Source organism: Ursus arctos, chromosome X, assembly GCF_023065955.2.
Source record: "Ursus arctos isolate Adak ecotype North America chromosome X, UrsArc2.0, whole genome shotgun sequence".
Lineage (NCBI taxonomy): Eukaryota > Metazoa > Chordata > Mammalia > Carnivora > Ursidae > Ursus > Ursus arctos.
In genome coordinates this window covers 61,719,944-61,982,174 of record NC_079873.1, presented here as the reverse complement: position 1 = coordinate 61,982,174, position 262,231 = coordinate 61,719,944, and the positions used below count along the sequence as shown (strand labels likewise).

General features: G+C 38.7%; 4 protein-coding genes and 3 pseudogenes across 6 annotated transcripts; 2 read left to right on the top strand and 5 right to left on the bottom strand.

The window, feature by feature from the left end:
- Nucleotides 1-3,545: 3,545 nt before the first annotated feature.
- Nucleotides 3,546-13,058, top strand: TAF9B (TATA-box binding protein associated factor 9b). The gene is made up of 7 exons (XM_026480126.4): nucleotides 3,546-5,364; nucleotides 6,002-6,083; nucleotides 6,395-6,531; nucleotides 6,608-6,742; nucleotides 7,545-7,620; nucleotides 10,055-10,165; nucleotides 11,038-13,058. Exons 1-7 carry the CDS (start codon nucleotides 5,314-5,316, stop codon nucleotides 11,202-11,204), a joined length of 759 nt encoding a protein of 252 aa, XP_026335911.1. The 5' UTR covers nucleotides 3,546-5,313; the 3' UTR covers nucleotides 11,205-13,058.
- A 3,044-nt stretch (nucleotides 13,059-16,102) lies between these two features.
- PGK1 (phosphoglycerate kinase 1) lies at nucleotides 16,103-36,483 on the bottom strand. Of its 2 annotated transcripts, XM_026480125.4 has the most exons (11): nucleotides 36,206-36,483; nucleotides 30,612-30,662; nucleotides 27,797-27,952; nucleotides 27,541-27,685; nucleotides 24,225-24,328; nucleotides 23,461-23,580; nucleotides 19,155-19,269; nucleotides 18,725-18,904; nucleotides 17,333-17,510; nucleotides 16,960-17,058; nucleotides 16,103-16,585 (listed from the first exon to the last, which is right to left on the bottom strand). In XM_026480125.4, the coding sequence occupies exons 1-11, from the start codon at nucleotides 36,268-36,270 to the stop codon at nucleotides 16,545-16,547; spliced, it is 1,254 nt and encodes a 417-aa protein (XP_026335910.1). In that variant the 5' UTR covers nucleotides 36,271-36,483; the 3' UTR covers nucleotides 16,103-16,544. The 2 variants fall into 2 exon arrangements, with proteins under 2 accessions (XP_026335910.1, XP_057168674.1); XM_057312691.1 differs by having other exon boundaries at nucleotides 16,103-17,058; nucleotides 36,206-36,389.
- A 14,648-nt stretch (nucleotides 36,484-51,131) lies between these two features.
- On the bottom strand, nucleotides 51,132-53,305 carry LOC113242102 (tigger transposable element-derived protein 1-like; annotated as a pseudogene).
- Nucleotides 53,306-74,696: 21,391 nt separating this feature from the next.
- On the top strand, nucleotides 74,697-99,772 carry LOC113242126 (toll-like receptor 13; annotated as a pseudogene).
- A 3,594-nt stretch (nucleotides 99,773-103,366) lies between these two features.
- ATP7A (ATPase copper transporting alpha) lies at nucleotides 103,367-249,305 on the bottom strand. 2 transcript variants are annotated; one of them, XM_026480122.4, is made up of 23 exons: nucleotides 249,017-249,292; nucleotides 193,411-193,551; nucleotides 161,420-161,909; nucleotides 160,165-160,890; nucleotides 149,939-150,142; nucleotides 146,774-146,937; nucleotides 142,829-142,990; nucleotides 140,706-140,782; nucleotides 140,098-140,323; nucleotides 138,779-139,012; nucleotides 137,568-137,659; nucleotides 135,989-136,116; nucleotides 134,832-134,986; nucleotides 134,453-134,587; nucleotides 126,458-126,652; nucleotides 124,729-124,911; nucleotides 122,439-122,655; nucleotides 117,596-117,742; nucleotides 116,039-116,181; nucleotides 110,244-110,447; nucleotides 109,604-109,721; nucleotides 107,542-107,644; nucleotides 103,367-107,172 (listed from the first exon to the last, which is right to left on the bottom strand). In XM_026480122.4, exons 2-23 carry the CDS (start codon nucleotides 193,528-193,530, stop codon nucleotides 106,896-106,898), a joined length of 4,500 nt encoding a protein of 1,499 aa, XP_026335907.2. In that variant the 5' UTR covers nucleotides 193,531-193,551; nucleotides 249,017-249,292; the 3' UTR covers nucleotides 103,367-106,895. The 2 variants fall into 2 exon arrangements, with proteins under 2 accessions (XP_026335907.2, XP_057168664.1); XM_057312681.1 differs by lacking the exon at nucleotides 193,411-193,551 and having other exon boundaries at nucleotides 249,017-249,305.
- On the bottom strand, nucleotides 128,532-134,443 carry LOC113242146 (solute carrier family 2, facilitated glucose transporter member 3-like; annotated as a pseudogene).
- Nucleotides 249,306-255,370: 6,065 nt separating the features above from the next.
- LOC113242144 (cytochrome c oxidase subunit 7B, mitochondrial) lies at nucleotides 255,371-259,862 on the bottom strand. The gene is made up of 3 exons (XM_026480121.4): nucleotides 259,715-259,862; nucleotides 256,830-256,954; nucleotides 255,371-255,570 (listed from the first exon to the last, which is right to left on the bottom strand). Exons 1-3 carry the CDS (start codon nucleotides 259,752-259,754, stop codon nucleotides 255,493-255,495), a joined length of 243 nt encoding a protein of 80 aa, XP_026335906.1. The 5' UTR covers nucleotides 259,755-259,862; the 3' UTR covers nucleotides 255,371-255,492.
- Between the last annotated feature and the right edge of the window lie 2,369 nt (nucleotides 259,863-262,231).

Here is a 262,231-nt window from a genome sequence, read left to right as displayed (position 1 = left end):
ACATGGATCAATGAACTAGAATAGGGAACCCAGAAATAAACCCACTTATACGGTCAACATTCAATGACAAAGGAGGCAAGAATGTACAATGGGGAAAAGACCACCTCTTTTCAATCAACGGTGTTGAGAAAACCAGGCAACAACATGCAAAAGAATGAAAGTAGACCACTTTTTACACCATATACAAATATAAACCAAATAGATTAAAGACCTAAAACCATAAAACTCCTAAATTCAAGTAAATTCAAGTAGATAAATTCAAGTAAATTCAAGACAACAGTCTTGGCAATATTTTTCTGGATCTGTCTCCTCAGGCAAAGTAAACAAGCAAAAATAAACCATTGGTACCAGATCAAACTATAAAGTTTTGTCACGGCAAAAGAAGCCATCAACAAAACAAAGGCAATCTGCTAAATGGGAAAAGAGATTTGCCAACAAGATATTTGATAATGGGTTGATACACAAAATATATTAAGAATTCATATAACCCAAGGCACCTGGGTGGTGCAGTTGGTTAAGCATCCAACTCTTGGTTTCAGCTCAGCTTGTGATCTCAGGGTCCTAAGATTAAGCCCCGCATCAGACTCTGCACTCAGTAGGGAGTCTTCTTGAGATATTCTCTCTCTCTCTCTCAATAAAATAAATAAATCTTTAAAAGGTAAGGATTCATACAACTCAGTGTCAAAAAAACAATCATGGGGAAAACAGTTTCCTCAAAAAATTAAAGATAGAAATATCATATGAGCCAACAATTCCACTTCTGGGTATTTATCCAAAGAAAACAAAAACACTAATTCAAAAAGATATATGTGTCCTTATGTTTACTGCACCATTATTTATGGTAGCCATGATATGGAAGCAATCTAATGTTCATCAATAGAAAATTGGATAAAGATGTAGTATATATATACAATAGACTATTATTCAGCCATAAACAAGAGTGAAGTCTTGCCATTTGTGACAACATGGATGGACCTAGAGAGTATAATGCTAAGTAAAATAAGACAGAGAAAGACAATTACTATATAATTTCACGTACATGTGGAATACTATACAAAAATAAACAAAACAGAAACAGACTCATAAATACAGAGAACAAACTGGTGCTTGCCAGAGGGGAGGGTTGGGGAGGATGAGCAAAATAGGTGAACAGACTTCCAGCACAAAATAGATAAGTAACTGGGATGTAAAGTACAGCATAGGGAATATAGCCAATAATATTGTAATAACTATGTATGATAACAGATGGTAACTAGATTGTCATGTTGATCCTTTCATACTGTATATAAATATCTAATCACTACATTGTATACCTGAAACTAATATAATACTGTATGTCAGCTATACCTTAATTTTAAAAATACTATAAAAAACATAAAAGAATATTTTTAGCGGGGAGGGGCAGAGGGAGAGGGAGAAAGAGAACCTTAAGCAGGCTCCACACCCAGTGCATAGCCCAATGTGGGGCTTGATCTCACAACCCTGAGATCAGGGCCGAAGCCGAAATCAAAAGTCAGATGCTCAACTGACTGAGCCACCCAGGTGCCCCAAAACAAAAGAATATTGGTATCTTGTCCAAATACAAACTATATTTTGCTCATCTATGTTCACATTCAAGCATAGATGTAAATATTGAGTTTGACATATTCCATTCAGTCTATAAACTTTGTACCAAAGAAAATGAAAAGATCTTATCTGCTAAGTGTACATACATCTTGTACACAATAGTGCTAAAAAAAAAGGAATGTGATTTCTTAACTGGGCTATTGAAGCTTTCATAATGAAGTTTTGTTCACTTTTAAGTTTACTCAAAATGTGTAAAAGCACCTAAAGATACTTTTTACTGTACTGAAATGGAAGGAATAATCTCCATAAAACATGTGCCTTACATGATGGCTGTTATCGTTACTGGCCATAGAAAAGGTGTTAAAACGTTGGCCTGCTGTAAACTTTTTTTCAAAATGCGGAACAAGGAAAATGTCCTTTAATCTGTAAACACATTGAGGATGAGAATGGTGAAAGGATTGCAGTAAAACAGATATATATATATATATATAGATAGATAGATAGATAGATAGATATAGATATATAGATATATATATAGATATATATGCTGTCTCTCTAAAACTGTTTGATGATCTTTGAAGAGGTTATATGGAGACTAGAAAAGAATTAACTAACTGTGTCCAAGTTGCCTGATGTTATGTGTAGGCTATAACAATAACTCATACAGAAAAAAAAAAGACTCAGTTTTTGGAAATAAGACTACTTCAGAACAACAACAAAGACTCACCAGAAAGGCACCCAAGTTAAACAGGACTCTCATTTCTTTACTAAAATTTTAATTTATTTGGAATCCAACTTCAATTTCACAAGTTGAAATTACCTCTGCGCTTTAAAATCTTTTTCCCTGAGGGGGAAAAAAAGATTTGGTTTATGATGACATCTAACGTGCTTTGGAATGTTAAAAATTGATGAACATTTTAGTCACGGACAGCCTATAGGATGAACGCATAGATGCAAAGGGCCTAACTGCCTGACAAATAGCTGGTCTACCAAGACAAGCCTCTAGTACTAAATGAATAGACATTTCTGGAGAACTGAGAACTAACTCCCACAAATCTAAAAACCTGCTATTCCTAGTAAGTATTACTTAGGAGTATTATATCCTCAAACACTTTTTTTTTGAAAGGACATTTAGCTTGATGTCACCACACTAGACTAACACCAAGAATCAGTCTAATGTGGGCTTGATAAGACCAGAGATGCATATCAAAGTGAACAGTATGTTAGACTATATTCAGTTTTACCACTACATAAAAGAAAACGAGGATGTCCTAATGGCTGCAGGCAGTTCAGAGAAATATTATTAGAAAATAAACAGAAAGAGTAAAAATATCCTACTGTACCATAGGGCCAAAAGAAACATTTCATTGTTATTTTTTACTAAATATGGGCAACAGATGATATGTCTAACTTGTCATATTGTATTTACATTCTCCTTTTTAAAAGTCTTACATTTATGTATATTAACAATATACACTACAACCTATAAAATTTAAATATTCAAGAATTAAAATAAATTGCTGTAACAGGACAGAAATATGAAAACACTGTCATATTTTCTCACACCAAGTATTTACTTAGTCCTACTATTAATACTAATTGTTTAACTGTTAACTAGTCCAATTGTTTTATTTAAATAATAGTATGTCACAGAACAGTACAGAAAAACATATTCTTAAATAAACATCTATTTTCATATTTTTATATTAAAATAATAACACTTTTGCACAATTATTTATTATATATTATAGGTCTTTTCATCTAATACAGCTGTGTCCTGTGTTCACGCTCTAAAGGTTGGTCACCCCAATGGTATAGTACCATTTGGATGGGGGAACAAAATATTAAAAAGGTAGCATTTGTAAATTACATTGACAAGAAACTGGTAAACCGTGGTGCCTTCTGTGAAAGATAAATTAGTGGGTGGAACAAGCCAGAAAGGGTTTCTTTTTTTTTTTTTTTTTTTTTAAGATTTTATTTATTTATTTGACAGAGATAGAGACATCCAGCGAGAGAGGGAACACAAGCAGGGGGAGTGGGAGAGGAAGAAGCAGGCTCATAGCAGAGGAGCCTGATGTGGGACTCGATCCCGGAACGCCGGGATCACGCCCTGAGCCGAAGGCAGGCGCTTAACCGCTGTGCCACCCAGGCGCCCCAAGTTTCTTTTTATTTTTAAAATGTATTTTTAGAACTTTGTACCTTGTACATGTACTACCTAGTCCAAAGGGAGAAAATCACTATTAGTTTTACACAGTGATTGCTCAGAGTAAGCTGAGAAAGGTGCTTGCAGGAGCATACAGTTCAGGGTTCCCAATGGAAATAATGTTCTAAGAACACGTGGTTCTTGGGGCACCTGCGCAAAATTCAAGATGGCTGCCTGGTGGATGACTGATTCAGATGAGCCTGATGAGGTAAGCTGGTGCCCAAAACTGAAGGGTCTGCTAACCCCCAGAAATCGGTATGAATTTGTTTTGTGAAGGAAGCCATCAGAGGGTTTTAAAGAAAGGAATATAATTATGTGATTTATGACTAAGAGATCCCTTTGGTTGTGTGAAGAATGTGGGGTAGCCCTATTTCGAGGACCTACTTCCGTAGTCTTGATGAGTATGGGTGTTGGTTTGGACTGTTCGTGTGGTAGCACTGAATGAGGATGTGGAGGCACAGATAGACGTGGTGCGACTTTGGGAGGTGGCCCTAATAAGACCTGCTATAGACTGAGTGTGGATTGTGGGGAGGGGGTGCATAACATGGATAACTGCTATTTCTGGCCTGGGAAGCTCAGAGTGCCTCTTCCTGGGATGGAGAACACTAGGGCATTGGTTTATTGTGGAGGAATAAGAAAGAGTTCTCTTTGGGACACTTTAAGCCAGGAGATGGTTAACTGATGCATGTTTTTTGAAAGTCGCTCAGGTTATTGTGTGGAGACTAGGGAAGGGTGGGCATCTGTGAGGCAAAGTAACAGCCCTGGGTGGGCCTCAGCAGGGACAGAGAAGAAACTACTCAGGGCCAGGGACAAGGCTGGAGGGGCTTCAGCAGAGAACCTGCAGGCCCACAAAGGCTTTAAGCTTTTCATCAGTATGAAATGGGCGACAATGGTAGGGCTTTGAGCATGATGAGAGTTGACCAAAGGCCTGCTGTTGTGGAGAGCAGGCTATAGGGTAGAGTTGCCAGATTTAGCAAACAAAAATACAGAATGCCAAGTTAAATTTAAATGTGAGATCAACGCAAATAATTTTGTAGGTAAGTACAGCCGTGTAGTATCTGGGATATACTTTAGCTAAAAATGTATTCGTTGTTGATCTGACAAATTTAACTGGGTGTTAATTTACCCAGGCAACCCTATCACAGGGACAGGTGGACGGAGCCCCTGCAGGCATTGCAGGGAAATGGAAGGGGCCAGAGTAGCAGCAGGGAAGGTGTGAGGAGGGGGTCCCAGAAAAGACAAGGGTGACCCATTTGGTACATTTTACCGGAGAACAGCTCCCGGAAGACGAGCTTCTTGGCTCTTCCAGGTGTTGGCCGAGGGTTCCTCAGGGAAGACTTACCCGTCTCTTCCGCACCTCCCGAGCCCACGGCTCCAGTGCTAGTTCTGCTGCCCTCAGACTCCACGGGGTTGAGCCACAGCTGAGAAGCAGCAGCCAGCCAGGCTGGCGCTGTAACCCCGCCTTCCGCACCCCGCAGGGGTGGAGCCTGAGCGAGGAGCTTGCGAGCAGCCCTCTCTCCCCGGATGACGAGTGGCAGGATAACATGGAGTCGGGCAAGATGGCGCCTCCCAAGAACGCTCCGAGAGATGCCTTGGTAAGTGCGAAGGATGAGAGGCGGGGCATGAAGCTCGGCGCGGCTAGCGTCTTGGGAGGCAGGTCCTGGCGGAGGGCCTCAGGACGGGCTCGCGTGCCCGCTTCAGCGCAGCCCGGGCGGCCCGGAGGAGTGGGATACGTGGGTGCCCTGGACCCCGGGGCGCGTCTCCCGCAACCCCCGCAGCCCCGCTAGGGGGAGGCTTGCGGCCCGCCGGAGTGCGCAGTTCAGCCACCCGGCTTTGTCTCCTGGGCCTTGGGGCCCAAACGCTTTGTCGTCTTAGCAGGTCTGTGAGCGCTGACTCTCACGTCCAGTGTTGATGCTAGCTTCCCCCATTGCCACATCCGAAAATGACAACCAGCTGTAGCCTCCCCTATCTTTCCCGACGGGAAAGCCAACCCGGGCCCTTTTCTTCTCTTTGCCCCCGCCCCCACCCCCGCCAAAAAATAAAAAGTTTTCAGCAGAGATTACGACAGCTTTTGGTGTGATCCTGACACTCACTCCTGAGGAAAAGTGTATGAGTACAGTCTGGAGCCCAGAGAAGGGGGAACTTGTATCATAAATATAAATACTACCTTCGGTCCAGTCTTGATTTCCAGTACCTAGATTATGCATCTGGCGTTTTTATTCGAATCCACAGGTGATGGCACAAATCCTGAAGGATATGGGAATTACGGAGTATGAACCAAGGGTTATAAATCAAATGTTGGAATTTGCTTTCCGTAAGTTAACCCCAAAATTAGCCTAACTCGTGAATTGGAAAACATTGTTTTATTATTTTAAGAACATTTTCAACTGAATTGCTTGAACAGTTAATATCATAGAATTCAGCCTAAAGCAGTAAAAAGGAGCTCAAGCTAAGGGGACAGTGTTTATACTGTAGTATCTATTTGCAATTGGCCATGTAGATAGGACAATGAGATATTAGAACCAAAATTCATCAACTTTCTAGAAGTTAGTAGAACCTCCCATTAAGAAAAGTGACCATAAATATTAAGCTGTTTTCATGTTTAATAATGTTTTGTTCTTAAAGGATATGTGACTACAATCCTGGATGACGCAAAAATTTATTCAAGCCATGCTAAGAAACCTAATGTTGATGCAGATGATGTAAGACTGGCAATCCAGTGTCGCGCTGATCAATCTTTTACTTCTCCTCCTCCAAGAGATGTGAGCAAACTTATTTTAAGTTCATTTTACATAAAATTTCTTAAATTGTAGTTCTAATAAGGATTTTTTTTTTTAGTTTTTACTGGATATTGCAAGGCAGAAAAATCAAACCCCTTTACCACTGATTAAGCCATATGCAGGACCCAGACTGCCACCGGACAGATATTGCTTAACAGCTCCAAACTATAGGCTGAAGTCCTTAATTAAAAAGGTAAGAATTTTTGGTCAGCTTTGTTTTTTAAAAAGGTGAGATGTGTTAGGGGAATTTGTAAAAAGCAGATTCCTGTAGATAGATTAGGTTAAACACTATTAAATTTATAGCCTTGAAAATATCATGTCTGCAGTTAGCTACTATATTGAAATACAAGATCCAAGATTTTTAGAGCTAAAAGGATCTTTAGTGTTCATCCAACTCAACAGTTAATTTTCGCATCAGGGATCTGTTCCTTAATTCATCTATGGAATTAGTAGCAAAGCTGGGACGGATTCCCAGGTCTCATAACTCCTAGTATTTACATTTTATCAGGTTTTTTTTGTGGCACCTGTTAGAGTAAATGGTACACCATCGGGAATTGGGAGTCACTTTCTGAAATATGACCTAAGGCTCTCCCACCACTGAAAAAGTTCTCCCCATATTCAGCTAGCTGCCTTTGTCTGGAATTCTGCTATAAAAGAGTATCTTTCTTTTTAGGTTAAGATATTGACTAGTTAAAATTAAAAATCATAAGGATGTTAGTTGTTATCCCCAAATAAGACTCTATCCTAAACTTAAATACTGTATAGAATTTTATGTATGTGTGCTCATATCCATGTTTATATAGATCGATATGTTTATATTATACATGTTTGTGAAAACCCTTGTTTAAATGTTGGATTTAGAATCTAACAAAAACAGGACATTCTTGCCATGAGTTATCCATTAAAAATTCACATCAACAATCTTAACTTCATTCGTGGTAAGTTTAGGGGTCAGATCTGAAAATTAAAACTAATTAGTTTTCTAAATCCCCTAGGGACCTAACCAAGGCAGACTAGTACCACGGTTAAGTGTTGGTGCTGTTAGTAGCAGACCTTCCACTCCTACTGTAGGTAAGTGAGAGAATGAATGACTTTTCTGCCTGGTAAAGAAGTGTCTCAGCACTTGATTTTGAACTATAATCCAAGTCAAAGCTGAGTCAGAAATTCCCAAATGTGTGTCGCCATTGATACATTTACTTGAATGTAACCAAAAGAAAGAAGTTTAAAATGTACAAAAAGCTTAAGTATATCAAAGAAAAAAATCATTGTTTTTAATACTCATCTTTTCAAAAATAGATTGTCAACTATGTTGCCCCTTCAAGCTGTCTCCTGTGCCCTTTGTGAGAGGTCTCCATCATTCTTTGAGGATTTCTTGCTTACTTGCACAAGATGTTCTGAGGTCACCTTAATTTTCCTTACTCCAGTCCTACCACCAGCCACTTCAAAGAGCCCTGGTTCCTTTTAGTGGAGAAATAATGGTCTTTAGAAACCATTTTTTAAATGTTATTGTTTTGGTAATAAAGAAAACAAATGGATTTAGATTTCCTGATTTTTTGGTCCTACATTCCTGCTGGATTTCTTTCACAAAGTATTTTCAGAAATAATCCTTGTCTTTGACCAGTATTGGGTTTTGTGGGGGGGTTTTTTGGCTCTTACGGCTTCTAACTTGAGTCCTATAGATGTCACATAGCTCTAATATAAGCAGCATTTGGTTTTTGCAGTGTGTAGACAATCTCTTCATATTCTCATTTCAACATTTTAAAACCAACCTGGTATAATATTAGTTGTACACTTCTAATTTACCTGCACGTGACCTTTGTGAACAGAAATTTGCATATATAATTCGTTTAACTTTTTGTTCATATACTGTTTACCTGTGGATTCATATTACTTCAGGGAATACCAGTTTTTAAAAACAAACTCTAGGTGTGGTAATCTGTTACATATGTTGGCAAGTGAACCAATTTTAGTTATCAGTTGTGATTTTTATCCCAGTTAGACACTTAGTATACATGTTTTAGAGATTTTTAAATCTGGAATGAGGGAACTGCTAAAATCCGGTATTAAAGATACAAGTTCTAAACTCTAAAAAAATGAATTTAATAACACTTTCAAGAGCTAAGCATCTACTGTGTTCTGTTTTAAAGGCGAAACTCCATACTTACTTAAATGTTAACAAATCCTTATGGTAATGGCCAAGAAAACATCTACCTGTTGTGAACTTCCTTGACAAAATAAAATACATATTGTTTCATTAAGCTTCACCAAATTCTTTGAACCGTCCCTGTATTCATCAGAAACCTTGCCTAGGAATGAAGATATGTTAGTAAGGTCTCACCTCCTGAGTTGGGGAAAGCACTAAAGCCAGATTCCTGGGTACCTCTGAGCTTGACTCCCCCATTTAGGCTTTCTTCCTCTTTGTCCCTAGGGAGAATAGTTGTTTTTTTCAGCAACTCTTCCCTGGGCAGACTGCTGGTTCCAGGGAAAGGGACGTATGGAAAGCCTGCATCCCCAAAGGAAAAACTAGGAACAGACGTGTTTCCATAAATGTATTTTTTAAGAGAACTATAGTGTCAGTATATGTCTTTGAGTCTTGCAAAACTCATTAAGCAAAAATTTGTTGAGTGCCTATTAGGAGTAAGGCACAAAAACCATATGCTCATAAGGGTAAAAAAAGTGTCAGCCAATGCTTGTAATTTACTGAACAAGGTAAGATACTAATAAAGGCTCCTATGACAAGGGAATTTCAGAGGCAGGCAATGACTTCTGAGCCAATCAAGGCAATTTTATGAAATAGGGTGGTATTTGAATTGTACCTGGAATAATGGGTAGAATTAAGATTGGGGGGGTTGGACTAAATTTTCTCCAACATCCCTTTCTGCTTAAAAAAGTACCTGGGTACAGAATAGCAGTATGGCTTTCGTACCCACCTGGGCACCCTAGAAAGGTGTATTTGATATGCTTTTGTTAGATGCATGTTGATTTAGCTTCACGAGCCTATTAGACATTACCTAATTCTCAGTAAGTGACGGAGATTAAAAGTGCCACGTAACGTAATGAATAGCAAACTTGGGTCTTTATTCTGCCAGCTTATTTACACACACAACTTCATGTAGCTAAAATTCAATGTCAGATACTATCTGAGGAGCTTTACAGAGATTATTTTAAGTTTCACAAGAATCCTATGTACTAGGTACTGTTATCCCATTTGACAGATGAGAAAACTGAATAAAAGATAAGTTGCCCAGGGACATTCAGCTAGTAGGTGATAATGCCCGGATTCAAACTCAAGTAGGTAGGCCCCGGAGCCTACATTCTTTACCACAATACTATCCTGAATTTTTAGCATCTGAACTATGGAGCTTGTACTTTCTGATGTTTTTTTCCTCACCTTTCATTAGTTCCTTGTGCTTTGAAGGTAGTTTCTGGTAAGCTAAGGAGTGCAGAATATGAATCCATATAATGAAGTCCTGTAACTAACATGGTCTGTTAATTACAACTACAGCAACCCCACAGACAGTGTCTGCCCCAAGTAAAGTTGCACCTCCAGTGTCAGTGACAAGCCAAAGATTTACGGTGCAGATTCCACCTTCTCAATCCACACCTGTCAAATCAGGTAACATGATGGGTGGGGGGTGGGGACGTTTGAAAGTGGTGCTTTTTAGAAGTGTTTTTGAATTTTAAAATTTGTGAATAATTTGTGATTATAGAACAGTTTGTATTCCTATAGCAAGAGTTGTTTTAATATCATACCAGGAAGGTTGCAGTTAACGCTGCAAATCTGGGTTCTTCAGAAGGGCCTATGAGCCCACTAAAATTGTAAATGTAAATTTTACAAATATGTAATGTTTTGGGAGGGCAGAGTAATCAGTATGACCATCAGATTCTCAAAGAACACTGAATTAAAATAAGCTGGGGTCCACAAATCTAAGGCCTCTTCAGGGAAAAGCACTTAGGGTTAAAGCTCAAGAAAATGATGTAACTTAGCGTACATCAAATAAAAATTACACCTTTACTACTTCATGAAGGGTACATATAAAGTTGGACTAATACATAAGTAGAATTCTGTTATAGCATAGTTTATCACGGCATATATTTCAATTTTACATCTTCTGACACCTAACTGTACATAGTAAACTACTTATATAAAATATTGGCATATAAGGGAATTTGATTTTTGACCCTCATCATGTCCCATGATGAGTCCAGTGCACTGCTTCCCATGGCTAAGTACTAGCTAAAATTTTAGGTAATTAAGTCAAACAAAAAAACAACTTTAATGTTGTACTAGATATTAAAGTACTTTAAAGTACTAAAAAAATGTTATTCAACTCTTAATGCAGCATAAATAACCAAGTTTCTTCTATGATATAGTTGCAAACTCATGCTATTAAAGTTATTAGAATTGTATTTAGCCTTGTTGAATACTATTTACCATGTTTTCGATTTGGGGTAATTCAGTTTGAGGGTGTTTTCTCCTGTTTACAGTTCCTGCAACAACTGCAGTTCAAAATGTTCTGATTAATCCTTCAATAATTGGGCCCAAAAATATTCTTATTACCACCAACATGGTTTCATCACAGAACATGGCCAATGAATCAAACCCATTGAAGAGAAAACACGAAGATGATGATGATGATGATGATACTATGTAAAGAACACAATCAAGATGTATTTCAAACATGTAGTTGGTTTGGAGCCCATTATACTGAACTAGAATATTCTCCATCTTCTCAAGTTTTACCTTAGAAAACTGAAATGTAGCTGAAGTATTTTTCACATTAGGTTAAGCTGTTAATTTCTTTTTAACTGTTAGGTACCTTAGGTAAGCATACCAATGTTTTTTTCATTAGGCTTCAAGTAAAAAGTGTTTGTTTCTTAATATTTTGACTAATGTTGAATTCTACCATGCCAATTCATATTTGGAAGTTTTCTGCCACGTATCACTGACAGCAGCACTTAAGTTTTCAGTTTCTACAGCCTGATAAGTGGACTAATCTTTAATAGCTAATTTCTAATCTACATTTAAATACTACTTTTATAAGGTAAAATAGGCACAATTTTTGTTTTCACCAACTCTTTTGACCAAATCTTTAAATTTAGGAAATTTCTTTGGAAAGGATGATTTAAAGGGATTCTAAATTCATTTTGAGTGTATGTTTCTCAGTTCCCTAACCTCCCACGTCCTCAACCCCATTTCTAGATCCCATTCATTTTCTGTACCACCTCTTCCCCACAGGCTGAAGTTTTTCCCAATGCTCTTAGAAGGCAAAACTCAAGTTTAAGAAGTGTAATTCCTTATAATACAGTTCAGTGTCATTTTCCTATTTTTAAAACCTGCTTTACATGCCTGAAGGTTTGCTTTGCTGTTTTTCTCTCCATACCAGAGCAGTTGAGTTCTATCCATTGCCTTTATGTTCATTGAGCTTTACTCTGCTTTTAACAGGTAGTTTTGGGTCAGTTACAGTTTATATCTCAAGTCAGTAACTCCACCACATTTCACATTTCGCATTTTAACAAAGATGATGCTATAGCTTAAAATCTGCCTTGGTAAGTATATTTACACTGGACCTAGGCAAAAACCACTGAAGAGCAAGTGTTTTTTTCTATCACATATATGCTACAATCACTACTGCTTGAACCCTTCTGTTGGTAGAATTCATTTTTCTAGCTTGTTGCTGAGGATACCATATATGAGATAGGATCAGACCTGAAAATTCTCTTAATGGTTTTCCTTTCTCTAGAAGGTCAACAACAAAAACAAGTCAGTAAAATGTGACCTGCACTTAGGTTACTATGCATAGGTTTCCCAGTAATGTTGCTTAACGCCTTTCCCTATTTTCCATTTATACGCATTTAAACATCTTAGTGAAAGATGTTTCCTCTCTAGGGAAAGATTGCAAAGCTTTCAAACATATAAATAGGCTTGTTGTTTTTAAGTAAGTTTGACATAGTCAATATAGGAATACTTTTGTAGAGTTTTCTAAAATAAAATTTCATATCATATCATAATTTAGAACTTCTAGCCAAGGATCCTCAAAACCTAAAACACAAGAAAGTTCCATGTTATGATGGTGCTTGATACACTGAAGAGAAAAAAAGAGAGTCCAGTGACAGAGAAGACATGTCTCATCACAGACTGGGTGTTTTTTGCATAGTAGGAAAAAGGTAGTATCAAACTTGTAAAAACAGGTCTGATCATCATACGAGAAAAATGTTCATTATATAGCATAGGATATGATTACTTGAATGTTCTCAGGGAAGCAGCATGTCAAAAAGCCTAGGTTCTAGTCCTGGCTGCATCACTTACCAACTATGTGACCTTACTTCACCTCTGAGCCTAGTTCTCGGTAATAGGAAAATAACACCGACCCTGCCTACCTCACAGGGATGTTGTGAGGGTTTAATTGGTATATGTGAAAATTCCTTCAAAATTGTAAAATGGTTTGTAACTCTAAGAGATTGTTAATGTATTTGTTCCAAGATTATTAATAAAAAATTGAACTTACCATTTATCTTTCATTTTTGATTTAAGGGATTCAAGGAAGATGAACAAGACCCAGTAAATCTGAGGTCCAAAAAGCAATTAAGATTTAATGGGTGACTTAATCATAATCAGTAAATCGCTTGCTTTTATTTGGAATCAGCATGTGACTCATTGCAAAGCAAAAATAAAAAAATGAATATGGGTTTAAGTCTGTTAAAAACATAACATGCTGTCTTTGGCAGAAATTTGTACATATAATTGAGGCACTTGCTAGGTCAGCCAGTCTTCAAATGAAGACTGCTTTATCTTGCAGAACTCTCTTCCTCAATTATGTCTACCTAATATAGCTTCTAGAATGACTTAAGGCAGCTCTTGTCCTCCAGCTTCCAGGCGCATTTTTTTTAGAAGAGGTACTGATGGTAAATGTGGTGAGGACATTGTGGTCCCAAGTTCTTCCTTTTACAAGCAGAAACAAGTGTTTTTGATCTGAGTATGAATATAGGAATACAGCCAGTATGTGCGGGAAAGAGAAAACATAATGCACACTGATCCTAAGGAGTCCAGAGTGAAGGTAAGTACTCAAGTTAGGAAAGACAACACTAATCAGAATAGCAGGTACAAAGCACTTGTATACACTACCATATATATTTTTTAATTCATATATATACACATACATGGAAATATGCTTTTTATATGTAGATCTAGACCGAAGGAAACCTGTCTTACAGTGGCTGTTTCTAAAGAGGGAAACTGGTAGCTAGGGGACTGAGGTAGGAAGGTGTCTCCTCATTTTATACCCCTTTTTGACATTTTTATCATGTGCTAGCGGGAAGTTTTGGACATAGAAAGGAAAACAAGGGAAGCAGGAAACACTGAGCTTAAGAGACTGAATTAGTTTATGACACGAAGATTGTAATTTCTGTGTACAGGCATACACATATCTGGAGGTTAAAATTGAATTTGCCACACTTAGCCTAAATCTTCGCAATATTTTATCAGTAATTCATAGTTCTGTATTAAATCAGGAAGTACACCCTTGTACTATTCTAGTTTATGTGCTCACAAGTTGTTATAGGTTATCTTCCTCAACTAGGAAGATAAATTCCTTCAAGACATGCTATCTTAGATTTCCTCCATTATGTCCTAAGTATATCACAGGTACTCAAATATTTGCTTATTCGTGTTTCCACATTCATTTTCTGGATTAATGACACAAATAAATGGGGAATTATCCTAGAAACAGTCTAGTAGAAAGTACTTAAAAGGTACAATCAGAGATTGATGGATGGATGAATTGGCAGTTGTAGTCTAAGTGCTAGGTTTATGGGTGTTTATACAACTCTTTTACTCCCTCTGTACGTATGAAATAATAAAATACTGGGGGAAAGTAATCAGTAGGGGAAAAAGGTCATCAGTATGCTAGCGCTCGAGCCAGGCTGTGACATTAACATGCTGGATCTGTGGGTAACACCTCTGGGCCCCCTATACAAAAACAGACTAGAATTCCTGCTTCTCATACCAGGGTACAGTGTACCATTAGCAGTATGCAGAAACACGGTACATTTTAAAATTAACTACAACTATGAGGACAGTATTAATCAAAATGCAAATGAATTTTAAAAAAATTCAAGCCCTCAAAATGGTTTTGTTTAAAACAACCACCAAAATTTTCTTCTGCTGTTCTTTCCAGAGTTCATCAAATAATCCTAGGCTAGAGGCATCATTTGTGGGAGTGAGGCACAATGAAAAAGCAGCCTTTAGAATCAGACAAACCCTGGACTTGAATCCCTGCTCTGGCCTAGTATCTCTGTGATCCCCCAAGAGTTTATTTCTCTTCATAAAGGTGAAATACTCATCTAGTATGTAAAATGCCCAGCAGAGAAATTCTGATTAAACATGGCCTTTTGAAAGCACATGTTGGGGCGCCTGGGTGGCACAGTTGTTAAGTGTCTGCCTTCGGCTCAGGGCGTGATCCCAGCGTTCTGGGATCAGGCCCCACATCAGGCTCCTCCGCTAGGAGCCTGCTTCTTTCTCTCCCACTCCCCCTGCTTGTGTTCCCGCTCTCGCTGGCTGTCTCTGTCAAATAAATAAAATAAAATCTTTAAAAAAAAATGAAAGCACATGTTTACCTTTTGCTCACTCCCAAAACTCCATTAAAATGGCAGGAAAGAGAAAAGGGAAAGTTACAAGGAAAATAAATGAATCAATGACATTAGAATCCCTTCACAGGAGGTAAAAGGAATCCCCAACAGGGTTACCCCAAAGGGATTTCTTCGGAAAGAGGAAATCCCAGAGCAACAGCTGTACAGCAAACCTAGAAGGCAGCCAGGGCAAACCAGAGTGGAAGCACAGGGGACTCCAGGAGAGATTATCTCTAATAAAAATGAACAGAGTTATAAGTTTGAACACACTGGAAACTAATCAGTGAGAAGTACATAGAAAAAAAAGAAAACTTTCAAAACTTACTAACTCCAAAAAAACCCAAAAAGGTCCATAATAGAATCATAGCATACAACATAGCTCAGCTGTGAACAGTATTTATAATCACAATGTAGACTACCAATCTAATCTGTAACAAAACTATACTGGGCGAATGAAGAAGGGAAGTAGTATGAGGAACAGAGGCTGTAAGAGAGCTCAATCTTCCCATGTATGAAACTAATATACAGCTTTTATTATAAAAATCAAGAAATTAAAAGTGTAAGTCTGTTACTTAGAAATATGGAGGTAAATACCCAAAAAAGCTAAGAGGTAAAAAGCAGTCATCTCTGCGGAATGGGAATCACAAATGGGAGGAATAGGCTGAATCCTATATTTTGTTGTCATAAGCCTTCATTTTTTAAAACTATGGTCATGTGTAAAAGATAAAGATAAAACTTAAAATACAGCATCTATCACATTATCCACCATAAAGTGTGACTTCAATAAAAGAGTAGGCATTTATCTGATCTCCCCTACCTCCCCGACCAACGCTGTCCCATTTCTTGCATTCAGAATGTAGCTGGTTTGATCCCTTCCTCTAGAGTCTGTTCTCACCCTAACAAAGTATGACAGGAGAAAAAAAAATCCCAGTTTCAGTGGATACTTTTATTTATTGAATAGATCACCACCTTGCCTCCCTACCTACCTATAATTGGAATTTCATCTTATTTCCATGCTGAGTAGTAAAACAATGACAAAGCTAATCAGAATAAGCTACTTCAAAAAGAGAAGCTAACACAGCTCATTTTCTTTTAACAGGCAAAATATAAATATATGCACTCTAGAATGCACAATGGTTTAGTCACTAAGAAATTCAAATGGGATCCTGAAGAATGTAGGCAAATCCAGGGTGCAGTAAAGAGGAGCTGAGATGCTGTGCAACTGTTTAAGGGTTCCTGGTGCTGCATCTCTTGGCCACTAGCTCAATCTTGACATGGGGGAAGATTTTAGCTAATGCCAAGTAGAGATGCGGCAAGTGCTAAGTTGACTTAGGGGCTGTGCACAGGAACCAAAAGGCAGGAAAGTACTAAACACTGCTGAGAGCATCCACCCCGGGAAGGACTTTACCTGTTTTTGAGAGAGCACACATACACAGAGAGCATTACTATAAGACCCACTAAGCCAGATATGCCTCCTACCTTCCCAATAACATGTCTGCTCTTCCTTAGGACATATGACCAAGAGCTGGCTAACTTTTACATTTTGGGTCCCAGGTCTACTAGAGGATAACCTCTCTGGAATAAGTCTTCCTCTCTGCCCCTCCCCACCCAAAATGGATGCCAGGAGCGTTATCTGAAGTTCCTCCATTTGTACTGCCCAGATAATAATGAACACTAATGACAACACCACATACTATCTCCACTCCATTCTACCCACCTGTCACTGCATAACCCCCAACCTTCCTTCCCCCCAACAAGTCGAGTAACAGGGAAGAATCTCACCTTCCAGGAGCTCTAAACTGGCACCACCCCCAGTGCTCACATGGCTGACTTTATCCTCTGTGTTCCATTTGGCACAGCAAGTGGCAGTGTCTCCACCACCTGTTGAATAAAAGCCAAGTTAAAAGGAGAGAAAAGAAAAACCAAAGACTGGCACCAAACTCTAAGGCAGTATGCTCTTAAGCCCAAAAGGTAGATGATGAACTCCCAACTCCATCTCATTAAGAGGGTCCTCTGTGAACTGTACACCCGTTCAGCTCTCAAGAGTCAGCCGGCACCAAGAAACCTAGTAAAAGTTAATCATTTCCCTTCAACTTTCCTCTGATCAGAATTCTGCCAGACTACACTAGCATTAACTTTGTAAAGGACCCTTTACCTATGATGGTGATGCAGCCCCTGGCAGTGGCTTTCACCACCTCATCCATGAGGGCTTTGGTTCCTTGGGCAAAAGCTTCCCACTCAAACACGCCCACAGGTCCATTCCACACGATCTGCTTAGCCCGAGCAACTGCCTCAGCGTACTTCTTGCTGCTCTCAGGACCACAGTCCAAGCCCTAAGGGGCAGAGTGAAAAAAGATGAGCTACCAAGAAAAGCTACTTAGAAAGAAGCAAACACCACCTCCACCAAGACCTGAACTCAAGAAGAATGAATACCAGAGTTTCTTGTAGAACCCAAAGACACCCTTCAGTCTTGAAAATTGTAAACCTGCTTGTGCCCTTTATGGAAGATCGAATGGAAGGCAAAACTTCAGGTTATTTGATAAAAACATTCTTAAGCACACTCTTTATGACTGTGAAGGACTAAATCAGTAGTTTTCAACTAGGGCCAATTCTGTCCCTCCCCAGGGGTCCTGGAGCAATGTCTGGGGATATTTTGGTTGTCACAACTTGGTGGGGGGGAGGGTTTCTCCTGACATCTACCAGAAGTCGGGATGCCGCTCAACGTCCTGCGATGTGCAGGCCACCTCCCACAGCAAAAACTACCTGACATGTCACCAGTGCCAAGGTTGAGAAACAATTATCTAGATTCAGTGGTTCTCAAACTTTGTCATGCATCACAATCAGCAGGAGGACTCGTTCTAGCAAGAAAAAGTTGCTGGGTGCAAGCCCCAGAGTTTCTGATTCAGTAACTCTGGGATAGAGCCCAGAAACTTGCATTTTTTAATAAGTTCCAAAATATTGCTGATGCTGTTTTCTTGAAACCACACTTTGAGAAACATGAACTAAATAATGCCCACACGCTTAACAAGAGGAAAATAACTAAGCAAATTCATATGTCAACATGATACAGTTTTATACAGCTATTAAAATGATAGTATATGGAGAACACTAACAACCAAATATTTAGTCTTTAATATACACATACATTTTTCCCTGTTTATAATCAGTACACTTCTACTATCTTAATGTTTTCATCTAAGAGTTCTTTTACAGGTTTCTAGGTAACAACAAAATCCAGAACAGCCCAAGTCATGAAAGTACCTAGCACCAACCCCAGCACATAGTTAAGTACTCAACAACAAACATTAAATAAATGAAGAAACAAAAAATGGTTTTGCCCCCATTACTGATGAAGACAGCAGCAATCATGTTTCTCCCCGCTCCCCCCCCAGATTCTCTTGAAGAGGGTCTCACTGCTACATTCGGAGCCCTCTCTGACAGAGATCCCTGTAAGGATTCTTTTAGAATGCCTGCTGGTTGGTTGAATGAAGGAATGGAATCAAAATGTTTTTGTTCACTCATTCTATTACCCACCCAAGTGACTCACCATCCAGCCAGCAGGTATGCCAGAGGCCACAGTGGCTTGGCCAGTCTTGGCATTCTCATCAAACTTTTCAGCAGTGACAAAGTCAACAGGCAAAGTAATTTTCACACCATTCTTCTCAGCTTTGGACATCAGGTCTTTGACGATCTTGGCTCCCTCTTCATCAAATAGAGAAGTGCCAATCTATACACAGGAGGCAAGATAAAGATCAGCCTCTATACTAAGAACACGATTACCTGATGAAGCAGACAGGAATAATATATGATACAGTATAAAGGATCAATTCCAAGACAAAAGAAAACCAACTTTACAAAATAAATAAAAATGGGAGTTTTGCAGGCTCATGTCAGAAACTGGTTTTCTTTTTAAATTTATATAACCTGCTATTTCTCATGGAGAGCCATTTCACATCCACTTAGCATTGGTTTCCTACCTCCATGTTGTTGAGCACCTTCAGGAAGGTAAAAGCCATTCCTCCACCAATAATCATCTCATTGACTTTGTCCAGCATATTATTAATCAGCTGGATCTTGTCTGCAACTTTAGCTCTAGAAGGGAAAGCAAGAATCATCAACAAAAGAACAAGTGGTGGACTATGGAAGTGATACTGCATAGTGCCTGCGTTTTTCTATCAAGGCAAAGGAATAGAGGAACGTCCCATAAGTGACAAAAGTATTGGCTAACTACTCTGGAAATCAGTACGGAAGTTCCTCAAAAGGTTAAGAACATTAACTACCCTAGGGATCCAGCAATTGTACTCGCTAGGTATTTACCCAAAATACACAAAAAAACTAATTCAAAGGGATATATGCACCTCTATGGTCATAGCAGCATTACTTACAACAGCCAAGATATGGAAGCAGCCCACATGTCCATAGACTGATAAATAAAGAAGTTGTGGTACGTGTGTACACACACACACACACTGGAATATTATTCAGCCATAAACAAAGACAAATCTTGCCATTTGCAACATGGATGGAGCTACAAAGTATCTGCTAAGTGAGGTTAGTCAGAGAAAGACAAAGCCTGTATGATTTCACTCATATGTGGAATTCAAGAACAGAACAGATGAACATAGGGGAAAAAAGAGAGGCAAACCATAAAACAGACTCTTAACTATTGAGAACAAACAGGGCTGCTGGAGGGGAGGTGGGTAAGGGGATGGGTTAAATGGGTGATGGGTATGAAGGAGGGCACTTGTTATGATGAGAACTGGGTGTTGCATGTAAGTACTAAATCACTAAATCCTACACCTGAAACTAATATTACACTGCATGTTAACTGGAATTTAAATAAAAACTTGGAAGGAAAAGAAAGTACTGGCTAACTTTGCCCTATGTTTCTTCAACCCAAAAGGCCAATCCGTTTCTAAGAAAACCTCTTATATTTGCAAATGACACTACAGATAAAAGACTGGTATCCAGGGACGCCTGGGTGGCACAGCGGTTAAGCGTCTGCCTTCGGCTCAGGGCGTGATCCCGGCGTTATGGGATCGAGCCCCACATCAGGCTCTTCCGCTATGAGCCTGCTTCTTCCTCTCCCACTCCCCCTGCTTGTGTTCCCTCTCTCGCTGGCTGTCTCTATCTCTGTCAAATAAATAAATAAAATCTTTAAAAAAAAAAAAAAAAAAAAAAAAAGACTGGTATCCAAGATCTATAAGGAACTTCTCAAACTCAATATGCGAGAAACAAACAAATCAAAAAATGGGCAGAAGATATGAACAGACACTTTTCCAATGAAGACATACAAATGGCTAACAGACACATGAAAAAATGTTCAAAATCATTAGCCATCAGGGAAATTCAAATCAAAACCACACTGAGATACCACCTTACGCCAGTTAGAATGGCAAAAATAGACAAGGCAGGAAACAACAAATGTTGGAGACGATGTGGAGAAAGGAAAACCCTCCTACACTGTTGGTGGGAATGCAAGTTGGTACAGCCACTTCGGAAAACAGTGTGGAGGTCCCTTAAAAAGGTAAAAATAGAGCTACCCTATGACCCAGCCATTGCACTACTGCGTATTTACCCCAAAGGTACAGACGTAGTGAAGAGAAGGGCCATATGCACCCCAAAGTTCATAGCAGCATTGTCCACAATAGCTAAATCGTGGAAGGAGCCGAGATGCCCTTCAACAGATGACTGGATTAAGAAGTTGTGGTCCATATATACAATGGAATAGTACTCAGCTATCAGAAAGAACGAGTTCTCAACATTTGCTGCAACATGGACGGCACTGGAGGAGATAATGCTAAGTGAAATAAGTCAAGCAGAGAAAGACAATTATCATATGTTTTCTCTCACCTATGGAACATAAGAACTAGGAAGATTGGTAGGGGAAGAAAGGGATAAAGAAGGGGGTGTAATCAGAAGGGGGGATGAAGCATGAGAGACTATGGACTCTGAGAAACAAACTGAGGGCTTCAGAGGGGAGGGGGGTGGGGGAATGGGATAGGCTGGTGATGGGTAGTAAGGAGGGCACGTATTGCATGGTGCTCTGGGTGTTATACGCAAGTAATGAATCATGGAACTTTACATCAAAAACTAGGGATGTACTGTATGGTGACTAACATAATAAAAAATTATTATAAAAAAAAAGAAAATCTCTTAAAGGTGTGATTCTAGACCAAGAAGGACTTAGAAGACCTACTACTGTCTAAAGAAACCATGAGACCCAAATACGTCTATTTTGCCCCTTCTCCCCACAAAAACCAGAGGCAAGACAGCTAATTACACCTGAGCAAGACTGCTAATTATGGGATCCCTGAACCCACTCAAAAGTGTCCCAAGCCAGAGCGCCTGGGTGGCACAGTCAGTTAAGCATCCAACTCTTGGTTTCGGCTCCAGCCATTATCTCAGGATCATGAGATAGAGCCCAATGTCAGGCTCTGCGCTCAGTGCAGTCTGCTTCACATTCTCTCTCCCTCTCTCCCTGCCCCTCCTGCTTCTGCATGCACTTGCACACTCTCTAATAAATAAATCTTTTAAAAAATGTGGGATGGATACACCAGATCAATGGAACGAAAATAGTAAGAGAAAGGGGACTATTACAGAATAGAAAATGCCTAACCACCAAATACAACGCAGGAACTTAATTTGGATCCTTTCTCGACAAAGCCAATTGTAAAAAGACATTTCTGAGATGATGAAGAACTTCTGAACATAGACTAGATAGTAGAGGACAGGAACGAAGTTGTTAAATTGTGTTAGGTGTAACACGGTGGTTATTTTAAAAATCTTTCTCAGTTATGAGATACATACAGAACTACTAAGTGAAATTATATGTCTACGACTTGCTTAAAAGTACCCTATCCTGACAGAAATATAACTGTTGAAGCAGAGTATTAGGTACTGGGGGCTTATTCATGCTTCAGTGTTTCCACAATAATGTTTTAATACAATGTAAAATTTCCCCCGAAACTGATAGTGGTCTGAGAAGACTACCTGGGAAGAAAGGTTGCAAAAAAACCAACCAACCAACCAAACAACCTCCACATCAACTTCCCCCAAACAGCTATTTCAGGCTGAGCCTAAAACCTAATCATAACCACTAGGTGGTACTTACTCCCATATTCCAGATCCACAGAAGGACGGAAAACAAAAGCAGCTCAAATCCTAATCTCCAGAGAAGAAAGATGAGCGTCTGACCTTTATAACACAGTGCACAAGAGGGGCGATGCTTCTAGAATGCAGATACAACCTGTACCCACCTGTATTATTTTTAGGACCCTGAAACTGGGCTCATGAAGCCTGAAGAACAACTATGCTACCTGAAACTGACACCCAACTCCAGAGTCAGCTTTCATAGGAAACTGCTGAGTGTGTTCATGCTTATAGAAGGGTCAGGGACATTCAGCCATGAAGAGGGTGCTACCTAGAAAGCCATGCCGAGTGACAGAAGTTCTCTTATCCAAGCAGTACTAGGTCCCTGTCCCCACTCTAAAATTTATCTTCCTAGCCTCTTAACCTGCAATTCTCAAATTTCTAACTCTAAGCCATTAGAATATCATCATCCACATGCTACCTTTCCCCACAGGAAAAACTATAAAAAGGTATATGACCTGGAGAAATGAGTTCTAAATGATAAATTCAATACATATGAGGAGATGTTCACAGTTATTCTTGCCAGACCATATGTATGTAAAAGGCTCAAGGGCTTCAAAAATTGTTAGATGAGCACCTACGGTAAGTCTTTCCCACTCTTCCCTCCAAAACCCCTTGCTAGCCCTTCTTGGCCATGTTTTGTCCCAGGAAGCTGACCTGCATGAAGCGCATTAAGGGACTCCCTTGCCCTCTGGCTTCCAGTTGGGTTGCAGGCAATTGGGAGGGGGTGGGGTAGGGGGAACATCAGTAGAAGATTGAAGGGAGATCAGAGTATGTTTCTTTCCCTGGCTCCCTCCCTGCCAGACGCCTATCCCTATGTTCCTTGAGCAAGGCTACAGTTTCTATCAGAGGGCCCTCGCCATGCAACTACCCTCTCTGGATTCTGGTAACCATTCCTTCCCTTTGTCCCTTCAGGCCTAGGGAAGATGATGCTTGTTGCAAGCCCCAGATTACTATGCTGTACTTTTTGGGTGTCCCTGAATCCTAACCACACATTGGTAGATAGTCCCTTATTTAAACTCTCCTCATTTACCCAGTTTGATTATGCTTTCGACGGAATAAACCACCCAAGTCACGACCTACTACCAGGCAAACACTGTTTAAAGCATGATCTTGAAGAGTTCTTCATACCCGCCCAGAATGGCCAGGAAGGGTCGCTCTGGGCATTCCAAGGCCTTGGCAAAGTAGTTCAGCTCCTTCTTCATCAAGAAACCTCCAGCCTTCTGGGGCAGACTGACTCCCACCATGGAGCTAGAAAAGACCAGAGACATTTCAGTTTTGGTCAATGTTTACCAATTCTCCCAGTTCTAGAGGCCATCTCCTTATCACTGAAATACTTTCACTTCTGAGATCCAGAAGACCATAGTTTTCATCCCTGAACTGCACCACCACCACTTAGGTACAAGAAGAGGTTTCTGACTAATAGGGCAGGGCCAAGAGGAACAAGTAAAAAGCAACAACCTTAAGTAGGATTTAAGATACCCAACTGACAGTCTTCAAGTCAAGGATTTAACCGTAATAAACAATCAGCCAGCTAGCTGATGACAAAAGGAGAAGATTCCTCAATTTGCTTCCTAATGACAGCGTAAGGCTCTGACCCTACAATGTTAACAAAGGGAGGGCTCTACAAATACCTGAAGAGCAACCTCTTCCTGAAGCTCAACAAAAAGCTCCACAATTCTCAACATGTTTTCACTTTTACTTCCTCAAAAATGTGAGGACCAAGGATATTCAACAATAACCACATTTTAACTGGCAGCTCCAATTAGAGAAAGAAGCTGTAAGGATGATGTTCTGTATAATGCAGAAATTTCCAAAAACAACCCAGAACTTGGCTGCTTGAGTCAACAGAGGAATACTGCTCCTAGCTCAATGTCAAAAAAGACTGTTAGTACCTGTGGGCTCGGTGAGCAGTGCCAAAAGCATCATTGACATACACATCTCCTAGCTTGGAAAGTGAAGCTCGGAAGGCTTCTATTTTGGCTGGCTCAGCTTTAACCTGCAGGGGGAAAAAAAAAGGAAAACCAACACAGAAAATGTTGATGGCTCCAAAGACAACTGTAAAAGCATTTCATACCCAGGAGTCCCCTTGAATATCTCAAAAGACCCAGAGTTGCTGGGACAGCAATTTTCACAACTAGCAACAAGATCTACTTCTTCCTCCAAATATTCCAGGTCTTCTGGTCACTTCTGCATTCTGCTCTCCTTCATTTTGCCTCAAATTGCAAACTTAAGATTCCTGAACCATGGCTTAACCTCTAATCACATGAAGCTAATCACATCCCACTGACCTCTCCCCAACTCCTAAGATAAGATTATCTTTTCCTTTCCTTAGCTTGAGTTATATTCTCATTTTAACATATTCTCCTTGCAGAAGTTAGGATTATACTTGACTCAAGCTTCTAGCTACCAAGGCCTTTCTGAAAACTGGAAGAGGCCCTCACATTCTTCATGACGCTCGAACAGAGAAGGCAGGTGGAAACATGACAACAGAAAAGGACCTCAGAAACATTTTATATATATTAAAAGAAAGTATTCTATATAACCTTCCCTAGAAGTTAGGCCTCTAAGAAAACAAGAAATACACTTCTACAAAAAAGAGAAACAAAAATTAGAAGTAAAACACTATGGCCTTAAAATGTCAGCTCACTATCCAGGATCCCCCACCCACCCACCCAAAACGGGACATAAAGCAGGATGGCAGGATGAACAAAATCTCCAGAAAGAAACCAAAGATGCACAGGGGGACACAGCACAAAACAATATACAGAACAGATACTCATTTCAGTCACTGCCGCCTCCCATCCTCCTGTGTTTCAAGGGGAAGGAGGCTGCCACAAAGAACAGGGCTTTCCTCTAATGACCCAGAGATGCAGGGGAACTACTGCTAAAACTAAAGACTGTAGAACCCACATAATCTTTCTAGAATGGAATATCATCTGCCACGGGTGACTGGAAGATAATTTGTGTAGTGATGAAAATACTGCCCAAATGGCAGGACACCTGGGTTCTAGGCCCAACTCCAACACTAATTCACTGTGTATGTAAGCTTTGGTAAGTTGATCTCTGTCCTGAAATCTTCCTATCTATTAAAAAGGTATGATAACCCCTCCAAGAATTGTCTAAGGAAAAATGTGCAAATTGAAGCTCTTCTTGGAAAAGGTACTATAGAAATTAATAACCAGAACCCATTTCTCATTTTTGATCTGCCAATAACTAGATGAAAGAAAATGTTCCTAAAAGACCAATGTGGCACACTGGGAAAAGGAAAAATTTTATGTCCTTGCTTTGTTTTGTTTTGTTTTTAAATCTATTTTGAACTTATTACTGGCTCTTGAAATTTCAAGCATTGAAAGCCTGGACACTAAATGTAAAGTTAATTAGCTAAAAAGTCATAGACTAAAACTGTTAGTTCATCACTTTCTGAATAAAAGGTTTTGCCTCAATTTGCTACCATTTCTAAGTCCTAGAGTCCATGCAAGTGAGTTTCACTCTAAAAGGGCACCGAATTTGAGATCAGCACTTGACTCCTACTATGGTTACCAAGACTACGCCAAAGGCAGGATAAGGCAAGACCAGGGCCTAAGGTGCTAAGAAAAGAAACTGCTTGAAAGCAGGTACTCCGATGACCTTAAGAAACACCAGAAGCACAACAGGAGATTAAGATACTAGCCTCAGAGAATCTTGTTCCCCAAGACACTGAACACCTACGGGTAGAAAGTTCTAACGCATGACTTCAGCTTCTCTTCTACCAATAGGCAAATTCTGTATCATCCTCAGGGAGCCAGCTTTATCATTTAATATTTAAATTCTCCTTGTGTCAGGTCATAGTAATCTATTTTGTGGATTATCTATCGTTGCTCTTATTTTTGTTTTGGGTAGTTTTTCTATGGTCGCTTTTGCATGCCGACAGCAGAACTGAGTAGTTCCAACAGAGACCATATACAGAGGTGTGACTGTATGGCCTACAAAGCCTAAAATAGTTATTGTCTGACCCTTTATAGAAAAAGTTTGCTGATCTAATGGACTGAGCTATATATAAAGCCCAGCAACAGCACTACTACCTCTTTAACTTCAGTAAAATGACTGCCTTTCAGAGACTCAAATTTCTTTATAAAATGATGATAACACCTGCACTTCCTTATCTTAAAGAGAATTCAAAAAAAATGCTTTACACTTCCAAAGTGTAAAAGGCAATATCATCATGATGATCATTTACCCAAATACAATCAATTTTCCCAAATAGTCCCTTTCCACTTGACTTAGGAAAGTACTTTCTCTGCTCACATATTCTTTAGTAAGAAATTCCCAATTATATCACACTTAAACTTATGGTTTTAAGAGTACCAAGCTCAACCATTAAGTTAATTCCCCTTCTAAATAAGAATATTACTGTCCTTCCATAACACGCCAGGATCTATTGCTTAGAAAAACTGTTCCAGCCTTGTCAAAAAAAATCTAAAACGGGCTCTGTTGGAGGAACACCTGGTATAGCAGGGACACCCACCCCACAACTGCCTGTGAATGTCCACTCTCAGCACTTGGGAATCACAGGACACCCCTCACTAGGATTATCACACACACTGTCAGAAAAAAAAATCCTCATGTGTCATAGGCCAAGTAGGTAACAAAGGAACAATTGCAAAAGTCCACTGAAAACTCTTACACCCAAATGGCACTCACTTATTTTTCAGAGGTATTACAAACACTTGAGCATGAGAAGGCCTCAGGGATGCTAGCCAATATTCTATTCCTTGATCTAGGTGGTGGTGACACAGGTGTGTGTGTACTCTGTGGTAATTTATCAAGCCATGCATCTATATATCTGTATCTATATCTATCTATACCTATATCCATATATTTATATAAATGCATAGCTTTTATATAAATGCATAGCTTGAATATAAATTCATATATATTCAAGGTTATCATATGTGTATTAAAACAACCTTATATATATGAATAAAAGGTTATTTCATTTTTATTTATGTATATATATGAATATTCATGTATATGAATAACCTTTAAATATATATGAATAAATTTTAATGTATAATAAATACATGTATGTGAATATATATATATATATTTATGCTCTTCTGCAATAAAAAGGTGTCTAAGGAAAAAATAAACATGAACTACTTCTATTCTTCCGTCTCTTATAGACTCAGTCCTCCTCACCCCAAATAATGTCAAAGTCACAGGTCCTACCTTATTCCCAGAAGCATCTTTTCCCTTCCCTTCTTCCTCCACATGAAAGCGAAGGTTCTCCAGCAGGATGACAGACCCAGCAACTGGGTTAGCACAAGCTTTTTCCACTTCTTGGCCCACACAGTCCTTTAAGAACAAAACATCCCTGGGGAGAGCAGGAGATGGACATATTTGACAAGGCTGAAAGAACCAGTAACAACATGCTTCACAACACCTCCTGTCACAGAGTCCACCAGCTCCCGAGTCTGGCACTTACTTGCCCAGCAGAGATTTAAGTTCTACAGCAACTGGCTCCAAAGAGTACTTGTCAGGCATGGGGACACCATCAGGCCGGCCCAGGTGGCTCATAAGAACAACTGACTTAGCTCCATTGTCCAAGCAGAATTTGATGCTTGGGATGGCAGCCTTGATTCTGCAACCAAAAAGAGACAGCAGGTAGATCAAGGTTACTCCTGGGAATTAGTGGGAAAGATTTTATTTATGGCCTCGTGAAATAGAAAGCCCCTTTTCTTCTCTAAATTCCTTCAAATTTAACTGTTGGCAACTCAGTGATGCTTCTCAGGTTCATGTTCAAGGGAAGAAGTCAATTATGATGCCAACCCCCCACCCAGGATTATTAAGTATGATCATGTTTTGCCCCTTATGCAGAAAAGAGCTAGCACAGCAGGCCTGAAGCTGCTATCTTTAGGAGGACTTGCTTGCAAGGTTGGCCCTTGGCCAAGGTCTGGAAAGCTGGCTTCCAAAGTGGTCCCTCAATTTTCTAACTGACACCACTCCTAGACTGTACAAACTAAGTGATTTATGCTGAACACCTGTTTTCCTCTAATAGTCTGGAATTTTGCTGGTTGCTAGGCAGAGGGTACCCATATGACCAGCTCCTAGTAAAAATCTTGGGAGCCAAATGCAAAAGCAATGCACAGTACTGCTGCAGTTTCCACTGCTGGAGGGAGAGCACTGGAAGCCCATGCATGGATTTCTCCAGACTTTGTGTGTCTTTTCACCTGCGGATCTTGTCATGCATCCTTTCACTGTAATAATGAACTTTAGCAGTGCGAACTATATGCTACGTCCTGTCCTGAGTCCTTCTAGTAAATCACTAAGTATGTAGGTATCTTGGCGACCCCTGAAACATCCCTCTTATGTGACTGAGGAAGATATCTAAAATTCCCAAATCTTGACACTATTAAAGGAAATTTAGGAAAAACTTAAAAATACGTAACTTTTTTGCACCCATCATATATCCTAAGGAACATTTTTTGGTAGGAAGAAATACATTATATAGAGCATAGTTTAAATGATGTCATATTATCTACATTATATTTTAACAAAAAATTATTAAACTTCCTTCAAACATGTCAAATTTTTGTTATAAACTGGACACTAACTTTCCATTTTTGCCAGTCTTTAAGAAATTAAAATTGATAATAAAGAAAATCATTAATGTACTCAACAAATATTTATCAAGTGCTTCTTAAGCCAGGTACCTTTCCAGATTCTGAGAATACAACCGTAAATGAAACAGTCTCTGCTCTCATGGAAGTGAAATTCTAATGGAGGGAGAGACAATAAACATATATATGTGTGTATACATATAAATATGGGTGGGTGTCTGTATCAGGTGGTAATAAGAGCTATGGAAAAAATAGACAGAGAGACAAGAATGACTGAGTAATAGTGGTGAAGGGGATTTTAGATAGGGTGGCCAGGGAAAGTCTCTGGTAAGGTGACATTTCAGCAGACAACGGAATACTAAAAAATCAAGTTATGTTTCTAAAATACCTTATGCTATTTGACATATATAAAAACTGACACCAAATAAAGAAGAAACTTTCATTAGGTACAACGTTTGCCCAAAGAAACCAAATTATTCTTCAGGGCTATCCCTTATCGGCAAGTTCTATTATTTCTAATGCTTCCTTTTGTTAACTCCATGGATTTCTGAAAGTGAAAAAACGTACTCAGACCTGCTTCTCTGCTTTTAATTCATAAAATACCTTGATAGGCATAGTTCCAATTTTTCCTGTGTGCTGCAGAAAGTAATGAAAATCAAGAAGGGTCAGAGCTGCCTTACACGAAACACAGACCTTCCACTATGGTGTAGCAGGGATGTACATGGTAAAATGCCAGACTCCACCCCGGGGCCAGTATCTGAAAATGTTCTGACTCTAGACCTGCACCATCCAATAAGGCAGCCATTAGCTACATGTGCCTCTTAAATACTAGAAATGTGACTAGCCCAGATCACGATATGCTGTGTTAAAATACATGCTGGATCTTGAAGACTTAATACCAAAAAAGTTAAATGTCCCTTTCATTTTTTATCGACTACATACTGAAATGATTATTTTGGACTTACTGGATTAAATAAAATATGTTACTTAAAATTAAGTTCACCCAGTTCATTTTACCTTTTTAATGTGGCAACTAGAAAATTTTAACTTATATGTGGCTCATACTATATTTCTATTAAACACTGCTCTAGATCATTGGAAAGCACACCTTTCCAGCTCAAACCCCTCATCTGAAATTTAAAATTAAACCTTCTTTACAATCAAGTCAAAAGCAAGAGTATACTCTCACTTAAAATTTCTGCTTCTGATTTTGGAGACGAGATATTTAGAACAGCCTTAACTGACCGAAAATATTACTTCTGAAATCTCTTCCATCAAAATTCTCAAAAACTGCTTTTATCTGGGCCATACTGAATAGGGGCTTGTAAAAATATATGTAAGCTTAAAATTATTAGTATTAAAAAATCCTCTTGCACAGTTCTTTATTTTGCAAGGGACACCAAGTAACCTTCAGCTTCGATATTCTTTAAAAATGCATAACCCCAAATTCTTCAAATTTTCAAAAAATGGGGAGAGAACAAAAATCACTTGTCTTAAGATGACTTTTTTCGATTTCTGCATTCTCGTAAAAAAGCAGACCAGATAGTGGGTTTGTGGAAAGCCAAAACTATATGGCTTAAGTTACCACACAGTTCTACACTAAGAAAGGAAAAGCATTTCATCCTATATACCCAGATACACACACCTTAAACCAAACTCAAGGTTTAGCACAGACCTTACCTCTGGTTGTTTGTTATCTGGTTGTTCTTCATAGGAACATTGAAGTCCACTCTAAAAAAGAAACAAGGTTTCAGATTCCCTCAAAGATTAGGAGAAGCACTTTTAGTGAACCAGTTAAATAAGGTGGGAGTTCAAATCCACCTTAAAAATAATCAGTGTTATTAGAAGTCAAGATAGTGGTTAGCCATGGGAGGAGGGGAGTAGGGACTGGAATAGGACACCAGAGGGTGCTTCTGGGCTTGTCGTATATTTCCCAACCTAGGTGATTACACAAATGTGTTCGTTTTGTGATAATTCTTTGAGCTTATGATCTGTGTCCTTTAGGTATGTATCCCACCCTTTAAAAGAGAACAATCTTTAAAAATGAAAAAACAAACCTAACTGACATCACAGGAACTAGCCCTGAAGAGCTGGGAAACTAAAACCAGTTCCACCTAAAAAGATTTTTCTGTGGGCCTAGCATGATAGTATCTAATAATAATGGCAGCTAGATGGATATGGGGTTAAGGAACACATCCGGATTCTGATTCCTTTGATATTATTTCTGGGTCCTAGTGAAGCTAACACCACTCAAAAGAAAAAAAATGACTGGAAAGTAAAACACATCAACAGATTATCATTTTTTCCGGAGAAAGCCTGGGGCCTCGTAACCAGAAAAAACCCAGTGTCCAAAACCCAAATTCACACAGTACTCTTCAAGCAAAAGACAGTAAAAGTAAGATAGCTTCTTTCATAAAACCTGAGAGGCGAGGGCGGAACATATGATCCTGCCTACCTGACAAACAGGCAAATAGGAGAGAAGTGATCGGGACGGCACAAGCAAATAATTTACTGCAGTATCTCCTTTCTCACCCAACAGATTACTGCTTTACCATTTTTTAAGAACCAGTAATTCCTTCCCCCTTCTGAACTCCTTGGAACCTCAGCTTACTTCAACCTGACTGAAAACAACGTGTGATAGCTAGTTGTTAGGGCTAAGTGTTGCCTGCCAAGATCCTGTTTAAACGCTTTCTTTCTCATGTGCAGAATGGGGATGATAGTATCTACCTTCCAGTTATTGTGAGAATTAAGTGAGTTAGTGTGATTTGTAAAGGGCTTAGAAGAGTACCCAGTACACAGTAAGTACCACACAAATGGCAGCTATTATTATATATGTTAATACTTCTCCAAAACGTAATCGACCATTACAAAACAGCTGACACAGTCACATGCTAAGGGACTAAGGGAAGATACGGCCTACTCAAGAAGACTGCTGCCATGCTCGAGGCCTAGTAGATAATTACAGAATCCTCAGCCCTATTAAGAAGACCACCAATTTCCTATATCCCCTAGGACTATACTCCAATCTACCTCATTGAAGAGTAGCCTTTCCAAAGGTGGGCTGAGGGAATAATTCTATATTCAAACATTTTAATCGAGTCTTCAGAAAGAAAGCAGTATGCCTCTGAAGAAATATACTCTACTCAGTTTCAGGCTACTTGATTCTGATTCTAAGCATCTTCTCTAAATATCCTGAACAAGGCTCCTGCCAGCCTCCAAGTACATTCTGAAGAGGAGAGAGTATCCCATTACCTGTGTCATTTTCCCTCTTGCAGCCTCCCAGAAAGGCCCATGGTCAAAAGGGCTAAAGCCAACAGGCTGAGCACAAGCCACCCTTTTTCAGTGCTCCCTACTCCCAAGCCCTTAGAGGGAGGAAATTCTTTGGGCAGAGAAACTCAAGAATCTGTGTCATCTAGCCCAGCTGCCATGACACAGCTTACTGATGAGAATTAGACTCTTCTCTTTGCCTATGCTTTACCTCCTTTCATCACCTAGATTCTCCAGAACAGCTCTGCTTTTAGCTTCTCCTGAGGACTCTGCTGCAGAAACTGTTCTTGCCTACATAGTCCACTTCTTTGAACAGTCCACTTCTTCCATTCTATGTAAAATCTGCACCCTTTCCTTTTCCACTTCCCTGAAACACTGGTGAGCTTACTAGCTTCAGGCATGAACTCAGATTTCACTGCACAGCTATTAGAAGGGCTGAAATAAAAAAAATAATGACACCACCAAAGCTGGGAAGATGCAGAAAAACTGACCACTCATATGCTGATAGGAATGTAAAACAGTGTGCCTGCTGTGGAAACCAGTCTGGCAGTTCAGCATTTGGTGGTCCAGTGATTTCACTCCTAGGTGTTAATCCAAGAGAAATGACAGCATATGTCCAGATCAAGACTCATGCATGAATATCCAATGTACACAGCAGCTTTACTTGTAATAGTCCCAAACTGGAAACAAACCAGATGTCCATCAATGGGTGAATGGCTAAACACACTGTGCAACACCCATACCATAAAGTACTGCTCAGCAGTATTAAGAATGGACTACTGATACATGCAACAACTTGGATAAATCTCAGGGGCATTAAGCCGAGTAGGGGGAAAAAAAAAGCAGCCAATTCCAAAAGGTTATATACTGTGATTCCACTTATGTAACATTTTTGAAATGACAAAATGTTAGGGGCAGGAAGCAGATCAGTAGTTACCAGCAGTTGGAATGACTCTGCAGAGGTAGAATGAGGAAGGCCTTGGTGGTCATCAGTTTTGTAACTTGTGGTGGGAGTTACACAGATCTATACATGTTGGTAAAATAGCACAGACCTATACACTTTATCCCAATGTCAACTTCCTACTTTTGATATTGTACTCTTAATTTTTTAAGATGTATCCTTTGGGCAAAACTGGATGAACAAACTTCTCTGTACTAACTTTGCAACCTCCTGTGAATCTGTAATTATTTCAAAATAAAGTGTTAAAAATACTGATTTAGTTAGAATAAGACTATCAAGTCTCTGTCACCTGAAATCTCAGGGGTCCAGGCCCAGGCCCAGGCCCATTAAAAGCTCTCAAGAGTACTATGCCCACCCTTGCATCACTGCCCCTGGCCGGAAGATTTGGGTATTATGGATGTCTTAAAGACTTTTTCTCTGCTCAGTTTTTCCTCCCCATTTCTTTTTCCACTACATCAGAGCTGTTGCTTAACAAGTTAGAACAGGTTAGAGAAAAGCGATGAGGTTTAAAACAAAAAAGGTGTGGAGGGAGCAAGCAAAAAGGGAAGTGCTTCGCAAGTCACCAAAGGATTAAGACTGGCAATCCGTGCGGGGAAGAAAGGAAATGACATTGCAAAAATAAGCCGGAAGTTACTCAAAAGGCGGTAAAGTCAACTGGAATGGGCGGGGGGGGGGGGGGGGGACGGAGGTGGAACTGTGGAACTTGATAATCATCCAGTCAGAGGTTTCTGGCTATCTGAAGTTCCCTCAACAAATCAGTGTTTTTCCCTTGGCAATTCAAAGCAGGAGCCAGAATACTCGACCAACATCAGTTATCTTTTGCAGAACAAAGAGAGGAGGCAAGTGAAGCAGCCACTACTCAGAAGGCCCTGTTTCTGAAACACTGCCAGCAAACACCACGTAAGGGTGTTGAAACAAAAAGCAGTTTGAGCTGGTAAGGCATAGCTGCCCAGGCTCTTCCAAAAGTCCTATAAAATGTGACTCTGTTCAAAAGAGATACTTTAATAATCAGGGAACAAAGTAACCCCCTGTCCCCAGGCGAAGCAAGCAGAATTCACCCAGATTACAGGGGAGAAAATATTGATTGCAACCTTCAGCAGACAAAAAGCCTTTTTTTAGCCTGTCCTTATTTACAATGTTGAGTATTTAGAGGACCTGGTTGGCAGCCAAAGAGATCCAAATTCTAGTTCTAGCTCTGCCACCAATTTGCTAGTTCAGTGACCTGGACAGGTAACTTTACAACAGCAAATCATTTCAAGGCTCAGGGTTAATCTGTGTTAAATGAAACTTTGAGCCCTTGGACACCAAGTTATTTCATGTTAAGTCCAGAGGGAGAAAAGATAAGCACCTCAAGTCCCACTCCCAGCTAGCCCAGTTAATTCCTCAAACCAGTTTCCATGAGGAGAAGATACAGCCGAAGACTGCAATTGCAGGAAGGTGACCAGTGTGACGCCTCACCCCGGGTCTTTCCGCCGGTGTATGTTATCTGGAAAGGTCAGCCTTGAACCCAGTGAAGATGGGAGTCAATAATTAAAACCTAAAATCTGGTTGCATGCCAATGTCCATCCGACCTGTTTTCCATAGAATCTGTCCCCTCTTAAGATCACCTGATGGGTAGAAAGTACTTTCTAATACTAGGATGACTTTGATTCCTACTTTGTCCAGACTGCAAATGCCTAGGTCATTTGGGAAAATGTGGACACCATGTGTTTCTCATGGCCATAAGCTACTGAGTTCTATTTACACAAGGCAGAGGCGGCCACGTGCGAATAGTGGCCATGATGAAATTAGAGAAAAGGATAGAGTTGCATTAACTCTTACGGTGTCGAGAGTTCTGATATTCGGAGTGCCCTCCTACATTTAAGCCTAGGGTGAAAGAGATTCCCTACGGCCTTATGTGTCTGTTAATATCCAAGAGATGCCCTCACTTGAACCAATCCAAAATGGGAAAGGGGCTGGATCACACCATTCACATGCCTGCCCATCAATCAACCACTTCCCAAAAAGGACAGGACTGGACAAGGCTATCAGTGCAAGCCCTGTGATCCGGACAACGCACCGCCCTCGGATCCTATCAAGGTATATTAACAGTCAATCCATCAGTCACATACGTAACTGTCCCGCACTTTGCTCCTGGCTTGCAAATATACCACACGCTACCCAAAGAATAAATGTAAAAGCTCCATACACCATACTACTCATTTCGGCATATAAAGGAGAAGCCACGTGGTAAGTGACCAGGGATGCACATGTGCAGAGTAAAAGACCCCAAAGTGCATAGGTAGCCATTCTCACGTCTAATATCCTACTTCTCTTGCCATCTGTGAAGTGAGGTTGGAGAACAGCAAGGATGAGCACCCACACCCTGCTCTACCATTACCCAGCGTGTCACAATTCTGATGTAAACCCCATGGCCTGTAGTCCAATGGCGTGGTGCAGGGGCCTGTTACATAAACTCTGCAGAGCCTCCTTCAATGTGCCCCACCCCTCCCCGCCCTCCCATCCCCAATGTTTTAGGGGGTTCTACTCCTGAACATCTAAATTAACATCTTCTGGGCAAATTTTCCTTTCGCGCAGGGACCTTTGAAATCTGTGCCTTCTCTCATTTGTCTGGGATGATCTAGGGCGGTGGGGGAAGGGAAACTAACCAAATGACCTTTCAAGGTCCCTTCTTTGGGGCCTAGGGATGTGCAGGCTAAGCATTAGGTCCCACCTCGCCTGTTGGGAGCTGGAGGCGACGGAACTACATTTCAGGAATAGGAAAGAGGGCAAAATAGGTCCCGGAATTGAGCCCTTCCTCAGTGGAGCCACCTCCAAAGGGCAAAAACGGCTCGCTTTCCGGGCTGAGGCCAATGAGGTCAGGAACCTTAAAACTGGGGCAAAGCCTCGACCACAACGGTGAGAAGCCTCACTCTGCAGGCCTAGAAACCACGGGGCCGAGCCGACGACTAAGAGCAACTTTGGGCACGGGAGGAAGCAAGCTGGCTCTGGTCGAAGAGACTGCGGCCAACCCCTTGAGGGAGCACGAGCATATGCGCAGAATTACCTCATGACGACCCGCTTCCCCTTCACGTCCAGCTTGTCCAGGGTCAGTTTGTTAGAAAGCGACATCTTGGCAATACACGGGCCGCGAGGCGGAGAGCTTACACAGAGGAGAAGAACGCAGCCGACGTGCGCCCCAGCCGCAAACGGAATGCCGAGAGCCGCCCGCCCCGCCCCGCCCACCAGTTCTCCCCTTCCCCCACGCGCAGCGCCCGGCAGCCGCTATTGGACGCGGCCGGAAGGCGCCCGCACTCTGCCATTGCTCCGAGGCGCTGTCTGTCTGCGAGGACACTGGTGGGACGTGCTGTTTTCATTTGTCACGTCCTGCACGCAGCGAGCCGCCGGAGACCTTTGCGACTTGAGGGTGGGAGCACGGGGCGGGGCCACGGAGTTGGCAGGGGGGAGGGGAAGGGAACTGGGTGGTGCTCTCGGGGCGGAGGAGGGGAGAGTGAGAGGCCCAAGGCCTCCGCCCTGGTCCCTGCGGCCGTAGCGCCGCGTCCGGAGCCTCCCAGTGCGGTGCGGAGCAGACCCGCTACGGATGGAGGAAAAGCGCCGCCCCCACCCGGGGGGATTCTTGGCAGCCCTACCAGGATGGATGCAAATGGCACTTACCTTTGCAAAACTAATCGGGTTTCCTAGCTCCCCAAAATGTAATCCTAAGTAAGGCTGCTAATTGGCCTCGATAACTGAGACCTCTCAGAATTCGGGGAAGGCCCAGGTCCCCCCCAGCTCCCCCGCCTTTTATAATAAAAAGTGCTATGTAATTTTTCTGGTTTTGACACAATTAATGCTAATGGCAAACAAATAGCATTTTCCATATATTAACTAATCGTGGTCACAAAACTCGGAAGTAGGTATTGCCTTCCTCATTTTACAGATGAAATAAATGATGCAGAAGGAGGTTTAGTGACTTGCTTAGGGTTTCACATCTTTTAAGTGGTGGATTCAAACCTAGGCAGTCCAGATGTAGAGTCCATACATAATAACTATTCTGTAATACAGACACCATTGCCCGGAAATAGGTACTCCATGCCCCACATGTTTGCAGAGTTGGCTGGAATTGTAAGCAGAGTTAGGGGTCCCCGGGAAAAGAAAGACCAGATATAGGGACGCCTACAGACCAGTCTCGAGGACCCAAAGGGAGTCCACAGGACCAACCAAGAGGGTCCTTGTCTTTGCTCAGTATAGAAATCAAACGCGAGGCAGCAGGAAATGAAAGCAGAGTTCATCGAAGATAGAGAGCAGATACAGACGTCCGGAAGATTGAAAAGGAAAGAAGCATGTCTTGTCTTTGGGGCCCCGGGGGGGGGGGGGGTATTGAGGGTGACTGCCTGATGTACGTGTCCTCTCAGGCATCCAGGAACGGGTTCGAACAAAGACCAGGTATTATTCCTCAGAGCCAGGGGGCCTTAGCATCAAGATTCTAGCACCAGTAGTCTGTAATATGCATATGATAGCTTCTTCCTTCCACTCTCACCTGGTCCTTCCTCAGTTGTTATCTATTCTAGACAAATCATTAACTCCTTGTCTCTTAAATGGAGGACATACTCCATTTGCATTGCAAGGCATGTGTAAAGTGGGGTGGGGGTGCAGGGCCTAGCAAGAAGAGAAGCAGGAAAAGGAGCAAAAGCAGATTTTTATGGAATCCTTCAGTTTCCCCGTCTCAGTAGCTTTCTTGTCTTTTTAGGCCCCTGGCCATCTTGTGAAAGAACATAAGAATAAACAGCCACTATCAGACCAAGAGATAACCTAATCATATCCAGAACAGTAGTAAATCAACGGTAAAACTCCCAGTGCTGATTCAAAAGTAAAGATTGACCTTGACATACATTTTTAAATTATCTTTGCAGGATCTAAATCCTTTTGAACACTCAGATACTGACCAAGAAAAGCCAGAGAATTGATGATACTGACCCTTGCTGGCCCTCATAACTTTGACCTGGACTCTGTCACCTTGAGATGAATTTTGCCCGCAATTCCATGCTGAATTCCCCGTTGCACAAGCGCCTTCATGAATTTATGTGAACCCTTAGCTTAAAACTTCCCCAGTTTTGCTGTTTGAGGAGACACTGCTTTGGGAAATATCCATGGTGTTCTCCTTTACTTGTGGCAAGTAAAACTCTTGTTTTAACTAGTCTTTGGCTTGGTTGTGTTTTTTGGCTCCACACCCACTAAGAGGCAAACCCAGTTTCAGGTAACAGAATGAAGTAATTTGAGTCAGAAATATAAACGTTTTCCACACATGGCACTTAAGGTCCAGATAAAATGAAGTGTCACCAGCTAGACCCCAAGACCTATACTACCCAAAGCGATCTACGCATTTAATGCAACCCCTATCAAAATACCACCAGCACTTTTCACAGAGCTAGAACAAACAGTACTAACATTTGTATGGATCCACAAAACACCCCGAAGAGCCAAAGCAATCTTGAAAAAGCAAAGCAAAGCTGGAGACATTACAATTTCAGACTTCAAGCAATATAACAAAGCTGTAGTGATCAAGACAGTATGGTACTGGCACAAAAACAGACACATGGATGAAATGGAACAGAATAGAAAACCCAGAAATGGACCCACAAATATATGGTCAACTAATCTTCAATAAAGCAGGAAAGATGATCCTATGGAAAAAAGACAGTCTCTTCAACAAATGGTGTTGGGAAAACTGGACAGCCACATGCCAAAGAATGAAACTGGACCTCTCTCTTACAACATACACAGAAAAAAAATTCAAAATGGGTGAAAGACCTAAATGTGAGACAGGAAACCTAGAAGAGAACAAAATCCTAGAAGAGAACACAGGCAGTAACCTCTTGGACAGCAGCCTTAGCAACTTCTTAGTAGACACCTGGATGCAGCTAGAGTGTATTATGCTAAGTGAAATAAGTTAGAGAAAGACAAATACCATAGGATTTCACTCATATGTGGAATTTAAGAAACAGAACAGATGAACATAGGGGAAGGGGAAAAAAGAGAGGGAAGTACACCATAAGAGACTCTTAACTATAGAGATCAAACTCAGGGCTGATGGAGGGAAGGTGGGCAGGGGATGGGCTAAATGGGTGGTGAATATTAAGGAGGACACTTGTGATGAGCGCTGGGTATCATAGGTAGGTGATGAATCACTGAATTCTACTCCTGAATCCAGTATTACACTATATGTTAACAAACTAGAATTCAAGTAAAAATTTGAAAAAAAAAATCACATTATACTGATGAGGCAAGGTAAGCAGGGACCAGATCCTTCGGGCCTTATATGTCATCACACACTGAAATGAAGTTCTCAGAGGCCAATCTGAGCGGCTGTGCAGGGCTGCCTCTGCAAGGGAAAGCAGCAGCAGCTGAACCCTGCACATAGCTTTTGTTTTTGTTTTTTATCAGAAAAGCAAGGACAGATGCCTCCAAGTGTGGGAAAGGAGTATAAAGGGATGGCAAATATCTTGACACAGCTTGCATTTTCCCCTCCACGTAGGCATGCAGGGAGTCAGTCATGGGATGAGGGAGGAGCGGGATGTTTGGGCTGGCAATCGCCAGGTAAAGAGAGGGGAGACTGAGGGTTACATTCTTTCATAGCTCCTAACTGATGCCCTGCCCTTGGGGATCCTGGGATCCTGCTCCTAACGGGCCGCTGAGTTCAACAGCCCGGGAACAGGAACGATGCTGACGTTTCGGCTGCATCCACACTCACTCCTTGGGGCTTATAATATATTTTCTAAGACTAACTCCACACTTACAAGCATAATAAAGATGCAACTTTCATCTTAATAGCAATGAGAATCCATTTTTTGAAGTCACTGTTGCCCATCCAACAGCCATTCCCGAGCCACCATCTTCCTTCCTAACGGATTTGATTATTGGGCCCAAGACAAGTACCCAGGGAAGGTAAGCTTATCTCACAGCCTCAAGGGATGAATCCCAATTGACCTAAACTAAGCATGGTAATCCCATTCCCCTTTGTCATGAATTAATTGGTCTGGGAATGGGCATTTACTGAATTTAGGTAAATGATCCATAAGAAGTCAAGAGTATTTGGTTCGCTCAGTGGCTAGTGCACATGACTCTTGATCACAGGGTTGTGAGTTCAAGCCCCATTTTGAGCATGGAGCCTGTTTAAAAGAATTTTTAAAAGTCAGCTAGCACTGTCTGGGAAGGAGTTTACTCTCTGATAAAAGAGGAGCTATAGGAGCAAGGTCTCGTTGCCCCTACTCCCAACTTCTTGCTTGGGATGCTACCCTGTGAGAACGTTATGTTTGCAATTCATGGTAGTTTTAAAATATGTCCACAAATTATCTGATACTCATCCTTTCAAAAGGCAGAGTCCAATTCCCTGTCCTTGACTGTGGTCTATACTTACTAACTTACTGCTGATGAACATGAAAGAGGACTTAAAACTACCTCCCTTTTTTTTTAAAGATTTTTTTATTTTATTTATTTGACAGAGAGAGACAACTAGTGAGAGAGGGAACACAAGCAGGGGGAGTGGGAGAGGAAGAAGCAGGCTCCCAGCGGGGTGGGGAATCCAATGTGGGGCTCCATCCCAGGACCCCGGGATCATGACCTGAGTCGAAGGCAGACACTTAACGACTGAGCCACCCAGGCGCCCCAAAACTACCTCCCTTTGGACCTCACTCTATGCTTTCTAATTCGTTGAGTTCTTTCCAGCTTATCTCTTTTTTTTAATGTAATGTTCACTGATTCATTAGTTGTGTATACCAACCAGTGCTCATCACACCATGTGCCCTCCTTAATGCCCATCACCTAGTTACCCCATCCCCCCACCCCCCACCCTTCCCGCAACCTTCAGTTTGTTTCCCCAGAGTCAGGAGTCTCTCATGGTTTGTCTCCTTCTCTGATTTCCTCCCATTCAGTTTTTCCTTCCCTGTCCCTATGATCCCCTGCGCTATTCCTTATATTCCACATGAGTGAAACCATATAATTGTCTTTCTTGATTGACTTATTTCACTTACCATAATACTCTCTAGTTCCATCCATGTCGATGCAAATGGTAAGTATTCATCCTTTCCGATGGCTGAGTAATATTCCATTGTAGATATGAACCACATCTTCTTTATCCATTCATCTGTTGAAGGATATCTAGGCTCCTTCCACAGTTTGGCTATTGTGGACAATGCTGCTATGAACATTGGCGTGCAGGTACCCCTTCTTTTCACTATGTCTGTAGCTTTGGGGTAAATACCCAGTAGTGCAATTGCTCGGTCATAGGGTAGCTCTATTTTTAACGTCTTGAGGAACCTCCATACTGTTTTCCAGAGTGGCTGTACCAGCTTGCATTCCCACCAACAATGTAAGAAGGCTCCCCTTTCTCCACATCCTCACCAACGTTTGTTGTTCTCTGTCTTGTTAATTTTAGCCATTCTAACTGGTGTAAGGTGGTAGCTCATTCTGGCTTTGATTTGTATTTCTCTGATGGCAAGTGATGTGGAGCATTTTTTAATGTGTCTGTTAGCCATTTGTATGTCTTCTTTGGAGGAGTGTCCATTCATTTTCTGCCCATTTACTGATTGGATTATATGTTTTTTGGATGTTGAGTCTGAGAAGTTCTTTATAGAACTTGGATACCAGCCCTTTTTTCATAATGTCATTTGCAAATATCTTCTCCCATTCCTACAGGTTGCCTTTTAGTTTTGTTGACTGTATCCTTTGCTGTACAGAAGCTTTTTATCTTGATGAGGTCCCAATAATTCATTTTTGCCTTTGGTTCCCTTACCTTTGGAGATGTGTCTAGCAAGAAGTTGATGCGGCCAAGGTCGGAGAGGTTACTGCCTATGTTCTCCTCTGGGATTTTGATGGATTCCTATCTCATATTTAGGGCTTTCATCCATTTTGAGTTTATCTCTTTGTATGGTATAAGAGAATGGTCCAGTTTCATTCTTTTGCATTTTCCCAGTGCCATTTATTGAAGAGACCGTCTTTTTCCGTTGGATATTCTTTCCTGCTTTGTTGAAGATTAGTTGACCATAGAGTTGAGGGTCCATTTCTGGGAACTCTATTCTGCTCCATTGATCTATGTGTCTGTTTTTGTGCCAGTACCATGCTGTCTTGATGATTATAGTTTTCTAATATAGCTTGAGAAGAAGCCAAACTCTCTGTCTTTGCAGATGACATGATATTTTATGTGGAAAACCCAAAAGACTCCACCCCCAAAATTGCTAGAACTCATACAGCAATTCATCAACAAGGCAAGATACAAAATCAATGCACAAAAATCAGTTACATTTCTATACACTAACAATGTGCCTGAAGAAAGAGAAATTAAGGAATCGATTCCATTGACAATAGCACCAAAAACAATGAGGTACATAGGAATAAACCTAAACAAAGTGGTAAAGGATTTATACTCTAGAAACTACAGAAAACTTATGAAAGAAATTGAGGGCTGGAACAGAAGAACAGGCCTAACCCACGCACAAGAAGGCAGGTGATCAAGATTAGAGCAGAGATCAATGAATTAGAAACCAGGAGCACAGTAGAGCAGATCAACAGAACTACAAGCTGGTTCTTTGAAAGAATAAATATGATCGATAAGCCACTGGCCAGACTTATTCAAAAGAATAGAGAAAGGACTCAAATTAATAAAATTATGAATTTAAAGGGGAGAGATCACAACCAACACCAATGAAATAAGAAGAATCATTAGAAACTTTTATCAACAGCTTTATGCCAATCAATTAAACAACCTGGAAGACATGGATGCCTTCCTGGAAACCTATAAACTACCAAATCTGAAACAGGAAGAAATTGATTATTTAAACACACTGATTAATTATGAAGAGTTTGAAGCAGTGATCAAAAACCTCCCGAAAAACAAGAGTTCAGGGCCTGACAGATTCCCTGGGGAATTCTACCAAACATTCAAAGAAGAAATAATACCTATTCTCCTGAAGTTGTTTCAAAAAATAGAAACAGAAGGAAAGCTACCAAACTCATTCTATGAGGCCAGTATTACCTGGATCTCCAAACCAGGCAAAGACCCCATCAAAAAGGAGAATTACAGACCGATTTCCCTGATGAATATGGACGCCAAAATTCTCAACAAGATCCTAGCTAATAGGATCCAACAGTACATTAAAAGGATTATCCATCATGACCAAATGGGATTCATCCCTGGGATGCAAGGGTGGTTCGACATTCGCAAATCAATCAGTGTGATAGATCATATCAACAAGAAAAGAGTCAAGAACCATATGATCCTCTCAATTGATGCAGAAAAAGCATTTGACAAAATACAGCATCGTTTCCTGATTAAAACCCTTCAGAGTGTAGAGATAGAGGGTACATTCCTCAATTTCATAAAAACCATCTATGAAAAGCCTACAGCAAATATCATTCTCAATGGGGAAAAGCTGGAAGCCTTTCCCTTAAGATCAGGAACACGACAAGGATGCCCACTCTCGCCATTATTATTCAACATAGTACTAGAAGTCCTTGCAACAGCAATCAGACAACAAAAAGGGATAAAAGGTATCCAAATTGGCAAAGAAGAAGTCAAACTGTCTCTCTTCCCAGATGACATGATACTCTATATCGAAAACCCAAAGGACTCCATCCCCAAACTACTAGAACTTATAGAGCAATTCAGTAATGTGGTGGGATACAAAATCAATGCTCAGAAATCAGTTGCATTTCTACACATGAACAATGAGACTGAAGAAAGAGAAATTAGGGAATCCATTCCATTTACAATAGCACCAAAAATCACACGTTATCTCGGAATTAACTTAACCAGAGACGTAAAGGATCTATATTCTAGAAACTACAAATCACTCTTGAAAGACATTGAAGAAGACACAAAAAGATGGAAAAATATCCATGCTCATGGATCGGAAGAATTAACATAGTTAAAATGTCTATGCTACCCAGAGCAATCTACACTTTCTATGCCATCCCGATCAAAATACCAATGACATATTTCAAAGAACTGGAACAAACAGCCCTTAAATTTGTGTGGAACCAGAAAAGGCCCCGAATCGCCAAGGAATTGTTGAAAAGGGAAAACAAAGCTGGGGGCATCACAATGCCGGATTTCGAGCTGTACTACAAAGCTGTGATCACAAAGACAGCATGGTACTGACACAAAAACAGACACATAGACCAATGGAACAGAATAGAGAACCCAGAAATGGACCCTCGGCTCTTTGGGCAACTAATCTTTGACAAAGCAGGAAAAAGCATCCAGTGGAAAAAAGACAGTCTCTTCAACAAATGGTGCTGGGAAAATTGGACAGCTATATGCACAAGAATGAAAGTTGACCACTCTCACACCATACACAAAGATAAACTCCAAATGGATGAAAAAGCTCAATGTGAGACAGGAATCCATCAAGATCATAGAGGAGAACATAGGTTGCAACCTCTTTGACATCGGCCACAGCAACTTTTTTCATGACACATCTCCAAAGGCAAGAGAAAAGAAAAAATGAACTTATGGGACTTCATCAAGATAAAAAGCTTCTGCACAGCCAAGGGAACAGTCAAAAAAACTCAGAGGCAGCCCACGGAATGGGAGAAGATATTTGCAAATGACACTACAGATAAAAGACTGGTATCCAAGATCTACAAAGAACTTCTCAAACTCAATACAAGTGAAACAAATAATCAAATAATAAAATGGGCAGAAGATATGAACAGACACTTTTCCAAAGAAGACATACAAATGGCTAACAGACACATGAAAAAATGTTCAAAATCATTAGCCATCAGGGAAATTCAAATCAAAACCACCTTGAGATACCACCTTACACCAGTTAGAATGGCTAAAATTGACAAGGCAGGAAGCAACAAATGTTGGAGACGATGTGGAGAAAGGGGATCCCTCTTCCACCGTTGGTGGGAATGCAAGTTGGTACAGCAAGTTGGTCTGGAACTAGAAAAGACCCTGAATACCCAGGTGAATGTTGAAAAAGACAACCAAAGATGGGGGGGCATCACAATTCAGCTTATCTCTTAACTCAGGCAAAAGACCCTGTGGGCAAAGCATCCCCTGATGGGAACTGAAACTACCCCCTCAAGCAATAAGGACTGCCCCGAGCCAGCATATACCCCCCCTCCGCCCCCATGATTGACCCCAAGGAGTGATTGACCTGACCTTTATGGCCACCTGCATGCACCCACTGACCTTGTCCCACATTTCCTTATATAAACCCAGAAGTACTTTCAGCACTTGGGAGACAGTCTTTGAGATGTTAGTCCACTGTCTTTCCAGTGTTGGCCTCACTGAAATAAATTCCTTTCTTGTTTTACCATCACTCAACTCTCTGCCTTTGCATTTTGCCAGTGGTGAGTGGCTGAACCTGGTGTATTTGGGACCCCAGAGCCAGGTGCTCTTGTACCCCTGCACCCCAGTTACAAACAGAATGTGATAGAAATGACCACGTGTGACTTCCAAAATTAGGTCTCAAAGGACATTGTGGATTTTTCCTACTCTTTCTTAGGTCGTTCACTCTGGGGAAACCAGCTGCCATGTCATGAGGACATTCAAACAGCCTGATGGGGAGGCCCATGTGGTTACAAACTGAGGCCTCTTATCAACAGCCAGCAAAGAGCTAAGGCTTCCTTCCAGTAGCCATGTGAATGTGCCATCTTGGAAATGGATTCTGTAGGCCCACTCAAGCCTTCAGATGCCTTAAGTTCTGGCCAACAACCTTACTACAATCTCATAAGAGACCTTGAACCAGAACAAGGTTAGCTGTTTCCAAATTCATGGCACACCAAAACTGTGAAATAATAAATATTTGGTTTTTTTTTTAATTCAATTAACTATTTGTCGTTTTAAGGTACTAAATTTTGAGGTATTTTGTTACTCAGCCTGGGTCCTTGATAACATCAATGACTTACTGAATTAACCAACCATGGCTCTGCCCTAATGAGACAGGGAAACTGAAAGGATCCCATAAAAAAATTTTTTAAAAAGCTGTTTCTTTTCTTTGCTCCTTTTCCTGCTTTTATTCTTGTTGGAACCTGCACCCCTGGCTTCCACATGCCTTGTTGTATGGCCTCCTTGTAAAGGTGAAGGAGTTAACGATTTCTTTGGAGTCTTTCAGCACAAGAGATAACACCTAAGGAGTGGCCAAGCAAGCTCTTCATGAACGTTCTCCAAGACCACTGACTCCAAACACCTTGACACCAGGACCCCTTGCTCCAGGGCATAAGTGACTTATGGAGGACACCTGAGAATTGATCCTCATTCAACCAGTTCCTGGATGCCTGAAAGGACATGTACACAAGACCATCGTTCCCAGTAAAAACCCCCAGACCCCAAAGAAAGAGAACCATGCTCCTTCCTTTCCAAGTCTCCCAAATACTTCGTCTGTATCCGCTCTTTTTCTATCTTCAAGGCAGTGGCCACGTTTCCTGCTGCTCGCATTTGATTTCTATCCTGAGCAAAGCTGAGGACCCTCTTGGCCGGTCCTGTGGTACCTGCTCTGCATCCTCAGACCCAGCCTGCCTGCGTTACTATTACCCAATTTCTTATCATTGAGATTAACAAACCTTATAATTTAAGCCTCATTTCACTGAGTATACTGTTGCTTGCCGCTGAATATATCTTTCTACACTATTGAAGGGATTTAAGCAAGAGTGGTATGATTAAGTTTACATTTTTGAAAGTTCATTTTTGGGAGGGTTTCACCTCTGCTACTGGGGTAATCTTGGACTCGGTGATTGGAATTAACCCACCCATTGAGAAATAGAAAATCTGGACAAATTTTAAAAGCATCCATTCCAGGTATTAGAGAACTACCGAGGTCAGTGAAGCGTAATGAAGAATTAGGAAGGCGAGATTCAAGAGGAAAATGAAACACAGAGAAGTTCAGTCTATCTGGGGCTATTTTTCCCATAAGGATGTCTGCCAATTCCAGAAGAGGCAGAGGAGAGACCTAGCATAATTTTGGTTAGATTCAGGGGACTAAAGAGGAAAAATTAGACTTCGGGGCCTACCAAGGAAAGGGGGCTTTTTTAAACCATCAGGCTTTGGGTTGACCTTGAAGGGCAACACCTTAGGAATCACAGTGAAAAGGAAATAGATCAGCTCTCACATGAAGCCCAGTTCTTCTTATCTCAATCCATGATTGAATAATGTGACCTAGAATTTCTAATACCTCTAGCTTAGTAGACCACCAGGAAGAAACAAATATAAACCCTTTCTGGAGGAAGACAACATTATCAAAAGCCTCAAATTATTACTACATCTTTCATACACAAGTAAAAGTTAGAAAGTATAGGGGTGCCTGTGTGGCTTAGTTGCTTAAGCAGCCAACTCTTGATCTCAGCTCAGGTCTCAATTTCAGGGTCGTGAGTTCAAGCCCCATGTTGGCCTCCACACTGGGCATGAAGCCTACTTAAAAAAACAAAACACAGGGGCACTTGGGTGGCTCAGTCAGTTAAGCATCCAACTCTTGATTTCGGCTCAGGTCATGATCTCATGGATCATAAGATTGAGCCCTGCATCAAGCTCCACGCTTATGAGGGAGTCAGCTTGAATTCTCTCCCTCTGCCCCTCCCCTTGCTCTCTCTGTCTGTCTGTCTGTCTGTCTCTCTCTCTCTCTCTCTAAAATAAATAAATAAATCTTTTTTTAAAGATTTTATTTATTTATTTGACAGAGAGAGACAGCCAGCGAGAAAGAGAACACAAGCAGGGGGAGTGGGAGAGGAAGAAGCAGGCTCCTAGCAGAGGAGCCTGATGTGGGGCTCGATCCCAGAACCCAGGATCACGCCCTGAGCCAAAGGCAAATGCTTAACGACTGCACCACCCAGGCGCCCCAATAAATAAATCTTTTTAAAAAATTACAAGTATATTCTTATCTGTTGCTATTTGTCTCAAAACTCAGCACCTTAAAACAACAACAACAAATATCTGTTTCTGTGGGTCATGAATTCAAGAACAACTTAGCTGGGTGGTTCTTACTCTGGGTCACTCATGACATTCCAGTTACGTGAAAGCTTGTCTGGGACTGGAGGATCTGCTTCCAAGATGGTGCACTCACATGGTTGTTGTCAGGAAACCTCAGTTTCTCACCACATGGGTCTCTCCATAGTGCTGTTTGAGTATCCTTATGATGAGGCAACTATCTTCCCCCAGAATGAATGATTAAAGAGAGGATGAGGAAGAAGCCATCATGTCTTTTATGACCTAGTCTCAGAAGTCACATACCATCATTTCAGCCATATTCTACTCATTAGAAGTAACCACTAAGTCCAGCCCACATTTGGGGATAGAAGAATTGGGTTTCACCTCTTGAAGGGAGAAATATAGAGAAATTTGTGGACATATATTGAAACAACCACGCATACCTGCCTGGGTCCTAATTTTGCTGAGGCCTAGACCTGATGATATCCTACAGTGCAGTCTTCTGCCCATGAAGAGATAAACATAATAATTCTGAGGAATATTAAAGACAGATTTCAGCCACTGTGGCCACTGCTTAGACTTCTACCCATGTCTTTTTTTTTTTATAATACTTTTTTATTATGCTATGTTAGTCACCATGCAGTACATCTTTAGTTTTTGATGTAAAGTTCCATGAGTCATTGTTTGCTTATAACACCCAGTGCTCCGTGCAATATGTGCCCTCCTTGATACCCATCAACGGCCTATCCCAATCCCCCACCCTCCTCCCCTCTGAAGCCCTCAGTTTGTTTCCCAGAGTCCATAGTCTCCCTTGGTTCATTCCCCCTTCTGTTCACCCACCTATTCATTCTTCCCTTCCTTCTCCTACCGATCTTCCTGCTATTTCTTATGTGCCATAAATGAGTGAAACCATATAATTGTCTTTCTCTGCTTGACTTATTTCACTTAGCATAATCCCCTCCAGTTCTGTCCATGTTGATGCAAATGGTGGGTATTCATCCTTTCTGATGGCTGAGTAATATTCCATTTCTATCCATGTCTTGCTTATGCTTATATTTTCATGTGATTATAAGAATTTCACAGTTGGTAGCAATTTTAAGGTCCCACAGGTCCAAATTCCTACCTCCTATACTATAAAAATGCCTTTTAAACATCCAGCTTCTATTTGGATATTCAGTAATGGATATTACATTAAAGGGCATTTAGTTACATTATTGGGTAGATACCATTATTAGGATATCTATGTATTGTTTTTTTATTTTTTTATTTATTTGTCAGAGAGAGAGCACAAGCCAGGAGGAGAGGCAAGGGAGAAGTAGGCTCCCCGAGATCATGACCTGAGTTGAAGGCAGACACTTAACCTACTGAGCCACCCAGACATCCCAGGATATCTATGTATTGAATTATGATCTGGGATACAATCAGCAAAATAATTTGAAGAAAGTGAAGAGGGTGAAATAATACATAGATTAACAGAAACAAGAGATATATCAAACAAGTGTGGTTCCTATTAGAATTATAGTTCAAACAAACCAACTGTACACACACACACACACACACACACATACACACATTTATGGGGCAACCTAGCAAATTTGAACACTGACTGGATATTTGATGGCCTCAAAGTATTTGGTAAAAAAAAAAAAACAACTTTAGGTATGATAATGGTATCATAGTTATTTTTTTGAAGAGAATTAATCATACATACTGAAATGTTTTAAACTGTCTTCTGAAAATACTTTCAAATTTAGAGAAAAGTTGCATAAATAATACAAAGAATTCTCATATACCATTTGTCCATATATATATGGACACAAAGATGCAGTCTTCAGGGAAACAAAGTCTGCTAACACTCTGAGAAAAGCGAATCTTTCCATAGTTGAAACTCTGATGAGACAGTCACCCTGGCTGACACCCGGATTATAGTATAGTGAGACTGTGAGCAGATTACCCAGCCAAGATGTGCTCAGACTCTTGACTTACAGAAACTGTGAGATAATAAATGTGTATTGCTTGAAGCTGTTAAATTTGCTACACAGCAATAAAAAACTGATATACCAACCTATGACACCAAGAGGTAACACATACACTTGTAAAAAACAGTCAGGAAAGATTGGAGACTGAGAAAACCTTCATGGTGTACATTTGCTTTTGAAATCACATAATTGCACTTAGAGATATCTCAACTCGGGGGCAAAATCTTTTGATGGGGATTTAAATTTTAATTTGGTACATTGATATTGTGCTTCAGAATGGAATGAAATTGAGACTTCCAAAGATTTCGCAGTAACTTTGTCAGAATAGTGAAAAGAATTAAAAATAGAGATAACTTATTGGACAAATTGTATCTTAAGCATTAGTCAAGGAAGGGTACTCTGAATGGAGGCATAAAGACAGAACCTGTGAATATACTTGATCTGAAATATATATAGATTTCTAATAAAAAAAAAGATTAGTATTGAGAATACCTTCCATTTAGTAGAATTTTTTTCTTCTCCTATGGAGTATTTCTTCAATTAGAAATATTATTTTTAATGAATGGTGTTGAGACACCTGGGTAGCTATATTAACAAAAGATAAAGTTCAATCTCTTCCATACACCATATGATAGGTTAAAGTCTAAGTGGAACAAAAGACAAGAAAAAATTCCGAGAGTCTGTCAATAGGGGACTAGATAAACCATGATACATTGATATAACTGAATACTGTACTACGTAAGTTGTAAGAAAGAATGAGGGAGTTCTGTAAGCACTGATATATCTTCCAGGATGTACTTAGGTTAAGAAAGCAAGATGCAGAATTGCTGATAGTAATTTTGTGTAAGAAAGGGAGGAAATGAGAACATATACAAGCATACCTTGGAGAGATTACAGGTTCAGTTTCAGAACACTGCAATAAAGCAAATATTGTAATAAAGTGAGCCAGATGATTTTTTCATTTTCCCAGTGCATATAAAAATTATGTTTACACTATACTGTAGTCTAGTAAGTGTGCACTAACATTATGCCTTAAAAAGCAATGTACACACCTTAATTTAAAAATGCTTTAGTGCTAAAAAATGTTAACCATCATCTGAGCTTTCGGCAAGTTGTATTCTTTTGGCTGGTGGGGGGTCTTGCCTCAATGTTAATAGCGGCTGACTGATCAGGGCGGTAGTTGCTGACGGTTTTGGTAGCTGTGGCAATTTCTTCAAATGAGATAGCAATGAAGTTTTCCACACCAACTGACTCTTCCTTTCACGAATAATTGCTCTGTAGAAGGCAAGGCTGATTGATAGCATTTTACCCACAGTAGTACTTCCTTCAATCCTCTCACATACTGTCAATACTTTATCAAAGAAGTTTATATAATATTCTAAATCCTTTGTTGTCATTTCAACAACCTTCACAGCATCTCCACCAGGAGTAGATTTTATCTTAAGAAACCACTTTCTTTGCCCATCCATAAGAAGAAACTCCTCACCCATTCAAGTTTTTTGTTTAAGATTTTTTTTTTTTTTTAGAGAGAGGAGCAGGAGGGAGGGGGGAACAGAAGGAGAGGGAGAGAGAAACTTAAGCAGACTCTGTGCTGAGTGCAGAGCCCTACGCGGTGCTCGATCTCACAACCCTGAGATCATGACCTGAGCTGAAACCAAGAGTGGGACGCTTAACTTCTTAACTTACTGTGACACCCAGGTGCCCCCCATTCAAGTTGTATCATGACATTGCAGCAATTCAGTCCTATCTTTAGGATCCACTTCTAATTATAGTCCTCTTGCTATTTTAACCACATCCAGTTACTTCTACTGAAGTCTTGAATCCCTCTAGGTAATCCATGAGAGTTGAAATCAACTTCTTCCAAACTCATGTTAATGTTGATGTTTTGACCTCTTCCCATGAATCATGATTGTTCTTAATGGCATCTAGAATGGTGAATCCTTTCCAGAGTTTTTTAGTTTACTTTGCCCAGATTAATCAGAGGAATCACTATGTATAGCAGCTATAGCCTTATCAAATGTATTTCTTAAATAGGAAGACTTAAAAGTCAGGGTGCCTGGGTGGCTCTGTCGGTTAAGCATCTGTCTTCTGCTCAGATCATGATCCCAGGGTCCTGGGACCCAACCCAGTGTTGGGCTCCCTACTCAGCGGGGAGCCTGCTTCTCCCTCTTCTCCCTCTGCCCTTTCTCCCACCCCCACTCAAGCTTTTTCTCTCTCTCAAATAAATAAAATCTTTTTTTAAAGAAAGAAGACTTAGAAGTCAAAATTACTCTTTGATTCATGGGCTGCAGGATGGATGATGTATTAACGGACATGAAAACAACATTAATCTTGTGTTAATCAGAGTTCTTGGGTGCACTGTCAATTAGCAGTCATATTCTGAAAGGAATCTTTAATTTCAGAGCAGTAGGTTTCAACACTGGGCTTAAAATATTTAGGAAACCGTGTTGTAGACAGATGTGCTGTCACCCAGCTTTTGTTGTTCCCTTTATAGAGATCACAGACCACCAGCAGAGTATGTTTAGCATAATCCTTATGGGTCCTAGAATTTTTGGAATGGTAAATGAGCATTGGCTTCACCTTAAAGTACTCAGCTGCATTAGCCCCTAACAAGAGAGTCAGCCTGTCCTCTGAAGTTTTGAAACCAAGCATTGACTTCTCTCTAGCTATGAGAGTTCTAGATGGCATCTTCTTCTAATAGAAGGCTGCTTTGTCTACGTCGAAAATGCGTTATTTAGTGTAGCTATCTTCGTTAATTATCTTAGCTCGATCTGGATAACTTGCTGCCGCTTCTGCATCAGCACTTGCTCCTTCACCTTGCGATTTTACTTTATGGAGATGGCTTTTTTGCTTAAACTTTATGAACCGGTGTCTGCTAGCGTTAAATTTTCTTCTGCAAATTCCTCACCTCGCTCAGTCTTCATAGAATTAAAGAGAGTCTGGGCCCTGCTCTGGATTAAACTTTGGTTTAAGGGAGTGCTGTGGCTGGTTTCGTCTTCTATTCGGACCTCTACAACTTTCTCCATATCAACAATCTTGCTGTTTTGCTTTTTTATCATCCGTGTGTTCACTGGAGTAGCACTTTTAATTTCCTTCATAAACTTTTCCTTTGCATTCACAACTTTGCTAACTGTTGGCCTAGCTTTTGACCCACCACATCTGTTAACGCGCCTTCCTCACTAAGCTTAATCATTTCTAGCCTTTGATTTAAAGAGAGAAATGTGTGACTACTACTTTCACTTGAGCACTTGGAGGCCATTATTGTACAGTTATTAATTGGCCCATTTTCAGTATTGTTATGTCTCATGGAATAAGGGGGCCCGAGGAGAAAGACAGAAATGGAGGAACAGCCAGTAGGCAGAGCAGTCAAAACACACACACTGATTAAGTTTGCTATCTTGTATGGGTGTGATCCATGGTGCCCCAAAACAATTACAATAGTAACATCAAATTTCACTAGTCACAGATCACCATAACAAATACATTAATAAGAAAGTTTGAAATATTACAAGAATTACCAAAATATGACCTAGAGACATAAAGTGAGCAAATACTGTTGGGAAAATGGTACCAATAGACTTCCTTGACACAGGGTTGCCACACACCTTCAATTAAAAAAAATGAAATATTTGCAAAGTGCAATAAAGTGAAGCACAACAAAATGAGGAATCTCTGTATTTATTTTTACTTGTATCTGCATAAAGAAACACGGAAAGGATACATAAGAAACTAGTAAACTGTTTATGAAGATGGAAAGGATAGGGTAGATGGGGACAGGAGTGGGTATGGCAGTTCTAAATGTAAACCTTGTTATTTTCTTTTTATTTTTGAACCGTGTTAATGCATAAGCTAGTCTAAATAAATAAATGCAACTTTAAAAGAAAAAATGGGGTTGGGGGAAGCAAGATCATCCATAAACTCTTATCAGGAAAGCCCAAGATTTTTATTGACTCAAAGGCCAAAGTCATCACTAAATTCTATCACCTACGCACTCCCTGAACACCAGCATGCCACCAATGAACACATGGAGAAGGAAATCAAGAAAACTGGCATGATTGGGAGCTGTAAAATGGCTGGAGAATCCAGATACCATGCAACCACAGTACAAATCACAGAGAAGGTAATGCATTCAGCCTTCTCTACGGCAGTGAGACCTCTTCCTGGTTTTCTTCTGGTCATCACATATAGTTTCATGAGCAGTCACTTTAGGCCACATGGGAAAATGGCAGAGACGATCATCGACAGTGAGATCACAGCACACAAGGAATTTTTATGGCATCATTTAGCCACTGGGTCATATATAAAAACAGCTATATAGAGAGAATTTCAAATGGCTTCAGGGTGGGCTAAGTGGCGCCCTTGCTCTGATTTCCCACATGCGTTGAACCTACAATTACATAAACACTACCATTTAAGGCAATGCTTGGGTAAAAGTATGGAAATCTTTGGCTAAATGGGGAGTTGGAGAGTTATCATATTAGTTGATTGCCACCCAGTAACGTCTTTTTTTTTTAAGCAAAGCAAGTTTTATTGAGTGATAGCAAAGTGATACTACAAAGCTCCTGAGGAAGGAGGGGACCCGAGAGGCTTGCCCGCCACCCAGTAACGTCTTATTATGAATTAGCCAGTCATCTAGGGTCCTGAAAAATGGAAACAAGAAATTATTAGATTTTCATTCTGAAAAGAAAGCTCAAAGGAATAGTACGATGAACACCATCGGAAGAGGGCAGGGTTGGATGAGCCACAGTAACAGGGGTTGGGGGAGGGGATGAAACTAAGAGTCTAGGAAATGTCAGGGTAGGCAGAGAAATGGTGGGGCCATGATAAAACCCAGTCTAGTTCCATGTGGCTTGCCACACAGATGTCTGAGCTCCAAAGAGAGTTACTAAATCATATGGTAGATGGAATTCCTTATGATGCAAAAACACAATGCAAATGAAAGGGGGACTATAAAATTTTATTAAGCACCCCAGGTGAATCTAATGCACAAAAGATCTTGAGAACTGCAGGTTTCTGGTACGTACTCACCATGGCAGTTGCATTTCTCACTGCAAATAATTAATGTTTTTTGGCAATTGCACAAGAGGTCAACTCTAGGACATGCCTAATGGCCAATGACAGTAGGCTACCCAAATAGCTCATGATCAAAGACTGGAATTAAGGCAAGTGAGAGAAGAGAGGGCAAGAGACACATTTTAAGAAAAGCTTGAAGCAGGGCAAATTTGAGCAAAAACATTTGCCTAGTCATAGGTAAAGAGACAAACCCACAAATTCCAGCAGATTCTACTATTATAGTTACAAACTAAGGATAATGTTCACATATACATAGTACTAAAATAATGGTTGGTCATACAGTGAATTCAACCACATTGCTGTCACTATTAGCCATGTATCATTAAACATAAAGGACAATACATTGTATATACACAGATAATTTACTTTCACCAATGATGGTGAAGTGTCACAGATCATTTAAGCTAACAAATAATTCAAAAGTAATACCAGTTTGTCTGTGGAATACATTTTAAAATGTGCTCTGCTTTAACAAAACCAAATATATATCAAAGTTCAGAAGATAACAAATAACAAATGATTACTTGCATTACAAAAGATTATTTGCTTTATAGCAGGTATGGTTACAGTATGATTCTGTTTACATTAATTCAACTTACAGGTAGCACTTTGTTTATTTAAATCTAATTAGCCAACATATAGTACATCAGTTTTTGCTGTAGTGTTCAATGATTCATTAGTTGCATATAGCACCCAGCGTTCATCACATCACGTGCGCTCCTTAATACCCAGCACCCAGTTACCCATCCCCCCACCCATCACCCTTTCCGCAGCCCTCAGTTTGTTCCCAGAGTCAAGTGTCTCTCATGGTTTGTCTCCTTCTCTGATTTCCTCCCAGTTTTCCCTCCCTGTCCCTATGGTCCTCTGCATTATTCCTTATATTCCACATATGAGTGAAACCATATGATAGTTGTCTTTGATTGACTTTTTTCACTTAGCATAATAATAGGTAGCACTTTAAATTTGTTGTTAAATTTGTTTTAATTATCTGGGGGCAGGGGTAAGGAGTGACTGAAAAGGACACAGGGGAGCTTTGGGGTGCTAACAATCGATACTCTGTTAGCTGATTGGCTGCTCATTACCTGAGTGTATTCAGTTCATGAATTTTCATAAGACTTATGATACGTGCACTTTTCTGTATATATACTTCAATTGAAAGTTTCAAAAGTAAAAGGAAGGGGAAGTATGCCAGGAAAAAAAACAAAATTCACGAGAAATAAACAATGCTAGTGCATTGTACCTAAACATAACAGATGCGGTCTCATTCTCTGCATTTGATCAGAACCACACAACTCTGACCGTTCACCAGTCTATGAATAACTGGAAACTACACATGGAAGAAGATATGGACGTGGATATAGATGATTGAACAGATGTGAATTACATTTTTGTGATTACTTTAAAAAACGGTAATGAGACTAAACTTTTTGGCTATCTATATTCTCACATTTTCTAGAAGAAAATTATATTATCTGCCAACAATGACAGTTTTGTCTCTTCCTTTACAATATTTATACATTTTTCTTTCTTTGTCTCACTGACGGGGACCTTCAGAAAAATGTCGACAGGAAGCGATGCTATTGAACATCTGCCTTTGTTTCTGACTTTATTGAAGCTTTTGCCTTTGACATCAAAGCTTTTCAACTTTTGCACCACATCCCACAGTAAAAAAAAAAAAACTTATTTCACAATCTACACACACACACACACACACACAAATATTCAAGAAACAATACTTACCCTTTCCTCATGCAGACTGCAACATTTTTTATCCTAGCTCATGTTTTCATGCTGAGTGCCTTAAAGACATTTAATGACAATTGGGGAAATTTGAATATGATTCGTTTTAGATGATATTAAGGAATTTTTGTTAATTCTTTGTTAGGTGTAATAATGATATTGTGACTATGTAAGGAAATATTCTTATATTTTAGAAATCCATAGTAAAATTTTTAAGGGTGGGATGACATGATAATTTAAATTACTTCAAATGGATGATTGACATGACAAAACGTTAACCATTGTTAAATCTAGGTGATGAACACACCTATTACATGGGTTTTTCAAAAACTGGCAATACCAAGAGCTGGTGAGGATAGAGTAATTGAAACTCTCATATATTGCTGATAAGAATACCAAATGGTAAAACCGCTCTGGAAAACACTTCAGCCATTTCTCATAAAGTTAAAGCATACCCTTATCATGACCCAATACTCCCACTCCTAGGAGTATACTCAGGATAAATGAGAACATACATCCACTTTCACATGAATGTTCTAGGAGTTTTACTCATAAGAGCCAAAAAGTGGAAATAACCTAAATGTCTGTCAATTGACAACTGCATTTTTAAAAATGGGGTACATTGACAAAGATACAGACCTAGTGAAGAGAAGAGCCATATGCTCCCCAATGTTCATAGCAGCATTGTCCACAATAGCTAAATTGTGGAAGGGGCCGAGATGCCCTTCAACAGATGAATGGATTAAGAAGATGTGGTCCATATATACAATGGAATAGTACTCAGCCATCAGAAAGAACGATTACCCAACATTTGCTGTAACATGGATGGGACTGGAGGATATAATGCTAAGTGAAATAAGTCAAGCAGGGAAAGACAATTATCATATGGTTTCACTCATTTATGGAACATAAGAAGTAGGAAGATCAGTAGGAGAAGAAAGGGAAGAAAGGGGGTAAGCAGAAGGGGGAATGAACCATGAGAGACTATGGACTCTGGGAAACAAACTGAGGGCTTCAGAGGGGAGGGGGGTGGGGGAATGGGATAGGCTGGTGATGGGTAGTAAGGAGGGCACGTATTGCATGGAGCACTGGGTGTTATACGCAAATAATGAATCATGGAACACTACATCAAAAACTAATGATGTACTGTATGGTGACTAACATAACATAATAAAAAATTATTATTAAAAAAGACTACTGGCAAAAATACAAAATAAAAAAACAAAAAAATAAAAATGGGGTATGTTGGAAAAATACACAACAATAAAAGGGGATAAATAACCATTATTAAATGCAACATCATGATGACTCTCTAATACATTATGTTAAGTTAAAGAAGCCACATGGTATCTGATTCCTAGGGTTAGGAGTAGGATAAGGCAAGGTTGGTACTCAGGGTTGTCCAAGTGCAGGGTCAGAAACAGAGTGGGTGCCTCTTTACATTTGGCACGACAGACACATCACTTGCCTCATCTTAGTCCTGGTCCTCGCGCCTGAAGTTTCTTTTATATCACATTCTGGAAAAGGTGAAAGAAAGAAAGAAAGAAAGAAAGAAAGAAAGAAAGAAAGAAAGAAAGAAAAGAAAAGAAAGAGAAAGAAAGAAAGAAAGAAAGAAAGAAAAAGGGAGAGAGAAAGGAAAGTAAAGAAAAGGAAAGGGAAGGGAAGGAAAGAAAGGAGAGGAGAGGAGAGGAGAGGAGAGGAGAGGAGAGGAAAGAAGGAAGAAAGACAGTCAAAGCAGATAAGTGCTTGCCAGGTGTTGGGATGGGTTGACTACAAAGGAGCAAAATAATGGAATTTTGGGGGAAGTGATAGAATGTCACTTGATTGTGGTGGTGGTTACATGACTGTATGCATTTGTCCAAACTCATGGAACAATACACCAAAAAGAGTGAATTTTAGTGCACATGATTTATAAAAAGTGAAAAAAATTTTTTTAAAAATCCAGGTGACATATATATGTTAATTCATGTGCTAAATTATACATTTTTGTAATGGTTGAATACTTTATAATAGGCATATATTACTTTGTAATCAGAAAAAATGAGAAAAAGACAAAGGTTTTTTCACAAAGATGTTCATTGTAGCCCTATTTTTTTTCTTTTTCAAAAATTTTATTTAAATTCAAGTTAGTTCACATATAGTGTAGTATTAGTTTCAGGGGTAGAATTTAGTAATTCTACGGTTGCATATAATACCTAGTGCTCATTACATCACACGCCCTCCTTAATGCCCTTAACCCAATGACCCCATCCCCCCACTCACCTCCCCTCCAGCAACCCCCAGTTCGTTCCCTATTGCTAAGTCTCTTATGGTTTGTCTCCCTCTCTGATTTCATCTTAGTTTATTTTTCCTTCCCTTCCCCTATGTCCATCTGTTTTGTTTCTTAAATTCCACATATGAGTGAAATCATGTGGTATTTGTCTTTCTCTGACTGACTTATTTCACTTAGCATTATATACTCTAGTTCCATCCACATCATTGCAAATGACAGCTCTTATTATAATAGAGAAATAAACTAAATGCTCAAGATCAGAGAGGTTGAATAAATTATGATACTGCCATATAATAGACTCTTACACTGATAAAAATTATTTTTATGTTGCATTTGTATAACAGGGAAATGTTTATGGTACAAAATTAAACATAAAAAGAAACATACGTGATCGTATTTACAGTATTTTAACTGGTAAAACTTTTGCACAGAAGAAGAATGGAAGGATGTAAGTCAAAATATGTCTGCATACTTCCATTATCAATTAATATTTATTTTTTAATTTTTTTGTTTCTAAATTTTCTACAATGAGCAAAAATTTTTAATAGTCCTAGGCAATTCATAAGGCAAAATAGTATTATTGGAAAAGACCAAACTGTAGCTAATATTTGCAAGTGAAGGGAAAAGAGAATTAGTTTCATGAAGTATGTTTCTGCTAGTCCACTATGCCAGGTCAATTCTCTCTAGATTAGAGTTTAAAATCATGCTTTCTGCTCAGTAAGTGAAAGCATGCTTGGATTTCAAAAACCTTTTACATTTTTTTAAAGATCTTATTTATTTGATAGAGAGAGAGAGAGAGACAATGAGAGAGGGAACACAAGCGGGGGGAGTGGGAGAGGAAGAAGCAGGCTTCCCGCCGAGCAGGGAGCCGGACGCGGGGCTCAATCCCAGGACCCTGGGATCATGACCTGAGCCGAAGGCAGATGCTTAACGACTGAGCCACCCAGGCGCCCCAAAAATCTTTTACATTTTGACAAGACTCGTATTTGACATTAGTGAGCCAGGCTGGCAAAGATAGTTTTCTAGGTCAAAAGCTCTAATTGAATTGGAGACGATTACTGAGTACTTCTTATGGAACAGGCATCAAGTTTTACACGTTGTATTAGTTTTCTCGGGCTGCCATAACAAAATATCACAGTCTGGGTGGCTTAAACAACAGAACTTTTTTGTCTCACAGCTCTGGAGGCTAGAAGTTTGAGATCAAGGTTTCTCCTGAAGCCTCTCTCCTTGGCTTGTAGACCACCATCTTTTCACTGTGTCCCCACGTGGCCTTTTCTCTACACGTTTGCATCCCTGGTGTTTCTCTGTGTGCACACATTCCCTCTTCTTCTAAGGACACCAGTCAGGTTGAATTAGGGCCTACTCTACCAGCTTTATTTTATTTCTTTATTTTTTAATTAAGTTCTCTATTTTAATTCCGGTATAGTCAACATACAAATACAGTGATTCAACAGCTCCACGCACCACTCAGTGCTCATCATGAGCGGCCTCTTTAACCCCCATGACCTTTTTCACCCATTTCGCCACCCACCTCCCCTCTGGCAACCAACAGTTTGCTCTCCATAGTTACGAGTCTATTTCTTGGTTTGTCTCTTCTCTCCCTCTTTTTTATTTGTTTGCCTCATTTCTTAAATTCCACATATGAGTGAAATCATATGGTATTTGTCTTTCTCTGACTTATTTTGGCCAGCATTGCACTCTCTAGCTCCATCCATGCTGCTGCAAATGGCAAGATTTCATTCCCTTTCATTCTTGTACAGTATTCCATTGTATACACACACCACATCTTCGTCATCCATTCAACCGTAAATGAACACCTGGGCCACTTCCACAATTTGGTCACTGTAAACAGTACTGAAACAAACATAGGGGCTCATGTAGCCCCCTGAACAAGCATTTTTGTATTTTTTGGACAAGCACCCAGCAATGTGACTGCTGGATCATAGGGCAGTTCTATTTCCAACTCTCCAAGGAACCTCCATATTGTACTCCATGTTGGCTGCACCGGGTTGCATTCCCACCAATAGTGCAAGAGGCTTCCCTGCCCTCCACATCCTCACCAACACCTATTGCCCTCTGTTTTCTTCATTTTAGCCATTCTGACTTGTGTGAGATGATATCTCATTGAAGTTTTGATTTGCATTTCCCTGATAATAAGTGATGTTGAACATCTTTTCCCAGGTCTCTTCGTCATCTAGATATCTTCTTCGGAGAAATATTTGTTCATGCCTTCTACTCATTTTTAAATTGGATTATTTGTTTTTTGAGTGTTAAGTTGTAAAAGCTCTTCATTTATTTTAGATACTAACCCTTTATCAGATGTAATTTGCAGATTTCTTCTCCCATCCAGCAGGTTGTCTTTCAGTTTTGTTGATTGTTTCCTTTGCTGTGCAAAAGTTTTCTATTTTGATGTCCCAGTTGTTTATTTTTGCTTTTATTTCCCTTGCCTCAGGAGACGTTTCTAGAAAAATGTTGCTACGGCCTAAGTCAGAGAAATTACTGCCTGTGCTCTCTTCTAGGGTTTTTACGCTTCAGGTCTCACATTTAGGTCTTTAATCCATTTTGAGTTTATTTTTATGAATGGTGTAAGAAAATGGTCCAGTTTCATTCTTTTGCATGTAGATGAAGAGTTTTCCCAACACCACTTGTTGAAAAGATTGTCTTTTTCCCAATGCATATTCTTTCCTCCTTTATCAAAGATTAATCAACTGTACAATTGTGGGCCCACCTCTGGGTTTTCCACTTTGTTCTAACGATCTATGCATCCACTCCCACGGCCGCACCATACTGTTCTTTTTTTTTTTTTTTTTTAGATTTTTTATTTATTTATGTGACAGAGAGACAGCCAGCGAGAGAGGGAACACAAGCAGAGGGAGTGGGAGAGAAAGAAGCAGGCTCCCAGTGGAGGAGCCTGATGTGGGGCTCGATCCCGGAACGCCGGGATCACGCCCTGAGCCGAAGGCAGACGCTTTAACGACTGCGCTACCCAGGCGCCCCCGCACCATACTGTTCTGACCACCACAGCCCTGCAATACAATCTGAAGTCTGGAACCACGAACCCTTTGTCAACATTGCTTTGGCTACCTGGGGTCCCCCATGGTTCCACACAAATTTTAGGATTGTCCACTCTGGTACTTTCACAAATGCTGTTGGTATTTTGATAAGGATTGCATTAAATGTGTAGATTGCCTTGGGTAGTGTAGACATTCTAACAACACTTGTTCCTTCGATCCATGCGCATGGAATGTCCCTTCATTTCCTTGCATCATCTTGAATTTCTTTCATCAATATGCTACGGTTTTCAGAGCACAGGTCTCTCACCTCTTGGGTTAAGTTTACTTCCAGATATTTTATTGTTTTTGGTGCGATTGTGAATGGTATTGCTTTCTCAATTTCATCTTCTCCCACCTCTCATTAGTGTATAGGAATGCAACACATTTCTGGGGGCGCCTGGGTAGCGCAGTCGTTAAAGCGTCTGCCTTCGGCTCAGGGCGTGATCCCGGTGTACCGGGATCGAGTCCCACATCGGGCTCCTCTGCTATGAGCCTGCTTCTTCCTCTCCCACTCCCCCTGCTGTGTTCCCTCTCTCGCTGGCTGTCTCTCTGTCACATAAATAAATAAAATCTTAAAAAAAAAAAAAAGGAATGCAACACATTTCTGTACATTGACTTTGTATCCTGCAACTCCACTGGATCCATTTATCAGTTGCAGTAGCTTTCCGGCGGAGTCCTTAGGGTTTTCTATGTATAGTAACATGTCCTCTGCAAATAGTGAAAGTTCCAGCCCTTCCTTACTAATTTGGTTGCCCTCCATTCCTTCTTGTTGTCTAATTGCTGTGACCAGGGTTTCTAGTAGTACCATGTTGAACAAAGGTGGTGAGAGTGGACATGCCTGCCTTGTTCCTTACCCTAGGGGAAAAGCCCTCAGGTTTTCACCCTTGACTATGGTGCTAGCTGTGAGTTCTTAATACAAGGCCTCCATTACGTTGAGGTATGTTCCCTCTAGACCTACTTTGCTGAAGGTTTTCGCTATGAATCGATCTTCTACTTCATCAAATGCTTTTTCTGCATCTATTGAAATGATAATATGATTTTTATCCTTTCCCTTATTGATGTGATGTATCATATTGGATGATTTGAGAATATTGAATCACACTTGCATCACAGGAATAAATCCCATCCAATCATTGTAAATATTTTTTTCAATGTATTGTCAGTTTCAGCTTGCTAGCATCCTGCTGAGGACACCCGCATCCAGGCTTACCAGAGATACCAGCCTACAGTTTGCCCTTTACATGACGTCTCCATCTGGTTTTGATATCAGGGTGATACCAGCCCCACAGAATGAAACTGGAAGTCCTCCTTCCTCCTCTACCCTCTGGAATACTTTAAGAACAGGCATCAACTCCTCTCTAAACGTTTGGTAGAGGGGCACCTGGGCGGCTCAGTTGGTTAAGCGTCTGCCTTCAGCTCAGGTCGTGATCCCAGGGTCCTAGGATTGAGTCCCATGTCGGGCTCCCTGCTCAGTGGGGAGCCTGCTTCTCCCTCTCTCTCTGCCTGCTTCTCCCTTGCTTGTGCTCTTTCTCTGTCAAATAAATGAATAAAATCTTTGAAAAAAAATAAAAACAAATAAACTTTTGGTTGAACTCACCTGCGAAGCTGCTGGTCCTGGACTTTTGTTTGTTGGGAGTTCCTTGACTACTGATTCAATTTCACCACTGGCAATTGGTCTGCTCAACCCCTTCACCTCTTCCTGCTTTAGCCCTGGCAGGTTATATGCTTCTAGGAATTCATCCACTTCTTCCAGGTGGCCCAATTTGTTGCCATATAATTTTTCGTAATATTCTCTTGTAATTAATTGTTTGTATCTCTACGGTGCTGGTTGTCATTTCTCCTCTTCCATTTGTGATTTCATTTGCTTGAGTCCTCTCTCTTTTTCTTCTGATGAGTCTGGCCAGAGGCTTATTAATTTCGTTGATCCTATCAAAGAACCAGCTCCTGGTTTCATTGATCTGTTCTATTGTGGGGTTTTTTTTCAGTCTCTATATCATCTATTTCTGTTCTAATCTTTATTGTTTCCTTCCTTCTGCTGGTTGTGAGTTTTGTTTATTCTTCTTTCTCTAGCTCCTTTATGTAAAAGGTTAAGTTGTTTATTTGAGATTTTTCTTGCTTCTTGAGGCAAGCCCATATTACTATAAACTTCCCTCCTGGAACTATCACCAAATACATTCACATTCTGAGGTAGTGGTGGCTAGGGCTTCAAGTATGAAGTCTGGAGGGACACATTTCAGCCTATAACATATATTATCTAATTTATCCAATAATATTATGTGGTAAATTCATTCTGCATTTTGCAAATGCAGAAGTGCTTGGGAAGAAGTCTAAATAAAAACCCAACTCACTAATTTGAAAGAAAAATCAAACCAAATTATTAACAAAAAGACATTTTAAAAGATTCACTTTTAATTAAAATATAAATAGCTGGAAACAACTAAAACAGTATGGATTTTTACTTGAGAAGAGGGTGATTCGGCTTTTTCAATTTGTCAACCAATGGTTCGGGATCAATCGTTTTGTAATTTATATGCATTTATTTACTTTCAAATTAGTTAGCAATCAGATTTGTAGAATACATTTGGGGAAAATGAACTTCTGGGGAAGATGACAAAGTAGGAGGATCCTAGGCTCACCTTCTCTCATGGATATAGCTAGATAACACCCACATCAGACCACATGCGGTCTGACTCAACTCAAGCCCAAGGTGGCCCCGGACTAGCCCACTATCAACACAGGGAGCAGATACTGCTTGTAATAGGCAAAGAGAGCCACTGCAGATGGCCCAACTGAAGGCAAACGTGGTTCAGTCATAACAGTAGGGCACATTCACATACCCATGTAGTGTCAAGTTCTGGTGACCAGGATATAGCACTGCAGAGCACTACGGGATCTCTTCTTCACAAGGCCACTACTTTCAAAAGCAGGAGATATAACTGACTTTCCTAACATATAGAAACAGACACAGAGAGTTAGACAAAACAAGGAGACAGAGGAATATCTCCTAAATGAAAGAACAGGACAAAAGTCACAACAAGACAGCTAAATGAAATGGAGATAAGTAATACCCCTGATAGAGAATTTAAAGGAATGTTCATAAAGACACTCACTGGACTTGAGAAAAGAGTGGAGGACCTGAGTGAGTCCCTCAACAAGGAAAGAAGTAGAAAATATTAAATTGAACCAGTCAGAGATGAAGAACCCAATAACTGAAATTAAAAATACACCAAAGAAAATAAATAGTGGACTAGAGGAAGCAGAAGAATGGATCAGTGACCTGGAAGACAAAGTAATGGAGAGTGATCAAGTTGAACAGGAAAAAGAAAAAAGAATAATAAAAAAATGAGAATTAACTAAGGGACTCTGTGATACCATCAAACATAATAACATTCACATTATAGGGATCCCAGAAGAAGAGAAGAGAGAAAATGGGGCAGAACATTTATTTGAAGAAATAATAGTCAAAAATTTCCCCAATCTGGGGAAGGAAATGGAAATCCAGATTAAGGATGCACACAGAGCCCCCAATAAAATTGACCCAGGGAGGTCCACACCAAGACACATTAAAATGTAAAAAGTGATACAGAGGACATTTAAAAAGCAGCAAGAGAAAAGAAAACAGTTACATGCAAAGGAAACCCCATTAGGCTCTCAGTGAGTTTTTTAGCAGAAACTATGCATGCCAGAAAGACGTGGCAAGATATTAAGGGGGACTATAAGTGGATAGGAAAGACCGTATAGGAGTAAGAAAAGTAGGAAGCACAAAAGCAGTAAAATTACATATATTTATAAAAATCAGTCAAAGGAGTCACAAAATAAAAAGATGTAAAGTATGGCACCATATAGCTAGAGCGGGTTCAAATTTAAACAATCATCAACTTAATATAGATGGCTACATGCATCAGATGTTACATAGAAACCTAATGGTAACCACGAATCAAAAGCTGGCAATAGATATTCAAAAAATAAAGAGAAAGAATCCACATATATCACTAAAGAAAACCAGCAAACCACGAGAGAAGAGAGCAAAAGAAGAAAAGAAATGAGAACTACAAAAACAACCATAAAACAAGTAACAAAATGGCAATACATTCATACCTATAAATAATTATGTTGCATGTAAATGGACTCAAAGCTCCAATCGAAAGACATAGCGTGACAGAAGGGATAAAAGGTAAGATCCATGTATATGCTGCCTACAAGAGACTCATTGCAGATCTAAAGACACAGGCAGATTGAAAGTGAAGGGCTAGAATGGAACATTACATCAAAAACTAAGGATATACTGTATGGTGACTAACATAATAAAAAATTATTATAAAAAAAAGAAAGTGAAGGGCTAGAAAGTGAAAGGTTGGAAAGACACAAGCATATAGAAGTGAAAAGAAAGCTAGGGGAACAATGCTCATATGAAACAAAATAGACTTTAAAACATAGACTACAACAAGAGACAAAGAAGGGCGCTATATAAGCATAAAGGGAACAATTCAACAAGAACATATAACAACCGTAAATATTTATGCACACAACATGGGAGCACCAAAACAAAAAAAGCAGCTAATAACAAACATGAAGAAATTAATCAGTAGTATATACCTTAATAAGAGGGGGCTTTAACACCGCACTTGCATCAATGGATAGACCATCCAAATGGAAAATCAACAAGGAACAGCAGCTTTGAAGAACACGGTGGACCAGATGGATCTAACAGAACATTTCATCCTATACAGAGCATTTCATCTTCAAACAGCAGAATACCTATTCTTTTCAAGTGCACATAGGACATTCTCCAAAAGAGATCACATGGGTCACAAAATGAGTCTCAACAAATTCAGAAAGGTTGAAATCATTATTATGCATCTTTTCCAACCATGACAGCATGAAACTAGAAATCAACCACACAAAAAAATCTGGAAAGAACACAAATACATGGAGATTAAATAACATGCTACTAAACAATGAGTGCATCAACCAAGAAATGATAGAGGAAATTAAAAAATAAGTGGAAACAAATGAAAATGAAAACATGATGGTACAAAATATTTGGGGTGCAGCAGCATCAGTTCAAGTGGGAGGTTTATAGCAATACAGGCCTACCCGAAGAAGCAAGAAAAATCTCAAATAAACAACCTAACTTTACAGTTAAAGGAGCCAGGAAAAGAAGAACAAACAGAACTCAAAGCCAGTAGAAGGAAGGAAATAATAATGTTAGAGGAAAAATAAACGAAATAGAAACCTAAAAAAACCAGAAAACAACAGAACAGGTCAATGCAACCAGGAGCTGCGTCCTTGAAAAGATCAAAAATATTGATAAACCTGTAGCCAGACTCATCAAAGAGAGAGAGAGAGAGACAAAATCAGAAATGAAAGAGGAGAATTAATAACCGAGAGCACAAAAATAACAAAGGATTACAAGAGAATATTGTGAAAAATTATATCCTAACAAATTGGACATCGTAAAAGAAAGGGATAAATTCCTAGAAACATATAACCTCCCAAAATTGAATCAGGAAGAAATAGAAAATTAGAACAGACTCATTACCAGCAATGAAATTGAACCAGTACTCAAAGAACTCCCAACAAACAAAAGTCCAGGACGAGACGGCCTCACAGGTAAATTATATCAAACATTTGAAGAAGCATTAATACTTATTCTTCTCAAACTATTCCAAAAAATAGAAAGGGAAGAAAAGCTTCCAAACTTATTACATGAGGTCAGCATTTACCCGATGCCAAAACCACTATAAGACACTTTAAAAAAAAGTTTTACTGGCCTATATTTTTGATGAACATAGATGCAAAAATCTTCAATGAAGTATTAGCAAGCCAAATCCAAAAATACATTTAAAAAATCATTCATGGGACACCTGGGTGGCTCATTGAGTTAAGCATCTGCCTTCAGCTCAGGTCATGATGCCGGGGTTCTGGGATCGAGCCCTGCATCGGGCTCCTTGCTCAGCAGGGATTCTGCTTCTCCCTTTGCCTGTCTCTCCCCCTGCTTGTGCTCTCTCTGTCAAGTAAGTGAATAAAATCTTAAAACAAAAATAAAATAAAAATAAAAAATCATTCACCACAACCAAGGGTGCTAGAGTGGTTCAATATTTGCAAATCAAATGTGATATAGCACATCAAAAAGAGAAAGGATAAAAACCATATGATCACTTCAATAGATGCAGAAAAAACATTTAACAAAGTACAAGATCTGTTCACAAAAAAAAAAACTCAACAAAGTAGGTTTAGAGGGACCATACCACAATATAATCAAGGCGATATATGAAAAATCCAACAGCTAATAATATCCTTAATGGGGAAAAACTGAGAGCTTTTCCTCAATGGTCAGGAACAACACAAGGATATCCACTCTCCGCACCTCTATTCAACATGGTACTGGAAGGCCTAGCCGCCACAATCAGAGAATAAAAAGGAAAAAAAGGTATCCAAATTGGTAAGGAAGAGGTAAAACTTTGACTATTTGCAGATGACCTACTATATACAGAAAACCCTACAGCCTCCACCAAAAAAACTACTGGAACTTATACAGAGATCCTGTAAGATCACAGAATACAAAATCAACATACAGAAGTCTGTTGCATTTTTATACACTAATAATGAAGTTGCAGAAAGAAAAATTTAAAAAAAATTCCATTTACAATGGCACTAAAAAGAGTTAAATACCTAAGAATACCTAAGGGGGTGAAAGACCTGTACTCTGAAAACTATAAAATCATAAAACATGGATGAAAGAAATTGAAGATGACATAATCAAATGGAAAGATATTCTATGCTCATGGTTTGGGAGAAAAAAACATTGTTAAAATGTCTATACTATCCCAAATAATCTGCAGGTTTAATGCAATTTCTATCAAAACACCAACAGCATTTTTCATAGAATCAAAAAAAATAGTTCTAAAATTTTTATGAAATCACAAACCACTCCAAAGAGCCAAAGTAATCTTGAAAAAGAAGAACAAAAGTAGAGGTATCACAATCCCAGATTTCAGGATACATGACAAAGCTATAGTAATCAATGCAGATGGTAGTGGCACAAAAATAGGCACATAGATCAATGGAATGGAATAGAATAGAAAGTCCAAAATAAATCCACAATTATATGGTGAATTAATCTTCCACAAAGAATGCAACAATATATAATGGGAAAAATTCTCCTCATCAAATGGTGTTGGGACAATTTGACAGTTACATGCAAAAGAATGACACTGGACCACTTTCTTACATCATACAGAAAAATATATCCAAAATGGATTAAAGACCTAAATGTGCAACATAAAACCGTAACAATTCTAGAAGAGAGTAATTTTCTAACATCTGCTGTAGCAACATTTTTCTAGATATGTCTCCTGAGGCAAGGGAAGTAAAAGCAAAAATAAATGATTGGGACTACATTAAAATAAAAAAAACTTCTGCACAGCAAAGGAAACAATCGACAAAACTAAAAGACGATCTACTGAATAGGAGATATTTGTAAGTGATATATCAGATAAGGGGTTAGTGTCCAAAATATATAAAGGACTTATACAACTCAACAACAACAAAAAACATAATCCAATCAAAAAAATGAACAGAGGACACGAACGGACATTTCTCCAAAAAAGACATATAGGTGGCCAAGAGACACATTTAGAGATGCTCAACATTATCAATTATCAGGGTAAGAGAAATCAAAACTACAGTGAGATATCACCTCATACCTGTCAGAATGGTTAAATTCAAAAACACAAGAAACAATAAGTATTGGCGAGGATATGGAGAAAAAGGACCCTTCATGCACTGTTGGTGGAAGGCAAGCCACTGTGGAAAAGATTATGGCGATTCCTCAAAAAATTAAAATTAAAACTACCTTGTGATCCAGTAAATACACTACTAGGTATTTACCCAAAGAATATGGAAAACACTAATTCAAAAAGATATATGCACCCCTGTGTTTACTGAAGCATGATTTACAACAGCCAAAACACGGAAGCAGCCCAAGTGTCCCCTGAAAGATGAATGGATGGTGAAGAGGTGGTACATATATAATCAATGGAATATTACTCAGCCATAAAAATGAATGAAATCCCATTTACAGTAACATGGATGCATTAACAAGAGAGCACGATGCTAACTGAAATAAGCCAGTCAGAGAAGACAAATGCCATACTATTTCATTCCTATCTGGAAATTGAGAATGGAGGATCTAAGACAGCGGAGTAGTAGGAACACAACCCTAGGCTTGTGTTGTCCCTCAAACACAGACAGCTAAATATCAAATCATTCTGAATACCCAAGAAATCAATCTACTGTCAAAGGACTGACAGAAAAAAGCTGCACAACTAGAGGGACAGAAGAGGCCATATCATGGAAGGTAGGAGGTGTGATGTGGTGTGGGGGAGAAATGGATCCCAGGTTCTCCAGATGCGAGGGAGCCCCGGTCATGGAGAGAGGCGGGAGAGCACACAGGGAATTGCACAAGGAAAGCATTTCCCCAAAGCCATTGAATGGGAAAATGAGAGGGGCTGATTTTCATGAGTTTTTACAACCAGCTGGTCTCAAATGATGGAGCTGTAGAGGTCCCCAGCGTGGCTGGTGTGGAGCCCTGAGGGTGCTGCAGTACTCCTGTGGATGACCCTGCAGCTGGCAGACAGCCCAATCTGAGGATTTCCTGGAACGCACTGGGAAAGACAGTTTCTCCTTCTTGGAACACATCTTGGAGAGGTGGCATTGCCTCTCCTGGGACAAAAGAGACTGGGGGCACCATTATCCTCCCCTGCCCCACAGCACAGACACAGAGATTCCTGCTGAGGGCAACTAATCTGGACACTGGCTCTTTGCTGTGCTTTACTCTAAACTCCACACGTCTGTGCTTTGGTGCAACTGTCCTTCTGAGACAAACCTGCATCAGTCCCAGCACAGAGAGACCCTGCCCCAGAGGACCAGCTCAGGTCCCCACCACACCAAGTCCCTAAAGTCTGGAGTTTAAAAACTCAGCCAGCCTGCCTGGGATAGACCCCAAGGTGCACTGCGCTGTCCAGTGGGCAGGCAGCCTGGATGCAGACAGGGTGGAGGCAGCGATCTGAGGACACCTGGGACACACGAAGATTGTTCACTCTTCCGAGAGGGCTTCCGGACAGCAGCAGGCAAGAACTCCTCTCTCTGGGGACTAGGGAGCTGGCTGGCCCCATTTCCTTCCCCCACCCCTCAGCATAAACTGATGTCAGTAAGCAGCACTGCACCAATACAGGCGGACAGAACCACTCACACCAAGCCCTACCCCACTGCACTCTGCTGGTACTGCTGGTCCCACAAGTGGGACTTAACCCTGGCTTTCAAGGCTGGTCAATATTTGCAAATCATTCAATGTGATACATCACATCAATAAGAGAAAGAATAAGGATCATATGATCATTTCAATACATGCAGAAACGACATTTGACAAAGACAATATCCATTCATGATAAAAACCCTCAACAAAGTAGGTTTAGACGGAACATACCTCAACAACATAAAGACCAAATATAAAAACTCCACAGCTAACAACATCCCTAATGGGGAAATACTGAAAGCTTTTCCCCTACGGTCAAGAAGAAGACAGGGATGTCCATTTTCACCACTGTTATTTAACATAGTATTGGAAGTCCTCGCCTCGGCAGTCAGATGACAAAGAAATAAAAGGTATCCACGTCGGCAAGGAAGAAGTTAAACTTTCACTATTTGCAGAGGACATGATACTCTATGTAGAAAACCTGAAAGACTCCACCAAAAAATTGCTGAAACTGATACATGAATTCAGCAAACTCGCAGGATACCAAATCAATGTACAGACATCTGGTGCTTTTCTATACACCAATAATGAAGCAGCAGGAAAAAAAATGAAGGATTTGATCCCATTTACAATTGCACCAAAAACTATAAGATACCTAGGTATACATCTAACCAAAGAGGTAAAAGATCTGTACTCGAAAACTATAGAGCACTTCAAAGAAATTGAAGATAACAGAAAGAAATGGCAAAGCATTCCATGCTCATGGTTTGGAAGAACAAATATTGAGAAAACGTCTATATTACCCAAAGCAACCTACACATTTAATGCAATCCCTATCAAAATACCACCAGCATTCAGGGCACCTGGGTGGTTCGATCACTTAAGCATAGGACTCTTGATTTTGGCTCAGGTCATGATATCAGGGTCGTGATGGAGCCCCATGTCACTCTCCACACTCAGTGCAGAGTCTGCTTGGGATTCTCTCTCCCCCTCTCTCCTTCTGCCCCTCTCCCCACCTGCTCTCTCTCTCTCGCTTTCTCTCTCTCAAATAAATAACTAAAATCTTTTTTAAAATACCACCAGCATTTTTCACAGAGATAGAACAATCCTAAAATTTGTATGGAACCAGAAAAGGCCCCGAAGAGCCAAAGCAATCTTGAAAAAGAAAAGCAAAGCTGGAGACATCACAATTCCAGACTTCAAACTATATTTCAAAATTGTAGCCATCAAGGCAATGTGGTACTGGCACAAAAACAGACAGAAAGATCAACAGAGTAGAAAAGCAGGAAATGGACCCACAACTACATGGTTAACTAATCTTCAACAAAGCAGGAAACAAAATCCAACGGAAAAAAAGGCAGTCTCTTCAACAAATGGTGTTGGGAGAACTGGACAGCAAAATGTAGGAGAATGAAACTGACCACTTTCTTACACCAAACACAAAAATAAATTCAAAATGAATGAAAGACCTAAATGTGAGATAGGAAACCATCAACATCCTAGTGGAGAACACAGACAGCATCTCTTTCACCTTGGCCATAGCAACTTCTCACCAGGCACATCTCTGGACCCAAGAGAAGCAAAAGCAAAAATGAACTATCGGGACTTCATCGAGATAAAACCTTCTGCACAGTGAAGGAAACAATCAAAATCAACAAAACTAAAGGCAACCTTTGGAATGGGAGAAGATTATTTCCAAATGACATATCTGATAAAGGGTTTGTATCCAAAATCTGTAAAGAATCTGTCAAACTCAATGCCCAAAAAACAAGTAATTCAGTCAGGAAATGGGCAGAAGGCATGAAGAGATATTTTCCCAAAGGAGACATACAGACGGCCAACACACACATGAAAAGTTGCTCCACATCACTCATCATCAGGGAAATACAAACCAAAACTACAAAGAGATACCACCTCGTATCTGTCAGAATGGCTAAAATTAACAACTCAGGAACCAACAGAAGTTGGCAAGGATGCAGAGAAAGGGGAATCCTCTTGCACTGTTGGTGGGAATGCAAACTGGTGCAGCCACTTCAGAAAGCAGTATGAAGGGTCCTCAAAAAGTTAAAAATAGAGCTACTCTATGACCCAGCAATTGTACTACTAGGCATTTACCCAAAGGATAAAAAAATACTGATTCAAAGGGATATGTGCTCCCTGATGTTTATAACAGCGTTATCAGCAATAGCCAAATTATGGAAACAGCCCTAATGTCCCTTGACTTATAAGTGTAGAAAGAAGTTGTATATGTAAGTGACAATTTGCTAAATTCTACTCCTGAAATTAATATTATACTATATTTTAACTAACTAGAATTTAAATAAAAACTTGAAGAAAACAAAGTTGTAGATATATTACTTTAAAAAAATTTTTTAAATTAAAAAATAAAGTTGTAGCTATAGTACCTAAAAAAATAAAGAAAATCAAAAAAAGAAAAATTGAGATAGGAGTCACTGAAAGAAAAGCTCAAATGGCTACCAAATATATGAAAAGTTTCTCAACATCACAAATATTCAGAAATATGTCAATAAAAAGCAATGAAAGATCACTTTAATACCACTAGAATTGCAAAAATTACAAAAGTGGATAATAGCAAGGGTTACTAATGTTGTAAGCAGATGGGTCCTCCTGTGTGTTATTCTTGAGAGTCTTAATATTACAGGCTTCCGTAAGTGTCTTACTTATAAAAGGTTTTCAAAGTCATATTTTGTGATTCTATTCATTTTAATACTGTTGTGATTGTAGAAGTACCAACTTAAGAAATTCCCATTCTATTATATATATATTCTATTCTATTCATTCTAATATATATATATATATATATATATGTATAAAACCAGTTTTTATAATGGATGCTTGTTTTGTCATTCTTAGAATTACAAAGAGTGCTAAAAATATATCTTTGTGTGCATAAGCCATTAACTCAACTCTACTGTTTCTCTCCTTCTGTGGCTACCAGCGCTCTTGAGACAAAAACTAGAAAACTCATACAAAGATGGTATGCTAATGTTGGCCTAGTGTTAAGGCAAAAGAAAAGTGGTGAGGAATAAAATTTATTGAGCTCCACAGTATTCTAGCCACCAAGCGGGGCACTTCAAGGTGTCTTATTGAATGTATACAGTGTTACAAGGAAGTAGGTATTATTATCCTACTGTATGGATAGAAACAGGTTCAGAAAGGTTAAGTAATTTGTCAAAGGACACAGGATGGAAGCCCAGGTCTGTCTGGGCTGATGCTTTTTCACTATGTTACCATGAGCGACAGTGGGAACAGGTTGAAACTGGGAAGCAAAGCTGGAGAAACTTCGGGCAGCACACATCAGAAAGTAGATTGGCAGATCTGAGTGTTTTGTAGTTCTATTTTTTTTCTCTGTACCAGAAATGCCACACACTGATAATGGGTTTAATTGCCTGACGGATGTAAATGCAAATCACGGTAAAATGGGTGGCTTTAAAGGACTCTATTCATTTATGTTAAGGTAGAGATGACCTGTAAACCTTGTTTTTTGCCCCTACCATGTATCTTTTAACTGGACTAAGATCCATAGACCCCCTCCAAATGCATTTCCAGTGGTGGAATTTCAGGTATCATCCCAAACAGTGAGGGAAGTGTTTTATTGAGCAAGGGTGAGAAGAGGGTTGGGGAGCCTGTTAATTCTTTAAATTAGATCAAATACGCATTCGCTGCCCCTGCCTCCATGTGCTAACTTTGATTATAGGAGAAACAACACTGGTGTTTGCTGACACACGTAGAGATTGCTTTGGAAATGGATTTGGTTTAGAAGTTAACTTTGGGGGGGGGGGGCGCCTGTGTAGCTCAGTTGGTTAAGCAACTGCCTTCAGGTCAGGTCATGATCCCAGTGTCCTGGGATCAAGTCCCGCATCGGGCGCCGGGCTCAGAGGGGAGCCTGCTTCTCCCTCTGCCTGATGTTCCCCCTGCTTGCGCTCTCTCTCTCTCTGACAAATAAATAAAATCTTAAAAAAAAAAAAAAAAAGAAGTTAACTTTGGGACACATTTTCTTTTTTTAGCTTTCTCGAGGCAGCTGTGAAGTATTTGTTAAGAGAGAGAAATTTGAACTAAACACCTTTCTTTTTTCTCTTTGCAGCAAAGTCAAAATGGAAGGGCCATGCGTTCAAAAACAAGCATCACACACGTAAAGGAACTTCTGTTTCTAACAGTAGCTCTGAGGCCTGGGGCCAGCAAGATGGGCTCAGAGAACCTCCTGCCTTCCCAGCAGCTCTGGTTCGTTCTAATCGGGTGTTCCCTACGGTCTTTGGCAGAGACATGCGTGCTCAGTAGATGCACACAGGACGAGTCGGACCTTCCCCATGACGTCTGCATTTGGAAGGAGATCACCACCCGGACAGATGCCGTTTGTGATATCCCTGGACACGCTGCTCAGCTCGGCCTGACAGAACCAAATTCAGGTTCTTCCTCCTTATTCTGTCACTAACATGTCTGCTCTGGTGGACTTGCAACTGGAATGGCATTCCATTTAGAGGATTGATGAGAGGGCCTTTCGGGGACTGGAAAACCTGACCCTTTTGAGTTTAGAAGAAAATAAGATTCAAAGTTCGAACAGCTCCTTTGAGGGCCTGTCCAACTAGTAGACTTTGCTCCTGAGCCACCATCAGATTGCCCGTATTCACAAAAATGCCTTTGTCCCTCTTGCCAAACTAAAAGATTTAAGCTTATCTCAAAACTTTATTACCGATTTTTTCCCGATATTCTTAAAGCAGTCCAGCATCTTCTTCCACACCTGGAATACTTTGATCTTACCAACAACAGCATCATCTCCTTGGACCACAGGCCTAGGTCACTGGTCCTCCTGACCCAGCTAAGCCTGCAGGGGAGCAAGCTAAGGGAATTAAATTTGACTAACCTGACCACTCTGGATGTCTCTCTGAATAGCCCTCATGTCATCCCGAATGGAGATCTGGAAACTAACCCAACTGAGGAGCTTGAATCTGAGTGAAGTGTTGGTGACACTGGAGATGCTTCTAGCTGAATACCTACAGAATCTAAGGCAAAGAAACCTGAATAACCAGGAGTTTAGGGGTGGTCACTAGAACTTAAACACAGTTGTGTCCCCTCCTCAGAATCGTACCCATATTAGAGAATTTGGTTTTTCAGGAAAATGCCGCTGATGCAGGGGGCATAAAGTGCCTTGCCAACTAGACCAGGCTTTTGTCCCTTGACCTAAGCCAAAGAAATGATCTGGTTTACCTCAATGACAGTGAGTATGGTGCTGCCCAGCCTTGGGCATAGCCTTGTATAGCCTGGATCTAAACTAGTGCCAACTTCCCTTTGTCCGCAGCAGGACCTAGAGTACCCTCCAGAACTTGAAATCCTTAGACTTGAGCCAAAACAGGCTTACCAGATTTTCCAGACTTTGCATTTTCACCCTTGAGGTACCTACCTACAATCTCTCTTTTTCTCTAGAAATCCCATCCATAAGGTGGCCTTCTATGGGCAATATTCACTGAAGGAACTCAAGTTGGCTGAGTGCTGAATAGTGAAAACGGACAGATACTCCCTTGCTCAGTTTCCAAATTTAGAGAGTATAGATCTTGGAGGCAACAATATTCGTACTCTGGAGCATGGAACCTCTCAGTTTCTGAAGAAACTCCGTTTTGATTCTCTCCCCAAACTGCCTGAAAGCTGTAGAGAAGAATGCATTTCCTGACCTCACTTACCTCTACGAACTTGGTCTGGCGTACAATTCTCGTCAAGTTTTTAGGCAGGCTTTTTCTTGAGCCTTGAAAATCTAGAAGTTTTGAGTCTAAGCTTTAATAAACTTAAATTAAGCTTTTTGAAACCACTAGGTATCGTCGGGTTCAGAGAGCAAGCCACGAGACGGGGAATGAAGAGATGACTCCAGACACCTTAGTAGGAGAAAGGAGAGGCCTGGGGACCAGACGCTCTAGCGGCGAAAGGCCCTGAGCCAGGCTTTGTCTCCGCCTTTATTAGAGTCTTAGCAACATATCAGGTGCAAGCGCTAAGCAAGGAGGAAGGTGTAACCTTAATGGTCAGGATAATATATGGGGCAGCGTGTGATAAGGACGAGGAGGCAAGGAGCCCGTGAAGTACGTGACCACCACAGGTGCCTGTTTTTCTTCAGAATTTAAACATGTACTCCCTAGATGAGAGCCTTGAGCCGCAGTAGGAATCTGGCCGTTTTCAGCCAAGAAACTTCAAAGGAGGCCCAGTGTTCTAGGCACTCCTCTTTGCTTTTCAATTAGTCTCATCCAGGGAGGCACATACGAATCTGATTTTGTCTATCCAGGCACTGTGAATTCCCACACTATACCATTTGGCCAGGTGCCAGGCTTGAAACACGTAGAGCCCATACCATAGAGATGAAGTTCTGTTGGCACCAAACCAAGAGAAGACCATGGTTATGAGGACTGGACTGAAGGAACAGAAGAAGTCAACACTTGCCAGGTCAAAATTAGACAGCATTTTCAAAATATATCAACAAACTCTGGGTATTTGGCTGCTGACAGAGGTAGCTTCAAAGGTAGGGAATATGGGCATTTGCTGTCTTCACTGACTAGTTCTTGAGCCACACATTGTTACAGTCGCACTGAAGTTTGTTCTCATAGAGATCAAAGTACATCTGAAACTTCAGATTCTCCAGATGACATTGATTATGACGTTGAGGTTGTTAAATCTTAAAGAGAAGACCTGAAAGCTTTCCAAGCCAGAGAGCATGCCAGGAATCAATGACTCTAAGTTGTTTTCCAGGCACAGCATTTATAGTCTTTTCAGTTTTAGGAATAAAAAATTATTAAACAGAGATTTTGGTCTTCAGCTTTTGTTCCTGAGATAGCCAACTTTGTGAGATTCATCAGGGAATCAAATTGGAGGTGGTCCAGAAATACCACAGAATTTTTTCCTAGGAGTAGCTCCTGCAAGCCATTCAGTCTTTGAAAAAAGTTGGTTGGAACAACCAAATCCCATGTACTTGTCCTTCTCAGTTGAGTTGTTTCAAAGACCAAAAGTTCATAAATGGAGGAAATGGCAAAGTCCTAGTGGTTTCACGCCTGTGGGAATTCACAGTGCCTGGATAGACAAAATCGGATTCGTATGTGCCTCCCTGGATGAGACTAATTGAAAAGCAAAGAGGAGTGCCTAGAACACTGGGCCTCCTTTGAAGTTTCTTGGCTGAAAACGGCCAGATTCCTACTGCGGCTCAAGGCTCTCATCTAGGGAGTACATGTTTAAATTCTGAAGAAAAACAGGCACCTGTGGTGGTCACGTACTTCACGGGCTCCTTGCCTCCTCGTCCTTATCACACGCTGCCCCATATATTATCCTGACCATTAAGGTTACACCTTCCTCCTTGCTTAGCGCTTGCACCTGATATGTTGCTAAGACCCTAATAAAAGCGGAGACAAAGCCTGGCTCAGGGCCTTTCGCCGCTAGAGCGTCTGTTCCCCAGGCCTCTCCTTTCTCCTACTAAGGTGTCTGGAGTCATCTCTTCATTCCCCGTCTCGGGGTTTGCTCTCCGAACCCGACAGTATAGGACAAAGGAGTTCATCTATCATGGCTTTATCTCTTTCACTGCTACTGCTGGGCAGTGGGTATACGAAGAAGAACTTGTTCCAGCCCTAGAAGAAGGTGGCCAGCCCACCTTTAAGCTCTGTCTTCATCACTGGGACTTTGTACCAGGTAAAGACATCTTTGAGAACATCCAGAATGCCATCAACACCAGTTGGAAAACCTTGTGTGTGGTCAATAACCACTATCTGCACAGCGCATGTGCCAAAGGGAAAGAGAGCTGGCCAGCATCAAGATGTTTTACGAGCGTGAGGATGTTACTAGCCTGATATTCCTGGAAGAGATCCCAAACTATAAGTTACCCAGCTACCACTGACTCAGGAAACTTGCGAAGAAGCAGACATTTATTACCTGGCCAAACAGTGTTGATGAGAGGCTACTCTTCGGAGCTCATAATAGGAATGCAATGGGCAGGGGCGCCTGGGTGGCTCAGTCAGTTGAGCGTCTGCCTTCAGCTCAGGTCATGATCCTGGAGTCGCAGGATCGAACCCTGCGTTGGGCTCCCTGCTCAGCGGGGAGTCTGCTCCTCCCTCAACTCATGCTTTTTCCCCACTCACTCTCCCTCTCAAATAAATAAATAAAATCTTTTAAAAAAAGTAATGCAATGGGCAACAAATCTGTGGAGATATACAATGTAGGGTTAATTGTGGCCAAGTGACTAGAAGTCTTTGCGACCACAAATCCAATGTCGCCCAAGGCGTGGTCTAGGCTAAGAGAGTGGCTGAAGGGAAAAGGGCACGGGGTGCTCATGACCCTGAGCCTCAGATCATTTGGTTAATGTCCATCAGGCAACTGGAAGAGTGAATGGGGCTGCTTGAGGAAGCTTCAGGACCAGTGTTCCCACTATTAGGGGATTAGATATTTAAAAAGTGTATCTGTTTTATTAAGAGGAAGGTTGGGAGACAAGTCGCCTGCAAGTCTAGGGACCAGGAAGCCCTCACATGTGCCTGAGAACATTGCTCAGCTAGTTTATCCAAATCAGTTCCTGTCAAGATAGATTGACCTGTACTTCTAAACACCTGTAACAACAGAAAAAAACATATACATGGCTCAAGTAAAGCAAAAGAAAAATGTTGAAAATCGTGTATTCCTCTTCAGGGCTTAAGGTTCAAAAGGTCAACTTTTTCCTCTAAGTCTGAGCCCAAGAGTTGGAAGAGTCCAGTGTGGATGCATCCATTTATTTAATGGGAAGCAGCCTTTATGAACTAGCAACACAATGATGGCTGCAGAAGCTATCGTCTAGCTGTGGTAAAACAGACTTCATAGAGCAGTTTCTGTCAGTCACCTTAAATGGAGGTGTAGAGCTCCAGTGGTTTCACACGTCAGGCACCAGACACAGCAGTGTCCTATAGCCAGCAATGCCTCTCGGAAGCAATACCCACCTGGGAGCCATGGCTCTGGTACTAGGGAAAAGTGCTACCAAGTCCTTGAGCAAGAGGAACCATGGTGACCTAGTGGAGATCAGCTTATAATGGGAGTAGTAGGGAACCAACATTGTCCTCTTCTGATTGCCTCTCCATCAGGGCTTGGTCCTTTGCTACTGGCTTTCTTCTCCAGTCTTCCCCTTATCCCTAAAACTCTGGGAAGAGTTTGCTGAGGAAAAGGCCTTGAAAGGAAGAGTTGTTAGCAGCTGGGGTAATCAAGAGTTTAATTCAGTGGGCCTTAGCCAGGCCTCGCTGCACCATAAACGGCCCCCTGTGTGAAGAGAGGTTGGAACGTTTTGGACAGGACTTCTGTTAAACCGTGATCAAAAAATCCAAGGGCATTTGTGCTGGAAATTGTGAGTCAGCCTTCTGGGTGTGGGGCCCTGAGTGACTGTACTGGTCACAAAGCAATGAAGCTGGCCCTGTTTGTGATTACCAGTCAATGAATAGGCTTTGCTCCTCACAACTTAAATCTCCAAGTGGGAAAACGGTGGGTATTTCCCCACAGAACATATTAATTCGGTAAGGGGATGGATGATTAGTTCTTTAAACAAAACTCTCTCTGCAGCTTCTGAGGTCATCTAAGAAAAGAAATGGCACTGTCCTTCATAGTAAAACAAATACCACCACCATCACAGATAAAATAGGTCTTCTGTCATTCTTGTTGTTTTAGTCTTTGAAGGGATCAGTGAAGTAATTCAAAGCATACTAATTATATAATGGTTTGCATTATGTCTTTACAATGTATCAAATACTTACTTAGCTGGCATATATGGAAATTCATTTCCTAGACCAAGTTACTAGAACTACAGGTATTTTTAAATGAAGCCACTGGGTCTGTAATTTACTTCAAAAGATTTTTGGAAATAATTATGTAGTTAATTTCTCTGTCAACAAATCTGAAGTAGTAAGCGGTTTAAATTGGAACAGAAAAAAATTTAGGGGGCGCCTGGGTGGCACAGCGGTTGAGCGTCTGCCTTCGGCTCAGGGCGTGATCCCGGCGTTCTGGGATCGAGCCCCACATCAGGCTCTTCCACTATGAGCCTGCTTCTTCCTCTCCCACTCCCCCTGATTGTGTTCCCTCTCTCGCTGGCTGTCTCTGTCTCTGTCGAATAAATAAATAAAATCTTTAAAAAAAAAAAAAAAAGAAAAAAATTTAGATGAGGAAAAGAGAAATTTTCCTTTGCCAGTAAAGGTAGAAATAGATTAAGCTTAATTTATTAAAAAGATCTGAAATTTTATTTCTTACAGATACTGAAAAAAAGGGACAGAAATCTCTGTTTAGAATTATTTAGATGGGCCCACCTGGATGATTTTCTTTTTTTTAAAGATTTTATTTATTTATTTGACAGAGAGAGAGACAGCCAGCGAGAGAGGGAACACAAGCAGGGGGAGTGGGAGAGGAAGAAGCAGGCTCCCAGTGGAGGAGCCCGATGCGGGGCTCAATCCCAGGAGTCCGGGATCACGCCCTGAGCCAAAGGCAGACGTTTAACGACTGAGCCACCCAGGCGCCTCCAGAATTTGCATCCTAACAAGATCCCCAGGAGATTATTACGGACATTAAAATTTTGAGAAGCACTGGGTTAAGCAATTATCTACATTAAGGAAGCTCTGGGAAGGTTCTCCTATCTTCAAATATTAACTCCTCTTTGGTAACAGATGCATTGATCAAAATTTAATCATTAAACATTCTTTGGATTTCTCTTCTTGTGATATTTATTACAAGAGTAACAGCAGTAATATTATAACGTAACGTGTGTAGTTGATTACTGTTTCCAAAGATTTTCATACCTATGATCTCACTTGATATCTTTATGATGGGTAACCCATTAAACCAATGCACCCTAATCATTCTACTAATAAATATGAAGTTAGGTCAATGCTTTATTGATTTTGCCTAAAGGCCGTTGAAATCTTCCAGAATACTAGGGTGGTAATCATTTTGCAATATATAAATGTATCAGATCAATACATTGTATACCTTAAACTTTTACGATGTTATATTTCAGTTATATCTCAAGAAAGCTGGGGAAAAGAACTCTGAGAATAATCTATGGGTATAGTGAAACTCAAATAAATTATGAATTCAAAGTAGACATAAGATATAAGGGATATGAGGGGCGCCTGGGTGGCACAGCGGTTAAGCGTCTGCCTTCGGCTCAGGGCGTGAGCCCGGCGTTCTGGGATCGAGCCCCACATCAGGCTCCTCCGCTGGGAGCCTGCTTCTTCCTCTCCCACTCCCCCTGCTTGTGTTCCCTCTCTCGCTGGCTGTCTCTATCTCTGTCGAATAAATAAATAAAATCTTAAAAAAAAAGATATAAGGGATATGAGATGAAAGGTAATATAGTGAGGATAAATTTCTAAGCATGAAACTATAGAATTGTTCATAGAATCCCAGAAGGGATCTTTATGATTGGGTAGATTGAATTATTATGATGAGGGAGCAGAAGGCTCGCTGAAGACAAAGCATAAGCTGACACCTTGCAACCTCCCTCCACGCCCCCCCCCCACTCCTGGGTGGGACAGCTGTGACATTCTTCGGGGAAGTTCCCAACTATTTTAATGCTAATGCCTCGCTAGCTGGAATAACAACCTTAACTTGACAAAGGCAAGGCCTCCGGTATCCTGTGAGTCTTCTTTAACATATGAAAGTACTTTCTCAACTTCCCTTTTTCCTCACCTCCCCCAACCCCATATATATAATCAGCCACCCCTCACAACCCCGGGGCAGCAGCTCTTTCTGCCCCATGCTTTAATAAACCACCGTTTTGCACCAAAGATGTCTCAAGAATTCTTTCTTGGTCATCAGCTGCGGACACCACCCCACTGAACCTCACCTATATTCCAAAACCCCCATCAATTATGTCTAAAATAACATTCATTCTAGGGAGCACCTGGGTGGCTCAGTCCGTTGAGTGTCTGCTTTTGGCTCAGGTCATGATCTCAGGGTCCTGGGATCGAGCCCCGCATCAGGCTGCCTGCTCATCGGGAGCCTGCTTCTCCCTCTGCCTGTGCCCCTCCCTGCTTGTGCTCCCTCTGTCTCTCAAATAAGTAAATATTTTTTAAAAAGAACATTCATTCTAATTGTTAAGGTAAAATAAAAATAAAGGAGGCCTTGGAAGCTACTTATGTGTTCATTTGAAGCAGTAGGAACTTGAGTGAGTTAGAATTAGCCTAAGGTAATGGAGATACACAATGCAGGAGTGAGAACAGTGTGGAGGATCGACTCCCTCTGGAGCTGTAGAAACAGGTGCACAGATGTGTCTGGACGCCAACAGCTGTAAAGGTTTGTTTGCAGATGAAAAAGCTTACACGGACCCAATAATGTCACTTGTTCCAATTATCTTTGATTTTACTGTACTGTACCTCCAGGAGGAAATGAAAGAAGCCTTCGATAGGTGGCCCATTGCATCCTAAAGCATTTAGGAAGAATGGGGATAAAGCTATTACGGATTATGGCAGTTCTAAATCCAGTCCTAACAATTTTGTAGCTTTCAAATAAAGTTCTCAATAGAATCTTTCTAAATTGAAAATTATTAAATAAAGTGACATGGACAGGATTCTAACTGGGGGAAATGGTTTCCCAAGGTAAAAGATGTTAACAAGCATTTAGTGAAAAGCCACAGCTTTTAGGCTCAATGCCACAGGTGCTGTGTGGGCTACAAACATAGCTAAGGTATGGCCCCTAGCTTGATGGAGTTTGCTTTCTAATTAGGAGAAGATAACATATTTATGTAAAAAGATAATTCAAATGTTAGGCACTGGGGTGGTTAAAATGTCAAGTGAATATACAGACAGAAAATGCTATATTATCTAGAGCAGGGAAAGATGGCCAGAAGCCAAGTAGCAGTAAGATATGGCAATTAATACGAGATGACCAAGGTTTGAGGCTTGACTCGACCTCTTAGGAACTGCAGCCCTGTTACTCAACCACTCAAAACCTCAGTTTTTCATTCTGTAAAATCAGGAAAATTGTAATAGCTTGTTTCTAGGCTTCTTTAAGGATTAAATTTAAGGATGTATAGAAGGCCCTAGCAGGATGCCTGGCCCATAAATGTTAGCTAAGAAACGCACCTTCCTTAGATTGACCTGGGGCAGAAAGAGCAATGGGTGTCTGAGAATGGGCTTTTACTGAAGAGAAGCAGCTAGAAATATAGAGGCCACCAGCTTTGCCCACTTCACTATTTGACAAAAGACATCCCTAAGGGGAGACTTGGGTTGTTTCTCCTGAAGATGGCAGCTTTGTTGACACTTCAAGCTTTGTAGAGTACTGAGGGACAGATTTTCATTTCATTACTTACCACCACTTGATATGCCCAACCTAATTTCTATAATCTAAACTACCTGAGGATGTCCAAGGCCCAAGCCTGCAGCTTTTTAGGTCCAGAAAGAAGATTCCAGGTTACTGGGATGGAGTCATGAAAGGTAAGTCGATATCCAAGGAGAGAAAGAGGAAGTGAAGCCCCGGAGTTTCCTTGCTCTCTCCTGCATAGCACTGCCACCTGGTGGTCATTTACTGAATTATACCCTCTCCCCACCCCCTCCCCCCCAATCAAGGGTCTTGTCTTAATGTGCAGCCTAGTGCTGAGAGAACAGACTGACACATTGTATTCCTTTCCTGTGACTGTTGTAACAAATCACTACAAAACTAGTGGCTCAAAGCAACAGAAATCTATTCTCCCACAGTTCTGGAGGCCAGAAGTCCAAAATCAAGGTGTAGGCAGGCCCTGATCCCAAAAGAAACTGTGGGGGAGAATCTGTTCCTTACCTTCTCCAGATTCTGGGGGCTGATGGCCACCATCCCTGAGCTTGTGGCCACATTACCCCCGTCTATGCCTCCGTCTTTACACGGCCTTCTCCTCTTCTGTGTGTCTGACCTTCTTCTCCCTCTGTCTTATAGGGACACTTGTAATGGCATTTAGGGCCCACTGGGGAAAAAATCTAAGATTTTCTCTTCATTTTAAGATGCTTAATTCAATTGGCATCTGCAAAGACTCTTTTCCAAGTAGGGTTACATTCATTGATTCCAGGGATTTGATATGGGTATCTTTTGAGGACCATTTTTTGGCCTAACATTCACACCTCTCTTTATTATCTTTTGATTCATCGTTGGTAATTAATATGTAAGATCTATTTGCTGGCCAGTGGTCAGGTTATCACAGAGGACTCTGGGCACATGGGTATAGAAGATAGTTCTCATCCTTCAAATCTTCTATATAAATAAGGAAATGGGTACTCTTAAACATTGCTGGTGAGACTGGTAGAGTTGGTAAAATCTTTTTGGAGAACAAATATATACATATACATATATATATATATATATATATATATATACTTCTATCCAATAATTTTACTTCTAGGAATCTATTTTAAGGAAATAATCAGAATACAGGAAGTTTCATACACAAAAATATTCCTTATATCCTTTTTTACGGTACTCTTGAGTGTTGAAAACAACTCAAATATTTACCTTTAGTTGAATGAATTATGGTTCATCTATGATGGAATATTTTATAGTCCTGAAAAAGTGTGTTTACGAAGAATAGGAATACTTTATATATATGCACATTGTACAAATACTAATTCTAGGCTGAATCAAGATTTCAAAAAATATATATAACCTCTTTATGCCCATTTATACATACCAAACTCTCAGAAATTGTGCATAAATATTTAGATGGCATAACAACTTTATTAAAAAGCATAAGCATCATTTCTTTTATTTTTGTATTTACCTAGCTCAGTAAAACCTTGCCACTTGAAGCTAAATATTTTCCCTCTATGTTTAGCTCAACTTTTGTTCCCAAGAAGTTATGCTTAAAGATTTGTAGCTATACGAGTCTGCGATACATGCTGAATTACTACTGGAGCTGCAGCTGTAAACTGAGTGACTGTGGGTGATGCCCTTGTCCCTAAAGGCTATAAGGGACTTTGACAGAACCCAATAGAGTGGCAGCACTGCCACTGGTCCTGGAACTTATGGTACTTGGATTTTAGTCCTGATACAGATGAGACTTCTTTTTTTTTTAATTTATTTATATATTTTTAAATTTTACTTATTTTTTTTAAGTAATCTCTGGGTGCCTGGGTGGCTCAGTTGGTTAAGCAACTGCCTTCGGCTCAGGTCATGATCCCGAGGTCCTCGGATCGAGCCCCGTGTCAGGCTCCCTGCTCGGCGGGGAGCCAGCTTCTCCCTCTGCTTGCCGCTCCCCCTGCTTGTGAGCGTGCTCTCTCTCTCTCTCCCCCCATCAAATAAATAAATAAAAATCTTTTTTTAAAAAAAGTGATCTCTATGCCCAACGTGGGGCTCAGACTCACGACCCTGAGATCAAGAGTCGCATGCTCTACCGACTGAGCCAGCCAGGCGCCCCCAGATGAGACTTCTTAACATTACATTTTGTTCATTCATCTAAAGTGCTTAAAGTGAATTCATGGCAGAAACCTCAATAAAGGCCAATGTAGAAAGATGTTCTTATGTCGGTGTTTTAAAATATATGTGGGAGATATACTGAAGATGGTGGAGGAGTAGGGGACCCTAAGTTTCCCTTGTCCCTTGAATACAGCTAGATGGTCATCAAATCATTCTGAGCACCTGTGAAATCAATTGGATATCCGAGAAAAGAAATGTTGCAATTCTACACTTAGAAAAGTGACCACTTTTTGGAAGGTAGGAGGTGCAGAGAATTGACTGTGGGGTGATATATTGGAGGATATGGTGGAGGGGAGGCTACTGCAAAGGATTATAAGCAGCGGAGTGCAAAATCGGAACTTTTAGAAGTCGGCTACAGTGGGGTAAGCCCCGGCTTAAAGGTGCTCGGGTGGCGAAGTGGGGTGAAATCCCAGGTGGGACTGTGTTGTCTCAGGATCCCCGGGGTCACAAGAATAACAGGGTGCCTGAGGGCCACAGAGCTCGCAGGCATAGGAGCTGGGAAGCCGGCTGAAACAGAGGGCCTAGGTGCCGGCATTCTGCTGTGTGTTGCCATAAACTGTGTACTCCTGCACGGTTGTGGGACCACTTTACCAGCAGGGGTCCAGCAAAAGATAGAAGCGTGGTGAGATCCTCCTCCCTTGCTCGGGAGGAACTGGGTGGGTTCACACCACAGGAGTCTGTAAAATTCAGAGATTTGAAACTTAGTTGCATGCCGAAGATAAAAAAGCGCTGTCAAAGGCGGGGTGAACACAGAGCTCAGATGGAAACTGGGGAGGCAAGAGTGATTGACTGCTTTTCTGTGAGAGATCACTAAAGAGTGGGGGGCACAAACTTTCAGCTTTGGGGCTAGAGGGCGGGACGCTGCCGTTTTTCATCCTGCCCATCGGTGCTGAAAGCCTTCAGGGAGCAAAACAGCACCACCTAGTAGAATCTGGAGGCGCTTACACTGACCCTGGCCCCCTGGCAAGAGAGGCGCATTTCGCATTTCCGCCTGGGCAAGGGCACAGGAGACTCAGCGCAACAGGCCCCTCGCCCAGAAGACCAGCAGGAACGACTGGTCCACACCAAGTTTCCTGATCATAGAGAGCTGCAAAGCTTCAGCTCTTGGGGAAAACAGTATACAGCATCCAAGGTTGTTTTTTTTTTCATTCTTAAGTTTTTCAGTATTATTTGTTCAATCATTTTATTTTTTCAGTTCTTTTTTACCCTTTTTTAAATTTTTATTTATATATATATATATGTTATATATATTATTTTTTGTTTCCTTTCATTGTATTTTATTTTATTTTATTTCTGTGTGTGTGTATGTATGTGTGTGTGTGTGTGTGTGTGTGTGTATATATATATATATATAGAACATATATGTTTTTCTTTCATTTTTATTTTGGATCTAATTTCTTTTAACAAGCAGACCAAAACACAGCCAGGATCTAGTATTTTTTTTCTTCTGTTTTGTTCCTGGTTTTATTTTTTTCTTGTTTTTTTTTTTTCTGGTTTGTTTTGTGTTTTTTTCTGTTGTCATTGTTGTTAGTCGTTTTCTTTCTTCTGTTCTTTTCTGAACAAAATCATGAAATGGAAAAGTTCACCCCAAAAGAAAGACAGGAGGTAGTACTCACTGCCAGGGATTTAATCAATACAGATATAAGTAAGATGTATGAACTAGAATTTAAAACAACAATTATAAAGATACTAGTTAAGCTTTAAAAAGGCATAGAAGACACTAGAGACTCCCTTACTGTGGAAATAAAAGCACTAAAATCTAGCCAGGCCTAAATTAAAAAGGCTATTACTGAGATGTAGTCCCAAATGGAGACTCTAAAAAGGAGGATAAATGAGGCAGAAGAGAGAGTAGGTGATATAGAAGATAAAATGATGGAAAATAAGGAAGCTGAAAAGAAGAGAGAATGAAAATTACTGGATCATGAAGGGAGACTTAGAGAACTCAGTGATTCCATAAAGCGAAATAATATCTGGATAAGAGGGGTCCCAGAAGATAAAGAGAGGGAGAGAGGAACAGAAGGTTTATTTGAACAAATTACAGCTGAGAACCTCCATAATCTGGGGAAGGAAACAGGCATTCAAGTCCAGGAGGCACAGAGAACGTTCCTCCAAATCAATAAAATTAGATCAGCATGTCAACATATAATAACGAAGCTTGCAAATTTCAGACATAAAGAGAAAATCTTGAAAGTAGCTTGGGACAAGAGGTCTTTAACCTACAAGGGTAGACACATAAGGGGCAGCAGACCTGTGCATGGAGACCTGGCAGGCCAGAAAGGACTGCCAGGGTACATTCAGCATGCTAAATGGGAAAAATCTGCAGCCAGGAATACTTTATCCAGCAAGGCTGTCATTCAGAATAGAAGGAGAGATAAAGAGTTTCCAGGACAAAGAAAAACTAAAGGAATCTGTGAACAGTACATCAGCCCTGCAAAAAATATTAAAGGGGATCCTTTGAGCAAAGAGAGCCCCAAAGCAATAAAGACCAGAAAGGATCAGAGACAATGTAGAGGAACAGAGACTTTACAGGTAATACAATGGCACTAAATTCATATTTTTCAATAATTACTCTGAATGTAAGTGGACTGAATGCTCCATCCGATCAAAAGACATAGGGTATCAGAATGGATAAATAAACAAGACCCATCGATATTCTGTTTACAAGAGATTCATTTTAGACCCAAAGACACCTCCAGATTGAAAGTGAGGGAGTGGAGAACCATTTATCATGCCAATGGACGTCAAAAGAAAGCTGCGGTAGCCATCCTTATATCCCACAAACTGGATTTCAAACCAAAGACTGTAGTAAGACATGTAGGGGGGCACTATATCATACTTAAAGGGTCTATTCAACAAGAAAATCCAACAACTGTAAATATTTATGCCCCTAACTTGGAAGCACCCAAATATTAACCAACTTATAACAAACTTAAAGAAACTCGTTGATAATAATGTGATACTTAACACCCCACTCACTGCAATCAACAGATCATCTAAGCAGAAGATGAACAAGGAAACAAGGGCTCTGAATGACACACTGGACCAGATGGACTTCACAGATACATTCAGAGCATTTCATCCTAAAACAGCAGAATACACATTCTTTTCGAGTGCACATGGGACATTCTCCAGAATAGATCACATACTGGGTCACAAATCAGGCCTCAACCAGAACAAAAAGATTGAGATGATACCATGCGTATTTTTAGACCACAATGTTATGAAACTTGAAGTCAACCACAAGAAAAAATTTGGAAGGGCCACAAATATATAGAGGTTAAAGGGCATCCTACTAAAGAATGAATGGGTCAACCAGGAAGTTAAAGAAGAATTTAAAAAATACATGGAAGCAAATGAAAATGAAAACGCGACCATTTAGAACCTTTGCGATGCAGCAAAGCTGGTCCTAAGAGGGAAGTATATTGCAATACAGTCCTTTCTCAAGAAACAAGAAAAGTCTCAAATACACAACCTAACGTTATGCCTCAAGGAGCTGGAAAAAGAACAGCGAAGAAAGCCTAAATCCAGCAGGAGAAGAGAACTAATAAAGATTAGAGCAGAAATCAATGATATAGAAACCAAAGAAACAGTAGAACAGATCAACAAAACTGGAGTTGGTTCTTTGAAAGAATTAATAAGATCAATAACCCCCTAGCCAGACTTATCAAAAAGAAAGGAGAAAGGACCCAAATAAATAAAATCATGAATGAAAGAGGAGAGATCACAACCAAAACCGAAGAAATACGATTATAAGAGATGGACATTTACGATGTTTCCATGTCTTAGCTATTGTACATAATTCTGAAATGAATGTAAGGATATGTAATATTTCTTTGGATCCCAAATTCTTAACAGCTACTTAAGTCATTGGATATATAGGTGGAAGGGTGTAAGCAGTAGGGAACAAGGCTTGTTGGACGATACGAAGAGAAATGCTTTGTTTCTTCTATGTAATACCACTATCTACGGTGGAATTTCTGCATGAGTTACTTTGAAGAAAAAATTATTTTCTTAATCCCTCAGTCTCTAGTAAAGCCACCTATGTCTTGGCATTATTCTGGGAAATTATTTCTTTCCAAAATTCCTTGTCTACTGCTGGGATGCAATCAAGGGTCAAAGAAAACGACATAACTGTGAGAAGCTCTTGGTACATGTTCCCGTTGCTCGCCTTTCTGCATTCAGATTTTCTTTAAAATAATAAACTTCTCTTTCAGGAAGCTTCAAAATCTCAAGATGATTGCTCTGAGCTCCTAGGACATGTGCCCAAAAGCAAAAGGCATCTTCTTCCTCCTCAGACCTCATCCTTTTGTATGTTTGTATGGGAACTGATCGAGTTTCCTCAGAAGTGCCAAAGTCCTGCCTGGCGTGTTTTGTGAAACAAGCAGGTTGTTAGTGAGATTTCACCTTCTGTCCATCACAAGTTCCTCCAGATTTCTTGCTCCCTGGGAGCTCCTGGGATCGTTCAGCTGGTTCAAGCCCTGTGTTGGGAGCAATTCCAGCCAACGTGCCTGGAATGGCACATGCTGCTTGGTCAGGTGAAGCCTCTCTTCTCTTTCTTTCCTGGAACTGACATGATTCATCCTCATCTCGGTCCCAGGTGTGTTTGAGCCTTGTGGGCAGCCTGTCTGACCTGCTTCCTTTCCCTCTGACTCCTTTCTACCACAAACGTGGTTGCCCACTTGAAGGGATTTCCATGTTGCCCTGCATTTTCTTTGGTTTGGGGTGCAGAATTTGTTTCTTTCCCCTGATGATGGCCAAGAGAAGCTTGTGAACAGGTTGAATCCTGACGCTGCCACAGCATCAAGACTGATTCAAAATGATTACAAGAGGGTGGGAAGAAGAAACCCCACAAAAACCCTTGGCAAAACTGAAGGATTTCTAGCTGGGTCTTGGTAGTTGAAACTTAGTACTCTCTCCTTCACACATCTCTAGAGTATCAGGGGCCCAGATTGCCTTCTACAATATGTGTCACACTCCAGAAACTTGCGGGTCCCCCCTCCTTTGATAGTCCAGTGTTCTTCTAAGTACTAAAGGTTTCAGTAGAGCTGTGGCTCAGAAAAAGAGATAAAAGCAGAATAACATATTTTGCAAAAACATCATAATGGGGAGGGGTTGGGATACCCCTGGACGAAGTCTTTCTGTGTATGTGTGTATGAGAAGACACCCCCTAGCATGCTTCCTGAGGTTTGTGGCAATGCCTTCTCGGCAGGAGGTGTGGAGGGTAAGGACTCTCTTTTGACTTTTTCAATACTCTCATTCATACCATGTACCCTCGCTTGTTTTATGATAATAACAATAGCCAATAGCAAAACTTCGAGAGCATTTATGTGCCAGGCATTGTAATAAGTACTTCAAAGGTATTTATGCAGCTAACAAATAACTCTATGAAGGAAATACTATTATTGCCCCAGTTTTTAGATGAGGTTATCGAGACACCGAATAATTAAATAAGTAGCCCAAGGTGACCCATCCAGTAAGGAATGGATCTGTGATGGTATCTCTGTTCACCCAGGCATCTGTGTGGCTTCTCTTGATCGAAAGTACTTTCTGCTGGTGGGTTTGGGCTAGTGTCTCCTCCTCCTTGGGATTCTGGATCTTTCTTACTCAAGCCACTGCCAGCTCTTCTGAACACCGCATATGTTCTGAGCCTATACCTTCGTGGAAAATTATTTATTTGGACTGAAACAATTTAGAAAACAACAAAAAATTTTAAATGAAGTCACACTAAGTGACACCGCTCCTAAAACAGCAAGACATCCTCCCCTTCCTTGCCACTCAGAGATGGCTTCTTTACATATTTCCTTCCAGAAACCATTTGCGATTAGCTCTCCCAACTGAGCAGCAAGAACAAAGTCAAAGCCATACTCTGGATCATCATATAAGCCATTTATAGGAGAAATTCATGATGCTAGTGTTATTTTTGTGGACAAATATACTGATCTGGAAACTTTGATTTACACAAGCTCCTCCAACCAAACACAGCCCATAAGCCAATGAAGTGTGATTCTACAAGGAAGGAACATTTATTTTTATGTACTTTATTATCTCCCTAAAAGTAAAAAAAGAATTATATTTTTGTCAGATGCTTTTCCTAAATCTCCGAAATCAGTTCACAACTCTCTCCCACTTCTCTTGGGTCTGACATGAGGCCACCCAATTTCCCAGTCAGTGCTACCGGAGAAACACCTGGGGGGAGGTGGAAGGGAGGAAGGAGAAGCAGATTTAGGAGTGATTTGCTTATGATACTGTGATAACTCCCCCTAGGAGCAGGGATGGGCACGGGAGATGGCCAAGTCTTGACTTCTGTCTCGCAAAATTCACAGACAGTAAAGGTGTTCTTTCAATAAAAGGGTCAAAGTATTGGGTTTTTTTTTATTTTTTTGAGAATGATTTCTTGTTATGATGAACCAGATATATGTAAGTCCACTGTAAAACTGGAACAGTGGACAGAATATGGTTGAACTTATTTCCCTCAAGGGAAATAGAGAGAGGGTCAAACAAAGCCAATGAATGGAGAAGCCCAAGATCGGTTTGGTATAAACATAAGGATAATAGCATTTCGGCATGGATAGCTTCTGACCCCTCCCAGCAGGTATCCGCCATCATTCTATCCCTTTCTCTTCTGAAGCGTCTGCAACCGAACGGCTATTTCCTCTCTATTGCGGGTATAAGCCAACCCAACAGTATCTCTGTGGACGCGATACAAAGCCAAGAGGGAGAGGGAGAGGAAGAGAATCCCAAGCAGGCTCCATGCCCAGTGTGGACAGGCTGTGGAGCTCCACCTCACAACCCCGAGTTCATGACCTGAGCCAAAACCAAGAGTCGGAGGCTCAACCAACTGAGCCACCCAGGCACCCTAAAGGCATCTTGGTGGTGCTTTTTTAAGCACAACTTTCACTGCTGACTATGCAGCCATCTTCAAATCTTGAGAATCAAAGGAAATGGATGCCAGTGCGCCTCCCAGGGCTGCCACCATGGCTGCAGCACATAGGCCAGACCCAGCCGAACCCGAGTTGACTTGGTGGGTGGTTGGTTAGAGGTATAAGCAATAGGTTGCTAGGTTAGCTCCTTGTTGCTGGAAGGCTATCTGGCCGGCCAATCCACCCGCTCACTTGGTCTGCCCTTTCTGTGCCATCACGGCCACCACCACCAGGGACTCCTGCTCAGTGTCCAAAACAAAATGGCTGCCACATGAGATTTCTTATCGGTAGTAATTGTTTGTTGTTTTATGTCATGAGAAAATATGGGTAAGACATAAAGAAATTACAGAACTTATGTATTTTGAAGTCTTAGCAGGCACTCTTGATGACGAATGATAATTCCATCCCCCTTGCTTGTGACTAATTTAGGAAAAGGCATGTGATGCAATTTTAATCAATGAGACATGAAGTGGTTTCTGCTTGGAGCTTCTAGAAATGTTTCCTCACTCTTAAAAAGTGGCACAAGTGAAATATCACTACCTATCTTTTCGAACCATCCCAATCCACTGGCAAAGCTGTGGAGCAACTGGAATTCTACTATATTGCTGGTAGGAAAGTAAACTGGCACAACCACTCTGGAGAAGAGTTTGGCCATTTCTTATAAACATACACTTACTGTCTGACTCAGAAATCATACTCTTGGGCATTTACCCTAGACCAGGTTTTCTCAACCTCGGCACTGTTGACATCTCAGGCCCACTAACTCTTGGTTGTGGGGAGCTATTCTATCCGCTGTAGGGTATTTAGCAGCATCCCTGATAGAGGCATCCCAGTAGATGCCAGTAGCACTCCCCTGCCCCCCAAGTTGAGACAACCAAAATTTCCTAGACATCGCCAAGTATCCCTTGGGGGGCAAAATAGCCCCTGGTTGAGAACCAAATCCCTGGAGAAATGAAACATGTTTGTCTAAAAACCTGTACCCAAATGTTTATGGAGGGTTTATTCATAACTGCCAAAAACTAGAAACGACTCAAATGTCTTTCAATGGGTAAATGAACAAGCGAACGTCGCTAAAGCCATGCAGTGGAATACTAGTCTGCAATGAAAAGGAAAGAGCCATTAATACACCCAATAAATTCAAGGGACCCCCAAAGGTATTATGCTGAGTGAAAGAAGTCAGTCTCACAACATTACACTCTGTATGATTCTATTTATACGGCATTCTGGAAAAGACAAAATTATAAGTACAGAAAACAGATCCGTGATTACCAGAAGTTAGGAATGAAGGGAAGGTGTGACAAAGGGATAACATGAGGGAAGTTGGGGGCCTGGTGGCAGAACTCTTCTATATACAGATTATGCTGGTTTTCACACGTATTAAAGCTTATAAAACTGTATATCAAAAGAATCAATGTTATTGTATGTTCATTTAAAAAGTAAAAATTTTTAAAATAAAAAGGTTAAGAAAAACCATGGCACAAAGGTTTTGGATGTTATTAAATGAGGATGTGATTCCAGGAGCTTCTATAGCCATCCTGGCCTTGACAATGTCAGTGACAGTCAACATTGGAACCGCCCCTCTCAGGACTTCTTGTGGTGTGAGATAATACATTTCCCTGATCCTGAAGGCCACTTCCAGTTTCATTTTCTATTACTTGTAGCTAAAAGCGTTTCCTCAAAAATAGATGTTAGATGTTATTATTCATCAACCTGTTAACATTTCATTTGGTTTTAAAAAGTAAACATTGAACCTCTAATAAATTATATTGAAATAATTAAATGCAATATTAATGGAGAACAAAGTAGAAGTTTTTCTTTTAATAAAAAAGATCATGAATGATAGAACCTTAATAACTCCTCACATCAATACAGCTTTTTACATCTCAAAAGCATCTTTACATCCACCATTTCACTTGCTCCTACAGATACCATATGAGTGAGGCAGGCATCATTTATCCCATTTTAGTGGTGAACACATACTCTGTAAATAATAGGTAACATGTTTATGGTCAATACCTTAATACAAAACAGTAATCAACGGTGCAGCTTTATTGTAGGAGTGTGTTGGAGGAAGTATTTTTGGATACAGGAGGCCACTGTGAGTAGTTTTTATGTTCTGAGTGAGACAGGAAACCATTAGAGGCTACAAGCAGGAGAATGATTCCAAGGATCACTCTGGCTGTTGGATTGTGAATAGACTACAAGGGACAAGCATGGAAGCAGCAGTGAATACAGACCTGAAGGAAGTATCTCCTTATGGGAGGGTAAGATGAAACAGTTTAAGGAAAGGGAGAGGGTGAAAAAAGTTTCTTGAGAATTCTAGGCAGAAGGAGCTGCAAGTGCAAGGACCGTAAGGCAGCAGTGTGCTTGGTGTACTCAAAAAACCGCAAGGAAGGGGTCCCTAGGTGGCTCAGTCGGTTAAGCGTCTGCCTTCGGCTCAGGTCATGTTCTTGGGGTCCTGGGATTGAGCCCCGCATCGGGCTCCCTGCTCAGTGGGGAGCCTGCCTCTCCCTCTGCTTGCTGCTCCGCCTGCTTGTGCTCCCTCTCCCCCTCAAATAAATAAATAAATTTTCGAAGAATAAAAGTGAAAAATAAATGTCAAAGGAGGAAGCAAGCCAAGCGTCCACTGAAGGGTGAATGGATACACAAAATGTGGTATATGCATACAATGGAGTATTATTTGGCCTTAAAAAGGAAGGAAATTCTGAGACACACTATGACATGGCTGAGCCTTGAGGACGTTACGAAATAAACCCATCACAGAAAGACAAATACTATATGATTCCACTTACATCAGGTAGTTAGTGCAGTCAAATTCATAGAGACAGAAAGTAGAATGGTGGTTTCTAGGGGCTAGGGGAGGGAAGGAATGGGGAGTTATTGTTTAATGAGTACACAGTTTCAGTTTTGCAAATAAGTTCTGGAGACGGTAGGTGGTAATGGTTGCACAATATGAATGTACTTAATGCCATTGAATCATACACTTAAAAACAGTTAACATAGCAAATTTTATGTTATTTATACTTTACCACAAGTTTTTTAAAAAGTTTTTTAAAAAGAAAAAAACACAGGATTTGGTTTTCTGGATTATGACTAATAACTCAAGAAGGATAAGCCCTAGGAATCTCACAGAGAACATCTTTGAGAATAAATGTTTGTCTCACTTTATTTTCTTTGAATAGATTTCTAAAAATGGAATCCCTGAATCTAAGTGTTTGAATATTGGTAAACTCTCCTTTTGAGGTATATTGCCAAATTGTACTGTGGTAAACGTGCAACAACTTAAGCTATACCAGGAAACAGAAAACCAGAGAAAATATTTGTAACGAACATAACAAAAGGTTAATGGTCTTAATAGGAAAATACAAATGGATAAGCAAAATACACTAAGATCAGAATAGGTAAATTGGTAATAAAAATGAACAGACATCCTATATAAAGACACACACACACACACATACACAAATGGCTTTTAAAATTATGAAGTGGTCCTACCTCACTGGCATCAAAGAAATAAAAATTAAGGGGCACCTGGCTGGCTCAGTTGTTAAGCGTCTGCCTTCGGCTCAGGTCATGATCGCAAGGTCCTGGAATTGAGACCCACATTGGGCTTCCTTCTCAGTGGGGAGTCTGTTCCTCTCTCTCTCTCTCCCTCCTTCATTGAGGGTTTTTATCAAGAATGGATGCTGTATTTTGTCACATCCTTTTTTTTGCATCTATGAGAGGATCCTTAACCTTTTATTAATGTGGCGTATCACACTGATTGATTTGCAGATATTGAACGACCCCTGCAGCCCATGAACAGAGCCCATTTGGATGCGGCGAATGATTCTTTTAAGGTACTGTGGATTTGATTTGCCGGTATCTTGTTGAGAATTTTTGCATCCATATTCATCAGGGATATAGGTCATCTCTAATTCTCCTTTGTAGTGGGGTCTTTGTCTGTTTTTGGACTCAAGGTAATGCTGGCCTCATAGAAGGAGTTTGGAAGTTTTCCTTCCATTTCTATTTTTCGAACAGTTTGAGAAGAATCAGTATTAACTCTTCTGTAAATGTCTGGTAGAATTCCCCTGGGAGGCCATCTGGCCCTGGGCTTCTGGGAGATTTTTGATGACTCATTCCATTTCTTTGCTGGTTATGGGTCTGTTCAAATTTTCTATTTTTTTCCTGTTCCAGTTTTGGTAGTTTGCATGTTTCTAGGAATTTATCCATTTCTTCCAGATTGTTCAGTTTGTTGGCATATAATTTTTCATAATATTCTCTTATAATTGCATTTCATTGGTGTTGGTTGTGATCTCTCCTCTTTCATTCATGATTTTATTTATTTGGTTCCTTTCTCTTTTGTTTTTCATAAGTCTGTGTAGGGGTTTTTCAGTTTTAATAAGTGTTTCAAAGAATCAGCTCTTAGTTTCATTGATCTGTTCTACTGGTTTTTGTGTGTGTTTCTATATCATTTATTTCTCCTGCTGGCTTTAGGTTTTATTTGCTCTTCCATTTCTAGTTCCTTTAGGCGTAAGGTTAATTTGTGCATTTAAGACTTTTCTTGTTTCTTGGTACTTTCCTGTTGCAGTATACTTCCCTCCTAGGATCATCTCAAAGGTTTTGGATGTTGCATTTTCATTATCATTTGCTTTCATGTATTTTTAATTTCTTCTTTAATTTCCTGGTTAACCATTCATTCGTCATTAGGATGTTCTTTAGTTTCCATGTATTTGTGGTCTTTCCTAATTTTTTCTTGTGGTTGACTTCAAGTTTCATACCATTATGGTCTGAATAGATGCATAGTATGATCTCAATCTTTTTGTACTTGAGGGCTGATTTGTGACCCAGTATGTAATCTGTTCTGAAGACTATATCATGTGAACTCGAAAAGAATGTGTATTCTGTTGCTTTAGGATGAAATGTTCTGAATACATCTGTTAAGCCCATCTGGTCCATGGCGGCCTGAGTGACTCGGTTGGTTTAGCTCAGTCATGATCTCAGGATTGTGGGACCGAGGCCCTCCTAGGGCTCCACTCTGGGCATGGAACCTGCTTAAGACTCTCTCTTTCCCTCTCCCTCTGCCCCTCTCAGCACCCCCCCCCCCCCCGGAAACAAAACAAAACAAAACAAAACAAAAGGAAACTGGATCCTATTTCCCCTAGAGCTGAAGCTTTGCAGCACTCTATGATCAGCAGACTTGGTGTGTGGGAGGGGTTCATACTGGTCGTCTGGGGAGTGGGACTTGGGGCGCGCTGATTCTCGGGCTGACTTGCCCTCTCGGAAATGCACTGGCAGGGCACAGGGGGGTCGGGGTTTGGTGTAAGCAGCTCTGGTCTCCACTTGGTGGTGCTGTTTTGCTCACTTAAGTTGGTCAGTGCCGATGGGCGGCAGGGGGCAGCAGGGGGCGGCGGGAATGGTGTTACTCTGCGGTCTTGTTCTCGGAGCGCCCACCAGTCTTCCGGAAGCCCTCACAGAAGAGTAATCACCCGTGTTGTGTCCCCGGCTTCCACCAGATCCCTACCTGCGTCTGAGCTGTCCGTCTGCCAGGCGGCACAGTACTCCTGTGTTTTAGCTCAGGCATGTGGCTGGGTTTCAAAACCCCAAATTTCGGAGATCGGCTTGGCACAGACCTGTGCTGATCCTCTGGGGGAGAGTCTCGCTTCGCTGTTTGCCAGGTGCCAGCACGTCCCAGAGGCTGGCCGAGGCGGCACAGCGGCTCGGGGTTTATGGTAAAGCACAGCAAAAAGCCAGCACCAAGGTTCGCCGGTCAGCCGGCATCCCTGTTCCTGTTAGTGATCAGAGCAGCTCAATGGAGCCTGCCGGGTCTTTTGTCCCCAGCAAGGCCAAGCCATCTCTCCCAAATGCACCCCAAACAGGGCAACAGTTTCTTCCCCTGCGACGCAGGGGATCCTCAGACAAGGGTGCCCACTCCCCGGGGGCCGCCCTCCTTCCCCACCAGAGATCCCCTAAGCCGGCCAGTCGAGGCCCTGACGATGGCGCGGACCTCTAAAACTTCAGACTTTCACTTCATTGCTTTTAATGCAGTATTCAGCCCCCTTTTCCTTTTCCTAGTCAGTGGTTTTGGGGAAGAGTTTTTTCTCGGGCAATCCCCTTTGCATATTTTCACTCTCTCTGTCTCTTGCTCCTCTCTCTGTGACGGGGGCTCCCTCCCCTCTGCTTTCTCCCCCAAATTAACTCTCTGCAGCTCCCACCTTCCACGATGTGGCCAGGTTTGTTTGTTTTTTAATCTCTCGTTGTGCAGTTTGTTCTCTCAGACCTTGAATGGATTTCTCGGGTGTTCAGAAAGATTTGATATTTATCTAGCTGTGTTCAAGGGACGAGGCAAGCTTAGGGTCCCCCTACTCCTCAGCCGTCTTAGCCGCCTCCTAATTTTAATTTTTCCAGTAAACACATTCTTTAATAGCAAAACTAAAAGTGACGAAGTTTGTCCTCAAATGATTACAGTCTGGAAGACTCCGGTGTGGGTCTTTGACAGATTTGCAGGCATTTCCAGCTTATTCCAAAGCAGTTCGCTTCCAAGGCAGTGCTCTTTATATTTTAATGCACATACAAACAGGGATCCTGTCAACATGTGGGTTCTGGTTCATCTGGTCTGGGGTGGGGAAGCTGATAGTTTGCATTTCTTACAAGCTGAACCAGTGTTTCAACCTAAGAAGGAACAGTAATTTTTTAAATTTAAATTCAATTAATTAACATATAATGCATTATTTGTTTCAGGGGTACAGGTCTGTGATTCATCAGCCTTATATAACACCTGGTGCTCATTACAACACATACAGAGTAATTTATTTTGAACAGAGGCAGCTGGTTCTTTGTGACTATGTGAAAGGACTTTGTCCGACAGCTGTGGTCCTAAATTTATGAATGCACTTAGCTATTCCTCAGTGTGGGAGTGTTATTTTAGTGGAACTGGCACAAAAGTGAAGAGTAACAATTAAGGAAGAAAAGGAAAGGCGAACATTGCTAAGTTTAAGGACTCAGAAGAATGTGATCGGTACAGGCAGTATTTGGGTCAAGCTGGCTGCTATTTTGATGCTCCTCAAATCACATCATATGAGGCCTTCCTACAGGCAAAAGAAGCTCTCTTCGAAATAGGACATGAGCATCTCAGACAGCTCCAGACCAACACCTGATCTACAAACCCAAGTGGCTGTGGCAAGTTTGTCTTTCTAGCCCTATGCTCAGGCCAAGGAAACGGCAGCACTTCCCACTGTGGTTCTGGTGTTTCGGAAATATTATCTCCGTCACTAGCAAGTCTCACAATTCTGCAAGGTAGGTATTCTTGTCCTCATTTTGCACTTGTAGAAACTGAGATTCAGTTAGATTAAGCAACTTGTCCATGGTCACTGTGGTGGGCAGAATAATGTTACTTTCCATGGCAAGAAGAGACTCGGCAGATACAGTTAAGGGTGTTGTGAGGAAGAAATTATTCTGGATCATCGGAGCGGACCCAATGCAACGACACAGGTGTTTATAAGAGGGAGGCAGAAGGGTCAGAGGGAATAGTCGAAAATGGGATGATGGAAGCAAGAGGTTGGAGTGATAGGAGGAAGGGGTCCTGAGCCAACAACTGTAGGCAGCCCCTAGGAGCTGAAAAAGGCAAGGAAGTGGATTCCTCCTAGAGCCTATAGAAGTAATACAGACTTGCTGACACTTGGATTTTAGCTTGAGACCAATTTCAGACTCTGACCTCCAGAACTCCAGATAAGACACCAAGTTTGCCGCAATTTTTTTACAGCATCAAGAAGAAACTAATAGTCACCCAGGTAGTAAGTGGCAGAACTGGGAGTTTGCAAATAGGTCCTGGGGGCTCCAAAATCACTGCTCTTCCCATCACTATGGGGGATGTGATGATTTTTAAGAAAGGAAGGATAGAAAAGTGGGGTCCTGGGGTCCTGGGATCGAGCCCCACGCTGGGAATCCCTGCTCAGCAGGAAGTCTGCCTCTCCCCCTACGCGCCCCCCCACCCCGTCACGCTCACTCTCTCAAATAAATAAAATCTTTAAAAAAGAAAAGAAAAGTGGAAAGTAAAAAGCTGCGAGAGGGGCGCCTGGGTGGCACAGCGGTTAAGCGTCTGCCTTCGGCTCAGGGCGTGATCCCAGCGTTATGGGATCGAGCCCCACATCGGGCTTCTCCGCTGGGAGCCTGCTTCTTCCTCTCCCACTCCCCCTGCTTGTGTTCCCTCTCTCACTGGCTGTCTCTCTCTGTCAAAAAAATAAATAAAATCTTTAAAAAAAAAAAAGCTGCAAGAATCAAGAAGAGCTGAGCAGAGTTGATCCTGGGGTTTACTTTCCCCAAAATCTCTTCCACAGGGCCAGATGTTTTTCATTTCAATAACGTTATTTGGATTGAAAACAATCTTTCCAAATAATTGCAAATACTTCTGGCCAGATTTAAAGGGCACTGGCATTTTAGGATGGGTGAAATTAATCTCTGTTTTTGTCCTATTACTTGGTGATAAAACTGCACTGAGGAAATCGAAGTTTTGATTGGGTGAGGCAAAGCAAGTAATGTTAAAGTAATGGCAACACTTCCGCTTATCAACAGGCCTGGGGGCATGGATCTGGACACTGACAATGAAAAGCTGGGGGCCACTCCAGGGCCATAGGTACATTATGCGAAAGACTACACAGCCTATTTCAAACTTTTCCAGAGAGAAGACTGTATGGAAGTTCTCCGATTTCTTAAGTTGCATGAGATCCTATTTATAATAGCATCTTCACTTGAACCTTGTCCTGGAGTCTTGCCTTTCATCCCTCACTTCTAATTCATCTCCACAACCAGTGGTCACATCCACGAAGAGGAAGCTATTAAGCAAGTAGGGTTGGTTGGCTCCAGTCACATTTGTGAAAAATACAGCTCTACCTCTCCTGTCTTGGTTTGAATTTTAGCAGGGACTTCGACGCCTTAACATAGCAAGCATTCCCAAATAGGAAGGTTTTCTGGTTTTTGGTTTTGTTTTTTGTCTGGAAGGTTTTGAAACCACACCTGGGATGTTGCCATCCTGAACATCCTTCCGGGTTAGTCAAGACACCGACAGAAGACGGAGGCTGAGCAGCTAAGTGGATGGTTCAGGGATTTTACTCTTATGTTTCCAGTTCCAATCCTATCTCATCAACCTGAATAGTCTCAAGATTGGGGGAGAGAAGTGAAAATGAGGTTTTCCTTTACAGTAAGTTTAAAACCCTTTCCTTAACCCACAAAAGTGCTTGGTAAGGGACTATATTTTGTGTGTGATCCTCAAACACTGTAGAGGGAGCCCCAAATGCAAGAAAACCTCTTGTCTCCGTTAAGCTCATTTGGGGTAGACAGTATCAAGAATGTATTAGAGACTACAAAATTCCTTCTGAGGACAACTATATTCCTTTCTTTGTTTCTCAGCCTCACTAAATGATACGGCAGTGGGGTGGAACTGAAGGAAACCAGAGTTCTCTTCCCTCCCACTCGCAGTGAATGTGTAGTGCTGCCTCCAGTCCTGCCCCATCATCGATGAACAGTCAAAAAAAGAACTAAACCAGGGTAGTGTGGAACTGCTGGAAGAGGAGTTGGATGGTTTAACAAAAGAGACACTGACAAAAAACCATTTCTCTACAATACTATAATTATAAATTTGAAGGCACATCCGTGGCAGAAATATGATCAATTACATGCTTATGGAAAAACAAACTACTGAATATCTTAACTGTAGTAGATGATTATTGCACAACATTGTCCACTGCTGTCTTGGGCACCAATCAATGTTTAACAATGTTTAGTTAAACATTTAACTCAAAACATAAGGTTGAGACGCCTGGTTTTGGCTACACAAGGTATCTATTATCAATGCCATGATAGAAGCTCTTTTAATTGAAGAACAAGATTTCAGGTTTTTGGGCGTTCCCTGGTTATTCACACCGGATAAACTTTCAGAGGGACTACAGAAACTTAGGGTAAAAATAGCTAATAATTCGGCATGAATCCATATTTTTTATATTTGGAAAAATAATATTTTTAGATAGAGAAAAGTAAGAAATAAACAAGCAAAAAATCCAAAGGGAGTGATTCCAGGAATGTTTTTATTCTTATTAAAATAACCAATAACCAGATGCCTCACCCAAAGAAAATAACAAAATAGAGTAAAATAAATATTAAGAAAAATAAATTTAAAGCAAGACTCACAAGAAATGGGAAAAAATTCTCAAAGAACATACATTCTTGATTTTAAGCTGTGTACATAAAAGACATGCACACTTAAATTTTTGGAAACATCTTGTCTACAGTGCTATTTTAAGCATTCTGAAGAAAGAAGACATCTGAAAAAAGAAAAAAAACTTTTAAAAAGTTAAAGCACAATATAAAACTTTTTGTTCACAAGGCATCAAGTTTAACACTCCAAAATGCTGATACTAAACTAGGAGAAAGAACATCTCTGTTTTCACAACTGACTGCCATACTTCTTTAGACTATAACACTAAATATTCTAGTTGTGTTTTTAACCTTTGAAATTCAAAAGGCATCTTTGGATATTCAAGATAAAAGGTGCCCCATAGTTGAGTCAGAACCAGCACTGAATATCAAAACATCCTTGTTATCTTCAGACTGAGGGCATGGTTACCGAGTGAATACAGAAGAGTGATAAAGGAACAACAAATAAAGAACTTCAGATATTCAAATATCAAATTCAAATATAAATCCATTTTCCTTCAATACGGTAAATATGTGTGTGTACATACGTATGTGTGTACATATGTATGAACAGACATACACATACACATTTATAACATTTGTTCTCACTAGTCACTACTTACTTAAAGCTAGTTACTAACTGAAAGCAATGTTTTTGATCCTGATATCATCTCTCTCTCTCTCTCTCTCTCTCTCTCATGTGAATACAGCTGCTCTATGAAGCTAATGCGAGTTCAGGATTACAAGAGACTTGCGGTAGAGAATTCAAAGATGGTTACAGATATTTAAAATCGGATTCTTTCTAAACATGTTTTCTGTTCTGATAGTAAGGGTTGAAATTAAATCCTTGATTTTTCCCAGACTATAGGCTGCTCTTCTCACTGTCCCGGGTCCCTTGGCAAGTGGAGCCCAAAAGGACAACTCTACACATAGAAATAAAAGTAGTAACTGGCTGTGTTCAAGTGTTTCAAAGACAGAGAAAGAGTAAGTAAGGGAGAAAGAGAGAGACGTGCTTCTTTTTCTCAAAAGTCTATTATACATTTGTCCTATTAGCTGTTTCTTCTGGAAGAAACAAGTTGTGGCAGGATGAGTCACTTGAATTAAAACAAAAAACAAATATTAAAATTCAAAGTGGAAGCATGGAAGACGGCACAGGCATTTAAAGAGCCTAGACATACAAACACATTCATATTTCATTAAGATGGGTTTGCCTTTCTAGATTAATAGCACCTTCATCAATAGTTTCAATTCTCTCTTTAAGATAGTTGAGATAAAAATGAGATTTTTTTCCAAATCTGAAAAGACAACATGGAATAATGTGGTAAACTTTTATGTGTGTGTATGAAAGGATAAGAGAGAAAGGAAGTAGGAGAGGAAGAAACCCATCCCCCACTCCCATCCGATTATAGATTCTGCCCTAAAAAAACTGATTATTAATATTCATTACAGACCTCAAGGGGAGAAAAGAACAACATTTACTGAGTGCAAATCCTATGTGCTAGGCATTGTGCTAACAGCTTTACATATGGCGATGGGAACAAAATATGAAGAATTTATTTATTTTCACTTCCGTATTCCGCACATGAAATCCATCTTGCAATTAATGAGGAATTTAAACAGTGATAAAAGTACCAGATCTCTGACCAGTGTATTAACTCCTAGGCACTCAGAGGGCGATTTCTAAATGAATATGGCACTGAGAACAGCCCCTGAATTTGAGAACCATGCTAACTAGCAAGGGCAAATGTTTTACACTAGAGAAAAAGTATAGATTTAGCTAAAAAGTATCACAAACTAGGGAAATTCTCATTTCTGTATTATAATTTATTATAGTTTTTGGTAAATGCAGCTTTGTGTAATAGCATTATTTTAAAGTCATTTTGAGAAGTCATCTAAAATACTAAAATATAATTAAAATCTACTAAATTATATATACCAGCTAAAGTCTTGTATTCTCTCCATAAAAGGACAAATTTAGTGAATCCAGGTAATTTCTTATGACCCGTATATGTTAAAGGTGGTAGTGTTAATCTCTGAAAAAGTCAACTGTGGAAGAGGCTCAAAATCTTAAGTTTCTGGACTGAGGCTGCTAGAGTAAGAACAATTGATAGTGAAACTCAGCAGGAGTGAAGTGAAAGTTTGTACAGAGCTAGGGAGTCAATGAAAGAAGAATCTGATTTTTTTTTTTTTTTTACAACAGCGGGAAGATAAGAAACGAGGAACCCTATGGACCCTTAGGGTCTTTTGGGCTACAAAATAAAGAAAGGAAGAAGATGTTGGAAAAGTTGTCAGTTATCTTTATCAATCAAAAATCACCTACACTTAGCTCACTCGAAAGAACAACAACAACAACAACAACAAAACGTACTAGGGCATCTAAGAAGGCAACGGCAAAGACAAAGATGCAGGGAGAATAAGGGGGGAAGAAAGCCTGTAATAAATAAGGCACGTCTATTTTTAAACAGTTTCTACTGTTTTCCTTCTAAAACCAGATGCTTGATACAGTGTTTTAAAAGCCCTTGCTCCCCAAGCTGGCAGGGATGAGAGCTCAAGAATGTCCTCAAGATCATGGTCTCAGATCTTCAAACTTTTAAGTATCCTTTTTCTTGAGCCTTTTCTTTTTGGTCAAATAAAAAAGTATCCATCACTTTAGCAGCAATTCAGCAATCTTCAATTGTAGGGCTTGTTGTAAACCTCACTGGCCTACCTTATCTGTTATTAGTGAAAACAAAGAGTATTGGAAATTCATTTTAAATAAAGCTAGGTTGAGAGCTAATGCTCTGAAAAAAGATATTTTTGCCATTAGACAAATGCAATTCAAAGAGATTCCCTAACGTAAGGGCACGAGACCGATATAAAAGCCTTCCACACATTTTGAAGTTAAGGAGACATCATTCATGCTGTATCAGTGCATAACCACATCAGCTAGTAGCATCCTGTGTGGCCTGTTACAATGTGGTGTCATCATCTTCCCTGCAGTCTCCCACCAGAAGTGAATGCTTGTCAGGTTCACCAGTACCAATGCTGTTTAGGGACCGTTTATCAGACAGTAGTGAATTTATGGAGGCTCTGCTGTAATTAACAAACCGGTCCAGCAAACCCAGTTTAGGAGAATTTCTCGAGGTGTCATCTATTCCAACATGAACGCTGATCTCTGAAGGCCTTTTCTGTCCCATCTGGCTTCGGGCATGCAGTTCGTAATTCTCGTAAGTTGGTTTTCTATAACTGAACACATGCAAAAATACACTAGTTTGAAACAACCAAATAGGAACTAGACACCTGTTATGGTCAAAACTGGAAATACATTTGCCAGGTATGAAAGCTACAAAGGTGGCTCCCGCTAGGAAAGTAACTCAAAAAAACTGTATGAAGTCACATGGTCAGAAATACTACTTCTCAGAGCTCCGGTACTACATTTTACCCCACTCAGTGCTGTGGTTGCTAGGCAGAGACTACAGAAGATGACAATGACATAGTTAACATTTATTATTAAGAACAGTTGGGGCCCATCAGACAAGAATAAGACCTACCAAGACTGACTGTGGATGATAAAAGGAATATAAAATACAAACGTGAGCAAGCCATCATACTTACAGCTTAAGGAAGAGAGAAGAAAGTACTACTGAAACAGATGAGGCAGCCATTGCCGCAGATCCCATCCAGGGCTGCAAAACCAAACCGATAGGCATAAAAACTCCTAGGAAACAAGTTTGGATTAGTTAGAGCAGGCAGTATTAAACAGATTATTAATGTGTTTCTAATAGATACATACAAATCAGTTCCCTGTTTGATATTTATTCAGCACTTTATATGTGAAAAATTGGCAGTGACGTAAATCGCCACCAACAGGAAGATAGAGTGTTGCTGTGAACATTCTTGTACATGTCTCCTTGTGCACACGGTGGAGACTTTCTCTAGGGTATACCTAGAGGTGAAACTGGATTATAGCATGGGCACATCTTCAACTTTAGGTGGATATTCCTCAGTTGTTCTCCAAAGTGCCTCGGACCAGATCATAATCCCAGCAATAGTGTGTGAATAGTGTATGAATTTGACAGACATTTGAACATTTGGCTTATATGATAGGGATAAGATACACTTACTGTACTTCTAACTTTTTCTGTGCTTATCTGTATTTTTCTTTTTTCTACAGTGATCATACATTACTTGCATAATTTTTTCCACTCTGCCCCTACTTTTATAATTTTAAAAAAATCATTTGCTCTATGAATTAATCTTTCTGGATTTTGATTGTCCTTTTATTTTTTTGTTCCCTCAGCATTTTGTGTCCTTGTTTATAAACAGGTTTGTAATTGTTCTTACATCATTTTGTGTCCTTCTTTGGCTCTCAAACCAGAAACAACAAGAAGAAAGTGATAACTATTTCTCTTCTGTTATTACCAACTCCTGGGGCGCCCAGGTAGCTCAGCTGGTTAAGCATCCAACTCTTGGTTTTGGCTCAGGTCATGATCTCAGGGTCGTGAGATCAAGTCCCACATTGGGCTCTGTGCAAGGCGTGGAGCCTGCTTAAGATTCTCTCTCTCCCTCTCCCTCTGCCCCTCTCCCTACACTCTCTTTCTCTCTCTAAAAAAAAATACAATTTATTACTAACTCCTACCAAGTCCCTAAGTACAGGACATTAACAAACGTTTATTTAAAAATTCTAAATTGCTTTTTCTTGGTCATATTCCTTTATTCAATCTCCCTCCCTCTCCCACTTCCCCACTTTTTCTCCTCCCCCTCTCTCCCTTCTCCCACCCCGTCTGTCTCTGTCTCTCTCTTTTTCTCTCATGGTACCCAAACTTAAAAAAAACCAACCCTGTTGGCTATCAGAATGTTAAGAGCAAAAAAATTCTCAGTATGCTATAATTATAACTATGTAACAAGACAAAAACAAAAACACTAATGCAAAGTAAAAAAAGACTAGAAGTAAATACACTAAAATGCTAACAGTACTTGTATTTGGGTATTGAGATTAAAAGTAAATTTGTTCTTGGGGCACCCAGGAGGCTCGGTCTGCTTAAGCGTCTGACTCTTGATTCTGGCTCAGGTCATAATCTCACTGAGACTGAGCCCTGTATCGGGCTCCATGCTCACAGGCAAGTCAGCTGTAGATTCTCTCTCCCTCTCTGCTCGTGCTCTCTCTCTTTCTCTCTAAAATAAATACATAAATCGTTATCTGTTCTCTTCAGTAAAAGATAAATAAATAAGTAAATAAATATAAACATAAATATAAATGTGAGAGCACATGCAGAAAGAGATGAAACATTGTGGCAGAGTATTATTAATTTGTAAATTTAAATGAAGACTATAAGGTTTTCATTATATCTTTCTTCCTGGTTATACATAGCTTTGAAATTTTTCAAAATAGAAAGTAATAAATTAATATAAATATTAATATAAATTAATAAAATATAAAGTAATAAATCAATATAAATATAAATATAAAATAAACCTATCAGAATGTTTATATATTTTATGCCATAATGAACATTGCTCAAAATTACAATTATTGATTTTAATATTACCTTTCACCACACCAGCAGGCTACATATAAAAACTGAACTCAAAGCTAGTAGTAAGATAAAAAACTTCCAATATGATAGGTCTCTAATGACTTCAGAGGAAAAAGTAATACTAGCTAACAGTCACATACCAGCAGCTATGGGAATTCCAACTAGATTATAAATTAGCGCAAAAACAAAATTTATCCGAATCCTCTTGACAGTCTTCCTTGATAAGTCAATACTTGCCACTACATCCAGAAGATCATTCTGAGAACAGAAATATTTGTGATATTAGTGAGAGACTCTAACTTAACGAGTACTTTTGTATTTGATACTGTGATTCTAAAGACGATGTGTACCTTACGGTGGGTAATGAATTAACTATAAATTTCAAATACTGCTGAAAATTTCAGTCAGCCTTAGAAGATGTTTTTCAGGAATTTTTCTCAGGGGTCTAGAAAACACTTTTTGGGTTATATGCTGCTACACAGATTACCTCCCTTAAAATAATTTCAGCAAGTGTTTTTTGAAGATAATTTTATTATAAGTATATTCCCCAATCTTATTCTTTAACTTTAGAAGCTTGTCATTCTCATTTGCTTTGTTTGAGAAAGTCTGGAACTAATTAGTATGACTTCTCATACTCCCATCTTGAATTCTCCTAGTCTCAAAGACTAGGAGCACGGGAGTTAGAAGGAAAGAATTGTTCTACTCGACATACTTTACAACATTATCCCTGACCATGCGGAGCAATATCACAGACCTCAAAGTTCAGGCCACAGCACTTACCCTTATCAAAACCACATCAGCTGCTTCAATGGCTACATCTGTACCCGTGCCAATGGCAATTCCTACATTAGCCATCGCCAGGGCTGGAGAGTCATTGATCCCATCTCCTACCATTGCAACCCGTTTCCCCTCCTCCTGAAGTTGCTTCACCTTAGCAACCTTATGAGAAGGGAGAACTTCAGCAAACACCTTTGTAATGCCAACCTACATGAGGAAAAATAAACTCAATTCATTGCAAGAAATATTACCAGTACCTTAAATATAACACAGCAATAATGAGCATCGTTTTCTACCCACCAGAGAGCTAAAATTTCAAAAACTGATAATATCCAGTGATAGTAAGGATATGGAGAAATGAGCTCTCATATATATTCTCGGTGGGTGTGTAAACTTTTGTCGTCTTTTTGGAGGACATTTGACAGGATCTATCAAAATGCACACATCATTTGCGCAATTCCACTTCTAGCCATATTCTGGACATATTTATACAAGTATGAAAAGATATATGTTTGACTTCCAGGGAAGATGGCAAAGTGGGGGATGCTGGGCTCACCTCATCCCATAGATGCAACTGGATACACCCACATCAGTATGAATGGCCCAGAGAACGGACTAAGGACTGGCGGAACAGACTCTCCACAGTTAGGTACAGAGAAGAGGCCATGTTGAGGAAGGTGTGGAGGGGGACATACGGTCTGGAGCCAGGTGGACTCATGGGACAGTCTGTGGGAGGGAAGAGTGTGGTGGATCTGGAGAGGGGAGAGGAACAGACCCCTACACTGGGTGCCCCAGGCACAGGGGCCTGCATAGGGAAGGCAAGTCCCCACAGAGTCTGGCTTTGAGAACCAGAGGGGCCTGGCTTTGCAAGTTCTTACAATCAGTGGGGCTTAACACCTGGAACTTCAAAAATCAGCTGCTTCAGCTCTGGGAGAACCAGAGGGCAATAAGAAACTGAGTCCCCCCCACCATGTAGACAGCACAACAAACAGCTTCTAGAGCACAGAAGCAGCAGTTTGAAAAATGCCTGGAGTACACAGGAGGGAGATTCGTTTACTAATGTCAGAGTGTGTGCAGCAGAGGCAGGGATCTTTGGGAGACTTCTCCAAGAACAAAAGAACTGGCAGGCAGCATTTCCCTCCCCTGCCCCCAGCCTAGATACACCAACACCTGTGGTAAGTAGCACAGTGCCAGCTCTCTCCACGTAGATTACTAACAGTGTGCCTGGCTGCCACACAATTCTGCAGATCCACCCCCTCCAACCCGGCCAGACTCAGCAGTTTTCCCTGGTGACTACAGGTCCCCTCCCACTGCAGGCCAGCGCAGACCTTGCTGGAACCCCACGCCCTGCCTACGCTCTCTCCCATAGACGTGCCCCCTCCCGTATGCCGTATGCCCTCAGCCAGGGCCCATCCGAAGTGGTGCCACAAGCCTGGCAGGGCAGGGGTCCAAACCACTCCAAAGTGGCTCCGGCCCCAAGCAGAGAGGAAGATAATCACACACACAAGTCCAACTGGGGCCCTAGCAGTGTGTGGGAGGTAGATATCGGGTCTGATGGCAGGCTCTACCCACCTAAGAAAGCTTCTCAGGGGACAACACGGGGAGAGCACCCTATAGTTTGGTGCTACTGCATCTCTGGCAAACACCTGCTCGGACTCAGCTCATGCTCAAAGCAGCCCCAGACCGGCTCACTGACGCCACAGGGACCAAATCTTGCCACCACCAGGCAAAGAGAGACACTGTCGACAACTGGACGGAAGGCAAACGTGGCTCAGCCAAAATAGTCCAGTGCATGCAGCACACATAGAAGACACCAGCAGAGTGTCAGATCTAGTGAGCAGGGGACACTGTACTACGGGGGTACTGAAGGACCTCTTCTTCATAAGGACACCAGTTTCAAGAGCAGGAGATATAGCTGACTTTTCTAACACATAGAAACAGACACAGAAAGTTCAACAGAATGAGGAGACAGAGGACTACGTCCCAAACGAAAGAACAGGACACTATCACAGCAAGAGAGCTAAATGAAATGAAAATAAGTAATATGCCTGATAGATAACTTAAAGTAAGGGTCATAAGGATACTCACTGGACTTAAGAAAACAGTGGAGACTTCAGTGTGACCATCAACAAAGAGATAGGAAACATAAAAAAGAAGCAAATGGAGATGAAGAACTCAATAGCTAAAATTAAAAAATATACTACAGAGAATAAACAGGAGACTAGAGGGCCCACAGCAAACATCATCCTTAATGGTGAAAAACTGAGAGCTTTTCCCCTAAGGTCAGGAAGAGAACAAGGATGTCCACTTTTATTCAATATAGTATCAGATGTCCTTGCCACAGCAATCAGACAACAAAAAGAAATAAAAGGCATCTGGGGCACCTGGGTGGCTCAGTCAGTTAAGCGTCTGCCTTCGGCTCAGGTCATGATCTCAGGGTCCTGGGATTGAGCCCTACATCAGGCTCCCTGCTCAGCAGGGAGTCTACTTCTCCCTCTCCCTCTGCCTCTGCCCCTGACTCATGCTCTCTCTCTCTAATAAATAAAAAATATTTTTAAAAAAGAAATAAAAGGCATCCAAATTGGTGAGGAAGAAGTAAAACTTTCACTATTTGCAGATAACATCATACTATATATAGAAAGGCCTAAGGACTTCACCAAAAAACTACTAGAACTGATGAGAGAATTCAGTAAGGTCGCAGGATACAAAATCAATATACAGAAATCCATTGCATTTCTAAACACTAATTACACAGTAGCAGAAAGAGAAATTAAGAAAACAATAGCATCTACAATTACACCAAAAATAATGGAATATGTAGGAATAAGCTTAATCACAGAGGTGAAAGTCCGGTACTCTGAAAACTATAAAACACTGATGAAAGCCATCGAAGATGACACAGGCAAATGGGAAGATACTCATAGATTGGAAGAACAAATGTTAAAATGTCCATACAACCCAAAGCAATATACAGAGGTAATGCAATCCCTATCAACATACCAACAGCATTTTTCACAGAACTGGAACAAATAATCTTAACATTTGTATGGAACCACAAAACACTCTGAATAGCCAAAGTAATGTTGAAAAAGAACAAAAGTGGAGGTATCACAATCCAATATTTCAAGATATACTACAAAGTTGTGGTAATCAAAACAGTATGGTACTGCCACAAAAACAGACACATAGATCAGTGGAACAGAACAGAGAGTCCAGAAAAAAAAACCAGGATTATATGGTCAATTAACCTTTGAAAAAAAGAGGTGAGAATATGCCATAGGAAAAAACAAATCTTTAACAAATGGGGTCAGAAAAACTGAACAGTTATGTACAAAAGAATGAAACTGGACCACTTTCTTACACCATAGTAAAATAAATTCAAAATGGATTAAAGAACTAAATGCGAGACAGGAAATCATAAAACTCCTAGCAGAGAACACAGGCAGTAATTTTTCCAACTTTGGCCAGAGCAACATCTCTCTAGATAGGTCCACTGAGGCAAGGGAAACAAAAGCAAAAATTAACTACTGGAATAACATCAAAATAAAAAGCTTCTACACAGTGAAGGAAACAATCAACAAAACTAAAAAGCAACCTACAGAATGGGAGAAGATATTTGTATATGACCTATCTGATAAAGGGTTGATATCCAAAATATATAAAGAACTTATCAAATTCAACACCCAAAAAACAAATAATCCAATTTAAAAATGGGCCGAAGACATGAACAGACATTTCTCCAAAGCAGACATACAGACTGGCCAACAGACACGTGAAAAGATTCTCAACATTAGTCATCATGAGGGAAATGCAAATCAAAATCATAATGAGATATCACCTCATACCTGTCAGAATGGCTCAAATCAAAAACTCAAGAAACAGGTGCTAGCAAGGATGTGGAAAAAAGGGAACCCTTGGTCACTGTTGCTGGGAATGCAAACTGGTGCAGCCACTGTGGAAAACAGTGTGGAGGTTCCTCAAATAATTAAAAGTAGAACTACCATATGATCCAGTAATTCCACTACTGGGTATTTACACAAAGAATATGAAAACACTAATTCGAAAAGGTATATGCACTGCTATGATTATTGTAGCATTATTTACAATAGCCAAGATATGGAAGCAGTCCAAGTGTCCATCGATAGATGAATGGATAAAGAATATGTAGTAGGTATATACCATGGAATATTACTCAACCATAAAAAAGAATGAAATCCTGCCATTTGCAACAACATGGACGGATCTAGAGGGTATAATGCTAAGTGAAATAAGTCAGTCAGAGAAAGACAAATAGCATATGATTTCACTCATATGTGGAATTAAAAAAAACAAAACAAACGAACACGGGAAGACAGAGAGACAAGCCAAAAACCAGACTCCTTAACTACAGAGAACAAACTGATGGTCACTAGCGGGGGGTTAAGTGGGAGGATGGATAAAATAGGTGAAGGGGATTAAGAGCACGCTTACCATGATGAGCGCTAATGTATAGAACTGTTGAATTACTATGCTGTACACCTGCGTCTAATATAACACTGTATGTTAACTATACTGGAACTAAAATATAATTTTAAAAAATAAATAAAAAATAAAAAATGAAAGCTCTGTGAAACCCCTCCCAAAAAAAGATGTATGTCCAAAGATTTACATCACTGTCTGTTTGTAACAAAATCTTCAAAACCACCTAAATATCCATCATTAGAGGAATGTTTAAGTAAATTATGATACATCCATACCACAGAATTCCATGTAGTAATGTTGAAAGGCTAAAATAACTTTGTATGTTTAGATATGGACAAAGCTCCAAGGCATATATGTTGTTATGTATAAAAAGCGAACTGCTGGGGCGCCTGGGTGGCTCAGTCGATTTGAGCATCTGCCTTCGGCTCAGGCCATGATCCCAGGGTCCTGGGATTGAGTCCTGCATCGGGCTCCCTGCTTAGTGGGGAGTCTGCTTCTCCCTCTGCCTCTGCCCTCCCCCCTGCTCGTGCTCTCTCCCTCATGCTCTTTCTCAAATAAATAAAATCTTTTAAAAAAATAAAAATAAAAAATAAAAAGCAAACTGCTGAATGAACAATCTTTGGAAAAATGATGTAATTTATGTTGAAAAAACCATAACTATACATTTGTATATGAACACATATGCCTATGAAAAATTGGGGATAGGACTGGACAGAGAGCTTGGGAAAAGGGTGACTTAAACTTTTTACTTTATATCCTTCCACGTTCTTTATATAAGAATGTACTCATCTATTACTTGTGCTATTTAATAGAAGAGGGAGGAGGCATTCTGAAGTAAAAAAGACTAATATGAGAAAAGTTTTGTAGATAAGGCAAATGTGGGGGTCAGGAGCAGAAAATTATGTCAAAGTGGTGCATTAGGCGATGGTTCCACCAGTGATGTTCAGGATGGACTAGAGAGGGAAGTGCCTGGAGCTTTCAGCTGTAATTTAGGCATGAGAGATTGGGCACCTGAGAGTGTGGCTTACGCTGGCAGCACCGGTAAAGAATATGAGCAGCATTTCAAAGGAAGTATCAACAGAAACTGGTGTATGGTGTTGCTGAAGCAACTCATGGATTAAGTAAATGGTTTTTTAGTTATAACAATAACACAAAGTCCAAACTCCTTCCAACACAGCATGCCAACTGTTCTTTAAAGAACCAGATATTGATACTCAGTGATAAGAAAAATAATAGGTAGTATGAATCTTTAGCACTTGGAAGCAAGAAACAAAATGTATATGAAGAACTAGAAGTTACCACACACCCCCACCCCAACAACTAAGTAAACCAATTACCTGAGAAGCAATAGATCTAGCCGTTTTACTGTTGTCTCCAGTCATCAGAACTACTTCTAAGCCCATAGATTTCAAAATATGGACAGCCAATTCTGCTTCAGGCTTCACTGTATCAGCAATAGCTATCAAGCCACACAGCTCATCTAATATGGGAGCACCAGAAAATAAGAGAGTTTGGGAATATGGCGAAGGCAGGAATAATACTCTAACTTAAATTTTGAGAAAGAAATTAATTTTGTTAAGCAAAGTTGTTCAGGGCTTAGCTTAACTCAGAATGTCTCCAAGCCCACACAGGCTGTATTCCACACAGTCTGCAACAAACCTCCATATTTAGTTATGAAAATTTCAGAGTGAGGTAGGGGTTACTAATGAAAGTAGTAATTGGAAAATGAAAAGAGAGATCTTATTGGACACTAAAAGACTCTTTTTTTTCCCCTTCGCGAAGTATTGATCAATAGTCCCAAACAGTTTAGTTCATTTAAAGGTAAATGAAACTGAAAACTAATGCTTTTTTTTTCTTTTTAAGGTGAAGGGGGTGGATTGAGACAAAATTGGCACTTTACACTGGGGAAAGAAATCACTGCAAGTAGTTATTTTATTTTAAAAACAAAAGTAAATGGTATTTTTTGCTCCTTCTGGGCCTAAAAATGTCATAGTTAAGATACTGCCTTCATGCTTAGCAAGGATTATAAATGTTGACTAATTAATCTCACAGCTAGAAATTTACCCAAGAAATAATTTAACAAAAGAAAGCACCTAAAACCTCATATATGTTTATCATAGTGTTATTTATAATAATGAAATATTAGGAATAACTTAAATTTCCAACAAGGGAATTATGAAGTTAGTTATAGTAATATAATAAATTACTGTGTGTGTATATATATATAAATAAATTACTGTATATATATATATGTAATAAAAATAAATAAATTAAGCAGAATTAAAATAAAATTAGAAAATATTTATGAATATAGCAAGTAAATGAATAAAGCAAAATATAATAGTACTTGTACAAGGGATTTTAAATTTTTTTTAATGATTTTTTATTATATTATGTTAGTCACCATACAGGGATTTTAAATTTTTATTCAACTTTATTAAGGTAAACTGTATATGCAAAATACGCCCACTTAAAAACAGCATATATACTAATATTATAATTCTGTACATATATTATATTGTATATAAAATATACACACACATACACACACAACCAGAAATGGAATACACGCAATTAAAACTGACACTGAGTTAGGATGATGAGATTATAGATATTATTTGCTATTACTTTAATGTTATTCTATTTTTAAGTTTAAAAAAAAATCCTTGATTAGCTTTTTTTTAAAAAAACATAGGCCAGGGAGAAAAAACAAAGCCAGGCAAATGCAAAAGAATTCTAAGTTAATCAGTAACAATTATGTATTGCTAACATTTTCACTTTGCATTCAGGCTGCTTTTCAAAAGACCTCAAGTTCAGAAGTCTCTCAAAAATATACATAGAATCATAACTGAGATCATAACATTGAGTCATAGCGTACTCATGGAAAACCTTACCATCAACTGCCACCAATACAGCAGTCCGACCTTTTCTTTCATGTTCGGTCATGGAATCATCTACATCGTTATTAACAACAAGACCGTTTCTAATCATCCACTCCCGGTTACCAATGAGGACTTTGTACTGCTGAGCATTAAGAGCATCTGAAATAAAGTACAGGAAGAACATTTAGTGAGACTGTTTAATATTTGTAACAACACTGTGAGGCACGTTCTTCCTGTCTAACCTTACACAGTCACTATGTTGTATGTTTGGTAGACCGCAGCCTACAACAGTGATTTCCAAATTTTCAAGGAACATACTCTGCTCTTCTATGCCTTTGGGCCTTTGCCCATGTTGCTGTCTCCACCTGGAATGTCCTCACGTCTCCTCTCCAATTATCAAACTCTATCCTATTCTTCAAGAGCCAGTTCAAATGTTACTTTCTTGGTGAAGCTTTCCCTTTGATCTTTCACACAACTGAATTAAATTCAAAATATTTATTGTGCATCAGTAGCTGAATATGGTTGGATGAAAACATATAACCATACTGACATCTCATTTTAAACATGTGACCACTAACTTAACTCAAGTCCTCAGAGTTGTCCGGCAATTCTATACTTCCCTAGTCCATTCATTTTCTGTTCCTTCTAGAGAGCTAGTTTACACCTTCTCTTCTCCCACCCTTATCTATGGCCAGATGATGAATCTGCTTCCTACTTCAGAAAGAAAAGCAATCAGAAGAGAACTTCTGCAAGCTCTCACCGACACATCTAACCAACTACCTGTGCCTATGTCTACACCAATCTAGCTACTCTTCTATTATAAACTGCCCCTGCTCCTGTTTGAGGCCAGCCTCTCCACTTATGCACTAGACTCCCTTCCTTTGCTTTTCTAGAACATTTCTCCTACAATTCTCTCCTCTTTCTCCCGCATAATCCCATTTTCTCTGTCGCACATAGTCCTATCTTTAAAAACAAAACAAAACAAAACAACCTCTCTTGATCTCACTTACCTCTTTACTACTGCCCCATATTTCTGCTTCTGTACACAGCAAAACTTCTTGGAAGTGTTGTCTCTATTGACTATCTCTAATTCATATCTTCCCATTCGCTTGTGAACCCACTCCAATAAAGCTTTCATCTCTACTACTCCAAAGACTTGTTCACACAGTATGCCAGTGATCTTTATTTTCATAAACCTAATGGCTAATTCTTGTTCCTCATCTTACTTGCCCTATTAGAAGCATTTAACACAGCTGATCACTCCCTTCTTCCTCGGCTTCTAGGACACCAAATTCTTATGAGTTACCTCTTCACTCACCACTTCTTCTCAGTCTTCTTTGCTGATCTCCTTGATCTCTTAACCTATTGTACTGTAGGGCTCAATCCTTAAACCATCCCCCCTTCTACCGACTCTCACTCTTTGGTGATCTTATCCATTCTCATAGCTTTAAATACAGTCTACACCAGCTTTGTCCAACAGAATTTGGAAATATTCTATATCTGCTATTTAATACAGTAGCCGCTAACAACATGCGACTGTTGAGCAGTGAAATGTGGCTAGTATGGCTGAAGGGCTGAATTTTAAATTAAATTTATTTTTTAAAGTTTATTTATGTATTTATTTTAAGTAATCTGTACACCCAACATGGGGCTCAAACTCATGACCCCAAGATCAAGAGTCACATGCTCTTCTGACTGAGCCAGCCAGGCAGCCCTGAATTTTAAATTAAATTTAAATAATTTAAGTTTCAGTAGTCACATGTAATGAATGGCTATCATATTGGAAGGCACAGAACTGTAAGTGGATGACTCCCGAATCTACATCTCCAACCTAGTCTGTTTCCTTGAACTCCAGACTTGTGCGGCCAACTGTCTACTTGTTATTTCCATTTATATGGCATCTGCACTTGAATATCTAATAGGCACTCAAATTTAACATGTAAAAAACATGATCAGTTCTCCTCAATATTGCCCTTCTAGTGGTCTTCCCCATTTTATTTAAATGGTAACTTCAAACCTTGGCATAGTTCTTGACTCCTGTTTCTGTCATGCCCCATACCCAATCTGTGAGAAAATTTGTCAGCCAGCTCTCCCTTCAAAACACATCCAGATTCTGATCACTTCTTATGACCTCTACTGTTACCACATTGGTCCAAACCACTCTTCTCTTTCACCTGGATTACGGCAACAGCCTACTAACTCATCTCCCTCCTTCAATCCTTCCCCCCATTCCTCCAACACTGTATTTTTGTCAGAGCAGCCAGGGTAATATTTATAAAACATTAAGTTGGATTCTGGCACTCCTGTACACAAAACTCTCCAATGGTTTCCCATCTCAAGGGTAAAAGCCAAAATTCTTTCAATGTTCTTACATAATCTAGTCCTGTACTACTCTCTAACCTCATCTCTTACCCCTTTCCCACTCATTTACTCTGCTCTAGGCACACTGTTCTCATTGTTGTTTCTCAAACTAGGCTTGGGTACTTAATATCTCTCCTGCCTGGAATGCTCTGGTCACAGACAGTCACATAGCTTTCTCCCTCCCCCTTCTCAGGTTTTTGCTCTAGCACCAACTTATCAATGAGGCCTATTCTGATCATCCTACATAAAATAGGAGACAATCCTCACAGCATTCCCTATACCCCTCTACCCTTCTTTATTTTCCTCTACAACACGATCTCCATCAGACGTATTGTATTTTCTTATCTTTTTGCTCACTGTTTTGTGTTCTCCCACCAGGAATATAAGCTCCCAAAGATAGTGACTCTGTCTATTCTGCTTGTTGCTGATTCTTTAGTGTCTTGAACAGTGCTTAATAAATGTGTCAAATGAACAAAATTACTATGTGTCAGTATGCTTGACACTGGAAGTTCGCAGACAAATAATAAATTGTAGTTTGGTGGAATCAGGCAGGTAAATAAAGTATTACCATGCAGTGTACCCAGCACCAAAAAAATAGAGCTTAAGTACAGTACATATCAGTTGACAAAGGCTTCACTGAAGAGAGATGTGAGCTGAGTTTTGAAAGATGAAAATAAGTTCACGAGGTAGATGCCGCTGTAGACAATGACGTTACCCAGAGAAAACAGTACATGATCTAATAAGCAGGAAATGACACAATGTAAAAAGGAACTGTAAGTAGTTCATATGACTGGAACAGAGTACATGGAGGTCAGTGGAAAAAGACAAAGTGGGTGGTGTAGGTAGGCAGAAGACATATCATGGGGAACGGACCTGGAACAAAGTCCAGAGAGACTGGTCTTCGTCCCACAGGAGACAGCCAGCAAAGCCAGGATCCCTAACAGAATCACGCTGATAGGGTTTAGGATACATGCAAACCTGGAGCACTGGGTGTTATACTAACATAACATAATAAAAAATTATTATTAAAACAATAATAATAAATGCTTCCCAGATTGCTGTAAGCCTTTGGTTAAAAAAAAAAATAAAGGCCTACTCTGCAAAAACAAAACAAAACAAAAAGGATACATGCAAACCTCCAAAACAAAAATTTTTGGCAGGGTGGGCATAACTTTTATCACAGTCCTCCAGAGGTTCATAATTCAAAAATAAATCATAAACCACTATAATAAAAGGTATTAGTCAGACAGTTATATCATCATATTTGCAGGTTAGCAAAATCACTAAGGCACAAATGGGTGGGAAGGTGCTAGAACACTTAGGTGGCTATATTATATTTTGGGGCAGATGGACAGATCGGACAGAAACTCGGGAAAACAGGCCTTGGCTAGAGATGTGGATTTTGGGGTGGTAGTAGAAGCCTACAGGTGGCAGAACAAGCAATAGACATGAATGAGATTGTACAGAGAGTATATAAAGTGAGAAAAAGACAAAGAACAAAGCCCTGGGGGTCCCCAACATTTGAGAGCAGGAGAAAAGAGAAATCAGAGGAGGTTTGGAAGCAACAGCCAGGTAGGTGAGAGGATAATCTAGAGAACAGATGGTCATGAAATTAAAAGAAGAAAGAGCTTTAGGAAGGAAGCAATGGTCAACATTCTCAAATGCCTTAATGACATTCTCAAATGTCATGCAGGATGCAGACTGAGAAGAAACCACTGGAGTGAGTACTGAATAAGATCATCAATGCACTTAGAAAAAATAGTTTCAGTAGTATGAATAGGGCAGAAGCCAGGCTGTGCAGTGAATAAGTGAATTCAGTAAACCGAGACTTCTCTTTCTAGAAGCTTAGATATAAAGGGGAAAAAAAAGAGACACGATACAGTCTAGAAGGGATTACAGTGATACTGATGGAAGAAATGTTTATATGTTTAGGAAAAGGAGCTAGTACAGAGAGATGGAAAATAAAGAAGTGAGGGGATGTAACAGAGTAAGGTCCCTGAAGAATCAAGACAGGGTAGGATCTAGAGCAAAGATTATGGGATTCATCATGCAAGATGAGGAATACCTCTTCCCCTGAAAAAGGAATCATTCTGGGCAAAAAGCTGAAAGAACAAATGTCTGAGAATCTTAATTTTCTATGTGAAAAATAAACCTGACAATTTGCTTAGGGAACTAGGGAGAAGGCCACAGTACCTCGTGAAAGATATGAAAAGCTTAGAGTAACTGTGGTAAGAAATAAAAGAAAGATAGCTGAACTAATATGGAAGATCAACTAAGACTAGAATTCATCACCCTATGGTAGAATCAAGGAGCACAGCTGAGAAATGTTCTCGAATAACTCAAGTGAAGTGACCAGAAGGTCTATGGTAAAATTATTTGACAGAATGAAACCATGATGCCAATTTTTGTTTCTTATCTAACAGTTCAGGATTATAAAGTTAGACATCTGTTTATATTTGTCCCATAATTGGTACTATGAAGAAAATTAGCTTACTTGAGAGCTGGGCATCAATAATCATGGAAGATGAAGTTGATGACTGTTCATTACTCGCACCAATTTGAACCAGGGATGCATTTTTAATATTATTTTCCTCTATCTTCCAGTTATTCTTATGTAGCAAGCCTTCAATATTGATGACTTTACAGCTAATACCACAGCCTGGCACAACCTGGAAATCTACGCAGGTACCCAAGGTTTCAGTGTCCAGCTCCTAACAAATAGAAACAGAAGGATTTCTTCTGCTGTTCCAATAATCCAAGGTCATCAATAGTACGATCAAAGATTATTGCTGGTTAATTCTAAATGTTTAGAATAAAACATCAGGATTGTTTATTTTAATCCCACTCTCTAAAATTTATACCAAGTTCAGAGAGAGAAAACATGGAAGGTTTACCAATATTCTCTGTCCTTTCCAATAGAGAATTACAAGTTAAATATTTAATTCTATTGTCAAGTCAGATTTTCTATTCAGTACAGGGCAAAGGGTAACAAAGAACAGGGCCTTTAGTTACCAGAGTGCCTCTCTAGTATGATTCTGTGTCCTTAGTAAGCCAAAGAATTTTGGTGGCCATCATTGTTTCCTGGCTCTTTATATCTTCATCCTCTCTGTTGTTTGGTTTGGGTGTAAAGAAGCCAGGTCAGTAATAGTAAATTGGTAAAAAGGAAAGAACACCAATGATAGGAATTGGCACATCATAACTGTAAAATTATGAGATAATTTACAAAGAACTTATACAAGTCAATGAAAAAAGGGTAAACAATCCTATGAAAAAAACTGGCAAAGGATACAAGCAGAAAAGTTACAGAAAAAGAAATTCAAATGGCCAATGAAAAGATGTTCAACCCGATTTATAATTATGGAAATACAAAGCAAACTATCAATGAATAAGTATTTTTTATTTATTAAATTGGAAAAAATAAAGAAAGAATGTGGGAAAATGAGCACTAATAACTTTTGGTGGAAGTATAAACTGGTACAACCCTTCATGTAGGTATTGGTAATATTTGCTATGTGGGCACTGGTAATAGTCAGCACAATTTAACTGCATGTATCCTTTGATCTAGCAATTGCACTGATAGGCATTTAACATAAAGATAAATTTGCAAAAGCTGACGAGAACTTGAACTGTACACTGTAAGAGACGAAAAAACCAATCATACAGTAGGACACAATATAGCTACTAAACATAATGAGGCAGATCTATATGTCCTAATATGGAAGACTCATTCAATAAAATAAAAAAAAAAAAAGGTACCACAGATTGGTCACTGTGTGACCTTTCTACATAAAGTCTAAAAAGTAATAAATGCATATATGTTCAGATATGCATTTAAAATGGTTAACAAATATTCACTTTTGGGATTATACTAAAAATTACTGAATTGTACAATTTATGATGAACTTTATAGTATGTGAATTGTATCTCAATAAAGCTGCTACAGGAGTCCTCCTTCTCCCAGCCACGGTTTCACTTTCCTTCAGTTACTCATGGTCAGCTGTGGTCTGGAAGCAGATGATCCTCTTTCTGACATAGCATCAGAAGGTCAATTGGAGCCTAATGCCAAGTCACAATGCCTACATCGTTCATCTCATTTCATCTCATCACACGGGCATTTTACCACCTCACATCATCACAAGAAGGGTGAGTACAGTACAATAAGTAATTTTGAGAGAGAGACCACATTGACATAACTTTTATTACAGTATATTATAATTATTCCATTTTATTATTAGTTATTATTGTTAATCTCTTACTGTGACTAATTTATAAATTAAACTTTCTCACAGGTATGTATGTATAGGAGAAAACATAGTACATAAGGGGTTCAGTACTCTGCAGTTTCAAGCATCTACTTGGGTCTTGGAACGTATCCCCTGCAGATAAGGGGAGACCACTGTATTTTAAAAGACTGTTAACAGATTAACACTTGTTAAACTCTAGAGAGAGGAATTATGAAAGAGCGCAGGGAATGAGGCTTTCCTTTTCATTATGTAACTCTCTGAACTATCTGAATTTTCCTACCATAAATAAGCATTACATTTTAATTTTTTAGTCAACAGGGGTTATCTGTGTGATAGAATTATAGTTAATTTCTGTTTTCATCTTTATACTCTTCTGTATGAAGAAACTAACACATACTATAAAATAAAATGAGAAAGTACAAGTCTTTCTAGCCTCCTACCAACTATACTATGTAAATCATAGTCAAATGCCAGTTTGGATTTGGTCTGTGTAATTCCTGTAGATGACAACTAAATTAATAAACAAAGGAAAAATTGTACCTGCTTGCAGTATTTGGTTATGGCTGCTCCTAGAGGGTGTTCACTGTTACTTTCAGCAGTTCCCACGATGGCCAGGATCTTACTGCGTGATATTCTGTTACTTTCCACTAGAACCTTTACTTGATTCACTACTGGGGTTCCATGGGTAATGGTTCCGGTCTTATCAAATACCACTACCTTCACCTGTAAGAAAATTAAAATACACTGCACCTATATGACTTGATAATCCTTAATACTACCTTTCCAAAAATAAGAAAAAGGTTTACTTTGTCAGATGAATATTTTGTTTCTTAATAAATTGACCTTTGACTTAATTGGAGTTGAACTGTCTTTGAGTGAGCAAAAGTAAGGGAGAATAAGAGAAAAAAATACTCTAAGTTACATCTAATAGCCCTCCCTTGCTAATGTTCAACCATATTGTGAATATATGTTAAACAACTAGAATTGTTAATAGTTGACTGTTAATAAGTACTTAAGAGATGACTCAGTGCCTCAAGGAAAGAGAAAGGCTTTCAATACTAATGAATTCCAGAACTGCAGTGGAAATCTGGGCAGTAGGCATATGATTATAAAAGAAAGGTAAGTAATTAAGTTGAAGTGAACACCAGATAAGACCTGCTGGTTTGCTTTGATTTTATTGGGTCTAGATGAGAAGCCTGGTCTGAGAAGAGACAGCTCTGTGAATCCATGAGGGAAACTGAGCCCAGACAGGAAAAAGGAAGAATCCGGAATTAGAGAACACAGTCACCCCACAGTAAACATGGAATACAAACCTTGAAAAAGGACTGGCTTGAGGAACCAAGATGAAAAGAGATATAACGACTACATACAAAGCATAATTCTGAACAAGAGAAAAAATAGCTATAAAGAGCATTATAGAAACAATTGAGGAAACTGGAATACGGACTAAAGGTTAGATAACAGTATTATAGCAATGTCAATTTCTTGATTTTGATCTCTGTACTATGATTATGTAAGAGAATGTCCTTGTTCTTAGGAAAGGAGCCTGATATCTGCAGTAAAGGGGACACAGGAGTTCTTTATGCTGTTCTTTCAATTCTTAAGTTTGAAATTAAATCAAAGTAAATAAAAAATTACTATAAATACTAACAGCTTGTATTCACTGGTTATATGAGGTTCCAAATCTGTTCTAAGCAGTGTTCTGTTTTTACTATATGCATCTGTATATAGTTTATATCCTCATAATAAGAACATATTAGAAGGAACATGGTTTTAGTTGAAGTCAAGTAGCCTTGATTGAAATTGTTTTGGAAATCCTAATATGAGAGAGATGAGGAATAAGATTGTATTTCTGAAGCTATAGCTGCAAACTCTCAGCTAGTGGCAAAGGCACGAAACTGCAATGTTAGGATAAGCACTATCTCACGGTGAAGAACACAAACATGGAGTCGCATTTTTCCTGGGCAAACGCCTCTTCTGTCTTCCTGACCTAAAGACATTTCTAATCTAAGTTGGAATAGGACTCCAAGTTTTCCACATCAGGGTCTGCTCTAAGAAAGTAGGCCTGGAGTAGTTTTAGAGATCTTACATAACTAAGACCAATCCAGAACAGAACCAAAATAACACCTTTCCTACCTCAACCCTCAGGATAGTCCCAGAAGAAGCTCGGCTTATGGACCATGTGGAAATAATTTTGGATTCTGTTTCCCAATAGGGGTGCTACTGCTAGTTTGCATGGGACAATTCTTAGTTCTGGGGACTATCTTACCTTATGAGCCATCTCCAATGGCTCGCCACCTTTGATTAGTATGCCATTTTGAGCGCCTACTCCTGTACCCACCATCACAGCAGTTGGAGTGGCTAGTCCCAGTGAACAGGGGCATGCAATGCACAGAACTGTGATAGAGGCTTGGAAAGCAAAGCGTATTATCGTTTCTGTTCGGGAGATACTTCTGTTATATCCCTTTAGAAGAAAGGCATGAATTTTGGTTATTGATCTAGAGCTGTATAAAACAAAAGGAACAATGCTTAACTCTATTTAAATAAAACCACATTTTTCAAGGCACACATAATCCTACTTAGCTGCCAACATACACATTTTGGTTACTAGTAAGAAATCACTTTTTTCTTCTTGTACGAATATAAGAAATTGTGACATTACTGGTAAACAAGTCATAGTCCTGAAATCAGAAATTCAATTTTGCTAATTCCAGAGTTACAAATTATGCAGTTAATCTAAAGAACATGAAAGTCAGCTTTTTACCTCTATATTGAGAATAAGTGCTTTTACTGGGATTTTCAAAAATAGCTGCAAATATGGGACCTGGTTCTCAGCAACTCTGATCCTGAAGAAAAAGAATTTTGAATCTCTGTACACTAAGACCATAAATCTGCCTTTCACACTATACTTTCAAAACAATGGAAAAATCACCCAGCATGCAAAAGAAGCTTAATCCTATTTCAGTAAAATTCTTTTGAACATAACAGTGTGAACTGAGTATATCAGGTAGTATATAGCTCTTAGTGACACTGAATATTTGCTTGTGTGAGTAAATACAATTGACAGTATTAGGGGGAATCTCCTAAGCCCCCTCCCCCGCCCCGAACTCATGAGAAAAATTCCTAAGAGATACACATTCCAAAATACTTCTCAGCAATCTTCTCGTTCAGTGTGTAATTAACGAATGTGAATCATTTAAAAAAATTTTTTATATTATACTAATGACCATATATCATGAAGTAGATACATAGTTTTTATGATTCTACCTGTTCTGTTTGTTTTTTTCTTTTTTTTACATTCAGAATTTTTTTTTTAAGATTTTATTTATTTATTCGACAGAGATACAGCCAGCGAGAGAGGGAGTGGGGAGTGGGAGAGGAAGAAGCAGGCTTATAGCGGAGGAGCCTGATGTGGGGCTCGATCCCATAACGCTGGGATCACGCCCTGAGCCGAAGGCAGACGCTTAACCGCTGTGCCACCCAGGCGCCCCTACATTCAGAATTTTTATCTCAAAATAAAGAACCACAGGGGCGCAAGCGTAAATCCCTCCATCTCATCTAACTCTCTGAAATGTTCCAGAGTTAGAAGTCTCCAATTTGTTTTTTATCCCCTTAAAAGAAAGCCACTCTCTCCTCCACAATTCCCCTCCAGCGCCCCCAAGAGGCCACATGTCTTGATCTCACACTCAATTCTTAACTATTTCCATTGTCTGGGTCTACAGTGAGAGTCCTCCACCCTCAGCCTCAAGACTTAAGGAGTTCTCCCCCAACTCTCCAACAAGAAAAAGTAGCCAGATGAGACTGAACACTAAAGCTTGGAAAAAAGCCATAGACACAAATTCCACAAAGCAGAGGCAGTGTTATTTATACACAGAGAGATGTTTAACAGATTCTATCCAAAAGGGGGCTGTAGGAACACAGGAAACAAGCTACCAATAAACTACTTCCAACTAGAGCAAAGTGACAGTACATATACATTCACACTCTCTCAAGTGTGGGCTACACTGCACATTTACTCACACTGTCTCAAACGTATGCGCCCCTAAGGGCACTTGACCTAATACAATGGAAACATGGTAACGAGGGTAACTTGACATGGTAGCAGATGAATAAGCATTTGATGACGCCAAAGCAACAACATACATCAACAAGATAATAAGGGTTCAGGAAAAATCCTCTCCCAGAGCTGAGGTTACGAATTCAAAGTTAGCTATGAACATTCTCCTCCGAATTCTTTTAAAGCTATGGCTTACAACAAATTAAAAATCCACATCAAATAAGACAAAGGATAAGAACCATACGATCATTTCAACGGATGCAGAAAAAGCACTGACAAAGTACAAAATCCATTCATGATAAAAACACTCAACAAAGTATGTTTAGAGAGAATATACCTCAACATAATAAAGGCCATTTATGAAAAACCCACAGCTAACATCATCCTTAATAGAGATAAATGGAGAGCTTTTCCCCTAAGGTCAGGAACAGGACAAGGATGTCCACTCGAACCATTTTTATTCAACATAGTACTAGAAGTCGTAGCCACAGCAATCAGACAACAAAAAGAAATAAAAGGCATCCAAATCGGTAAGGAAGAGGTAAAACTTTCACTATTTGCACATGACATGATACTATATATAGAAAACCTGAAAGACTCCACCAAAAAACTGCTAAAACTGATAAATTCAGGAAAGTAGCAGGATACAAAATCAATCTACAGAAATCTGTTGCCTTTCTATACACTGATAATGAAGCAGCACAAAGAGAAATTAAGAAAATAATCCCATTTACAATTTCACCAAAATAATAAGATACTTAGGAATAAACCTAATCAAAGAGGTGAAAGACCTGTACTCTGAAAACTAAAACACCAATGAAAGAAACTGAAGAGGACACAAAGAAATGGAAAATTATTCCATGCTCATGGATTAGAAGAAAAATATTATTAAAATGTCTATACTACCTGGGATACCTGGGTGGCTCAGTTGGTTCGGTGGCTGACTCTTGATTTCAGCTCAGGTTGTGATCTCAGGGTCCTGGGATCAAGCCCCATGTTGGACTCTGTGCTCAGCAAGGAGTCTGCTTGAGGATTCTCTCCCTCTGCCCCTCCCCTTGCTCATGCTCGCTCTTTCCCTCTAAAATAAATAAATCTTAAAAAAATGTCTACACTACCCAAAGCAATCTGCAAATTTAATGTAATACCTATCAAAATAGCAACAGCATTTTTCACAGCACTAGAACAAACAATCCTAAAATTTATATGGAAACACAAAAGACCCCGAATAGCCAAAGCAATCTTGAAAAAGCAAAGCAAAGCTGCAGGCGTCACAATTCAAGGCTTCAAGTTATATTACAAAGCTGTAGGAATGGAAACAGTATAGTAGTGGCACAAAAATAGATACAGAGACCAAAAGAACAGAATAGAAAACCCAGAAATAAACCCACAATTATATGGTTAATCTTCAACAAAGCAGGAGAGAATACCCAATGGGAAAAAGACTTCAACAAATGTTGTTGGGAAAACTGGACAGGGACATGCAAAATGAGGAAACTGGACCACTTTCTTACACCATACAAAAAAAATAAATTCAAAATGGACAAAAGACGTAAATATGAGACAGGAAACCATCAAAATCCTAGAAGACAACACAGGCAGCAACCTCTTTGACCTTGACCGTAGCAAATTCTTACTAGACACGTCTCCAGAGACAAGCGCAAAAATGAACTACTGGGACTTCATCAAGTTAAAAAGCTTCTGTACAGCAAAGGAAACAATCAACAAAACTAAAAGGCAACCTACGGAATGGGAGAAGATACTTGCAAACGACATATCTGAGAAAGGGTTAGTATCCAAAATCTATAAAGAACTTATCAAACTCAACACCCAAAAACCCCAAAAAATCCAGTCAAGAAATGGGCAGAAGACATGAATAGACATTTCTCCAAAGATGGCCAACAGACATGTAAAGATGTTCGACATCACTTATCGTCAGGGAAATGCAAATCAAAACCACAATAAGATATCACTTCATACCTGTCAGAATGGCTAAAATCAACAACACAAGAAATAACAGGTGTTGGTGAGTATATGGAGAAAAACAATCCCTCTTACACCTTTGGTGGGACCTGGTGCAGCCACTCTGGAAAAGAGTATGGAGGTTCCTCAAAAATTAAAAACAGAACTACCCTACGATCCAGCAATCACACTACTGGGTATTTACCCAAAGAATACAAAAACACTAAATTCAAATGGACACATGCACCCCTATGTTTATGGCACCATTATTTGTAACAGCCAAGATATGGATGGAGCTAGATAGTATAATGCCAAACAAAATAAGTCAGTCAGAGAAAGACAAATACCATATGATTTCACTCATATGTAGAACTTAAGAAACAAAACAAACGAACAAAGGGGGAAAAAGCTAGAGAGAGAGACAAGCCAAGAAACAGACCCTTAACTATAGAGAATAAACTGATAGTTACCAGAGGAGAGGTGGGTGGTGTATATACCTGAAACTAATATAATACTGTATGTTAACTAACTGGAATTAAAGCTAAAACTTTCAAAAAAATAATTAAAATCTCCTTAGAAACAAAATTGGGTTACTCATTTGGAGGGCTCCCCCATCAGATTGGTGATTAGGAATAGTTTTCTTTTTTAAAAAGAGTCCGCTACATGGGGAAGAACTTTTTTGGTCCAGTGAGGGGAGAAAGGAGTTCTAGAATTAATCTTCCCTTCTCTGGACTCCATCCAAAATTAGAATCCATCAACCACCATTAACTACAATACCTATTTTGGTAATCATCCTAGATTTCAAGGAATACTACATATGATCTTCAACAAAGAAAAAAGTTCCAAAGGAAACCAGTAGCTTCTTAATATAGGCACATGACTTTCCTGAGAAGTTAAACTTGAGAGTTTCTACCTGAAGGACAGAAACTGTTAAGAGGCAATGTGCAAATCTCACACACCACATCATGTATGCTTCAACAACACATTACATTTCTCTCTAAAGTCTTCTCTTCTTATTGCACCTTGACCTTTCCAGTATCAAATCTTCCACCCTATAACCTCTCTTTAAGCACCTCCCTCTAACCTCAATTTCCTTGAGTTCTCATTATTTGGTAAAATTGCTTTACACTTAAAGAACTAAATATTTATGTAATAAAACCAGAAGATAAACAGAACTCGAGTTAATAATCTCTGCAGAGCTGTATAGAAGTGAGGAAGGTGCTCTTATTTAATCCCTCTCTGCCCTCCAAACTCATGTAGATTTGCTTCCTGTTAAGTCTGGGGTGGGGGAAACTGCACCTTACTCTTACACTCCTATATGTCCTTGTGAGGCAATACTGAACCCAAGGGAGGAAAAGCTGGCAAAGCTGTCATATGCCAAGCAGCCAATTCCTTTTGAAATGAGGAAGGTTCACTTGGTCTCTCCTAAACAGAAGAGAATGTCCAAGCAATAAAATGTTTAAAAAGCCATTGAAGATACAACTAATTCCAGCACTGGGTTCCTCTGTGTGCCCATGAAGTGTGTGGGAAGAGAAAGGAATCAAGTAGCAGCATTCAGAAACAGTCCCGGGTTACAACCTGATGAGGTCTCTCTCTCTCTCTCAGGGAGAGTTTGCTTTTTCATGTTGGTAGGGAGGCAGGAAGGATGCACGGCTTAGACCTTGGTGGTAGTCTCCCTCAACAGGTTGGATGCTGTTTATCTCCACAATGGGGCCTTTGTCAGCTCTACTGTCCTCTTTCACCTGCCCTTCAAAGTCTCGTTAATTTCCTCAAAAGTCCTGCCGTGGGTCTCGGGGACTAAAGACCAAGAAGATAACAAGGAAGCCAGTGAAGACAATACAAACACGGGCTCCTAAACAGAATGCAGCTGAGGGGGAAGAGCTGCCCAACCAAAAAGTTGGAGGTCCCGTTGGAACAACCAGCCTCTGCCATTGCAGCTGGGTGGGGTCCCTGGCTGAAGAGTTTGGCCATAATAAACGAGGGAATGGAGCCTGGGCCAATTTCAAAAAATGGCATGAAGAAACAAGACAGCTGCAATACAGACAAAGCCCATTCAGTTATACTTGTCCTTTAATAATAATGAAATGGTCATGAGGATGGAACAAAAAGTCATTCCTCCAAGACCAATCAGATGCAGAGTCTTCCTCTCTGCCCTTTCCACTAAAACCAGAGAAACTACAGCGAAGACAGGATTCACCACACCCACACCAATGGCTCCCCAACACCTGCATCTTTGAAGATTCCTACTCAGTAACAGAACAAAGCACTGATTCTCCAGCCAGGAGAGCTGGAGCATGGTGGGAATGATGATATGCTGTCAGCAGCTGGGCACGCTGCAGAGCTCCAGCACAGTGACTTGCTTTTCTTGTGCCATCCCAGCACTCTCATCTTTTATCTCCCTGATGTCCTGTCTGAGTCACACCCTGGGTGCCCCACAATCACTAGAAGATCTCCTTAGCACTCTCTTCTTCCCCTCTGTTAATGACCAAGAATCTAGGACTTTCAGGGCAAAATGGAAGGGCTGTACTTCGTAGGACAGCTAGAATGATGGTGAAGCCCAACAGCAGGGGCCAAAGCTCTTCAGCCTCCAAGACGACTTTCAGACCAAAAATGTGAGCCACCAGAATCCTGACAACAATGCCCAGCCGGTTAGGAACGCCAAAGCCCCCACCTGCCACCACAGGGCAGTTAGGAGATATCTCTCCAATGCATATGGGCACAAAACCTGTGCAGTATCTGCAGAAGAGGTCAATAATCTATTGGCCCAGGACTGGCATTTCAACAGACTCTGCTAATTTGGAGAAACCCATTAGGCAGCCACCAGTAACAACCAATAGGTTGACAAGAAGCGTTGAATTGTGCCTGCCAAAGCTGTTGACAAAAAGTCCAGTGGAAAAGGAGCCAATCATACCACTAATGGAGAAGATGGCCACAGACAAGGACCAGAGGGAAGTGAGTAACACCTGAGTGGGAGTCTTCTAATCTCTCTTCCAAAGAACAATTGAGAAAATCCTTTATGATTGTCTCAGGAGCACTGATGACTGAAAAGAGCCAAACTGGAGAGTCTATTTTATCAATGGAGACAGCAAAGATCAGAGGTGCTGTGACCGTCTGTGTCCCCATGGGGGACATTTAATTCTTTTCCAATCTTCAATAAATATCTAGGAGTGAGAGCCCAGAGACACCTCTTTTAGACAACAAAATCTTCAAAATGTCCTTCTTGGCAATAAGTTTTTCTTCAGGTCCCCAGTAAGGCTCTACGTCTCACCCTCACTCTCCTGATTCTATTTGTTCTTTAACTGAAGGGACAAACAACATGAAACAGTGTATAGCATGGCATTTTTTTTTTAAATAATGAAATACAACAAAGTAAGACTTTCTTAGTAGTAATGACTTTATGGTGCTAGGTTCTTACAAAGTTCTCAAATACTTAAACTAAGCATTCACCTAAGAGGCATTTATCTTTACAGAAACAGTTAGAAGGGACTTTCATAGACATGAAAGCTTATGCTTTAATATATGTCATATGTGCATGTTTTCACCTACACTAATTCCAATCTTGCAATTTAGGTATTATTATTACTACATTACAGGTGACAAACAAGGATAACAGAAGTGACTTAAAGGCTATATCTCTAATATGAGGCACAATCCAGACCTACTTTACCACTTTACAACACCATACTTTTGAGACTATCATAGAACTACAGAGGAACAGGCACTAATATTACCATATATTTATAATGCATTTAATAAATTACAAGTGTTTCCAATATATCATCTTATTTAACTTTCACAACAGCTGCAAGTTATGCAGGATGGGTATTATTAGAATCTCACTTAATAAATGAAGAAACTGAAGCTCAGCGAGAAATTAAGTTGACCTAAGATCACACTGATGGTATATGGCAGAGCTGAAATCCCAAGGTTTTTCTCAATATTATCTACAGTCCTTTGAGAAAGCAGAGTCATGTTGGGAATGAGACCAGGTATAAAATATAAAAGTTCAGTATTTGCTTTGGGAAGATCATAATGAAAATAATAAAAAAGAAATGAAAATAATGAAAAAAAATCTTTCCAGAAGGAAATTTTTATATTTATAGAAATGCAAATGTTATTCTTATTACCCTCCCATTCCAGGCCCATAAAGATACTAGTAATTATTAAAGTTATTTTCCAACTAATAGTTTATGCAAAAGATTCACAAACTATTTTACGTATGGCAAAGAGTTGTTACAAGTCACTTACAGGAAAGTAGGTTTCCACAATTTCAAAATTCAGAAATCCAATTATAATCCAAACCAAGAGGGTAGTGATGGAAATAATAACAATAAAAGGAACAAAGTAGCCACTGAGTTTGTCTGCAAACTGCTGGATAGGAGCCTAGAATAATAATAATAATAAAAATAATAACAACAACAACAACAACAACAACAACAACACATGTATCAAAGTCTCCTTTTTTTGATAATGAATACAGAGTATATTTGGTATTACACACAAATATTTTAATAATCTCCATATTAATGCAACCGGAGTTAAAGGAAAATATAAACGCTAGATCAAGATTTATACTGAGCAGCCTTGGAAAAAAATACTTTCTGTTTCTCCTAGGGAATTAAGTTACCTTTGACGTTTGTGCCTCTTCCACAAGTTTAACAATTTGAGAAAGTGTTGTGTCAGCTCCAACATGGGTTGCACGGATAAGTAGCGACCCATTCTGGTTAATGGAACCAGCAATTACTGTGCTGCCAGACTTCTTAGCCACAGGCATTGCCTCCCCTGTATAAGGAATAAAGACAGATTTAGGGAGCATAAATGCATACTATCTTGAAACATGCTGTTATTTATTAATTGTCAAAAATATGTAGAAAGGAGATTCTTACTTCATGAAATAGAATCTGGATAAACACCTAGGTGAAAGTTGCCCTCCCTTTTTTCTTATGTCAGTTCTAGGACAAACCCAGGGACACATATCTTAAACTAGAAAAATCTATTAAGTCAGCTCTTACGTGCAGACACTTTTAAAGCTGACCCTAGTCTTAGATCACGGGTCCTCAATATGTTCCCAAGGAGCATTTAGAAACGTGGGAGTTCTTGTTTATACTAACTACTGCTGGAGCATGGGGTACTGCTACTCCAATTTAGTGGGCCAGGGTCAGGGATACTAAATGTATTACAATGTGCAAGCAGTCCCCCAGAAGAACTGTCCCATCTGAACTGGCAGTAGCACCCTACTGAGAAACACAGAGTCCTAAATTATTTCCTCATAGTCCAGAAGCTGAGCCTCTTCTGGCTATCCTGAGGGTTCAGACAGGAAAGGTATTCTTTTGGTTCTGTTCCAGATTGGCCTTAGTTATCTAAGGTCTCGAAAACTACTCCAAGGCCTAAGTTCTTAGAGCAGACCCTGATGTGGAAAACCTGGAGTCCTATTCCACCTCCGACCAGACCACTCTTTAGGGCAGGAAAACAAATAGGTATTTGCTCAAGAAAATCTGCCAAAGTCTCTTGGGCTCTACATCAGAATGAGACAACTTCCTTTGGTTACACATTCTAGTAATTAATAATCCTCAGTGAAAAAAGCTTTCAGTAGCATAACGAAAAACACAAAGTAAGTCTACAGAAATTGATTTAATACAGTCTTAAAAAGAATTCCTATTCTCTTTACTCATCATTTACTCATTCCATAGTTTCTACAAAAAGCTCTTCACCTTTTATTCCTATTTTTTATTAACACTTTGGATCCACTTTACTTTCATGTCATGATTCTCTAAAAGAACATACCTGTGATAAGGGACTCATCTACCATAGAATGCCCTTCAATAACACGACCATCCACTGGAAATTTGCCTCCTGGAACCACTTTAATGATGTCTCCACGTTGTACGAGTTCCACATCCACTTGTTCTTCACTGGATAGGAGTTAAAATAAAAAGCATTGGGAAAACATGCTTCTCACCCCAATCTTTCCATGCAGGCTTATTGGTTCATGTCAAGCTTGTGGCTCCATAATTGCTACCAATGGAAACTAGAACTAACGTTTAAGCTGGGAACTACAACGTCAGTCCTGTTCACTGTTGAAGAACTGCTCAGTACCTGGCACAAAGGATATATTTGTTGAATAGTGATTGAATTAATAAATGAAAGCTTTAGAAAATAATACGAGGGGTTTTATTTAACTAAACAATTTATGGGATGCCTGGGTGGCTCAGTCGGTTAAATGCCTGCCTTCAGCTCAGGTCATGATCCCAGGGTCCTGGGATAGAGCCCCACATCAGACTCCTTGCTCAGTGGGGAACCTGCTTCTCCCTCTGCCTGTTGCTCTCCCTGCTTGTGCTCATTCTCTCTATCTGGCAAATAAATAAAATCTTAAGAAAAAATTAATTTGTGTAAATTTGCCTACATAATTTTATGAGTATATAAATGAGAAATACAAAAGAATGAATTTTTTTAGAAAAGAATGAAATCTTATAAAGTCTTTAACTCTAACTTTCACTTTACAGGTAACGGGAGTTATAGAACAAGTTAGATGACACCACAAGGAACCAAAGAGTTAAATTCATACTGTGTGATATTCTACAGGACAATTGATGGATGGTCCTCTAACAAGTCATCTGCAAGGGGCGGGGTGTGTGTGGGGGTGAACAGGAGGGATGAGCTGTTCTAGATTAAAAGAAACATATCAGTCAGATGCTTTGACACATGGACCTTGTTTAGTTTCCATTTCAAACAAAGAAACAAAACTTTTGGAGACAGGGGCGCCTGGGTGGCTCAGTCAGTTAAGCATCTAACTCTTGGTTTTGGTCAGGTCATGATCTCAGGGTGAGATCAAGCCCCACAACGGGCTCTGGGCTCAGGGCAGGGTCTGCTTGAGATTCTTTTCCCCTCCCGCACCCTCCCCATCTGCTCTTCCCCATGTGCTCCTCCCCCAACTCACACGTGTGCACTCACTCTCACTCTCTCGAGCACTCTCTCTCTCTCTCCCCATCTCTAAAGTAAATAAATAACTTTTTGGAGACAATAGGAGAAATGAGAATACAGACTACATACATATTAGATGATATTAAGGTATTGTTAATTTTGTTAAATGCAATATGGTCTTATAGTTACATAGGAATATGTCCTATTTTTAGAGATACTACAGGAATATTTAGCAATAAACCAATATAACTGGAATTTAAAATACTACTGCAACAATATAAAAATAGAATGTATAGATGAAGTCTGGCAAAATGTGAATAATTGTTAAATCTGGGAGACAGATGATGTGGGTTCATTATACTCTTCTCACTACTTCTGGGTATATTTGTTATTTTTTTTGTAAGAAGTTAAAAAGATAAGGGGGAAGAATGAAAATAAATACCTTAAGAGAATATTATCAGAGTCAAGAGTTACAATAGTTGCTTCCGTAGCTTGTAGTGAAATTAACTTAGCAAGAGCCTCTGATGTTTTGCCCTACAAATTAAAACAAACATGTTAACAATGTTAAGGAAGAAAAAGCTCAAGTTCTACCTAAAATAAAGATATCATACTTAACATTTGCCAAAAAGATAGCTTTAGGAATATTAATTACTTCAAATTAGAAAATGTTTCACTTCAAAAATACAAAGTATACAAAATATAAAATGTATTATAATTAACAAGAAAAACATCAGGAACTCAGGTACATGAGCAAAGGACATCATCAGGCAATTTGTTTAAGAAGAAATAAAATACCTCGTGTGTAGAAAAATGTTTATTCCGGCTATTAATGGAAGAAATGCAAACAAAAGCAACTCTATGATACCACTTAATGCCTACTAACTTAGCAAGAACTTATACAGGAGTTAATGCTGATGAAGGTGTAGCAAAACTACTTCACTAACATATTCTTACTGACAAAAGAATGTTACAACTCGTTGCATGAGCCATAAAAAGACTTATGCCCTTTACTCATACACTTTGTAATTTATCCTAAGATATTAATTGAACAGAAATTACTATTAAACACAAATAAGTTTAATACAGGATTATCTAAAATTTAAACTTGGAAACAATCTAATTGAGAACAAAACCAAAATGGTTTAGTGAGTTATAGCACAATGATTTGACAGAATATTATTTAGAAAATACCAAATATTTCTACCTGGACTGCAAAAATGGGGGAAAAACTTCCTAGTGTTAAGGATAAACTAGTATGTATACAATGTTAGCCACTCTAAAATATAAAGGTATATAGAAGAGAATTAGAAAGTAATTTCCATTATAGCAAGGGATTATGGGTGAATATCTTTTCCATCATTATTTTAAATCTTGTGGTCGCATCAATTTTTCCATTAATAATGTGATATAAATAAGTACTTAGCAAATGTCTCTCTCTTAAAATAAACATGGATATACTATACTATCGACAGTATTAATTACATAAATTTGGTAAATCTTCTAAAGGAATATTTAACTTAAATAACGTTACCAAAACAGAAGTATTTCTTTTGTTAATTATATAAATCAATGCATATTTCCAATAATTGGTCTAGAAAATAGGATCACTTGTCCATCCAAGATTTTAACAAACGTCACCCTCTCTTACTTTACCTTTGCTATATGCTCCAGCCACCGGCCTAGTGCAATAAACACAAATAGCATAGGAGGTGTGTCAAAGAAAGTAATTGGGTTTACTTTGGCTCTTTCATACATCGCAACCAGAAGAATAACCAAAGAGTAGGCAAATGCAATGGTGGTTGCCAGCACAATCAGTACATCCATATTTGCAGTTTTATGCTTCAGGGCTTTGTAGGCCTGGATGTAGAAGTACCAGCCTCCAAAAAACTGCAATATAGAAACAATAATTATTGCTTTTTAAAAAAATGCTGAAATTCACATTCATAGCTCAGCAACAAAGATACAGTCCCAATGTTAATTTCCTTTTGCTTTTATCTAATCCATAAACACTAAGGAAAGATTTTAGGCTGAAACAATAATGTTTGCATTTTAGCAGGTATGTGTGTGTTGAGATTCAAACTGCTGCAGACCTTGGCAGCTGTTCTCTATGATCCAATGGATATTCCATAATATAAAGAAAGTCAGATGATTCCTGGATTTTTCTTTTAGATGCTAGCAAACACAAGAACTAAGAAAACAATTACATTCTTTTGACAACGGTTTTTTAATATAAAACTCAGCTCCCCTGACTAAAATTCAACCCAAGTGGTATATATCACAAGCGACTGGAACTGCTGGCTGTTTTCATTGGTAAACATAACTGAAAAGCTTATTTTTAATTAGTAGAGAGAAACATACTAAGATGTTCTTAAAATCATCATTGCCTTTTATAAGGATCAGAAAAAGGAATAGATTTATTAGATGAAGTGTTCCATAGTAAAAGTTTATCTGAAAAGAAGAGCTGAAAACATACAAAAAGTAATGTATTTCAGTACCAGGGAGAAATAATTAAAATAATAACATAATATTATGATTATTACCATCATTTTATGTTATATAAGTTAATAATTAAAATATATTTATAAATATACTTAATATAGTAACCATAATATAATTACTTTTAATATATTTAATATAGAATATTAAATACAAATATAAATAAAATATAATCTATTTTATTATTATAACTTTAAACATAAAGTTATACACAACAGCAGATATGAATGCTAAATTCATATCTAAGCATGAATTGAACTCTTTTTCTCTGCTTTGTTGTTAAACAATATCCTTAGGAGTTAAGTGGAATTTATTATCTACTTTAACCACTCAGTTTAAGATTACTTTTATAAAGCATTTAGCATAAAGTGACCGAACTTCTGGCTAATATCTGTTTTGCAATTGAAAATAGCCTTGCCTGTCACATTTTGCTATTTTTCATTATTAACATATATACTTGCTAACATTTCACTTGCCTGTACAGGTACACACAATAGAAAGGATAGCAAATTCATAATGGACAATCCTGGCAGGATCTGGCGCTCCAGGAACATGGAAGAATGAATGTTGGTCATTTCTTCTTGACTCATGTTCTTATTATGGTGAAGAGCTGCAAGATGGTGATCCATAACCATCATATATATCATCAGCCCCATTACAGGAATACAGAAAAAGAGGCTCACAAGGAAGGACCGTCTCCACCTTACGTAGAAAAGAAAAATCCTTTTAGTAAGTGGCTGATGGTTAAAGAGTCTATGTACTACAGGGAAACAGAAATTGTGACCACTCCACCCAATATAAGGATGACACTGTAAAACCCGACATGTCAACAGGATGTTAAACTTGTAACAAAGGGGCACCTGGGTGGCCCGGTTGGTTAAACACCCAACTCTTGATTTTGGCTCAAGTCATGATCTCAGAGTCATGAGATTGCCCTGCGTCAGGCTCTGTGCTGAGTGTGGAGCCTGCTTAAGATTCTCTCATCCTCTTCCTCTGCCTCTTCCTCATTCTTCCTCTCTCTTAAAAAAAAATTTGTAACAAAGCATCAAAATCTGTTTTTCATTGACACACCAAAAGCACTTACTGTCTTATTTCTCGTTTATGGTCCAGGTGGCTTGCTGATCGATCCTTCTTGACCAAAGAAGCTTCAAAACCTAAGCTCTAAGGAAATTTATGAGAAAACAATTATTTTATTGAATATAAAAATATTATATAGAGAAATTCAAAGACACGGTACTGTCATTAAAAACAATTCAACTCAACTACTGAGGGCAAGTCACTCTGGTGAGTGCAAAGATGAAGATATGCTCCCTTCTCTTAATTGCTTTTGTTTATAATCTTTCATCAAAGAAATGAATAGTTCCTTAACCTCTAGTTAATGTCTATCCTACTGTTCTCAAACTAATGATTCAACTCAAGTGCAGTTGTCCTCACTAAGATTCTTATTATATCAAAAAGTAGGCTAAAGCCTCCAATACGTAATTTTAGAAAAAAGCAGAATCCGTTACTTGGTCAGGCTGACAGTGTTTGATGACCTAATAAAGACAGAATTCAATAATAAAATCACAAATCTTACATTTAGACAAGCATCACCCACTGGTATTGATATACATTAATCACCTTTTTTTTTAATTTTAGCTTTGACATCTATCTATCCATCCATCCCCTGAACAAGTACAGAAAACTGAATAACACGCCACAGAAGTTAGCACCATATTAAATATATTATTCCAGTTTTTGCAGATGCAGTCTCTGCTCTTCTTCTATCAGAAAAAGAACATGAACAAAAATTTTCTGCAATAAAACGAAGTATTAAAGGAAACTACACATAAGTAAGACTCATATGCACATAGTAACATACACTATATTTTCAACTGCTCAGGAAAATGCTGTCATCTTATATTTGTTGGCAGTGTAGTACAGCACAGTGAAAAAAGCAAGCATGAGCTTTAGAGACAGAAAGAATAGGCTTGAGGTGCCTGGGTGGCTCAGTCAGTTAAGCATCTGCCTTCAGCTCAGGTCATGATCCTGGAGTCCCAGGATCGAGCCCCATGTCAGATTCCCAGGGAGTCTGCTTCTCCCTCTCCCTCCTCCTGCCTGCCCTCAATCTCTCTCTCTCAAATAAATAAATAAAATCTTTTTTTAAAAAAAGAAAGAAAGAATAGGCTCAAATCCCAGTTATGACACTTAATAGCTATGTGATTTTGGGCAAGTAACTTAACTTCTCCTAACCTGAGTTTCGTCATGTCCAAAAAGAAGATGACAGCACTGTTGTGAGAATTATATTTAGAGTTGAAGCTTTGCAATCTTGGTAACTGGCTCATAGTAAATACTCAATAATGCTAGCTTCACATTAATGGTATTGTTATCCATACTAATAGGATCTTATCTGAACTATGAATAGGCTCCAATCATTAAAACTTTTAAAGCATTTTCACATGTACTACCACTTGATTTATTGAAGAACATGAGATAAGTTTGTGACAAATAAAAGGGTTTGGTCTTTTAAATTTCATACTTAAAAATACATCATTTGTAAGCAGAATCAGACCTATAAATAGAGAACAATCTGATGATTGCTAGAGGGGAGGTAGATGGGAGATGGGTGAAGTAGGTGAAAGGGAGTGGGAGATACAGGCTTCCAGTTATGGAATAAATAAGTCATGGGGAAAAAAGGCACAGCATAGGGAATATAGTCACTGGTATTGTAATAGTGTTGTATGATGATAGATGATAGCTACACTTGTGGTGAGCATAGTATAACTACTGAGTTGTTGAATCACTATGTTGTACACCTGAAACTAATATAACATTGTTGTGTCAACTATATACAAATTTTTAAAAATTACATTGTTTGCTTTGATCTAGGTACAATAAAGCATCTAGCATGACGCTTGTTTTCTTAATGATTACTCTTACAACAAATTGTACTTTACTGCCATTTTCTAATTATTTTTAAAGGATTTGTGGTTCCACCTACAGTCTACTCCTGATTAATAGTGCCAATACGCCTTTGCCTAACTCTTCCTGACAAAGACCAAGAAAAGAAAGGTTGTAAACACATTTATGTTAAATTTGAGACATGTTAATTGAGAGTAATCAAAGGGACCAGATCTTTTTCATTGTCTCTGATATAAACAAGAAGTGACTGAACAGAGTGCTGACTGAATAGGTAAGAACACAGAAATGCAAAATCTTACCACTTACTTCAACCATATGGATAATATCCCTGGGACCAATAATTTCTGGGTCATATTTAATATGTGCTTTGTTGGTTGCCAGGGCCACAGAGCAGTAGAAGATCCCTCTGTGTTTTGTGAGGATAGACTCTATTTTATGTACACAGGAGGCACACGTCATTCCTCTCACCTGTTAAAGACAAAGGTTTTGTTATTCAGAAATCTACTTTTTCCTCCATCAAACATGAATTGTAACATGGGATGAACACACAAGATCTTATCTGCACTATTTATATCCTTCAGATATGTTCATTAGAATGCTGTTTTTATATAAAATTACATTGAATAAAGATATGGTCCCAGCTGCAACAGGTTAAATAGAAGAGGATCTCAGTCTCCCTCTTCCTGTCACTACTAAGTAATAGAGGATTGGACATCTATCATTTCCTGTATTCAATGTCTTGTTTCCCTCTAGATTTTTTAGTCTTCAGTATTACTTTTACCAAAGGTTAATGGATGACAAAAGTGATATACCTTTGTCTAAAAATGTATTTTGCCTTACGTCTTCGGTGAGGTTCTAGTTCAGCTTGGTATTGAATTCTAAAACGGAATAGCAGAACTTCCAGAATGACCATGTGTGGAGTTCAGCAAATCCTTTCCCCCAAAAGCAAAAATAAAATTGAACAAAAGTTTCAAAAACAACCCTTTAAAGACTCTGGGAAGTGACTAAAGAGTATACGACAAATTACAAAGCTTTTATTCAAGAGTATCCACTGAAAGAGTATCAGTAATGGTGTAGTAAAGGTCTTTGAAAATTATCTCTTCCATAAAAGCAATGAGAAAACTGGCAAAAACTGTCAAAAACAACTTTTTTTTGAAATCTGGAAATTAAATAAAAGCTTTCAGCAATCCAGGAAGCATTTATTAAAGAAAATCAGATGGGGGCGCCTGGATGGCTCAGTTGGTTAAGTGGCTGACTCTTGATTTCGGCTCAGGTCATGATCTCAGGGTCCTGGGAATGAGCCCCATGTTGGGCTCCTCCTTGCTCAGCAGGCAGTCTACTTGAGGATTCTCTCTCTCTCTCTCCCTCTGCCCCTCCCCCAACTTGCACTCTCTCTAAAATAAATAAATAAATCTTTTAAAAAAAGAATTAAAGGAAAATATAAGAATGCGATCTCACCAAATAAATAATGTCAATAAAGAGAGAGATTATTAAAAAGGCCCAATGGACAGTCTGGAATTGAAAAGTACCATAACTGAAATGAAAGCAGTACTTAGAGGGAAATGTGTAGCTGTAAATGTCAATATTAAAAAAATAAGAAAGATCTCAAATAAATAACCTAACCTTCCATGTTAAGATACTAGAAAAGAAGAGCAAACTAAACGTAAAGCAAGCAAAAGGAAGGAAATCAAAGATTAGAGTGGAAATTAATAGAACAGAGAATAGAGAAAAATCAACAAAACCAAAAATCGTTTTTCTGAAAAAACTGACAGAATTGACAAACTTTTGGCTAGACTGACCAAGGAAAAAAAGAAAGAAGACTCAAATGCTTAATATCAAGAATGAGGAGTGACTGCTAACAGGCAAGACGTTTCTTTTTTGGGTTAATGAAAATCTCTTAAAATTAGATATGGTGACAGTTGCACAGCTCTGAGGATATACACTGAATTGTACACCTTAAAAGGGCAAGTTTTGTGGTATGTGAATTATATTTCAATAAATCTATTAAGTTTTATTTATTTTTTAAAGATTTTATTTCATTTATTTGATAGAGCACCAGTACAAGCAGGGTGAGGGAGAGGGAGAGGGAGAAACAGACTCCCTGCTGAGCAGGGATCCTGATGTGGGGCTGGATCCCAGGACCCTGAGATCATGACCTGAGCCAAAGGCAGATGCTTAACCAACTGAGCCACCCAGGTGCCCCCTAAGTTTCAGAAGTCTTTAAAAACTAGGGGTGGCACAACTGGGCATCCCACTCTTGGCTTCGGCTCAGGTAGTGATCTCCAGGTAGTAAGACTGAGTCCCGTGTCAGGCTCTGCATTCAGCATGGCATCTGCTTGAGACTCTCTCCCTCTCCCTCTCTAAAATAAATAAATCTTTAAAAAAAAGTTAAAAAAAAATAAAAGTCCATGGGGGTGTCTGCCTGGATCAGTCGATGGAGCATATGACTCTTGATCTCAGGGCTGTGGGTTTAAGCTCCATGTTGGGTGTAGAAATTTGTTAAAAATAAAACCTTAAAATTTTTTTTCAAATATATAAATAAATAAAAATAAAAACCCACCCATTCTTTTTAATAGCTGCTTAGTATCCTACTATATGGATGTAATTTATGTATCTAGTCCCCAGTGATTAACATTTAGTTGTTTTATCTTTTGCTATAATAAAAAAATAAAAAAACACTATAATGCACATAGTATGTCATTTCATACATACACAACTCTGTCTGTTGGATAACCTCCTGTGAGTAGAACTTCTAAAGCAAAGGGAATGTGCAATTTTACTTTTGATAGACATTGCCAAACCCCCTGCTAAGAGCCTGTATCAACTGGCTCTCGACTAGCAATATATGAGAGATCACACAGTGTTAACAAAATTGTGTATTATCTTTACCAATCTAATAGATGAAAAAATGGCATTTCTTTTGTTTTGGTTTCATTTTTTTTATTATGTTATGTTAGTCACCATACAGTACACAGTACATCCTTAGTTTTTGATGTAATGTTCCATGATTCATTATTTGCGTGTAACACCCAGTGCTCCATGCAATCCGAGCCCTCCTTAATACCCATCACCGGGCTAGCCCATCCCCCCACCCTCCTCCCCTCTGAAACCCTCAGTTTGTTTCCTGGAGTCCATAGGAAAAATGGTATTTCAATGCAGTTTTAATTTGCTTTATTCTTGTTACAAGTGAGGGTGAACATCTTTTCATATGTTTAAAGTGATAACATTTTGGATTTTCTGTGAATTTTCAGTACATATCCTTTACTATCTCTCTTCCAGGTTGTTGGTTCTTATTGATTTATAATATCTCTTCATATATTAAGAAAATTCACCTTCATCTATGGTAAGAAATAATTCAATTTACTTGTCTTTTGACTTTGTTTATGGTGTTTTCCTTCCAAAAAGAAATTTTTATGGACACGAATTTATCAATCTTTTCTTTTATAGGTTTTGTATGATACTTAGGCCATTTCCACTCAACTATTATTTTTTAAGTGATAGATTAGACGTTATTATTGGGAAAAGCTGGGTAGAAGCTTCATAGAAATTCTCTATTAGTTTTGCAACTTTGTGAGTCTAAAATTATTTACACAATGGATTAATAGACTTATGTATAGTAAAACAAATACAATAAAATGTTAATGGAGAATCTAGATGGTGGGTATAAGGGTGTCCACTGTACAATTCTTTTGATTTTCCTGATGTTTCAAGTTTTTATAATAAAATACTGGGGAAAGAGCTCTAAATATTTCTCCTACTAATTTCATGTTTTTTTACGTTCAAATTTTTGATTGAGCTGGAACTAATTTCAGTACAGTATTAAGTTTTTTGTTTTAATTGTTTAAGTTATACAAATAAAACGCAATTTGCTGGATTGGAGAAAATGGCCATTTTAAACCAATATGCCTTACACCTGGTTCTATGGCTTCATTTATAGTCTACAATGCATCTGAAATTTATTCTTTTCTTTGTTATTAGGTAGGAATCATACTATATTTTAAAAGCTGATTTTCATTTATTTATTCAAACCTAAATCTCCTTTTTTGGTTGTTAATAGAGAAATGATTATCTTTTACATTCCATGCTTAAAGGCCACCGTTAAGTCATATCTTTTCCTTCTACTTTCCAGTTTCCTTAATTTTCCTTTTATGTCTTATTTTCGCAACCCTTAAATATCTTTGGAACTATTTTCTGAATCCTCCCTAAGTTTTTCCCGGAAATTTTATCAATCACACAAAAATGATTACTTACAACAAGTTCCAAAACACCATCTCCTTCATCAGCATTTTCTATCATAGTGGCTCCAAATCCAAGCTCTCGGATGAACTCAGCTATCACTGGGGGTTGTATAACAGCAGGATTATACCTTACTTCTGCCTTGCCAGCCATCAGAGCCACAAGTACAGAATATATTCCTAGAACCATTGATAAGAAAAACAATTGAGATAACATCCTTATAAAAAGAGTAAAGTTATTAGCTTTTTTTTCATTTGTAAAAGGATTAAAATGAACCTAGAAAAATTTATAACTTAATTTTTATACAGTCTTGAACCCAAACCAAATAAAACTATTTGAAAGGGGGCCTTAATTTCTTCAACTTCTTATTATGGAAATTTTCAATTATATATACCCAAAAGAGAGAACAACATAAAAACTTGATAAAACCATTGCCCAGTTTCAACAATTATCAATAATACTGGGGCTGGGGGTACCTGGGTGGCTCAGTACGTTAGACAGCTAACTCTTGATTTCAGCTCAGGTCAAGATCTCAGGGGTCCTGAGATCGAGCCCCACATTGGGCTCCATGCTCAGTGGGGAGCCTGCTTAAGGATTCTCTCTCTCCCTCTCCCCCTCCCCCATTCTCTCTCTCTCTCTTTAAATAAATAAATAAATCTCAAAAAAAAAACAAACCTAATACTGGGGTTGATCTTGTTTCATCTATATTCCTATCCTCTTACTTCCTATACTCTACCCTGATTATTTTAAAGCAAAACCCAGATAACATATCATTTCATATGTAAATATTTAAATACATATCTCTAAAAGATAGACTCTTCTCTTAAAAAATACCCATTGTACCATTATCACACCTAAAATAATTCTTCAATATCACCAAATATCCAGGCAGAATTCACATTTCCAGAATTATCTTGTAATTGTTTATTAGTTTGCCTAACACAGTCTGTTTTCTTGAATTGGGATCCAGGTAAGACCCATGAATTGCGATAGGTTGAGGCCTTACCATGTAAATATAAAGCACTTGTAGAAACTAGTAAGACAGAGCTCTAGATAAAAGAACTCATGCACTTAAGGAAATCACTGCAGTCACAGCAAAGAATTTAAGAATGTACCAACAGGCACATTAAAACATAATCAAAACATAGTCATTTCTTACAATTACCAAATTTTACTGTCTGGCAGACACTAATATAAAGTGCTCTTATTCATAGGGGGAAAAAGTGCCATAGAACTTGTTAACAAAACAAAGGAGTTCATTTTATCACAGTCAACCTGTTCTCTAGCACAAGCCTTTTATTAACAACCACCCTACTTCTCAAGGCCAGCTATTGCTGTCATTGCCAGGAAGAAAATTAATTCTGCAGAGCAGAAGTGTCAGCTCTTTCGGGTAATCTATGCACTTGGTGGCTACCTGAAAAGGAATGGGGATCAACAGTCCATAGGTTAACTCTGCCGTTGGATAAAAGGAAAAAAAATAATATTAATGATAGTTTTTAATAAGAAAACAAAGTACCTATATAATCTAAGTTTTCTATATAAAATGCTTACATTCTGGGCTTTGTGGATACCAAATAATTCAGAGGATCAGTTCATAGGAAAGCGTCAGTAATAAGAGTAGGGTACAGAGAAAGCAGAAAAAATCTTTTTGCTTCATTTGGATGTAATCTATAGCCAAACAGAAATAGAAGGGAAAATTTGACTCTCAAAAATAGGTTTCATACTTATATAAATTATGGATAACTTTCTAAACTCTTAGTTCAAACTATAATTAAACTCTATTCATTTTTAGAAATATAATGCAAACTAAATGAAGAGATAACCAGTGTTACTTAGTTTTCTAAAAAGTGAATATAGTGACCCCAGTTAGGCCAATGGTATTCCTAACTGGGTAAAGAGGTGGTAAAGGGGATAGTAGGAAGCAACTTAAGAACCAAGCAACACAATGGATTTTTTTTTTTAAAGATTCATGATTGGCACAGGCATTGCTTGTCTCGTGAAAAAGGCTGTTTCTGAATTGCCAAAAATAGTTGGTTCTAAAATTAAACAGGAACCTTACAAACTTCTTTTGCTTTCATTTGTTTGTAACCTCCCTCCTTTCCCCTTTTAATCATTCAAAGTGTAATATAAGCTTCAGCCTCAACTGCATTCTAATTAGATATAATGCAGACTGAAATGACATGCAAAAATGACACAATGCAGATATGGTAATAACTGAAGATGGCTCTGTATAACATACACTTTGTTATAATATTCTGACCTGTATATATAAGGTAAGGTGTGTGTGTGTGTGTGTGTGTGTGTGTGTGTATACACACATGTGTGTATATATATATATATGGTAAATATAAGGCCTATGGACCCCAGGCCTGTATTATTATCATATACTTTGAGTTACTGCCCCACAATAGAGGGGATAAGCTGATACTAATCTTACTTATTTGGACCCTATGACTAAGGGCATGTATTATTTAAGACACTGGGGCTAGTACCAAACCTATGATTTCAGTCTCATTAAACATAACTGCATATCTCTACGGTTAACAAATCTATTATGCCACAGTATGAAGTCTATTAATATGAACGCAAACTTATAAGGTAAAACATTTGAGTATAACTGAATAAAAAAGTATGCTATAAATTTTCTATGATTTTATAACCTAGAGTTAACATTTATACACAATATTGAGTAACTTTTTAACATTTTTACTGCAAGCAAAGATCAGCGATGAAACTGTTGGAAGAGAATAATAGAATTCTAAACAAACTTGGTTTTGGTCTAGTTCTTGGTCCAGGTACAGCAATAATGAAACTTAGGAACTGCGGTCATTAGTTTTAAGCACAGCTTTATCAGAAAGTTTGTGTGTTTCCTAAAATCCATTGCAACCAAGGTCCATAGAGAATAGTAACTTCATATATTACCTTCTGCTATTTTTCTACAAATTTCATTGATATTAAAATGTGACCGTGAGGTAAACAAGATAGGAACTTGGGAACTAAGGGAACAAAACAGAAAAATTGGCTGTCAGAAAGTCAAGGTCGTCCTGCACATCACTCATATGCAAGACTTCACAAGGCCTTGGCAAGAACCACAAAAATGGTTATAAAACACCTAAGAGGACAAAAAAGACAGAGTACTCAAATCAATACACAAAATAACAGGCTCCAAGAGTGTCTCACCTTCTTCTCGTCTTAAATTCCGTTCAATGTTTGCTACACAGGAAGCACAAGTCATACCAGTGACCTGTATGTAACACTTAGATGAAGTCTTTGCCTCCACATCGTGAATTGGTGTCATCATTTTAGTATAAAATTCATTAGTTGAGGTCAAAAGCGGCATTTCCGATGAGGTCTGAGCTATTATTACCAATGGCTCATTTGTATCTGGTGGACAGGGAAAGATTCTTTTCATTTGAGGTATTCCTCAGCTGCATCCTCGTCATTCATCACAATCCACACCTCCAGGCACTGTTAATTCATTCCTTTAAAACCAGCATGGACCTAGATCTCTCAGCACTGCTTTTTACACTTTCTAGAAAGTGACTTCAATTTTCAATACTGCCCATCCCAGTTCTCTGGAAAATCTGAACTAACTGAGTAAACAAAACTTTGGTTGTACCAAGTTCTTCTAGCTATTTTCTCTATTGCAAACCCCAGGTAGAGAGTAGTTTGTTGATGGATAGATAGCTCATGTTTTTATAATGAATTTTTATCATCATGTTAATGATTTGCGTACTGGCATTAAACCAATTCATGATATAGTAAGGAGAACAAAAAGCAATTTATAAAACAGCATTGCAGTATGATATCATTTAAAAATGTTTCGTGTAGGAGTGCCTGGGTGGTTCAGTCGGGTAAGTGTCTGCCTTAGGCTCAGGTCATGCTCCTGGGGTCCTGGGATTGAGCCCCACGTAGGACTCTCTGCTCAGTGGGGAGCTTGCTTCTTCCTCTCCCTTCGCCCCACCCCCACCACTTGGGCTCTCTGTCTCTCTCTCACTCTCTCTCGTGTGCACTCTCTCAAAATCTAATATATATATATATAAATTTTAAAAATTGTGTATATGTATATATGAGACCACTTATAAGAAAGTCAAGATATTAATGGTGGCTATCTCTGAGGAATGAGGTTAAGGCAGGAAGAGAAAGACAGACAGATGAACACATTTTCTCTATAGGCACTTCTGTATTGTTTGAATTTTAAACACTAATATATAGTACTTTTTTACATTAAAATGTCTTTGTGGACAACAGAAGAAAAGACAAGGAGTAAGCCAGCAGTAATCTTTGTTCTGTGCAAAGGACTATTTGGGGGGGGTGCCTGGGCGGCTCAGTCAGTTAAGGGTCCGACTCTTGATTTTGGCTCAGGTCATGATCTCAGGGTCGTGAGATTGAGCCCCAAGTCAGGCTCCATGCTGGGCATGGAGCCTGCCTAAGATTTTCTTTCCACTTCTACCTCTACCCCTCCCCCCTGTCACGTGCACATGGGCACATGCTCTAAAAATATATAAAATAACATAAAAGAAAAGGAATATTTGGAAAATCTCTCCAGAGAATGTTTATGCACTATGGAACAATGGGGAGCTCCTACAATCCAGAAGTTCCCCTGCAGTCTCAGAAAAAACTGCCATTCTGTTTTAGTTTATCCACTGCAGTATTAATCACCTCCAAGAAGGGAGAAGTTATCCTCTCTAGCACATCCATGCACTTGCAAAGCTAAAGATTTTACACTCCCCTGCAGAGATAAGGAGGAAAAGAAGTGATGTGGAAATTTTCAGGCACCTAACTTGTTCTTTCTTCCCCTTGGGCAAAAAAACTCATTCAGGTCTATTTGGCTAACCCACAGAGGAATCCCTGCATCAGAGCTGGTTTTCAGGATGCTAAAGAGGGCATCTTTTGCAGAAACTTTAACAAAAGCCCAACCATTTAACTCATAAATAATGATCTAGACTTCCCAAATCAGTGTAATAGCTCTTAAATTTTAATGCACATACAACAACCTGGGAGATTTTGTTAAAATGCAGATTCTGGTTCAGGACTTTTAGATGGGCCCTGAGATTCTGCATTTCCACCACTCTTCCAGGTGATGGCACTACAGTCTGTCTGGGTTACAGCAAAAGACACTTTGATCACTATTGACTAGATACTCCCAATTCCAAAATTAGTCCATCTCTGATCTTAAGAAAATCAATTTAGAAAACTATACTTATTCATTCAGATTATGAGAGCATTATTTAGAAAACATGGTAAAATTTACCAAATACTACTATTATTGGAAGCTCATTTGCCCAAAGGAAATAGCTGTGGCTTTGAAAAAATACATTATTTAAATCCATCCAGGAGCTTACTTCATTCTCTCATAATTATTATTAGGACTTAATTTTGAACTTAGACACTGAAAAAAGTTTATACTGCTACTTACTTTAGGTCCTTTGCCAGTATTCAGTTATTTCAGGTACCAGAGATAACCCATAATACAATCTGCAATTTTCACACTCTGGAAGTACAGTGCTAAATTAAAATAAGTCGTGGAGGTAGTCCCTTTTAGCTACCTTGGCATGACCTCTCAACAAAGATCCATAAAATCGCGCCCTTTACCCCAGTGAGTGTGGCAACTAGAAGAGCAAAAGCTTCCATCTTCCACAGAAGCAGTGCAGGTGTTAAAAAGCCACACTGAATGGGGGCGCCTGGGTGGCACAGCGGTTAAGCGTCTGCCTTCGGCTCAGGGCGTGATCCCAGCGTTGTGGGATCGAGCCCCACATCAGGTTCCTCTGCTATATGAGCCTGCTTCTTCCTCTCCCACTCCCCCTGCTTGTGTTCCCTCTCTCGCTGGCTGTCTCTATCCTGTCGAATAAATAAATAAAATCTTTAAAAAAAAAAAAAAAGCCACACTGAATTAAATGACTACTTTTCTTCAATTAGATTTTCTATAGGCTGTAGCAACACTACCTATGCTTAAGTGAATTCAAAAGGAAGGAAGGTTGACTTCCCTGCACTTGAGGCAACAATCAGAAAAGATTCCAGATTTTTAAAGAAAGGGTTTCCGATATCATCCTCAAAATTGGTGGGTTCAGTGTCTGAAGTAATATGAAGAATAAATAATCAGAAAATGGATTAAAAAGAATTAAAAACATCATTTCTGGAACATACTCTCAAATGATTCAGAAAAAGTTAGTGTGTGTGATCTGTGTGTGGGTGTGTGTCTGTCAACAGAGAGTATGATAAAACAAATGTGGTAAAATATTTAAAATGAGGGAATCTGAGAGAAATTGGTAAACAGGAATTCTTTGTATTACTCTTGTAGCTTTTCTAGAAGTTTGAAATTAAAAATAGAAAAAGTTACAAAAAAAGGAAAAGATTTTAAGTATTTTTTTCCTTAACTGGTTACTGAAGACTTAACTTCATATGTTATATATCTTTTTAAGAGAATGATGAGATTGACGTTCATGATAAAAAGTACCTCCCATTCAAGGATGGCGCAGTATTTGTAAATCAATCAACGTGATACATCACATCAACAACAAAAAAAGGAAAAAACCCATATGATAATTTCAATAGGTGCAGAAAAAGCATGACAAATTACAACATCCATTAATTATAAAAACCCTCAAAAAAGTAGGTCTTAGAGGGAACATACCCCAACGTAATAAATGCTTTATATGAAAAAACCCACAGCTAACATCATACTCTATGGTGAAAACAGAGGTTTCCCCCTAAGATCAGGAACAAGACAAGGATGTCTGTTCTCACCACTTTTATTCAAGTACTGAAAGTCTTAGCCACAGCAATCAGACAACAAAAAGAAATAAAAGACATTCAAATGGCAAGGAAGAAATAAAACTTTCACTGTTTGCAGATGACATGATACTATATAGAAAACCCTAGAGTCCACCAAAAAACTACTAGAACTGATAAATGAATTCAGTAAGGTCACAGGATACAAAATCAAGGTGCAGAAATCTGTTGCATTTCTATACACCAATAATGAAGCAGCAGAAAAAGAAAAAGCAATTCCATTTACAATTGCATCAAAAATAGTAAAATAGCTAGGAATAAACTTAACTAAATAGGTAAAAGACCCATACTCTGAAAGCTATAAAACATTGATGAAAGAAACCGAAGAAAACACAAAGAAATGGAAAGATATTGCATGCTCATGGATTGGAAGAACAAATAATATTAAAACATCTATATTACACATTTAATATAAGCAATCTACATATTTAATGCAATCCCTACTGAAATAACAATAGCATTTTCCACAGCACTAAAACAAACAATCCTAAAATTTGTATAGAACCACAAAAAACCCTGAATAGCCAAAGTAATCTTGAAAAAGAAAAAGAAAACTGGAGGTATCGCAATACCAGACATCAAGTTATATTACAAAGCTGTAGTAATCAAAATAGTATAGTACTAGAACAAAAACAGACACATAGATCAATAGAATGAAATAGAAAGCCCAGAAATAAGCCCACAATTATATGGTCAAATAATCTTTGACAAAGGCAGCTAGAATATGCAATGAAATTTTTACATCCATGTTCATCAGGGATATTGGTCTGTAATTCTCCAAAAAAAGACACCACAGATCAATGGAACAGAATAGAGACCCCAGAAATGTACCCTCAACTCCATGGTCAACTCATCTTCAACAAAGCAGGAAAGAATATCCTAATGGAAAAAATACAGTCTCTTCAACAAATGGTGTTGGGAAAACTAGACAGCCACATGCAGAAGAATGAAACTAGACCACTTTCCTACACCATGAACAAAAATAAATTCAAAATGGATTAAAGACCTAAATGTGAGACAGGAAAGCATCACAATCCTACAAAAGAACACAGTAACTTCTTTGACACGGTCATAGCAACTTTTTTCTAGATATGCCTCCTGAGGCAAGGGAAACAAAAGAACAATAAACTATTGGGACTAAATCAAAATAAAAAGCTTCTGCACAGCGAAAGAACCAACAAAACTAAAAGGCAACCTATTGAATTGGAGGAGATATTTGCAAATGACATATCCAACAAAGGGTTAGGATCCAAAATATATAAAGAACTCATCAAATTCAACAACCAAAAACCAAATAATCCAATTTAAAAATGGGCAGAAGACCTGAACAAACATTTCTGCAAAGACAGAGATGGCCAACAGACAAAAAGATGCTCAACATTAGTGATCCTCAGGGAAATACAAATCAAAACTACAATGAGATATCACCTCATACCTGTCAGGATGGCTAAAATCAAAAACTCAAGAAACAGCAAGTTTTGGCAAGGAGGTGGAGGAAAAGGGACCCTCGCCCACTATTGGTGGGAATGCAAACTGGTGCAGTCACTGTGGAAAATATTATGGAGGGTCTTCAAAAAGTTAAAAATAGAACTACCCTCTGATCTGGCAATCACACTACTGGGTATTTACCCAAAGGTTACAAAAACACTAATTCAAAGGGATACATTCACCCCAATTTTTACAGCAGCATTATTTACAATAGCCAAATTATGGAAGCAGCCCAATTGTCCATCGATTGATGAATGGATAGAGAAAGTGTAGTGCATATATATACTTACACACACACACACACACACACACACACACACACACACACAGTGGAATATTATTTAGCCATAAAAAATGAAATCTTGCCATTCGCAATGACACAGATAGAGCTAGACAATAAGGGAAATAAGTCAGAGAAAGACAAACACCATATGAGTTCACTCATACGTGGAATTTAAGAACAAAACAAATGAACAAAGGGACAAAAAAGAGAGAAACAAATTAACAAAGAGATTCTTAATTATAGAGGATAAACAGATGGTTGCCAGAGGAAGAGTTTGGAGGATGGGTTAAATAGGTGATGGGGATTAAGGAGTGCACTTGTGATGAGTACTGGGTGGTGTAAGGAAGTGTCGAATCACTATATTGTACACCTGAAACTAATGTAAAACTGTATGTTAACTACACCGGAAATAAAATTAAAAAAAATAAAATTTAAAAAAGAATTCATCAATGAAGAGAAAAAGCACCTCATATATCTCTATCTCCTTTAACTTTTACAGCCTACCCAGGATTAGTACTTCATAAAGACAAATCATGTCAGCCCCTCTCTGTCTGGGAAGGAGTTATAGTGATAGGTTGTGAGGCCAGGATCAGCACTGACACTGAGATTCAGAAAATGGGCAGCCACCATTCTGATGGCATCTCAAACTCTGAATGATCTCTAGCAGAAATATAGAATGCGATCATTTGATATCAACCTTCTATCCCAATAATATGGGTCATTGTAGCCACAACCCTATCAATTCTTTTAGTGACGTTCACTGTGCCAAGGTTTTTTTTACCTATTCATCATGGCCATTAATGTGTTTGTTATGACCCCTAACAGATGTAGGGCACCTAACACGCTCCTGGTAATTATTTGTCGAACAATCAATTCCTGGGGCCCTTGACAATAGTTGGTGAAGGTAAAAGCCGTTGTTAAAAGTTACTGAACATGTTGCGTTCATGGATCCTGAGAACTAGGTAGATGATAGACATGGTACTAGACTATTAAGTACTCTTACTAGTCTGACCAAAATTTCTCCTATTGCTCAAATCCATCTTTGAAGCCATGTGAGATAGTTGGAAAGTTACTTTTACCCTGCTCACATCTGTGATATAAAAATTCTTAAATGTCATTTTAAATTATATTATTTAATATTACATTATCATTGCATTAAATAAACAATGTTCATATAGATTTAATTCAAAGAGTTTATTTATAGAGGTCACTGCAGCAAATTATTTATACCAGTGCTTCTCAAACTTTAATGTGCATATGAATTACCTAAAGAGCTTATTAAAATTAAAATGTAGATTTTTATTTAATGGGTATGCAGTAGGTCAGACAGTCTAGTTCTAAAAAGCTCCCAGTGATGGTGATGCTACTGCTGATCTGTGAACCATAATTTAAGCTGCAAAAATACAGACCCTAATGAATAGGATAAATTCCAATGAGGGGGGTCCAATCTGAAAGTCTGCGAGGTTCTTGCTTACAATAATACCAGATACCAGATTCGATTTTTAAAAAGTATTTCACTTTCATACTATATGTGGTATAAGCTGATAGGATTTGAGTTCCTATATTTAAGAAGCATAGGAATATCACAGTGTAAGTAACTTGTCTGACTGATATTAACGTAAACTAAATTATGTGGTGTCCATAACGCATTATGTATGCCGAAGTATTTTAATTTAATAGAAACTGAATATTAACTCAACATTATGAGATAGCAAAATGTGAAACAGTTTCAAATACTGTCATTTTGAAAATTTTAAAAATTATAAGCAATGGGGGTGCCTGGGTGGCTCAGTTGGTTAAGTGTCCGACTCTTAATTTTGGCTCACGTCATGATCTCAGGGTCATGAGATTGAGCCCCACGTCAGGCTCCATGCTGGGCGTGGAGCCTGCTTAAGATTCTCTCTCTCCCTCTCCTTCTGCCCCTCCCCCTGCTCGTGCTCTCTAAATAAATAAATGAATAAAGTATTAAAAATTGTAAGGAATGATAGATACAACTAAATTTTGCTGATAACAATTTTATTCATTTTTTATCTGATACAGTTTCACTTTAATATTTCAATTAAAATTTTTCTTCTTGTTTCATAGTTATTTCCTTTTGCAACTATGGATTTCCCATACTTTGTTCAGACTTTTAGTACTGGAGGCTCTTTAACATTTCAGTATCCTGTATGAATTTTCTAAAAAGGAATTATGTATCTCTTTTTTTGAACACAAGAATTTTGGTCTTTTGAGATTTTCTTTATTAAAGTGAGAATTCTAGGTGGCAATGTAAAGTGGTTCAGCCACTTTGGAAACATATGGCAATTCCTGAAAAAGTTAAACATATTCACCCTATGACCCAGAAATTACACTCCTAGGTATATACCCAGGAGAAATAAAAACATACATTCATGTATAAACTCATACCCTAATGTTCATAGCGGCATTATTCATAAAAGCCAAGAAGTGGAAACAACCCAAATTTTCATGAACTGATGGATGGAGAAACAAAATTAGGTGTATATATGTATATACACAATGGAATACTATTTAGAAATAAAAAGAAGTGAAATACTGATACATGTTACAAACACAGATGAACACTTACGTACCTTGAAAACAATATATTAAATGAAAAAAGTTAGACACAAAAGGACAAATATTCTATGATTCCACTTATATGGAACCTAGAGTTGTCACATTCATAAAGACAAAAAATAGAACAGTAAATAACAGGAACTGAGGGAGACGGAAGGGAAATGAGGCGTGACTGCTAATGGGTACAGGGTTTCTTTTAGGGGTAATGAAAATGTTATAAAATTAGATAGCAGTAATGGCTGCAAAACTCTGAATATACTAAGAACCACTGGATTGTATACTTTAAAAGGGTGAGTTTTCATAGCAGCAATGTCCACAATAGCCAAACTGTGCAAGGAGCCGAGATGTCCTTCAACAGATGAATGAATAAAGAAGATGTGGTTCATATATACAATGGAATACTACTCAGCCAACAGAAAGGATGAATACCTACCATTTGCATCGACATGGATGGAACTGGAGGGGATTATGCTAAGTGAAATAAGTCAAGCAGAGAAAAACAATTATCATACGGTTTCACTCATTTGTGGAACGGAAGGAATAGCACAGAGGACCACAGGGGAAGGGAGGGAAAACTGAACAGGAAGAAATCAGAGAGGGAGACAAACCATGAGAGACTCTGGACTCTGGGAACCAAACTGAGGTTTTCAGAAGGGAGGGGGGTGGGAGGATGGGGTAACCGGCTGATGGGTATTAAGGAGGGCATGTGTTGTGATGAGCACTGGGTGTTATATGCAACTGATGAATCGTTGAACACTACATCAAAAACTAATGATGTACTATGTATTGGCTAACTGAACATAAAAAAAAGAAACAGAGCTACAACTGATGTGAGAGATGGCCCCACAGAAGTCTTACATTTGCCATCCTTGGGGTGGCATATAATAAATTAATATTAGCTTTAAAAAACTGAAAAAATAAAAACTTTAAAAAATAAAAGAAAATATTTTTTTAATTAAAAAAATAAAAGGGTGAATTTTATGGTATGCAAACTACATCTTCACATTAAAAAGTGAGAAACCAACTGAGGGCTTCAGAGGGGAGGGGGGTGGGGGAATGGGATAGGCCGGTGATGGGTAGTAAGGAAGGCATGTATTGCATGGTGCACTGGGTGTTATACGCAACTAATGAATCATCGAACTTTACATCAGAAACCAGGGATGTACTGTATGGTAACTAACATAATATAATTTAAAAAAAAGTGAGATTTCTATAATTCCTGCCATTTGTCATGAGCATGAAAATTAAGAATATTTATTATGTCTCTGGGTCCTCTTCCACTGACATTTAACTACTGCAATAATTTGAGCATGTGTTTAATTTTTTATGCTTCTCAGTTTTAGTGAGCTCAAAAAAAGAATATAGCTATTTGATATCCTTCTTTCTGATCAGAATAGCAAAAGTTAATAACATTGTCTGGAAATTAGTTATACAATTTCTCTCTTTTACTTACAGCAAGAAATTTCATCAGGACATTTCCAGTTTAATTCAAGGCTAGGTTCAATTCTAGTTCAAAATAACAAGTTCCCATAGGCAAATTCATTGAATATTCAATTTTGGTTTCAGTTCAAGGTAAGAGCTGTCAGGAAACTGTCAGACTTTGGGGCAGTTCTAGAGTCAGTTTCATTTGAACGTCTACCTTTAAAGCTACAGTTAAAATTCTATTATTTATTTCTACCTTTTTTCTTTACAAACTAGCATTTGCTTCTCCCATTATACACGCACATACATCCTTGTCACAAAAAAACAAAACACATAGGCAAGCACAATGGAAATAAATATCACCTTTACCCCACCACTCATATAATAACCACTGTTAAAATTTTAGTTCATGTCCTGCCAGGAATTTTATTCACTCATATATGTAAACAACATATACATGATATAAATCCTTATACACGTGTTTATAATATTTTGATCATGCTGAATATACAGATTTTTAGCTTTTATTTTTTCATTTAACAAGATATCACAGACACTTTCCTGTGGCATTAAGTATCTTTAGTACTGTAATTTATTTTGGCTCTATAGCATTTCATCATATTGATGTATCATGATTTAATGTTTCTAGTTTTGAAATATTGCAGATAATTATGCAAACATCCTTGCAAGCATCTTTGTATACATCGCTGACTACTTCTATAGGACTTACTTTCAAAAACTGGAATTGCAGTGCCTATTACTCATTTATTATTGATGAAAGCCACAGCATTCAAAATAAGAAATAAAAAACATTAGGGGAATCTGAGAAAAAAGTGATAATTACCTGACAAGGCAGCATCAAATCCCATGTCTTCTATTGCTTCTCTCAAGGTTTCTGGAGTGGTTAGTAGAGGATCATACTCAACAGTCCCATTGCCATTTGCAAGAGAGACTCGTATGGATTTTACACCTGCCTTTTTTGATATAACACCCTCAATAGACTGAACACAAGAATTACAAGTCATTCCATAAATGTTTATCACAGTTTCTTGAGTCAGAGGATGGCTAGCTATGTTCAAAGGAATCTTTTGAAGAGATGAGCTGGAGGGAGAGTTTGAGGTGCTCTCAGCTTCACTTGAAATACTAACTCTATATTGCCCTGGTGACACGGCCTCTATCGCTTTTCTCAGGGTTTCTGGAGTGACTGAGTTTGCATTGTACTTCACTATGGCAGATCTATTCTCTAAGGAAACTACTATGCTGCTTACATATTGGAGTGTAGATAAAGCACTTTCAATGTTTAACACACATGATTTACAATGCATGCCATCTATAACGAAAGTGACTGTTGAATCACTGGTGTATGATGGACTCCTTTGCTGTGATCCTTCTGAGGATTTGACTGGTGTATTCTTTAGGCGTTCTATATCAATAGCTCCCAATTTGAGGTACTTGGGCTGTTTCTTGATGAATGCTGGAAAGCCCACAGCTTCAATCTGCCTTTTTATTTCCTCTGCTGTGATAAGATGAGGTTGATAAACAATAGTAGCTTCTTGGTTGTCCAGGGAAACTAGTTAATAAAAAGAGAAATATTATATCAGTTATTTCTGGGCTACTTCAGAAAACATTCTGTAGACCAAATCAATACCACACATAATTGTTTCTCTTTGTTGTCATTATCCTTTCTTAAGCTAATTCAGTTCTTTTCAGAAAATGTTACTGACACAGACTGGAAAAAAGCTAAAAAAATATGACCACTATATCTATGGTCTCCCAGTTTCCACACGCCTGAACAGAAATATGTTAGAGGTGGAGAGGACCCCAGGCATGTTGCATTAAAAACCCGGGACTCCATGAACTGCCACTCCTGCTACCTTTTCTGCTTGCTTAAGACTCATGTAACTTTTAATTATAATCATTCATTTTACCCACTTTAACCCTGGGTATATGCGCACTGTACCCCAAACTGCAATGAAACAGTAAGTATTCTAGTCCAGTGGATTCAAAACCCATGCTTAAGAAGAAAGCAAAAACCTCAACGACCAAAACAGAAGACTAAGCTCATGAAACAATCCAACAAATAACACAAGATATATTACCTTTAATTCGCTGAACACCTTGCAGCTTCCCAATTTTTCCTTCAATGGTGCTGGTGCATGAATGGCAGGTCATGCCTTCTACTTTCATCTTCAGCATGACTTCACCTGCTTGAGCCATACTGTATTCTTCACAAGTTCCTGACTTTTTCTCCAGAGTTCCAGTATCTAAACTGAGATCTGGAAGCAGCTCTATTATCTGATTGGCATTCACTATAGAAGGAATTACTGTCACCACTACAGTTCTTTGCTGAGGGGAAATTTTAATGTCTGTCACACCCTTGGTCTTGAGCAATGTGTTTTGGATATGGTCCCATGGCACAGCCAGTGAAGCAGCAACAGTCAGAAACACAGTATCAGTTAAAACAGGGAAAGGATTAGGATTGTGGAGAATAGCATCAAAGCCCATGTCCTCAATAGCTTCCAGTAGGGTCTTTGGAGTCTGTAGTTTAGGGTCATAAATAATAGTTGCATTTTTTTCTTCCAGTGAAACCTTTTGGAAGAGAAGTTCAAAAGTCAGTTTAATTAAATTTCATGACCTAGGACTTAAAAATGAACAATCATCGTATCACATTCAAGAAGAATGGAACAAATAATTCAATCAAATTGAGTTTCCCTACTAGTTCTCATCTTTACTATTCTCTTCAGAAAGAAACAGAAAATGTCTTCTGTACTTACAGGAATGATAAAGTTATATGTAGGTGTATGTGATTCAAATACTGATTAGGCATTTGAAACATACACATAGACAAACACACCCTAGAATTTCACAACAGAGTACAAACAACTCTTCTTTACCACCTCCTCTCACTAATTATGCCAATACTTCACACTCTACCGATTCAAAAGATAATAAAGGAAACAGGATCAGCTGCAGAAAATAAAAAGTGATATGAAGTTTAAAATTTAAAATGTTCAATGAAGATAACTTTGTTTGGAAAAAAAGATACAAGCATGCTAGTTTATGATTAAAGGTAGTATCGTAGGGTTTTGTAGCATATATTCCTATAACCTTCTAAGCTACTACAGCCTAGTATTATTTTTATTCAAAATAAGGATATATTTATTGTTTCACCTGATTCAATGATAAAAACAATGATTGGCTTCCTAAACCTCAGTTACTGTATATAATTTAACTACTACCATGAGTACATGCGTATCTTTGGCTGACACCTTACAAAAATTATTGATGTGGTCACACACACAAACACATATGCACAAACACACAATTACTGGGCTGAGAGTCAGAAGATTTGTGTTCTACTGAAAATTCTCTGCTTATTAGTCAGTCACACTCATTAATTCTACCATCTGAAAAATGGGGAAATATGCCCTATAATCTAGGGTTGTTATACGGATCGTATGAGTAAATAGATAGGAAAGCAGTTCTTTGCAGCAGTGAGTTAAAGGTAAACACTGAACAACTAATATTTATTGAGCACCTATTATATGTGCCAGGAGCCAGGATTCTTGAGACACAAAGCTGAGCATGACACAGTCACAGGGAGCATATACTAGAACAGAAAAATACAGAAAACAGACATGTATTCATCCCTGGGAATATGGGTCAGAAAAGGCTTCTTAGGGGAGATAATACCTTAATGTAAAAGGACAAACACAAATCAGCAAGGACACATGAGACAGGAATTCCAGACAAATGGATAAAGGAGATAAAGATCACAAGCAAGAGAATTGGGCAACTGATTTATTATGGGGCCCCTTTTATGCCAATAATGGTTTGCAATTTATCCTGTTGGTAATAGGGGGCTATAGAGAAGTTAAGCAGGGGAATAACATGATTGTATTAGCATTTTAGAGAAGAATCGTTTTGGAGACATGTGTGGTGGAATGGAGTGACACAGGATGGAAGATCGGTTTGGAGACTATTGCAATTGCAATAGTGGTACAGAGAAGATCTGAATTAAGGAATGAACGCTGGGGGTAAAGAAAAAAGGCCAGTTCCAACATACATGTGGGAGGGCAAGAACTAGTAAGGAGATTATAGAGAATAAAGGAGAGGATTACAACGACATATATGTTTATGGTTTGGGCCAATGTATAGATGGTGTTGCCATTAACTATTATCAGAGAGAGAGGAGGAAAACTGGAGGAAGTTAAGAGGTTGGAGTGGAGGGAAAAGAAAGAATAAACTGTTTCAGAACCACTGATTTGGAGAGGCAATAGGGTACTAATGTTCTAAAGGCAGTAAAAATATGGGCATTATTGGGACGCCTGGGTGGCTCAGTCTGTTAAGCTTCCGCCTTCAGCTCAGGTCATGATCCCAGGGTCCTGGGATCGAGTCCTGCATGGGGCTCCTTGCTCAGCTGGGAGCCTGCTTCTCCCTCTGCCTGCCACTCCCCCTGCTTGTGCACTCTCTCTCTGACAAATAAGTAAAATCTTTTTAAAAATATGGCCATTATTATTATTATGGATTTCTGATGAAAATCTCTGTTCCATAAAGAAAAGCAACCCCAAAACATAATTAAAAGTACTTAAGAATCAAGGCACCTGGGCGGTTCAGTCAGTTAAGTGCCTGACTCTTGATTTTGGCTCGGGTCTTGATCTCAGGGTCGTGAGTTGAGGCCCTGCATTAGGTTCCATACTGGGTGTGGAGTCTACTTAAAAAAGTAATTAAGAGTAGGAAATCTCACTTTAAACTGTCTACAATAGTTATATAGTTTAATCTTTCACTTATTTTAATGAACTTAATATTTTTATTTCTTCCTTTAGCTTGGTAATCAAGGGCTAGGTATTTGGTGGAATCTTAAAATGCGCCCATGAAACAAAAAAGATTCTAAGACTGATAATTCTAGTTGGTCAGCTTGCTCTTAGTTATGGAAGAGATTACTAGCATAAGTGATCCAAAACAGAAGTGGGAAAATAATTTAAATTTTGTCTTGGAATATGCCACATAACACTTTTTATGAATAAGCCACAGTATAGCCAAACCACATGTAGTTCAGGCATACACTTTTCAAAGAGATGCAATATAAATACAGTCACTATAAAATGAAGGCTTTTGTGTTTTTTATCTCTAAAGAGATTTTTTTTATTTTTTTAAAGATTTTATTTATTTATTTGACACACACACACAGAGAGAGCACAAGCATAAGAATGGGGAGCAGCAGGCAGAGGGACAGTGGGCCCTCTGGCCCTTCCCACCTTTGCTCTCTCTTTCTCAAATAAATAAATAAATATCTTTAAAGAGTTAAAAAATTTAAACATTTAAACTAAAGAGGAAGATGGAGAACAGATGATGGGTGGGAAAGGGGTGACTATAAAGGGGCAGCACAGGAGAGATTTTGGCATGATGGGACTAGAGTGTCCTGGTTGTGGTGGTAGTTAAATGAATCTATACATGTGTTAAAATTCACCAAACTAGGGGCGCCTGGGTGGCTCAGGTGTTAAGCGTCTGTCTTCGGCTCAGGGCATGACCCCAGAGTTCTGGGATCAAGCCCTACATCAGGCTCCTCTGCTGGGAGCCTGCTTCTTCCTCTCCCACTCCCCCTGCTTGTGTTCCCTCTCTCACTGGCTGTCTCTCTCTCTGTTAAATAAATAAAATCTTTTAAAAAAATATTCACCAAACTGAAAAAAAAAGAAATCATAGACCTGTATACCAAAAACAAGTCAATTTTGCTATATGATAATTGCTTTAAACAAAAAAAATTAAGATAAAAAATTCGGTTAGTTGCATTAGCTACATTTCAAGTGTTCAATGGCCACTGTGGCTAAGTGGCTGCCATACGGTACTGGGGATCTATAGAACATTTACATCATTGCAGTACATTGCATTGGACAGTACTGCTCCAGGTACTACTATACTTTTTTATGATAAAGTACGAAACTGTTTTGAGAAGGTGGAAATTTCCTTTCTCTTATGTTTAAAAACACTGTATATGGTATCTTTTTTAAAAGATCTGGTTTTGAGCTAATTTCCACCTCCCCAAAAATGCTAATTTACCAACATACCCAATGAGAAACTGTTCTTAAAACTAACTTTATTTTTTAAATTTTTTTATAATAACTTTTTATTATGTTATGTTAGTCACCATACAGTACATCCCTAGTTTTTGATGCAATGTTCCATGATTCATTACTTGCATATAACACCCAGTGCACCATGCAATACGCGCCCTCCTTAATACCCATCACCAGCCTATCCCATTCCCCCACCCCCCTCCCCTCTGAAGCCCTCAGTTTGTTTCCCAGAGTCCATAGTCTCTCATGCTTCATTCCCCGTTCTGTTTACCTCCCCCCCCACTTCATTCTTCCCTTTCTTCTCCTACCGATCTTCCTACTTTTTATGTTCCATAAATGAGTGAAACCATATAATTGTCTTTCTCTGCTTGACTTATTTCACTTAGCATTATCTCCTCCAGTTCCATCCATGTTGCTGCAAATGTTGTGAAATCGTTCTTTTTGATGGCTGAGTAATATTCCATGGTATATATGGACCACATCTTCTTAATCCAGTCATCTGTTGAAGGGCATCTTGGCTCCTTCCACAATTTAGCTATTGTGGACAATGCTGCTATGAACATTGGGGTGCATATGGCCCTTCTCTTCACTACGTCTGTATCTTTGGGGTAAATACCCAGTAGTGCAATGGCTGGGTCATAGGGTAGCTCAATTTTTAACTTTTTAAGGGACCTCCACACTGTTTTCCAGAGTGGCTGTACCAACTTGCATTCCCACCAACAATCAAAAATCACTTTCTCACTAGATGGTTTACTATAATTTCTACTGCATTAACCTATCTTCTAATTATAAAAGGCATAAGGAGACACAGAAACTACGTATTTAAAATACTACACACAAAAGTTATATTACCCTATGTTGTTTTCATGCTATAGACTAAAAACACTTACTCATTTAATAACTTTTATTTGTGTGTTTTAAAGCTGGCCAACCACACTTACCACAAACAAAAATGTTCCCCTTTGGGGTAACATCACTCAACTTTTCCTCTGAATGTTAGACATCTAAGGATATCTAGAGAGTTAGATATCAAAGAGACTTTTCAAGCCCAAAGTCTCAAAGGAAACAAAAACAAGCACTACCTTTGTTTCTTTTAAGAGGAAATTCATACAGTGATTATCACAATACTGTTCTGGATACCACATCCTTGAGCAGGAAACTAAAATAACATTTATTTATTTGACAAATATTTACTGAGTGTCTATTGTGTGCCTGGCACTGTGCTAGCCGCTACGGATACAATGGTGAGCAAAACAAGCACTGACTCTGTAAACCTGGGAATTCCTGGTAGCAGTACGATTCTGGGACGGCTTAACTCTTTCACATTTTCCCTGCCAATGAAAACCACCTCCACTTATTTACCAAATTGTTCCAAAGTTTCAACAGCTCGTCTTTTTCTCTCAATCTTTTATTAAGAACCAGTATTGTTAATTGCACTACTAGGCATTTACCCCAAAGATACAAATGTAGTGATCTGAAGGGGCACCTGCACCCCAATGTTTATAGCATCAATGTCCACAATAGCCACGCTGTGGAAAGAGCTGAGATGTCTATCAACGGATGAATGGATAAAGATGTGGCCCATATATATAATAGAATATTACTTAGCCATCAGAAAGGATGAAATATTACCATTTACATCGACATGGATGGAACTGGAGGATACTATGCTGAGCAAAATAAGTCAATCAGAGAAAATTATCATATGGTTTCACTCATATAAAGAATATAAGAAACAGGGGCACCTGAGTGGCTCAGTTAAGCCTCTGCTTTCAGCTCAGGTCACGATCTCAGGGTCCTGGGACAGAGCCCCGTGTTGGGCTCACAGCCCAGCGGGAAGTCTGCCTCTCCCTCTGCCCCTTCCCCCTACTTGTGCTTGCTCTCTCTCCCTCTCTCTCTCAAATAAATAAATAAAATCTTTAAAATAAAGAATATAGAAACAATGCAGAGGATCACAGGGGAAAGGAGGGAAAAACGGAATGGGAAGAAATCAGAGAGGGAGACAAACCATAGGAGACTCTTAACTATGGGAAAGAAACTGAGGGTTGCTGGATGGCAAGGGGGGTTGGGGGCATAGGGTAACTGGGTGATGGGCATTAAGGAGGGCACCTGATGTAATGAACACTGGCCGTTGCATGCAACTGATGAATTACTGAACTCTACATCTGAAACTAAGGATGTTCTATATGTTGGCTAACTGAATTTAAATAAAATAAAATTAAAAGAAGAACCAATGCTGTTATTTCTATTTTCATAAGAACTGTTTTTCTATTAAATCAATAGTTCCTCTAAAAATAAACATATACTAGTCTACAAATTATGAATGTGACTCGTAGGAAGGACTCAAGGTGGAATACTATTCACTGTATTTAGATGAAGGCAGGAGTGGAACAGAAGAAAAGAAAAGAAACATATTCTGTGGCCTCAACAGCATTAATAGTGGCGTAGAGGGTGCTAAATGTCCACAGAAATTATAACAATCCATTATTTTAATGAGTATGCTATTCTTTATCTACTGAAATGCCTAAAACATGAAATTCAAGCACAGTATACTTTATCTGCATGCAATTTCTACATAATTTGCTTTCAAGTAGGATGAAAGCTAGAACCTTGGACAAATCACCCTAACTTAAAGGGCTTCATTTTCCTAAAAGACTGGTTTAAAGCTCACTTTCTTACATTTTCATAACAACTCAACATAAAGGTAATCAGAGGTTTTTCAGAGCTTGAAAGGATTCTGTAATTTTATACAGACTGAAGTCAGAAAAATGAAATGATTCATCAGTTATCTTGAATTTCTAATATGTTTGATTCGCCAACCACAAATAGTTTTGACTCAACTAAAAACTATTTAAAATACATAGGAGGAACCTGATATAGATTACATATTTTACAATATAAATTCTATTATCCTTTGTTGAAAAAATAATATACATATATTAATCAAGTAACATTCTACTTGGATGCTTCGATATAGGATACTGAACATTAAAAGCCATTAATATAAACTGTATGGTACTGGCAAAAAAAAGAGACACATAGATCAATGGAACAGAATTTTAAAAAACCCAGAAATAAACCTATGCTTCTATGATCAATTAGTCTATGACAAAGGAGGCAAGAATATAAGATGAGAAAGAGACAGTCTCTTCAATAAATGGTGCTAGGAAAACTGGACTACATGTAAAAGAATGAAACTGGACCACTTTATAACACCATACACAGAAATAAACTCAAAATGGATTAAAGACCTAAGTGTGCGACTTGAAACCATAAGAATCCTAGAAAAGAACACAGGCAGTAATTTCTCTGACATCATCCATCGCAACATTTTTCTAGATATGTCTTCTAAGGCAAGGGAAACAAAAACAAAAATAAACTACTGGGACTACACCAGAATGAAAAGCTTTTACACAGCAAAGGAAACAAACCATCAACCAAACAGAAAGGCAACCTACTGAATGGGAGAAGATATTTGCAAATAACACATTCAATAAAGCATTAGGATCCAAAATATATAAAAAAAACTTATCAAATTCAACACCAAAAAAAATCCAAATAAAAAATGGGCAGAAAGGGGCGCCTGGGTGGCTCAGTCGTTAAGCGTCTGCCTTTGGCTCAGGTCGTGATCCTGGAGTCCTGGGATCGAGCCCCACATTGGGCTTCTCCCCTTGGAGCCTGCTTCTTCCTCTCCCACTCCCCCTGCCTGTGTTCCCTCTCTCACTGGCTGTCTCTCTCTGTCAAATGAATAAATAAAATCTTTTAAAAAAATGGGCAGAAGACATGAACAGACATTTTTCCAAAGAAGACATACAGATGGCCAACAGACACATGAAAAGATGCTCAAAATCAGTGATCATCAGGGAAATGCAAATCAAAACTACAATGAGATAGCACCTTACCCTTGTAAGAATGGATAAAATCAACAACACAAGAAACAAGAATTGTTGGCAAGGATGCAGAGAAGGGGGAACCCTCTTGCACTGCTGGTGGGAATGCAAACTGGTGAAGCCACTCTGGACAACAGTATGGAGGTTTCTCAAAAAGTTAAAAATAGAACTACCCTATGACCCAGCAATTCCACTACTAAGTATTTACCCAAACAATACAAAAATACTAATTCAAAGGGATACAAGTACCCCGATGCTTACAGCACCATTAACTGCACTAGCTAAATTATGGAAACAGCCCAAGTGTCCACTGACTGATGAATGGATAAAGAAGATATGGAACTATGGAATACCACTCAGCCATAAAAAGGAATGAAATCTTGCCATTTACAACAATATGGATGGAGCTAGAGAGTATTATGCTAAATGAAATAAGTCCAAGAAAGATAAATACCATATGATTTCACTCATATGTAGAATTTAAGAAACAAAACAAGTGAGCAAAGGGGGGGGAAGAGGGGGGCAAACCAAAAAACAGACTCTTAACTACGGAGAACAAAGAAATGGTTACCAGAGGGGAGGTGGGTGGGGGGATGGGTTAAATAGTTGATGGATTACCACCAAGTGTTGTATGGAAGTGTTGAATCACTATATTGTACACCTGAAACTAATAACACACTGTTAACTAACCAGAATTTAAATAAACACTGGGGAAAAAAGAATATTGAAGAGACAGTACAGATTTCCATAAAACTCTTCCTTTATAGTGTCCCCTATTATATTGCTTAATGTATTACATTCGGTGTGATACATTTGTTAAAATTGATTAAAGTTTCTATTTTATGAAAAAAAATAAAAAACCAAATATCTTAAAATGAAAAAGATGCAGAGATTTTATTAGTTTTTTTTAAGTTGTAGCATTATTTTTCATACACTAAACTATCTGTAAACTGAGTGCACTGGCAAAATTTTCATTGCTAATATATTATCATTTTGTTAAAAAATTATACAACGAATGCATGGTTATGTATTATGAAATATTTAAATACAAAATTATACAAAGGAAATAGTGAAACTTGCTGTCCGTGCCATTCCTCCACTGCTAGATTTTTATATTGAATTTGACCTTTTTTTGAAATTTGGGATAATGCTCAACTAAATCAGAAACCTAACCCTCTTGAAAAACTGACTCTACATCTTCATGGATGGATGATTATTATCTAGGAATTATATTAAGCAAAATCCTGCTTTACTCTAATACAATGTTTGAAAAACAGAATGTTCAATGCTCTATCATTTGCCATAGGAAAAGTTAGGAAATGAAGAAAGTTCCAAATAGAAATAAAAAAAATTCATCTCTGTATGCTGATATGGAACAATCTCTAAGATATACTTACTAAGTGAGAAAAGCAAGGTACAGATAATATATACAGTATATGTGAAAGGTGAAAGAAAATGGAGTCCTCATGTCAAGGGGCTTTAAAATGGAGCCAGGAGGCCATTAAGGAGGTGGGCCTTATACATGCTATCACCTGGTAGAACCATGAACTTCTGAACTGGGCCAAACCACAAATGTTCCAAGACTCTGCACAAACATCTGCAACTTACTATATTAACAGACTTTTGCTTAGTGACAGCCTTAGCAATCATGTTGAGCCAAAATTAGTTTTCTGCCACCAATACCAATCAAAATTCTTTGTAAACAATGTATACAAGCATTTCTCTTTGTCTTTAAAAACCAGTGACTTTTGTTCCTTAAGGGAACACAGTTTGGGCTGCTACATAAATCTGTGCTTCCTGAATTGTAATTCTGAGACCCCAAATAAATGCTTTTGTTCTATTTTAGTTCTTCTTCTTTTCTCAGTGGACATACGCTTCCACTGATTGATAGATATAGACAGACAGATGGATGTCTATATAGATACACATATATACATGTAAACCATTTTACACTCATAGTCTATTTCTGGAAGGATACAGACATCAGCAAACTGATAACTGGTTTCTTTTGGGAGGGGGATTTTACTCTGTTACTTTTTCAATAATAAAAAAACAGTTATGTATATCAACTATACTTAAATCTAAAAAAAAAAATAGTTAAGGGGAACAAGGAATATATTGGTTCACAGGATGAATTTGGTAACTGCTAGCATCTAGGTGGCCATTTTTTACTTTTTAAAGATTTTATTTATTTATTTATTTATTTATTTATTTATTTATTTTTATTTGAGAGAGAGAGAAAGAGCAGGGCAGAGGGAGAAGCAGACTCCCCGCTGAACAAGGAGCCCGATATGGGACTCGATCCTAGGACCCCGGGATCATAATCTGAGCTGAAGGCAGATGCTTAACCGACTGAGCCACCCAGGTGCCCCAATACATTTTTTTAATAATAATTTTTTATTATATTATGTTAGTCACCATACAGTACATCCCTAGTTTTTGATGCAAAGTTCCATGATTCATTACTTGCGTATAATACCCAGTTAGGTGGCCATTTTTTAAAGTGTAGTCTAAATTAGGCATATGGACTGCAGCCTTTATCTGAGTAAAGGGAAAAAGCACTCAAAATGCTAGCAGTATAAATTTCAGGGACAAAAGCAATTTGGTAATAAGGCATTAATCTTTGGAGTCATTCAGTACTTGTATCTAATTAAATTTGTTTTTACATTTCCCCTTTCAAAAAGGCCAAATAATTCCAGAGAAAGACCTTCATATTATCTGCCCATTTTATTTTTCCCCTGAACAGACCACTGAGTGATTAAATTAAACTTTGGGTTAATCTCTTTAAAGTCTACAGCCTTCACATGGACAAGACAAACAAGAGTATTATACTCATTTACAAACTTTACAAGGTAAGACACAATTCCCCAAATGTATTTAAAGGCTGATGCTGCAAAGAGAAATAATCACATTAATTCTACTTATTACAAAATTAGAGACATCTTGACTATTCAACTCTCCTTGAATTCTGTTAATTAAAGCTCTAATCTGTTCCACTGTAGCATTTTTTCAATAAAACAACCCCACTCAATTTAACATCACAATTACATTACCTTATTGAAGAGGTTTATTCCAAATACAAGAGCTTCTTGACTTAGTTGAAAAAAATGTCCTCTCCAAATCTGTTTTCTTTTTTTAGATTTTATTTATTTATTTTAGAGATTTATTTAGAGATTTTATTTATTTATTTTAGAGAAAGTGTAAGTGCCCACAAGCCAGGGAAGGAGCAGAGGGAAGGAGAGGAAGAAGGAGAAAGAATCTCAAGCCGACTCCGCCTGAGGCAGGGCTCTATCTTATGACACTGAGATCATGACCTGAGCCAAAACCAAGAGTTGGACACTTAACCAACTGAACCATCCAGGTGCCCCTCCAAATCTGTTCTCTAAATTGACTGCACATTAGTCTTAACTACAATCTCAGTTGTAACTATGATCCAGAAATTTGAAAGCTTAACAGTCTTTAAAAAGTGACCAATATTTATGTATTATTAACTGCAATCTGACTGTAAATTATGTTTGCACAGGACAATTTTCTATGTGATGCCTAGAAAGAAGTGAATCCACCTTTTGCAGCCTCTGAAATGCAAACATTTTAAGGGTTTTCTTTGAGAAAAATAATAAGAAGGGCATAGGTAGTGATGAACACTGGGTGTTATACACAACTAATGAATCACTGAACACTACATCAAAAACGATCTACTGTATGGTGGCTAACTTAACATAATAAAAAAAAATTTAAAGAAATGAAAAATAATACAAAACTGAGCCTGGGTGGCTCAGTCGGTTAAGTGTGTGCCTTCAGCTCAGGTCATGATCCCAGAGTCCTGGGAACGAGCCCTGTGCAGGGCTCCCTGCTCAGCAGGGAGTCTGCTTCTCCCTCTTCCCCTCACCCTGCTCTCATGCTCTCTCTCACTCTCCCTCTCAAATAAAATCTTAAGAAAAAGAAAAATAATATAAAACTATAACAAAATTTTGTACAAAAGTAAATATTCTGAATGAGTTAACACAACAACAAGTTACAAATTTTAGGAAGCCACCAAATACCATAAAATCATGATACACCTTTATTTTCTTTTCCTATATTTTCACTGTATACTCTCCTGCTTCATTTGACAATAACTTTGTAAAGGCATTTTCTATATAGAGAAAAGAAAGATAATTTAGTTATTCCTGTACGTCAAAATATTTTTTATAGCTTAGGAAAGGAACCATTTCAGAGAAGTTTACTTGTGTAGTGATTAGTATTAAATACTCTTTGGGTTTTTTTTTTAAATAAAGATTTTTATTTATCTATTTGACAGAGAGAGCGAGCACAAGCAGGGGGAGTGGCAGGCAGAGGGAGAAGAAGAAGCAGGCTCTCTGCCGAGCAGGGAGACCAATGCAGGGCTCTATCCCAGGACCCTGGGATCATGACCGGAGTGGAAGGCAGACACTTAACCGACTGAGCCACCCAGGCGCCCCAACTCTTTGAATTGATAACAATCATTTACCATTTTTACACTGGGCCTTACATCTTTATGTCATAACACTGAGTGAGTTGGCAACATGGGTGGTAAGGGTATTACTGGAAGACATTCCTACATCAGAATTCCTAGCAAAAATTTCACTATACACAGAAATGACTAAGAACCACATTTGGCCAAATATCCTACTAACCCCAAACCAAACATCCCCAATTCAACCTTCCCTTAGTCAGATCCGCAAAATGCCCATGGCAAATCCCATACCACTCAAAACAAAGGGAAAGTCTACCAGAGGGCTAAGTAGAAATAGGCAATGGACTTAAATGCTTGTGGCTGAAATATTTTACTTTTGCAAAAACACATAACCATGTGAACAAACTCCTAAGACTCCTTCCAGTGTCTCAGAGGGGTCAATGCAAGTGAGAGGCTATGAAACATAAGCTTCACAATAAATCTGTCTCTGGGCCTAGAAGACTAAACACCTAGTAAAATATTTTTTAAAGGAAAGAAAAAAGAAGAAAGGTTACTAATATACACTATATCATATGGGCTTCTGACTGAAGGAGGAGAGGCAGAGCTGGGAAAGGCAGAAAAGTTAACTGTCCTTTTATTTTTAGCAATCAAATTATGAATGTGTCCTGGAAAGTATAGCCTGATGTATCTGTCACTGGGATCCACATAAATCACTGTTGATAACACAAAGTGCTTTTGCATTATATCATTGCTACTTTTCCTTTACAAGTTAATCCAATTCAATTGCATTTTCCTGACCTTAAACAGACCTTATTAAGCACAGGGGAATTCTAGGAAGACGCAGAGGAAATAGCAGCATTATATAAGAAATGGGGTGCAACAGACTTTTTGGAAAATCTACACAGGAATGTACCTGCAAATGACAAAGCAGAATCCTTTCCTTTAGTTATATAGGAATATGTTGGGAAAAACAAGTATTAATCTAAAATAGTTTTGCCATACAAAGAACTGGGGGTTCTGGAAAATGCCCTAGTTGTCAGGGGACAGTAAGTACCTAAGTCATTTGGAGAAAAATTATGTGAACTAGTTTTTGGATGGTTAAAATAGCTTTACTGCAGTTAGCATGCACAATTAGTAAGATTCAGCTTCTATTCTGGGCCCCCAGCATCAGCCACCTTAGATCAAGTGGAGGAGGCTTAACTGCTTTCACTTGAAGATAAATCAAATGCATACGTCATACTTATTACTCAATGAAATTAAACAACTCATTTTTAAAGATGTGGGACTTGGTGACTAATAGAACAAAATAAAAATTATTAAAAAAATAAATAAATAAAGATGTGGGACTGAAGGGTACAGAGCTACTTTTGCCATCCTTTTTTTCTAATCAACAAACTGGAAAATATCCATCTAATTGTTGGATAGTTATGATTAGTGAAAAAATTACAAAATGTAATTGGGTAAAATCAATGTGAATGGATAAAAATTAACGTTTAGAGTAATTAAAAGGCAGAGACTCATAAGTCTCTACCTGATCTGGAGATATACCGGATATTCTAGTCCAAATTTAATGACTCATATACTTAAAAATATAATGAGCTTCTGATTATTAGAAAGAATCCAATGATCCCTGAGTTTAAATGTTGTGCTAAATCTGATGTCCAGTTGGACAAAAATCCCTTTCAAATTTTAACATTTACTCTGGATAGTGTGTCTAAAAATGTACCTTTTGCATGTGGATCCGAACTACTCATAGGAAAACTATTTTAAGATTTGATGCAGCTGATCAAATTCCAAGGTTGCATTAACTTCCACCATCATTGTAACAAATATTGTATAAAAGCAAAATTACAGAAAACCTCCAATAAATAGAACCACCACCAATACAAAGTTGTTTTAATGATGCCGAAAACTTAAATAATACATTAAAATAATTAGTACATTATACGAATGACACATCTGGGGATTGACTCATTAAGCCCTGGTAGTGAAAATAAACATGCTCAAGAGTCAGCAATTCATAGTATAATATTTAAGAAAAAGCATCCATATATTATTGTCATTATAGTAGGAATTCCTAAACTTTTGGCAAGAAGGCCATATTGTTAATGCCTTTGGACCCTTAGATACAAACTAGAAAGAAATAGGGGAGAACAGGAAGGGAACCAAACTTAATGAAGTATGAGAAAGAGTGCTGAAATTAGCTACACTCCAAACAGTGCTGAGAATCCTGAAGAGTAACAAGGAAAAAGGCAGGGGTGGGCAGCAAAAAGGCTTGGAAATGGTATTGAGATACATTAGGAAATTCCATGCACTAGGCAGGGACCGTACCTTAAAGTACAATAGGCACAAAGGCCTAGATCAACTCTTAGAAGCATCAGCAAAATACATTATCAAATTCAAATGAACACTACACCAAAAGCTAATGATGTCCTGTATGGTGACAAACATAACATAATAATAATTTAAAAACCCCCACAAATTCAAATGATGAGACTGTCATGAAAATAAACAGCAAGGATTCTCCTGGGTGATAGGTACTGGGAGATTCCTTGTACTAGGCAGTAGGCTCTCCCCTTTTGTGTATGTTTGAAATTTCTCATTACAAGTTAAGTACTCACAAAAAAAAGTCAAGTACTCAGGGCGCCTGGGTGGCTCAGCTTGTTGAGCATCTGACTCTTGATTTCGGCTCAGGTCATGATTTCAGGGTAGTGAGATCAAGCCCCACATCTGGCCCCCCATTCAGTGAGAAGTCTGCCTCTCTCTCTCTCTCTTCCTCTCCCTCTGCTCCTTCCCCAACTTGGTGTGCTTGCTCTCTCTAAAATAAATAAATAAATCTTTAAATAAACAAACAAATAAATAAAAGTTAGTACTCAGTCGATGGGCACCTAGGTTGTTTCCATTATTTGGCTATTATAGATAATGCTGCTATGAACACTGGGGTGCATGTATCCCTCTAAATTAGTATTTTTGTATTCTTTGAGTAAACACCTAATAGTGCAATCAACTAACGGATGGATAAAGAAGATGTGGTATATACATATGTATATGAGTATACATATACCCACACACAATGGAATATTACTGAGTCATCAAAAAGAACAAAATCTTCCCATTTGCAATGACATAGATGGAGCCAGAAAGTATTATGCTAAGCAAAATAAGTCAGAGAAAGACAAATACCATATGATTTCACTCATATGTGCAATTTAAGAAACAAAATAAATGAGCAAAGGGACAAAAAAAAAGAAAAGATAAAGGCAAACCAAGAAACAAACTCATAACTATAGAGAACAAACAAATGGTTACCAGATGGGAGGTGGGTGGGGGATGGGTTAAATACTTGATGGAGATTAAGGAATGCACTTGTGATGAGCACTGGGTGTGCTACTCTGTGACCGAGTAGGCTTTATCGTATGAATGCATGGCTGGTACAACATTTGAAAATGAATCAATATAATTCACCATATTAACAGCCTAAAGAAGAAAAATAACATGATCATCTCTAAATGCAAAAAAAGCACTTGAAAAACGTCAACATCCATTCGTAATTAAAAACAAAAACTCTCAGAAAACTAGGAATGGGAAGAAACTTCCTGAACCTGATATAGGCCATTTGCAAAAACCCTACAACTAACACGATACTTAATGATGAATGACTAAATGTTTCCCACCCCCATGATCAGGAAAAAGACAAAGATGTCCATTCTTACCACTTCTATTCAAAATTGTAATGGAGGGTCTAGCCAGTTCAATAAAGCAAGAAAAAGAAAAAGAAGTCATACATACTAGAAAGAAATAAAACTATCTTTATGACCTGATGACATAATTGTTTATGTAAAAAGTTCCAAGGAATCTACAAAAAAGCTAATAGACTTAATAACATAATTTAGCAAAGTTCAGGATACAAAGTCAACATACAAAAATGAACTGGATTTCTTCAAGCTTGTAATGAACAAATGAAACTAAAATTTAAGAAACAGTACCATTTAAATATCATTTGAAAACATGAATAACTTAAATATAAGTCTAAAAATATATATTAAGGAGGGCATGTATTGCATGGTGCACTGGGTGTTATATGTAAGTAATGAATCATGGAACTTTACATCAAAAACTAGGGATGTACTGCATGTTGACTAACATAATAAAAAAAATATCATAAAAAAAAGAATCCATTAAAAAAATAAATAGGGGCGCCTGGGTGGCTCAGTCGTTGAGCGTCTGCCTTCAGCTCAGGGCGTGATCCTGGAGTTCTGGGATCAAGCCCCACATCAGGCTTCTCCATTGGAAGCCTGCTTCTTCCTCTCCCACTCTCCCTGCTTGTGTTCCCTCTCTCGCTGGCTGTCTCTCTCTCTGTCAAATAAATAAATAAAATCTTTAAATAAATAAATAAAATAAAATAAAATAAAGATCTGCATGCTGAAAACTATAGATCCCTGATAAAAGAAACCAAGGAATAACTAAATAAATGAAAATATGTATTGTATGCAGATTAGAAAACTCAATATTGTTAAGATGTTAATCCTGGGGCACCTGGGTGGCTCAGCTGGTTAAGCGTCTGCCTTCAGCTCAGGTCACGATCCCAGGGTCCTGAGATCAAGCCTTGCATCAGGCTCCCCGCTCAGCGAGAAGTCTGTTTCTCCCTCTCCCTCTGCCCCTCTCTCCTGTTTGTGTGCCTCTCTCTCTCTTTCTCTCTCAAATAAATAAAATCTTTTAAAAAAAATTTTCAAAAAGATCTTAATCCTATCCAAAGAGATCTACAGAATCAACACAATCCAAATCAAAATCCCAGCAGATATTTTGATAGAAATGTATAAGCTGATTCTAAAACTTATACGGAAATGGAAAGGAACTAGAATAGTCAAAACAATCCTCAAAAAAAAAAAAAAAACAACAAAGTTGAGGAAACACTATTTTAAGATTTATTATAATGATATAATAACTAAAACTGTGTGGTATTTATTGGCAAATGGACAGAAACACAGATCAATAGAACACAACAGAGCATACAAAAATATACCCATAAATATGTGGTCAACTGATACTCAACAAAGGTGCAAAGGCCATTCAATGAATAAAGAACAGACTTTTCAACAAATGGTGCTTCTTGGAAAAACTAGACATTCATATAAAAAATTTAACCTCAACCCACATCTCAAATGTGTACACATTAATTCAAAATGCAGGGCACCTGGGTGGCTCACTTGGTTAAGCATCTTACTCTTGATTTCAGCTCAGGTCATAATCTCAGGGTCGGGAGATCAAGCCCCATGTCAGGCTCCAGAATTTGCGTGGAGCTTGCTTAAGATTCTCTCTCCCTCCCACTCTGAACCCCCTTCCCCGCTTGTGGTCTCATTCCCCTCTCTCTCGCTCTCTCAAACAAAAATGAATCATAGACCTAAATGTAAAACATAAAATGATAAAATTTTAGATGACATAGAAGAAAAAATCTTTGTGATTTTGGGTAAAACTAAGATTTCTTAGACTTGACACCAGAAACATGACCCATAAAGAAAAAAGTAGATAAACTGGAATTCATCAAAAGTAAAAACATCTGCTCTGGGAAAGACACTTTGAAGAGAATGAAAAGACAGGAGGAGCTAAGATGGTGGTGTAGTAGGAGGATCCTAGGCTCCTCTCATTCCTCAAACATAACTAGATATCCATCAAATCATTCCGAATATCCAAGAAATCAATCTGAGGACCGAAAGAACAAATTCCACAAGTAGAGAGAGAGAAGAGACCACATGGAGGAAGGTAGGAAGTGTGGAGATGTGGTTTGGGGGAGAAATAGATTGCGGGTGCTGCAGAGGTGAGGGAGTCCTCATCTTGGAGAAAGGCAAAAGAGAGAAGAACACACAGAGGAATGCACAAGGAGAATACTTCCCCAAAGCCACTGGCTGGGAAAATGAGAGGGGCTGATTTTCATGAGTTTCTGCAACCAGCATGTCTTACAAGACCAGAGTTTTAAAGGTCACTGGCTTGGCTGGGATAGTGCTCTGAGGGTGCTGCCCTACTCCTGGAGAGAAGGCAAGCAAACAACCTAGAGGCAGACACCAGGATCTAAGGAACACCTGGGGCACACATGGGGAAGATTATTCACTCTTCTTGGAGCACATCTGTGAGAGGGAGCCTTCACAGAGACACCTCTACAGAGACAAAAGAGCTGATGGGTGCCTTTTCCCTCCCCTGCCCCTCAGCATAAACACAGAGCCACCCGACCAAGGCTGCTTGGCCCAACAGTGGCTGCCTAGCCTGCTTGATCCAAGTCCCATGCCCCTGTGCTCTGGCAGAAATGTCCCTCTCAATCAAACCTCCTTCATTCCCAGCATGGTGAGACCCTCCCCCAGAAGAACACTGCAGGCCCCTGCCCACACCATGTCCCTAAAGCCTGAAATTTTGTAAGTCAGCAAGCACAGCTGGCATAGAGCCCAGAGGCCATTGCACTGCTCCTGGAGACAAGGCAGGCAAACACACCAGAAGGAGACAGAGTGAAAACAGTGACTGAAAAATGCCTGGGCAACACAAGAGGGAGATTATTTGCTCTTCTGGGAGTGATCCCCTAGAATAATAAGCACAGAGACCCCTCTCCAGGGGAAAAAGAACCTGTCTGGCACCATTTCCTCCCCAACAGCATAAACACACAGCCACCTAGAGCAAACAATACAGCGCTGACACTGGTTGTCTAACCTGCTTATACCAGGTGTCATACTGCTGTGCTCTGCCAGTACTGTGCTTCCCGGTCAAGTTTGCCTCTGTCCCAGCACAGGAAGCCCCTTCCCCAGAAGACCAGTGGAAGCCCCTGTCCACCGCAGGTCTCCTGACCAGAGAGTTCTGCAAGGCTTCTGTGCTAGCGTAAGTAGTATCAGGTCTCATTTCACAAGCAGACCACAGCACATTTAGTTAAAACTCTCCACACTCTGGCCAAGAACCAAACACTGCCCACTGCAGGCAAGGAGAGCCTCTGCAGATGACTGGCCTGAAGGACAGAGCAGCCAAAACACAGCAGCAGGGTGCACACAGCACACCCTAGAGATATTCCTTAAAGCGCCAGGCCCTGACAGTAAATGACCTCTTCTTCATAAAGCCATTATCTCCAGAGCACGAAACATTAAAGGTTTTTATGTTTTAACACACAGAAGAAGACAGAGACTTAGACAAAACGCCAAGATAGAGGAATTCATCCTAAATGAAACAAGATAAGGTCATGGCCAGAAATCTAAGCAAAACAGATGTAAGTAATATGCCTGGTGGAGAATTTAAAGCAACAATCATAACGATATTCACGGGCTTGAGAAAAAAAATAGAACAATTCAGAAAGGCCCTTACTGCCAGATAAAAGAGTTAAAAAATAATCACTCAGAAAGGAAAAATGCCTGGGTTGCAGAGTCAGTTGACCGTCTGACTCTTGGTTTCAGCTCAGGTCATGATCTCAAGACCCACATCAGGCTCTGCACTCAGTGTGCAGTCTGCTTGAGATTCTCTCTCCCTCTCCCTCCCGTCCTCTCTTTCTTTCTAAAATAAATAAGTTTTTTTAAAAAGAAATGAAAAATGCAGTAACTGATATCTGAAACAGACTACATAAAATGAACAGGAAGAGTAAAGAAGCAGAGGAATGAGTAAGTGATGCAGAAGATAAAACAATGGAATATAATGAGGTTCAACAAAAGAGAGAAAGGAGAATTATGGAACATGAGAACACACTTAGGGAACTCAGTAACTCCATCAAACATAATAACATTCACATAATAGGACTACCAGAAAAAAGAAGAGAAAGAAAAGGGGGCAGAAAATTTATTTGAAGAATAACATCTGAAAACTTCCTTAATCTGGCGAAGGAAACAGATATCCAGATCCAGGAGACAGAGAGAACTCTCATCAAAATCAAGAAAAGCAGGCCAACACCAAGACATATTGTACTTAAATTTGCAAACTATAGTGAATAAAGAAAACATTCTAAAAGCAGCAAGACAAAAGAAGTAGCTACTTACAAGGGAAGACCCAAAAGGCTAGCTGTAGACCTATCAACAGAAACTTGGCAAGCCAGAAGAGAGATATATTCAATGTGCTGAATGGGAAGAATCTGTACCCAAAAACACTATCTCCAGCAAGTCTGTCATTCAAACAGAAGGAGAGATAAAGAGTTTCCTAGACAAAAACTGAAGGAGTTCGTGACCACTAAACCAGCCCTCCAAAAAATATTAAAGGGAACTCTTTGAGTGACAAGGAAAGACCACAAGTGACAAAGACAAGAAAGGAACAGAGAAAAACCCCAAAAGCCATAATAAAACAAGTAATAAAATGGCAATAAATACGTATCTATCAATAATTACTCTGAATGTAAATGGACTAAACACATTAATCAAAATACATAGGGTGTCAAAATGGACAAAAAACAAGAACTATCTATATGCTGCCTACAAGAGACTCATTTTAGACCTAAAGACACCTGAAGATTCAAAGTGGGGGGATGGAGAACCATTTATCATGCTAACAGACATCAAAAGAAAGCCAGAGTAGCAATACTTAAATCAGACAAACTAGATTTTATTTTATTTTTTTTAAGATTTTATTTATTTATTTATTTATTTGACAGAGAGAGAGCACAAGCAGGCAAAGTGGCAGACAGAGGGCGAGGGAGAAGCAGCTCCCTGCTGAGCAATGAGCCCAACACGGGGCTCCATCCCAGGACCCCAGGACCATGACCCAAGCCAAAGGCAGATGCCTAAATGACTGAGTCACCCAGGCTCCCCCAGACAAACTAGATTTTAAACCAAAGAGTGTAAAAACAGATGAAAAGGGGCACTATATCATAACAACAGGGACCATCCAGCAAGGAAATATAACAATTGTAAATATTTATGAGCCCAACATGGGAGCACCCTAATACATAAATCAATTAATAACAAACATAAAGGAACTCAGATAATAATACAATAATAGTAGGGGACTTTAACACCCCCACTTACATCAATGGACAGATCATCAGAGCAGAAAATCAACAAGGAAACAATGGTTTTGAATGACACACTGGACCAGATGGATATAACACACATATTCAGATCATTCCATCCTAAAGCAGCAGAATACACATTCTTTTCAAGTGCATATGGAATATTCTCCAAAACAGACCACATACTAGTTCACAAATCAGGCCTCAATAGGTACAAAAAGTGTGAGATCATACCAAGCATATTTTCAGACCACGACACTATGAAACTTGAAGTCAATCACAAGAAAAAATTTGGAAAGACAACAAATACATGGAGGTTATGGAATATTCTACTAAACAATGAAATCAAGGAACAAATAAAAATACAGGGAAATAAATGATAATGAAAACATGATAGTCCAAAACCTTTGGGATGCAGCAAAAGCAGTCATAAGGGGAAATTATATAGCAATACAGGCCCTCAAGAAGCAAGAAAAGCCTCAAATACACAACCTAACTTTACACCTAAAGGAGCTAGAAAAGGAACAGCAAATAAAGCCTAAAAGAAGAAGGGAAATAATAAAGATTAGAGCAGAAATAAATGAATTAATAAATTAATTAATGAAATTAAGACACCTTAGCAGAATTATTAAAAAAGAAAAGAGAAATGACCCAAAAGAATAAAATCAGAAATGAGAGACAAGAGATCACAACTAACACTACAGAAATACTAACTATAAGAGAATATTATGAAAAATGATATGCCAAAAAATTGGACAATCTGAAAGAAATGGATAAATTCCTAGAAACACAAAAACTACCAAAACTGAAACAGGAAGAAACAAAATTTGAACCAAACAATTACCAGCAAAGAAATTGAATTGTTTAGGGAAAACCTGACAAAGACGCCACTAAAAAAAGAGAACTACACGTAGCCCAATATCTCTGATGAACATGGATGCAAAAATTCCCAACAAACTACTACTAAATCTAATCCAACAGTACATTAAAAGACTCGTTGAACACAATCAAGTGGAATTTATTCCTGGTCTGCAGGAGTGGTTCAATATTCACAAATCAATCAACATGATATACCACCTTAATAAAAGAAAGGGTAAGAACCATACGATCCTCTCAATAGATGCAGAAAAAGCATTTAACAAAGTACAACATCCATTCATGATAAAAAAAAAAAACCTCTCAGCAAAGTAGCATTATAGGGAACATACCTCAACATAATAAAGTTCATTTATGAAAAGCCCACAGCTAATACAATTCTCAATGGGGGGAAAACTGAGAGCTTTTCCTCTATTGTCAGGAACAAGACAGGGATGTCCGCTCTCACCACTGTTATTTAACATAGTACTGGAAGTTCTAGCCACTACTGCAATCGGAGAATAAAAAGGAATAAAAGGTATCCAAATTGGCAAGGAAGAAGTAAAACCTTCATTATTTGCAGATGACATGAAGCGCTATATAGAAAACCTGAAAGACTACACCAAAAAAAAAAAAAAAAGCCAGAATTGATACACAAATTCAACAAAGTCACAGGATACAAAATCAACATACAGAAATCTGTTTCATTTCTATACACCAATAATGAAGCAGCAGAAAGAGAAATCAATGAATCAATCCCATCTGCAACTGTACCAAAAACCGTAAGATACCTAGGAAATAAAGCCTAACCAATGAGGTAAAAGATCTGTACTCTGAAAACTATAGAACACTTATGAAAAAAACGAAGAGCACACAAAGAAATGGAAAAACATTTCATGCCCATGGATTGGAAGAACAAGTACTGTCAAAATGTGTATACTACTCAAAGCGATCTACACATTTAATGCAATCCCTATCAAAATACCACCAGCACTTTTCACAAAGCTAGAACAAACAATCCTAAAACGTGTATGGAACCACAAAAGACCCCAAATAGCCAAAGCAATTTTGAAAAAGAAAAGCTAAGCCAGACTTCAAGTTATATTACATCATTCTGAACACCTGTGAATTCAACAGGTGATCTAAGAAAAGAAGAGCTGCAACTCTACAAATAGAAAACCACTTTCTGCAAGGTAGGAGGCCAGAAAACTTCTGCAAGGACAGAAAAACTCACTTCAAAAAAGAGAACAAGAGGTAGTACTGCCAGAGACCTAATCAGTATGGATGTAAGTAAGATGTCAGAACTAGAGTTCAGAATAATGATTACAAACATACTACCAGGGCTTGACAAAAGCAAAGAAGACACTAGAGAATCCCTTTCTGGAGAAAGGAAAGAACTACAATCTAATCAATTCTAAATCAAAAAGGCTATTAATGAGATGAAACAAAAACAGAGGCTCTAACTGCTAGGATAAATAAGGCAGAAAGGAGAATTAGTGATATAGAAGACAAAATAATGGAAAATAAGCTGAGAAAAAGAGAGATAAATGGTTATTGGATTACGAGGGAAGAATCTGAGAGATAAGTGATACCATAAAGCAAAACAATGTTAGAATAATTGGCATCTGAGAGGAAAAGGAAAGAGAGAGAGGGGCAGAAAGTATATTGGAGCAAATTATAGTGGAGAACTTCCCTAATCTGGGGAAGGAAATAGGTATCCAAGTACAGGAGGCACAGAGAACCCCCTACTCAAAATCAATAAAAGTAGGTCAACACCCCAAGACATAACGGTGAAACTTGCAAATCTCAGAGACAAAGAGAAAATCCTGAAAGCAGCTCAGGACAAGAGGTCCACAACCTATAAGGGTAGAAACATTAGACTGGCAGAAGCCCTTTGCACAGAGACCTAGCAGGACAGGAAGGACTGGCATGATATATTCAGGGTGCTAAATGAGAAAAATATGCAGCCAAGAATACTTTATCCAGTTAGGATGTCATTCAAAATAGAAGGAGAGATAAAAAGCCTCCAGGACAAACATAAACTAAACGAATTTGTGATCACTTAACCAGCCCTGCAAGAAATATTACAAGGGATCCTTTAAGCAAAGACAGAGCCCCGAAGTAACATAGACCAGAAAGGATCAGAGACAATATACAGAAACAGTGACTTCACAGGTAATACAATGGCACCAAATTCATATTTTCAATAGTTACTCTGAATGTAAAGGGAGGAAATACCCCAATCAAAAGACACAGGGTATCAGATTGGAGAAAAAAGCAAAACCCATCAATATGCTGTCTGCAAGAGATTCACTTTAGACCCAAAGACACCACCACATTGAAAGTGAGGGGGTGGAAAACCATTTATCATGCTAATGGACATCAAAAGAAAGCTAGGGTAGCAATCCTTATATCAGGCAAATTATATTTTAAACGAAAGACTGTAGTAAGAGTTGAAGAAAGACACTATATCATAATTACAGGGTCTATCCAACAAGAAGATTTAACAAGTGTAAATATTTATGTCCCTAACTTGGGAGCAGGCATTTATATAAAACAACAAAATTAAAGAAAGACATTAATAATAATAGAATAATAGTAGGGTACTTTAACACCCCACTCACTGCAATCAACAGATCATCTAAGCAGAAGATGAACAAGGAAACAAGGGCTCTGAATGACACACTGGACCAGATGGACTTCACAGATAAATTCGGAGCATTTCATCCTAAAGCAACACATCCTAAAGATTACACATTCTTCTCGAGTGCACATGGAACATTCTCCAGAATAGATAACATACTGGGTCACAGTCAGTAGCAAAAGATTGGGTCTCAACCAGTAGCAAAAGATTGGGATCATTCCCTGCATATTTTCAGACCACAATGCTTTGAAACTGGAACTCAATCACAAGAGGAAATTTGGAAAGAACTCAAATACATGGAGGCTAAAGACCATCATATTAAAGAATGAATGGGTCAACCAGAAAATTAAGAATTTTAAAAATTCATGGAAACAAATGAAAATGAAAACACAACTATTCAAAACCTTTAGGATGCAGCAAAGGTGGTCCTACGAGGGAAGTATATAGCACTACAAGCCTTTCTTAAGAAACAAGAAAGGTCTCAAATACAAGCCTAACCTTACACCTAAAGCAGCTGAAGAACAGCAAATAAAGTCTAAACCCAGCAGGAGAAGAGAATTAATAAAGATTACAGCAGAAATCAATGAAATAGAAACCAAAAGAACAGAACAGATCAACAAAACTAGGAGCTGATTCTTTGAAAGAATTAGTAAGATTAATAACCCCCTGGCCAGACTTATCAAAAAGAAAAGAGAAAGGACCCAAATAAATAAAACCATGAATGAAAGAGGAGAGATCACAACCAACACTGAATAAATAAGATTATAAGAACATATTATGAGCAACTCTATGCCAACAAATTAGTCCATCTGGAAGAAGTGGATGCATTCCTAGAGATGTATAAACTATCAAAACTGAGACAGGAAGAAATAGAAAACCTGAACAGACCCATAACCAGCAAGGAAACTGAAGTGGTAATCAAAAAAACTCCCAACACACAAGAGTCCAGGGCTGGATGGCTTCCCAGGGGAATTCTACCAAACATTTAAAGAAGAATTAATACCTATTCTTCTGAAGATGTTTCAAAAATTCGAAATGGAAGGAAATTTCCAATCTCCTTCTGGAATGCCAGCATTACCTTGATCCCACAACGAGACAAAGACCCCACCAAAAAGGAGAATTACAAAGCAACAGCCATGATGAACATGGATGCAAAAACTCTCACCAAGATACCAGCCAATAGGATCCAACAGTACCTTAAAGGATTATTCAGGGCATCTGAGTGGCTCAGTCAGTTAAGCATCTGCCTTCAGCTCAGGTCATGTTCCTGGGGTCCTAGAATTAAGTCCTGCATCGGGCTCCCTGCTCTCTTGCTTGCTTCTCCCTCTGCCCCCTGCTCTTGCTCTCTCTCTCTCTGTCAAGTAAATAAGTTAAATCTTTTTTTAAAAAAAGGATTATTCACCACGACCAAGTGGGATTTATTCCTGGGCTACAAGGGTGGTTCAACATCTGCAAATCAATGTGATACACTACATTAATAAACGAAAGGACAAGAACCATATGATCCTCTCAACAGATGCAGAAAAAGCATTTGATAAAGTACAGCATTCTTTCTTGATTAAAACTCTTGACAGTGTAGGGATAGAGAGAACATACCTCAATATCATAAAAACCATATACGAAAAACCCACAGTGAATATCATTCTCAATGGGAAAAACTGAGCTTTTCCCCTAAGGTCAGGAACATGGCAGGGATGTCCACTATCACCACTGTTGTTCAACATATTACCGGAAGTCCAAGCCTCAGCAATCAGACAACAAAAATAAATTAAAGGCATCCAAATCAACAAAGAAATCAAACTGTCGCTCTTCACACATGACATGATACCTTATGTTAAAAACCCAAACACTCCACCCCAAAATTGCAAGAACCCATACAGTATTTCAGCAAAACCAATGCACAGTGATCAGTTTCATTTCTATACATTAACAATGACACAGTAGAAAGAGAAATTAAGGAGTTGAACCCATTTACAATTACACCAAAACCCATAAGATACCTAGAAATAGACCTAATCCAAGAGGCAAAGGATCTGTACTCAGAAAACTATAGAATACTCAGGATAGAAAAATAGAGGAAGGGGCGCCTGGGTGGCACAGCGGTTAAGCGTCTGCCTTCGGCTCAGGGCGTGATCCCGGCGTTATGGGATCGAGCCCCACATCAGGCTCCTCCGCTGGGAGCCTGCTTCTTCCTCTCCCACTCCCCCTGCTTGTGTTCCCTCTCTCGCTGGCTGTCTCTATCTCTGTCAAATAAATAAATAAAAATCTTAAAAAAAAAAAGAAAGAAAAATAGAGGAAGACACAAAGAAATGAGGAAGACACAAAGAAATGGAAAAACATTCCATGCTCGTGGATTGGAAGAACAAATATTGTTAAAATGTCTATGCTACCTAGAGCAATCTACACATTCAATACAATACCTATCAAAATACTATTAACTTTTTTCACAGAGCTGCAACAAATAATTCTAAAATTTGTGTGGAACCAGAAAAGACCCCGAATAGCCAAAATAATGTTGAAAAAAAACAACCCAACGCTGGTGGCATCACAATTCCGACTTCAAGCTCTATTACAAAGCTATAATCATCAAGACAGTATGGTACTGGCACAAAAACAGACACATAGATCTATGGAACAGAATAGAGAATCCAGAAATGGACCCTCAACTCTATGGTCAACTAATCTTCAACAAAGCAGGAAGGACTACCCAAGGGAAAAAAGAAAGTCTTTTCAACAAATGGTGTTGGGAAAATGGGACAGACACATGCAGAAGAATGAAACTGGACCATTTTCTTACACCATACACAAAAATAGACTCAAAATGGATGAAAGACCTAAATGTGAGACAGGAATCCATCAAAATCCTAGAGGAAAACACAGGCAGCCACCTCTGTGACCTTGGCTGCAGCAACTTCTTGCTAGATACATCTCCAAAGACAAGGGGAAAAAGGCAAAAATGAACTACCGGGACTTCATCAAGATAAAAAGTTTTACACTGCAGGGGCGCCTGGGTGGCACAGCGGTTAAGAGTCTGCCTTCGGCTCAGGGCATGATCCTGGTGTTGTGGGATCGAGCCCCACATCAGGCTCCTCCACTATGAGCCTGCTTCTTCCTCTCCCACTCCCCCTGCTTGTGTTCCCTCTCTCGCTGGCTATCTCTATCTCTGTTGAGTAAATAAATAAAAAATCTTTAAAAAAAAAAAAGTTTTACACTGCAAAGGAAACAGTCCACAAAACCAAAAGACAACTGACAGAATGGGAGAAGATATTTGCAAATGTCTTATCAGATAAAGGGCTAGTATCCAAAATCTATAAAGAACTTATCAAACCCAAAACCCAAGGAACAAATAATGCAATCAAGGAATGGGCAGAAAGCTATTTCTCCACAGAAGACACACAAATGGCCAATAGACACATGAAAAAAATGTGCAACATCACTTGTCATCAGGGAAACACAAATCAAAACCACAATGAGATACCACCTCATACCAGAATGGCTAAAATTTAACAAATCAGGAAATGAAAGATGTTGGCAAGGATGTGGAGAAAGGGGGAACATTCTTACACTATTGGTGGGAATGCAAGCTGGTGTAGCCACTCTGGAAAACAGTATGGAGATTCCTCAAAAAGCTGAAAATAGAGCTACCCTAAACCCAGCAATTGCACTACTGGGTATTTACCCCCAAGGATACAAATGTAGTGACCCAAAAGGGCCTCTCACCCAAAATGATACATACACTTACCATATGATGGAACAAATTAAATTCTAGGAATCTTCCCAAGAGAAAACCTATGTCCAAACAAAGTCTCCTATGTGAACACTCAGAGCATTGTTTTACATAATCACAAAAACGTGGCAACAATCCAAATGTCTCTCAGTGAGTGAATGGGCAAACAAATTGTGGCACATCTACACAACAGAATACCCCTCATTAATAAAAAGGAAAGAACCAGTGATACAAAAAACAACATAAGTAGATCTCAAATGCATAATGCTAAGTGAAGGAAGCTAGACTCAAAGGCTGTATGATTCCATTTATATGGCAGTTTTAAAAAAGTAAAATTTAGGGATGCCTGGGTGGCTCAGTCAGTTAAGCATCTGCCTTTGGCTCCGGTCATGATCCCAGGGTCCTGGGATCTTCTCCTCTGCCTCTGCCTGCCACTACCCCTGCTTCTGCTCGCACTCTCTCTCTCTCGGACAAATAAATAAATAAAATCTTTAAAAAATATATAAAAGTAAAATTTACAGGGACAAAAAATAAATCAGTGGTTATGAAAGGCTTAAAGTAAGAAGGAAGGATGACTTCAAAGTAGGGTTACCAAAAATACAAGACACCCAAGGGCACCTAGCTGGCTTAGTTGTTAGAGTGTGCAGCTCTTGATCTTGGGGTCATGAGTTCAAGCCCCACATTGAGTATAGAGTTCACTTAAAAAAATAAACAAATAAAACATAAATTTAAGAATTTTTAATTAAAAAAACACAAGACACCAAGTTAGATTTAAATTTCAGATAAATAATTTTTAGTGTAAGTATATCTCATGCAATATAATAATCTCAAACTTTGGTCCCAGGGCCAGCACCATTGGAGTTAATTGGGCATTTGTTAGAAATGCAAACTCTCAGGCCCCATCAGCCCTAGAAACTCTGCGGGTAAGACCCAGCAATTTACGTTTTAGCAAGTACTCCAGGTGATTCTCATGTTGTGGTTTGAGAACCACTGCTCACTATACCTGTCATTGGAAAAAAAGGGTATCACGCTAAGCGAAATAAGTCAATGAGAGAAAGATAATTATCATATGATCTCATTGATATGTGGAATTTAAGAAACAAGGCAGAGGATCACAGGGAAAGAGGGAAGAAAATGAAACAAGAAGAAACTAGAAAGGGAGACAAACCATAAGAGACTCTTAATCTCAGGAAACAAACTGAGCGTTGCTAGAGTGGAGGGGTTGGGAGGGATGGAGTGACTGGGTGATGGACATTGGGGAGGGTATGTGTTGTGGTGAGCACTGTGTATTGTGTAAGACTGATGAATCACAGAACTGTACCCCTGAAATAAATAATACATTGTATAAAAAAAAGTGCTAAGAGATTTCTACAACAGAAGCACTTCACTGTTTTTTTAGAGATTATTTTAAAATGAGCACTGAGCAATTTATAGAAAAATTCATGTTCTCTTTGGCTCATGTGATTCAACCCTACCTGTTAAAGGCTCAATAAACTGTTACTGCTTCATATTTAAAAAAAAAAAACATAAGAAGCTAATATGAAGAGAAAGGGGCACATGAACCTATTCAATAAATCAATTCACCATCATTGAATACTAACTGAAGAGCCAAAGTGTATGTAGTAGGTTCTCTGAGAAGGGACTGCAGCAATGAATCTCAACTGAGGGCATTTCTGCCCACTTAGGGCATTTCTGCCCACAGAGGACTTTTGGCAATGCCTAGAAACACTTTTGGTTGCCACAAGTACAAGAAAAGGCTATTGGCATCCAGTGGGTAGAGGCCAGGGATGCTGCTAAACATCCTATAAATAACAGCAGCCCTCACACAATAAAGAATTATCCAGCCCAAAATGTCAATAGTGCTGAGATTGAGAAAGCTGGATTATAAGGTAAAGATTAATCAAAACATTTTTTTACCCCAAAGGCTTCAAAATCAAGGACATTTTTAACAAAATGAAAATAGAAAGTTTAAAAAAAGTAATGACAAAACATAATTCAAGGTTTCTCATACTAAAAATACTAGAATTATTCTGAGAAGAATTTATAGAGACTAGCCATACAAAGATAATAAATACATCAATTAGGTGGTAAGAGGCACCTTTATGATGATTAATTTTTTCAGAACTTATGTGAGAGAATAATTCAGAGACGACCAGTTTAAGAACCACATGCAAATTAAAATGCACCTGTAGACTCTATATGACCAGGAAACACACTGGCCCAGGAATCATGGAACTTGAGTTCTAGTTTTGCTTTGGTAATAGGTAGCTATGTAATTTAGCACGAGTCACTCCATTAATCTAAGCTTCCATTTACTAATTGGTAAAATGAGGAGGTCAGACTACTGAAGTCATATGTAAGAGCCTTTGTAGCTTTAACATATGTCTATGTTAAAAAATGAACACAGGAAACATTCAAAAAAAAATTATAAGGTATGAGGGGGGATGGCATCATTATATTCCCTGTAGGGTTGTCTTGTATTGACTTTGGGACTTTTGGTTCTTGTGTTTAGGTGTGAAACAAGGCTGTTTAGCTTATTTATTTATAATAGTTACATTAACAATTCAGGTTCATTACAGACAAATTAGAATATATAATATAAACCACTCTTTTTCATCAAGTAATATTCTGAGATGAACTACAGTAGGAATGTGTTAAGATGATCTGACAAAAGTCTATTTTACTTTTGCAATTAAAAAGTGAAATGAAGGGGCGCCTGGGTGGCACGTCTGTTAAGCATCCAACTCTTCGTTTTGGCTCAGGTCATGATCTCAGGGTCATGAAACTGGGCCCTGCATGGGGCTCTGTGTTCAGTGTGGAGTTTGCCTAGGTTTCGCTCTCCCTCTCTCTCTCTCCCCACCCCACACACACTCTCTCTCTCTCTAAAGTAAATAAATAAATCTTTAAAAAAAAATTGAAGTGAAAGGTGCGCTTGGTTGGCTCAGTTGGTGGAGCGTGTGACTCTTGATCTTGGGGTTGTGAGTTCAAGTTCCAAGTTGGGTGTGCAGATTACTTAAATATATATAGATATATTTATATATACTTTAACTAGAAATGTTTAAAAAAATTGAAGTGAAAAAGCTTAGAAAATTACTGTTACACCTTGTATGCATGTGCTTAAGGAAGATTACATTATTATTTCACATAATAATTGTCATTCTATATAAGAGAAGAAAGCCCACAACCCTGAAAACATATTTTAGTTCAGTATGAAATTAAGAGTAATAAAAAGTATATTTGCATCTATACACATATAAAACATAAATCTATAAATATACAACCATAATAACGTCAAGATTCCATCTTCAGATGTTTTTAAGTTGAAAAATATATATAATTTCTTATTTTTTTATAAAAAAAAGTTAAAGGGGCAAAGAAAACATAAATATAAATCAGTCTTTATTGACAAATGTGTCAGTGTATCTGCTTCTTATCTCAGTGTTAGAAGTAATTTTCTAGAATCCCAGTCAACAACATTTGACTTCACTGATTTCCAAAGACTAACTTACTTTAATATGATGTACACCATTCAGTTTTCCAATCCGCTGCTCAATGGTCCAAACACAGGAATTACATGTCATCCCCTCAACAGTGATGGTGACCGAATCCACACCCATACGTCGATCCATCTTGATTTCTTCTTTACATTCCTATCAGAAACAATGAACTCACTAATTTCAGCCATGGAAATAATCCTTCCTCAACTTTCCCCCCACCTTCTCAACTGAAAATATTCTAGTAATAAAATATGGTCAGCATTCTTTTCTCTCATCTCCTTTTACTCTCACCTCAGGGCCACTGCTTTAGCTATTCCCTTGGAATAGACTTTCTTCTTCCAGATATCTGCTTAGCTAACTTCATCATCTCTTTCAAGCCTTTACTCAGATCTAATCCCCTTAATGAGTTTTACACTAACCACCCTGCTTAAAATTGCAATCCATATCCCTTCCACACATATACACTCTGATTCCCCATACATCTGCTCTATTTTGTCTTTTTTGCATAGAACTTATTATCTTCTAATATACTCCATGATTTATTATGTTTATTGATTATTATCTGGTTTCCTGCGGTGGTTTTAAAAAGTGCTCACAAATTCTTTGTTACTCCTTCTTTCAAGAGATGGAATTTAACTCCTTTCCCCTTGAATGTGGCCTGTGCTCAGTGACTTGCTTCCAAACAGAAAATGGTGGACTAGACAAGGTATGACTTCCAAGACTGGGTCATAAAAGGCAGGCACTATGGGAGGGGGGAAAAGAGTCACTGGGGATTCCTCCTTGTCCTTTCTCTTGAAAGGCCTGATCTGGGGGAAGCCATCTCACATCATGAAGACATTCAAGCAGCCTTACAGAGAGGTTCATGTGGCAAGAAATTGAGGCCTCCTGCCAACAGCCAGGTGAGTGAACCATCTTAGAAGCTGATACTTCAGACCTAATTAAGACTTTAGATGCCTGAAGCTCCAGTCAACATACTGACTACAATCTCATGAGATACGGAGCCAGAACCACCAGCAAAACCACTCCCAAATTCATGACTCGCAAAAACTGTAAGACAATAAATGTTTGTTGTTTCAAGCCACTAAATTTTTAGGTAATTTGTTACACTGCAATAATAAACTAATACATGTCCCACTGGAATGAAAATTCTATGAAGGCAAGAATCTTTTTTTTTCCCACTGATACTAGTTTGAACCACGTGAAATTGCCTTTGTTGCATATCAAAATAGTCAAATACTGCCAATTTCATATAAATCAACCTAATATAGCCCATAGAAACAGTGTTTTCCTCTGGTGAGAATAACTAAGTGGTTAGGGGATAAGGATGGAAAAAAAGAATTTTCAGTATATAACCTTTTATACCTCTTTTTAAAGTTGAGGTATAATTGACATAACATAGTTTAAGGTGTACAATGTGTTGGTCTGATACACATATATATATTGTAATAGGATTACCACCATTAGCCAACACCTCCATCACACCACTTAATTATCATTTCTTTTTCTGTGGTGATAACAATTAAGATCTAGTCTCCTCTGTATTTTTTAAATTTTGTACCACGAGGATATATTATCTATTCAAACACACATGCGCACACACACACAAAAGCACAGTGGACCTGAAATAATAGAAAATAATAGGGAAGGGAGTTTATAGCTGAGGCATTCTGAGATCTCTGGTCTTGCTTGGAATGTATATAAAGAGATAAACCTTAGATTTTGTTAAGAATACATGTTAAAACTTTAAAGGTAACTAGTAGGAGACTAGAAATAGAATATAAAGCTTCCAAAACAGCACAGGAAGAAAGAGAAAAGAGAAAATCAAATTAAGCCAAAAGACAGCAAGGAAGATAAATGAAAATTACAAGAAAAGAAACTACTAAGAATATATTTCTATAAAACTCTTTTCTTTAAAATGTAATGTGAAATGATTAAGATAAAAGCAGCACTAGATTCAGGCTTAAGAAATTATTCAGGAAAAAAGAGAGACTTCCCAGTGTAGATCTGAGGGCCTCTTTTAGAGCCCCGTAGATTATTCGTGTTTAGGTAAATTAGAGGGTGGTAATTAGAAAATGTTTAATCATGTAAGAAAAATTTTATTTGGAAGAATATATTAGCTAGGGGGTGCCTGGTGGCTCAGTCGGTTAAGCGGCTGCCTTCAGCTCAGGTCATGATCCCAGGGTCCTGGGATCGAGCCCCATGCCCTGTCAGGCTCCTTGCTCAGCAGGGAACCTGCTTTTCCCTCTCCCTCTGCCTGCCGCTCCCCCTGCTTGTGCTCTCTCTCACTCTATCAAATAAATAAATAAAATCTTTTTTAAAAAGAATATATTAGCTCAGGGGCGCCTGGGTAGCGCAGTTGTTAAGTGTCTGCCTTTGGCTCAGGGCGTGATCCCGGCATTCCAGGATTGAGTCCCACATGGAGTCCCACATAGGCTCCTCCGCTGGAAGCCTGCTTCTTCCTCTCCCACTCCCCCTGCTGTGTTCCCTCTCTCGCTGGCTGTCTGTCGCATAAATAAATAAAATCTTTTTTAAAAAAAGAATATATTAGCTCAATGTAAAGAATTTGCAAATTATATAGATTTGCAAAAAAAAATATTTTGCGAAGATCACAAGTTATGTAGAAAGTACCGTTTTGTATAAGAGGGAGAGGAGAAATACTGAAATAAAACTGTTACCCAAACCAGTGATGAGGAAAAAGAAGAGGAGCAGGAAATAACCAGTTATTATGAAGATGGTATCACCTAAAATTGAAGTACAAATAAAAATACAAGTCTTAGGTCCAATAAAATTAATCCCATATTCATTAGGGGGTCTCCATGCCCTTGGGTTTACAAATACCATGATTTACATTGACTCTATCTTGCCCCAAAAGTCATTTCTTTAAAAATGTTAAACTACAAGAGGGAAAATTTTTAATAAATCAAAACACTATGTACAAAATATCTCTAGAAGGACTCACAAATAATCAGTAACATTAGTTACCTCCATGGAGAGAAAGAGACTGGGTGGTTGGGTGGGAAGCTTTTGCATTTTGAATTATGTAAATACAAAGCCAATTCAAAATAAATAAAATTTATGAAAAACTATTTAAACTAAAACATTTCTTTGCAATAAACTTATCCCAAGTGGTATAAAAACAATTACTACATCATCTTTGCTTTGCTAAGCTCAGAGAAACAAACAGAAACTGCTGCTGAGGGGCACCTGGGTGGCGCAGTCGTTAAGCGGCTGCCTTCGGCTTAGGGCGTGATCCCGGAGTCCTTGGATCGAGCCCCACGTCGGGCTCCTCTGCTGGGAGCCTGCTTCTTCCTCTCCTACTCCCCCTGCCTGTGTTCCCTCTCTCGCTGGCTGTCTCTCTCTCTGTCAAATAAATAAATAAAAATCTTTAAAAATAATAATAATAAAAAAAAAGAAACTGCTGCCGAACCTCATCCTCTGCTCCTAACAAAGCAAGTAAGTGGATTCTTCTTACTTCTTTGACTGATTTCACTGGAGCTTTGAACAAATGAACCACCAATATAATTTCCAAATATCTAAAACCACAGAATTTCCTTGGGGATAATTTGTTTTCAAATGTTAATTGGTTTTCAGCACATACTTTTCATTATAATATATATATATTCTTTTTTTGAGATAAAATTCACACACTAGAAGATTCACCCTAAGACGTACAATTCAGTGTTTTTTAGTAATATTCACAAGGATATGCAACCATAATGACTATGTAACCGCAGAACATTTTCATTACCCCCAAAAGAAACTCCATACCCATCAGCAGTCACTCCTCGATCCCCTTACAGCTACTGGCAAAAATGAATCTACTTCTTATCTCTATGGACTTGCCCATCCTGGTAATTTCATAAAAATGGATTCATTCAATATGTGGCTCTTTGTGTCTGAAATTCTTTCACTTAGCATAATATTTTTAAGGTTTAACAATCTGTGGAATGTATCTGTACTTCATTTTTTTCACTTTCTTGATGGCATCCTTTGAAACAAAAAAACTTAATTTTTATGAAGCCAAATTTATCAATTTTTTCTTTTGTAGCTTGTGCTTTTGGTGTCCTAGATAAGAAACCACTGCCACACTGAAAGCCATGAATATTTACTTCTATGTTCTAAGAGTTTGGTAGTTTCACTCCTACATTTAGGTCTTTAAATCCATTTTGAGTTAATTGTTGTACATGGTGTGCAGTAGGAATCCAAGTTACATTCTTTTATATGTGGATGTCAGGTTCTCCCAACACCATTTTTTAAACAGCTTTAGTGAAATACAGTTTCGCATATAATATTTAAGGTGTAGAATTCAATAGGTGTTACATTCACAGATATGTGCAACCATCACCACAATCAGTTTTAGAACATTTCTGTCACCTCAAAAAGAAGCCTGATACCCTTTAGCTATCACCCTCCCACCTCCTCAGGCCCCACACCCACTGCCAGGCAACCATTAATCTTTGTGTCTGTGTAGATTTTTCTCTTGTGGACATTTCATATGAATGAAATCATATAATATATAATATGTAGTCTTTTGTGATTGGCTTCTTTCACTTAGCATAATGTTTTCAAGGTTCATCCATGTTATAGCATTTGTCAGTACTTCATTCCTTTTTATGGCTGAATTATATTCCATGGTATGGATACACCATGTTTGTTTATCCATTCATCAGTTGACATTTAGGTTGCTCCCATCTCTTGGCTACTAAGAATAAGGCTGCTATAAATATTTATGTACAAATTTTTGTGTTTTCATTTCTCTTGGGTAATACTTAAGAGTGGAATTGCTGGGTCCTATCACTCTATGTTTTAATTGAAGAACTGCCATAGTTTTCCAAAGCAGCTGTGCCATTTTACATTCCTACAAGCAGCATATGAGGGTTCTAATTTCTCCACCTCCTCATCAATACTTGCTGTTATCTGATTTTTTTATTTTAGTCATTCTAATAAATGTTAAGTGGTATCTCATTGTGGTTTTGATTTGCATTTCCCTGATTACTAGTAGTGTTAAACATCTTTTCTTGTGCTTATTGGCTATCTGTATACCTTTTTTGGAGAAATGTCTATGTGAGCACTTTCCCCATTTTAAAATAATATTTTACTTATTTATTTGAGAGAAAGAGAGAGCACGCACAAGCAGGGGGAGTAGCAGAGGGAAAGGGAGAAGCAAGCTCCCTGCTGAGCAGGGAGCCCTGACGCAGGGCTCAACCCCAGTGAACTGAAGGCAGACACTTAACCAACTGAGCCACCCGGCACTCCTTTGTTTTCCTTTACCCATTTTTTAATTGGGGTTTTTGGGTTTTTGGTTGAGTTACAGTTTTTCTTTATATATTCTGGATATTAATCTCTAATCACATATATGATTTCCAAATATTTCCCCCTATTCTGTGGGTTACCTTTCCACCATCTTGATAGAGTCCTTTGGTGTCCAAAAGTTTTTAATTTTGATGAAGTCCAATGTATCTATTTTGTTATTGCCTCTAGTCATTTTTTCAATTGAGATATAACTTACGTATAACATTATATTAGTTTTAGGTGTACAACAAAATATTTGATATATGTATACATTGTGAAATGATTACCACCATAAGTTTATTTAACATCAATCACCATGCAGTAAAATTTTTTTTTCTTATGGTAAGAACCTTTAAAATCTACTCTCTTGGGGCGCCTGGGTGGCTCAGTCGTTAAGCGTCTGCCTTCGGCTCAGGGCGTGATCCCAGCATTATGGGATCGAGCCCCGCATCAGGCTCTTCTGCTGGGAGCCTGCTTCTTCCTCTCCCACTCCCCCTGCTTGTGTTCCCTCTCTCTCTGGCTGTCTCTCTCTGTCAAATAAATAAATAAAATCTTTAAAAATAAATAAATAAAATAAAATAAAATCTACTCTCTTAGCAACTTTCAAATACACAATGCAGTACTGTTAACTATATTCACCATGCTGTACATTATATTCCCAGAACTTATTTATCTTATAACTGGAAATTTATACCTTTTGACCACCTTCACCCAATTCACCCATCTCCAACACCCACCTCTGGCAACCCACCAATCTGTTCTCTATATCTATGAGTTTGGTTTTTTTCAGATTCCACATATAAGTGAGCTCACATAATATTTGCCTTTCTCTGACTTAATTCACTTAGCAAACTGCTCTCAATCCATATTGTTGCAAGTGACAGAATTTTCTTCTTTTTAATGGCTGAACAATGTATGTATATATACACATTTTCTTTATCCATTCACCCACTGATGGACACTTAGGTTGTTTCTATGCTTTAGCTATTGTAAATAATGCAGCAATGAATACGGAGTGCAGATATCTTTGAGACAGTGATTTCATTTCTTTTGGATAAATACCCAGAAGTGGAAATGCTGAATAATATGGTAGTTCTATTTTTAATTTTTTAAGGAACCTTCATACTATTTCCTATATATTCATTTTTAAAATGTAAAAACTTAGGGGCTCCTGGGTAGCGCAGTCGTTAGGCGTCTGCCTTTGGCTCAGGGCGTGATCCCGGCGTTCCGGGATCGAGCCCCACATCAGGCTCCTCTGCTGGGAGTCTGCTTCTTCCTCTCCCACTCCCCTTGCTTGTGTTCCCTCTCTCACTGGCTGTCTATCTCTGTCAAATAAATAAATAAATAAATCTTAAAAAAAAATAAAATGTAAAAACTTAGAAAAGCTGAAAGAGGGATACCTGGTGACTCAGTTGACTCTTGATTTCTGACTCTTGATTTCGGCTCAGGTCATGATCACAGCGTCATGAGGTCAAGGCCTGCTTCGGGCTCCGTGCTCAGCAGGGAGTCTGTTTGAGATTCTCTTTCTTCCCCTCCCTGTCTGTCTCCCTCTCCCCCCACCTGCAAGTATGTGCTCTCTCGCTCTAAAAATAAATAATTTTTTTAATAAAAAGAAAAACTGAAAGAAAAATTCATCACTAAGCCCACTATTCTGTCTTAATTTCATTCTACTCACATTAGCTATGGAATAATTATAATTTATAGTGTGACTTTATCTGAAATTGATTCACAATTATTAGTCTATTTGCATTATTTACTTTTTTATTTATTTTTATATTTATTTTTATTGAAGTATAGTTAACACACAATGTTACATTAGTTTCAGGTATAGGACATAGTGATTTGACAGGTCTATACATTACGCTACGCTCACCGCAAGTGTAGCTACCATTTGTCACCATACAATACTATTACAATACCATTGACTCTTTTATTGCTATGACTTAGTCTTTCCATAACTGGAAACCTTGTGTTATTTACTTTTATTTTTTGTTAGGTTTATTTCTTTTATTTTTGTAATCTCTACACCCAACGTGGGGCTCAAACTCACGACCCTGAAATCAAAAAAGTCACATGCTCTAGTGACTGAGCCAGCCAGGCACCCCCATGTCATTTACTTTTAAAGTTATAGCTAAAGCTATTACAAATGTGATAGTTAACAATTCAAGTGGGTCCACTACTTCTTATGAAACCAGTATTAAATTATTACCTATTTGTACATAGACTTACAATACTTATTCAGTGTAAGGGAATACAATTTGTCTAATTTTTGTTTTTAATGACCTGAAACAGCCTTTATTCAAGGTCAAAAAAATCATGATCTCTAATGAAGCACACTGCCAAAGATTTTCACATTCTGATAATCCATGATTTACAATCTACATGTAAAAATAAGTTGTCACTGTCTTATGAAACTCTATCTTCCTTCCTCTAGCCAAAGCCATTGCTGCCAATAGGACAAAATCTTAATCTTTGAATCAATGATAAGTGAAATAAGGGAAGAAGTAGGAGATCTGAATTAGTTTAGAGCAGCTAGAACCAGCTACTGCAGGTTTTAAAAAAATTCTCAATACTGCCTGAATTTACTATCATGTATTCAAGATTTAGGATTATATTAACACATATATCCCCCTTCCCCCAAAACCTTTATTATGAAAAATTTCAACCACACATAAAAGCTGTAATAGTACAATGAACATCTATCTGTATATCCTCTGCATGAATTCAACAATGGTTAACATTTTGCTATATTTGCCTTATTTTTTCTAAACTATTTGAACGTAAGTTTTAGAAATCATAATACTCCAGCACGCATTTCCAAAGAATAAGAATTCCTGCATAACCATACCATTTCTATCAAAGCTAAGAAAATTAATGATTGTATATCATCTAATACAAATTCTCTATTTAAATTTTCCCAAATGTCCCAAGAACATTTTTACAGCTTTTATTTTTCCCAACTCAGGATCTGGACAAGTTCACACACTGAATTTGTTTGTATTTCTTTTAGTCTCATTTAATTTAAAACAGTCCCTCCCCTATCTCTTTTCCCCCATGAAGTGACTTTTTGAAGAATCCAGGTCAGTTGCCTTAAGAGACACTATATCCTCTTTTTAAAATACAAACTCCACTTTGATAGTTTAAGGGACTCTTAGCTAGAATTATACTTCCTATACCTACGAAGCCCAGATGGGACAGGAAAAGCAGGTAATTGTGAACAAATGATACCTCGGATGAAGGGAACTCATGGGCCCAGGTGAAAAGTCCAAAGATGAGGTACTTAAGGCCAGCACAAAGGCATCAGGGGCTGGGGAGAGGGTCGCTCCCCTCCCCCAGTATAAACCCCCCAGTATATGGGTATAAAAAGGGAAGTAGAGTAACGTCTAAAACAAACAGATCCTATCAAAATGTTGCCTACAGTCAGTCCTCTGCCTTAAAAAGGAGACTCTCTTTCCTCTTGTAGCACATGGATGCCTTCGTCTAGGACAGAACACTCAGACTTAGTACTACATAACTCAGATATGTTATGGGTCAAATAGGGCTTTTGCAGGTTGATGTGGGCACACTACCAAAACTGACTAAATTGTTTTATGGGAAAATGTCAAGTTCAAACAACAGAATTGGTAACAAACTTTTGGACTATAATACATTCAGCGGGTAAAGGCTAGTTTATCAGGTTATTTAGAAATGTAAAACCGAAATACAATTTTCTTATGTGGTATGTCCCAGACCAAAGTACTGGAGCATCTCTCAGGCTTACCGAGGAACTGAGAGAGACGAAGCAGAAAGGCACTTTTAAAGTAACTGGATAATTCACCTGGAAGTCTGTACTGGGGAAGAAGGAATTTCTGAGCACAAAATGAAAACTACATTAATACAGCCACATTTCTAGCATGTTAAATCATCTATGAATAATATATATTTCCTCCTACCTTCATAATTCATCTGCATTTTTTCTTCAAAACTATACTTAAATTGGCCTTTACACACAAAAGCTCAGAAGAATTCCATCTCCCTCATGCTACTCTTATACACACCTGCAACTAATTTTGTAATATGTGTTATGTCCATCTTTTGAATTTTAAATGTCTCAATGATAGGTACAAAGTCAGGAACATATCTTGTAACTTCCCATTGTATTTAGCAAAATGACTCAGAAAACAGAGTAATAGCATAAACAATTTCAAATGGTATAGTAAAACGTAGGCTTCTGGGAGGTCACAATATCAAAGAACAAATCTGGCATGCAGCTATTAGGAATGAAGTAACTCTGAGAACAACAGCATCCAACAACACTGAGGGAAATAACTTCTGGTTATTAAAGTATTTTGAGTCACTCCCTAAACACATATGGTAATCACCATTAATAACAACATTTCCTAAGAGGAAGAACATTAATGAACATTAATGACTACATCATCATGTCTGGTTTAGAAACAGAAACCGAATGAGTTGAGTACAAACATGACACATATACATGAAGTCTGCTCAAAACCACTTTTTAAAGCTGATCACAGAAGCTCAAATATTATTTTTAATTCCCCTAAAATAATTAGTCTTCATAATTTTGGAAAGGTTTCTGGATTAACAAATTATAATTAAGATAATGCAAACTGAAACCACAATGAATATCATTTACACCCATCAGGTAGATAAAAATTTCAAAATCTGGCAATACCAAGTGTCAGTGAGCATGTGGAGCAACAGGATCTTTCCTATTCAGCTGGTGAGAGCGTAAATTAGTATAACCATTAGGGAACCTGTTTGGTGATACTTGGTAGAGTTGAAGATATAAAGATAACACCAGAACTTAACATTTTCACTCCTAGGCATATCACCCTACACAAAGTCTCACACATGTGCAGAGGAAACATGAACAAGAATGCTCATTGCAACAGTGTTCCTAATAGTTAAAACTCTGGAAATAACCTAAATGTCTATCAACCAGAAAATGGAAAAATTGGTGGTGGGGGGGGTGTGCATAGTGGAGAATGACATAGTAGTTAAAATTAATGAACTAAAATAATGGTTCTCACTGGGAGGAGGGAAGATTTTACCACCAAAAGGACATCTGGCTAAGTCTGGAGACATTTTTGGTTATTAACTGGGGGGAGTATGGGGAGGTGCTACTGGCATCCAGTGGATACAGGCAAGGGATACCACTAAACATCCTTAATGGACAAGAGATCCATTCACAGGGACACCTGGGTGGCTCAGTCAGTTGGGCATCCGACTTGATTTCTGCTCAGGTAATGATCTCCGGGTCATGAGACAGAGCCAGGCATAGGGCTCTGCAATCAATGGGAAGTCTGCTTGAGATTTTCTCTCCCTCTCCTCTGCCCCTCCTCCTGCTCACACCTGCGTTGTCTCTCTCTCTCAAAAATAAATAAATCTTAAAAAATAGAAACCCACTCACAGCAAAGAATTATCTAGTCCCAAATGTCAACAGAACAGAGGTTGAGAAACTAGAACTATAAGCAGCAGCATGGATAAATCTAATTAACATAGTTGAGGCAATAAAAAGAGTTTCACAAGGGAGTGCCTGGGTGGCTCAGTCAGTTAAGCATCTGCATTTGGCTCAGGTCATGATCCCAGGGCCCTGGGATGGAGCCCCTTGTCTGGCTCCCTGCTCAGTTGAGAGCCTGCTTCTCCCTCTCCCTCTGCCTCTCCCCCACACTCATGCTCTCTCTCACTCTCTCTCACTCGCTTTACCTCAAATAAATAAATAAAATCTTTAAAAAAGGTTTCACAAGGATACAAAAGTCTGAGAACATAAAACAATACCATATATTGTTTCTGTATGCATACATATATAGTAATGTTAGTCAAAATATAAAACAATGTGCATGGGAATGACAAATGCCAAATTCAGGAGTTTGGGAAGGGAGGAAGGGATGTAACTGCAGCACAAAGGGGAATTTCAATCATACATATAATGTTTCACTTCTTAGGCTATGTAATAGATACATACTTATATTACAGAGCTTCCTATATTCTTTGTTGGCCTAAATTACTTTATTATAAGAATTTTTAAGGGGGGCGCCTGGGTGGCTCAGTCAGTTAAGCATCTGCCCTCGGCTTAGGTCATGATTCCAGGGTCCTGGAATCGAGTCCTGCATTGGACTCCTTGCTCAGCGGGGAGCCTGCTTCTCCTTCTCCCTCTGCCCCACCCTGCCCCCATTCATGTGCTCTCTCTCTCACTCTGCTCTCTTTCTCATATAAATAAAATCTTTTTTAAAAAATATTTTTTAAAATGAAAATAAATGAATGACCCTGGTTGACATTATGCTAAGTGAAATAAGCCAGACACAGAAAGACAAAAACTGCATGATCTCACTTATAAATGGAATCTGAAAAAGTTGAACTCAGAAGTAGAGACTAGAAGGGTGATTACCAGGGCCGAGGGGGTGGGGGAAATGAAGAAATGTTGGTCAAAGGGTACACTGTTTCTCACTCATCATCAGGGAAATAGAAATCAAAACTACAGGGGCGTCTGGGTGGCTCAGTCGTTAAGCGTCTGCCTTCAGCTCAGGGCGTGATCCCAGCGTTCTGGGATCGAGACCGACATCAGGCTCCTCTGCTGGGAGCCTGCTTCTTTCTCTCCCACTCCCCCTGCTTGTGTTCCCTCTCTCGCTGGCTGTCTCTCTCTGTCAAATAAATAAATAAAATCTTTAAAAAAATAAAAGGAAAAACCTTTAAAAAAAAAAGAAATCAAAACTACAATGAGAAATCACCTCACACCAGTCAGAATGGCTAAAATTAACACAAGAAACAACAGGTATTAGTGAGGATGTGGAGAAACTTGGTGGGAATGCAAACTGGTGCAGCCACTCTGGAAAACAGTATGCAGGTTCCTCAAAAAGATAAAAATAGAACTACCCTATGATCCAGCAATTGAACTACTGGGTATTTACTCAAAGAATACAAAAACACTAATTCAAAGGGACACATACACCCCGATGTTTATAGCAGCATTATCAACAATAGCCAAATTATGGGAAGAGTCTAAGTGGATAAAGAAGATACGGTGTACACACACACACACACACACGGATTAATCGGTCATAAAAAAGAATGAAATCTTGCCATTTTTAATTACATGGATGGGGCTAGAGAGTATTATGCTAAGCAAAATAAATCAGTCAGAGAAAGACAAATACCATATGATTTCACTCATATGTGGAATTTAAAAAACAAAACAAACGATCATACGGTAAAAAAAAAAAAAGATTCAGATTCTTAACTTTAGAGAACAAACTGATGTTTACCAAAGGGAAGGTGGGTGGGGGAATAGGTGACAGGGATTAAAGAGGGCACTTTTTGTGATGAGCACTGGGTGTTATTTATAAGTGTTGAATCACTATATTGTATACCTGCAACTAATATTACACTGTACATTAACTAACTGGAATTTAAATAAAAACTTTTAGGGGCACCTGGGTGGCTCAGCCGGTTGAGCGCCTGCCTTCTGCTTGGGTCATGATCTCAGGGTCCCGGGATCAAGCCCCGCATCGCCTCCTGCTCACTTGGGAGTCTGCTTCTCCCACGCCTGCTGCTTCTCCCCACTGCTCGTGCACTTGTACGCGCTCTCTCTCTTAATTAAATAAATAAAATCTTAAAAAAAACTTTTAAAGAAAGTTAGAAAGTTCCAGTTATGTAGGATGAATATCTGGAGATTTACAGCATGGTGACTATAGCTAAAAATATTATATACTTGAAATCTGCTAAGAGAGATCTTAATTGTTCTCAAAAACAAAAAAGGTAACTATGTGGGGTGATGGATGTGTTAATTAGCTTGACTGTGGTAATCATTTCACAATGTATATGTATATCAAAACATCATGTTATACATCTTATATATACAATTTTTATTTGTCATAAACCTGAGGAAAAAAGATTTTTAAAAAGCCAGCTCATTTTAGGGGGAAATAAAGAAGAAAAAATATAGGGAATGGGCAGAAATTAAGAGAAGTGTTACTAAAATTTAAATAATTCAGTAAGTGAGACCAATGATAAACTCAAACATATAAGCAGCCAAACTCCTCCTGTTATACCAGGGCTATAAAAACATCACTGTGTTGTTAAACAAACTGATGATTTCTAGCTGTGCAAACATTAAACCAGTTGCCTTCAAGGTACCTATATAATATTTCCAAATCAATTTAATTTTTTCCTACCCATTTGCTTTTATTTAAAATCACTACCACCTCTAGGGACGCTTGGCTCCTTAGTCTGTAGAGCATGGGACTCTTCATCCTGGGCTCATGAGTTCAAGCCCCACATTAGCCTACAGCTTACTTTCAAAAAAAAAGCAGCAAAATAAAATCACTACCACCTCTAAATTGCAAACAAAAAGGGAAAACATTAACTTGTCTCGTTTTATATAATGGCACCTCTTTCGTTTAAATTGTGTAAGCCTTTAAAATGAAAATTGATCTTACTCTTTAACCTGTTTTCAAAATACTGAGTGCCTAATCTCTTTCATCAGACAATTGTCATTACATAAACAGAGGATGAATATTCCAGATGAAACTGCTGGAGTAGACAAGCATGTTTCAAAACATAATTTGACCATTCCCAAAAGATTAGGAGTCAATACTTAAGACATATTAATAAGGTCAAATAAAGAAAAGAACATTCAAATTAAGAAAAGGTAATGTGTTTTGCTGGTCATTTTTATGACTCCTGGGCCAATCACTGCCTTGCTATAAAAGAGTTGTCCTTATGATAACAATACGGACGTTTCAATTTCTTATAGCATGGAACAGTTGAGAAAACTATCATATACATGAATTTTACAACAATCCTGCAATAAAAATAGAGTAGTAGCCTCCTTTTAAAATGAAGGAAGCTAACACTCAGACTTATACACCCTTATACAGACAATTCAGGCTGGAGTCCAGAGCTAACAATAGCCTCAAAGGGATTAACTTAATAGGGCAATGTTTGCAAAACGCATAAAATAAAACCAGCCAAAGGTCAGGGTAGGGTGGGGAAAAAAGCTTGTAAAATACTAGTATCCTGAAATGTACCCAGGTGGGGACAGGTTCTAAACAAACTGAGAAACAGTCCTCAAGTTACTAGGTGCCTTTCCACCAAGGGTTGAACATCTGCTGCCATGTCAATAACAGACTAGAGGAAAAAACATGTTTTTAGTATAGATAAAACTTTCATTGCCTCAGACAAGGCCATTGTTATCCCAGAAAACTAGAGGGTAGTAGGATTCAACTGTTTGACACTGAAATGTGTCAGATACTTTTCAACCATATTATGGGATAATATGGTATTGGTGCAGCAGTCACTCAGATTCTAAGATTGTTTGGTAGTTGGAATGCTTTTCCCTTGTCAAAATAATCATCTGATTCAAGCTTGTCAGATACAATCTGTAGGTAAGTAACAGACTGCTTGCAATGATATCTCTTTCTTCATAAGGAAAAATCCACCTTACAATTTTAGCTATAAGACAAAATAGTGCCACAAACCATGATGAAAAAAACATTAAATATCTATGAAAACTAAAACCAATTGTCAGTATTTAACCATTATACAGAGTAAGCTGAAAAAGCACTTATTTTATATTTGCTACAACTGATTAAGAACAAGAAAACTATAAATAATAAAAGTTTGGTGAGGCTGAAAATGACAACTCAGTTTGACCAAAATTTCAAGTATGTCATTAATTTTTTAACAACAGCAACTACAAACCCTGGGGTAGGGAAGGCCTTTTTAATTTTAATTTTAAAATTGTGTGTTATAAAAAACACCATGTAAACAAACTACAAAAATATATATGCATGGAGCTTCTTCTGGTGGGTGATGAAATGTTCTGAAATTAGTAGTAATGGCTGCATAAATCTGTGAATATACTAAAAACCACTAAATTATATACCTCAATGGGGTGAATTTCATCATATGTAAATATATATAAAAAACATATATACAATAATATATCAGACAATTAACAAAATAAGAAATCCATTATACCAATAAACAGGAAATATACATTTAAAAGTTAGAAATTGAGGAGAAGAGCTAAATTGGCAGAACGGTAGGAGGACCCTAGGCTTGCTGCATCCATGGAACACAGCTAGATGAATATCAAATTGCTCTGAATACCCAAGAAATCAATGAGGACTGACAGAACAAAATGCACAACTAGAGGGAGAGAAGAGGCCACACTGTGGAAGGTAGGAGGCATGGAGATGTGATCTCGGGGAGAAAAGGACTGCCAGTGCAGCAGAGGGGAAGGAACGCTGGTCAGTGAGAGAGGGGAGAGAGAGAGAGAGAGGGAGAGAGAGAGAGACAGAAAGAGAGAGGAGCACACCGGGAATAGCACAAGGAAAACACTTCCCCAAAGCCATTCACTGGGAAAATGAGAGGGGCTGATTTTCATGACTTTTACAACTAGCAGGGCTCAAAGACTGGAGTTTCAGAGGTCCATGGCAAGCCGGTGTAGAGGCCTGAGGGTGCTGCAGTACTCCTGTGGAGAAGGAGGGTGAAAGCCCAGGGGAAAACAAAGTAATCAGAGGAACCCGTGGGACTCACTGAGAGAGACGGTTCCTCATTCTTAGAGCACATGTGGGAGAAGTAGCATTCTCTCTCAGGGGACAAAGAAGCCTGTGGGCACCATTATCATCCCCCACCACTCTGAGACACGTGCTGAGGGCGCCTAACCTACATACTGGCTCATTGCTCTGCTTTACCTAAATTCCACATACCTGCGGCTTTGGTGTGACTGACCTTCTGGGACAAACCTGCATCAGCCCCAGTGTGGCGACACCCTCCCTAAGGAACAAGCACAGGATGGGGCCAGGCCAGGCCTCTAAAGTTTGGGGTTTTAAAACTCAGCTGGCTTGCCTGGGACAGAACACAGGTGCACTGCACTGCCTGGTGGGCAGATGGCCCGGACACAGGCAAGGTGAAGGCAGGGATCTGAGGGATGCCTAGGACACCTGAGGGGATATTATTCACTCTGCTGGGAGGGCTTCCCAGAGAGCAGAAGGGAACTCTCCTCTCCAGGGACAAGGCGCTGGGAGCCTGCTTCTTCCTCTCCCACTCCCCCTGCTTGTGTTTCCTCTCTCGCTGGCTGTCTCTCTCTCTGTCAAATAAATAAAAAAAAATCTTTAAAAAAAAAAGAAATATTAAAGCAGACTCTGAGTGGGAAAGAAAGACCAAAAGTGATAAAGACTAGAAATGAACAGAAATAATCTCCAGAAACATCAACTTTATAATGCCAATTTTATAATGGTAATACAATGTCAATAAATTCATATCTATCAATAATCACTCTGAATGTAAACAGACTAGATGTTCCTATCAAAAGACATAGAGTATCAGAATGGATAAAAATAAAAGACCCATTTATATGCTGCTTACTCATTATTAAATATTAAAATTTTATTTATTAAATATTAAATATTAAAATAGAGACTCATTTTAGACCTAAAGACACCTGAAGATTGAAAGTGAGGAGATGAATGGAGACCCCTTTATCATGCTAATAGACGTCAAAAGAGAAAGCCCAAGTAGCCATACTTACATCACACAAACTAGAATTTAAACCAAAGATACTAACAAGAGATGAAAAAGGGCACTATATCATAATAAAGGGGACTATCCAACAGGAAGACCTAACAATTATAAATACTTACGTCCCAACTTGGGAGCACCCAAATATATAAAACAATAACAAACACAAAGGAACTCATTGATAATAATACAATAATAGTAGGGGACTTTAACACCCCACTAACAGCAATGGACAGATCATCTAAGCAGAAAATCAACAAAGAAACAATGACTTTGAATAACACACTGGACCAGATGGACAAAACAGATATACTCAGAACATTTCTTCCTACAGCAACAGAATACATGTTCTTTTCAAGTGTACATGGAACATTCTCCAGAATAGATCATATACTGGGTCACAAATCAGGCCTCAATAAATACAAAAAGATCAAGATCATATCAAGCAGATTTTCAGACCACAAGGCTATGAAACTTGAAGTCAACCACAGGAAAAAATTTGGAAAGACCACAAATACATGGAGGTTAAATAACATTCTACTAAAGAAAGAATGGGTCAACTTGAAAATAAAAGAAAAAATTTAAAAAAATACATGGAAGCAAACAAATATGAAAATATGACAGTCCAAAATCTTTCGGATGCTGCAAAAGTGGTCATGGTAAAGGTGGGAGGTGGGGGGAATACTTAGGTGGCTCAGTTGGTTAAATATCTGCCTTCGGCTCAGGTCATGAGCCCAGGATCTTGGGATGGAGCCCTACGTCAGGCTCCCTGCTCAGCAGGGAGTCTGCTTATTCCTCTCCCTCTGCCCCTCTCCCCTCCTTGTGCTCACTCTCTCTCTCTCTTAAATAAATAAAATCTTTTTAAAAAAGCAGTCATAAGAGGTAAGTACATAACACTATAGTCATAACTCAAGAAGCAAGAAAAGCCTCAAACACACAACCTAACTTTACACCTAAAGGAGCTAGACAAGGAACAGCAAATAAAGCTTAAAGCCAGCAGAAAAAGGGAAATAATAGAGATTAGAGCAGAAATAAATGATACAGAACAAACAAAAAAACATGAGTAGAACAGATCAATGAAACTAGGAGTTGGTTCTTTGAAAGAATTAATAAAATTAACACTCCCTAGCCAGAATTATCAAAAAGAAAAGAGAAAGGACCCAAATAAATAAAATCACAAATGAGAGACAAGAGATCACGACTAACACCACAGAAATACTAACTGTAAGAGAATATTATGAAAAATTATATGCCAACAAATTGGGCAATCTGAAAGAAATGGATAAATTCCTAGAAACACAAAAACTACCAAAACTGAAACAGGAAGAAACAAAATTTGAACCAAACAATAACAAGCAAAGAAATTGAATCGGTAATCAAAAATCTCCCAACAAACAGCGTGCCTGGGTGGCTCAGTCGGTTGAGCATCCAACCCTGGATTTCAGCTCAGGTCATGACCATGCAGTGCTAAGACTGAGCCTCATGTCCGGCTCCCTGCTCAGTGCAGAATCCTCTTGAGATTCTCTCTCCCTCTCCCCCTCCTCCTGCGTGCTCGCTCTCTCTCTCTCTCTCTCAAATAAATAAATAAAAATCTTTTTTAAAAAATCTCCCAGCAAACAAAAGTTCAGGGCCAGATGGCTTCACAGAGGAACTCTACCAAAGATTTAAAGAATTACTACCTGTTCTTCTCAAAATGTTCCCCAAAAAAAAGAAATGGAGGGAAAACTTCTAAACGCCTTCTATGAGGCCAGCACTACCTTGATTCCAAAACCGACAAAGACCCCACTAAAAAGGAGAATTAGAGGCCTGATGAACACGGATGCAAAAATTCTCAACAAACTACGAGCAAATCCTTATAAGAATTATTCACTATAATCAAGTGAGATTTATTCCTGGGATGCGGGGTGGTTCAATATTCACAAATCAATCAATGTGATATGCCATATTAATAAAAGAAAGGATAAGAACCATATGCAGATGCAGAAAAAGCATGTGACATAATACAACATCCATTCTTGATAAAAACCCTCAACAAAGGAGGGAGAGAGGGAACATGCCTCAACAATATAATGGCCACATACGAAAGACCCACAGCTAATACCATCCTCAATGGGGAAAAACTGAGAGCCTTTCCTCTCTGGTCAGGAACAAGTCAGGGATGACCACTCTCACTACTGTTATTTAATGTAGTACTGGAAGTCCTAACCTCAGCAATCAGACAACAAAAAGAAATAAAAGGCATCCAAATCAGGAAGGAAGAAGTCAGATTTTCACTAATCACAGACAACACAATACTCTATATAGAAAACTCAAAACACTCCACCAAAAAATTGCTAGAACTGATATACAAACTGAGTAAAGTCGCAGGACATAAAATCAATGTACAGAAATCTGTTACATTTCTATACACCAATAATGAAGCAGCAAAAAGAGAAATCAGGGAATCGATTCCATTTACAATTGCATGAAAACCCCTAAGATACCTAGGAATAAACCTAACAAAAGAGGCAGAAAATATGTACTCTGAAAACTATAGAACACTTAGGAAAGAAATTAAAGAGGATGAGGACACAAAGAAATGGAAAAACATTCCATGCTCATGGATAGGAAGAACAAAGTAGTATAGACTACTCAAAGCAATCTGTACATTTAATACAATCCCTATCAAAAGACCACCAGCATTTTTCACAGGGCTAGAAGAAACAATCCTAAATTGTGTGTGGAACCACAAAAGACCCTAAATAGCCAAAGTGATCTTGAAAAATAAAAGCAAAGCTGGTGGCATCACAATTCCAGACTTCAAGTTATACTACAAAGCTGTAGTGATCAAGACGGTATGGTACTGGCACAAAAACAGACACATTGATCAATGGAACAGAACAGAAAACCTAGAAATGGACCCACAACTATATGGTCAACTAATCTTCGAAAAAGCAGGAAAGACTATCCAATGGGAAAAAGTCTCTTCAACAAATGGTGTTGGGAACACTAGAAGAATGAAATTGGACCACTTTCTTACACCATACACACAAAATCAAAATGGATGAAAGACCTAAATGTGAGACAGAAAACCACCAGAACCCTAGAGGAGAACACAGGCAGCAACCTCTCTGACATCGGCCATAGTAACTTCTTACTAGATACACCTCCTGAGGCAAGGGAAACAAAAGCAAAAATGAACTATGGGACTTCATCAAGATAAAAAGCTTCGGGGGGCACCTGGGTGGCTCAGTTGGTTAAGCATCTCCCTTTGGCTCAGGTCATGATCTCAGGGTCCTGGGATCGAGCCCCGCATTGGGCTCCCTGCTCAGCAGGGAGTCTGCTTGTCCCTCTCCGCCTGCCCCACCCCCACTCATGTGCACATGCTCTCTCTCTCTCAAATAAATAAATAAAATCTCTTTTTAGAAATAGATAAAAAGCTTCTGCACAGTGAAGGAAACAATTAACAAAACTAAAAGGCAATGTATGGGGGCACCTGGGTGGCTCAGTCAGTTAAGCATATAACTCTTGATCTAAGCTCTGGTCTTAATCTCAGGGTTTTGAGTTCAAGCCCTGCATTAGGCCTACTTAAAAAATAATAATAATAAAAAGTAAATGGCAACCTACAGAATGGGAGAGGATATTTCCAAATGACCTATCGGATAAAGGGTTAGTATCCAAAATCTAAAAGAACTTATCAAACTTAACACTCAAAAAAGCAAATAATCCAATTAAAAAATGGGCAGAAGACATGAACAGACATTTCTCCAAAGAAGACATCCAGATGACCAACAGACACATGAAAGAAGCTCAGAAACACTCCACATCAGGGAAATACAAATCAAAACCACAATGAGCTACCAACTCACACCAGTCAGAATGACTAAAATTAACAACTCAGGAAACAATAAGTGTTGGTGAGGATGCAGAGAAAGGGGAATCCTCTTACACTGTTGGTGGGAATGAAAACTGGTGTAGCCACTCCAGAAAACAGTATGGAGGTTCCTCAAAAAGTTAAAAATAGAGGGGAGCCAGGGTAGCTCAGTCAGTTTAGCATCTGCCTTTGGCTCAGGTCATGATCCTAGGGTCCCAGGGATCAAGCCCTGCATTGGGCTTCCCGCTCAGCAGGGAGCCTGCTACTTACTCTCCCTCTGCCTGTTGCTCCCCTTGCTGAGCTCACTCTCTCTCTCTCTGTCAAATGAATAAATAAAAAAATCTTTTAAAAAAAGTTAAAAATAGAGCTATCGTACAATCCAGCAATTGCACTACTAGGTACAATGAATATCTTATATATTGGTTCCTCAAAATGTTAAAAATAGAACTACCCTATGACCCAGCAATTGTACTACTAGGTATTTACCCAAAGAATACGAAAATACTAATTCAAAGGGACAATATGCACCCCAATGTTTAGAGCAGCATTATCAACAATAGCCAAATTTTGGAAAGAGCTCAAATGTCCATCACCTGATGAATAGATATAGAAGAGGTGGGAGATACACACACACACAGAGGAATATTATTCAGCCATCAAAAAAGAATGAAATCTTGCCATTTGCAATGACGTGGATGGAGCTAGAGTGTATCATGTTAAGCAAAATAAATCAGTCAGAGAAAGACAAATGCCATATGATTTAAGAACTTAAGAAACAAAACAGATAAACATAGGGAAAGAGGCAAAAAAGAGAAGGAGGCAAACCATAAGAGACTTAACTATAGAGAACAAACTGAGGGTTGCTGGAGGGGAGGTAGTTGGGGGAAGGGCTAAGCAGGTGATGGGTATTAAGGAGGGCATTTGTGATGAGCACTGGGTATTATATGTAAGTGATGAATCACTAAAGTCTATTCCTGAAACCAATATTACACTGTATGTTAACTAACTAGAATTTAAATAAAAACTTCAAAAAGGGGGGGAAAAGTACATGAAATCACTATGTCAAAGGGGTATCGACACTATAAAGTTCATGAAAGCATTACTTACACACAAACACAGCAGAGTATTATTCAGCCATAAAAAAGGAAGGAACTCTTGTCATCTGCAACAACATGGAGGTACCTTGGAGGCATCCTTCACTGACATGCTAACTAAAGTAAGTCAGACAGAGAAAGACAAACACTGTATGGGGAATCTTGACCAAAAAAGATGAGAGTCGTGGTTACCAGTGGCAGGATATGGGGGAATTTGATAAAAGTGGTCAAAACTTACAAACTTCCAATTATAAGATAAATAAGTGTTGGTTATGTACAACATGATGACTATAGTTAACATTGCTGCATAGTATATTTGAAAGTTGCTAAGAGAAGAAATCGTAGAAGTTCTTTTTTTTTTTTTTAATTTTATTATATTATGTTAGTCACCATACAGTACATCCCTGGTTTCTGATGTAAAGTTCGATGATTCATTAGTTGCGTAAAACACCCAGTGCACCATGCAATATGTGCCCTCCTTACTACCCATCACCAGCCTATCCCATTCCCCCACCCCCCTCCCCTCTGAGGCCCTCAGTTTGTTTCTCACAGTCCATAGTCTCTCGTGCTTCATTCCCCCTTCTGATTACCCCCCCTTTCTTTATCCCTTTCTTCCCCTACCGATCTTCCTAGTTCTTATGTTCCATAGATGAGAGAAAACATATGATAGTTGTCTTTCTTTGCTTGACTTATTTCACTTAGCATTATCTCCTCCAGTGCCGTCCATGTTGCAGCAAATGTTGAGAAATCGTTCTTTCTGATAGCTGAGTAATATTCCATTGTATATATGGACCACAACTTCTTAATCCATTAATCTGTTGAAGGGCATCTTGGTTCCTTCCACGATTCAGCTATTGTGGACAATGCTGCTATGAACATTGGGGTGCATATGGCCAATCTCTTCACTACGTCTGTATCTTTGGGGTAAATAGCCAGTAGTGCAATGGCTGGGTCATAGGGTAGCTCAATTTTTAACTTTTTAAGGGACCTCCACACTGTTGTCCAGAGTGGCTGTACCAACTTGCATTCCCACCAACAATGTAGGAGGGATCCCCTTTCTCCACATCCTCTCCAGCAATTGCTGTTTCCTGCCTTGTTAATTTTTGACATTCTAACTGGCGTAAGGTGGTATCTTAGTGTGGTTTTGATTTGAATTTCCCTGATGGCTAATGATTTTGAACATTTTTTCATGTGTCTGTTAGCCATCTGTATGTCTTCATTGGAAAAGTGTCTGTTCATATCTTCTGCCCATCTTATGATTTGTTTATTTGTTTCTCGCGTATTGAGTTTGAGAAGTTCTTTGTAGATCTTGGATACCAGCATTTTATCTGTAGCATCATTTGCATATATATTCTCCCATTCCGTGGGCTGCCTCTTAGTTTTTTTGACTGTTTCCTTGGCTGTGCAGAAGCTTTTTATCTTGATGAAGTCCCACAAGTTCACTTATCACAAGGAAAAAAAACATTTTTCTATGCATGGTGATAGATGTTAACTAAACTTATTGTGGAATCATTTCACAACATATGTAAGTCAAGTCATTATTCTGTACACCTTAATTTTACACAGTGCTATATGTCGATTATATCTCTATAAAACTGAGAGGAAAAAAAGACTGTAACTCCAGTCCATCTTGTTATCCTTGTAAATCTTTTATTTTTTTAAAAGATTTTATTTACTTGAGAGAGAGTGCACAAGCAGGGAGAGCAGCAGGCAGAGGGAAAGGTAGAAGGAAGCTCCCTGCTGAGCAGAAAGCCCAACGTGGGGCTCGATCCCAGGACCCTGGGATTATGACCCAAGCCACAGGCAGATGCCTACCCAACTGAGCCACCAGGCACCCCTGTAAATCTATTTTTAATCACACCTTTGATAGACAGGAAAAGTCAGAATTAAATCTGTATCTGTACTCTTGGAAAAATATAATTTGTAACCCTTAGAAGTATAAAAATATATGTCTTAAAATTATATGTCTTAATAAAGTTAGGAAATAAAATCTCTCATTTGAAGGCAGTATTGTAATAAAATCACTAGAGAGAAAATCTCAGTTTTTGAAGTTTCATTGAAGATAACATATCTTAGTCACTCACAACTTACCATTTCAGTACTGACCTACTGAGATACCATGGCAAATTTGACTTCTGCTACCATTTTGCTCTGTGATTTTATTGTGGAATTCTGGACAATTTAGTGCATATGCCTACAGGGACTCTGACCTATAAAACACAGAATTAATACAGAGTTCTCATGACAGGCTGATGTTAAATGGTAGTAAGCTAAATCAGTCACCTAAAATAAAGATATGAGAAGATTTATAAAGGAAAAAATAAGTAGCCAACTATCAGGAATGAAATAATTGTCCACAAAGCTAAATCATTCTCACTGGCAGACTTGAGCAACAGCCTGTTCGGGCAGGTAACAGGTAAGAACAGCCTATAGGAAAGAGATACTTGGCTTATCAGCCCAACATATGTAAAAGTCTACTGGTTGGGACTTCTTTATATGTACCTGAAAACATGATCAATTTGTACATTATGCTATTTTATTCTAAGCATATGTATGAAAAGAGGGAAAAAAGATTACCCACTTTCTTTCAATGTGTGCATTTTTTTCCTTACTGAAGGCTTGTGCATGCTTACAAACCTTTTTATTTAACATATAATTTAGTTGTTAAATGAAAAGATGCTCAATTAAACTACTTAAAAACACAAATTTGAGAACTACAAATTAGATGTAAACTGAAACAATGATATTATCGTTTTTGTATATCATGTTAGCAAAAATTTAAGAGACCAATGTATCTATTCACTATGGTCAAGGGTGCAGAAAAATATTCTACTACACTGTCAGTAAAGTGTAAATCATTATGGACTTTTTTGGAGGGCAATTTTGCAAAACCTATCAAGATATGACATGTATACAAGCAGAAACCAGAAGTACAGTAGAGCAGATCAACAGGACTAGAAGCTGGTTCTTTGAGAGAATCAATAAAATTGACAGACCACTGGCAAGACTTATCCAAAAGAAAAGAGAAAGGACCCAGATTATTAAAATTATGAATGAAAAAGGAGAGGTCATGACAAACACCATTGAAATTGGAAGGATTATTAGAAATTTTTATCAACAGCTATATGCCAATAAACTAAGCAATCTGGAAGAGATGGAATCCTTCCTGGAAACCTATAAACTACCAAGATTGAAACAGGAAGAAATTGATTTCTTAAACAGGCCAATTAATTATGAAGAAATTGAGTCAGTGATAAACAACCTTCCAAATAACAAAACTCCAGGCCCGGATGGTTTTCTTGGGGAATTCTACCAAACATTTAAAGAAGAAATAATACCTATTCTCCTAAAGCTATTTCAAAAAATAGAAACAGAAAGAAAGCTACCAAACTCATTCTATGAGGCCAATATTACCTTGATCCCCAAACCAGGCAAAGACCCCCTCAAAAAGGAGAATTACAGACCGACTTCCCTAATGAAAATGGACGCCAAAATCCTCAACAAGATCCTTGCCAAAAGAATCCAACAGTACATTAAAAGGATTATCCATCACGATCAAGTGGGATTCATACCTGGGATGCAAGCGTGGTTCAATATTCACAAATCAATCAGCATGATACATCATATCAACAAGAAAAGACTCAGGAACCATATGATCCTCTCAATCGATGCCAAAAAAGCATTTGACAAAATACAGCATCGTTTCCTGATTAAAACCCTTCAGAGTGTAGGAATAGAAGGTACATTCCTCAATTTCATAAAAGCCATCTATGAAAAGCCTACTGCAAATATTATTCTCAATGGGGAAAAGCTGGAAGCCTTTCCCTTAAGATCAGGAACTCGACAAGGATGCCCACTCTCGCCACTATTTTTCAACATAGTACTAGAAGTCCTTGCAAGAGCAATCAGACGACAAAAAGGGATCAAAGGTATTCAAATCGGCAAAGAAGAAGTCAAAATGTCTCTCTTCGCAGATGACATGAACTCTATATGGAAAACCCAAAAGAAGCCACTCCCAAACTATTAGAAGTTATAGAGCAATTCAGTAACGTGGTGGGATACAAAATCAATGCTCAGAGGCGCCTGGGTGGCACAACGGTTAAGCGCCTGCCTTCGGCTCAGGGCGTGATCCCGGCGTTATGGGATCGAGCCCCACATCAGGCTCCTCCGCTATGAGCCTGCTTCTTCCTCTCCCACTCCCCCTGCTTGTGTTCCCTCTCTCGCTGGCTGCCTCTATCTCTGTCAAATAAATAAATAAAATCTTTAAAAAAAATCAATGCTCAGAAATCAGTTGCATTTCTATACACGAATAACGAGACCAAAGAAAGAGAAATTAGGGAATCCATCCCATTTACAGTAGCACCAAAACCATACGTTACCTTGGAATTAACTTAACCAGAGACGTAAAGGACCTATATTCTAGAAACTATAAATCACTCTTGAAAGACATTGAGGAAGACATAAAAAGATGGAAAGATATTCCATGCTCATGGATCGGAAGAATTAACATAGTTAAAATGTCCATGCTACCCAGAGCAATCTACACTTTCAATGGTATCCCGATCAAAATACCGAGGACATTTTTCAAAGAACTGGAACAAATAGTCCTTAAATTTGTATGGAAACAGAAAAGGCCCCGAATCTCCAAGGAACTGTTGAAAAGGAAAAACAAAGCTGGGGGCATCACAATGCCGGATTTCAAGCTGTACTACAAAGCTGTGATCACAAAGACAGCATGGTACTGGCACAAAAACAGACACATAGACCAACGGAACAGAATAGAGAGCCCAGAAATGGACCCTCGGCTCTTTGGGCAACTAATCTTTGATAAAGCAGGACAAAACAGCCGGTGGGAAAAAGACAGTCTCTTCAATAAATGGTGCTGGGAAAATTGGACAGCTACATGCAAAAGAATGAAACTTGACCACTCTCTCACACCATACACAAAAATAAACTCCAAATGGATGAAAGACCTCGATGTGAGACAGGAATCCATCAAAATTCTAGAGCAGAACATAGGCAGCAACCTCTACGACATGGCCACAGCAACCTTTTTCATGACACATCCCCAAAGGCAAGAGAAACAAAAGATAAAATGAATTTATGGGACTTCATCAAGAGTAAAAGTTTCTGCACAGCCAAGGAAACAGTCAGAAAAACTAAGAGGCAGCCCACGGAATGGGAGAATATATTTGCAAATGACACTACAGATAAAGGACTGGTATCCAAGATCTACAAAGAACTTCTCAAACTCAATACACGAGAAACAAATAAACAAATCAAAAAATGGGCAGAAGATATGAACAGACACTTTTCCAATGAAGACATACAAATGGCTAACAGACACATGAAAAAATGTTCAAAATCATTAGCCATCAAGGAAATTCAAATCAAAACCACACTGAGATACCACCTTACGCCAGTTAGAATGGCAAAAATAGACAAGGCAAGAAACAACAATTGTTGGAGAGGATGTGGAGAAAGGGGATCCCTCCTACATTGTTGGTGGGAATGCAAGTTGGTACAGCCACTCTGGACAACAGTGTGGAGGTCCCTTAAAAAGTTAAAAATTGAGCTACCCTATGATCCAGCCGTTGCACTACTGGGTGTTTACCCCAAAGATACAGACGTAGTGAAGAGAAGGGCCATATGCACCCCAATGTTCATAGCAGCTCTGTCCACAATAGCTAAATCGTGGAAGGAGCCGAGATGCCCTTCAACAGATGACTGGATTAAGAAGTTGTGGTCCATATATACAATGGAATATTACTCAGCTATCAGAAAGAACAAGTTCTCAACATTTGCTACAACATGGACGGCACTGGAGGAGATAATGCTAAGTGAAATAAGTCAAGCAGAGAAAGACAACTATCATATGATTTCTCTCATCTATGGAACATAAGAACTAGGAAGATCGGTAGGGGAAGAAAGGGATAAAGAAAGGGGGGGTAAACAGAAGGGGGAATGAAACATGAGAGACTATGGACTATGAGAAACAAACTGAGGGCCTCAGAGGGGAGGGGGTCGGGGAATGGGATAGACCGGTGATGGGTAGTAAGGAGGGCACGTATTGCATGGTGCACTGTTTGTTATACACAACTAATGAGTCATCGAGCCTTACATCGGAAACCGGGGATATACTGTATGGTGACTAACATAATATAATAAAAAAATCATTAAAAAAAAGATATGACATGTATATAACCCTTGACCCAGCTATTTTACTTAAAAGAATCTAACCTACAAAAATACACAGATATAGAAGGCTATAGGGTAAGCATACTTAAAACAGTCAAAACTTGGAGACTCTCTAAATGTCTGTCAATACAGAAATAGATAAATTGTGATGCATTCATACTGTAGAAGACTACACAGCAGTTAAAGAGAATGAGCTAAATCTGTATATACTGACATCAAAGCATATCCATGAATAGAAAAAGGTCTAGAAAGATACAAACTATTAAAAATAATTACCCTTTGAGGGGTGACTTTTTTTCTTTAACTTTATATTCTTCTGTATTGTAATTTCATGAAAATAAGCATGTATTACTTCAGTATTCAGAAAAAAAAAATAATAAAGAAATGGCTGAAATTGGCCAAACATTTTTTCTTTGCTGGAAATGGATGCATAAATTTTTTCCTACAGCTTTAGACATTTGCAGACAGCTTTTTTCCAAACACAAAAGAGGAAACAGGTGACATACAGTTCTGTTTTTAAAAACAAGCAAAGGTTAAGGATGACCAAAGAACGAACGAACGAACGAACGAAAGAAAGAAAAGAAAGAAAGAAAGAAAGAAAGAAAGAAAGAAAGAAAGAAAGAAAACCTACAGAAAAAGGAATTTTTTTAGTGCTAGGCATGAAAACAATGAGCAGAATACAATTCTGTAATCTTCAACTGGAAAGAGAAGCAAAAAGAACAACTGAGATATAGTTTCCTTAATCACAAAAGGGGAGTTTAAAACAAACAGCAGTAATAATAAAAAAAAAAAAACCTCACTACAATCAGTTTTAAAAGCCTAGGAAAATCCAGCTGTAATCAGGAAATTATACAAAACCTCAAGAGAAAGATGAACAAACCAGTTTCCAAACTGTCTGATTGAGAATCTTTGGAATAACCAGGAAAACACACAGCATTATCCTAATAATCTGACTTTAGGGATGAATTTGGGACAAAAGAATTTATAAAATTTCCATAACCAAAATTAATTAAATCCTCTCTAAAACTAGTAATAAAGAAAGTCTATCAAATTAGGAATAAGACGTACATAAATTACATTAAAACCCTATGAATAAGCAATTACAGAGTGCTGCATGTTAAACAAAGATTTTGACATAAGGAGATAATATAGTGGTTTGGAGTTGAGAGAATCTCTTTTTCAGACTCAACAACAACAAACAACACCAATAAATCTGCCTTGGGCAAAATAACTTTAGAGGTCATACTGCCTTGATAATCAAGACATTACCGTCATTTCAACCTGCCTAAAAATGGTAAAACTGATAAATCACTTTCCTGACCATTCCTTCTACTCAAAAGGCTGAAAAGACCTGGATTACTACCTTGTCACATCATTTCCACCCTGAGGCTTATAAATTAACATTGTTCCCAGAGAAACAAATTCTCTTAATACAATATACTTAATTAATAAGCAGAGTAATATAGTAATTTATTCTCATAACCTTTAACGTGCCTAATATAAAGATGTATTTAGTTTATATAGCATGTGATGTCAGTTCTCATACCTACTCAACAGAACTTTTAAGGCAACCAGAAAAAAGGTGAAAAGAATTTATTCCTGAACTATATTCTAAGGATAGAAATGAAAGCTTTGTTATTATTTTAGGAATCATACAGAGAGAGAAACAGATATGTGGTGAGCACTCGACCCGGAGCCAGGAAACCTGGGGTCAAGAATAAATGACCTATGTGAATTTTGGGTAGGTCACTTAATTGTTCCCAGAGCATCAGTTTTCACTCTAGTGGATCCCAAACTTCATTGTACTTAAGAATTACCTAGGGGGGATTTTTAAAACCACAGGTTCCCAAGCCCTATACCCAAAGATCTTAACTGATTAGCAGAGATGTCCAGGAATCTGCATTTTTAACAAACACCTTTGAGGATTCTAACGCAGGAAAGACAGAGACTATACTTTGACATAGTCCGAAATAATATAGGAATGGATAGCTAATTTAGCTACATCATAGGGTTGTTATATGAATCTAATGAAAAAAGCAAGTAAAATAAGCAGATACAAGTCTATATTAATTTACGTTTTACAGAAATTTTTTTTGTATTACATAATATGCTTGTTTTCCTGAAATATTCACTCTAATTACAGGTTTATTAAGGTTAAGTTAATACAAAGAGGTATTAGAGAATTTAATGAGGTTGGCAGTTAAATATATCAAAATCAATTGCTCATTTATTAACAATAATCACCTAGAAAATATAATGGTAAAAGATCCCATTCATATAATACCTCAACATCTCTCTGAAAAAAAATTTTAAATACTTAGTAATAAATAAGAAATGTGTATGAAGATATTGTGAAAACAAGTTAATTCTACCCAAATTAATCGTAAGGTAGTCAGTGGGATTTTGAGGTAGGTAAAACCTGACACAATGATCAGAAGGTTCATATGAAAGAATAAACATCTAAGAATGCACAAATTATGAAAGAATGATAAGGGAAAATTATGTATGTATATGTATATATTTATACACTAAAATATGACTTTCTATGTATCACTATATAAAAAACAAAGACAACATTTCTTTTTTTTATTAGGATTTGATTTTTGAGTAATCTCCACACCCAATGTGGGCTCAAACTCACAACTCCAAGATCAAGAGTCACATGCTCCATGCACTGAGCCAGCCAGGCGCCCCAAGACAGCGTTTCAAGTAGGTGAAGAAACAGTGGCTCACTTAACAAATAGCACTGGGACAACTGGTTAATAGTTTTAGAAAAAGGTAAAGTTAGTTACCCATGTTATATACCTAAACTAAAATAAATTTTAGACGCATTGCAAATTTAAACGTAAAATACAAAAGGTACTGAAAGAAATTATAAGCAAAAATTAGTATAATGTTGGGGTAGAAAAGGCCTTTTTCTAAGCATGATACCAAAGGCAAGACAGCTCCTGCTTAGGGAAAAAACACAGATAAAAGATAAACAGCAAAATGTAAAAATGGACTAGCAATATATATGACAGGCAAGTGATTAATACCTTTAATACACAAATATCTCTTACATATCTATAACAAAAAGATGAACACCCAAAAGAAAAAATGCACAGTGGAAATAAACAGGCAACTCACAATGAAAAAATACAAATGGTCACAAAGTCTCATTAGTCATAGAAGATAAAAATAAACAGATAATCATTTTTCGCATAACAGCCTGACAAAGCTTAAAAATTTTTTAATAACATATGGTGTAAGTGTTAGACACTCTCCTACACCGATAGTGGGAGCATAAAATGATAGCTTTCTGGATGAAAATGTGGCAGTATGTTAACAAAAGTCTTATAAAGTATTAACCACTTTTATATACTGTTAGTGGGAGTATATATTTGTACAACTTTTTTGGAGGCCATTATGGCACTATTCACCAAAATGTATAATGTACATGCCCTATGACCTAGCAACTCCACTTCTAGGAATTTTACCTAAAAGATACGCTCATAAAGATTTATGAGTATGATCCCATGTATGTAAAGAGAAAAAAAAGTAGGTATTACATAGGCTTGAAAATGCAGTGACAATTTTTGAAGAAAATGTACTGAAAATTTTTGAAGAATACACAAGAATCTGCTAACAGTTCCTCAGAGAAGGGGGCTGGGAAGTCAGAAAATTTTATTTTTCACTTTATATGCTTTTTTGTATTGTAACATTTTATCACGATGAATATATATATTACCTTTGATATAAAAAATAAGCTTAGAAAAAGTACCACTCTCTGATCTGGAAGTACTGCTCTGAGGAATATATCCTAAGGAAATAAATAGAAAGATACTTAAAGATATAAATAGAAGAATACTCATCACAAAAAAAAATGTGAATACAAGTTAAATGACTAAAAAAGTGAGGACTGGTAAAATAAACGATGGCCCCTGTATTCAATGGAATACTATATAGCTATTAAAGTTAAATTTTCTTATACACAAAACAGTCAATAACATACTGAAAAATCTTTTTTGTTTTTAAAAAGAAGCAGACACAAGTGTGCACGTTTGCACAGGAAGAAGTCTGGAAGACCAAATAAACAGTTATCTTGGAGAGCAGTAGTTCTGGTAGTAGCTAGGATGTTTTGCTATACTTTATGAAGTTCCCTGCAATGAACATACTGTTTATTGAAGCACAGTGACTAACAATCCATGTGGGGTTAAGCCCATAAATCCTAGGAAATAGACGATTCAGCTTACTGCCCATGTATATTCCTTAAATAACTTCAAATCCCACTTTGGTTAACCCAATCCTGTATGAATCCTGGGATATGTCTAGTGCTAGCAGGCTGTTTCACAAGAGTTGTATGATACCTGGTATTTATAAGAAGATTGAAATTTACTTTTTAAAAAGATATTAAAACAGGGGCACCTGGCTGGCTCAGTCAGAAGAGCGTGGAACTCTTGTTCTCAGGGTTGAGAGTTAGAGCCCCATCTTTGATGTAGAGATTAAAATTTTTTAAAAATCTTTTTTAAAAAGGCACTAAAAATAAATGAGCCTTTTGAAAATTTCAATGACATGGATGGAGCTAGAGAGTATTACACTAAGCAAAATAAGTCAGAGAAAGACAAATACCATAGCATTTCACTTATATGTGGAATTTAAGAAACAAAACAGATCAACATGGGGGGGAAAAACAGAAGCAAACCAGAAAACAGACTCTTAACTACAGTGAACCAACTGAGGGTTACTGGAAGGGAGGTGAGCGGGGGCATGTGTTAAATAGGTAAGGGGTATTAAGGAGGGAGGGCACTTGCTGTGATGAGCACTGGTTGTTGTACATAAATGATGAATCATTAAATCTTACACCTGAAGCTAGTATTACACTGTATGTTAACCGGAATTTAAATAAATTCATGGAAAAAATAAAAAATAAAAACATTCTCTAAAAAAAAATCTTGTTCCGTATAACATTTTAACTTTAAAGATACCTATAAAAGGAAAATAAAATCTTTAAAAAAAAAAAAAAGGAAAGCATTTACCTTGTTTTAGCACCTTCCATCATCCTGGGCTGCCTGTACTGCAAGATAAAAGCTTTTCCGAAACAGTCTGAGGAGCTCAAGTAGGTAGTTTGCTCACAAAATTTATCATTAACTTACCCAAACAGTCTACTGAATGATCAAGCAATGCCCATTACTTTGGCAAGAGTTGCCAACAGAGGTTGGGGGTGGTGAGGACATGAGAACCACTTCCCAAATTCCCTCATGCTACCCCTTTATAACCAGCACTTCCCTACATCCCTAAATCCTGGAAGCCACTGATCCGTTTTCTTCCTTATACTTTTGCTTTTTCAGATTGTCATATAAATGGAATCACATTATATAGCCTTTTGAATCTGGCTGCTTTCACTTAGTTAAATGCATTTCAAGATTTACCTATGTTGTAGCATGAATCAACAGGCAGTTCCTCTTTTGTCAGGGAACAGTATTTCACGGTATGCGTATAGGACAATCTGCTTATCAGTTGAAATAACTGGATTGCTTCCAGTTTTTGGTGATTAACACTGTATAACGTTGCTCTAAATACTCACGTACAGGTATTTGTGTGAACATAGCTTTCATTTCTCTTGGATAGATGCCTAGAAGAATTGCTGAATCATATGGTAAATATATGTTTAATTTCATAAAAAACTAACAAACTGTCCTTTAAAGTGGCTGTACTATTTTTCATTCCCGTTTGGAATGTCTAAAGTTCCAGTTGTTCTGCCTTGCTAACACTTGGTATTGCAGTTTTGTTTTGTTTTGACATTCTAATAGGTGAACAGTGTATCTCACTGTGATTTTTTAAAATATTTTTTTAAAGCACTGTTAAGTTCACAGCAAAGCTGAATGGAAAGTATAAGATTTCCCATATACTCTTTCCCTCCCATGCACAACAACCTTGCCCATTATCAACATTTGTTAGAATCATCACTGTGGTTTTAATTTACACTTCTTTAGTGGTTTTCATTTGCATCTGCCTATTTTGCATTTACTTTATTTGCTATTTGTATATCTTCTAGGTGAAGTGTCTATTCAGAGCTTTTGCCCATTTTGTTATTGGGTTATTTTCACATTGTTGAATTTTGAAATTTGAGGGTTTTTAAATTGTAAATATTTTCTCCCCATCTGTGACTTATCTTTTCATTTTCTTTCATAGGACAAAAGTTTTTAATTCTAATAAATAAAGTCCAAATAACCATTTCTTCATGTATGGGTTGTGCTTCCAGGATAATATAGATTTCTAAACACATTTCTTTATTCATGTCTTTCTTTGTATAGAGTAACATTTCTCCTAATCAGTAGCCTCAGTCACAAAAGCTGAGAAAAAATAAACAAAAACTGCCACCAATATTGTTTAATGGGTACAGCATTTCTGTCTGGGAAGATGAGAAAAGTTCAAGATAGATGGTGATGATGGCTGCATAACAACATAAATGTATTTAATGTCACTAAACTGTACACTTAGAAATGGTTAAAGTGGTAAAATTTTGTTACCAGAATAATATCATTTTACCATAATAAAAAGAAAAAACTGCCACCTAGCAACAATATGTAGGGGAGATCTATGTTCCAAAGCTCACATACATTTGTTAGAACACTTCAAGGAGTACTGAAACCAATGCAATGGAGCCAAAGCTTCACTTTGGATCCATGGAAGATGAATGAGGATCCATTTCCAAGATGAGAGGTAGCCAGACAAAATGAACCACACTCAGCCACTTTGTAGAAAGGTTGTCTCTTTTCAGTCCTCATAGTCATCGTATAAGACAGATAGTATACTCTGCTTCTTTCACAATAAAAAGAACTGAAGCTTGGAGGGCAAAGTTGCCTGTTCAAGGTCATGTGTGAGTCAGTAAATCGAGGAGTGAAGATGAGCAGAAGCTACCAGTTCGACCCCAGAGCTCTCACTCCAGACCATTCCCCTGTACTACCTCCAAATCTATGAAGAAAAACTCTCTCTTCAGCTTTTATTTTTAAAATTTTTGAAGTTTTAAGAAACTACAAATAATTTCACAAACATTCCTTGGGGATTGTTAAATGTAATTTCACTAGATTGGTTTCCCATAATACATTGAACAAAGATAAGCTATGTTACGTTTTACTTCGCAGTGGAGTGGATAACAGCTCTAATCTAAAGTCAAATAGCCTCATGTCAAATCCTAGCTCTGGCTTTGTGCTGAAGTAACTTAACGCATTTTAGTTCATATGAATGAAATTTCCAATTTGGGGTGATATAAACATAGCACTAGAAACTTGTTCACTCAGGGGCGCCTGGGTGGCACAGCGGTTAAGCATCTGCCTTCGGCTCAGGGCGTGATCCCAGCGTTCTGGGATCGAGCCCCACATCAGACTCCTCCACTATGAGCCTGCTTCTTCCTCTCCCACTCCCCCTGCTTGTGTTCCCTCTCTCGCTGGCTGTCTCTGTCTCTGTCGAATAAATAAATAAAATCTTTAAAAAAAAAAAAAAGAAACTTGTTCACTCAAATACACATTTGCTCTTCTCATCTTGAAGCTCCAAAATATAGGTAAATTCACTGATACTGTGAAGACCTAGTAATGCTTAGAATACTTTGAATCTCTATAAAAGTGAGCTATTATTGTTGGTTTTTTGTGATTATTGTTTATAAAAAAAGTTAGCTTGGACAAATCACTTCATCTATAAAATGTAAGTATTTAAGAGCAAGGGCTCCAGAATCAGTCTACCTTGGTTTGAATCCTGGCTCTACCATTTGCTGAATTTAAAGCCCTGGACCTGTTACTTTGTCTCTTTAAGCTTCAATTTTCCACGGATGAAAAATAAGAATTATTACAACATTGCTGTGAGGATAAAATGAAACAACCTATGCAAATTGCTTAGTACAGTCCTTCATACACAGTAAGCCATCAGTGCACATGGACTGTTATTGTTTTTTATTAGCAATACCAAAATGTGGGTATAGCATTAGGAATCAAATCATACAAAGGCATTTTGCAAATCTGCAGAGACAGCAATACTATAAGTAATCAATTCTTCTTTTTTTAAGATTTTATTCATTTGAGAGAGAGAGAGCAAGTGCATGAGTGGGGGGAGGGGGAAAAGCAGAGGGAGAAGCAGACTCCCCGATGAGCAGGGAGCCCAATGTGGATGTGGACTCGATCCCAGGACCCTGAGATCATGACCTGAGCTGAAGGCAGATGCTTAACCTTATCTGAGCCACCCAGGTGCCCTCTAAGTAATCAATTCTTAGAGAACTGTCACTTCCCTTATTTGATACTCAAAAGCATTGACCTTTCCATTAAAAGCTACCCTCTACCAGTCCCTTGATATCACAACTTTCTTGTTTTACATTTCACCATACCATTTATCATTATTTAATATCTATCTATTTACTTTATTTACTATCTGCCTTCCCCTTCCAAAATGTAAGCTCCGTAAGAGTAGGGAGGCATAATGGTTAAAAACACAGACTTGAGAGCCAGACTAGGTTTGATTCCTATATCTGCTGCTTGCTGTGTCCTTGGGCATGTTACTTAAGTTCTGTGCCTCAGTTTCCTTATCTGTAAAACAGGGATAACAACATCTGTTTCACAGGGTTGTAATGAGAATTAAATGTCTTAAGATATATAAAGCACTCAGCAAAATTTAAGACATAGTAAGCACTCAATAAATGCTAACATAATTATTGACCTAATTGTCATTCCAGCAGCCTGAGTAGTCCTGGGCACAGAGCAGGCACCCAATAAACATTTGCTGAGTAAAGGAATAATAAGAGCTCAATGCTCCGATTGAAGCCAGTCTTACAGCTCAAGAACATTCCTAAGACAGAGCTGAGAACAAAGGAGAGGGAATGGGGAAAGGTGCTTTCTGCAGGGTCAAAGCCTCTGTTCAGACCCCACCTTCCACCCTAAGTGTTAAGGTCTGCTGATCACCATGGGGCATGATCTAAATTCTAGAGCTGGCTTTGGCAGCTAGGGAAGTCCCTGGGCACCACCTCCTTCCTCAACTAACATTCATCAAGAGGTTACCATGAGCAGTATTTTGCATGTATTAACTCATTTAACCCTTACAACAATCTTGAGGTAAATACTACAATTACCCCCATCTTACAAATGGGAAAACTGAGGTAGAAACAGGTTAAGTAACTTGTCCACAGTCACATTACTCCCCAGGGCGGGATGGGGAAGCAAGCAAGAGGATCACCTTAGTGTAGCAGGAAACAGAAAAGACCTGAGGGGTCCAACCGTGTTCTGTCAGTTTTTAAAACTCCTTTATTTTCAGCCATCGGTCTCCTCCTTGCCTTTCAGGAAAAAACACTCACCTTCAAATTCTGAGCCTCTCATGGGTAATACAAGATAAAAGACCTCACTTCCATTGATATCCCCCTCTGCAGGCAATGCAAATCCCCCCTCTTCTTCTGTTTCCTGTCTTTCAATGATATGTTCAAACCATTTCTCTGCTGATGCCCCTCTCCTGTTCTTTCTGTCCTTGTGGATTAAAGCCTTTTAAAATTTCTTTACTGTCATATTAGTGGTTGGGTGGCCATGTTTAACCCCACATACTACTTCTTCGATTTTTTTTCAAGTAAAGACTAAAAAATCAGAAGATAATGCTGATAGTAGGTGGAAATATGGGGTAAAGGGAAAGAGAATAAAAGGGAAAAGAAATTAAGAGTTACTGAGTTGCTATTATATGCCAAGGATTTTTAAATATTGTAATCCTAACAATAATGTTAAACTGTCCTCCTTTTGGAGAAGATGAAATTCAAGTTCAAAGAGATAATGAGAGCTTCTTTGCCTAATGCCAAGAAGCTAATGAATGGTAGAGTCTGATTCTAAGTCACACCTCTTAGACTCCCAAAAAGTATGTTATTTCCCTTACTTGATTTGTCTGGAAAGAACAGTTCAGTCAAAAGATGAGAGCCTGAACTAAGATAACAGTCATTAAAGCTGGAATAGTGAGTGGATTCAAGAGATTCTTTGCACATACTACAGTAGCAGTATAGCACTGTTCTCAAATATAAACAACACTGGTGATCAGTCTTGTACAGGTATTTGCAAATACTAATATTCGCACATGGCACTTTGGCAACAAACACAATTCGACTTTTATGTCCTTCCTCACTCATCCTGAAAGGACACACAAACAGTACCCCTTCTTCCCCTTAATCTGAAACAAACATTCAACTTTACAATTCTTTCCGTTTCGCCTACTTCCTTACCATTTCCTAGCTGTTTTCTCCTTCTACCTCTTCTGGCCAGCTATTCTTTTGATCCTGGCCCCCAAAGTTCTATAGAATCCCCCTCCCCCTGGACCTATACCTGGTACAAACACACACATTCCATCAATGTTTCTTCCCCAAGTTATAACTGCAACTGGTTATCCTGCCCTGACCAAAGTAAGTAGTGACTAGGTGCATCATCAAGAAAAGAAATATCCACTGAGTGCCTAGCATATTTCTCTGAAACATATGATAGGCCCTCAATAAGTATTTATTGAATTTAAAAATGGGTTATTATTTTTGTATAAATGTATGTATGTATTATTTATTCAATTTAAAAATGGGTTCCTTGAGTGCAACTTATAGAGCATGGAAACAGTGGGTTTTCTGTGTTTGGCAGCAGCCTAGCATGGGGCTTTCTCTGGGTTTGCGACTCCAGGGAATGAAAGAAAAGTCAGGAGCTGGCCGGAGTTCTGGGAGATGGAAGCAGGCCCCTCCTGGTGATCCCCTGCCTCATGTTCTTTGCTCCCACTGTGCTACACCTAGCCTGCCTAAGGCACCGGCTGTCCTTGCTCTGCTTCTCTGCAGGGTTCTCTGTTACATGGAGCTAAGTGAATACAACAAAGGTCCCTTCTCTGGGCACTTCAAAGAGAATCAGTGGCCCTAGTGTGTGGACCATAGCAGCCAGCTTCCTAAGTAGATTGAGGGACGACACCAGCTTTTGTACTTCACTGCCAGCAAGATTGAGGAGCATAAGAGAACTACTCCCATTTCATTCCATTTAATACCTACATTTCCGTTGGGAAATGTGACTGCACTCATTATTCTGTGGAACCTTTTTTTATGCCGAAGGACCAAGAATAATGATCTTACTATGAGACTCCAAACAGAATCTAGGCTGTATCAAGCCTGCCCAACCCTTAAAATTTTACTACTAACAGTAGCAATGGACCTTACTGCTGCTTTTAAAATCCATTTTGTGTAGTGCCTGGGTGGCTCAGTCGGTTAAGCTTGGGTCATGATCTTAGGGTCCTGAGATGAAGCCCCACATCGAGCTCCCTGCTCAACAGGGAGTCTGCTTCTCCCTCTCCCTCTGCCCCACCGCCCCCCACTCCTGCACGCTCCTGCACATGCACACGAGCTCTCTCTCTCTCAAATAAAACCTAAGAAAACAAGAAAAAAAAAAAACATTTTGTGCTAGAAAGATGCATATGTCAAATTGAAGAGATAGACTCAGATCATTAGACTAGAAAATAATTTTATAGGTAATTTTAGAGTTCAACTCCATCAACTTTCAGTGAAAAGGTATTTCAAAGAGTAAGTCCTCCTTTACCATACAGAAAAGATGGACTGAGAAAACAAAAATTGACCCTGATACTGGATTACGGTAATAATTTCACAACTGTATACATATAAATTAACTATCCATAGACAATGGGTGAATCTTATGGTATGTAAAATTTATACTTCAATAAAGCTATTTTTAACCAAAAAATGAGTTCCTTGAACAGTTGTTTCTCAGTTGATTCTGAAGATGAATAGTGTTTTCTCATAGAAAGAACATTATACACGATGGCTAGGTTCACAGACTGGTCTTCAGAAGTTTCTTGGCAATAATGAAGCTAGATATAGATAATAGATATATATTAATAGTATTTTATCACTGATTTTTATGAAGAAATGCACAGTGAGTTCCAATTAGGAAATCAAGATGCCAACGGACACTTATCGATTCACATTTCCAGCTCTGGAAAAGACTTCTCTGCCCCATGGAGGCAGTGATAGGGGTAAGTGATGACTGTCCTCAACAATAACATGTGAACTCATGCCAGGTCTTTCACAGATGGGAATACAAACTAAAACTCTACAGGGATTCTAAAAGACAATTTGGCAATATTTATCAAAAGCCTGAAAATATGCATGCCCTTTTAACCCAGAAATTCCACTTCTAAGAATATACCAGAAAAGGGAAAAGTACAGACAACTGTACTAAAATGTATGGCTAAGATGCTCATCACAACATCGTTTATATGATTGAAAAACTGGAACCAACCGAAATATCAATATGGGATTGGTCAAATTATCATACATCTATTAAAAACACATAGTTGTACACTTAATGACACCAAAAGACATCCATAATGAGTTAAGTTAAAAAAACAGAGGCTACAAAGGCTAACCGTATACTGTAGTCTTATTTTTGTAAAAATATTTTATACATTATTATACAGAATATATATGTAGGAGAAAAATACATCTGGAAGAATTTGGGTTTTTAAGATTTTTATTTATTTATTTGGGAGAGAGAGAGAGAGAGGGAGAGAACATGAGCAGAGGGGAAGGGCAGTAGGAGGAGAAGCAGATTCCCTACTGAGCAGGGAGCCCGATGTAGGGCTCAGTCCCAGAACGCTGGAATCATGACCTGAGCCAAAGGCAGACGCTTAATCGACTTAGCCACCCAGGTGCCCCACTTTTGGAAGAATTTATATTATAATCTTAACAATGGCTAATACCTGGATGATGGAATTAGGGTAATTTTTACTTTCTTCATTCATTTAGTTAGCAAATATTTATTAAATTCCTACTATGTTTCAAGTACTACTCCAGATGCTGGTGATACAGCAATGAAGAACATAGACACAGTCCACACTCTCACGGGGCTTACATTCTCATGAGGGAGATGGACAGTAAGCCAACAAAGTAATATAGAAAATCAAGTAGTGATAAATGTTATAAAGAAAAAATAAAACCCAAGAAGGAGAGATATCTAAATACTGCCTAGATTTTGTTTTTACATTGACCATTTACTAATCTTCTAATAAGAAAGAAAAAGTATTTTTATTTTAGAAAAAGTTAATGTATTTCAAGGATATCTTTGGAGGATCCATACATTGATAAGGGACTGGACCAAGACACATTTAAGACCTCTAAATGACTGGGACACCTGGGTGGCTCAGTCATTAAGCGTCTGCCTTCGGCTCAGGGCGTGATCCTGGCATTCTGGGATCGAGCCCCACATCAGGCTCTTCCACTGGAAGCCTGCTTCTTCCTCTCCCACTCCCCCTGCTTGTGTTCCCTCTCTCGCTGTCTCTCTCTCTCTCTCTCTCTCTCTCTCTCTCTCTGTCGAATGAATAAATAAAATCTTTAAAAAAATAAAAAATAAAATAAATTAAAAAATAATTTAAAAAAATTTCTAAAAGACCTCTGAATGACTAAAATTTAAAGGGTAGACTTCAGTTATCTGGAAAATTCACTTCTGTGAAATCCTTCATTCCTCACTGATGCTTAGTAAAAGGTACTATAGATCACAAAAGACCCTGGACTACACTGGAGGCTCAATTTCAAGGGATCCCCAGAGGCTCACTTAAAACCTCTCTACTCAATACAGATAAGCCTATTAAACCCCAAAAAGTTGTTTGGTTTCAATTCCAAAACTGTAGAACTATAACTCTAGAGACATTTGTTGAGATCACCTTATGGAGGTGGAAAAAAAAAGCCCTATTACTTTCTACAGGTGTATATAGTGAGCCAAGGCTTTCCTTAGTTCTCTGAGACCATGAAGTTTTTTAAGGCAAAGGAGTCTGGAATAAAGGCCAAAAAGGGATCTACAGTTGAAACCACAGAGACATGAGCAGAATATTCCGTAAGTCCAAAGGATTAAATTTCTTTTTTTTCTAATTCTTTTTTTTATAATAATATTTTTTTATTATGTTAGTCACCATACAGTACATCCCTGGTTTTTGATGTAAAGTTCCATGATTCATTAGTTGCGTATAACACCCAGTGCACCATGCAATACGTGCCCTCCTTAATACCCATCACCGGCCTATCCCAATCCCCCACCCCCCTCCCCTCTGAAGCCCTCAGTTTATTTCTCAGAGTCCATAGTCTCTTATGCAAAGGATTAAATTTCTAAGTGCAGCCTCCATTGATAAGTGAAAATATGTATGATGTGTTTGAAATTACAAACACATCTAGATATTATAGATCCTCCTATCAGGAGAAAAAAAAAGTATGGGAATTGATGATGGCTATTTTACCGACCTCTCTCTTCCCCAGGCTAGTCTCCGTCTTAACTAACAGCAGAGGTACTGGTGATGGGTAATAAGGAGGGCACGTATTGCATGGTGCACTGGGTGTTATACGCAACTAATGAATCATCGAACTTTACATCAGAAACCAGGGATGTACTGTATGGTGACTAACATAATATAATAAAAAAACATTAAAAAAATAAGTATAGCTAATGACAACAGAAGACAAGTACACACACAGAGCTAAGATCTGTAACTTCGGCTTCATTAATACTATTCAATCAGCCAAACCAAAAAGATATCAGGTAGGGGCGCCTGGGTGGCTCAGCGGTTAAGCGTCTGCCTTCGGCTCAGGGCGTGATCCTGGCGTTCCGGGATCGAGCCCCACATCGGGCTCCTCCGCTGGGAGCCTGCTTCTTCCTCTCCCACTCCCCCTGCTTGTGTTCCCTCTCTCGCTGGCTCTCTCTGTCAAATAAATAAATAAAATCTTTAAAAAAAAAAAAAGATATCAGGTAGATTTATACCACCAATCCCATGCACACTAACATTTGACTTCTATTGGAGGAAATTGTAATACTCAGTATATGTGGTATATCTTGGTGACTCATCTTGCTGATTATGCAAAAGTATCTTCCCTATCACATAAGAATATAATCAATCTTTCCAGGACTTAAAAAAAGCAGTTAAAATATTGGTAGAAAAATTATTTTGTCTTAATTCTTAGAGATGAAATATTTGTATGCTATGACTAAAATCTAAAAAATATGTATCTGTTTTTCAGAATACTTTGACTACTTCTAACATCTATATTTTTCATAAATTTTCTTTTTATCAAACCAAGGTCCAAAGAACAATTTTCAGCATGAAGCAGACACTCTGTAAATACAGTCCAGATCTATATTCCCACCCACACCCAATCCCTCAATTTCTTTAATGTCCTGTTTTATACACTTCGCTTAACAAAGGTGAAAATCTGATAAGATCATCTCCTGTTCAAAGTTCAGTCACCATCAGAACAGAAAAGGACCGGGGCGCCTGGGCGGCTCAGTAGGTTAAGTGTCTGCCCTCAGCTTGGGTCATGATCCTGGTGTTCTGGGGTTGGGCTCCCTGTTTGGGGGTGGGGCCTGCTTCTCCCTCTTCCTTTGCCTGCTGCTCCCCCTGCTTGTGCTCTCTCTCTCCGTCAAATAAATAAAAAAAATATTTTTTAAAATTACTCAAAAAAGAACAGATAAGGATGAAAAATTATGTACTAGGAATATATAGGGAGTTCAGTTTTTAAAAAGGGAATAGCAATTCCAAATTGTCAAAAACAACTGTTTAGCCAGGTATTTTTTATACAAATGAATAAGAATGAATTCAGAGAAGGCCTACATCATTCCATATCCTTTAGGGTTTTTAACTGGGAAGTTTCAAATGCTTTGTTTTTTGTTTTTTAAGTAGGCTCCACACCCAATATGGGGTTTGAACTCGTGAACCTGAGGCAGCCAGGTACCCCTGAAGTGCTTTGTTATCGCAAGCAAGCAGAAGTCCTAATACTGATGGCTAATCAAATCCACTGAATTGCTGGGAAAAAAGATTAATTTGAATTCAATGCACATTTGTTGAACAGAAATCAAGACAAATAGCCAACAACATTTACTATTTTTGGAATTTAAAATACAAACTCATTATGATTTGCAGGAAGTTCTTTTATTTATTTTTTTTTTTTTTTCAGAATTCATTTCTCCGTTCTGGGGTTCTGTGCTCTCTTAGAAAGCACTAGGATGGGGGTGCCTGGGTGGCTCAGTTGTTAAGCGTCTGCCTTCGGCTCGGGGCGTGATCCCGGAGTCCTGGGATTGAGCCCCACATCAGGCTCCTCCGCTGGGAGCCTGCTTCTTCCTCTCCCACTCCCCCTGCTTGTGTTCCCTCTCTCACTGGCTGTCTCTCTCTCTGTCAAATAAATAAATAAAATCTATAAAAAAAAAACAAAAAAAAAGCACTAGGATGAACTTTGTCATCTTACAAAACTAAGACTCAAAAATACACTGAAATTCTTAGAAAGTGGGTTTGGGATGAACTTTGTCATCTTACAAAACTAAGGCTCAAAAATAGGCAAATAGGCTGAAATTCTTAGAAAGCTGGTTTTGGTAGAGTAAAAAACATGCTTTAACTACAAGGGAGCTTCTCCCTCCCCAATTTCAGACATGCAATTTTCACAAAGTGGATGCTTCCCTTCAGTTAGTTTGCTTTAAAGCGGGTTGAATTTTCTAATTCTGAAAAAGCTGTAGGAAGTCAAGCTATAACTAAATTTTAAATTTCAATTCAGTATATTCTCTTGGGTCTTTGAAATAAATTATCAAAGTGCCTTTTCTCTTGCCTTACCTGACTTTTTTTCTACTTTCAATGAAGGGTTCATGTGCACGTGCACGTGCGTGCACACACACACACACACACACACCCCAGAAAGAACTCAGATACAGACTAAACTTACTAACATCTTTCAGCTAAAAACAACACCTCCTTTTGAAAAAGGCATGACAATGAATGTAGGAAATTAAAGTTGGACATAGCACAGAGAAAGTTAAACAGATCAAATTAGGAAAAGTTTAAGTATCTATGTTCAAAGATGATACTGCCATACTTTGGTGTAAAACAAATTATATCTGGCCAGATACTTGCAAATCAGTCTCCTCAACATGCATGCACAATGAGTCTGATGGAAATGGATGGATTAACCTGAAAAGTTTCATATCATAACTATAAGCCAAGTTCATAAAAAGTGGGTAGAGCATGAGCAATATAAAAAGACAAAAGGAAATAAAATGCCGGTTGAACAGAGAGAGGAAAAATTGTGTGTGGGAGCAGGAAAGCAGGTTTGCCCAGTCAGAACTGAGGGTGCAGGTGGGAATATCACAAAAGATACAACAACATATCCTTACATTCACACAGCACAATTCTGTTTACAAAGGAGTGCTTCATAAATTATTTCATTAGAGACAGCAAGTATATTCATTAAGCAATTCATTAATTTGATATACATTAAAGAGAACATCGTTGGCACCAGACAGACTTGGATTTGAATCCAAATTCTGCCCCTTAGTAGCTGTGTGACTTTCAGCAAATTGTTTGATCTCTCTGATGTGCAGTTTTCTCATTTAAAAAATACAGGTAACTTTTACTCATGGGACTGCTGAGAGGAATATTATGAGGTAACACATGTAAAGTGCTTAGCACATAATTCCATCTCTTCTTCACCTTACTAATATTGCCAAGTTCCTAGTATCTTCTAGGTTCTGTGCTAGGCCCAACTGGGGATACAAAGGTGAATGAATATGACATAGGCTCTGCCTTCAAGGAGTTCAGCATTATTAGGTTTCCTTTTATAGATAAGGAAACAAAGGCCCAGAAACACAAAATAATTTGTCCAAAGTACAGTTTGTTAATAGCAGAATTGGAACTTAAATTCTAGACTCCTGGGGCGCCTGGGTGGCACAGCGGTTAAGCGTCTGCCTTCGGCTCAGGGCGTGATCCCGGCGTTATGGGATCGAGCCCCACATCAGGCTCCTCTGCTGGGAGACTGCTTCTTCCTCTCCCACTCCCCCTGCTTGTGTTCCCTCTCTCGCTGGCTGTCTCTATCTCTGTCAAATAAATAAATAAAATCCTTAAAAAAAAAAATTCTAGACTCCTGTCTCAAAGTCAGTACTCTTTCCACTACAAGACAATACATCAAGAAAGAATATTATCCTGGGGCGCCTGGGTGGCGCAGTCATTAAGCGTCTGCCTTCAGCTCAGGGCGTGATCCCAGCGTTCTGGGATCGAGTCCCACATCAAGCTCCTCCGATAGGAGCCTGCTTCTTCCTCTCCCACTCCCCCTGCTTGTGTTCCCTCTCTCACTGGCTGTCTCTCTCTGTCAAAAAAATAAATAAAATCTTTAAAAAAAAAAAGAAAGAATATTATCCTACATTTGTATGGCACTCTATAATTTATAAAGTACTTTCATATATATTATTTCACTTGATACTCTTAACCTATGAGTTAGGGCAGATATCATCATCATTTTACTGATGAGTATGCTTAAATAGAGTAAGAAAACTGATGAAACTCCTTAAAATCCTCGAAGATCTAAATTTCATCTGTTGGATTACAGAAAAGCCTCAAGGTGGGAAGTGAGATTCAAGTGATGAACTTGGGACTACCACGGCTGCTGAATGTTGTAGGTATTGAGAAGAGAAAAGGGGCTAGAAATAGAAGTGGTTTGGGTAGGTTTCAGGATGGCCATATTGTAAAACTCCACATCATAACATCTATAGACTTATATATATTTTAATATTTATAGACTAACAATGTGACTGCTGCCCCCTGGAGTTGTGTAAGACAACAGCCCTAGATGAAATAAAGTAGAAGTCCCCAGCCTGCAGATCAGGATCTACTGGTAGGTCTAGAAACCTTGCTTCATGGAGCTCCAAGGTGGTTTCCAATAATGTTTTCTCCACTCTGCTATATCCCCTTTCTGTCACACATCCCAGCTATCCCAGCTAATATTCCCAGAGTGAAAGCGAGAACAGTACAGCCAGCAACTACTTCTCAGGAACTACAATGACTGTATCTGCCCTGGTCTCAAGATTCAGATTAAAAGAAGGTCCTCCAGGGTCACCTGGCTGGCTCAGTTGGTAGAGCACATGACTCTTGATCTCAAGGTTGTGAGTTCATGCCCCACATTGGGCGTGGAACCCACTTTTAAAAAAATAAAGAAAAAGAAGGTCCTCCATATAATAAGGTTGGAGATCACCCTAATAAAGGATTGGGATGAGACAAAAATGGTCTTGTGTGATCATTTCTACTTATCTGGCAGAAAAAAATTCTAGCAAGTGCCAGAATAATACTGTTAAACCTTCTTAGAACATGATCGTACTTAAGTTAAATTTTCAAAGGTAACAAGAGACAAAAGGCAGGTCATAACAGGCATTCATTTGGCAATCCACTCATGCCTTGAGAGAATACTAAAACAGATTATAAACAATACTTACTATATAAGCTTTTGACCAAGTTGTGATTAGGTAAAATACAAAACTAGGACACAATGGTCTAATCAGATGCTTCAAATATAGAAGATAATCTGAAACTGACCAGATGCTTCAATTGTAGAACAAAACCTAAAATGACCACTGGTAGTCTTCAAGTGGCTGAGTCAAATAACTGCAGTTAAGTTTCTTTTCCTCATATTTGGACAAAGGAAACACACTATTCATAAAGAAACAGAACTGAAAACAAAGGCTAGGCAAATGCACTGTATTTTGCTTGAAGATATTTCTGATGGCATTCTACCAACCATCACAGAATGTATTTCTTTCTCTTTCCTTGCCTAACCTCCTTCTACTTCTGACTTCTTGGACTTCCCACTGGCACTTCATGTACACATTGCTCTCTAGTGCTACTTGGTGCTACTAGCGTTACTGATCCCAGCTGCTCTACGTAAATACCACTTTATTGCTTACATAGTTGTATCACGAAGAAAACTTAATACAAAATTCTAAACTCGTGGCGGGGGCACCTGAGTGACTCAGGTGGAGTCTTGATTTTGGCTAAGGTCATGATCTCAGGGTCATGAGATTAAGCACTGAGCCTGCTTAAGATTCTTTCTCTCTCCCTCTCCCTCTGCCCCGTCCCTCACGTGCACACTCTCTCTCAAAAAAAAAAAAGAAAGAAAGAAAGAAAAAATTCTAAACTCAAGGAACAGGGACGCCTGGATGGCTCAGTTGGTCAAGCTTCTGCCTTCAGCTCAGGTCACGATCCCGGGGTCCTGGGATCGAATCCCATGTCAGGCTCCTTGCCCAGCAGGGAGCCGCTTCTCCCTCTGCCTGCTGCTCCCCCTACTTGTGCTTTCCCTCTCTCCATCAAATAAATAAATAAAATCTTTAAAAAACAAAAAATAACAATAAATAAAATAAACTCAGGGAACAAACTAGAATGAAAATGGGATCAAATCGAGGCCTATGACTCCAAAGCCCATGCATGCTAACTCTCTCCAAAACACTGTATCCAAGGAATTTACCACAGATTAAACAGCTCCTCAAAGCATTCAAAAGATGGCTGTATTAGAAAAACCTAGTCTTCCTTCTCATGTTTCTCCTTACCTCCCATACTACTACCACACTCACAACATTTCTGGCACCAGATATGTGGCAGTTTTCCCCTACCAAGCAATTCTCTGTGACACCAGCTAGGTGTCCTACAATTTAACTCAATTCTGACACCTATCTACCTAGAGATAGGGTCAGATCCCACAGATTAAGGGCTTAATCCCACAAGACTGTTCCCACCCCACTTTCCACAGACTTAAATAGCTATTCAAAGCATTCAAAAGATGGCCCTCATCTATCCCTTTCAATACTCTTCCCCCAACATAAAATCTCTACTACAATCAGGCAAGTACCTCACTACCATATAGTCCATGCTTGCCATTTCTTTCTATGATTTTGTTTAGACTGGTCCCCTCACCTGGAACGCTCTCTTCCACATATTTAAATCCTATCACCTCGCTCATCTGTAAACCCCAGAAAAGCAGGACCATATCTGTTGTATACACAATCATATACCCAGTACCTTGCAAATGGCAGCTACTCAAATAATTGCTGAGTTAGTAAATGAACCCACCTCCTCCATGAAAAGCACGTCAAATACTCATACCCTCTTTCTTAATTCTGAATACACTTGGAATCAGCATCATAGTTTAGTACCTAATTTCTCTGTAATTGTTTGGTATTAGATTTCTTTCTCTGTTTAGACATTGGAGCATATACCTTATGCTTCTTTGCATATCTTACAGAACCCACATAAACACTAGATATACAGCAAGCACACAATAAATGTGTATTCACTGGCATGCTAATGTAATTTATAAAAACTCAACTTACATACAACTTTGTAAGAATGCAGCTATTTTGCAGAGTAGGTCAGACCTACATAATGCCTTTCCCTCTGTCTGTATTTTATATTTCAGAGATCATTCAAAAGTATGTTTCAGCATTTGGCTATTAGAGAAATAATCCAGAAAAGCTCAATGGCCCAGAGTCTGTAGCTCACAAGCAGACCGTCATGAGTTTTCTCGGTGGTGAAGCAGAAAGAGTAAGTACATCAAGGTGATCTGACTTGCTAGCTGTTACAATGAGTTTTGAGATGTGATGTTAGCATACTGTAGGTGTAATGTAGGCTACTATGCCCTTCCAAGCTGAGTTTTCCATTTTCTGTGGTGTAATTTAGAAACTGAATATTGCTTGCAGGTACTGACTGATTAGTATATTCCTCCTATAGTCCACCCAATTTATAGTACTGCAAAGCTACAATTTATGATTTTATTATATAGGTGGCTAACATTACTTTTACAGTAAATAATTTTTATTTATTTTATATTTTTTAAAGATTTTATTTATTTGACAGAGAGAGAGACAGCCAGCGAGAAAGGGAACACAAGCAAGGGGAGTGGGAAAGGAAGAAGCAGGCTCCCAGCAGAGGAGCCCGATGTGGGGCTCGATCCCAGCACTCTGGGATCACGCCTTGAGCCGAAGGCAGACGCTTAACGACTGCACCACCCAGGCGCCCCATACAGTAAATAATTTTTAAAAGAATAATGGTAACTAAACTTTATTGTGTGTTTACTACCTGCCAGGCACTGCTCTTAGGGCTTCACGTATATTAACTCATTGACAGTCCTCTGAGGTAGGTACTGTTAAATCATTTTGTATTTTCCTAATGTCTGAAATATATGTATTAAATAAACATTTTTTCCTTTTTTGAATAAACATTCTTTCTTTTACAAAAAAAAATAAAATACACACAAAGACCATTTCTTTTCTCTTCCTGGGAGACTTAGAAAATACAAACAAAATAAGACTAAACACCATTTTAAACATTAGGTCTTTCAGCAGATCTTTAAATAATGTACTACCTAAAAACAAAACTATGAGGGGCGCCTGGGTGGCACAGCGGTTAAGCGTCTGCCTTCGGCTCAGGGCGTGATCCCGGCGTTATGGGATCAAGCCCCACATCAGGCTCCTCCCCTATGAGCCTGCTTCTTCCTCTCCCACTCTCCCTGCTTGTGTCCCTCTCGCGCTGGCTGTCTCTATCTCTGTCGAATAAATAAATAAAATCTTAAAAAAAAAAAACTATGAGTCTTTACTTACAAATTTAGTTTGAATGTACCAAGGAAATTTTGAGCTACCAATACTTTGTTATCATCAAATCTATTTGTTCATTCATACTTTCAAAGAAGATAAATATTTTTCCCTTTAGGACAAACAAGGAACTTAATTCCAATAGAGCTAATTTTGCTCAAATGTCTATGTACTTTAAAAAAATACAGTTCCTTTAAGTAAGGTAAGAACAAAGGTTCTAAAACCAGACTGACTGGCTTTAAATCTCAGCTTAGCCACTTGCTAGGTCTAGAAATAAAATTTGGCCCTATGAAAGAATATGTCAGCTCCTACTAAAGTGCAAACTATAGACAAAGTACCAGATTTATTTTTTCACACTAGAGGAAGGATCAGTTCTAGTCTCCTTCATTTACGTGCAAAAAAAAAAAAATTCAAGATCCCATGACTTAACACTTCCCCTAAAGTTAAGAAACAGGCACTTGTGGGTTATTTTTGTAATAAACACACTGGACACACTCTTATGCAATCTTAATCATACCCTAAATTCAAGGTCAAGTAATATACTGCACTAAATAAATTATTCTTTTTTCCATCATCATACAATGAATTTAAGGTTACTAAAATTCATCCTACAATCACTTAGCTAGAAACAGAGGAGACAGATAAAACACTCTGCTTTAGATGGACAATATTTGAAGATATATGACACCAATTTGATTGCTAATACGTAAAAACCCACTTACAGGTGTGATTAGGAATTAATACCAAGGGCGCCTAGGTGGCTCAGTTGGTTAAGCGTCTGCCTTCGGCTCAGGTCGTGATCCCAGGGTCCTGGAATTGAATCCTGAGTCGGCCTCCCTGCTCCACAGGAAGTCCACTTCTCCCTCTGACTATCAACCCATTCGTTCCCTCAAACTCTTTCTCTCTCTCTAATAAATAAAATCTTTAAAAACAATAAATTAATACCAAGATATTGTGGTTATAAGTCTGACCTAAAAACTGATATTTAGAATTAACAGTGAAATGGCATAGTAAAAGAAAAGAAAGAATTTACTGGCCAAAATGAAACTGGCTGTATCTAAATAATTTAATATTAATAGTAGTGTTTTAATAATATTTATTAATAATCAATACAATATACATTATATTAATAGCATTATTATTTTATTTTTTTCTATTTTTCCATTTTTTTGTTAGGCTATTAATCTTTCTTTCTTCTTTTTTTTTTTTTACTGGGCATGGAGCCCAACACAAGGCTTGAACTCACAACCCTGAAATCAAGACCTGAGCTGAGATCAAGAGTCGGACACTTAATCGAGTGAGCCACACAGGCACCCCTTAATAGCATTATTATTGATTGATTTAATAATTCAATTAGAACTCTTAGAGCAAATAATCTTATTGTCACCAAAAAAAATAGATACCTCCTTTTTTTCTTACCATTGAAAGTGCGAGGATCAACAAAGGAGATAACACTTGGAAGTCCTTTATAACCAAGCTCTTTGTAACCTTTTGTTAGCTCAAGGATCAACCCTTAAGTATCCTCATGACACTAGAAGTCAGCTACAGGGGCGCCTGGGTGGCTCAGTCGTTAAGCGTCTGCCCTCGGCTCAGGGCGTGATCCCGGAGTTCTGGGATCGAGCCCCACGTCAGGCTCTTCCGCTAGGAGCCTGCTTCTTCCTCTCCCACTCCCCCTGCTTGTGTTCCCTCTCTCGCTGGCTGTCTCTCTCTCTGTCAAATAAATAAAATCTTTAAGAAAAAAAAATAGAAGTCAGCTACAAATTTATTCTAAACAGTCCTGAGAATTTTCTTTAAAGAGCTCTCCACTGTGGAATTCTTTCTCTCTGTTCTTATGTCTCTGATGACAGGTTTTCAGGTCTTAACAGAAGCCCTCTTAATGCTCTCCTCTCTTGAATGGCAGGTAGCACACTTCAGATGAACACTCAAGCGAGTGGAAACCATCTTCTTCGTAATTCCAAGAATATACAATGCCCTGCAAACTCGCAGGTAGGAGTGGAGGAGGGAAGTAATTCCAGTATTATTCCCTCCCAATCTTTGGCTGGGACATCAAATGCACAAGCAGGATCAGCAACAATTACAACAGCATAAAACAAAAACACTTGTTTAAAACAAAACAAAATCAACTAAGGTTAAATGGCCAAGTTAAAACAATTTCCCTAAGATGGAAAATAACCCATTAATTTCAGTTAGTAAATCATGAAAATGTACTCCTGAGTATACATCTGGAAAACTGGACTTCTGCACTACAGAATTATAGAGTAAAAACAGGTTTTAAAAAACATAGCTGTATAATTCTAAATGTAGACAGAAAACATGAAACAAAGTGCAACTAACTGGCTCAAAATGGGGATATTTTATCCTCTTTTCCTTCAAGGAAAGAAATACCTGTGAAAACTAGTGTAATCTACCAATATCCCACACATTTAATCCCACAAAGATATGAAAATCATTTCAATTTTCTAACAGTGCTGGAGAAACTAGGAACATATTTATGAAACCAGAAACATCCTACCCTTTCACTCTAATAAAACACATTTTAAAAGTATCGTGATAATTTTCTTGCCATACTACTTCAACAAGTAAGCAAGTTATATCACATTAAATCGACCTGAAGACTGAGATTTGTTCGTAAAAATCATGATTGCTGGGATGGTAAATTGAACCAAAATAGGCCTGTTGCCGGTCTCTCCCGCCCACCTCCCCCCCTCCAACCACATTTTGATTTATGTCCTAAGAAAGACCACGGTTTAAAAACGAAACTCTGTAAAATCTTTTAAAAAGATGAGTAGAGGGAATTTTAAGACAAAACTCCCAAATATTATTCTCACCTGTTCCAGTGCCTGTATCACCTCAGACAAGTCCCTCCTTACAATTTAATTTCCCAACTGGCAAATAAACATTATTTTCACTCATTGGGATGTGTCAAAAGTCTTGATTACAGTTTGTCAAATATTTTTAAATATGTAGATAAAAGAAACTATAATGAGGAATTCACAAAAGGAATGTGTTGCCTTAAAGCCCTGACAGAAGTAAAAACTGTAGTGTGTTAGTTGGGGTTATTTTTGCTTATCACTCTCTCTCATTTTCAAATAAATTTTACTACTTCTCCATACATTTTTCAAGGAAAACAACCTTCTGCATTAGAGATCAGAGATGTTAACCTAATCTTTGGAGGGATTAGTTAATCTAACTCTACCTAGAGGCCAAGAATAAAGATCTTCCTAAGACTAAGATTGGAAAAGAATCGTTTCTATCAGGTTAAGAAGACTAGTACAGAACTCAATTTGGAGGAGAAAAGAAAATGCAGAAACTCCTTGAGGAAATTCTGGAACAGCTTCTGGCTTCAGACAATGATGTTATTCATTCCCAGCAATTTAAAAGTTGATTCCAAATTACATTTAAGTCCTAACAGTCAATCAGAATTAAAATATAGCAAGATTTAAAAGGGAAAAAGAGAGAGAGAGACAAATCAAGAAAAAACAGACTCTTAATTATAGAGAACTGATGGTTACCAGAGGGGAGGAGATGAGGGAATGGGGTAAATAGACAACCGGGATTAAGGAGTGCATTTGTCTTGATGATGTATTTTGGAAGTTTTGGATCACTATATTGTACACCTGAAACTATATACTACTGTATGTTAACTAACTGGAATTAAAATAAAAACTTAAATAAAAAAATATATAGCAAGCTTTATTTTTTTCTCTTTTAAATTTGAGTTTACATCAGAATTAAGACTCATACATTAACACTGTTTTTGTCATTTCATGTATTTTTTCTCTATATAAGCTTTTTTGTTGGCTGGAGGGTAGCTGGATATGGTTGTAAGCTTACCAGTTTTATATTCTGTATTTTTTTCCTTTAATAGTAATATCTTAGAGGCTGTGGCTGTGTTAGAAATAGGGATTTTGATGTACCATGTGTTGTTGGATGTCCTGCGTCTTTCCAGGCCCCGAAGCCTTTGCTCATATTTTTTCCTCTACGTGGGCCACCCTCCCCTACCTCCATTCCTGCAAAGTTAAATCCTATCCATTTTCAAGGCCCTCCTCAAATGCTCCCTTCCCTGAATTCTCATAACACTTCTCTGATACACAATGTTACTGAGATTGAAAGGGACTATCTGCCTTTCCTCCTACATTGTGAGACCCTCTAGTCAAAAAACACCCTCTCATATCATGAAAGTAGACACAAGAAAGTTTCAAAAATAAAATCTCCGTTCAAAATATCCTTTAAAAAGGATGAGAGGGGCGCCTGGGTGGCTCACTTGGTTAAACCGAGGACTCTTGATTTTGGCTCAGGTCAGGATCTCAGGGTTGCAAATGGAGCCCCACCTCTGGCTGGGCTCTGCACTCAGCACTGAACCGGCTTGTCCCTCTCCCTCCACTCTTCTCCCCGCTTGCACGCTTGCTCACTCCCCCTCTCTTTCAAATAAATAAATTAAATCTTTTAAAAAATTAATAAAAAGGATGAGATAAGCAGTCTATTCCATTAGCGGGGCTGCTAGAACCCACTGTCTTCATAAGTGAACTCAACTAATTTGACTGATAACTCATTTAAGGCCAGAGACTCTGTCCTGTTTCTTGTGTATACCCCCTGCCACCCCACACCTCAATATCACCCAATTCAATGTCCTGCGCACATTAAGACTCAATACAAAACCATATTACTGTAGATGAAGACTCTAAAACAAAAATCAGATGCTAAAAATATGAACTTGTGAAACAATAAATGAGTTGTTGGTGCTTAGGATAACCTCAACGTCTACAACAAAGTATCAAAGAGAAAGATGCCACAGGGATGGACAGTATCTTTACTGGGAAGGGGGCAGAATGAACAAAATGAAATGGAAATAAGAGTGTTCTCTCAGTTTAGCTTATGCTCCAAGAGAAAGCAAGAAGCAAAATAATATTTTTGACATCATTTCATTAATGGTCATCAATCCATATGACTTCAAATACCGGGTACGGACGTTCCTGTACCTTCAACTAATTAGGTTAACATGGGCCATTGGATGATCAGGACACTTTCTCAGGAGGGTGCAAGAAAAGTGACATGGGTCAGGACTCAATCTCCCCTCCATTATCCCCTGCTGGGAAGGTAAAACATAAGTGTGGTAAACACCTGAGCTGTGAAGAAGTCAGAGTTTGGAGACTGTACCTGATTAAAATGACTCCTCTACACTCGGTAGTAGAGACTGACAGTACAGAACACCTCTCCAGTAGAAGGGGACGACAGGAAGCCGATATAGGACTTACCGGTTTTTTCTTTCCTATGGTTAAACCTCGTAAGCTACGCAGTCCGTGGCAGCAGCAAATCCACGCGCAGGTTCCAATCTCACACGCACCAAGAAGAAACTGTAGTGGTGGCGTGGGGGGGAGGCGGCTGCGGCGCCGAAGACAGCGGCGGCGGCGGCGGCGGCGGCGGCGGCGGCGGCGACGGCGGCGGCACTCCCACGGCTTCTCTTCCTCCACCCACTGTCGCCCGGGCCTGCGGCCTTTACCCGTCCTTTGCTCACTCCCCCCACTTCCGGGTGACGCCCAGGCCGGAAACGGGGCCTGAGATGCAAAGAGAGGGACGCGTCACGTGAAGAGGGACGCGAACCCCAGAGTTGAGTTTCTCCCGCCCCCTGCTGCCCCTGGGTTGACACGCAGCCTCCGGTGGAAGTCTTTTTTGGCGCAGCAGAGAGCCCTCCTTTCTCCCTTCACCAAAAACAGAACAAAACAAAATCCCACCAAAACTTGTGTCATCTGTAGTTTCCTAACCTCGAGCCATGAAGTACCATAGGCCTCTTCGTAAATCATCTTCTGCATAGTTCAGCCTTTCCCAGCATGAAATTAACGTGCCTGCTGTTACTGTGTAGCCTAACTCCGGATGCAAAAATGCCAGAACTACGAACTTGGCACTCGTCCCTCCATTCAAAAATTATCTCAAAAAATGTTATGACTTTTTATTCGTGCTTTTTAATTCATAACCTTTACGTGTGTGTTGGAGCTGGGGCAGGCATCTCACATCACATTACCTTCATGTCGCCAATCTAAAGCTTTGAACCATTTGCCCATTTATCCATTCACTTGTCCATCACCTTAAAAACCTAGAGGATTCCAAGGATGCAAAGAATATTAGAGTATCTACCACCATAAATTTAGAAAGAAATGAGATGCATAAAATGTATACGATGCAATAAATGATCCAGAAAGCATTTGAGAAAAATGTATTTTTAATCCTGTTTTTCCATTTTCACATTTTAAAAAATAGCAAAATCCTAAGATTTTTAAAACAATATTAACAGTAAGAGGAACAGGCTCCGTCTCACTAAATTCAGTGAGATGTGGTCTTTTCATATTTCCTTTCATTGATTATCTGTCATGAGATGTATGGGGAAATTAATTAATTATATTTTCAGCTGGAACCGTTTGAACCCAGTTCCCATAAGAAAAGTATCAAGTCCTTTTTATATAGATTTTTGTCTTAGAGAGAGAGAGAGAGAGCACGAGTTGGGGAAGGGGCAGAGGGAGAGGGAGGGAGAGGGAGGGGGAGGAGAAGCCCACTCCGGGCAGAGCAGGGCTGGATCCCAGGACCCTGAAGTCGTGACCTGAGACTAAGGCAGATGCCCTAGGCGCCCCTCCAGTCTAATGTTACCAAACTCAAAGTAGTACATGAAGTATAAATATTAAATTAATATTTGTAAAAGGCTTAGGGAAATGGCATAAACTAACCATATTTGTTAAGTAAACCAATTATATCCCACCTGTTGTCAAATTCCTATTAAGCCTTGACAAGCCACATTTAAAATTGCCCACAGATCTAAATTTTAGGCCTACAATTAAGTATTTCAGAAAGAATTAGTCCTTCCCCCTCTATAACCATCCACATTAAGTATCGAGACTACTAACCTTCCCAGCCATTAAGTTGTAATTGTCAATCAATGTGCACAACCTTAAGTCACAAATTCAACCCCAAGTTTAAAATCTTAAAAATCATATCACATGGGGACACCTGGGTGGCTCAGTTGGTTAAACGTCTGCCTTCAGCTCAGGTCATGATCTCATGGTCCTGGGATCTGGCCCCACGTTGGGCTTCCCTACTCAACAGGGAGCCTGGTTCTCTCTTTCCCTCTGCCCCTCTGTTTGTGCGCGCTCTTGCTCTCTCTAATAAAATCTTTTTTAAAAATCACATCACATGAAATTAACAGGGCTTTTAAGTGGGCTTCCAATTATTAGTAAGTTCGTTTGTAACTACAATATTAACACAGTTAAGCTTTCAAAGAAATAAAGTCAGAAACCATAAATAAAGCTTTATCAGTTTCAAATTTACCAGCTCATTTTTATGTAAAGATTATGAGCTGCAATATACATCCTTAGTCATTGAAACTTTCCCTCACTTTAAAACACCTCACATCTCTAAGTGCATCATCCCTACACCCCCTTATCAATGCACAAGCGTACCAACAGTTTTATACTCTTAACTGAGCCTTCAAATAGAAGGAATGTCTTCAAGTAATCAGGTTTTCTGGTGCTGAGAAGATAGTAGGTGCCCCAAAAATGCTTATAAAGTGGTATTAATATCTCCAATAAAGCCAAGTCACAAGGGTGAGAACTCATTATCTGTGCCTCTACAATTACTATAGTACCTAGTTCTAAATAAGTTTAATGAATTTATTTTTTTAAAGATTTATTTGAGAGAGTGAGCACACAAGCAAGCCTGAGGAGGGGCAGAGAGGAGAGAATCCACAGGCAGGCTTCCCACTGAGCACCGAGCCCGACCTGGGGCTTGATCTCACAACCCTGAGATCATGACCCGAGTGGATACCAAGAGTCAGGCGCCGAACCGACTGAGCCACCCAGGCGCCCGAGTTCAATGAATTTAAAAGAACAGAAAACCCATAGTAACATAACTTAAACTAAGAATGGCATTTATGACATTCACCCTAATTTTAAAAAATACATCATAGCCCTCCAACAAATAACATTTAAAGGACTGGCAATGCAATTCAGTAATGTGGCGGGATACAAAATCAATGCTCAGAAATCAGTTGCATTTCTATACACAAATAATGAGACCGAGGAAAGAGAAATTAGGGAATCCATCCCATTTACAATAGCACCAAAACCCATACATTACCTTGGAATTAACATAACCAGAGACGTAAAGGATCTATATTCTAGAAACTATAAATCACTCTTGAAAGACATTGAGGAACACACAAAAAGATGGAAAAATATTCCATGCTCATGGATCGGAAGAATTAAGAGTTAAAATGTCCATGCTACCCAGAGCAATCTACACTTTCAATGGTATCCCGATCAAAATACCAAGGACATTTTTCAAAGAACAGGAACAAATAGTCCTTAAATTTGTATGGAACCAGAAAAGGCCCCGAATCACCAAGGAACTGTTGAAAAGGAAAAACAAAGCTGGGGGCATCACAATGCCAGATTTCGAGCTGTACTACAAAGCTGTGATCACAAAGACAGCGTGGTACTGGCACAAAAACAGACACATAGACCAATGGAACAGAATAGAGAGCCCAGAAATGGACCCTCGGCTCTTTGGGCAACTAATCTTTGATAAAGCACGAAAAAACATCTGGTGGGAAAAAGACAGTCTCTTCAATAAATGGTGCTGGGAAAATTGGACAGCTACATGCAAAAGAATGAAACTTGACCACTCTCTCACACCATACACAAAGATAAACTCCAAATGGATGAAAGACCTTGATGTGAGACAGGAATCCATCAAAATCCTAGAGGAGAACATAGGCAGCAACCTCTACGACATCAGCCAAAGCAACCTTTTTCATGACACATTTCCAAAGGCAAGAGAAACAAAAGATAAAATGAACTTGTGGGACTTCATCAAGATAAAAAGCTTCTGCACAGCCAAGGAAACAGTCAAAAAAAACTAAGAGGCAGCCCACGGAATGGGAGAATATATTTGCAAATGATGCTACAGATAAAAGACTGGTATCCGAGATCTACAAAGAACTTCTCAAACTCCATACGTGAGAAACAAATAAACAAATCATAAAATGGGCAGAAGATATGAACAGACACTTTTCCAATGAAGACATACAAACAGCTAACAGACACATGAAACAATGTTCAAAATCATTAGCCATCAGGGAAATTCAAATCAAAACCACACTAAGATACCACCTTATACCAGTTAGAATGGCAAAAATTGACAAGGCAAGAAACAATTGCTGGAGAGGATGTGGAGAAAGGGGATCCCTCCTACATTGTTGGTGGGAATGCAAGTTGGTACAGCCACTCTGGAAAACAGTGTGGAGGTCCCTTAAAAAGTTAAAAATTGAGCTACCATATGACCCAGCCATTGCACTACTGGCTATTTACCCCAAAAATACAGACGTAGTGAAGAGAAGGGCCATATGCGCCCCAATGTTCATAGCAGCATTGTCCACAATAGCCAAATTGTGGAAAGAACCAAGATGTCCTTCAACAGACAAATGGATTAAGAAGTTGTGGTCCATATATACAATGGAATATTACTCGGCTATCAGAAAGAACGAGTTCTCAACATTTGCTGCAACATGGAAGGCACTGGAGGAGATAATGCTAAGTGAAATAAGTCAAGCAGAGAAAGACAATTATATGATTTCTCTCATCTATGGAACATAAGAACTAGGAAGATCGGTAGGGGAAGAAAGGGATAAAGAAAGGGGGGTAATCAGAAGGCGGAATGAAGCATGAGAGACTATGGACTCTGAGAAACAAACTGAGGGCTTCAGAGGGGAGGGGGGTGGGGGAATGGGATGGACTGGTGATGGGTAGTGAGGAGGGCACGTGTTGCATGGTGCACTGGGTGTCATACGCAACTAATGAAGCATCGAGCTTTACATCGGAAACCAGGGATGTAATGTATGGTGACTAACATAATATAATAAAAAAAACATTAAAAAAAAGGACTGGCAGTGCTTCTTAAGTCACTTACCTAAATTCTTCAAATGTACAGAATTTTTGATGGGCAGACCAATTTGACAACCTGCCCACTCTAGATATTAAAACTCTGTGTTGTGCTTTGGGATAAATTAAGTGCATTTGTGAAAGGATAAAACTTTGACTCTCAGTACACTAGGAAAGTTGCAAGGTCAGAACATTGTGATGACACTAATTTGTACTTACACTACTGCTTCATTTCTGGCAGGGGCTGAGGTAGTTTTAGAATTACTGATCAGGACAAGATTAACTACAAAATTAAGTTCTAAAAGCCTCTTCAAAAATGCCAACTACCATCATCAGGTTTTACCACACAAAGCAATGTGTATGCTGGAAAATGGACAAACAGACATTTTTAAAGGTCATTATTTTTTTTGCCTGTAAGTATAGCTGACAATTATCACTTACCTGACAGAAGTGGTACAAATCATATTGAATATTACCTGTAGTCGTTAGTAATGCCAATTCAGAAATAAAAAGGTAAATAATCTAATGGAACATTGAAACTTCCTTAAAGCGTATATTTTGCTTAATCACATTTCAGAGTTACATGCATTTGAACACTTCAGTCCTATTTTAACATGCTTTCTAAATACGATAGAAAGTGTTCATTCAAACTTTATCAAATACTGGCACTATCATGTAGTTACTAACCTTTCAATGCACTTATTTTGCAAGGACATTCAACTTTTCCTACTCAATGAACTTACTTACTGGCTTTGATGCATTTAATGAGAAAACAGGACATATTGCCATCAGAGCATTCTTCTAGTATTTCATTTAAGTAAAAATTGTTCAAATGCTGTTATGCATAAAACCTTATCTACATCAGGTAAATTTAGAGAGTCCTAAAAGGCATTTACCTTATAACTTAATGCATAGGTAAGTGAATTTAGGAATCTCTCATTTAGCTAACATAGATTACTCCACTGAAATTTCATTTTCTGCTTATTTCAGCACTATCAAACATGAGGCTTTTTACACCTTCAGCCAAGGAAGTACTGAAGTACATGGTGTAGATTTTTCTTCAGTTAGCATCATACATATAAAATCCAAAGTCATATTGAATTCAGGATAATAAATGCATCAAAAAGTTGGTGTAACTACAGAAAGCCAAAAGCAGATGTCACCACCGATAGTAGCTGGATAAGTGAAAATAAAACATATTTGACAGATTCTTTAATAGCATCATAAACATCCTAAATAAATATAATGAAAGACCCAAAGCTCTAAGATAAATGTGCCAATGGAGCCAAGAAGCTAGCTAACCTTCAGACATCCTAAGAGTTCATTTGATAGGACCACTCTTCCCTTGGGTCTTGTGACACCCCAAGTTCTCCTGGCAGGAGTAAAAAGGACTTAATACCAATTCCAAATATAAACATAAATTAGAGATAAAAGTAGTAGGTATAATGAGTATCTGGACACTCAAAGATGTGCCTAAAATAACTGTGATCAGTTATTCATGAACTGTAATTTCAGCCTACTATATAGCTGACTTCCAGGTGACAGACAGATTTTACTTTCATACTACCTCAGGAAGAAAAATTATTTAAGAAATTGTAAAGCATCTGACTTTAACAGTAACAGTAAGGTTAAATAGATGAAAAGTGATCAAGCTTGGTTTCATTACAAAGAAATAAACTGACAACAAAGGTTTCAAATGTACTTTATTTCTTCAACCATGCCATATTTTAATGGGTGCACAGTGCTTCTACTTGGCATCAACTGTGAGTTGGTTTTGAAACAATTCAGTATTACACCAACTGGGATGATTACTGATCTCTCCATTCCTTTGGGGTGACTCTGCCAACAGGGGACAGGTTCCATTCTATTCCAATTTGTGTTGCTGTCTGTAAGAATTAAAATGCTATTAGTTATAAATGTTTAAACCAGAGTCCACTCTCCCTTGGAGACTATTTCTTAAAAGTGACAAAGATATTCAACTCTACAGGTTAAAAACACACAGAAACTCAGCTGGGAAATAGTGCCTCCTCCATGCAGGCCAAAGCTAATTACTGTCCTAATTCTCTAGACCAGTACTGCTCAAAAGAACTTCCTGAGGTGCAAGAAATGTCTAGATCTTCACTAACACAATAGCCACATATGGCTATTGAGCAACTGAAACGTGGCTAGTATGACTGAGCAACTGAATTTTTAATTCAAATTTTTACTTCACATTTCTCTACTATCTCCTCAAACACTGCTTCACTCAACCACAATTACCTAAATACTGCCAAAAAGCCCTTTTAAAATATCTTTCATCAAGGAACACCACCTCCAAAGGTGCCCCTGATCATGCATTTGTTCAACATCTATTTACCCTTCTAATTACACGCACCTATTTTAAGTGTATTTAAAGAAGGTTAAAACAAGAATGAAAAGTCCCACTAATATTTTTGTTTATTAAGGCAAGGTTAATAGATATCTTTTAAGAACAACATACATTTATCCTACTTTTAACCAATAAATACATCAACTGCTAAGAAGACTGTTAAATGTAAGATGTAAAAAACTAAAATAATCAAAGCAAGTCACTGTACATCTCATCCACCAGAAATGTTGTACTCAGTTCCGGGGATAGAATTTTAGAAGAGAAACTGACTAAGTGAAGGAAGGTGACCCAAGATGGTGAAAACCCTGGAAACCATGTAACAAAAAATTATTAACAGAACTAAGGATGTTTAATCTGAAAGAGAAGATTAAGGAGACTGATATCTAATTTTTCTAGTATCTTTGGTTTCTAGTATCTTATGGTTGATACATGGAAATGGGATCAGAATTTCTTGTTGCAAGAAAATGATGGGTAGTGCACCTGGCTGGCTCAGTCGGTAGGGCATGTAACTCCTGATTTCACTGTTTTGAGTTCAAACCCCATGCTGGGTATACAGATTACTTTTAAAAAAGAAAGAAAAAAGAAAATGATGGGTAGAATATGAATGCTTAATGCTATGGAAGAAATTCCTGCACTGGGTGGGTAATTATATCAGAAAATTTCTGAAGTCCCTCCTAACTAGAAATGTATACTACTCTGTGAAAGCATTTTGAATACACAAAATAAATAGGAATGAAAAACATCTAATATAGAAAATTATCAATCAACAGTACTTACATATGCCCATACAGCAATACAGAAAGTGGCTCCACTAGCTAATACGGCATTACCATATTTGTCATGGAAATCAGGCGTCCTTTTCTGGTGGCTCTGCCTTGTCATTGTTTGTGGAATGCTTTGTACTTAAAAAAAAAAAGGAATACAGAAGCGTATCTATCAATTATAAGGAAAAAAGAACATGTAATTGATATTGCTAATCAGGAAAGCAAAGGATATTAAGTTTATAGTACTTTGTGGATCAATACAATGTTAAAACATATTGTAGCTAAGGGGCGCCTGGGTGGCACAGCGGGTTAAGCGTCTGCCTTCGGCTCAGGGCGTGATCCCGGCGATCTGGGATCGAGCCCCACATCAGGCTCTTCTGCTATGAGCCTGCTTCTTCCTCTCTCACTCCTCCTGCTTGTGTTCCCTCTCTCGCTGGCTGTCTCTATCTCTGTCAAATAAATAAATAAAATCTTTAAAAAAAATAAAAATAAAAAAACATATTGTAGCTAAAAGCAAAGTAGTATACTTTAAATGCATCACAAGTAATTTGACAGATGTATAGATATGTGAGAAAACAAATATATCAAAATGTTAATTGTATCTATCCAGTGCAGTATGTGTGTTTATCATACACTTCTTCCAAATTTTCTCTATGTCTGAAAGTTTTCATGATAAAATCTTGGGGGATAAAACAGAACAGGTGATGTCAGTGACATTCACTACAAACCTCTGGAACTTGGCTCCTATTCATTAATTTGGGTATTTAGGACTTAAATTTTCACTAGTTTACTCTGCCGTGCTCAGCAACTTACAACATAAAAGGGTAAACTCAAAATGAATTTCAAATTAAAGCATACTAAATGTTTATGACCTTAAAATTACAAAAAAAAAACCCTCCAAAAACTAGAGTCATATGGGATAGACCAGTGATGGGTAGTAAGGAGGGCACGTATTGCATGGTGCACTGGGTGTTATACACAACTAATGAATCATCGAGCCTTACATCGGAAACCGGGGATGTACTGTATGGTGACTAACATAATATAATAAAAAATCATTTAAAAAAAATAAAAAACTAGAGTCATGTTGATTTAAAAAACAAAAATTACTAATGAGGGCACCTAGGTGGCTCGGTCAGTTAAGTGTCTGCCTTCAGCTCAGGTCATGATCCTAGAGTCCTGGGTTCCAGTCCCGGGTAGGGCTTCCTGCTGAGTGGGGAGTCGGCTTCTCCCTCTGCCTCTCCCCCTGGCTCATGATTCCCCCCCCCCCCGCCTCGATCGCTCTCAAATAAATAAATATTTTTAAAAATAAGTAAATAATTGCTAATGAATATAACACAATGCTAAGAGAAATGGGGTACATGAAAATGTGTAACATACAGACCCTGCCTTCAAGTAACCTCCAACCTAGAGGAGGATATGAGACATGTATACACAAATCACTGTGATACAAAAAAAGTAGAATATTAGCTAAGTACTCTCAACAGCAGGTAGAATTTGGTTATGTAGATGTAGGAAAGGGAAATCTTAAAAAAAGCGGAGGAAAAAAAAAGCCCAGTGTACTAGAAAACCAATTATGTTTGGCTGAAGGACGAGGTGTAGAGATAATAGGGATAAAACTAGAAAGGATAATGGAGGGCCACTTTTTTCGTAGAGGCAAAGGTTTTTGAGCAGAATGACATTAAAACTTTGCTTTACTATTATTTTAGTAGAATGTATTTTCAAACTGCCTCTCCAGGCTCTTAGGAGAGCTTGGCAAACAGCCAAGACTGCAAAATGCATATTTCCAGATTTATTTCCTTCCTACGTAACAGATCCTTACTGTTTTATTTTTTTAAGATTTTATTTATTTATTTGAGAGAGGGCGAAAGAGCGCGGGGGCGGGGGGGGGGAGGCGGCAGAGGGAGAAGCAGACCCCCGGCTGAGCAAGAAGCCAGACGCGGGACTTGATCCGAGGACACTGGGATCATGACCTGAGCCACCCCTACGCGCCCGGATCCTTACTGTTTTACAGCCTCAAGTGGTACTTATGTAATGGAAAGCATGTATCATTTGCTCAAAGTGGAAGAGATAACAGACGCGGCTTCTGGAATATTGAAAAACCAGTTGGGCAACTATTTTTTCAGTGACTGTCAAAGCTGCTTTAGTGTTTAGAACACAATCTAGTAATGCCACTAATGACTGTGTAAACTGAAAATATGGCTAAAGAAGCTAAATGGTAATTGCTTAAAGTCACTTTTCAATGTAAAACAACTGCTCACATTACTCAAGGTCACCTTCACTGCAAATCAAGCACGGAAATGAATTTTCTCTTTCCAATCTAGGCATTCTCAATACATAAGGCTGGTCTCAAAATTCCCTTGTACCTGCCAAACTTTTAGATAAGAAAAAAATTACAATTGTTTTAGAATAAGCTAATATTCATTTAATAACAACATAAAACCTGCAGGGCCACCACCTGGGTTGTCTCCTTGAAATGAAACCAGAGAAAGAGCTAGATTTCCAGTTTCCTTCCGTCACAGTTACAGGAATTGGAGAGGAAGTTCTTCGGGGGTAAATGTACCCTCAAAGCTAAAATTTACGAAATTACTGAAGGAATGAGTAGTGCCCACCAAGAACCTCCTTCCCTGAAATCGTAGGTAAGTGAATTAAAAAAGAAAAAAAAAAACAGGGCTATGCTATGACTCTAGTAACAGAAAGTGAGCCGAGAACCAAAACAGAAACACTGGGGATTAAATTAATGCTAAGGACAGCTTCCCAATTACTTGGGGCGAGGCGGGAGACACCGCATTTAGAATTAGAAAGTCGGGATGCAGGTGGAGGGAAAGGGCACGAGAGACCACTAGGACAAATGGGTAAAAGGCGATTGGAAATTATTTGCTCACAATTTTTACTTACCTCGGAGACGACTTAGAGCAGTTCTGGCCATGGGAAACATCCTGAAGCTGAAGACAGAACGGCGCAACGGCAGCTGCTCCTTCGCTACAAACTCGTGCCAAGTCTCCTTGCAAAATGCCCTGAAAGACAAAATGGCTTTCCGCAGGGCTCTTTAATGAGATTTAATGAAATCTCGCGAGACCTGTAAAAAACCCCCTATAGAAATTGTAATCCTCTTTACTGATATTAGAAATAAAGGCTTTTTGGGAAATGTAGTTTCACGCTTTGCAGGTGCGGTATTTAGTGAAGAATGAGAGAAACCCTCCCCGTCCGACCCGCGCCTTGGAGCCAGGTTTAGGGCTCTAGAAGAGAGAGCTGATACACTCATCTTAGCCTAAATCATCAAAGGCACTAACTTCAAGTTGGTGTTTAGAGGCGTGAGCTTGTATCTCCCTCCACACTAGCAGTTCTTTTGAGTTCCCCGAACCTCCTTCACTTCTCTAATTTTTGTCTCCTATTACTATATAAGAATTTGTTTAACTTTTAATTTTGAAATGATTTCAAATTTAGAGAAAAGTTGCAAGAATAGTAAAAAATTTCATAATATGTGAGTAAATACGTGATAAAGCAAATGCAACAAATCGATTGTAGAATCTTGATGGTTCACCACTATCCAAGGTTCACCATTTGGATAATGTTTTGCCACATGTGTTCCCTCTCTCTTTCTCTCTCTCTGTATATGTATGGGGGGGCAGTTCTGAACCATTTGAAAGTAACTTGCATACATCATGTACTTTTACCTGTTAATACTTGAGGGTTCATTTCCTAAGAGCCAGATATTCTCTTACATAACCATTGTACAGTTATCAAATTAAGAAATTTTAATATTGATACAATACAGCTCATATTCCAATTTCATCAACTGTTCCAGTGTCTCTATCCAGAATTCAGTCCAGATCCCCATGTTGAATTTAGTTGTCATGTATCTTTAGTCTTCTTTAAAATTGAGTAGTTCCACAGCCTTTCTTTGTCTTTCACAGCATTAAATTTTTTTTTCTCACTACAGTTAATCTTTATTCTCTCAGTTTTACATATGAAGGAAGTGAGGTGCAGAATCCTTAAACGACTAGTAGAAGATTAAGATTAGTCAGTGGTAGGGGTGCCTGTATGGCTCAGTCATTAAGCGTCTGCTTTCAGCTCAGGTCATGATTCTGGGGTCCTGGGATCAAGCCCCGCATTGGGCTCTCTGCTCAGCGGGAAGCCTGCTTCTCTCTCTCCCACTCCCCCTGCTTGTGTTCCCTCTCTCGCTGTGTCTCTCTCCATCAAATAAATAAAATCTTTAGAAAAAAAAAAAGATTAGTCAGTTGTAAGTGAAAGAACTGGTAATGGACCTTCTGACTCCACAGGTCTGTGCTCCGTAGTATTTTTGAAGAGTATAGGCCAGTTATTTTATAAAAGTTCCCACAAATTGTGTATGCTTGATATTTTCTCAAAATTAAATTCGGTTTATGCGCTTCTGGCAGAAACACTACATAACAGATATGTCTTCTTAGGGCATCTTACCAGGAAGCATATATTGTCCCATTATTGTTTCATAATTGCCAACTTTAATTTTAATCATTTGGTCCAAAGAGTGGCTTCCAAGTTCCTAAACTAAAGTCACTGTTTTTTTCCCTTTGTCATAAAATAAGTAATGTGGAAAATACATTGAGACTATGTGAATATCCTGTATTTCATCAAAATGTCACCCACTAGTTTTTGTATCCATTGATCATTTTTGCCTAAATCAATTATTAGTATGAAAGTTTCATATGGTGATTTTCTAATTTTAGCCCTTCTCCAATTTATTTGTTCATTATCAATATAGATTGGTGGATTCAGTAGTTATAATCCATTATTATCATGATTTATTTTGGTAATCAATAGTCCCAGATGTGATCAGTAGGATTCCCTTCAAGCTGTCTTATATGTATTTTTTGACATGACTTCGTTTTTTGTTTTTTTTTGTGTTTTTTTTTTTGAGCACGTGTTTATTTTCTAACACAAGATGTTCAAGGTTCATCTTGTACTTTCCCTGCCCTAGCACTGGAACCAGCCATTTCTCTAAGAAGCCCTAATTTCTTTTAGAGATGGCATTTAGCAATATATATTTGGTACCAGGTATGCTCGTTGATTTTGGAGTGTCATTGCTTCTAGTCCTTTCAGCAAATAGAGCCAGGAATATATGTTCTGAATGATAAATTTATACTAATATCTCCAATTCCAGTCCAAACTCCTAAAGTTCTTTTTTACTTTCCCTCATTTCATATTTATATCTCCCTTCTTCCATAGTGAGAATCCTGGTTCTCAATAACATCAGTGTTTATGCATATTATATTATACACAATAAATTTTCAGAATTGCTATGCTCATATTACTGTGAAAAACAAACCTTGAGAAGCCTGGGTGGCTCAGTCGGTTAAGCGACTGCCTTTGGCTTGGGTCATGATCCCAGGGTCCTGGGATTGAGTTCTGCATGGGGCTTCCCACTCAGCAGGG

Coding starts and splice junctions, on each gene's coding strand:
- LOC113242144 (XM_026480121.4), bottom strand. CDS start 259,754: ATGTTTCCCATGGCCAGAACTGCTCTAAGTCGTCTCCGAG. Junction 256,955..259,714: donor TGCTCTAAGTCGTCTCCGAG/GTAAGTAAAAAT, acceptor TTTTTTTTTAAG/TACAAAGCATTCCACAAACA. Junction 255,571..256,829: donor GTATTGCTGTATGGGCATAT/GTAAGTACTGTT, acceptor TAATTCTTACAG/ACAGCAACACAAATTGGAAT.
- ATP7A (XM_026480122.4), bottom strand. CDS start 193,530: ATGGATCGACGTATGGGTGTGGATTCGGTCACCATCACTGTTGAGGGG. Junction 146,938..149,938: donor GAATTTAAGACGAGAAGAAG/GTGAGACACTCT, acceptor CAATGGTTCTAG/GAATATATTCTGTACTTGTG. Junction 109,722..110,243: donor CTGATGTGGTTTTGATAAGG/GTAAGTGCTGTG, acceptor TTCTGTTCTCAG/AATGATCTTCTGGATGTAGT.
- PGK1 (XM_057312691.1), bottom strand. CDS start 36,270: ATGTCGCTTTCTAACAAACTGACCCTGGACAAGCTGGACGTGAAGGGG. Junction 30,663..36,205: donor GGGAAGCGGGTCGTCATGAG/GTAATTCTGCGC, acceptor TTTCTTTTTTAG/AGTGGACTTCAATGTTCCTA. Junction 19,270..23,460: donor TTCCTGGCCATTCTGGGCGG/GTATGAAGAACT, acceptor TTTCCCTTCTAG/AGCTAAAGTTGCAGACAAGA.
- TAF9B (XM_026480126.4), top strand. CDS start 5,314: ATGGAGTCGGGCAAGATGGCGCCTCCCAAGAACGCTCCGAGAGATGCC. Junction 6,532..6,607: donor CTTCTCCTCCTCCAAGAGAT/GTGAGCAAACTT, acceptor TTTTTTTTTTAG/TTTTTACTGGATATTGCAAG. Junction 7,621..10,054: donor ACCTTCCACTCCTACTGTAG/GTAAGTGAGAGA, acceptor TTACAACTACAG/CAACCCCACAGACAGTGTCT.